Source organism: Falco punctatus, assembly GCF_963210335.1.
Source record: "Falco punctatus genome assembly, chromosome: 7".
NCBI lineage: Eukaryota > Metazoa > Chordata > Aves > Falconiformes > Falconidae > Falco > Falco punctatus.
In genome coordinates, this window is record NC_137587.1 from 37,144,924 (window position 1) to 37,430,759 (window position 285,836).

Consider the following 285,836-nt stretch of genomic DNA (forward strand, 5'->3'; position numbering starts at 1 on the left):
CTGTGTTAGCTGCTGCTTTGAAACCATCTAATTCCCAGGCATTTGTATTTCTCATGATAGCAAACCCAGCTCCCTTCTTTCCACGGTTTGGCACTCAAACCTGCACCAATACATAGTCCAAAGAGGTGAAATCAGCATTGCTGTGCTCCCACCTTAGGCAGCCACTTCTTGGCATCTTTCAGATGAGGCACTGTTGGTGTAACCACAATTGCTTGGAGCAGTTCTTGCCTCCAGGCTCATTCCTGTCTGATGTGCAACGCCACCAACACCAAAAGTCCCAAATCTGTCCTTCAGAATTGTGGGGGTGGGTTAAAAAAATCGAGGTATAGTACACCAGGTGTGATTCAGAAATACATGTAAGTTCTCTTTAATTTAACATTTTGGTTTCTGTGCAATCAGGAGCAGTGCTTTGTATTTTATACAGCTCTGACAGCTGGAAACTTCTTTCTCATTTAAACAGGAGTGAAGCTTCTGCATCTAGAAACTGGTGTTCTCAGAAAACCATGAATATGAAAATCACAAGACTTAACAAAGCTCTCATTAGTAACAGCCATTTTCTGAGAATGCCAGAGGGCTGGGTAGCCAAAGGCCAGGTTATGAGATCTGTGTAACCAAGGCATCACCCTACTCACAAAAACACACACGTCTTCCATAATTCCTTTTTGTGTGCCAGTTGGAAGAATGGTTTTGTACGGAAGATATTTACCTGGGTTGCTCAACAGCTCAGGATTAGATTCCCAGCTCCACTACAGATTTTCTCCTTGAGCTGGGGAAACCGATGTTTAAACTCTTTCTGGTTTGGTTTCCCTGTTTGAAAACTAAGGAGACTAGTGATCTTTCAAAATGGCTAAGACTCTAAAACTATGTGTTATTTTATTCAAGTTTCCAAAGAACTTAGAAAATGTCACGTAGACAGAACTATAAATTACAAAACATTATTTTTCATATGAACTTTGTCTTGAATCAAACTCTCCTCTTTGACTACTGTCCTTAGTTGACACTGGTATGTTCCTTTCTTCATGCCTTTAATTGCTTCAATACTTCATAAGTACAAGACTTATAAAAATTAATTAAAATGTGAATTAAATGATAGCTTGCGGGAAGATTGCAATTACTATGATTTCATCTTTCACTGTTACATCCCATGGTACCAACAGGTCTGTGCAACAGGTGTGCCAATTAATAGCATGCAATAGAGATGTCTGCAGTCACTTACCTCTCTGTGCTTCAGGTTATTCAGTAGATGTTGTCTTGCACAATTACTATACAAGTACCTATTGAAGTCTCCAGCTCCATCAGATTGAGAGGTGAGAAAATGAGGTCTTCAGCAAGAAAAGAAAGAAAAATTTGCCCAAAACAATGGACAGACCTTTAAGAAATCTTACAAATTATTTTCCACATGGTAAACAGATGGTTGCTGAGATAGTTAAGTGAAGCAGCATATTCAAAGTTGTATTTTGTCACCATGCCTTCACCTTGTCTAGCTGAGAATGGATCAGCCTTTCCATTATATCTGTGTATTTAGAGCTGTCGAGTTCAACATGTCTTTAGACTGAAATTACCAAGTATCAAAAAGAATGTCAGTAATTAACTTGATTATACCAAATCTGAAAACAGAGTTGGGGAAGTCATGTTTTTTCTTGCTTACCTAAAAATGGAAAATAAAACACTTCTAACAGGGACATAAAAAAAATCACCGTGGTATTTCCAATGGAATAAGTGCAGTGTATTGACAGTCATCATAAAACCCATCAGATTTTTTTTAAAAAGGAGGTGGAAACTCAAGATGTTTAGTGTCAGAAAATCCCAGAGCTTGAAATCTTTCTTCACTGTCTGACAAGCCAGAGGAACAGCCGCAGCATGCATTCAGCAGGGCAATAGCCACAGCAAAGGGGAACATTTTCACACAGACATGGCTGGAGACAGTGCATAGGGGTTTCTGGAGATACTCACAGAATGGGTGAGGCTGGCAGGGACCTCTGGAGACCTTCTGTGCAAGACCCTGCACAGGGCAGGGTCACAAAAAGCAGGTTGCTCAGGGCCATGCCCAGTCAGGTTTTGAATGTCTCCAAGGACGTAGATACCACATTCTCCCTGAGCAACCTCTTCTGGTGTTCAGTCATAGTCAATGCTGAGCTTAGGAAAGAGTGGGAAGAAACAGATGCCTTGTGTGCAAGACATCTTTTGATAGAAATGTATGAATACAGAGCTAAAATTTCCTGCTTGTGGAGCATGGAGAAATGGAGGTTCTGACTGCACCACAGGCACTGAAGGGAACACACTGTCCTGGAGATGCAATAGTGAAACCTACAGGAGGTGAAAGTACAGCTTCTGGTCATGCTATGTAGAGAAACAAGGAGGCAGAATATGCAACAGAGTAAAAACTGTCATATTATTTTAGGTGATGATGATCTACCAGGACTGTGATGGGCCCCTACTGCAAACTCATCTGGTCATGGACAAATATTGCTGTAATGATACCAGGCAGAGACATGGTGAAAGAGTCTTATCACCATGTGAGGCTCATGCCCCAGCAGCCACCTGGAAAGTAAGTGCAACTGTGGGTGAGATTTCTGACTGTCGTGGCTTGGAAACCAATGAGGACTTTGAAGAATCAGGCTGAGTTAAAACCTTGCACGGGAAAAAATAATACAGGGGTCATTGAGGATGATGCTTTTAGTTATATGGTTTAGTTTTAGATAGTCCTATGAGGAGCAGGGAGTTGGACTTAGTGATCCTTATGGGTCCCTTCTGACTTGAGATATTCTATGATTCTATAAATGAAAGGAGAATAAGGACAGACCTGTTTTGTTATATGGTGAGAGTGTGGTAGATTAAAGGTAACTGAGGTATCTCCCCAAAACAAAGCAAATGCTTTGCTAGAGTGACAACATTTACACTGAAAATAACAGAGAAGGTAGGCTAGGTAATGGGAAAAAAGACAACAAAATGGAAATGATGCCTAAAGTAAAAGCATAAATCTAAGATGTTATTGTGTTAGAGCCAGCAAACATAGTGGGAGGAACAGACAGAGAATAAGAACAGATAGTCTCTACTGGAGCCTTCTGGCATGTGAAAACATTGTCCTAGTAGCCAGGTTCCTCAGGGAAGTCAAGGCAGTCACACCTGACTAGGCAAGAGCAAATGTAGCACATCCGTGATGGGATGGTGGGGAAAAAAGGTATGAAAGGCTTTAGAAGACATTCTGAAGAAAGAAACAATTAAATAAATACATGGATAAAACCAGAAAAAAATGGAATAAAACTATTTTACTTAACATTGAGATAGATTAACCTGACCTCTTCCATTTTTTTAAGATTTTCCAGCTATATATTTCATCAGGCTGGAGAGCAGACAAATGTTCTTATAGAATCATACAGAAAATATGGAAAATGTTTAGGGCAGGCAGAAATCAGCAGAAGTAAAGAAAAGCAATTTTTCTTGAAAGACAGTTCCTTCCAAACTGTTGCAATCCACCACAGAAACAATGCCTACTTCTACAACTGCCTGAAAACAGACTTGTCTTGAATGCTATTGTAGTGCAACAGCATTCTTGTAGTATCCTGGATCCCGTTGCCCAGGTTTGCAGAAGAACCTGAAAAGAGGACAATGTCTCTTTATGGGCGTTTATTCAAGCACCGCACAAATGAGAAGGCAAGAAGGGATAGCACGTGGATATGCTCAATCTCAGTTTTTTGAGAAGGCTACAGCATCAGTGATGTAACCCTTGAAAGGACACAAGCTTTCCTTCCTTGGGGGCTATGAGGGACCTTGCAAGGGAAGCCAGGCAGGTCAGATGCAGTGGCAAGGAGAAGAGGGAGGCATGGGAAGGATGCCAGTGGAGTGCCATATTCAAAGCAATGGGGAGGATGGTGATCTCTGCAGCATCATCACCAATGGATCAGGGCAGGGCCACAGACCTTTTGTCCAGATTAAGTAAAGGGGGCTTGCAAGGAACAAAAAACAAAAGAACATGTCTCTGGAAAGGGGCTTTGACATCTTCCATAGAGATGTAATAGGAGAAGAAATCCAGAGGGTCTAGTCATTACCCGGATGCTGGGGCCAAAAGAGATCAACAGCAAAGATGATGCCCTCTTGGCCATGGCCTCTGTGGAGGCAGGATGTTAAAGAGATTGCCAAAGCAGCTTAACCAAGTACTTGGTTAAGCACTGGAGGAAAAACAAATCCAGCCAAGGCAGGCACACATTTCATCTAGGCAGTCATTTCAAGTGGCAAAAAAACTGAAAAGACCTCTCAAGAGCCAACGGCTGGACTGTGATTTACACCAGTGTAATAACAGCAAGGTTTGGCCAAGTAGGATTAGTTATTATCATCTTTTATCTGTTTCTGTATAGAACATCTTTGCTGTGAATTGTGAAAGCTTTGCTGCAATAAACTTTCCCTGATTTCTTTGTTTGGTACTGGGGAAGAGGCTCAAGGTGAAAGTACAAATAGGCTCACAAAATGCAGTAGCCAGTCTACAACAAACAGCTTGCTCAAATATCACAAAACCTGCTGTACCGAGCCACCAGAGCAGTACCGGGGCACGCTGGAGCCATTTACTGTTGTGCTGCCACTGCACGGAAGAGCTCCATGTAAAAGCACAGAAAGGTTCAACAGGACCCATCACCTGTGGTGAGGTGTCAGTGTGTAAAGAGCCAACATTAGGACAAACAGCGATTGAGAAACAAGACTGAAAACTTCTTAGGGAGTACTGATCACAGGAATACTGGGTCAAAGTGAAGGAAGATGGACCGCAGGAGCTATCAACAGAGCTCACCTGGGGACCAACGCTTGGGGCCGTAGGCTGGGTCAGGAGGTGGCTCTGTGCAAAACACCATTCACTTGCCCAGACATGCAGCTCTGCACCTCAGCACTTGTAGGGCACAAAGAGAAAAGCCACTGTGTTTATGAACTCCCATCTGAGCAAAATGGGGCCTTCAAAGAAGATGACAGTGAGTTAGGATAAAATCCATGACATGTTCCCTTCCTTCTCCTGTCCTCACATGAGGAGCTGCCTCCTTGCTTCCCATTTTGCCAAACAAGGATGGCATGTCCATCCATCAGAGGCACGGGGCTCTTTGGTTTCCTTTTTTTGAGCTCATAGACAAGCTTCGATCCAAACCGGCGCAGATTTCAGGGAAGCTTGGGATGTAGCTTCTCAGTTCAAATTCATCTTGTATTTTTAACCAGAAAATGTTTCTAGTTAAGATAACCTCTAAGCAGCAAGCAAGGAAGGAAAAAGAGGAAAAATAACCCATAAATAGCCTCTACCTGAGCCAGTGGAAGGGTAGAGAGCATGGGGACATGGAAGAATGCTCCTCAGGGACATTGTCCTCAGAAACTGGGACCTACCGCAGTGCAGCCCATCCCACCATGCTGCACTGCTGCAAACAGGGACTTTGCAAAGTCTAACTTCTATTTCAAGGTGGCAAGTCACCCTTGTAGCCTACAGTCACCCCTGTAGCTCAGGCAGTGCGGGGAGCGCTCCCTGCGGGAGCATGGCCTGCACATAGAGCTCAACCTTTAGCAGCTGAACTCCAGCCCGCAGTCCTGCTCTGAGTCACCTTTTGTGCCCCCTCCAAAAGTAATAGTGCTGTTTTTTAAATTTGTAAGAGAGTTTATCCCTTGTACTTTTGTAATCAGTTCTTTCTTGGCTCTTTGCATGCAACATTAAAAAAAAAAAAAAGGCTTAAGATTGGCTTTTATACTGTGGTATGGTCATTGAAAACTCTTAGTGCTGCTGTGGTGTGAAAATGACATATTTAGTCCTACAGAGATGAGAGTGAAAGGGAGAGTATGCTTGGGAGCTGCCTCTCCATCACAGGTACCCCTATGGGAAGCAGAACCAGAGTAAGGAGACACAGCCCATCAGCAGAACCTGGTCAGAATGAAGAAAGGGGGAGAGAGGGGACAATAGCAACACTTTTCAAATTGTGAATGTGTTTATGCATTGTCATGTCAGAGCAGAACACTTACCCTTCCTTACCTTTTAATGCATTTTGCTTTTGCATTGCTTTCCCTTCTTCCCTGTTGCTTCTTCTTGGCCATCGAATGACATTAATGTCATTTTTTTCTCAACTAGGACTCTCGTGCTTGTGTCCCTGCACAAGAATGGCTCCACATGTCCTAGAAAAATCAGCATTTCTGTTTTCACAGTGTTTTCCCCACCCCCATTCTCTAACTTCTCCAAATCGAAGTTTTGAAAGGTTAGACAGTGGAAAAAGGAAGGTTTGGAAAGAATATGTGAACGTTGTACTTTCCCTGGCAAGCAGATGGAGGAAAAGTGGAGGGGAGGTGGTGATGGGAGTAGGGAGTGGAAAAGAAAACCTGACTGAGAGGAAAAAAATAAAAGAATTTTTTATTTTGAAAATCGACAAGTGGAGACAGTACCAATATTTTCACATTTCCTGTAATTTCTTACGAAACTGCTGTTTTGTCAAACATGAAACTTTCCCATGACTTTCCTCCCTCTTGTCACAGTAAAGTGTATTCCCATTGGAAAATACATAGGTATTGAGTCCAGGACGAAGAACACAATAATGCTGGAGCACTGAGCCCAGGGAAGGGGGAGGTGAGCCGGGCTGCCGCCATGCCCACCGGCGAGCTGGCTGGCACAGCAGGCGTGCCGCTTGCCAGCACCAGTGGGCTCGCTGCTTCCCTAACCACGTCAGTGGTGCTGGGGTCCGGGAGACCCCTGCATTGGGGAACAGTCTGCAGTAACCAGGAAACTATAACTAAGGGATACAGCAGTGCTCAATGGCTGTAATCAACCGTACTCAGCAATCAGTCGCTCACGGTGAGACTGGAGGTATTTATAGTCCAAAAGACATCTTTGTGGGGTCCTGCATCCTTCAGTATCTTTATCACTAATGTTAATAGCGGGATAGAAAAGATGCTTATTATATTTACAAACAGCTTTGGCATGGGGCAGGTTGCCTCATGCTGGATCACAAGTGAATGTAAAGTAATCTCAAAAAATCAGAGAAATATTCTGAAAAAAAAGATAGGATGAAATTAAATGAAGACAAATTCAAAGTCCCAACTGTAGATAGGAAAAGGTGTTCATGTTTATAGGAGATAAGAAGCTAGTTTGGTATCAGCTAGGTAGGAAAGGATCTGAAGGTTTTAGGGGGTCACAACCTGACCATGAATCAACACTGCTGCTGCAAAGTAGTCAAATACCATACTGTGACATACAAACACGATTGCTGCTGCTAAGCCACATGAAGCAATTCTAGTCTGTTCAACAGTGGTAAGATTTTAGCTTGAGTTACTGCTCTTAGTTTGGAGGCAATTTAAGAAGGTCTTGAGCTTGTTGGTGGGAGTTCAGAGCAGATGACAGCTGGGACACAAAACCACAACTTGCGTAGGAAGGTCAGAAGTGGGTCTGTTCTGCTAGAGAAGAGAGGATGAATTCAAAGGACATAAAGAAAAGAAGAAATACATTTCTCCCCCTTTCTACTGTGGGTAGGACAGAAATAATCTAAGTTACAGCAAGGGAGATGCAGACAAAATCCAGCAGAGCTTTGGGTCAGTGGGGGCAGCAAAGCACTGGAGCTGCTGAGCCAAGGCACATGTGTCTCCATCTCTGGAAGTTTAAGAAGACATTGGACGAGTACCTTGAGAAATGACACAGGTAAGTCACCTGAGATAACACCTTGTCAGTGCCCTTCCACCCTGTGTCCTGTGATTTTTATGACAGGTGTCATAACAGTTCAGTAAGTCATGACTTTTAAAAACAGCTCCCCAAAGGCTTGGAGCTTCCTGAAGATGCCTAAACTTTCTTTTTGCAGGCTTTTCCCACTGCCTCGTATTTCCACTGGCTTCAGTGAAATGAGCACTTGCTGGCTGCAGCTCTTGGACCACATCAATGACTGCTCACAGTCAAACATTTAATTTACCTCCCAGCCACACTCGGAGGCTCTGGAGTGAACAGTTATTTTTAAAGCCACCATCCTGCCACACTGGAACATTTGCTCGGCAGTAGAGAGTGTGTTCGAAGAAATAATGACTGCCTTTTTATCCAAAGACTATTATAGCTAATGTTTAAAGTTCACTAAAAAACATGTTTCTGTATATTTGTATGGAAGGTATATTTAAGGCAAACCTCCCTCAAACTCTACTCTATAAGCAAAGAGCACACAGCAATACTCCACTCTTGACATTTTAAAAAGCTCTCTGATGTTCTTTTCTTCCATTAACAATGGGGCCAATTTTCCCTTTCCTGGCTGCCAGCCTGCCTCTCTTTTTCTTTTAGCACCTCTTGAAATTACCTTGACCTCACCTTTAAGCACACTATTCTCCAGGACACTGAGCTCAGATGGGGTGGGAGGTGTTGCTGATGGAGGGATGAAAGATCAGACATTAGCATAAGGGTGAGAATATTATCAGTGCTCAGTTTTCTCTAATGAGGACCCAGCAACCTGCTGGGGCCACCATGAATATTGATCATGGGCCTTGCCTCTGCCCTGGTTGCTTCCCAGGGCTGCAAATCTCTGATGTTTTCTGGCCATCGTTCTCCACGAAGGACTGACTGACTGCCAAACAGGCACCTGTGTCTGGGAGGGGAAGGTGAATAGACCAGGTTCAGCCTAAGCCTCTTCCCAGCCATCATCTTCATGACACAGCTCAGTCTCTTGCTGTTTTACTGCTGCCTTGCCAGAGACAGATGTTGACTGCTGCCGCCAGACACTCATCCTCACCAGACCAGAGGTAGCCACCTCTCACAGCTTGAAAATAAGCAGCCTACTTGCTTAGAGGTTTGAACACCACAAGGGAAAAAAAATATGAGCCTCCCACTGATAAAAATAGAAAAGCCAGCTACCAAGAGGAGCCCAAAACTGTGAGTGTGTCTGTGCTGGAGAGTTGTGTTCCCAATTCATAGGCACAGGGCCAGCACAGATCGCCAGCTGTGGCTGCCTCACTTCAAGCCATGTCTGTTTGTCACTGCCCGGGGAAACCTGGCTGATAGACTGGGTGATGGGCTTTGAGATCAGGAGCCAACAGCCATGCTTTACCCCTAGCTGCTTCAGTGAAACATTGCAATGAGGTCACCTGCTCACCTGTAAGCCCTGCTGCATCCCCCAAAAAATTTGGCTTCTGAAAAAAATGGCATAGCCCGGAAGCTGATGAAAGAGTTCTCCTTTGCCACCACTATAAACAAAACCTTCTATTTACCTTTCTGACACCAAACACCACTGATCCAACCCCGTCAGCACAGCTCAGTCCTGCTCCAGCAAAGGCTTCCCTCTGGGGCAACCGTCTCCACTGGCTCCATAGCTCCTGGCCTGACTTTTGGGCCATGCCTCTAGTTGAAAGGCAAATCAGATTCAACTAGGGTGTTAATTGTAAGTGCAATCCCCATTCTTAAATATCTCAGCTAATCTCAACAAAATGTGTTATGCTAAAACAGAAAAAGGCATTCAACCTAGAATGAAATGGATCATGCATAAAACCAGAGAGCTGCTATGGAAAAACCGCGTCCTAAGTTACTCCAAACAGAGAAGCTCTGAGCACGCCAGTGAGCTCGGAAAATAGCACATTTGTGAGTTATTGGCCAGAAAGGAGATCCAGCCCATATTCACTAGGCTGAAGAAACTTTGTAGGCCTGGAGGAGAAAGGCTCTGCACCCTGTTAGCAAGCAGTCAGTGCACTTCTGAGGGCGCTCCCCTGAAGGTAATTAGCAACTCCCATTTTGCCAAGGCTCAGTGAAATGTGTTATCTGATTTCTTTGTGACACCCCGTCCCTTCTGAAGAATAATCTAGGACATTTTCTACAGACAAGTCCTACAGCTGGTTCACGTAGAGTGAGTGCTTCCTCACCACCAAACACAGCAAGACATGAACTAAACCTGCTAATGAAGCCCTACGTGCACCTTTCACAAGGGTGGCCCGCTCCACATGTTGCCCCAGGGCCTGGCAGAGCCTCCCCTTCCTCCTCCTTGCAGCATGAGTTGTGGCTCCCAGCCCCGGTCCTACCCTTGTGGTGTGCTCCTACCCAAATTTTTCACTTGCCACAACTGATTCTCACTGAGTGGTGGGATGAGCAGCTCCAGGGGAAGGTGCTCATCCTCACACAGCTCCTCCTGCCCTCCAAGGCAGCGGGCCAGGCTCCCCTTTCTCCAGTGCAAAACCCCACCACTTTGGCTGCAAGCTTGTTCACAGCAGCATCCCAGGCTCCCGAAACCCAATGGCCTGTGGTCTTCCCACGGTGTTGTAGATCCCTGTGTCCTTGTCACTGCTTTCTCACCCAGCACTACCAGCTTCCACCCCCCCCCTTCTAAATTTTCTGGTTTAGTCATAAGCCCTGCTATTTTGGTTTGTGGCTGTGAGCTACTTGCTGCACAAAAGGAAACAGGAGGAAGGTCCAGGCTGAGTGTGACATAGGGGAAAAGAGCTCATAGTAACTGGAAGAAGAAGTGAACACGTCTGCTTGTCACCTTTCAACTGATTCAAATGAGCAAGGAGAGCTAGAAAAGCAGAAAAGCACACTGCTTCAGCTGGTCCTGCAAGAGTGGTGCACCAGCAATGGGACCAAGGAGTAACCATCTCCTTTCTAGGGAGAACCACCTGGCTACCACCACTCCTAGGCCACCCTTTTTGAGCCAAGTCAGCTCCCGAGGGCCCATATGTTTGCTCCCAGAAGGTAAGTGCCAGCAGTTTTCACAGCCACTGGCAGCATGATCTGAGCTGGACCATAAGACTACAGAAGAAGATGGAAAATGGTGAGGAAAGACCTAGAAATTCAGACAAGATTTTCACAGCTGCACAGTCACTTTACCATGCCCTCAGCTCTCATAAGGTGCTCAAGATGCAAACATAAACACAACCCAACATGTGCAGAGTCAGTAGTCTCACAGACATGGAGAAGGCAGAAGACCTTGAGAGACCTGGCAGACCCACATACCATGTGTGGTGTGGGGTAATGTTATGCTGTGGGTGACAGCAGAAATGTGTTTGAGCAATGAGACTTCTGTGGCTTGATGAATTGTCTCTCTTTCCAGTAGACAGAGGCAACACCCCACTCCAGAAAGCTCAGACTGGGGTTGTGCAAATAGCTGAGTTTTTTTGGCTTTAATCCCAAAACAAAATATTTTAAGAAATTGGAATCAGAGCAACCTGAAAAAAAAAATGTTATTCTTCTGGGCTAAGTAGACTGGTCTGAGCCACCCATCCCTCTCCTTCTCTCCAGTGATACTGCAGAAATATTTGTGCATGGATAGATTTATTCTGGGACACTTGAAGAAACAGAAAAAAAGAAAAAAAAAAAAAAGGAAAAAAGGAAAAGGGCTGTCTTCCCCTCTGCTGCAAATAACTGTGGGAGCCTTCCCCCCTGAGCTCCTCATGGCAAGCGGCAGTTGTCGTGGGGCTCTTGGCCCTATCAAGATTTTACCCCCGTGCAGATCAGGGTCAGGAATGCCAGGGCTGAATTCACAAGCCCATAGAAGGTAATGGTGACCTTGCAGGGAGTCCGGAAAAAAGGAGAAAGCAGGACTGAGCCCCATGCTTGAAAGGAGACTCCAGTCTCGCTAATCCAAAGACTGATGGGGTCTGTACTGACTTGACCCAGGAGATGTTGCAGGGTGATCACAGAGGAGCACTGGTGGGAAGGTGTCAGAATTGGGCCACCGGAGGAAGAGAGCTCGTCAGTACTGGGCAGGAAAGCAGAATCCTGCTTTGTAGCAAATTTCTTATTTAAAAATCTTAAGAATAGACCTGATTTGAATCAAAAATGTGAGTCAAATATTTAAGAAAGGATTTTCGGGCATTAATTTTGATATAAAAACAAATTTGAGAACAGTGCTTTTCTGAACCATGCTCCACCCTCAGCAACTCCATTCCAGTAATATCAGTTAGATTATGAAAAAGTATTTCTGCAAGAAATTTCATTTTCCTGGTGGAAAATCATCTATTGGTATTTGTTCAGCTTGGTCTAGTGCCAGGAGTTATTTGCTGTTTTGTATGATGAATGTACAGTACAACTAAGAACCCATGACAAATACATGCATATGACCCAATCAACAGGAAAATATTAGTAGAAGGACGGAAAACCAGGTACAAATTTTATTTGTGTTATCATGAATTATTATTTTTATGGAGTAATAGGATGCTGGCAACCTGAATTTTTTTTTTTTTTTACAGTATTAAACCAAAATTCAGTCTTTCAGAAAGCATCCTTTAACTGGCATTTACTAAAACCTGTTTTAAGCTACTTCTTTAAAACATAACTGAGTTTTCACTTCCTCTGAAGGCCTGCAAATGCCTTCAGCATGGGAGAAACCAAGTGCAGCAAGGAAGCAGTGAAGCAAACTGTACCCACTGCAGCTATGTGCAAAAAGCCAGACTGAAAAACAGGAAAACTCTCCTTACCTGAAATGACTCCTTAATTCTAGTCATGCTGAAGGCTGAAACAAGAAAAACAAACATTGACCTCTTTCATAAAGATCTCTGAAGTCTCTCAAAGAGGAAAAAAGCTCTATAAAAGCTTTTACAATTTACATTGTTTCTAGAGAAGTGTGATTTCTATCTTGTCAGCAGGCCCTTAGGCTCTCCAACGAGGCTTACTCCAGTTGGGGCTTTGCAGCCCTGTCACTTCAGCATCGAAAAGGGACAGTTTCTTCCCTTCTCACCATTCAAGTAAAGGCAATAGATGTGTAAGACTAGAGGTACAAACATTTTTTTCTTCCAAAAAACATCATGTTCTGGTGTGTCAGAATGGTGTGGTGAACACAAAGACCTTCATGCCTTCCCCTAAAGCAGTGTTTGTGGCCCCTTTGCATTGATTTATGATTTATGGACTCCTTGGGGCCCTTTTTATTTGCATATCCATCACCTTCTCTTCTCCCTGGACTTGATGTTCCCCTCAGACAGCTTAAATGTGATATGCCCCTTCTCCATGGGCACCAAAACTCCTTCCTGGCCCAAACCTGCCTCACCTGGGACCCACACCTTGCCCAGACCTGGCTTACCACTTGCAGTGTTTGGGACTATTGATGGACCCCACAATGAGCCCTGCTTTGCTCGTGCCTTTGGTCCCCAGGGGACCATGCCGCTGAGGAGGGCACATCCCACCTGGGACCATCTTGGCTCCTGGCTCTGGCTGCTCCCTGGCGCAGGGAGCACATTAGGAATGCCTTTCTATTAGGAGACTACCATGCACGGCACCAGCAGGGCATGAATTATAGATAGTTTTGAATTGCAGAGGGAAGAAAAATATTTAGCAAAATTATGTAACCAAAGTTCAAAAATAGCCTATTGCCATCTGGTTGTGCTATTTTGAAAACCAAAAACCCCTCAAGTCTTTTTAGAGCTAGCTATAGTGTTTGCAAACTCAGCCAATTTTTTTACAAAATCTCGAATTTCACATGCTTGATTTACTTCTGGAGTTTTTTGAACCAGCTTTGCCTGTGCACAAGCAGTACACAGTCATACAGTTCCGTTCCACATCTGCCACACATATTTTAAAAGCCCTGTCACATTCCTGTAAAAGCAGGTGCACAATGTCAGAAGACTGCATAAAAAATAAAATACAAAATAAAATAAAATATACCCCCTTCAAACACTATGGATTAACCCCCAACCTGCTGTCCTGTCTCCGTTGTGCTTCAGGAGGTGGCTATTTTAACAGCCGGAGTTGCAATGAAAACATCATCCTTTAGCCGTTACGTTTGCTAAAGCAACTGGGAACTGCAGAGAGCCTGAAACAATGCCCAGACGTGACCTTCCCCATTAAACAAAGGACAACTTCATGCCATTTGCACCCAGTCGAAATGTTAGCAAGGAAGGGAGCATCACCCTGCAATCCCTCCGGGCCAGCAGCTTACAGACAGGGGACAGAGCTGCGCACCGTGATATAACAACGTGCCAGGAGGCAAGGTTATCCAGCCTATCCTACATCAGCCACACATCAACGCTTCCTGGGTTTAGTATTCAAAGATCCCTACTGACTACTAACCTTAGGAACAAACCCCAGGAAATCACCTTCCTACAACTGCAATTGCATCTCAGAAGTTGTGCATGAGTGAGAGCGATGTTTATGGAAACCTTCAGCATTCAGTGTTGGCTATGTACAATTCCCCAGAACATATCAAAAAACAAAGCAATGCTTTCAAATGGATTCTAACATCATCCAGCCTGAACCTGACCCCTGCAGCAGGGATGAGGGGCAGCACCTACCTGCTCTGCTCTCGGACTTGCTACCGCAGCACTGAGCTAATGACTTCCACAGCCGACGTACCAGGGAAAGACTGTTTCCCTTCAGCAGTTTTATGTGTATTGCCTTTCAGCCTCATTACATAAGGTTAATTATTTCTGACTTGCTTCCTCTGGCATTATGCGCTTATTGCCTGCCCTGATACTTTGCGGTCCTGACCCCTTTTCACACTTGCCTTCTGAGATAGGGGCACAGGGTAGTATCCCAGCATAGACCTTCATCGCCTCTGGAGACATCATCTGCCTCTACTGATGCTCACAGGGGCCCAAACCTGGAGGGAAACCTGGCCTGAAGCAAAGCCTTGGACCACCCTCCAGAAGCCTGGTTGAGGTGCTCCTGCAGGAAGCAGAGTCACAGAACTGCACACCCAGTTGTAGGTAAACACCGAAAGTAAGTTATTTAAGAGCATTATTATAGTCCTACTGTCCTGGAGTGAACCATTAGCTAATAGTTAGGACTTCACAGGGTTGTTTCTCCACTAGAAAAATTGAGAAACCAATTAAGACATGTCCCAGGTGCAATTGTGTCTGTTTATGGGGACTGAATACAAAGCCTAGTTTTGTCAAGTGTGGAAGGACAGAAAAAGACAACAACAACAAAATAGTTTTCTTGCTCCCGTTTGCCAAAAGTACCATCTTTCATGGCAGCTAATCGCTACCTAAATGGAGACCTCTGCCACCCTGCCTCCTCCCCTCCTTGGTCCCTGGCTGTGTGGGGCTGCCCCCTTGTCTAGGATATGCAGGATCTGATCAGACTGCCAAGGGGGTTGTGAAGGAGCTGGAAACGATGGCAGGATGGGCACCAGGATGCTATAGGAGTATCAGCTTCAGCTGTCCGAAGCTGCACTCCATAAGCAGGTCTGGGTTTCTAATGAGCTCTGTCCCTGACAGATAGCAGAAATATTTCTTCTACTTTCTTTCACAGCCATGTGAGACTATGACTAATTAATCCCTCTGACTTTGTGATGAGAATCCCAAAGCAAAGCCCTGCCACTCACTGCTCCCCTGGACGAGGCTCCTGCTGGCCTGGCGTTGACTTGCAAGGCCATGCTTGCTGGTCATGTTGGCCATTGAGTGACAGCCCCTGCTGTGCCAGGCTCTCAGAGGGGAAAGATGTGCTCAGCACATCTGTCACCCCTACCAGCCTGTGGATAAAGATCAAAGACCCACCTGATTGCAGACATTACAAATCCTAGTGTGGTGGTTTTTCAGCCTCATTTTCTACATCTTGGCAGCTTAACGCCCTGCACCCACCTCACCACTGCTCGGGGAGCTGGAACTGGCTATCCACAGCAACACGCTGGTTTGTTTTCTCCTTGGGCTGTCACAGTTAATTGGGCAACCCAATAAAGTCTAAGCACTTCAAATTAATCTTCTGAAGAGCCATTAGTTAGCCTCTGTCAACACTGAATTTCATCTGAGTCTTATTTAGTCCCTCACTAACGTAGGCGCAGAGCTTTGCCAGCTCCATCCTCACCTTCCCTTGGAGGTTACTTATCACAGTGATGAACATGAGCCCGTGTGACACCCACTCCCACCCCCCCAGCACCCCAAGAACCAGCCCTTATCCTGGTGGTGTGCCATGACGCATCTTCTTCCTGGACATCCCAGGGGCAGGGTGGCTCGCTCACCCCGTTACCCTCTGGGACAGAGGCTCTTTAGTCAGTACAGGTCAGAATAACATTATTCAGTGGATTGCAAGTTTGACATATTGTGCTGCTCCAAATAAAAATGTACTGAGTTCAAGTCAACAGTTTCAGTTGAAAAAAGTACTTTTTTTTTTTTTAAAAAAAAGCTTTCTACTAGCATTTCTGACAAAAAGCATCTAAACAGTATTTTTAGTTTGAAACTGACTTTTTTTTTAATTGAAAAAAGAAAGTCAACAGGTGAAGAACCACATGGTCAGACAGATGTTCCCCTCCCTCTACCTGTCTCTATATCACACAGTCTTTGTAGTACACCACCCTACAGGAGGGAGAGGGGAGAATCTGAGTTACCCATTAAAAAAAAATAATCAAAAACTGACAAGGCATTTAATGTGCTTACGAAACACTATCTTCCCAGCAAATGTTACACTGCTGGTTGTGACTGTGGATGATGAAGCTTCTTCATCAGCCCAGAACAGAATCTCCCATCAATGTCAGCCAGCTCTGTGACAAACCCTCATTCAAGCCACTGTCCCGCTGTGGGCATGGAAAACTCACACTGTAAGTGGGGTGTGCCCTGCCCTGAGCTGGCTCTTCTCAAAGCTTTCCAGTCCCCTCTCTCTTTAAAGGGCTTGATTTTATTTCAAAAGGGAATCACATTTTTATGCTGGTTTCAGGCTAGATCCAGTACACATCAGCTCTGTGCCCCGTAACTGCTACATTCATTCCTTCCCCCTCTGTAAGGCACCATCATCTCTTCTGCTTATAATTAAGATGGGTGAGCGGCAGCTAACAGTGCAGAGGTTAATGGCAACTCAATTCACAGTACACCATGGGCAGTGCAATGACGATCGGTGGATGTAGCCATGCACTCATCTGTCACCTCCTCCGCCAAGCAGCCCGCTCCCGGTGAAGGTGCATGTGCAGCGTGATGCCATCTCCCCTTGACTGCTTTGAGTGCTCTGGGTTATGCAGGGAGCAGGGTGCCCCAGCCAGAGCTATGCCTGACCTGCACCCCCTCGGGGCTGAGCAGGGGGGGACACTCTCTCAACAAGCTATACAAGGCAACCCTGCTCCCACCTTTGAGACCATAGTTTAGTGCCTAATATTAGATGGTATGATCCCAGGCCACACAAGAGGCTCAGTCTCCTGTGTTTCCCCTGTTCCCTGCCATGGCAGGTAGGATAGATCAGGAAACCCAGGCACACAAGGGCTGGATGCGGCATCCAGACTGCCTCTGCACCAGTGCTGAACACAGAGGAAACAATCTCACCGCTCCCACTCGCTCTCTGCTTTATGCATCAGGGAATTGTGTTAGCTCTCGTTATCAGCACAGCACATGTCCACACCTCCTCTTCTTATTGTCCACCATGACCTTCCCCTCTGCACCTCCAGCAGCTTTCAGAAGCACTGGCTTCCCTGAAACTCCCTCCCACACCATAAGTCTCATCCCAACTCTTTTCTTCTGGATCGACGTCCTTGTATTTGGCCATGCCAATATAAACAACCTATTTATAATTTTCTTTAACCTAGTTTACCAAGAGGGTCCACTCAGCATCAAGGTCCTCTTCATGAGTTACCACTCGACCAGTGTCTACAGATGCAAGCTGTCAAGGTTTTCTTTGCAAGCTACTCAAAGTTAAATAGGACAGGACAAAGCTCCAGGACTGTCTTCCTAATGCAGTTGCCAGCATGATTTCCAGAGAACAGTCAGCTCCGGAAGGCAGCAGCCACCCACCTCCAACCTGCAAACTGGAGCTTCAGAGAAAGCATTTCTGGAGAGGGGCTCTTTGGACAACCTTTGTGATGGGGAAGAAGACTCCTACCGCTGGTGCAAATTGTCAGTGACTGGGTTGGAGTCTTTTGCCTGTGCTTCCTAAAGTAATGAAATTTCTGTAAGAATTTGTGTATTTAGCCTGCAAGCCCTAGGGTGGCACCTGAGTTGTCCTGGGACAGGTCTGGGAGATATGGGATGTTTGGCAGGTTGCACTGTTGCTTATGGAATGGTTGCAGAAGAAATCAGGCTTGAAGCAGGTTTCACATAGTGGAACCATGGGATTCCAAGGGGTATTTAAGGATAAGGGGGCAGGAGATGCTGACATTTCATTGTCTAGTAGTAGAAGAACTGCAAAGTAGACATGTGCCAAATCAGAGATACACCAGGACTCTGCATTCCCTTCCTTACCACATGCTGAAGCTTCCATTTTACTTTGCAGCACCTGATGAGGGTCTCGGATGATGAGAGTTTGATAGATTCACACCACTTTGTTAATCATTAACTGAAAGCATTGGTATTTCTTGACCATCAGTCAAACTATGGTTGCAGTGGCACTGTGTGGAATGGTAGCAAGACAGGGAGATTGGAAAGCCAATCCACAGATGTCCATCAGCGATTTCTCATGCAAGAAAGCCTCCTGTGACATCCTTCAGGATGTTTAGAGGATGAAAATGAGGAAGATGTGAGCCAATCTCTCAAGTAAATCAACTTTGAGTTGTCCAGGGCTGTCCCTGCACTTTTGGCCGAGCAGGGACCAGTTGTGCAGCACGAGTGAGATGCCAGAGCTTCTGCTCACCTGTGGCTGGTAAAGGTCAGAAAGAGGAGCCTTCCTGGAAGCTGTGGTCTTGTAGGTAAAGAAACTTGTCAAAAGGAGGGCTTTTGGAGATCTTCTTGGAACTGACATTGCCTACATGTCAATGGGAACAGGACTTAACTTCTCTTGTATGGTAGGAAGAAAGCAAGCCTGGCTGCTGTCAGTGGTTAGGAGCCTGTAGTGAAGTTTCCCAGCTGATTAGCAGGTTTTAAGGAAAAGAGTTTCTAGACAGGAAAGAGAAACAAAATAGGCTCTTAAAAAAAATAATGTATGTTGGTTTCCTGCCACTGGCTCTGGCCTGGCATGTGCAGGCTGCTGCCCTGCAGACTGCCCAGCGGCCCTGGCATCACCCCACACACACACCCCGCCCCCAGCCAGGATCTAACTGCACAGGGCTCATTCAATTGTCCCAGCGGAGACCTCACCCATAAGCTGGCCGGGAGTCTGGGCTGGGAGCCTCTTCCATATCCTTCGTGCAGACTTTGCCCACAGCAGAGCGAGGTGGCCAGTTCCCAAGGTCTGGCACAGCCGGTTTCACCCTAGTACAGCCTCTCCCCAATGCTGGCAGGTGACTGTGGGACAGATGCTTCTGCCTGCCACCTTCTGGAGAAGCCCTTGGGAACCCTGGCCACGCTCTGCTTTGGAAAAAAGCCTCCACACCCATAAATTACAAGAGAAACTATTAACAGCTACAGAAACAATGACTACGATGGAAACCCAGGGTCTTCACTGTGGGCTGGTGGCATAGCCCAGGAGATTGTCTTGAGCTCTCAAAGACAGGATCTCATTTGCTACCAAACACTCAGGAGCCTGGGAAAGTCCCTGCTTTGCTGCCCACCCTGAAGAGCAGGGTTGTGTTGGAGATACCCTTGATACTGCTCCTGCCAGAGAGCCATAGCAAGGCTGGTGGGTAAGAGCATGTAGCAGAGTGACTTGGTTGCCTCTGTGAGAGTACATGTTCAGGAAATATGGGAAGGGAAACAAGTTGGATTCATGCCCTGTTCTGGTTCTTTGTGTATGAGAGGCTGGAAGTGTTTTGTTTTCTGCTTTTTCTTACTTAAAAAAAAAAAAAAAAAAAAAAAAAAATCAAACATCAAGTTGTGTTTTGGCAGAGGTCTCCTCAGAAGATCTAGAGAAGTGGAGTGGGAGGTTTTGCAGCTTCTAGTGAAAGGGGGAGAGGAGGAGGTGTTGAGCTGCAAAGATTTTCTCTTCCAACTGTTGGTTAGGAGTGGAGTTAGATAAATGTTAGCTAAATACAGACTGCTTGAAAGATTCTGTAGGAAAAGCAATTCTACTCAAAATTCGTCAGCTTTTACTTGCACTGTCATAATACTATTAGTTCTCCAGTGAAGAAAAAACAAACAGGGTAGACAAGACCTGAATTGCTAATGTAAAAACAAGAAACAAAACAACTTTTGTACCATCCTCACACAACAAAGAAGTTGACTGAGTGCCCATTTCTCCTTAGCTTTGCACATTTTTCACTACTTCTTCCTCTTACCGTAAGTGTAAGAGAAAGGAGCGCATGGGAGTTACACCTAATTGCAATGCAAGATGCCTCACACTCCTCATATTCCCAGTGCACAGGACCAGGGGGATTTCTGACCTTGGCAGTGACAGGATCTAGAAGATATAAACATTCAGACCAGGCAAAACTGGTTTCTCATGTCCAGAAATGGAGATGAGGATTGGACAAGGCTGACCACTCAGCCTGTCAGAAGTTATTTCTCAGATGGAGGAAAGAGCATGCTGATGGCTATTTATGAGCCTTGGACCAGTTAGTGGTCCTCTACTGACTGGTCCTAACCAAACTGCCTCAGACAGAAGTCAGAACCTCAAAGATCAACCCTGAGCAATAGAATTCTTACTGATAGGAGGTCTCCAGAATGTACCCACAGAGACACCAGCTGGAAAATCAGCTCAGGTCATAGGCAAAATGGAGAGAGCAGTGATCTGGTCAGCATGAGTGCGTGCAGAGAGCCAGGAGTAGGTTGCATCAAACTGAAGAACAAGAAAGTGATGGACCTCTGAGGCGCCCTGGCTGGAGGAAGCGGGGACACTGCCCTACCTCTGAGTGACATTGTGCAAAAAAAGACCAACAATAGGTGAAAGATTCTTGACATGGGTTATGCTGTGGAAAATCACTCAGCACTACCTCTAAACAAGAAGGGTGCAGTGAAGAAGATAGAGAGGAGTGCTCTCATGTCACCAAAGGCTTTGCTACAGCAAGATTATGTACCAAACCTTCCATGGACAAGGTGTCTATGCAAGTAAGGGTAGAACACCAATGGGCCACCGAGAACTGTTTCATACATTAGAAATAAAGACGGGAACTTTGCCAACAAATCACTAGCAACTTCCAACTTTTCTCCCCAAGTAAAATTAAAAGTGAAACATGTATTTATTACCCAATCACCCTTATTGATGCAGAAGAGGCAGGAGGGAAACATCCCCAGCTAGATGGCTTGGGGATGGCCCCGCGCCGAGACTGGGATGACCAAGTAAATTTTCTCCTAATTATGAAGAGCTTTTGTGAGCATACAAGGCAGCTTTGGACAATATTGCCAGGAACACAAATGCTTCTCTCTCCCAAGTAATTTTATAAAAAGCAAACAAATAAAACTTCTAAGACATACAAAAGAACTTGAACTTCAGCCCTCAAACAACTTACCCACATGGGAACCAGTTCTCGATAATGTATGCCAGGTACACACATGTGAATATTACAGAGTTTCGCGATTTCCTGAGGATGGGAGGTAAAAGGTAAAAATTACTTCAAAATACCATAGAAGTCCTCATGAAAATAAACAGGTGGCTCTGAATGTCTTCTATTAATAGACAGGAGAAAGACTGATGAAAAGTATGTTCCAGACTGATCCTGTAAAAAAATCAGCTAGAGAAGACAGCTAAATGTTGTTGACATGTTTGCCCAGGAACATGAGGTGGCAAGCACAAAAGAGTATGTGAGGTCCCTTGCAAATCTCAGAGACCTACAAGTGAACCAGCTGCAACTGGAGTGCTTCAATCAAAACAGAAATAGAAATATTCTCTAGCTATGAAGGACAAAGAAAACATGAAGTAGACCTTTTTATTCATTATGTTGAATAGATACTACTTGGAACAAAATTCACCTTTATCAGCATAAAGCTAGAATTTTATATTAACCACAAACAAATATCACCTCAGAGGATTTCAAAGTAATTACCAACAAATAAGGACTCACAGAGCAACACATCAGGATAAAAGTCCTGCCATTTTCTTCCAGCAGCTCTGTAAAGAAAGCTTTGGAACAAAGCTACATCTCCTCAGTTGAGCCTGGGAAAGGAATCTACCCCTAAGGATGGGAAAAAAAGGTGTTCAAAATTTCCTCAGCAGATTTGAACTACTAAAACTATCAGGATGGAAACATGCTGTTGCCTGTTCCAAGGCAATACTTTTTGCATAACAGCACTAAGCAGAGCCCACAACTCCGTCAATAACAGGCTTCCAATGCAACCTGGGTTTCGTCCTATTCTTGCATTGACCGTACTTTGTACATCATTTAAACAAATGGAAGAATAGCTGCTATCATGCATCCATATATTTGTTTTCAGAAAGTCTTTGACAGGGCAAACAGAGGCTTTCTGTGGCAGACATTCTCCAATACCAGAGCAGTCACACTGAAGCCCCATCTGCCCTACATCCTGGCTCCAACAGCAGGCAACAAGTAATGTTCAGGTAAAGGACACAGGTATGGACCATGCATACAGTGATTTCCCACCCCAAGGTGTACTTCTCCCATTCCCAACCACAAACATCTGTGTTTAAGGTCTCACTGAGCCAGGAGAACATCATTGTATTTAATTGCCTTCAGTGGATTTTCATTCTCCTTGGCTACCTACTCAGTTTGTGAATCCTCATAAAATTCTGTCATCTACAACATCCCCCTGGCAATGCAATTCACAGCTGAACTGTGTAGTGGAAAAAATTAACTTCTCTTACATTTTGAGCCAACCTCCTGCTAATTGCACTTTCTTGTACTGACAGAAAAAGGGTATGATCATTCCACATTCAACTCTTCTATTGCCTCTTCTGACTTCATAGACCTGTCTTACATTCCCCCCCATGTCTTCGTTTCAGGCTGAAGATTTATGGTCTGTTAGAAATCTTTAGCTACCTAAATCCAGACAAATCATTCAGACACTAAACGTGATCTCCATTCATGAGTTAAGAAATACTCAGTGCTACCACCGAGTAACAAAATCAAATATTTCTCCTTCCCTGAACAGGAACCAATACTCACTTCTCTGAAGGAACTGGCCTTTTTCATGGCAACTACTGTTCCAGGTTTGGACAGTGTGGCTGGCAGTCTGGGCTTATCCAACAACATTTATCTCCCGAGTGATAAACAGGATGCAACAGCATACAGACAGCTTAGTTTGAACCAGCTAGCAGCAAATGGATCTTAAAAATCAGGGGGGAAAAAGAAGTCAGTGTGTCCTCATACCATCTCCTAGAAACAGGATCCTTGAAAATTTCTGATGCATTCACTTACCTAGGCAGCAGTTTTCGTAAATCCGATGGCTTCAGCCACGTTTTTTGTTTTTTTGCAGGATCAGCAGTGGAATTCCAGCACCCTCAGCACCAAGCCACAGCTCATTAGCAATAGCGCACCGAGCATAGGTCAGAGTCTTAGAGGAGAGGTAAGTCCAGCCAACAGCCGTTAAAGAGCTTTTAACGCGAATGCCTGCAGCAGATGTTCAGAATAAAATGGCCAGACATAATGCAAACTGCTGAGGTCTTACAGTGCAAAAGTCCACACGCAGCTGTACAAACAGCACAGGAGAGAATTGTCTTGGGTATGCCCTACAAAAGCTGGGCAACAGGGTCTCTAAACAAACTCTGTTACAGGCAAACCCCAAATGAAAAACAGCCTGGTGTAGTCCCTGTAACATGAAAACAACTACAGCAGTGATTTTATAAGGGAACAGCTGGAAAAAATTAAAAGCATTTTTCTGCTATGGGGCTGTCTGGCAGGGCCAGGCTCTGCCTCCTGCACCTGGCAGGTGAGATGTTCATCACGATGACCAGAGGTGGAATTGGAGCTTACTAGGAGCATCAGAACCAAACTGATCTCAAGTATCATGATCACTGCAGTATGAGCAAGGCCCCTACAAACTGCCTGATCTTTCTGGCTTGCTATAACCTCCTTATTATATCTTTGGGGCTTTGAGATGCCTCAGGCCTGTGTTCCATCTCATGACACTCAGCGTTAATAATACCGTAATGAAAAGGGTCTCAGCTGTTCATGCAGCTGACCAAAACGCCTAACTTTATTCTAAAAAACACATTAAATTTAATCTTTAAAAGCCACCTTTTTGCCTTTGAATTGGTGCATTGATGTTACTTTGACTTGTGCCTCATGGTATAGCATTACCCTTAGGAAAGCAAAGCAAGCCAAGTTTTAAAACATTTTCTATTGCAGGCTTACATAACTTCACAAGATAATATTGCTAGACAACTTAATGTAATAGTTTACAGACTTGTAAGCTTTTTAATAGCAATCCAAAATCATTGTCTCCTAATCGCCTGACTTTGGAGGAGCCTTGCCAGTTTTCATCAGCCAGGAAATCTGTTCCTTGGGCTCATTCACAGAACATCTTGAGCATCTCTGGCAAAACATTGGCTTGAGTAAGAGAGGAAGAAGTTACTCTGAGATAAACTCAAAAATAAGTGTATAGACAGCAGGAAGCAAAATTCCAGGATAGTTTTGTTTTCATGGGGATGCACAGGCACCAAAGTGTCCACAACACGACATTTCAGCATCCCTGTGCCCTTGACACAAAGCAGAACAGAAGATCTCATTGCTCTGCAAATGCTCCCAGAACTGATGGAGGAACAGTCAGTGCCACTGGTCCGGTGCAGTGGCCTGAACAGCACATACATCAAAATGGCTCCAGAACAAAAATAAGTTGTTTTGTTTTTTCCCTGAGGGATAAGACCTTCCTTTAAAATAAGCATAGAGAGCACTTGATGTGGGGCTTCTTCCTAGCAACAGCACAAAGTCAGAAACCTGTGGTCACATCTCTGCTGCCAAGAGGGAAATAATTGCCCGAGACTCTAAAGCAAAAGCTGCTTGAAGGCAGACCTCAAAGCCCAGCTGTAGAAGCCTGGGGCCTCCTTATGCGGTTTGACACGAAGGACCCAGCAGGCCCACAAGAGAGGCAGCAAAGGCACCCCCACAGCAGCCACCTTTCCACACAAGCACGTCTACAGCAACCTGGCAATTAGGCGATGCAGCTTAGGCATCGCCAGCTCCAAAGCACTTCAGTGCTTCAGGCACTGCAGCTCCAGTACTGCCAACCTCAAGGGGTGCAAATACCATAAGTTTTTAAAAAATCAGCAGCTTAAACAATAAAAGCAGGTTTCCAGTGGCCTTACCTAACAACTTCAGGTTACCACAGGGAAGATATTGCCCGTGCCAGAGAGGGTCCTGCTGGAGCACTGCACCAGCACAACAACATACGGACCCAATCCCAGCTCAGGCTGGAGTTATTTTCTCACCCCAAAACCCTCTGCTCCAGCTCCCTCTCACACAAAAGGTTTTAGCAGCTTCATGCACTCACACTCAGCTTCAGCTCTCCTTCCCTCCAGCTTCCCCTGCCCCTCTGGAGGGTCAGAGGAACATCACCCATGAGGGAACAGCCAGGATCACAGCTCACCTCACCCTAACATTATGCCAAAGCACAACTTCAAGGCCTCCAAGATGTCTTGCAAGATTGCTTTAGCAATACTGCACACAGCTATGGAGAAAACAGCAGTCTTACCACCAGTACCCTAGTTAAGGAGGTTTAGCTCACATGCTTCAGCTGGAAATCATCAGCTGCAGCGTTTACTTATCATTAACATCAATTAAAAACATGATGGAGTTAAAAACCTAAGGAGCTTTCACTGACACAAAAACAGGTTGTGAAGAGATTTCACCTGCTCTGTATCACTTCTCACCATCCAAAAATATTGTGGCTTTAAAGACTCCTCTTCAGTGTGGCCCTTTGCTGCCTGCTGTTACTTGCGCTGCGGTGTCTTACAGATGCCCTGTGCAAAGGGAAAGATGATTTCTTGCTGGAACAAAATTAGGTGTGAAGTCCCTTGGCAGGACTGTTTCACAGATTACCTGCATAGCAGAAGTCCCTGCCAGCATATCACAGCCACAGCCCATCTCCATCCCCAAGGTGCGGCATCTCCCTCACCCCGCCCCTCGGCAGTGGTGGGGCTTTGGGCACAGCCCAGTTGCCCATGGCCTCTTTCCTGCCCTGTGCGAGGGAAAAAAGTCACCGAACAGAGAGTCAAGCTTCCTTTTGTTTGCCTCCCCCATCACCACTTTGAGTCACCACACGGAGGGTGCGTGGTGCCACCCAGCGCTGCAGTGACACACCGAGCCCTGGCATCAAAGCCAGAGCACCAGCAAGTGCTCACGAGTGGCAGGAGGAGGCACCATGACCTACATGAGTCACAATTTTTTTCCTTGCATTACTATGTGATCCTCACAAAAGAAACATAAAGCACGCTCTCCATCTCTCCTTCTCGAGCCTGTGTTTTTCTCGACGGGACCAAGCCCACGCCATCACCCAGTCCACAGGCAGCGCTCCACTTCTGTCCTCCACTTCCCACGCTGTTGCTGCTGGACCCTTGTCCCTGCTCTGCGTGTGTGGCTTCTCCTTGGTGGGGTGATGGTGGGGGACCACAAGACAGGAGCACCTCACCTTGCTGGTGAGGAGCCAAGCGCGGGGGAGTTGAAACCCATGCAAAGCTGCAAATAGAGCTGCAGAACCCTGCGTTTACTACTACGCTCATCTGGAAACCCTGAGGCAATTGTCAGAAAACCCTGCTTGCCTCAGACTAGAGACTAGATACAGCAAGAAAAAAGTTTGTGCAGGAGCTGCTTTTGCCTTTTGATAGCCTGTTTCTCCAGCACGGGCAGAAAAGATAAAGGGAGCTCTACGGGGAAGAGATCTGCACTGAAGAATGTTTCTGAGTCACTGATCAGTGAAGGAAATAAAGGGCCTTAGAGCTTCTTGCTCACTTGAAGAAAAAAAAAAAAATCAGATCATTGATTTTACTGGGACTCCCCTAGGCAAAGCAGTTACCTAAAGTACAATATATTTGTATTGTGCCACTGGGAACTGGATGCAAAAATGTGTAAATCTTCCTTTGAGGAGGTTATCACTCAGCTGTTTTAAGTAGCTTTGTGTGATACAAAATTCCTCAAAACCAGACACCCCTCACATTTAAAAGGTTCCTGCAGGGAGGTGAGGCCCCATGTTTGAAAATGCACCTCATGCTCTCAGGGAGGAAGCCCCCCTACCCAATGGGGGTCTGAGGCTGGATTGCCCCCCAGCAGACCCTCAGTGCTGGTATGTGGTCCAGGTCTCCCTGGAGCTGGCCCAGCCCTGAAAGCGCAGAGCAGGGATCCCCTGGGCATCTGTGGCTGCTGGCCCCAGGTCTGCTTAATGCTGGGGCAGGCAGAAAGGAGGTGGCTCAAGACACTGGAGCCTGGTGGGATTAGCTGCTGGCCACTACTAACAGGAACAGTTCGCTCATTTAAAACTCACTCAGGTATGTCTGCATTCACCGTGCTATCTTCAGGATTGCAAAGCCAGCGCTCCGATAGCAAGACGCAGCTGTGCTGAAGGAGTGGCAGTCTGAAACTGCAAGAGAGGAATGTGGGAAGATATATCTTCTATTATAACAGCTGATAGGTTGGAAGAACTGGACAAACTCTGGCCCAGAAGGGGTTTGAGTACCCTACAACTTGCCTTTTTTTGCAGTGGTGTTCATTTATCAAACAAGGATGGAGCCTGCAGAGGCTGTGGAGACCATGAAGGGCTGGTATCTGATCTGTTTGGTACTGCTTAGCTGCACTGAATCAAAAGCAGTGTCGCTAAAGCAATATAACTCACTTTTCAGGCCACACAGTAATTAAAACATGTCTTTTGAAATCGTTTTCTCCTTTACATTGAAGGAAACATTCTCTGTCTCTTCCAGTACAGCAGTTAGGGGCAGAAAGTGTAAGCTTGCTTCCAAGTGAACCCCAGTTTCAAGACAAGCAGAAGAAAGTGGTCCTTCAGAGAGTGGGTGGCCATGTGAGACTCCTTGCTGCATGATGTTTTGGATGCTAAAAGTTCACATGCATTGAACAGAAAGCTGGAGAAGTTCCTGGAAAAGGAACCTGCTGAGTGCTGCTACATGCACACTGCAAACCACATTTAGCCCAGGAAGCCCCTGAGCCAAAAATAGTTGGAGGAATATCTGATGTATCTGTTTTCTTCTTACTTCGCTCTGCACACCCATTTATGATGGCTTTCAGAGGCAAGGTGCTGGGCTAGACGGACTTATGGCCAGAATCATGTTGCCAGATTTGTGCTCTTTTAAAACAAGCCATGCTGATCCAAATCATCTTTACACCAGTGTGACAGTGTCTGCTCATCAGGACCAAAATAAATTACGTGGGACCCGTGTAAAGGAAGGACTGAGGGATGCGGGAATCTAAAACAAGAAGTGAGAAGAGAAGCCAACTCCCAGGAGCAGCTGTGCCACAGAAAGCAAAGTTTTTTCTGGATGATCCCCTGGCCCTTCCCTTTCCTTCCTGGGCCCCAATGAGGATAGCTGCAGCTCTACAGCTCCTGGACCAGGATGGTCACAGTCCCCTCACTCATCTGCAGTGACATAAAAAAACGGATAGGGAAGGAGCAACTCCTTTCTGGGCTGGAGGTCCACTGTTCCCCCCCAACACAGGCAGCCTTGTTTGTTTGCACAGTGCATTTTGTACTTGTTTCTGTTGGAGTACCAGCCCTGGGCGGAGGAGCAGAGGGAGGTACAGATGCATGGAGTCTGACTGTACAGTTAATCCTCAATCATAAACACAGACACAGTGTCAGAAGTGTCGAGCTGCTTTTTTCTCCCCTCCATGTTTTGAAAATAGTAACAAGAAGTAGCTTCCATCCTGTCCCCTGTGTTGCCCCTGCTTCCTAAACACTGGGCACTCCAAGGTAGCAGTGCACGTACCCCATTAGGAGGCACGAAAGGGAGCATCGCTTGGCCAGCATTGCTGAGAGGTGGTCTGTCCTGCCCAGGAGGCACAGCAGGGGCAGCGGAGCCCCTGGCCAATTCCCATGGACAGGGAAGGGCTCAGGAGCAGGAATTACTGGGGCTACTGGCCATGCTGGGCAGCAGCACAATGCTCCCAGCATGGGCACATTGGAACCAGTTTGCTTAGTTCTCAGACTTTCTCAATTCTAAAGACCTTTCAGAAACCCCAAAGAATAACAGTAATTAAATACAAACCAGTGCCTGGACATGATCAAGTAATGCTGGCCTGAAGGGTGTAGCGGAGGAAGCCAGCAAGTACGTACCCTAATGTCAGTGTAGTGCAGGTCTGTCCCTGCACCACAGTGAGTCTCACCAAGGCCACCAAGTGTGAGTGAAGCATGAAATCCAGTCGGCAATAGGCAGTCAGTCACAAGAAAGCATCTTACTGGGGGCTGTTGACATTATTATTCTAGATCAAGAAGCAAATCCTACATGTTAGTTACTTAGTAGATGAAGTTACCATGCCAACTCATATGCTACCTTTTTTTTTTATTATTATTATTATTATTGCAAGAGTAGGCAGCGCTCCCTTGAGATTTCACAAAAGGGGAGGAAAAATATCAAAGTGCCAAGAATATAATGGAATTTCTAGTCTCAACTCTTTTCCCCATAGATCTGTTTTTCAGTATACATCCTTCTCCTCATGGCAGCAGCGAGGCTAAGCCAAGAGACTCTCTGAATGGTAATTTAGTGGCCAGCCCACGATATTGTGGTGCTACACTTCAGTAATCCGCAGCTCTCTGCCCCCGCTTTGCACAATTTTCAGGGAGCTAATGCAAAGAGCTGGTGACAAATGATTGCGCAGCCTTCCTCCAACCTCTTCTTGACTTCTCTGCACTTCTTTCTTTGTTCACTGTTTTTCTCCTGTCTTCCCATCTGTCTTCTTTTCCTCTGCTTGAAAGATTTTTATTTCTGCCAGTTACTTTCATTTTTTTTCTCTGTTGTCTTTACTTGTTTTCCTTCTCAAAACATATTATATCCCTGTCTCTTCCCTGACGTGGTGCTGCCCCTTCTGTTATCCATCAGCTCTGAGACTCCCTCGCAAAGCATGGACCCCCAGGGGAGCAGACTTGGGTGCCACCAGTGTGATGCTGGGAGGCAGGGAATTAGCTGTCCATACCACTAACAATTTCAGGCAGGCACCAGTTCAGCATGAACACGAGAAAGCCTTTGCCTGCCAGAGCTGCTGTGCCCAGCCTTGCTGGAGGCAGAGACGAAAGTGTATGCCTAGACTTAGTGCATTTTGCTTTCTGCCTTGGGATTAAAAGCCACCCAGCTTCAAGAAGCGCAGGTGCTGTAACCTCTCCTGGGGGAAATCCAGTGATGCAGGACATCTAAAAAGAGAGGGGCTGCGGGGAAGAGATTGAGGGCAGGATACAACAGCCAGCTTCCTACATCTCTTTGGGAACCTGCGTAGGGTTGGTTTGTTGAGGAACAACAAGATTCTTGAGAGTCTATGGAAAAAAGGTGCATTCAGTTAAATGCAGCCACTCCTGGCACTGCCTCCTGGCACAGCCGGGAGTCCTTGGCGCAGTGCTCAGCTGGATCAGCACGGGAGCCACTTGTGCCCATACACCGATCATTGGTTGTATCAACATTGCCGTTTGTTTGGAAGACAGGCAGCGGCAGCGGGGAGAGGATGCCTGACAGAGGCTGGGAGGCTGCAGGGGGGAGGTGGGGAGGGCAGGGGTCCCTGAGCTGCTCACTATGGTGGGGCGAGGGGGTCTGGGCACTCGCTGTTCCTGCAGCAATGGGCAGGGGGATGCCAGACACCACTTTCAGATCTTACATCCCTTGTATGAAGACACTAGAATCCAGGGTTTACCTTCACTGCCTGGGAGCCAGCTCTGCCTCCTAAGAAGGAAAAGTGCAGATACTTGCCCTAGTTTCACACTCTCTTTTCTTTAAGACCTGACCGTGACAAAAAAAATTGGGCAGAGACCTTTGCAGCAAGTAAAGGTTCTTTCATGACATACTTTGCACCACTTTAGCCTGCTTATCTGTTCACAGCCCTGGCCAGTTAAGTTCAAGGATGTGATATGGGTTGTGACTCAGCAGCTGGCTGCGGCCAGTACCAAACAGGATACGATACTTTGTCCTGGTCAACATCCAAGGCCAAGTCCTGCTTTTTATCTTATTTAATGATCTTAACTATTGACCATTGTATTCAAACGTGATCAATGGCAGTGAAGGCAGGCCATCCAGAGGTGCTCTGTAGTTTTTCACAGACAATGCAGCAGGTAAATATGAATAATTACTGCAGTTCTAATATTACGCAATGTGTGCCGATGCCTGGCTTTTTTGTGATCGGGTCCACACATCTATTTGACTTTTCCTGTTACCATTGGACCCCACAATACATGAAAGCCTGACTTGGTGGTGCGTAACAGGACTTCACAAAAGAGCACAGCAACTGCTAGCTCTGCTCACACCAAGGTTAGTGGCCGTGAGATAAATCCACACTGACTTCACACTACCTGCTCCCCCCCAGACATAAGAAATATTTGAGAAATACCAAGCTCAAGCAGAAGCCATCCTTAGACTTTGGAAAGGTTGCTCACAAGAGTGAGGACTATCCCCACGTATCAGTGCCACTGAAGGGATGGAGAGATTGGAGTCTGCAATTCGAGAAATTACACCAGCGCAATTACTGGTTTGCACATAATGACCTGAATCATGGCTTGTGGGGGGTTTATTTTCATCTTGGCGCAGTGCCGTAGCATGGTGGGTTGTACAATGTGATGCAGTGTGTAGTAAATCTGAAACTGAACTGCACTTGCACTGAATAACTCAGAGCCCACAGTCACAGCTTGAGCAGAGGGTGAATTGCATTTCAGAATATGATGTTGGGAAAAAAACAAAAGCCCAGAGAAGTTTAATAGGGAAAACTGAAAAGGTTTGTTGGTTATATTCTTTCAATCTGATAAAAGTCAATAATACATTAGAAAGAAGTGTTTAATAGGTCAAAGAAGAGGAGATGACTGACATTCCTCTGCGATGTGGTACAAAGATAATCACCATGAGGCCAAATATTTTTCAATCTCAGTTTAGCAGATGAAGCCAGAGAGAAAATTAAAATTCAGGAGACAAAATGTGTGATAGCCACAGAAGCAATACAAATTTGACTTCATTGTTTATCCTTTGATTTTTTAGCAGGCTGGGGAAGACATTTGGGTTTGGATTTAAAATGTGATTTATCAGTCCCATTGCTATTTTGCAATCACAGAGAGGGAGGATTTATACATTTTAGTGTCATCTTCTTTCATCCTCTTTCTCTCCTTCCAAGAAAAGGTGTCTCAAATGGCTGATTAGAAAACAAAAAAATGCAGAAAACTGGAGGAATACCCTTGGAGTTTTGGTAATTCATGCACATCTGTGTTAGTTCTTCTGGAAAGTTGCTAGAAATGGCCTAAAATCCAGATTCCTGCATAAAAGAGGGCTGAAGCCTGACTCAGACCAGGGCTGTGTGGTTCCAGCATGTCTGCCAGGCCCTGCCCCAGGAGGAAGGTGCCAGTCTCCCTTTCGGAGCCTGCTCTGCTTTGCACCAGCAACAAAGCAGTCCCTGGCGCAAGCCTGAGTAGCCACCTCCGGCTGGGTGACCTTGTACATATCTAGGTGAAGGTCTGGCTGGCCAAGGTGTGCTTGTATGACAGGGGACACAAAGCATCAACTGCCACTTCCCACCATCCAGTCCTACCCACAGGTAGCTGAAAGCAAAATGGGGAGAAGGGCAAGAAAGGTCAGGCAATGTTTCATGTGAAACACTTAAAAATAAATATATAAACCAAACCACCCTGAAAAATCTTAACATTTAGTTGAGTTGTGAATTGATTTCTCTCCCGCTCCCCCCTCAGATTGCTTGGTGTAGCTGCTGGCCTGGGAAATCAGGCAAGAGGGATGCCCCACCACAAGGCACCAGCCTGCGGTTGGCGCGGTGGCTCCCTCGGGGACAGCCCAGCTCCAAGGTGTCCATCCACCTGGCCATGGCAGAGCTCTGCAGTGCTGCTCGGCATGGGGGATGGGAGTTTGGAGCCGCTGGGTGCCGAGGAGGGAGCTGCTGCTTCCCTGCAGGGAGGAGGGAAAAGTCTCCCTCTGGGAAGGAACAGCACTGACGGCCACCGGGAGCCAAGGCCTCGCGAGGGGCTCCACAGAAACCAGCAGAAAGCTCAGCTCACTCCCATCTGCTGACTTCAGAACTGGGGGTGGTGGTGGTATTATTTCTTTCTTGCAGCACCAGTGGGGAGCACATCCAGCATTGGTGGCATTGAGAAGCAGCGAGGGTCCCTGGCTCCCGGGTAGGGACCCTGTCCTGGGGGGTGCTGTGGGTGCTGTGCCCACACCACATGCTCGGCAGGGGCACGGGCACCGCTGCAAACCGAGGGGCTGGCCGCAGGACACAGCTCCCGGGCAGAGGGAGTGATGCTCCCTGGAGAGCCCAGCTCCGCAGTGGCACAGCTGAAGAAGGCTGCATAGGCACGGTACTGAGAGCTTCATCCACCTTCCAGCCTTCCAACTAATGCCAGGCTTTCCAGCACATCCTCAGCTCTACACAGATGAGTTTGGCTCAGTCCTAGAAGGGATGTGAACTGGAGTTTTCTGCATACCAAGGCTATGCTGTGGCTTGTAGAGCATGTCGTGTCCTCAAAACTGTGTCAATAGCATTAGGTCAAATTAAACCACATCTGTTGATGAAAAAGAAAGGTTGGCAAGGTTTGCCCAGCTAGGAGGTAGTGCAGACTGACGAGGGTTGCTCAACCTCAGCTGCACCACGGTGTGTTTGGTGCTGCACAAACCACACCGACATCGCTCGGAGGAGTTTTCTGTGGGCTCAGGGATAGAGTCACAGCTGTGCTGCCATGAGGCTTGGCCTCATCTTGGCAGAGAGCGGGACAAAGTGGTCCGAGGCAGGCTGCTGGGCTTTGCTCTTTGCAGCTATGTGGGGATCAGGACAGGGGTAGGGTCTGAGCTGGCAGGACACAGGGAACCTGAGGAACATGGCCCTCTGAGATCTCTACGCTGCCCTCTCCTGCCTCTGCCAGCACTGGATTTCATCCCCTTCCAGCAGGGTAGAGAGAAAAGTTAGGTCTTAAGTCTGTTGCCATAACTTACTTCCATCCCTGCAAGATTTGCTGGGCAGAGACAGACTGACTTCTAAACTCAGAGGTAGATTTCTCAGCAACGTGATTCAGCGAGTAAAATAAAAAACATTTTGCACTTACCCTGCCAGCACTAGAGCATCACAGAAGGAAGGAAGCAGAGGAAAACACTACAGGAGAGTGAAATGTTCACTGCAAGCGTTCGTATGAAGGGACATGTGATGGCCTGTGACCCTTTGCTGTCCCCAAGTACGTGCACGTGTGTGAACACAGCCGTCTGCCTATGTAAGCGCGTGCAGACAGGTTACAGTTACTGCATGCATTGAGGTGACGTAGTGGCACGTGATGGTAAGTAAATACTTAGTAAATCTGAAGCCCTTGTTTCCCAAGTCAGAAGAAAGTCAGTCTCGTCTCCCCAGGTCCAACACTGCCTTACTGATTTTTGATGCCGGAGGAGATAGAGGCAATTAAGCAGATCATTTACTTTCTGGTTTTGGCTCTGGCATAGCGAAGCTTTTGCAAGAGCTCCTTGGGAGCCCGGGACTCCCACACACCCCAACGGCAGCTCTGCCCCCTGTGGCACAAGCGCTGGGGCGAGGGGGAGCACACCGCCAGGCAGCCTCGCCTCGTTTCACCCCAGATACATCACAGCTTCCCGCAACACACGCACGGAGTCAGCCCTGGCACTGCAGAAATACATCTGCTCTGCTTGCCTTCTGTTTTGAGTGTTTTTTTTTTGTTTCCCTGGGGAAATGTGATATATAGGCTTTCTTAAAGGCACCAGAGCCTGGTTTTGTGCATCGGTGGGGGAAATCCCTGTGCCAGGGGCAGCCGTGGCTGGCTAGAGGAGAACCAGGGCCGGGGATGCAGAGGCAGGGGATGGCCGAGCGGTTCGCAGAGCGTTTGCTGTCTGAGCAATGCTGGAGGCACCTGGCTGCTGCTGCCCAGTGCGGGGAGATGCACAGGAGCCCGTGGGTGAAGGGTGGCCATGGAGGGTGGCCAAGGAGGGCAATGCCGGCGGCCGTGCTCCCCACAAGCAGGTGGCCCCTGTTTCACAGTGGTGTGGCCCATGGCCCCCAAAAGACAGTCCCCGTGGGGGTGCCCATACTGAAGCAGGCTTCACCTGTGCCCCTGCAACTGGGGCTTGGTGGGACCACGACAGCCAGCTGGTACGGCCAGCCTCTCCGGCAGGCACACGTGCTGCCGTACACTGCTCTTGCACCCATTTCTGCAAGAGCTGCGGGGAGGAGGGGCAAAATCCGCCAGCGCATGTGAGCGATTCATTGTGTCCCTGTCACCACTTTAAATGAAATTAAACTCTACAAAAAAGAAAATGGCATTTTTACAGCAGCACCTGTTATGCTACTGCAATTAGGGCTCCATTATAGCCTCACACGTTAAAAGGTTTCAAAACACGGCTATATAAATCCCCTTGGACTGAAAAAGAAAAAAAAAAAATTGCCAGTGAACTGGTCCGTTTGTAAAGGGCTGCAGATGAACAGGACTGGCAGGCACCTCTTGGGGCTGAGAGCGTCAGGGATACTCAAATCTTACACCCTACTTGCTCAACAGTGACATTCACCCGGGGTGTGAGCCAGAGCCATTCCCACCGACCTCCTCAGCAGCTGCCCGCACTCCCACTGCTCCAGGGGAGGTCTGGCACCATTTTCTTCTGGTCTCCAGTTCTGCGTAGGGATTAAGCATTTAATATAATAAAGGGCAAACTCCTAGGACTGGTTAACAATAGTGTCATTAAGCAGACTCCAGTCAGCCAGAAGAGGTATCCAGTGTTTTGCAGCAGCAGCAAGGGTTTGCAAACTCTCTAATAACTGGTTAGGAGCTACTGCCTTCAGTGGCTTAATAGCCAGCTTACAGCTTCACTAGCTCGTTCTGAACAAAGTGACACCGTGACTTCCATACCAGCTGGATGTGGACTTGCCAGAAAGGTCCAACCACCCCACCATCACTGCACAGACAAGATGCGCAGCTCTACAGAGGACAGGAAAGACTGTGGGGGTCAGACTGATGGCTTGGACATGAAATAGTTTGGGGTAAATCAACCAAAGAGAGTGACCGGGCTCTGACACTCGCCCTGACCATGGCTCAGTTATAAAACTTTGGGCTGCCTCGCAAGGACGAGGCCCCTCTGCCATTGCCGACCACCCGTCCTTGTGGCAGCAGCTTGTTAAGCGAATTACCTCCACACCAATGAGCCCCTGCAGGCATTCATTGGCACAATAGATTAGCGCAGTTTCAGCAGATTTATGGATTTAGGGTTTATGGAGTCATTGATACGTGAATTAAGCACTGACTGACTGAGACTAACTCTTCAAAAGGAGTCATTATAATCTCTATAGAAATATAATGATTCCAGTGACAACATCTTCAATGAAACTTCAAAAACAGTCATTTAAAAAAAATAGTAGAAAAATATATAATTAAATAAAGTGCTAGTTCTCAGTTTTTCCCAGCCACTGAAGGTAAGGAAAAAACCAGCTTTCCAGAGGTTGGACATTCGGGATTCATTCAGGGAGGTGTTCAGTAAGAGCTGCTTCCCTCTTCCCTGGGGCATTGCTGTGGGCACCACAGCTCACACTGGTGTGGGCAATGCAAAAGTGTGATACATGCACCCTCTGGCATTGCAAGAAAGACATGGACTCATAGTGGTATACAGGTAAGAACCAGCCTGCACTTTTCCCTTGTCCCTCAAACCAAGCCTGGGATTAATCTGGCGAAAGTTCAGCCAGGAAGAAGAGGTCAAAGAAGTTTCTTACAAGGCCTCACTGGTTTTTCTCAAGGTCCTTGTGCTTGACAGTATCTTGCAGCAATGTGGCAAACAAATATTAACCTGGCTTTGGTAAAGTTTTTGAGCACTGGAGACTGGAAAATCTGGTGGAGTAAAGCAAACCTCTGCAATGGAGAAAGACAAGTTCCCACCGACTGCAACCTCCCTGTCCTCTGCAGCAGAAGCAGCGCTGAGCTCCCAGCTCAGTCCTTAGCCTCAATGGCACATTTTCAACAGCAGACATCTAGCTGTGGTGGCAGGCACAGCAGGCAGGTGCCTTTGCTCCAGAAGTGGTTTGCCCTTCGCCACCTAATTTAAGTGCCAGAGGAGTCTACTTGAATTGGTCAGCAGGGCTCGATGCACACTCACAGGCTGCTGGCCACAGGGGAGCCATCAGCCCTCTGCCACCTCCAACGGGACACCATCCCTGCTAAGTGTGATACCCCATCTCCAGGTGGTGGGGCTGGTTACCCCCCTGTGCTGGGGGACCTCAGACTCCACCACACTGAAGCCCGTGGAGTCACACCACAGTGAAAAGCCACGGTGTCAGGTGGGTGTTTTGGCAAGCATGGGGAGAATTAAGAGCAGAAGCACAGTCATGCAGATAATCTGCGGTCACTGTCATGCACGAAGCGCTTCTGCTCTTTGAGGTCTGGTTTGGCAGCTGTGATGAATGGGATGAGGGCACCCTGCTTGGTAGGACAGCAGCTTCTTTCTGAATCAGTGAGCTGTGACATTTCAGTCTTGAGGCTGCTCCAGGGACTGGGGCAATGGACTCCACCCTGGCCTTGCTGATGTTCGCTGTGAATTAATGGGCTACTGAGTGCACAACCTGGACTATTTTTTTGTGTGAAGAGCAATTACCATCCATCTACTCATCACCTCACCACTAATGAAAAACAAGCAGCAGGAACCACTCAGCAGACAGCACCATGGCATGTCCCTGATGCACCAGCTGAGCATCCCCAGGAGCAGAGCTGCAGCCAGGGTTGCAGGGAGCACACGGGCAATGCACCCCAGCTCCAGCTGCACCACGCAGCACTGGGGCTGGCAGGGGCTGGTCCATGCTGTGCTGGTGAAATGTGCTTGAGGAGCTGTTGCTGCAAGCGATGAGCACAGGATTTGTAGCTCAAAAACCAGATGAATGGGGAAGCCTGTTTCCCAGCTGCACCATGCCTGTTGGACTTTTGCCAGGTCTGGCATGCTTCGGCATAGCACCCAGGGCTGGTGTCTAGCTGAAAGGATGAAACATTTTCATTATACGAAAAAAGAAGAAAACCAGTATGAGAGATCCTGCTCACATGGGCTTATTTCAGACCTTTTCTGGAAGGAGGAGGGCCGGGGGGGGGGGGGGAACTTTGATCTTTATCTTTTAAAAGCAGCAAGGATGAGCTTCTGCAGCTGTGGCAGCTCTCATGGAAAATCCTCCTGGCCGACCCCTCTGCAATGAGATGAGCACGTGCGTGTTTGTTTCCCACTGTAATATTTGCTAATCCAAGTGCTATCCTTCCATGGCTGCACAGAAACACTGTTGGACCCCATCACACACCCATCCCTGGATCTGGGGCAACCTCCTCTCCCAGGCAACACTCTTGTGCTTTGCAGAAACACATCTTCCAAACACTTCTACTCAAGCCCAGCAGCCAGCATCCCCTCTGCAAAAGTCAGTCTCCAAATCACAACCTGCTTCTTCCATGTAAAGGGATGTTTCAGCTTAAGGCTCAACCCTCCCTCACCTTCCCCTACACCCTAAAAACAGGAAGCAAAATATTGCAGTATAAGCGATATATCTCATTTCACTCCAAACCACCCCCCAGGAGGCAATAGCTGCATGGGCACATGCAGCCCCTGAGCATGACTTTGCCTCATCCATCACTTATGATGCTGTTAAAAATATCAGGCTGGTTCCTCTGCTGCAATAAATCGATGAAGCTCTGGGGCTCCCTCCACCCATGCAGGCTGAAATTTTAGCCTCACCAAGGGGTGAGTGGAAGCTGCAGAAAGGGAGTGGGTCACAGCACACCCCGCCAAGGCTGTGCCAGTTGGACTGCCGAGACTGGGGGCAGGGATCCAGCGTGGCTTTCTGCAAGTGCATGAGAGTAATATTCCCCTGTGACCTCAGCAAAGTATTTTACTCCTGGCACTTAAAACCTTGGGGCTGCAGGGTGGATGGCAGGACCCCCCCAGCCACTCTCTCTCCCTGCCCCTCACCCCCACCAAGGAGCACCGCACATCTGGAGCCTTTTGTCATGTCCCATGAGCCTTGGATGCAAGAAAAGAGATAAGCAGGAAGACAAATATGAGTAACAAGCACAGAGGAGGGAAGAGGGAGCAAATAAACAGAAAACTAAATATTCAAAAGGGTCAGGAGGCAAAGCGGCTGTGTGAAAGCCTCACGGAGGTCAGTGGGTGCAGAGCACTAAGAAGCTGTTGGCCAGCAACATCCCTGCAGATTTGGGCTGTTCATTTCCTTGACAAAACTTTTTGCAAAAGCCATGTGGAGAAGCATGCTTGTGCATGCAGGGACTTCGCTGCTGCAAGGCTCAGAACACATCAAGGGTAAAAAGAACTACGTTAATCCTGCTTTCAGGGGAAACACCAACACGTGGGAGATTCCTGCATTTTCAGTCAGTCCCTTCTTTCAGCTGGGCAGGTTGCAATGAAGTGACCATACTTCTTGCACTTACCAGACCCTTCTCTTCTAATAAACACCAATGGAAAAACTTTCTTTTGAGGAGCATCACTTGCATTGTCATTGACATTTCACCCCAGCTACACTCCTGAGTTCTGATATGAGCTGTGCTGGAAGACAAGATAAACCAGCATGTGAGGAGGAGCTGGCTTTGCACCTCAGGGTGCTTTTAGTGTTTTTTTGTTCCTGTGAGCACTGCTGACGCAGGGCATGTACTAAGGGCTCTGCTTGCGAGCTAGTGGGCATCAACGTGGCAAAGGCTGGAGGGGGCCCTGCCCCATGTGGGCCATGGCAAGTGGTTCTGTGGCAGAATCCAGGGGGGACATCTCCAGGTATTTCTTTTCTGCTGTGGACTGGGCCCTGAGAGTGAGCAGGCAGGGACAGTCCCACCCTGGGAGGGGGTGGCAACAGTGTGAGAGCACACGGCGAGCTGTGCTGGACTTGAGGATGAATTTGCTGCAAGAAGAGAAAAAAGAAGAATCCTTTTCCTCTCAAACTGAACATAATGGATGGGGAATGGGGCTGGTCACCATGGAAACCCCCGAGGCTCTGAGGCTGTCACTTTTTGCTGCTTTGTGGGGAAAGCCATATGTGTTTGAAAGCCTGTGAGGTGGAAGCCTCAGTTCTGCCCATTCCTGGCCTAGCTCTAGCCCTCTACCAAAATTTCCACAAATATCCATGTATTTAGGGACACCAAGCTTGTACATTGTTCTCTAATCCTTACCTCATGCCTGGGTCTCTGTCAGCACCTCTGTATCCCCATCAGCTCACCATCTGGACATCAGCAGCTCCTCACCATTAGCATCTATCAGTAACTTGGCTACCCCTCAAAACATAGAGTGAAAGCACTTTGACAGTGCTGCATGACGAAGTGTAGCCTGAAAAAGGAGCCGAGGTCACACAGCCAGGCATCTGAGAACAATCCTGGTTTCCCATTAAACCCAGGCTGCAAATTTCTCATGGAATATAACTTGCAAAAACTGGCTGCTAAATTGCAGCAGCCACTTGCCATGGGATCCCTGACCACAGCTCTGAGGCACTGATGCTTTCACCTGGATTTGCTAGGTTCCCTCTTACTTGTGATTTCTCAACCCATTTTTGCCTCCTTTTCTGTTTTCTTCTCCCTGGTTGAGTTGTCCTGGTGGGAAGGTCCAAGGTTAGCCTGGTCCACCAGCCTGCTACTGGCTCGGGTTGAGAGCATTGATATTCAAAGCCCCGGACAGTGATTAATCTGTTCTCACAGCTGTGCCTGGGGACCCAAAAGGCAATTAAGCTGGTGCTGCTGGGTGGAAGGCAATTTCACGAGGTTTCCTCCAGATGGACAGATCTTTTCAGGAACGTGTTTCTGTGACAGCAGGACTAAACAACTGTACGGAAAACTCCATGAACAACTCTGCAGCGCAGTCAGGATGCTGCACGGCTGCTGCTGCGTCAGTGGGTGGATTAGCAAAGGCTGAGCAGGAAGCAATCCAAAGAATTGCAGGGGAAAAACCCTCGGAGGCCACCTTGCAACGACTGGCTTTTCTCTCCAGTTCACTCATCCACTTCAAATTAAGAGCACGGCTGTGAGTTTAGCATCAGAGGGCTGTGCCTTCCTGGTGGTTGGGAGGGACGGAAGAGCATCATGAGCCTGTGATTCCTGTCAGGGCTGATTTGGGTGCCCCACAGCTCATGTGGAATAGAGGGGTGCTCACGTGGTGCCCACAGCAGTAAGGACAATGAACTTTTTAGTGCAAAGTTCTCTGAACACTCACTAGCTCCACTGTGATACTGCTGAGAAAACATACACCTAATAGTGCAGGGCTGGTAACGGAGGCATGTGAGGGACCAGGGCTTCCTGAAGACTTTTCAGGGGCTATAGAGAGTAGGAAGCTGTAGATGTATCATAGCATCACCCAGCTTCACCGTTTTATTGAACTTCACCACAGTGTGGTTAGCTGTTGGGTTGTTGTGTTGGTTTTTTTTTGAAGACACTTGCTGGACTAAGAGGACCCTTAGGTTTCCTTTTTTAAAAAAACCTGACCCTTTCAGCCAGCTTGAGGGTTATGACCTTCTAGGCCAAGGAAAATGGTAAACAACTGCAGAACATAGTAATTTTTTAAATTCTCGTGGCCTTCTGGGGCCAGACTCCTGGAATCAGCATTGCCTTGATGGCATTTCCAGGAGCAGGCGTGCTCCTTGAAAGCTGGTGCTGGAAGAAAGCACTGGAAAGAGCTGCGGGGAGAGAGGTGACCAAACTGTGGGGTGCAGAGCTCCCCCGGCATTGTGTTTATTAGCATGCCAGTAGACACTGGTGTTAACTGTGTTTTGGGGTAGCTGGCAGCTCCCAGGGAGGTCCAGATCAGACCCCATCCGTGCAAGACCTGCCACCTGCTCTGGCTGCACCACAGTGGTAGCAACCCTGTCTGTACAAACCAACACCCCGCAAATGCCTGACAGGGGAGGCAATTACTGACCGGGATGGAAAGCAGCTTAGTTGGACTTCGTGTCTAAAGGGATTTTCCGCACCTCAGCATGAGCCTGAGTAAATAGCTCCTTCCCTTTTTCCCCATTGTCACCCTGCCAGAGTGACAGAAGCGTTACCCGTTGCAGTTTTCCCCAGCACAGCAGAGCTGTCTCTGGCTTAAATGTGGTTTCGAAGAACCCAAGGGTGAAAAGCTCAGCACTGGGCTGCCTGGCTGGGAGAGCCTTCAGGCCACCTTCCCACCAGTCCATGCTGCCATTCTTCCCGGTTTAGTTGATCACAATTATTCCCACCCCACACACTTTCCATCAGCTGGACACACAGCCTCTGTCAGCTGTAGGGACGTTATGAGTTTATCTGTTCTCCCCTGTGCGGCACAAAGTCCAAATTCCACAGGACTTTATTGCATCAGTCCCTCACTCAACCCTGATTGGGTTATCTATCACATTGGCAGTTGATGTGCTGGCAGGGTCCTAAAGCCAAGAAGCGCCCATTGCCCATGGCATGGTGGCACCTCCTGATTTATCTCTCTTGCTTTGCACAAGGGCCTTGGCCACCTGGGACTGCCCAGTGTGCCCAGCTGGATAGCCTGGTTTGCTCCACAGAGTCACAGAATGGTGCAGTAGGTTTGTATGGCAAGGTTTTGGAAGCAGCAGGGCTACAGGGGCTGTAAAAAGCTGCTAGAACCTTCCCCCATGTTCAGTGGAGCCAATGCTAACCAGGTCCAAGACGGAGCCGCCACTAGCCAACTCTAAGCCTGTCAGTGATGGTGGTAGCACCTCTGGGAGAACATAAAGAAAAGGAAAAAAAAAAAAACAAACTGTGCAAGAATTGCACTGGAAGAGGGGAGTAAGAATATATGACAGCAACAGCTCTGCAGACACCCAGGTCAGTGAAGGAGAGGGAGGAGGTGCTCTGGGTACTGAATCAGAGATTCCCCTACAGCCTGTGGTGAAGACCACGATGAAGCAGGCTGTGCCCCTACAACACATGGAGGTTAATAGTGGAGCAGATATCCACCTGCAGCCTAGGGAGAACCCTACATTAGAGCAGCTGGATGCACCTGGAGGAGGCTGTGGCTCATGGGAAGCCTGTGCTGGAGCAGGCTCCTGGCAGGACCTGTGAGGAGTGGAGCCCAGGTTGGAGCAGGTTTGCCAGCAGGACCTGTGACCCCACGGAGGACCTAGGCTGGAGCAGCCTGTTCCTGAGGGACTGCACCCTGTGGAAGGGACCCACGCTGGAGCAGCGTGTGCAGAACTGCAGCCTGTGAGAAGGACTTATGTTGGAGAAGTTCATGGAGGACTGCCTCCTGTGGGAGGGATCCCATGCTGGAGCAAGGGAAGAGTGTGAGGAAGAAGGAGTAGAAGAGACAACATGTGGTAAACTGACTATAACCCCCATTCCCTGTTCCCCTGGGCTGTTCAAGGTGGGGAGGAGGTAGAGAAATTGGGAGTGAAGTTGAGCCCAGGAAGAAGGGAGGGGTGGGGGGAATGTGTTCTTACATTTTGGACTTAAGTTCTCATTTTCCTACTCTGATTTGAAAGGTAATAAATTAAACTAATTTCCCCAAGTTGAGTCTGTTTTGCCCGTGATGGTAGTTGCTGACTGTTCTGCCTGTCCTCATCTCGACCCCTGAGCCTTTCATCATATTTTCTCTCCCCTGTCTGGTTGAGGACAGGAGTGTCAGAGCAGCTTTGGTGGGCACCTGGCATCTGACCAGGCTCAATCCACAACAAATGGTCAGGGTTGGAAGGGACCTCTGGCAATCATCTAGTCCGACCCCCTGCTAAAGCAGGTTCTCCTAGAGCAGGTTGAAAAGAATAACATGCAGATGGGTTTTCAACATCTCCAGAGAAGGAGAAGCCCACCCCCCGCCCTGTCCCCCCAGCCTCTCTGGGCAGCCTGTTCCTGTGCCCTGTCACCTTCAAAGTAAAGAAGTTCTTCCTCATATTCAGACAGAATCCCTCTGTCCGGGCACTGCAGGCTCCCCAGGGGTCGATCACTTACACCACTTAGTGACAAGCCAAGTGACTGCGTTTAATGTCCCTTAAACCTTCTAGACCCTATTTGCTCCTCTGCTTTGAGTTCCCTTCAAGGTGCTCAAATGCCCTGGGGATGGAGGGACCCAGGGCCAGCATCCCCATAGAAACATGTGCCGCTGGGGCAAAGCAAGGGGCAGGGAGGTGAATACATAAACATATAACCGCAGGGCACAGTGCTCCCTGTCTATCACCCGTGCCTGGCAATCATTACTGGGACCTGGCCACCCGTGACCTCTGGAAACAGGGCAGATGGGGGTGAAGAGCAGCTGTTCCCAGGTGGCAGATCTGGGGCTGTTTCTGAACCCCCCACCCCAACACCACGGGGTTTTGCCTCTTCTGGGGCAGGACCGAGTGCTGAAATTCTTCTTCCCCCAGCTGCTCTGGACTGGCGGAGGGGTCTCGCCCACCTCTGTCTGTAGAGTAAATAATTAACCTTGGACACCTTGAGTGCATTCAGCATTTCTCCCCCGCCTCTCCCTTCCTTTTAACTGGTGGACATAGTGAAAGTGAAACACTGCAGGAGTCTCTGCTGGGAAGCAAACAGGTGAAGGTGCTGGACGTCTCGGGCAGGTGGGGACAAGCCTTTTTTTCTGCTTCTAACAGCCATTTTCCAGAGGGCAAGGGAGGATGGAGGATGACGCCATTCCCAGAGGAAGCCCCTCGGACAGTGCTCCAGTCAGCTGAGGCGGGAGAGTTCCCCCGGACCCCTGCCCTGCAGAGCTGCCCACCTGCCACTGCATCTCCCTGGGATTTCCTGCGGCATGGAGCTGCTCTAGTTTCTGTGGATCACACCTGTGTTATCCCAGCTCTCCGCAGAAAGGATTGGTTTGGTCAGTACTGGGTGCATATCCCTTTTCTTTCCCTGCCCATGGGCTCGGGTCTTGGGGCCATCCTTCCTTGGCTCCCTCCACCTCACAGCTCGCCCCTTCGAGGGTTGCCGCTGTGCTCTGGCCACAGAGCCCCCACGCAGGGTTTGAGCTAGGGACTCAGCCCCCTCCCTACTGAAATCCCTGGAAAATGGAGTGCCCTCCTCTCCCTCCCACCCTCTTTAAGGGCTGTGGTGGGGTGAGCTCCTGCGCAAGGCAGTGAATGATTAAATATTCCCCTGCAAGGCTGTGACGCAGGGTCTGAGCCTCACTGCGCGAGCAGCTCAGCAAACCCACGGGAAGATGCTGTCCCTGCAGTTTATAGCCTGTGAAACAGCCATTCCCAAGGGAGCAAAACTCCGGCCAAACTCCAATCAGGGAAGGATGAGGTCTATTTCCAGAGTCCCAAGATATCTGTTCGCTGCAATAGTGTTTCAATCTCTGGCTCCTGTGAGCTGGAGAGACCTGAGACAGGCAGTTCCTGGGTGACCTCAAGCAATAGTTGATTTAAATTGATCACTGAGCTGCCTTGAGCCTGCTGGGGGGGGAAAGTGGCGTTTCCCATCCTCAGAGCTCTGCAAGTCCCTGTGAGCAGGCTGTGTTAGCTGGTGACCTGTGGGAGCCCTTTGCAAGGGAGGGAAGGCAAAACCTCTCTCTTCCCCCTTCCCAAGCACTTGGGCCAGTCATCAGGGTGGGCATGGGGGAGCCAGTCTGTCTGCAGCAGGGCAGGAGTTGGGCAAGTGCAGGGGGTGTGACTACAGCCCAGCAGCACTGACAGGAGCCCTTCTGTTGAAATCTGAAATCCCCTGCAGCATCCCTGCAGCTCACACAGGGGCTTGCTTGGCCCTTGAGATGCTCAATCCCAGCGTGCCAGGATGCAGTGCTCCGAGGCAGGATGAGCGATGTGAACCCTTACTGCATCGCAGAGCCTCCTGCACTGTAACCATGACGATCCAGAGCGCAGAGATTGCTGTGGGTTTGAAGGGGCTAGAGCAGAGCTCAGCCACCCACCAGGGACCACTCACCCTGGGCCACCTTCCAGCAGCAGCAGGGCAGGGCTTGAGCAGAGCAGAAGCAGCACCACAACCCAGCCCTGCTGTATCCACATCAGAATGTGGCAACACCTCAGGAAGGGTTATCCTTACGTGGCTGGAAATCCACCTAGAATGGAAAGTACCTTGTTACCAACCAAAATGGTACATTTACACAGATTTCAGCACCTCTGATGTTTAGTGATTCCTCTGTGCTGGAGAAATAGCTGCCACTTGCCTGATTTATGGAGTGAAGTAGAGCTTTCCAGAGCTAGAAACCGGGCAGCGCCTGGTGTCTGTGGGTAGAGAGATTTTCAGTCCCTACAGGCTACAACAACTTCCTCGGTCCTTGTATCAGGCGCAGGAAAGGGATGGGCTGGATTTTCAGTCTGGGGCTGACTTCAGAGGCACAGTACTACCCTGTTATGAACGTTTTACCTAATTCTGCTGGTTTGTGCATTTCTGCAGTTACCATCAACCTGTTTGGAAAAGCCCTTGTTGAAAGACAAGGTGAATAGAAATATGGACTTAGACTCAAGGAGCATGACATCAGAACCAGCCTCTCCGATGAACGGTGCAGGGGAGGAAAAGACAGAGCTGAGCAGCCCAGCTTTTCACAGCAGGGACAGTGGGTTCTTTGAAAGAGGTATTAAAACAATGTTAAGCATCCGGAAATCAAAACAAAGTCTGAACAAAGAGAAAGGAAAGGAAGGTACTGGCACTTGGAAAGGAAAACGACTTTCTTTGCGATTGTCTAAGAGCTACGATGAGAAAAAAAACACAGTCTGTAATGGTGTGGAGGATATTGGTGAGAAGATAGAAGCAGAGTCCATCCAAGGAAAACCTCTTTCAGGTAAGAAGCAAAACCACCAGTGTAATTTGCTTTGCAGCATGTATGTGACCTTCAGGTAACTTACACTTTGCAATTCTTGGGCCCAACAGAGGTGCTAAAAACTAGGCATCCTGTTAGGGGGCAGAGATAACTGTCACCCCTTGCAGAGACTGATTGGGGTGTTACCTGGCCAGCCTGGGCAGGTCACCTGTCACTGAACAGGCTGCTCTGTGGCCTCCACTGTGTTAGTTTAACTGTATCAGCAACTCACCAACCTGTCAGCTCACATACCAGCAGCAGATGTAACGCTCATCATACGTATCAATCGCCAAATCAAGGTTTGGGAACTGCTGATCTGACAACATCTAGAAGTGCCGTGTGGGCTATTCCTACACCATTGCCTGTGTTGTGCTTCTGGACAATTTCTGCTCTTCAGCTCTCAGACCTATGGTCCCCACAGTACTCTGTAGGTGTTGCAAGGCCTTGATGGGGGGGCAAAAAAAGGTGGTTTGGATGTGAGCTGGTTTGGCACCTCCACCTTGGTTCCTAATCTTGGACTGTACTGCAAAGAGACTTCCGCAGATACATTTCACTCTCGCACTGACTTCCCACCTATTCTTCTCACCGCAGTGGTGATGCAAGTATTTGTTCAGTTTGTTTTCTTCAGACATGTTTCTCTTGTGTGTTTTGTCAGCATTATATAGATAGGACTTAGGCAAATTGTAATCACTACCTTAGGCATAACTCTCACCTTTCCCCAAGTGTGGGCAGACTGCAATGACTTAGATCTTGGTTTGAGCACCATTCTTTTCTGCTTTCTCAGGGCAGAGGTACTACAATGCATCCACCAGGAGATTGACTGCGATGGGTCAATGTGGCTTGAGCTTTTTTCAGTCTAAATTTCTAAAAGAAATTCTTGATTTACTGCATAGGGTGTCATGGGGATCACATAGAAGGGCTGACATTGTCTCACCACTATAATGCACTCCGCTGTGCCATGAAGTTATTTACTGCTTTGCACTTGTGCGTTGTGAGGCTAGTAAACTGGATCTGAGCCCATCCCATAAACTTTGCTAGTCTGTTCTCAAAAGGTTATAGATGAGGAGCAACAGGAAATGTTACCATAAACCCTTTTCACCTCCTGCAATAAACAAGCTAAGGAATTGCATGAATAAGGCTCATCCTGTGCCCAATAACTCATGATTGGCCTAGACCAGAGCAGCTCTGTCAGAAACACATCCCATCCTGAGATAAATATGGTAAGCGACGGAGACTCTACCATGTGCACCATTAAGCTGCATAATGGTTAATTGCCTTTCAATTGTCTTCCTTCAACTACCAGCTGGCTGATCTTGTATTGCTAAATTAAAGATCCATTTAGCACCCAATATCACCTCCCTGAATAATTATCCTAGATGGTGATTAAATGGTGTTTTCTTACTTTGATAAACAGAACAGAATGTATTCCTTTAGTCTCTCACTGCAAGCATTTGTGCAAACACGGGTTTTATATTAATTTATCTAGAAAAGGCTAAGTTAACTGGCACAATCTCCCTCCCCTCTGAGTGCAGAAGCAAATGTAGCTCCATATAGGCACTCGGAGCTCTATGCATTTTATGCTGCATCAATAGCTGGATTATTTAGCATATTTCATACAGGTACTGTCATGCTGCACAGATGATTTGGTGCATATGGTATAAAATACCATCAAATATAAAATCTGTGTGCAGACAAGCCCAAGGGCATCAATCATGGGCTATGAGCCAATCCTTTATACCTGCTTTGAGTGCTCTCTAATTTTTTGGTATTGTTTTGTATATGTATGTCCCAGCAGCAGTGGCCACATATACCTAAATAATACCCTTTCCCTTCTCCCCTTTAATATTTGCCTTATGCCCAGTATCACAGTGGGATCTCCTGTTTAGAGCATCTGTTAGGATGCTAGAGATGGTAAGAGCTTCCCAGGGCCTCTTAAAAGCTAACAGTGCTCTTGGATCTCCTCCTACACATGGCAAATACTTCTTGTATTACTGGCAAATAGGCAGTGGCTCTTCCACCAGCAAGGCTTTGAAAAAGAAATGGGAACTCAGTAGACCTCAGCCACGTTGGAGGTGACAGTATTTGGTGACTTTCACCCAGCCTCAGCCAACACCAGCCAGTACTGGTAGTGGTAGTCAAAAGCAAAGGAGGTGGGGAAAACCCATGTGAGACCTGAGCACCAGGAGAAAGCACCCATGGATCTGGATACCCCTCCAATGCACACAGCTCCTCAAACTGTCCAGGGACAGCAGTGCTCACTGCTTGGAGAACAAATGTCACTGGTGAGAGGCAGTGCCTGGCACCTGACTGTAGCTTTATATACGGGTGGTGAACAGCCAGGTCACCCAACCCTGAACCACCCCACAGCTGAACTTCATACACCTGGCATACTCTGATGTTTCTCCATTTCTTATTGCTGGGACCCCAAGAGCACCATCCCAGAGCACTATCTCCTTGCTCCCCAGCCAAAGTGTTATTGCAGTAACTGCAGAGCTGAGAAGCTGTGGCTTCTGGTCCTCCAGAAGTCCCACTTTTTGGTTGAGAGGAGGCTGGGGACCACAAGCATTTACAGAATATCTCCCAAATGCCTGGAATAGGTAAGAGGCATCTTTTAGAGGCCATTTGCTCTTGCAGGCACAGGCTGCAAAGGGTGGCCAGCCATGGATGGGCCAGTCTCTGGCTTGCTACCTTGGTCCCTATGTCTCAAGGAGTTCTCATAATGCAAATCACCAGCAACAGCATCTGCAGTTTGCATTAGCAATATTTTGCTTAGTCCTCAGAAATGCAGAAGCCAGTTTAGCTGTGACATTAGTTGGCATGTGTCTTAGGAAAACTTGATAATGCACAAAATCAAGACAGAAGGGAAGCCCAGGGTTTGCCCAAGGTTACATTTGAACTGAGAATGTTCCCAAAAATGTATCAGGAGCATCCTCAAGCCAGTATCCCACTGCCCCAGGGCCTTGGTATCTCTGGAGGACATGCTGGTGGGTAGGCTGGGGGCAGACATGACCACAGGATTATGATGGCTTGTATATGTTGGTATTTTCCAAAGTAGTTTCTACAAAAACGTTTTTATATTATTTGATACCTTGAATTAAATATCTGTAGAATTTCTAAATTGATTCATTAGGCTAATGAGTCTTTAAGCAAATGGTGGTGTGCTTCCAAACTGTCTTCAGGACAGTTTATGGGGGTGTGCTGTGCTTGTTTTACAAGCACTTGTGTGAGCTGAGCAGAAATGAAAGTATAATGGTTGAGGGTAGGCTTGTCTGCTCTAGGCTGTTGTAAAAGCTGAAAATGAAAAGATGTCACGGCTCTGCCTGCCTGCCTGGGTAGGCAGCACTGGAGATAGCTGAAGTTACCAAAGTATTTTAGAAATAAAAAGTCTACTATTTAACACAGGGTTGTAGAACCTTCCTCTCAGGAATAAGTTGCCTGGTCTTGGTGATATTTTATACTTCTTTCCTTTTCTCCTGCCCAGTAAGCAAACTATATTTTGGAAAAATCTTTTTCTTGCTCTGAAAATTATTGGAAAGATCCATGACCCTTTATTTTAGCTTGACTAATATTTCAGTAGAACAGAACTAGGCTTTTGTTAGCCCACGGTACCTAAATGCATATGGAAAAGTTATGGGCAGAAGAGAGAGGCTAGCTCACAAATTTTGTTCAGCCAAATTTTAATTTTATTAATCTGTTTATTTTAATTGAAATTCCTTTTGCAGACAGGAATCGAATACTTAATGCACGTTTTAGGGACATGGTTTAGTGGTGGATTGGGCCAGTGTTGGGTTTACAGTCAGTCTTGATGATCTTCAGTCTTGATGATCTTAAAGATCTTTTCCAACCTAAATGATTCTATGATTCTGTGATTCTATGATCTAGTCAGATGTTTGACCTGAGAGCTCAAAAGGCCTGAAGGGGTCTGTCCTGCTGTGCTGCCTCCAGCCAGACCCCTGGATGCTCTCCCTGCCTTGTTGGGCAACATGCTGAAATGCCCTCTGGCCAGAGATGCCAGTGAGCTGCACCACCATGGCCAGTTTGGCAGCAGAGCTATGCTGGGAACGCTGGTGTGCTGGGAAGCAAGGGCATCCGTGCTAAGGGAAATCCTGCCAGTAGGGTACATCCCAAACTGTCCCCACTGCCGGTCCCACTTCAGCTCCATACTGAGAGGGGCAGAGCCAGTGGCGGCTTTATGCAGCCTGAGACCCCAGTGTCCCTCTGTGCAGCCTCGTTAGCCATTGCTTGAGGTTTTCCTGCTGGGCTGTGATCAGGTTTTTTGATATTTCTTACCTCTGAAACCAGAAGTTTAGAGATGTGGCTCACTTTGCAGTGCTTGCATTTCCACTGCTTTCCTCTCCTGTGTCGAACAGGAGCTGGAGGGATCAGGGGAGTCAGTCTCAGAGACACAGCTGGGACATGACTACTCAGAGCGGTCCTGCAAGCCTCCCTGTGGGGCATCTTGTCCTGTTACCAACCTGCCAATCACCTAATGCCTGCTTTGTCCCAACCTCTTCCCCGCTTCTTTCTGCAGTAATGGAAATCAATGAACTTATTCAGAAAGGGCAACTTTTGGAAGCATTTGCAAATATCAAGTACTTGGAAGATGAGACCATCACTGAACGGGATGCTGAGAAATACAAAGATAACCCCCAGGAGCTTGTACGGAAATCCAAGGATGTGGATTTGCTTTATAACTCCATCACGAACATGATCCAGTCCATTGTGGTGGGAACACTGGAGCATCCCACTGTAGAGAATGCCACGTTGACCTCGCTGGTGACTTTAATTGCCCGTGAAGAAGCAGCTCATCCTAATACAGGCAACGCTGCTGGTCCTGGGTCAGACTTGCTCGGCACACCCCGAAAGTGGAGGGAGGAGTGGAAGGAAGCTATCAACGAGAGCGCTAGAAAAAGAGTCCTGCGAGTACCCATGGCGTCAAAGGAAGAGGAGAGTTCTTGGCTTGATCTCCACTTAGGCTTCCTCCAGAAATGCCTGAGTGAAGACTTACTGAAAATCAAGTTATCAGTAAAAAAGTGTTATCCAGAGGAGTACCAGGTGTGTGACGTGTATGTGGAGGCTTTTCACAAGGCCATTGCCTCACACTTGCAAGATCTCTCCCGGAGACCGCTGGAATTCAACGAGCTCTATACCTTGCTCGACTGGGTGGCCAACGTCTACCGCAGGTAAGCTGCTGCCCTTGCCACACGGCCTCAGCCTCCTCCGCAGAGCAGCAGGGCCATGGGGTGCTTCAAAAGCACTGAGTCATCTTCAGTTTTCTAAGTGAGTGAGAGAGACACAGTCACTTCTACAGTAGAGCACAAAGGCTGATTTATTAATCGGTGGGGACAAAGGTTTGTGGATAAAGCACTTGCTGCTTTTCACAGATCAAAATTACCCAGTTTTGCCCTCCCTCTCCCACTTGCGGTTCTCACTTGCCAGGAAGCTCTCCTTGCAGCTCTGATAAACCTTCTCCCTTTCTGCAAATATTTCGCAAGGTCCAGCAGCTGATCAGTGACTTTTCTGGGCATGGGGAGGGACCTGGAGGGAAGCTCTGCCCTCTCCCTGTTCAATTAAAAATGTGATGCATGTGGTAACAGGTCACTTTCCTCCCCATACTCAGGGGTCAGTCATCTCAAGGACATGCCAAGACATGACCACGTGGAATTAGCCACATTAACACAAAGGATCTGCTGTGGACAAGTCTGCTAGTTGAATGAGAGGTCCGTGGGTTTTAGGACGTCTTAAAGCTCCCTGCAATTCAGGGGTGACTAAAATATTCTAGGAGCTGTTCAGTCATATCAATGCCATCCCCAGGGCATCCTGAGTGTGTAGGAGTAAAGACAGGAACTGTTTGCAACAGCAGTAAAACCTGTGCTGCTGGACATTGCCTCCTTTTACATCTGAAGGAGAAATCCAAGACAGGCACCTGTGGAAGGTCCAGGCATTGAGCATCAGTGTCCTCAGCTGTTCGCTGGCCTAGACCACAACCTGTCACCCCAGCCCCAAATGGCTCCCACACTAAAAGCCAACAGAAATACACAGTGAGGTGGGAAGGAGAAGAGAGGCAACATCTACAGGAGATGGGTCTAGTAATAAGCACATAAAACCAGCCATATCAAAGTGAAATTGTGCCTGCCCTAGTAGCTGGTCTCTAGGAATGGCCTGAACCAGATGTCCAAGGATGGGAGGAACGCAAACCAACCGGCACCCTTCAAACAAACAAAAGGAGGAGTGAAGGCAGGAGTATCGGCACTGGGCAGATGGTGGGTAGAAATGGGCAGGGAGGGGGCAGTGGTGGAGCAAACCGTGCAGCAGCAATGCTTCCCCAGAGCATTCCTAGCCTGGGGTGGCTTTTGGGTCAGGATCATTTGCACCACAGATGGTCTTTGTTTTGCACAGCCCTCAAAAGATTTCTTCTGTGACCTTGTCCAGTTGCTCCTAAAACCCCATTTGCAGTGTGGTGACCATGACCATGTGCGTGTAAACCCCTCAGCATCATGGCAGTGGCTGTCCAGTGTTATGGCAAGAATGGTATGGGAATGACACTCCCACCCATTGCCCTTCTTCCTCAGGTGTCCCTGCCAGCCTCATCTGGAGGGCAATCCCTGCCTGTCCCCAGCCCCTGGGCACTGTGTACTGCATTTGCAGTACATTGTATACAATACAGAATTGCAGGAGAGGGGGGAAGAAATGAGCTTCAGCAGCCAGGTTCTGCACCAAAGAAAAGCCCCCATCAAATTTCTCTAACTTGTTGTCAAAGAGCTTATTGAGCTTGCAGCTGTTATTGGGCACTGCTTGTAATCGCCTTGCTGGGTTGAGCTGTTGCCATTTGATTTTCCCATTCTGAAAGAGCTTCAGCCTCTCTTGGGACCCATCCCAAAAAAGAAGAAATTTTCTGACCCAAACTCATTATGCTACAATTCAAACAAATCAAAAAAAAGAAAGATAGGGGAACAAGCTCCCTGAGTATACATTTGAGCCAGTCCTTTCAGTCATGGTGGAGAGTTTGTAATTAACTGTGGTGTCTTTTTTAATGAGCAGCAGACTCCTGCAGCAGCTGGGCTGTGCAATGTTCCACATGTGCAGATGTACCTCTCCAGGAAATCTGAACCATGGCTGCAGGAACATTGACTCCGGGACACTATCAGCAGGCTGAGCTTTTCTTCTGCTGAGCAGTCACTCGGCACCAGCCTGGCCCTGTACAGCACTATCCTCACTTGGATTCAAACCTAACCATAGGCTTAGCACTGGTTTGGCAGTGGGAACCCTTTTCAGTTGTTGGGCAAATGAGCACGCTGTGTGTAGGACATTGCAGCTGTATTCCCTGCTAACCAAGTGACTGCTTGCAACTTATATCCTACATTCATCAAGGGCATGAATGTTTTCTTTGTCTTCCTCCTCTCCATCTTCATCACCCTGAAAGACACAATACCTCTGCAGTCCGTGGCAGATTGCAAGGGTAGCATATTCAATTGTACAGGCCAGTAACAGGTTCCTCACCCCAGAGGCAGAAACACAAGCACTCCATTCCTTTCCCTGCTTCCCTATCAGCTGGCCTGGTTACACAGCAATCCAGAGGAAAGTGAGTGGTAAAGTCATGTGTCAGCTGAGCACACTTTGGAGTCGGTATCTGTGGCTGCACGTCCACCCACTGCTTCCATCTGCAGAGGAACCGTGATGCTGCCATGGCCCAGGCACGGGAGTGTCTTCCAGGGGCTGCCCTGCACAGAGCAGGACCTGCTCTGCCTGCCACCTCCCCTTGCTAGGGTTAATGCACAAAGGAAAATAACGTGCTGACATAAGCCGTGATGTGACACCAGAGAGGAGCCAAGGAGATCAGCTAGCTCCAAAGCAGCACGCTGCTACAGGAATTACCCTGAAAGGCATTGCACAAGCTTGTAGTCAAATGAATCAGATTCAGGTTGTTTATTTTAAAAAGTAAATTCTCATAGCACTTTTCATGTCCAAACAACTCAGAAGTCTCATGATTTCTAAGGTGGGCTGGAACCTTAGATCATTTTGATTTTGAATAATTAGGATTTTGAATAGTGAGGAAAGATTTTCTTGTTAAAGCTTGAAAACAAGCATTGCAATTTAAGCTTTAAGTGTATTTCTCACGGCTTAATAATTATGTAGCTCATGCCACATGAATATTCCATCAGTTTACTCACCCTCTGAGGCAATATAATTTGTTCGTTTAAATTTTTCCAGTGAACTCTTTCTGGGTCACCCTGATCTCAAACCAGAAGTTAAGACAGAAAACCTGTCCCTGCTGTTAGCACCAGCTGATTGGGATAAACTGAAAACTGACTACATCGCTTCTGCAAAGGTGAGGATTTTGACCTTGTCCCCATGTGCCCCCCAGGGAAGACATGGGAGCCCCAGCCTCCCGCGCAGACGTCTTGGATGGCTGCATCATGGTTTCTAGCCCCACCAGGTGCCAAATCCTGCCAGCACCACACAGAATGTCCTTTCATCAAAAGTAAAAAAGTCCTGAACACCGATTCAGGGGCTGAAACGGGCCATGGGCCTGCATCTAGATGATCACAGAGCCCAAGAGACTGTACCAGACCCGTACAGTATGGCAGAACCTTACTAAAAGGTTATAGCTGTGCTTCATCAGACTGGATGCAGTGCAATGCTAGATGTAAATGTATTTTAGCTGCTGCCTTCAGAGCTGGCAATCTCCTCCAGCACTTCTGAGGTTTGCTATAGGCAGGCAACTTCGGGCATGTCCCTGCCAGAGAACATCCCTATGGTTCGGTTTCGCCTAAGAAGCCCCTTCTGCCGTTGTCTTTCTGCTGTCCTTGGCTGGGACCCTGTGTAAGACTACGCGCTTTCCTAGTTCTTTGCTGGGCTCAGACATTTTCTTGCAAACCGTTTCTGAAACAGGGCACTGCGCAAGGTGAGCTCAAGGTACCCAGCTGAGTAATATTGGTATTGCTCCATCATGCTGGTGAGGGAGTGTTTTGTTTCACCAGCAACAAGACTGATTTATCGGCCAGGACTGAATAGTGCTGCCACTTACTCATGGGGCCGTACAACCAGAAAGGACCGGTTTGATCTTTAATCCTGACCTTGTGCATTATACATGCTAGAGGACTTTGCAATCAAGCAGTCGAACAGCTGACACAATATTTCCCTGCCAGGAGAATGATTCTGCCTTGATTTGGGAGTACCTTTCCCCCCTCACAGCCCAGCTCCTAATTTTTCCCAAGATCCTGTGTAGACTGACGGGGTCTGGAGCAAGACCTTTGCCTCTGTGTACCTTTCCGTGCCCCACGTGTGAGCCTCACACAGATGCCGATGGAGCAGAACACAGAGAGCTGCTTTACCTGAGCTGCATGTTTCCTTCCTACATTCAACATTTAGGGGAAAATCAAAAGCTATTTTGGAAACATCCTGAGGCTGGAGGTCACGGAGAAGTGGGAGAAGGAAGTTCATCCAGAAGTGAAGGAAAACCTCTACCACTCCTCGCTCTCCTTTGATATTCAAACGGTATTTAATTATCTGTGGTAATGTGTGGGGGGCTCCGTGGCTCCAGGGAAACTGGATCGTTACCTTCCGGGGTGGAGGTACCGCCTCCTGTGTTAATTTATGTTAGTCATGCACTGGCAGAATACATTAAAACAGAAAATGCCATTTATTACAACTTTTTGCTCTCCTGCTTGCCTTCTAGCTGCAAATTAAACCCGCTGTCAATTGTGTCAGCAACATAATAGGCAACTGAATTTAAAGTCCTTAAATCTCTTTCATTAGAAAGAAGAAAGAGAAAGGGGAAAAAAAAGGTGGAAAGAAAAGGTTTGTCAGAAAAACCTCTTGGCTGAAAGAGCGACTTTGTCCCGGGGCTGTGGCAGCTGCTGAAAGGCCATAGGCAGTGACAGCCACTCCAATTTAAACAGTACAAAACCCAAAAGCTCCTACTAGCTTCAGGGACTACAGGGTAATAAATCCAGGAGGGGTTTTGATTCATTCTCCTCATTCAAAGGGTTGAGTCATTTCAATTAAATGATACCCAAAAAAAGAGAGGGAGAGAGAAAGAAAGAAAATCAAAGAGTTTTGCCTGCTGCCGTGACTCTTTTTCCATAGAGGAATGTTACACATTCTGTGATCGCTGGGAAGGCAGGTCAGAATTGGATTAGCAGATGGGTAGGATGCCTCGGGAAGCGCCAGAGTGGGACCACAGCCTGCCTCACTCCAGAGAGGCAGCCAGAGTTGTGGGAATGGGAGTTTGGGAGGATCCCCCATGCGAGCAAGATTTAGGAGTGATGCCCAGCCCTCCATGCAGCCCTGGTATCACTCCTGAACAGGGGGCTTGTGTGGGTCCCCAGGGATGGTGCTTATAGCCACCCTCAGCATGGGGATTTGGGGACAGCTCAGCTCCCCTTGGGCACTGGGTTGGGGATTGATCCCTCCTGCAAATCCCCCCAGAAGAGGAGGATGGCACCAGGGCAGCTGGGCGGGGTGCGGATCCAGTTAACACCGCATCTAACTCACGCTCAGACAGCAGAGGGGCACGGGGCCATTAGGGATGAATGATTATGCCACAAATCAGTTTGTGCCTTTTGGCCCATTCTGCATAATTATTTTTAAAACTGCCAGAGAATAATGAAAACCATCTGGCAACAAGTCAGCTGTGTCCCCCTTTGCTAAGGGAATTGCTGCTATTAACCAAAGCTGCGTAAGATTCTTGCGAAGGATGTTTCACTCATGCTTGTTCCATTCACTGGAGTTCTTTTCATGCCCTTTTCTAGATCATCGGGGAGCACATGAAGATATCTGGAGTAATCAGCAGAAGCCTGGAAATGAAAATGCTTGAGCTGTGCCTGGCAGAGCTGCAGGAATTCATACCAAGGTCATTGCCTCTCTGGGCAGCACATTCCTTCCAAATGAGTCCCACATTGGTAAAAAAGCAGGGAAAAGGTCCATATGCTGGGCCAGACACTGGCACCGAGCAGGCACGGGCCTGCTCCTGGGAGAATTAGAGATCATGAGCCAAACAATGAGCAAGCTGCAAAACAGCTTGAAGGGAATCATAAACAGACCCATCTGGGACTCTTGCAAGTCCCAAAATCTGAGGTTAGAGCTGCAGGAAGGAGCTGCTGGCTGGAACCACGGGACCACTGTGGCATCAGATACTGGTTGCTTGCAGCTGCAGCCATGTGCAAACAGCACTTATGGACCCCTAGACGCTGAGCCTGCTTGCCCAAAACATCATCTAGGTGTCCTGGGTTGAGTCCTGCCGAGAGGGTTTTCTGCTACATCCCATGGCTATGGGCATAGAAATGGATGATGGGACCCTCTCTATTACACCCAGGCAAAACATAAAGCTGGGCAGCCTCCGGAGTTTTTTTTTAAATTTACTTAGTGTCCAAAGGACACAGGAGCCTGCACCTTTGCTGAAATAATGTTTTTCTGCTTGGTAGTTCCCAGGTTATGGCCTCAGATCTTAACCCCTGCAACGTGCTTTGGGGATGCTCCAGGGAAGGTTTTTGGGTCACGGAGGGTCCCAGCACAGCAACATGCTGTCCCACCCCTGCAGCAGGGCTGTGTTTCTGGGGGTCTGCAGCCACTTGCCAGAGCAGTGATCTGCAGAGCAGAAAGGCTGTTTGCATGAATCAACTCCAAGCGAGACTAAAAATAATTTCTTGTTAACCTTTGAAGTTTTCCACCTCCAGCGGGCACTGAGTGGGGAGTTTGCTAATAGACTTTTGCAGGAGCGAGGGTGGGGAGCCCCAGCACTGCTTTCTCAGATTGTGAACCTGGGGCATGGCAGGTGTCCGAAGTGCACGAAAGGCAATGCTTTCACTTCTAAACCCTCACCCCTAATAGGCCAGTGATCTACACTTGTCTCCCAAACCCTGAGAGAGCAGGATGGGTCAAACCAGCTATTTGACTTTGAAGTCTTCCTGGGTTTTTGAGGAGAAACGCAGTATGCATATTCCATTCTTTCAGGGTTTTTTTCTTTTTTCCCCTTTTTCTTTTTTTCCTCTTTTTTTTTCTTTGTTCTCTTCTCTTCTTTTCTTTTTTTATTTCTTTTTAAACAAAATTGGTGTAAAATGCAAGCTGGGGTGGCAAGGGCTCCCAAATGTAAAGGTCACTGAAACTTAAGCTTTTTCTTACACAAACCAGAGGTGCAAGCAACTGAGGCCAACCCAGGCAGGTTCCTTCACCCTCAGAATGGGACCACCAGGCAAAGCCTGCCTGAGCACGCAGCCTCCTACCAGCAGTGTGGACCTGGCTGTAAAACAGCTGTCAAAACCATAAAAGCTGTGCTATAAATGAAACAGCTACCTAACACACCATGCTGACGTTACAGGGTGGGGGAAATGTAGGTGTGCTGTCCCATTCCTGTTCCCTTTCAGCTGTAAAATCAGCCCTGAGGTATATCTTTTCCTTGTGTGCTTAAGAAGGCACACATCATATTGCCCCAAAAGCTGGAAAAATGAAGGACGAGACTGATGAGCCTGAGTACCAGGGCTGCAATCAATCAATCCCTCAACATGATAACAAGCCAGAGATTTGGTCTGTCAAGATCCCTGGCATCTCCCCAAAAATGCTGCATAGCTGCTCAGGCGAGTGTACCCTAAACCCATAATTACCTGCCATCTATTCCCCTCCAATGCACATGCATGTTACAGCAGCTGAAAAAAACATGTCCTCATACAAAGGGGACAGGTTGGGCCAGCCACCAGCATCTCCTGGCATCACTGTGTGCACAGAAGATGAGCATCCTCCATCCCCCCACTGTCAGCATTACCTGTGTGCCTTCTCCTGCAGGTTTGGGGAGGAGTTCATGGCATGGAGCACTGCCCAGGACAGCCCCATCTTTGCACCGTGTTTCGCTGCCTACATCAACAGCTTCCACGACCTGGCGTAAGTCTGCTCCTCTTGAGCCAAGCTGCCGTGTTGCTGGGGTCCGGGAGGGGGGCAGTGTCTCGAAAGGGAAGACCAAGGTCTCCTTGCAGTGCCCTGCTGGGTGCTCAGCCTCCGGCCCTTCCTCACCTCACAGGGGGATGTTCCCCAAGAGATGCAGACAGAAGTCACAAGGGTTAAGAGAGAAGCAGGGATGGATCCAGTGCTGGGGTAAAAGCTTTAAACTAATTTTCAGCTCATCTTTTTTAAACTCAGAGAGTTGGGGGTTTTCCTCTTTTTTTTTTTTTTTTTTTTTTTTTTTTTTGGTGCTGGAGGTTAGCAGTATAGACCCAGAAACACAGTCTGAAGGCTGCTTTTGGCATTTTGGCACTGGGCTGGAGGAAGCTCTCTGTGAAAGCACTCAACCTGCAAATAAACCCCTGCTATCGCTGCTGGCAGCAGGAACTTCCAGGGCTTTGCACACAGTATGAATTAGGTATTTAAAGCCTCTGTATATATAAATGCATGGAAAAGGCCTCTGATGAACAGGTATGCCCGCCATCTCTGGCAGTCAGTGCTTCCAGGAGAGGGGCACTCTCCCCTTAAGTAGGACGGTGCCACTTAGTGTGTGTCCCAGGGTCTGTTCCATCAGCCAGGTGCTGTGGCACATGATGACCTTGCACTTCCCAGCGCGCAGCTGCCCACACAGCCACCGCTGGTGCTGGGGGAACCGGAGCTATTTGTGTAGCACCTGCCCCAGGGTCATGGTCTGCAGCTGTGAAAGGACACAGCCCACCGAGGCCCAGGGGCTCTTCAGCATCTGGGGTTGTCCCTGCCATGCAGATGTGGTGCTCCAGAGGCCAACCCAGCCAAATGACCCGGCGTTAATACCTGCGGTCTGCCCACCAAAAAGCTTGGGTTATCTCCAGCCCATGCTGCCACATCGCTGCCTGGCACTGGTGGCCGGGACATACTGCGTGCCAAATACTATTGAGGGGATGCAGAGAATGTCGTGTTGCAGTGTCTCACAGGAGCTGCCGGCTCCAGCTGCAGCGAGCACTTCTGGTGGGAAGTCTCTAGATGGCACGGTCTCTCCAGCAATGCTAACTGCGCCGAGGAGCTGCCTTCCTCTGCCTCCGGCAGGAATATCGGAATATCACTCTCCCCTTCCCTGCTGCGGACTGGAGAGGTGCTGAGGGGATAGCCAGCCCCAGGCAGCCAGCTGGCAGGCGTTTGGGTGGTGGATCAGCTCCAGTGGGTTTGTTTCCTGAGCTGAGTTAAACATTTGTCAGCCGGGGGTGGCCAGTTGCTGGGCAGAGGTAGGTGACATGATTTTGTGGATGCTGGACCCAGATTTCAGGGGTTCAGCAGGAGTTATGGACCTGAGCCCCCAGCCTGGGGTGAAGGGGGATGCTCTTAGGTGTTTTGTACTCCTGCCTGGGCAGCCTCAGACATATAAACTGGTTACCAAACAGTGGCAGGAGCCTGCCACGCACGGTGGCCACAGCAGTGGTTGGGGCACTCCGTGCAGCTCAGGGACCACTAGCACTTTGGTGGTGCTGCCTCGGGTCTCCCCAGAGTATGTTACAGTGGGGCATGGATGGAAAGAGAAGCAAGCCAGGAGCTGGCAAAGCCCCCAGGGCCCACGCACAGCGCTGGGGATTTCATTAACCTCTCAGAACTGTGTTCTCTTCCTCATTAGTGTGAACCCTTGCAGAAGTGCGCGCTGTCCCTAGGAAATTCCACAGGTTTCCAACTCTATTGTTCACTGTCCCAGCTGCTGCTGATAGATGATATGAGGAGTGGGTCAGCTGGGCTCTGGGGGATGCCGGCTTGGCACCTTTCTTGTCTCTGGCTTTATTATTTACCTCTCTTGCCCCATGAGCCCCTCAGTGCTCTCTCAGGTACCTGGAGAATATTTAGAAGTGTTGCTCAAGTGAAAAAGTTACCAGCCTACGCAACTGCTCCGCATGGTTGAACCGTCCCACCTGATGAGGAAATAGGTGTTTTTTAAGCACGGTTACTCACTTGTGATTAATTTTCAGTGTGTGGGATTGTGCAAAAAAAAAAATAATTATTGACCCATTAAGTGTTTCCAAGAGGAAGTACTAGATACACAAATTTATTTTAAAGTTATGCCCAAGATGCCAATCTGAATAAAATGCTTAGGGCAATATAATACATTTTAATATTAACCCATTGGTGGTCTCTCTCTCTAGGTCAGGATTAGAAACAATGTTTAAAGTCAACACTGAGGAACTGCAGAAGATTTTGGAAGCTCTGACAAGGAACTTCACTAATATTTTTTTTAATAAATTAAGAACAAAAGTACAGGTAAGAGGATCTTGGCCACATGATTTCCTAAATATAAGGGGTATGTGCTGGACCACTGCAGCAGCTGAGGGCCATTGCCCTTCCCTGGTCTCGCCAACCAGACCTCATGTTGCAGCGCATGACATGATGGTCCCTCCAAAACGCATCGTGTCTAGCATTCATAAAAATCCTCCTTAATCCAAAGTGACACTTCAGGTATCCTGGGAGTTTTCCACTATGAGGTATGATACATTTCTCAAGCTCTTCAGTACAACAGCAACCAAAAGAAAATGCTTCCAGCATCACAGGCAAAATAGCAGGGGGAAACCTTGCCCATAGTGAAGCACTGGGGAAGTCAGCTGGACATCACCAATGGGACATTTTTCCTTCTATCAAAACATTTGGATTTTTCAGGACTTTGATTTGCTCTTACTTATTCATAGATCTGCTATCACAGTCTGTTATCAACCTCTTCAGACAGGACAGAATTCATTCTGGTAGAGGTGATTTTTCCAGGCTGTTTCCATGGTGAAGGAAGACTGATTCTTGCAGTGTGAGGATGCTAAAGCTCTGGTATCAGCTGATAAAGCTCTGATATGAGCTTAACTTGTGTTAAGAGGCCTAAAAGCCAACATGCTGCAAGTCAGCTTGTGCTTTCCAGGTGCTGTAGACAGGACGTTCTGTTCTTAGCCAGCTGGGGGTCCACTAGTTCTAGCTGATACAACAAAAGAGACAGGGAATTAAGCCTTTGGTCTGACTCCTTTTCATCCATCCTAATTCACTTTCTAAATCACCAAGCATAACTTTCAGAAACCAAGACAGTCGTGCAACTGCTCCAGTCTAAGCCAAGCCTGCCTGGACAAGGGGACTTTCCAGTGGCTGCAGAGCCTGTCTCAGAGCCTAAGGGGCAGGCAAGGAAGGAGTCAAGCCAAGGCATTGAGCAAGAGAGCTGAAATGCCGTGAGAAATGAAAGCGGCCAAGGCAAAGCATTTCTAAACAGCCCTCCAGCAGGCTGGGAGCACAGCAGGAGGGAGCAAGTCAAGGAAATAATTGGGAAGGAGCTTGACAGGAGTCTAAAGACAGAGCTGAGAGCTAAGAGGAGAAAAGTACAAAGGGGATGTGCCAGAGAGGGGATATTTTGACTTTGGCCTTAGGGAAGTCCCTTCCAGGTGCCACCAGAAGCCTTTAGCAGATACTGCTGTGTTTCTATGTGGAAGCATGTTAGCTTTAGGGACCCGGCAAGGGAAATAGCCCTCTGGGGACACTTGAGCAGAGCATTATACCCAGGGTAGTTGGGAAATGGTACCATTGCTCCCACATCATCACTGACCATAAGACATGAAAGTGGGGATGCACCCAGCTGCTATTCCCCCACCACCACATCAGAGCAATGAGCAGAAGAAAAATCCCAGCGAGACTAAGACTTTGTGCAGACACACGGGTCTGCAGAGGGTACAGACAGTCCCCTGGAAGTGCTTGAGCAAGAGGAGCTTGATTTCCTTGTGGAGAAGGCTGGAGGGGTGATGGATTATTGGGCTAATTTCCAACAGATTCGCTGTCATGTCATGTTCATAGCTGGTGCAAACCCACGTAACACTAGCATATGTGGTTCCACCCCACAGCCTGTTCTAGCTATGCCTGGATTTTCTTTGATTAACATTCACATCTGTTTCATCATCCATACAGTAGAGATACAAATTTATTTACCTAAAGAAATACAGCTGGTGGATTAGAAGGCAGCACAGAGCAAGGAAAAGAGGTGTCCCAAGTAAACCTTTAATGCCAAAGCATCTACTGCTCGGGGAGTGGTGCTTCTCCTGCCTGCACTGGGGTGCCTGCCCAGAGAGGGAGATGTGGCTCTAAATTCCCTGGGGTGCTGAGAGAAACCCAGCCTGGTCCATGCTCCTGGTGTCTAATTCCTGACACGTCTTCACACAGACTGGGTGTGCTGTTGGTACTCTGTGCTTTTTGTTTCAAGGCCCCTGAGCAGACATATAGCTGGGTGCCTTCAGCTAGTGCATCAGCTAGTCTGAGTATTACCAGGGCCATTAGTGAGTTGGTCTTTTTTCAGCCACTCCTTAAGAAAATCCTGACCAAGGACTGGATTTTCGCGACAGAAAGGCCGGACTCGCTGGCATTGGCCGTCTCGCAGTTCTCCGAGCATCTGCAGCACATGAGGGAGCCCACGGGGCAGGTAGGTGGCTGGTCCCACCCCAGGTGTAGTGATGCTGAGGGGATCCCACTGCCATTTGTAGGCTGTGGTCAGACTTGCAGACTCCTCTCCAGCGGTGGGGACTGTTTATAACCGTGGGGACTGCTGATGTGAGGGAGTTCAGCTATTACCGTGCTTCTGCATGAGAATAAGCAGCATCTTTCCTCTCTGTAGTTTAAAGATGGGAACTGATTTCTTTTAAGAAAAACAAAAATCTGAAAGTTATAATTCTACGAGTCACAGGCTTATGTGCTCCTTTCATATCTATGCAGTTGTGAAATACATGGGTAGATGATAACAGCTCTATATTTAAAACCTGCAAGCACCATCAAAACCTACTTTTAAAACAATCTTAAATAAACCCCTTTGCTACTGAGGAGCCAACACCAAATCATGGGCTATTTCAGGGTGCAGAGTACTTCCATGGCATTCCCCTGGGCAGTGCCTTTGCTGTGTGCCAGAGCAAGCGGCTGCAGGCTGCTGGCTCCCTTTGACAGGACTGGCATGGGCAGCATGTGCTGCATTCACGTATCTCCTCTATGCCCTCAGCAGTTGCTAAAGACCCAAGGGCTTCCCCTGCCCTCTCCCACTGTGGTGGGCTTGCATGGAAACCACAGGAAAATCATGAGGTTGTTGGGTTTTTTTGACCAGGAGCTTCTCCGTGATGTTCATAAGTATGTGGTGAAGGAATACATCATGCAGGTCATCAAACCCAGATGGAAAATGAACAGGGAGACACGGCAGCAAGTGAGTGAAAAGATGAACCAGGAAGCCAGAATCCTTAATAATATGCTCATTGATCAGGTATGTGAGTTCTCTTCTGGCATCCCCTGGTTGCCCCATCCCTGGAGGTGCAATGTCCCCACTTGGCTTTCCGGAGACCAAGGTAGCAGGCTCTTGAGGAGGGCAAGCCTCAAGAAATGTAAAAGTGCTTAAGGGAGCAAGTGAGGTGGTTACTGAGGTTCATTGTGTGGACTTTCAGCCCAGCAGCTACTCTGTAGTAGTGGCTTGCGCATGCTCAGCTGGCTGCTCTCCGATTGCAGCGCCTGGTGTCCTAACACACTCCCAGGTGCATGGGCACTGTGTGTAGGGTGGTTCATGTGCTGTAGGATCACACTCATCCTGTGGCAGCTTCTTCCTGAGCCTGTTCCCCTGGGCCACGGGATGCACCTTGTCTCCAAAAGATCCCTGCCTTGGGTACAGCTCATGGAGAGGAGTCCACTGAGGTCCATCCAGGCATACAGTCTGCATACAGGAGGGTGATGGGGAGAAAATTGTGGCTGTTTGTGTGTTTTGTGACAAGGCAACTTCAGCCTGGGATTTTCAGGGAAGCCAAAGCTGAATTCATTGTTTTTTGCAGAAAGTCAGGCGTCTGGGGCACTAAATCTCACTGAGGCAGATCCTTCTCACAGATAAGGCACACAAAACTTTTAGGCAGCAGGAGGTGAAGTCTCTGGCATCTACTGCTGTTCTGGACCACAGCCACAACACCTTGCTCAGGGTCTGGCTCTCCAGGTGCTTCTCCAATGCTTGTGAGCATTGGGTATGGCAGAATCAGGCCCCAGCGTTGCTCCCAGGGGTGCCTTGCCTTTGCCCCCCAGTGCTGCCCCGCTGGCAGCATGCTGCCTGCCCAAGGCCATGCTGCACTGGACTGCAGCAGGACTGTCTTACACCAGGAAAAGCAACACGCTGCCATGCTCTGCATGCAGGTAAAAGGGCATTGTGCAGGTGCTGTGCTCTGCCCTGACATCCCCGTACGCCTCTCTGTTTGCAGGGCTCTGACTCGGACTGGCTCCTTCCTGCCATACATCACATTGCCGATATCATTGGGGAAAAGAAAAAAGACAAGATCAAGGAGTATGTCAAGGAGCTGTGTCAGGATTATCCAGATATCAGGTACAAGAAATGGCAGACACCGGAACTGCTGGGATCCATCCCAGAGTACCAGCTCACCCCATACCTTGGCCACGCTCTTCAGCTTCTCTTCTCTGCTAGTAGCCACACGTCAGAGGTCAAGGTGCCAGCAACAGGAGGAAGGTCACCTTATTCTTCTTTCTGTACAGCTGTATCCTTTCTCTTTTTTCCCGTTTGCTGGATCTTATAATGCACGCAAGTTACCACAAAAGCCTTTTCATTTTGGAGTAGAATAGAACAGAACAGAACAATTTCAGTTAAAAAAGGCATACAATGATCATCTACTCCAACTGCCTGACCAATTCAGGGCTGACTAAAAGGGCATGTTAAGGGCATTGCCCAAATGCCTCAAACACTGCCAGGCTCAGTGTTTGACCATCCTCTCGATAAAGAAATGCCTCTTCATGTCAAGTCTGCAGTTCCCCTGATACAACCCTGAGTCATTCTCATGCAGCCTACCACTGGATACTATTTTATTGTTCCAAATGAACCTCATTTCACTCTAAAGCTCCAGGCTGTTTTTCAGTATGTCACCAGTATTCGCCCAGTTTGCTGATTTGCAGGCTTCAGCTCTGGGGCAAATAGTTTGCCTCCTGTTCCCAGGCTCAGACCTCAAAGTGCAGCAGACATTAACACAGTTCAGCTGCAGCTTCTGAAAGGGCCTCAACACAACCACTAGATTTTGGAACAAGTTTCAAATTCTTTCTTTTGTACTTTCCATTTGCTGTTCCAAAGCAGCATCTGCAAAAATTAAGGCTACTGGAAAAGCAAACAAAATGACTAAGCAGCTGCATATCAGAAGTTACCTCATCTTCTACAGCTTCTACCAACCATTGAGAAGGAATATCAGTAGTACAGTTTGCAAAAAATTCCATTTCATCAGAGTTGTTTCAGAAAAAGACCAAAGTTTTTTGCACTGGGTTACATGGTTCCTGCTGGATAACATTTATACAATCAAAATAGACCATAAATTTAACAAATTGCTCAGAACACTGAAGTGGACCTTCCAATACTCAGAAAAAAAGGATTACATTAGATGTATTTTCCTCTCCCCAAAACTGAGGCTCAAAATTTTTCAGAAGTATATTTAACTTGATTGGGTCAGACATGCTTCGGGCTTAGCTGTGTGGGGAAAATCAAGACAGGGACTTGGAAAAGAATAATTGTTCCTGGATGATTTCCTAGGTGAACACACCTATCCTACAAAAAAATAGCCTTAATCCCAGTGACCAGATTAAGCTGACGGAAGAGGCAGTGCCTGTTCTGGGAAGGATGGGGGAGGTAAATGAAGGCTAGTCAGCCTTAGCTATTTGAAAACAATTTTCCAGGGGGAAAAGCCATTTACAAGTCTGTGATTTTGGTACTTTTTCATCATTAGCCTTAGACCTCAGCCAAGTTTTAAGGCTCATCCTCTTGGTTGATCTATTTCCTGGCTTTCTATTATTGAGTAATATTATTTTTAACAATTAAGTCTGGGAAACAAGGAAGAACCTGCTGGACTTGCATTGCTTCCTGTTCAGGTCTCTGAACAGGAGAAAAAATAACAGATTTTTCCCCTGAGCTCTCAGAGACGTTGCTGAATTTGTATATACTGAGATTACTGGAACGAGGCATGTTTCCAAGTTGACTTTCCTCGCTCTAATCTAATTAGTGCCTGTCAGCTTCCTAAATATTAGCACTTCCATTACTCAACTCAAAATAATCATTAAATAAAAGGTCTGCAGCCTCTCAGGAAAACTTGCAAAAGACATCACGTGTGTGGAGATGGAAGAGAAAATTCCCCAAAGCACCAGCAGCAGGAGGGTGTCCCAGCAGCGCAGGGTGGTAGGAGCTGGGGCTGCTGCCTCTGTACCTCCCAAGGCTGCAGACCCCTGTCCTAGGGGCTCCTCCAGCGTGGTGAGGGGACATTTCCCAGTGTTTTGCTATGGCCTTGCTCTGTCTCTGGTATGGTTGTTGGTTGCTTACTTCTGGGCTGGTTTTGCACAGCCAGGATTGAGCAAGGTCTTGTTTGGTTTCTGCAGAAAGGAGCATGTCCTGGCAGTCCTCGCGCTCCGGGGGCTGGGGCACACCAGGAGAGCAGCAATTCTTCGGCAAGGCTACCATGCACTGGAGAGCCCAGATGGTGGGGAGTGCAGCACGCTCTTTGCTGAAATTGATGCCCCGCTGATCATCAGCTGCTTCTAAAAGAGGACCAAAACAGCAGTCAGCATCCTTCCTCCTCCTACGTTGCCTCTATGGCATGATCCAAAATCTACTACTCTGCCTCAATCCCCTGCAAATGCAAATTTTTGACTGCCGGGGAAAAGAAGCATTTTTTTGAACTTGCTACCCCAAGTTTGGAAACCAAAGGCAACAGACACAGCAAGACACTGACCTCCTGCAAGAGCTCCTGGGCAGCAGCTCCAGCCCAGGCACGGTGTCCACCCTGTGTTCAGTGCAGATTTTATTGTTAAGAGGCTGTTGCTTGGTCCAAGATTGAGTCTCTTCTCAGAGAAGAGGAGAAAACCAAAAGAAGTTCACTCAGAGCTATATTAAGCCTGGACTGAGCATTGCATAATTATACAGCAGCAGCAGAACCTCCTTAATAATTAGTGTCCCTGAGCAACCAAGGGGCAGAGCTTGGGCAGGGATGTGGTCATGTCCAAGTCTTATTTCCTCCCTCATGAACCAGTTGGCCAAGCTGGCATGCTACAAGGTCGATGATGTTGTGACTTGATGCCACAAACTACTACCTGCCTGAGGAGAAAAACCTTGGAGGGTAACCAAACCCCTCAACTGGGACATGCAATGCAGAGACCACTGTACGCTCCTGGATGGACCCCACGGCCCTTCTGGTGTTTCAGCAGGTCTTCCTCACTCGTGAGCTGCCTTGCAGAACTCCTGTTGGACCAAAGACCAGTTCATGCCATCACAGCCTCTCTGTGCAGGCAGACATACCTGGATGGGACAAGCCATGTGGAGGGAGGCTCTGAGTCCTCCTTGCGCTGCGGAAAAGGGTCACCGTGCCCCTAATCCTTGTATGTTCAAATGTATTTTAACAAATCTTGTATAATCTGACTGCAGAATTACATGAAAGCTAATGTGAGGTGGACAGGCATAGTGCTACAGATCAGATCCTCATCTGGTGTAAGCCAGCATCACCCCATTGATGGGCATGGGACATCACCAGTTTAACGCTGTGAGGGATACAAAGCATTACATCCAGCATCTGCAGGGAGGACTAAAAGAGACATCCAGCAGCCTACAGCTGGACAAATCTGATTTTATTTAATCCAATTTATCCTTTAGGTTGCCTTCCACGGGAATTAATCCATGAGTCTGTATAGAGACATGTTTACCATCTATCAATTAATGTGATGAATGTGGACATGAATGTAGCCTTGAACACTAATTTTTCTGCTGTAGACCTTAAAGCATCAGTAGTGAGCCTCTTTTGTTTCTTTTGCTCAGGGTTGCACCGGTATGAATTTCAGCTCGGGTGAGCAGCAGGCACTGACATCAGGCCAAGGGAGCTGTTCTGATGAATAAGAAATACAGAATGCACCTTTCATTCACAGTCATCATATGAAATTTGTTTTAAGATTTTCTACCTCCAGAGTCAAGATGAGATGTTTTTATAAAGATGGCTTTGAAATATCAGGTATAAATCGAGAGGCTGAGGCAGGAAATCCTGGGAGGAATTTTCTGCCCTGCATCAGTATTCAGTACAGCTCATGACAATTCCTGCAGATCCTCAGCTTGCTGACTCTGTATTTGCTATGGAGAAGGAGAAGTAGAGTATCATCTGCATCTCCCATTAGGTGTGCAGAGCTTAGGAACACTTTGGAGCTCCCCTTCCCTGTCCTGGGGACATGGTGCAAGCAGGGAGCCCTGGATTTCACCTGCCATGGGTGTGTGAGCTACAGCCCCCATCCCAGCAGAAGGGCATCAGCGCTGAGAGATTTACATTTATGTCAAAAGCATTAAGTGGGTAGGTAAAAAGGGGGATAGCAACTTTTGCATCCTCAATCTGAGACATGTAATACTGGATTTTGAGAGGAGTGCAGGATCTGAGGCACTAACGCCTCAGCAGGAGTTCTTGTGCGTCAGAAATTTCCCTCTGCCCTGTATACAGCTCTGATCTAAGCACCTCATGCAAGGCATCTGTGGCAGAGAGATTTTCCCAAGTGCATTAAATGTATACTGGGGTTTCAATCTTACTATTTTATTGGCAATGTCTCTACAAAACAGCTACACTTACCCAGGCTCCAGCCGCCTGGCCCTGGGATTAGATGAGGCGCTCAACTTCCATTTTCTAATAAAAGCAAGTTGCTACCCTGAAGTCATGGAGGAAAGCTAGGCACGACATGTCTTTTGTTACAGCCTCCCCTGGGACACTCAGATCCTGCCGCCTGGCATCCTGTGAGCCAGCAGCAGGAGCACAGCCTGCTTCCTCCAGCAGCTGCTGCTTGCTCTTGAGCAAACCAGTTTAAAGTTAAACCCGTTAGGGCAAGGCTATGGCTTGATCCCGGTCCTGCCCCGATGGCCTTGCAAGTGGAGAGGTTGCTCCAGGGCAGGTGAGGAGTAGGGGTCTCCCTAGGCAAGAGGATGCTCGGTCTGGGCTGCAGAGCAGATCCTGGAGACACCTGAGCAAGGAGAGAGGAAAGGCTGTGCTCTCCAAAACAAGCTGCTCCCATCCAGCCATCTCCTGTGAAACACCAGATGTTCATTAGGACCATATCTCACATTCCGATAAAAGAAAATAAAGGCCTCCCAGGGCTTTTGTTGTGGAATATGTTGTTCTTGTGAAGTGCCAAGAAGCTCACTTATTACCCTGTTTGTTGTTTCCCTGTGGTTTACACAGTCAGCCCTATTCCTACCCCAGCACCCGGTTACATCCCCCCCACCAGGAGCTTACTTTTACCCCAGAGGGCCCAAGCTGCCAAGTGCGGATACATCCTCCAGTGAATAAAGTTTTCTCAAAAGCATCCAACTAAATGCAAGAGCCAAACCCTCCAGATTTAGCTTCTCAGGGGTGAACACTGCATTTCGGGGGGGATGTTGATCTGGCACAGCTCACAGCACTGTGTGGGTGGGTGACAGATTTTTTTGTTTGTTTCAGAGGTCTCTGCTGTTTCACAATACTGTTTGTTTCTGGTTTGGGGCAAAAAGCAGTGTTTCCAGCATTCCCTGTCCAAGGGAACAGTGCCTGCAGCCAGGGTAGCCCGTGGGCTGGGGTTTGCCATCGGAGAGTGGCCTTCGGCTGCCATCATTCCAGCAGTTTTGCTGGGTGAAATTGTCTTTTCCTGGAAGGAAGATACGGAAAGCAGGCTTACTCCAAGCAAGAAAGGAACAATACCAAGACATTGCAGTGAGAGCACCAGAGGCTGCCCCTGAGCTGAGAATCCTAATGAATCAGTCAAAACATTCCAGAAAAAAACCTTTTAGTGCAGCACCACCATGATGTTTAGCTCCCTGCTGTACAGTACCTTTGAGCAAAGAGCTATCAATTGGGTTAAAAAAATCAAGGTTAAAATATCAAGGCTGTTCAGCAAGAAGTGGATTGCAGTATTACAACCACTTTGCAAGCCAGAGAACGTGGCCTGACACAACCCAGCAAACACGGCTGGGAGGAAGAGAGGTTCCAGGTCGTTCTTATCGCAGGGGGGGATGAAAAGTAAAGCTGTATTAGTTGTAGGCTTAATTACTTTGGTAATTATATACCACTCTTCTCCAAAGGACCAGTGTCTAGTAAAGCAAGAGTCTCGCTTAATATTCTGTATGTTTAAGATAACAGACTTCTTCATTTAGAAAGATTAAATTCTTTATCATAAGTCCTTTTAAAAAGTGTAAAATTATCTTGTCAGAGGTATAGTTGATACTTTTAAGCTTAAGCACGCATCAGTAGACATTAATTTGACCAGTTTCTCCACAACACTTTTGATGTCATACATTGACCTTTTGGGGTCTCCATTAACAGTATCTGTTGTGGTTTTCTAACAGTGGCTACCATATTATTATAATAATCTTTATCTTCTGTATTTTGTATATTTGTCCATCTAATTTTGTGGCTGGATTTACTGCCCCAAAGGCAGTCATTTCGGTTCTCCAGGCACTGGGCAGATACAGAAGTGCTCTGCTCAGCATCACTGTGCACTTCACTTCCTTAAGGACATAGGGACATTTTTATGAAATTCTACTAATGATGACATAACATTATCACTGGGATTGGCCCACCTCTCCCACAAAACCCGTGCAAAACATCAGATTGCCAGAGCATTTATCAGACAGAGCATGTTAAAACTATTTACTATTATAATAAGACAGTATTGGGAAAAGGAAAAGACTGATATAAACTAAAGGGTGGCAAAAGTGGATTAAGATTAACTTTTAAAGAAGTACAAGAACTGCCTCTTGTCCCACAGCTATATAACTATTTTCCTGAGGACACCAAGCAAATGTGAGCTCCCTGTATCCAACCCTGTTACACGGGGCACTGCAAACAGCCTCTAGTAGTCTTCCAGTGTACCACTCTGCATTTATATCTGTAAATTCACATTAAGCCTTTCAAATACATTATCCCAGAAAAGGAGTAACATGTAAAACAGAGAAACCTCCAAAAAAAAAGCCTGTTGTATTATTTTTGCAACCTATTTTGCTACCTAAGTGAGATTCTCAGGATGCCTGTGTAAGGCATGCTTTGTTAGCTGCACAGAGATTATACCTCTCATTAAATGAGGCAGAAAAAACAAACGGCAGATCAAAGATGAGCACCTAAGTCCCAGGATGTCTGACCAGGCATAGTTTATGTTTGGCCAAACATGAAACCGTGCCTGGCAGTACAAGTACGCCCATAGCCTGAGCTCTGTAATGAGTGTGGGGCTGGGGAACTGCCATGGGCTTCGCTACAGAACACGGGATTATGCCTTGGTTTCTAGGACTGTGGGGAGACTGGCATCAGATGAGACACTCTTTTGTGGACAGTGTTACACAAGTACAGAAAAAGCAAATCGAGCTGGAAAGTGGAAAGAGGTGATTATACAGCTTGCCAGGCTGCGCTCACCCCCTGGAAAGGGGCTGGTGAACTGCACTGGGAGAAAGATGAGGATAATCAGAGAAATCCCAGAAAACAGGAACGGTCTTGCAAACTGCACCTACAGAGAAAGGGAGGTTTGCTTAACATTTGTCGGTGCAGAGCAGTGGCCATAAACTTTTTTCTGCCTATGGACTGAAAAAGTACTTCCAGGGAAGGCACAGAACTCAGACACAGTAATAGTCTTCCAGTCAGTTAAAAAATCGCTGCTAAAAGGTAGCAACAAGCTCCTCTCCATTTTCTAAGGGGGACAGGCATAGAGAAACAAGCTCCTGCTATGCCAAGTAGATGCAGCAAAACATCACTAGTGCTGACAGGGCTGAAGCACTGAGGACAGCGTGGCATCTGTACCACCAGTGGCATGTAGCGACAGGCCAGGCAGACACCTGCCAGAGATGTGCTGGCATGACTGGTCCTGCTCTGCGATAGTGACAGAGGTGCTGAGTCCCTTTCAGCAGTGCTGCATGACCACAGGGACACAGAAGCAGGAATGTGTTGGTAATCTGAGCCACCAGGCTGATAACATGTGGTGACAATGATGCTGCGGCTCTCCAGGGCTGTAGTGATGTGAGGGACCACAAGGCCATAACCAGTCCCAGGGGGCTGTTTTACTTTCAGATGCCGACCTACAATGAGATGCTGCATCCTCGGTGGCCCACAGCATCAGCAGCAAGAACAAGACCAGGGAGCTTCTCTGGCTTTCACAAGCACATATCCAACAGTGCTTTCTGCTGATGCTCATCTTGAGTAATCCCAGAACTCAAATTAAAGAAAATCAAAGTAATCACAAAAGTCTGGAATCCTGAGCAAGGCACAAAATCTGGGGGGTCATTTCCTGCGTGAGGGAGGTCACAACTTTACAATACTGTTTCTAAAACTCAGGAAAAAATATTTCCTGAAGGAACTGTGTTATGAACAGAAACTCATTGAGTAGATGAGAGGCAATCATGGAATTAATCATCATGAATTCATTAGGAGGAGCAAGGCCAAAAAAGCTGGTGGCTTTTGTTTTCAAAAGCACATTGCTTGCACACAGGGACCATCATACTCCCTCGCAGCCCCAACTGCAGCACAAGAATGCAACACATATGCTTTTGTCTTGAAAAGCCCTTTAAACAGACAGGCCCTGAGCCCCCCAAAGCGCTAGCGAACGCCCACGGTGCCTCTTTACCTCAGTGATCTCAAGGCTGAATCCACCCTGCGCACATTCTTGCCAAGCAGCCGTTAGGCACCCACAGCAGCAAAGACCATTCCCTGGGACGGTGCATGTACTGACTTCAAGGAGACACGTGGAAAACCCTAACAGCCCAAAGGGCCAGGCTGGGTTTGCCCATGGTAAGAAGTTCTCCCAGCAAGCTCAGGCAGGAGCTGTTATTTGAAGGCACGATCACCTGTGGCTGCTAAAGGATGCACAAGACACCACATTATTTCTCAGTGCTTTTCCTCCCTGCACCCCTCTGTCTCCTCTTTGCCCCTCTCCCTATGCCACCAGAAGCCAGTTCACCAGATCCAGAAGGTCTCCTGAAACAGTTTCTGCTGCTCATCCCATACACATCCTGCACCTGACTTAGCCTGCAGCCCAGCCCTCCACCTGCCTCTGCCCAGCAGGAGACTATGGCCCCAGGAAAGGTGGCACTGCACAGCTCCGGTCCTGCATCCCTGCCTACCTCAGGAGTGCCTCTGGCCCTAAACAATGCAGTCTTGTGGCATCATACTCAAAATGTCTCTCTGCAACTCTATTTTATCGAATAAACCAGATCCCTTTTTCCTTTTTTGTTAACCCTATGACTTTTGCTCATTTCATCGCTACCAAACAGCACAAAACCAAACTTAGCCCTGGCACAAGAAAAAAATAGATCCATGAGATTGTACCAAGTTGTGCTCTAAATTTCAACCTTATTATTCTATGCAAGGAAAAAAGCCACCCTTGAGAGGATCTTGCACTTGTAGTGCCGTCCAGGTTCTTGGAACAGCTATGGCACCCTCCCAGGCTGGACTTGCCCATGGCACAGCGGCACTCAGCGCTGCAGGGAAGGCTACATATGCCATGGCAAGGGAGCACCTCCCAAGAACCCCCATGATGGAGTCCCACATGTGGCGTTTCGGCACTGCCTGTGGGCAGGGGGCTAAACCCAAACACACCATTTCTTCTGCTTTTGGCCCCAGCCCTTGGGTCTGGGATTTCTCATTTCCATCCAAATGCCTTTTGCAAGGGATTATATACTGAGACAGCTCAAGGTTATCGCTTCTGACTGAATTAATAAAAAAAAAATAAAACAAACAAAAAAAAGATTTGTTTGGCTTGCAACAGGGCAGAAATACTTGAATGGATGCCTAGTTTTGCTCTGTTAAATCATCCAGAGCACAGGAAAATCTTGAGTTAACAAAACTGCCTAGAGACAAGGAGCAGAACTCAGAGCAATATTGTTCAATTGCCCACAGTTATTCATAATCTATTGCAAACAGCAACTGCTACTTTTGGACAATCAGTTAATCTTGGGCCTTGGCGTGTGGATTTAGATGCCATTGTCTCAGTCACGACACAAAAAATGACTTGTGTTGTTGCTGTTACAGCTTTATTTCTGGGAAAACGTTTGCATGGGTATACCAAACAGAATCCTCAAAGCAATTTTTTTTAGCTGTGTAAAATAATATTCATTTTTAATACTATATGCAACAGCCTTTCAACATCTTATAAGTGTGGCTGCTTCTTTCTAATGCAGGTGGGTAGAAGCTTGAAGGAGTTAAAAGTACAGACATCGGGCTTACCTCTAAATAGTGCATCCAAAATACTACCTTTACGTAGGCACTGCAATATTTGTTTTCATATCCATCATCATCTTTACTTACTTTAGAGCTTTTCCTCTGTTCTACAAAGGAGATGTTAGAAATACTATGACAACCTCATCCAATGCCGGAGTGGTTTAGGAAGGATCCATGTCTGGCTGCTGCGCTACTGGGACAAATCCTAGGAGAGCAAATAGGTACAAAGCACCTTACCCAGGCCAGCAGTGCAGGCTTTGCCATGGCAGGGGGAGGCAAAGAAAAAGGTTATCATCCTGAAGAGCCAGCAGCATTCGTCAGATATTTGTTGAGGAAAGAGGAATATTTTACTGTGAGGTCAATGGGAATTTCAGTCCTCAGGAGATCTGTAAATCTCATTCAGGAACATGCCACTATTTACATAGAGATGAAGAGCCTCTGCTGCCAGTAAATTTGATCGCAACAACCCTGTTGATTTCAGCAGGGCAGGATAAGTGATGAGTTCCTTACTGAGTCAGAGGTTTGAAACACAGGCTATTGAATCCTCACAGCCAGTTGGATTTCCCCTGGAAACTTCCTTCTGTGCCACTCACCAAGCCTGAATTTGCTTGGACTTATGAAGATAAGCCAGCAGGAGAGAGCCTGGGAACAGCAATGGGCAGACTCTGAGGATCCAAAAGAAAGTTCAGAACAGAAGAACTTACTGGCATCTTGCTTTCTAGACCTCAAAAAGAAGTACTGGTTTTGCAGTTGCACATGTGTTTTCCCCCTCCCCAGTACTCTCCACTGCACAGCGATGGGGAGTTTATGGACACCCTTTCCTGCTGGGCAAAATGAGATGACCCAAGGCAGGGGGTTCTGGAGCAGGGGAAGTGCTTGGGCTGGGGGAAAATGACTGCAGCAAAAAAGATGTCCTGACCAGTCTTGCCAGGTCTAAACATAATGCTGCTACCACCATGAGGGCCAGCCAGGATTTGGTCCCATCCAGTGACCTTTGAGATCAGTGTTTCATTCCCTGATCTAAAATTAGGCTTCTCACCCCCTGCACACAGGCTGTGTGCCAGCCCAGCACAGCCATCACCTTCTGGGGAGGACCCATGAGCTGAGTGCTAGCGAGGACAGGCATGGCCCAGATTTTCACACATGGATGGGCACACCTCTCCCACAGCCATGGGCAGTGGGCATTCAAGTAGCTCCGCTGACACAGCTGAAGCAGCTCTGGCTGCTGCTGCAGGGTGGTTTTGGCAGGCAAGGTTTGTTTTGCAGCAGCTGTTGAGGATCCCTTGACTTACAGGCACCCCAGTGCAAGTGCTAGCCTCCAGCTTGGTTTGGTATTCAAGACCTGACGCTGCAGAGCAGGTGCATCAGGACCAGGAGATGGACAACCCAGCCCTGTGCTGTGCAACACAGCTGTGCTATCACAGCTAGGAGCACCAAGCCACATCACTGAGAGCGCAGATGTCCAATGCTACCAAGGATCTTGGCTTCTTGCATCATTTCTTGTAGCTTAACTGGTGGGGCAGTTCCCACTCACCTTCCCTCAGCCCCTGGCTGTGCTGACCTCTGAGGGTACAGTCTTAGTAACCTATTTGCAGTGCAGAAGCCCTGTGAGAAAAGCAGCGTGCATCTTGCAAGTGCACACACAGAGGCTTGTCTAGCTTTACAGAGAGCTGGTCCTTGTGTGTTCATGCACCCCACCCCACTCCCCACACCCATGCCCAAGGGCCTTAGGAAGCTGTAAAAAGAGCAGCAGTGTTATATAAAGAAGCAAGATAAAGTGGTAAAAATAAATATGGGGTAGCAAGCACTGGAGTATCTTAAAAATAGGATGATAAAAACCGATGGTGTTTTTCTGTCAGAGGATCTCTGAGGCTTCACAGAAATGGCAGTATTTCTCAAAACATCTAGGGTACAGGCAAGCATGACACCCCTACAGCTGTGCCAGCCCACAGCTCTTGCAGATCTGCTCCAAGCACCTCGTCCAGCCCTGTCCCAGTCCCGAGCTCAGTGCTGTGACCCCACAGCATGCCCTCTGTTTCCCCGACAGGAGCAGGATGCCAGGAAGCGTGAGTTCCCACTCCTCCGGAGTGAGCGGCGCTGAGATGACTGGGCTTCCACACCGGGAAAACGCACTTCCAGTTTCCTTCAGGTGAAGGGGATAAAACTACACCCTTCCCTTGGTACTGGCTGCTCCTCCCCAAGTCACCACATCAGACTGCAAGCAGGTCCAAACACAGGGACAATATCGCTGCCTCCATTTCATGGGGGAAGGTCATTTGTCCCAGACTATGAAGCCATTTGGCTGAAGGTCTAGGGATAGCAAACTGGGAATGTCCAGCTGCCAGGGTGGCCAGGACAAGGGGACCTCGCTTCCAGCACGTGATGCCTCCTGCCCACTGTGAACATGTGAGAGACAGCTGCACACAGCCAGAAACTTCTGATATGGACCCCTCCTCCAGTCTCCACATCAGGTGGAGGGTGGCAGAGCAACCACAGAAATGCACACCTCCCTCACACATATAAGGGGAAGGGACCACAGCAACCTCAGAGGCAGATTCCTCCTCCACCAGAAATATCATGGTGAAGGTGTCATCAGCCTCAGCTATGGACCACTCCTCAAGCAGCAATATCAGGGTGGGGCTGCAGACCACACTTGCATTACAAGCCTTTCCTTTGATGAAGATTTAGGATGTTCCTGTCAGATTTGAATTCCTGGTTCATTACTCAGACATGTAGGATTTTGGGTGCCAGTAGAAACCAAAATGAGGAAAGCTCTGTATGGTTAGCTTGGTTCAGATGCAGCTGGAGAGGGCAAACAATTACCGTGCAATGTTTGTACAACTAGTAGCAAAGTTCTCAAAGGGGGTTCACACTTTTGAAGCCATCACATCACAGCTTTGCTTCAGGCCAAACCCCCAGTACCAACACCCCTCGAATAGATCTGGGTAAAAACATGTATGTTCACCATCTGGGGAGGAAGAGAAGGAGCCAGAACTATGAGAGAAGGATGAAGATACACTGCTGCAATGCCTGTTGCTACTGAACATAGTTGAAGGCCATCCTGCTTGGCTTTCACCTCTAGATTCAGCAAAGACTGAGCAGATCAATTTTCTCAGTGCAAGGGCAGGCTTTTGTCTGCAGCAAGATGGTTCATGTGAGAAAGGACAAAGAATTTTACACAAAGAGGGGGGAAAAGTTTAATCTGAGAACACCAGTCTGGGCAAACCCTTGAATACTTAAAAAATAGTTTGACAGCATCCAAATTCAACATCTTAGTGCTTTTGACCAGTAAGATATCGCTGGGATTGGCCAGTTCAATGGTTCCTTTTAACCTCAGACTGAGCTATCACAGACATGAAGGAAGAGCCTGCTCCTCACTTACTGCAAAACACAACCTGCACAAGGAGTTCTCTAGAGAAGGCTTCAAAGCCAGCATGACTCTGTGCTTGGTGTGTTTCTGTGACCATTTTGAAAGCCAAGGTACGTTGTACTTAAACCCATATAACTTAACACATCAGACAAAGTATTCATTGCAAATGCATAATTATGTGCATAATATATACCCCATAATCTGTGGGGCAGAAATGAAAACAAAGTTAGGCCAGGGAAACAGCTCATGAAATAAGAGGAAAAGTGAGAGGTTACATCCCATCATCTCCCAGGAGGTGTCTCAGACTGGCTAGAAGCAGCAGTCCCATCAGCCTGAAAGGTTTCAGACTCGTGTCCCAGGAGGTATTCTGCACTCACCTGTTGAAGCTGGGCCCTAGGGCATCTAGAAGAAGTCCGTTAGCTGCAGCCTAGGAGGTTCTCAGTTCATTGACACATAGAGAAACTCCAAGAGGAAGCAGAACTTCATCCTAGGTATTGCCTGGGAGGAGAAGTCCTGGGTCTCCGTCTTTGCTCGCCACTATTTGCATGGTTTACATGAAGCAACCATCACCCATCACAGGAACTTTCCCACAGCGGTTGGTACGGAGTGACACAATCTGCATGGTGAACTCGGGTCCCCTCACTTCCCATTTCACGCTCTGTTCCTGCCACTCACAACTACCCTGTTCCTATGCTATAAAGCATAAAGTATTTGGGTATGTCATCACAGTTCTTCTAAGCCTGGTCACTGATAGAGAAAAAGTTTCTGTTACCATTATTTGCAGTCACGATGAGTACTGGAGAGGAAGACACCTCAATCAATCAGAAGTAACATATTTTGGTGTGCACATCATCCAAAAAATCCTTTTATGACCTGAGTGTCCCAAGTTAAAATGCACAACAATCTTGAGAGCTGGATCCACCCCTGCTAGACCTCCCACCAGTTACTGGCTGCTTTGCCTTAGCTGCTGAGCAGTGGCAGTGCCTTTTGAGCCAGCAAGTTGCTCTACAGGTTACTGAGCTGCCACGTCCCTCTACTCAGGCAGAAGAGCTGAGGTCCATCAAAACCTAGCTGACAGTGCTCTGGCCCGCAGGTCTGAGTCAGTCTTCAGAATTTAAACTTTCAGCCCTTTCACTGACCCAAAACTTTATAAACTTCCAAAGAAAGCTAGATAAATGCAGCTGGTGTCATCTCTTGGTCTTTTACCCCACAGTTGAACAAAGACCCCAAATTCTTCTGTTACCCCTGTTTGCCCATGCCCCCACTTCTATGAAAACATCATAGAGTGAACAGAAATAAATAAGGTCTTTCTGTTCACAGGAGCAGCAAAGCACCCAGTTACAAGCAGCTCAGGATACAACATATGCAGTCTCCATCATACACTCTTTCATGTACCTCCCCTAGCACTGCAGGGAGGCCAGCCACCACAACAGCATCCTTCCCCATCCCTCTCCCCAAGCTGCTGAGCACCTCACCCCCCATGGAAAAGCTACTGGACATTACCTGACCCTCATTTTCCAGTCCAACCCCACAATGAGACCATTTTCTGACCCTCACAAGCTCTACTTCAGGCAGTTCTGCTTGGGCTTTTGTACCTCACCACCTCCAGGAGATGGTCCCCAAATCCCCAGCAGAAGGTAACAGGCTAGTACCTGCTCACCCAGAAAGCTGCTGCTAGCCACCTGCACCCAGACCTGCTGCTTTTACATCACTGAAACATGCACAGCTGGAATTAATTAGGACAAATGAGTTAAGCTCATGAAAAATATTACAGGGAAACTGATAGTTCTGGTAATAAAGGTAAATAAAACAAGCTTGAACAAAAAATCTCAAATACTGTTCAATGAATAAGCATATTGAATTAATGGATTCCAGGAAGAAAACCTTAACCCTCATAACAATCTCCTTTTTGACACACCTTTAGCTGGCAATGAAGGATAACAGCTCTTGGGCATGCTGAAAGAGGAAATTAAAACTTCACTTCAAAAATAATCTTATCAACACCACTTGTTTATAGTCTCTTCATTTTTACAGGTAAGACAAATCTTTCGTTGCCTAGTGCAAAGGTTTTACAACTTTTTTTTTTTTTTTTTTTAGTAGAGACACATCCCTTTTGTAGGCTCCCACCCAGCTAAATTTGGGGTTTAGGACTGCTAGTAAGAAAGTCTTTGATGCTCTATATAAAAGAGGTGAACAATCCCATGTAAGTTCACTGTTCAAATTTAAGGGAGCATCTGCAAAATTAGGTTACAAATCTCTGAAGCACATCTTGCTTTTAAGTGTGGGTTGCAGCTGAGAAATGTATCATGTATATTATGGAAGTGTAAAACCCCAATTTCTCAAAATCACAGGCTGAAGATAGCATCTTAGACAGCATAAACTATAAATGCAGAGTATCAGAGTAGCCTATGCAATACATTCTGAGTGGTTATGGGGCACAGTAAAATTCCCGTGCAGCACTAGAAGATGTGCAGCCTGGTGTAACGTGGTTAGCCACTACCCAATATTATATAAGTAAATGCAAGATGCCTGTCTAGGAAATCAGGCTACATAGACAAGCAATATCGTGCTGGTGTACCAGCAGGAGGTCAAAGTTCTTCAGGTAAATAAGGGCACCCAAAGGATGACACCTAAGCTCCATGTTTTTAATTTAAGATGCAATTACAAGTTGCTTCTTGTTCCCCTGTCTGCTGGCAGAATTGCCCCAGCCCCACTGAAGTTAACATACAGTAGCTGCGGACGAGGCCCAGCAACAGATTCTACTATGTGAATCCACTTTGGATCCCACATAAATCATTCTGTACAGACATTTATCCAAGAAAGGATGCCTGCAGATTTGCAGCTAACACCAGCTGAACATCAGAATTCCTTGGGCTTTCCCACATTTCTTGGTGCAGGAGTCTCCTACATTCAGGGTCTCCTGTGTTAAGACTTTGGTCTCATAAAACAGTAGCACTGCTGCTGAGCCAAATGCAAAGACCCCCTGACCATTTGAAGAGAGATTTCAGTGGGTCTGAGACATGTCACTGAGCCCCTTCCCACTGCAGATTCACAGCACACCAGGGGCCTGACACGCCTGCACCCTGCAGAGATCACATAACTGAGGAGGTGAGACGCAAACCAGCCTCAGGGTACTCCCTGCATCCAGAGCAGCATCCTCTGCTTTCAGCCAGCCGTGAACATTGCCTGCCCAGCCATGCCCAGAGCTACGTGTGTGTGTGTAACCCCCTGACCACACTGGCCTCACCGGTGCCCTTCAGGAGCTTTGTCCCTTTGCTTCCTGCAAGAAAGGGTCATTGGACACAGCGTCAAGCTCGCCTCCAGCTGCACTGTGCTGCCCTAAAACTGGCTGTAACTGCAGATGGCAAGCCTTGCCTCCTCTCCCCTTCACACTGCCATTGGAGGTGATGAATCACAGAGAAAGCTGCTGCACTTCAGGGCCAAATCTCGCACCATTTCATGTTTCAAATGATTTTCAGACCGATTTGGCACCCACATTTCTGTCCCATAATGATGGTTGTTTCTGGCCACCGGCTGTCAAGCAGCAAAGGGACCCAACCCCAGGGCAATCCCAGAGGGAGACCCTCCGCCCAGCTCGGCCACAGGCTGGCCTGAGATGAATCAGTGTTTTCCAGAGACCGGACATCATGGGTTTGCCCACTGGGGTGGTCCTTCTGCTTCTGCTTCCTGTTTTGGCAGACATTGTTGGGTGGGAGGGTTTTTTCCCTGTTACCATGGTCTTTTTGGGGAGAGAGTCCCAGGGAGGAAATCATCAGCGCCAGTGGGCAGGATGTCTGCCAAAAGGCACATACTGGGCAAAGCATCTGCTCTCCAGTGCCATGCCCACTCAGCTGGGTGCCTCCTTCAAGCACAAATGTTGGCCTCAGACCATGTCTACTGCTGGGGGATGCCCGCACATTGGACCTGCATAGCCCCCTGAAAGTTGTGCAGCCACACAGGTGCTGAGCGTGGGCATGAGCAGCACCATGAAAGCTCACAATTCACACCCAGCTTTAAGTCTTTGGACTTTTTTTTTTTTTTTTTTTTTTGCGTTTTGCATTTTGCATTAGACCACAGCTATCAGATATAAACCAGAAATCATCCCAGGCACTGGGACCTGCTGCCTGCCCCACTCCCTGCTTCACAGCAGCTTCCCAGGAAAGGAGAGAAGAGCTAGGCTCTGCAGGACCACAATATTTCGACCTTTTTTGTCTCCAGGGCAGCTGCTTCAGCCCAGATCTCACCCAGGTGGCTGCAGAAGATGCTCCACATTGAGGCTATCTAAGCAAGGGACAGCACAGCCCTGGTAGCCTGTACAGACCCTCTGCAATGCCCCTCACCCAGCCACTGCTGTCACCCAGGTGTCCTCTGGCTATCCTCCAGCCATCCCTGGCCGTGACACATGCTTCTGCAGTGTGGCGGGCCCACCACACCCTTGCAGCCAGGGATGCAGGTGCCTAGGAAATCAGGGGCAGAAAGCAGGAAGACAAATGTCCATTCTACAAGTGGAAGACGAAGGTTCCGAGGTTCTGGGGTGAGGAAGGAAGCCCACTCAGTGCACTGTGCTGAAGGTGCTTGATGACACCAGTGCCTCCCGGGAGCGCGGCGAGCCCTGCTCCGGGGAAGGCACATCACCGTGGGCTCGGGGCAGGACCCCAGCGAGCAGGCTGGGCTTTGCGGCACCCACTGCAGAGCCGCAGAGCTTTGGGGGGCACCTGCTCCATCCCTACCGGCGGGGCTCCAAGCACCCAGCACCATCCGTCCAGACCCTCGGGACCCTCCGGACACGCCGCGGGGGGCTCAGCCGCTCCGCAGCGTCCAGCCTGGGGCAGCCCTTCCCGTCGGCGGGGATTTCTCGTTTCCCTTTGGCTCGAACCCCTTTTCGGAGGGGAGGCGCGCCCGGAGTTTCCCAGCCGCCGCCGGGCTCCCTGCGCGCCGGGTCCCGCCTCCGCGCCCTCCCCTTATAGCCGGGCTGCCCGGGGCCGGCAGCCAGCCCGCCCGCCCGCCCGGAGCCGCCCGCCGCCCGCTGCCCGGGGCCGCCCGCCCGGAGCCGCCGCACAGTAAGTCCTTCGTGCCGCCCGTCCCTGCCGCCGGGCTCGGGGCTCTCCCCTTCCCCGCAGCGCTCTCCCGCCCCGCAAGGGGAGCGAGCGCGAAGGCTCGCCGTTGGGTCTGAGAGAGAGGGGGGGAAATCGGTGAAAGGTGCTAAAGGATGGATTCCCGGATAAAGTGACAGGTTTCAACCCCACCTGGTAATTAGCAGGGTAGAGAATAAATCGGGCTGCTGCGAGAAGGCAGCGGTTTCAGGCATCATGGGGCTGCGGGACACAAGAATATGTGTCTGGCAATTGCACTGTGGCAGCTGGGTTTGATCTCTGTGTCTGCCCCAGGTTTCAGGGCATGAACGCAGGCTGCCAGCGGTGACTCCTCTTACCCTCCAACCCCTTCCCCAAAATCTGGGTGTCGACCTTTGGCACCAAAGCATCCTAAACCTAGATCAGGCACCAGGATCCAGATTCAGCATGGCACTTCCCACCACTCCCTCCTCTTTGTTCAGAATGAAGTGCTTTTCTCCCAAATCGCAGGAAACTAGTGGGGTTATGATTCACCCAGCCCAGCTGCACTGGAAAAACACCATTTTGGTGCCTGGATCCTGTATGGTCCCCGGCAGCTGCTGTGCCCTGCACCCTGCCAAAGTCACTGTACCGAGCTGGCACACTTCTGTATTGCCATGCTCACTTGTTTTGTGACTTTTTCTTTTTTTTTTTTTCTTTTTCTAGTCAGGGAAGTCCCACTGCCCCTTTTCCCAGAGCGCTGAAGATGTGTTGAAATTCCCCCACATCCACTGCGTCAGCTCCTCAGGGCCACCATGAAGGTTCATCCTCAGGGTTAGGGTCATTAGTGTGTTCAAGGTAGGATTTCTTCTCGAGACTGCTGCAAAGTAAGGAAGAGACTTTCTGTGACTGGAGCGTATGGCTGATCTAGAAGCCATGGTTCCTCACCATCACACCCAAGTTCAAAGCAGAAAACCTGAAGAAATGGTCATTCTCCAAAGCATTCAACCACCTGCCCCTACCAAGGGACTTTGAGGCTTGCCAGTTCCGATAGAGCTGATCAAACGGCAGCAGAGAACTTGGGAAAACTGAGATTCAGGTTTGCTTCAGTCACCTTCTCTGTAAAAAGAGGCCCAGAAAGCCAGAGTCTGAAAGTGCCTGTAGAGGTGAGTGTTCCAGGAGCTCTAGGTCTGGCTCCCAGGGAATATGTGTTTCTTCTCAGTCACTGTTAGCTCTAGCAGTGAACTTTGCAAACTCCAGTCCTGAATGCAGGATTTGTCTTTGGGAATAATATGAAAGCAAAATCCTAGATCGCAGTTAACTGGTTTCTCTTTCAGCAGTAGCAGTTTAAAATTATACTGCTCAGATTTGAAGAGAGAAGAAAAAGGAGCATATTACACTACATTTTCTCTGCTTTGCCCCAATAACAATATATATGTCTAATTTTCTTTTCTCTTTTGCTGTTTGAAAAATTCTCACTAACAACAGGAGATGCTGGTTTACAGGACCGTTTTCAGTTGTGCTTCAGTAATTTAGGGAAATGAAATTCTTGTTTAAAAATGATTGAGGCACCGTGTAGCTCTCTTTACGTCATTCCCCAGACAGGTGATAACATGGTTTAATGCTGGTTTAAAGCACCTCACACCAGGTGAGATGCCCAGGGATCCTCTGCCTGATCTGCCATTCTCCAAGGTCCCCTGGGTCCCCCACCGTCCCCAGCCCCATGGGGGTGCCTGACAGTGCTAAGGCACGTGGGTTGAACCCCCTGGGGAAGCTCTGCTGCTGCCTTGACTTTTTTACTGGGGTCAGGTTTTGTTTCCCCTCAGGTTTTGAATCCATTAGGAGCAGAGCATGGCCACCATCAGGATAGCGCTGAGCCACATGGGCTGGTGGGCGTCCATAGGGGTCCATGAACAGGAGCATGGATTTGAGCAGCACAGTAGAACTTCAATGTGGGGCTGTTGGTGGCCCAGCTCATCTATGGACTGTGATTTCCCAGGCACAGCCAAGTGGGAGCCCCCAGCTTCACGGTGTCTCCATTCAGTAACCAACCTATCTAAAAAAAATTGGTAGGAAAAACCCCACCTGCTAGGTGGGCTTCCCAGCTTGCAAAGATTGGGGCTGGCATCTCTGTAGACTCTCTGTTTTGATTTATTAGCAGCTTATTTAGGTGTCACCGCATAGCCTGAGGTACACTAAACTCAGACTGTCTACAGTGCTTTACTGCTTCAAAAGATGGTTTGACTCGTGTGGGCAGAGGTGACCCCACTTCCAGAGGGAGCGAGTGATGGGAGAAAAGGCTGATGCAAACTAGAGAACAAACTTTGCTAAATAACTTTGGATTTCTGAGAGGCTGTGGGAGAGTGGGGGATTTCCACTAAAACAAGACATAAATCTTCGCGACATAGGATGTCAGCAGGCTGGAGAGGATTAAAGATCCAAACAAATGCTTGTTAATACTGGCAGCAGCTCAGGACAAAGACGTCAAGAAAAAGATCAGCAAAAGCTTTCAGAATAGGGGTAATCGGTAAATCTCTTCCCCTGAGTGCTCTCTGGCACACGATGAGCCGCCGCTCGCAGATGAGTTGATTCCTAAGCGTGCAGTGTGAAAGCTGTTTCCTTTGGGGAGGAAAAGGAGAGGATAGGAAGCCACCATGCCCAGAATCTGGATTGTGTCCTGTGTCATGGCTCTGCTCCAGGTGCTTCCCTCACCCTTGCTGCCCACTCCAGAGAAGCTCCAGCCTGGAGGTACAGGCTGTGATCAGCACCATGCTGAGAGCTTGCTGGGTCCTTCTCCAGCCACGCTGGCAGGCAACAGCCCCGCTGTTGTAATTGTGCAGGGCCTCTGTATGGGGTAGCAGAGGATGCTATGCGAGCCGTGCTGCTTTTCTGGTTGGAAGCCCTAAGCCGAATATACTATGTCAAAAGTAATTGGAGCTAAAGACTCCCCTGGCACAAACTACAGTGCCACATAATGATAATCATGATGACGGTAACAGTGAATCAACAGTAAATTAGTAATAATGGTGAGCTGGGATCTGTGTGGAGTCTTGACCTTAGATCATTAATTTTTTACAAGACTTTCATCTGAGCTCTGTGCCTGGGAAATTTTTCAGCATTTCCCAAAATGTTAACTGCTAAAATAATTAGGAGCCCGCTGGAGTTCTAACAAGCTTTCATTTGTGAGCAGAACACAGGCATAGAGGAGCAGCCCGTGTGAGCCAGAGCTGAGCTCCTGGCATGTCCCGCCTGCCGCAGCAGGCAGGAGCAGATGCTGGTGGGGGCAAAAGGACCAGTGCTGGCACAGCATCACCTGCCCGTGGCCTCCAGCTGTAACTGGTGCCACCTCCTTTTAACTGAGCATTTCTTGTAGAAAGTGTTTTCTGTTCTATAAGAAAGTATCTTATAGATGTTTCTTAAGTAAGTTCTCGGCCATCTAATGATAAAGGAAAGAGATGGAAGGGGAGGTTTTGGTACCACTTGCCATAAGAGACTGAGGCTACATTTCAAGGCGGAACTGGAAGCTGGGGTTTACTGGTATTTCCTGCTGCAGATACGTAGGCAAACCAGCAGTGGCAAACTGATTAACACCAGGTGAGCATCCAAGCTGGCCAAATGTGAGTGAGCATGGTAACTCTTGCATTGACAGTCTTACTCAGATGCTTAACTCCTTTGGTGTTTATTAGTTCCAGATGAAAAAGCACACCCAGACATGCCAATATTGCAAACAGTTCTCATGCTGCTGATGTGCAGCCCTGGGTGGGTGAAAACACTGGACTTGATTTTGTCTTCTAATTCAGCTGTGGGATGTTTTTAGGCAGGTCAGGGCATAGGGACATGCTGCAGACAACAGCTCTGTGTGCTCTGCAGAGGGGCTGCAGGGGCTTGCCCAGGCTGCAGCTGGGCAGCTGTGAAAAACTGCCAGCTGTGGAAAACCTAAATTTTTTTAATCAGCTTAATTGTCCCCTTTATGGACTCTTTTATGCGTAGTGTCATTTCAGTGGTTTTCAAAGATATATTACATTCATCTTAGTATTGAAGAAGCAGCAAAACAATTGTTGAAATCCATCTTTCTGATCATCGTTCATAAAACAAAAGAATCTGAAAGCCACCTTTAGCTGTAGGAAAAGAAGTACTTTATTTAGAAAGCAAAAAAAAAAAAAAGGAATAATAAATGCTTTGTTTAGAATAAATGGAGAGAGAGAAAGGACTCGTCTGAGTCTGTGCTTGAACAAACAGGAAGGAAGGGATTTGGCAGAATTAATCTAAACACAGCCTTGTATTAGGAAATGCAGGCTAAGAAAACAACCTCACAAAAATTAGGAAAGTCCCAAATACTTATAGAGCACCCCTGTTACAATGATACTGTTTTGTAATGAAAATGCAACAAAAAAGAGCTCTTTTTCCACCGTTTTTAGGATTCTAATGGAACATCCTGACTAGAGGAGCCAGAGTGGGAAGTTTTCCTCCCTCCCTCCCTCCCCCACCCCCTCCTCAGTGAGTGTGCTAGAGGAAGAAGTAGGTACATGGCTTGAGCCATGACTCTGCTGCTGGGCAGCTCTGGGGTTCAGGCCCCCTTTGCTTGCCCACACAACCAGCCCTACAGCCCTGGGGCATGAGGGCTCGGCTGAGCAGGACCCCCAGCAGCAGCCCCACACCTCTGGCAGCCCCCACTGTCCCACTCGGCTGCAGCACCACCTGAGGTTCACATTTTGACCCAGGTCACAGATCACCAGTTCAGCATAGAGGCAGCAAGGTCGTGCACACACACACACACACACACACACCCTTTCTGTCCTTCCCAAATAAGTTTTCATCTTCATTGTGCTTTAAAAGCAAAAGTGTTACCAACCCTGAACATGGCCTGGCAGCCAAAGCCCAAGAAGGGAAGCTTTCAGCCATGCCAGGTGCTAACTGCTCGCTCTACCACCCGGCTGCTACCACTAACTTGATGCTTCAAAGCTCTCCAAGCTGCCAGGAGCCAGCAGGAAGAATCATAATTAAAACCAAAAGCCTCAGTCTTCCAACCAGTTTGCCCAGAAATAATTATCACAGTTTGTATCAGCATGATACATATCAATGGTATAAACTTAACAAGGGTATTTGAAAATCACCACATTGTGTCCTGTAACTGAAGCCAAATTCTTCCTTTATTTACAGCCTGATTCCTCTGCCCTTATGCAGTACAAGTAAGCCAAAACTTGCCAGAGAGTTCTTCATACACAAGTGTACTGGTCTCCCAAAAAGTCACTTAAAAAAAATGTGTTGTTAGAGCAAGGATTGGAAACCATGAGTCGTTTTATTTACAATCGTTATATAATTACAATCATTATATAAATGAATGTAATTATGCAAATAAATCTATAGCAATCTATTAGTTTATACATGTACATAAACTATTCTAAATATAAATTCTAAAAAGATGTTGTTACGATAACAAATTTCAGAAAGGTAGGGGGAAATGATAAAATCCAAAGGAAAAGGGAGAAAGGAAAACAAGTGATGCACAGTACAACTGCTCACCACCTGCTGACCGATGTCCAGCCAGTCCCTAAGCAACAATCTCCCCGATTTAACCTGCAAGTTTATATACCAAGCATGACGCCCCATGGTATGGAATACCTCTTCAGGTCAGCTGTCCTGGCTGTGTCCCCCGCAGTTTCTTGTGCCCCTGCATCCTTCTCACTGGCAGGGCCTGAGAAACCAAGAAATCCTTGACTTAGTACAAACATGACCCAACAACAACTAAAACCGTCAGTGCATTATCAACATTGTTCTCACATCAGAGCCAAACCACGGTGCTGTACTAGCTACTAAGAAGAAAGGTAACTCCATCCCAGCTGAAACCAGGACAGGGACACAGTTAAACCAGCAGCACTTTTGCTCAGCGAAGACTGGCACATACCTAGCTTGGTAGGCTCATCTCATTTCTATGCTGTACTTGCAAATTCAGTGTGCGATAAGCTATGTGGGTGCTTCCACAAACACCTGCAGCCAGATAAGCAGAGATCAGCAAAACCACACCCTGAAGAAGGTGGGAATTGATCCCAATGCCATATAAAAGTATGGGAGTTTTGTGGTTGCTTTGAATAGGCACAGGATGCTTGTCCCACCCACATCATTCATGTGCAGCCTCCATGCACACATTGATACTCCCACAGCATCCCTGTGGGAGAGCCCTGCTCTCCTGTATCTAGATAAGGTTGAGGTCTGAAATCAGGCCATCCAAATCACCCCTAAAATCAGTCATCAATTTTCTCTAAGTTATTTATTAGATCAGAGAGCTGTTTCCATCCTTCAGTTGCCTGGGGTGATGCTGCTCAGGAGCTCTCCTGCAGAGCTGTGCTCATACCAGATGTGTAGTGCTCCCCACACTGCCCACACGGGGACAATTCCCTCCAGAATTTTTCTTTTTTACTGGAAATACACCTTGACATATTGTGCCATGATAATTTTTATGCAAACTGTTATAATCTGACCAGTTCTTTCTGAAATTTACAGGCTAGAAGGAAAATGATGAAAATGTTACCTTTTTTCCAAAGTGGTCCTATTGGAATACGCAATGGATCAGAGGGTTGCATTGGTGCCAACAGGCAACTTGAAAACCCTGCAACATCCGTAGCTGAGCAAATCCCTGCCCGTCCTGAACCTTCTGGAGACGAGATCTGGTCCAGGGACCAGGAGAAGATGAGTGAAAGGCCAGAGGCAGCCTGCAGACCCTCACGAGCATCTTCCATCACGAGCAATGGGAGCTGCACCTCTGCTGGAGACAGCCCTGAAAAAGGCAAGAAAGGAATAAAAGGAATCCTTACAAGTGCACTTAAGAAAATGAAAAAGACCAAGCCACCCAGTGGTAAGTGCTCCTCCATCCTCCTTGCACCACCTCATAGGCCGTAGCTACCTCTAGAGGGGCTGCAAGAGGTGAATTGTCCCCCTGAGAAACAAGGGCACTGACAGATTGGAGTGACTTGGCCAAGGGGCCGTGGGAAACATGGGCTGAGGGAGACACGGTTCAAGTCCTAGTCCTTTGGTACCAAGGGCATACTCCTTGAGGAACTGCCAGTTTGCAGGTTTTCTGTCCAAAGCAAAACTCCTTTTCTACTTCTTATTGGGACTTAGACATCTGTGGGTGGATGAGAAACCAATGCATACCTCTCTGCTCTGCTCCTCCATGAAACCACCACCCTGTGAAATCTCCTCTTCCCCCAGGGACAGCAGTGAGCAGCACACATAAGTCTCTCCCGGGGCTGATGTATGAACATACAGCTCCTCCATGGGCGCCATCCCTGCAGGGTGCTTAGAGAGGTAGGAAAATACCTGCTCAGAGAAACCCAGAACTGGAGAGGAAAGTGCCCCTTGGCACTTCCAAGGCTCACCTGCCACCTCAGAGGACGCATCTCTGTCCTGGTTCATAAACTTAGCAAGCTGTACCTTAAAATAAGTTCATTTTTTAGTCCTACCTGCTTTACTGGGGGGCTCCTACAAAGGCTCGCTGTTTTAGTAAAATTGTCCTATTTCCAGTTAAGTCTTTCCCCCAGCTACTTGGCATCTCTTTCTCCATGTGTCAAATGGTTTCCCTAAGTGGTGTTTCCTTCTTGGCCTTGAATTTGTTCAGCTAAATGAACTGAGCCTATTGAAAACAGGCCCTTCGTGCCTCTGTTTTTACTGCTGCATTGCCCAATGTCTTTTTTTGAAATAAAGCAACCAGAATTGCAGAAAATAATCCAGGTGAGATACCACCAATGCCTGGTACAGTATGTTACCATTTTCCTATCTCAGCTGGACCATTCCTCACTGGATACATCCTGGGGTCGTATCTGATATTTCCACCATCATCTCACAGTAATGACTTACTAATTCTCCAGGCATCTCTCTTCCTCCTCCATCTCAAGCTGATTCACATCCAGCTTGCAGCAGAAAATCCTATTTGTTGCTAAGTAACTTTTGTTCTATTGAATTTGTATCTTATACTTTGTGCTATTAAATTTCAGCCCATTTACTATTCACATTATTCTGTTGTTCCTGTATAATAGACCAAGCCCTCAGTTTCGATAATGTCTCTGAACTTTGTGTAATCAGCAGATGCAATAGGGCACTCCCAGCTTTTGTGCCGCAATCTCTAAGAATATAAAGTAAGATGAGTTTCATGAATAATGTAAGCTTTCTCCACCCATTTCCCTAGGGTTTTCCATACAAACCTTACATACCTAACAAAACTTATTTCGGGATGTAACTTCTCCAGTTTAACTAATAATTTCCCAGGTTGCACCATATCAAGTAACTGACTGTAGGAAAAGACAGTTCAATTGTATTTATCTTGCCTGCTAAATGTGTCCTCCAAAAAAATTTCGCAGGTCAGAATGTGCTGACCTGTTTCTGGAAAACACACGTGGTATTTCCTTTAGCACATCTTATTTAGCTACATCTTTTCATCTACATTTTTCCTGAAGCCATGCTTCTGACTTGAGATCATATTAATGGGAAGAGGGATACTCAATAAATACATAAATAAAACTCCAAAAATCTAGATTTTCCAAAAAATTATGGGTAGCTCATGAATAGCTGCCCATATGCAACAGTGGTGATGTGTATTCCAATGTCCATTGTCCCCGTTAGAGGCAAGCTAGAAATAATCTGATCTTTAAATAAACAGAAAAATTTTCTATATGGTAAAGGAGCTTAAGATCTTGCATTATAGAAATGTAATTTTTTTTAAAAAAAAAAAGTATTCCAGAACCATAATTTTTTATGAAACAGAAATTTAAATCTTTGCTGTTAGGTAAAGAAAGATTGTTCTTTTTTACCAGTCAGACAAGTCTTGGATCTCCTTGAAGAGCAAAAGCTTTGTGATGCTGCTCAGCATCTCATTGTCCTGGAGAAGAGCCGGTCTAGCAAAAGTGAGGAAGGACTGAACACCAGCCAGCAAGACATTGAATCAGTCTATGAAATTCTGAAGCACAAAGTCTTCAGCATCTTGAAAGACTCCGTGCTGCTAGCGAAAACGAACCCAGAACTGCTGCAGCAGGCAGTAGAGGCGCTGAAAGAGCAGGAGAAAGAAGATCAGAACTACATGTCAGAGAATCCACCTGACGAAAACATGCAATTTAGACCTAGAAAATGGAAAGAGCTTTGGATGGCTACAGTAAAGGAGTCAGTAGAGGCTCGAATGAAAGACACAAGCCGTACTCCTAGAACTGAGAACCTCTCTACAGTTGGCCAGAACCTCCTGCACATGGGAAAGACCATGAAAGAAGATTTGACAGTAGTTGTAAAGTATATTAAACAGCTTTATCCTCCCGAGTTTAATGTGTTCGGCATATATGCAGAACTCTACCACAATTATTTTGCCTCCCAGGCGAAGGAAAATGCTGAGTCTCATCTGGAAGACAAGGATATTTACCTTCTCCTCTCATGGGTGCACAACATTTATCCGAAGTAAGTGAGGCTTTTACACATTTTTATCCCTGGTGATCAGCACAGGTTTGCTGGCTGCAAAACCAGGCATTTGCTTGATTTATGAATCAGTGTCACTGTGGTGCAGTCTGGCACCTCGCTAGGTTTTGGTGTCACTGGCATCTGGCTGCTGTACATTAGCTGGTCAGGACAGTCGGAAGGGACACGCTCAGGGCTGCCAGTCTGTAAACCAGGGGCTGACCCCACCATTCAGGTTTCTGAGCAACATACACACACGCAGATGTTTAGGGCTTCGCTTGTGTAGTAAATTGGGCAGGTTCATCGCCCTGATCTCTATTCCAGTTGCAAACCTGAAGTCATTCTTGGAAAATTTGGAAGTTTCAGCCCTCTGGACCAGAAGGCAGCCAATAAATAGAACAACCTGAGATGCAATTATCCTGGGCATGGAGGGTGTTGCTTAGGTGTTACCCACAGTCTATGCTCTCCTCCCGGTTAGGAGACCAAAGGGTGCACCCCTGTGAGAGGACATGATCAGTTAAGGGTCACTCTTCATCCTCACAAGCTCTGTATGTTGCAGAACTGAAAACATTCTTTGTTGTGGCTTATAGTAGTGGGTGGAGAACCGAGGGCTCTCATTTCTTAGGTGAAACCCAGTAAATACACTAGCAATGTTTCCTCTGCTGTTATAAAGCCATTCAACCTTCACCTCCACTTTTTTCTTCTTATGTTTCACTGACAGAGTATAATGAGTCAGCGTTGATCCTGGAAGTTTTCCAGAGCTGGAGTTGTGCTCTAGGTCAGGATATTCAGGCCTGAACCAGTGTGTGTTTGGAAATCAGTAGCTGCAAGGAGCAGGGCTCAGCCAGAACCACGCAGCTTGGCACCGGGACGGTGCTGGTCAGGGCAGCAGCTGCTTTGTGGGGGGTTCCCAGAAGCCACATCCCAGTGTCTGCTGAGAGACCACCTCTCTCCACAGCCAGCAGCAAAGGGAGCAGCAAGGAGGAGGGTTGTATCACCTGGCTCCAGCTCCCAGTGTCATATCAGAAACAGCCTATGTGCGGGAAGCATGGTGGCGTACCCATACAGAGCTGGGTGATGTGCAAACACTGGAATCAGGTGATGCTCAGGATTATTCTCTGCAGTTCCAGAAGGAGAGATGGCTTCCAAATCAGCTCCCTCACAAGTGCTGGCCTGACACCCTCACAGCTGGCAGGTCCCTTCCCTCAAGGCTGCTCAGGAGCTCCCAGCTCAGCCAGCATGTGGTGGTGACACGACAGCAGGGTATGAAACAGCCTGCTCCATTCCCAGCTAGCCACAAAATGCCAGTTTTTAATCTGATCGCTTCTCTAAATTGATGGAGAGAGGTCATGCCCTGAGGCTAGATGCTCCTGCTTGCTGCAGGTCCTCCATCCCCACCAGCAGGCAGCGGCCAGTGGTCAGGAGCTCAACAGAACATGACTCTGTCCCCCAGGGTTGCTTGGGGTCCCACCCTCACAGTTCCCACCCCTGGCACAGATTCAGCTCTCCCAAGTCCTGCCTGGACAAAGGACAACGTACATTTCCATCTGTTTTTTCACTGATAGCCTCAAAAAGTTAGTGATTTGCATCAACAGCTGTCTTGAATTACGCTGCCTTTGGAAAATGTGATTGTTTGGCTTTTTCATTCCAGAGATATGAGAAAAGATCATGTTTTAGCTGAGGAGTTGGAAAAAGTTAAGCTTGGAAGCCTTTTGCCATCAAGTCTGAGCAAAGAACTTGAAAAGAAATACCTTGACAGTGAAGAGGTGAGAATTTGTTCAGTCCTTCCTCTTCCCTTTCTGCTCCCTCAGTGGAGCTCTGACTTGTCCTGCACGCACACGTCTCGCCCGCGAGCCACACACCCTTCCAGAGAGAAGCAAAAACAAGAAAGCTTTTGTTTGTTAGAGGGGAACAGGTCAGCTTTCTGCTAGACGGGACTTGCAGAGCAAACTTCTGCTTAGCCCTGAGAGCCATCAGAAAAGAACTGTTCTGTCCTTGCAAACCTTCCGGTAGCAAGGTGGGGAAAAATCTGACAACAAATTATTATGGGTAACTTTCCGGTTGTCTGTCAGATCCCCAGGGGGCTTTATGCTTCCTCTCGCAGCTGATGGATTCAGAATTCCTTGTGGTCTCTGCAGTGGTGCCAAACCTTGGGTGAGCACAAAGCATACAGGTCTGCTCTTTAAAAGCCTTGCTCTGATGGAGAATTGCCTGGTCTTTAGAAAATAACAGTTGTTCTGTTTTTTCGATCATTCTTGCCTTAATGGAAACAAGAAGCAAGTTTTACAGTACTCTCATAGCTTAGCACTTTTGGCATTTTAGGCTGGAATTCCAAGAAAATGAGTAGACAAGTTCCAGGTTTAGCTGTAGCCCGTGATGGTTTGCATATGCGAGAAGTGGGTGCGAGGGCTGCAAAGCACATGAACAAGGCGCTTGGAGATCAGAACTATATGCCAGCCACCGCACAGACCATTTCCAAAGCCTTGCTGCACAATGTGCACGCACGAGAGATCGGAGCAGAGAAAACCTGAGAACGTTTTGTTTCACTCTCCAGCACTCGTAAGACGTCAGAAAGGCTCATGAAAAAGGATTGCAAAACCAAGGCCAGAGGGTAGCACGGAGCATGACACACAGGCAATGCGTGGCTGGGGGAATTTGGGCTCTGGCATGTGTAGCTGCTGGCAACCTTCCTACCCACTGCCCCCTCCCCTGCCCTCCAGGTCACCACTGATGCGGCAGGGTGGTGGGCAGGGATGTAGATCTTGGTCTTTGTTTCTAACCTGAAATACTCAATGGGTGGGTATCATAAGGGGGTTGTCCTTGCTGCTGTGAGCTGGTGGGTAAGGCGTCTCACAACAAAAAGCCTTTATTTCTCAGCCAGGGCTGAGGAAGAAGTCCGCTGAGCCAGGCAAATGGTGGGTGGGCGAGCAAAACCTGCATAAAGCGTGAGCTGCTACATCCACTTTGTGGTAAATGCTGTTGTTCTTCCTTCCCTAAAGGCTGCTGTCAAAAATTCGCTGAGCAAATGTTTAGATAAAGAAATCCAAAGATGGAAAGAAGACCAAGAACCAGAGAAACTGAATGGGCACTTTCAGAGTGAACTACTAGCAATATTTGTTATCCAGGTAATACACATATATATTAAAAATAAGCACTTACATCCTGCATGTATTTAAGATTTGAGACCAATTACGGTCAATGCAGGAGAGCAAAAGGCCAAGTCACTTGTGTGGGGTGGTGGTAGAGGTGGGTGGTACAGGGGAGCCCAAACCCGTGGTCTGGCTGTGCTGGAGACAAACTCCTCTGTTAGCAAAGCGAGCAGGAAAGCTGCCTTCATTTCTCTCTGTGCAGTCTCTTCTGCACCCCCAGCTGATGCCACGCCATTAGGCGCTGGATAACATAACAGCAGAGAGATGGGAGACAAGGTTTAGCCAAGCAAGGAAGCAGCGCGGTGCTGTTGTCCTGTTTGCTCCTGGGGAGGCTGTCACAAGCAGCTGTGGGTGCTTGTGCCCTTTCCCCACACTCAACACTCTCCCTCCTCTGGCTGCAGAGGATTAGGAGAGTTTATTTTTGAAAAATAAACCTTTCACACATTGAGGTTAAGCAAAAAAGCCAAGTGTCACTTTCCCTACTTCCTCAGCTATTTTATAACCTTCTCTAATGCTGCTTTCTTCTTCACCTCTCTCCCCATTTGAAAATGGAGTTTGAAGTTGGCTGGAACGCACCAAATAAGTGCAGCTGCTCTGCACAGTCCCTGGCTATGTCGCAGCGGGGGATGCAGGAGAGCCAGGTGCACTTACCGGCGTTACAGATCTCTAGCCTTTTTAATCCGTGAACCTGGTCTTTTTGGAGCAGGTGCATTTAAAATTGGTTTTGTTTGTTAGAGTGTCTACAGCGGCCAGAAGCGAGCCAAGGACATCAGTGTGGCAGTGGGCGAGGAGCTGTCGCATCGCCTGTCGAAGGAGCTGCCTGCCTTCCTGAGAAGGTGCGGTAAGGCAGCGTGGGGCAGCAGGGCTGGCAGAGCCGCCTGGGGTGCACGCTCATCTGCCTCTCCTCTTCCCATCTCCCCTCCAGCTACAAGGATGCTTTTGAAGACTTTAAGGAGAAAAGCAGGAAGCACAGATACTACAGGCCTATACTGATTGCAAATATTAACAACTGCTGGAATTTTAGGTAAGGGTCCAAAAGGAAAGGCTTTGCTCCTTCCTCTGCAGGCAATGGATAATGGTGTCATAGAGGGGAGGTGCTCCAGAGTGAGCAGAGGAGGGTCCATCTGCCTGCAGAAGGTTTGCAGACCTCTGACTTTCTCTCTCTCTCTCTCTCTCTTTTGAGTACAGATTGTTCTGACCTCGCTGATTATTTCCTTGCAGAGACTACGCAGAGAAAAACATGGCAGAAAAGGATGACAATAAAGCCAGTATCCTCAGCACTCTCAGTGACATTGAAAACAGCGGCTTTGACGTGCTGCTTCAACAGCTGTTTGCCCAGCTGAAGGTACCATATCCGTGCCCCACACCCTCCTGGCCCATGGCTCAGCCTGTGCTGCTGCTGGGCATGTTCTTCTGCAGTTAGTTGCCCAAATCTCTTATTCAAACACAGCAAAAATCAGAACGGCTCTGGGCCAGGTCACCTCTCAGCATCAGTCCTAACTCACATTGCTGCCAGAAAACTCAAGACTCACCTCTCCTTGAGCTGGTCCTCAAGCCTGAGTGCAAAACGAGCGCAGCTACATAGGCACGGCTGTGCAGATAAACACAAAACATGCTGATCACACCCAAGCTAACTGCTGCCGGAGGGAGAGTCTCAGCCTGCAAGGGTTTACGCTCCAAACTGTAGGAAGCAATCACAAATGACACAAACTGCAATTGTGCATCTCTTGGCTGCTTCACAAAAGTGGCCTGAAAGGCACTTTTCGTTTCTTTCTTTCTTTTTTTTTCCTTTTTTTTTTTTCCCAATATATAATACAAGCCTTTTTAAGTTAAGCAGGTGTGGTGAAGGAGAAGGCATAGGATTCAGGAATGTTCAGCCACAAACTTTCCTGATTTCTCTGTAGGGCCATTTGGAAGACATAACAGAGCAGGGGTGCTTTTTTTATTTTCATATTGATTTATTATAGCCAAGAAAAATTGTCATTGAAAATGTTTCAAAATAATTCTTTTTCCCCCCTGACTGTTCCGTAATTCTCTAATCAAACAAAACGGTGTGGACAAAACATTAAAAATGTGGAAATAAAAAAAACCATCTCTGATATGAGCCTTTCAAGTCCTCAGTCTTCTTCATCATGAGGAACCAAGCAGGGGACACAACCCCAGTACAGCCCCCTCTTCCCCTTCCCTGTAAGTCATTGTCACACATGCCTGCACACCACTGTGCAGGACTGCATGCCATGCTGTTGCTGTGTAGGATACTGCATGTATAGAAATGCTAAATATACACGTGCATAGAGTTTGTTTTGAGGGAACTAAGCAGATTTTCATTTTTTCAGCCAATTTATAAGAAGTTTACAGAAAATAAGTGGGACTCCAGCAATGAAATTATGAACGAGATCATTAAAACCACCAGCAAACATATTTCAGACTTCCAGACCCTAAAGGACCCTTTCTACCACGTAAGTTCAAGAGAAATATTAGAGAGGCTGGGATGCTGAGGCTGCACTTTCAGCTCTGACCCTCTGCAGCTCGAGTTGCCTTGACCCACATTAAGCCGGTGAGCTGGCCTGTTATTGGAGAACCCTCCTGGGCAGGATTTCCATCAGCATGTAGGTTTATCTAGATTAGTCATATAAATCTTACTCGTCTCCAACAGCAGCAGACTCCTGTAGCTCTACTGCAGCGTTTGCAGATAAAACTACCCTTGCTGTAGAGAAAGTGCTTTAGGGACCACCCAAAATATGGCTTTATTAATGTATGGGTTTGGTTTAGCAACCTTGAAACACAAATGCAATTGCATGGTTCTGTCTCATAGCTCCTTTGACTGCCCTAAGGACTGGAGGAGATGGGTGTAACTGGGACAAATCCTAGATAACTGAGCCACGGCCACATCTTCAGTGGTGCTGCAGTATATACGATACATCACCACATGAAAAAAAAAAAGTAAATTTGATGTCCTGCCTTTGTCTTTTTAATAGCTGAAACAAAATTATGATGTTTTGTATATTAGAGGAACAGGAGGAGCAGCATTAATTCCTGTTTTTGTAAAGTAGTGTTACTTCTCTAACACATGGAGATCTTTTCTACGCTTTAAACTCTTCCCAGAAGGAAACAACATTTGGAAATTCCCACACTTCATTAGTTTGAGTACAAAGAAATTCTTGGCATCTAGGATGTCACATAACCAGTCATGGGGAGGTTGGCAGCCAGTGCCGCTCCTGACGTGTGATCAGCAGCAGGCATTTGGTGGGGCATGTCTTACAGCACCCAAGGCATTTTTGTCCTACATCCACACACATGGTTTGTTTTGTCCCCGAGCAAAAGACAGATGGATGATCCTCCCTCTCCTTCCCAACAGGCTATCGTTGAGAAAATCCATGCCCGTTTGGTTAAAGAGTACATCGTGAGGCTGCTGAAGAGGAAAGTCAGCCTGAAATCTCCAGCACAACAGCAAAACCTGGCCCAACACATCTCCAAGAACGCTGCCGACCTGGAAGCCTTCTGCACCAGCAAAGTACGTGAGTGCTCGCCATGAACACAACAGCATGGGGCACGGGCACACTGAAAAACAGGGAAATCAGTTTTCTGGGGCTTCTTGCTAGCCTTTCCAACTCAGCTTAATTTCCTGGAAGGCAGGACCTTAGGTAGAAAGAGGTCTCCAAGTGCCTGTGGGCAGGAAGGCTCCCCTGCCACCAGTCTGCCCCTTCCCAGATGGAAAGCCATGATTTCATCCTCCTGGTTCTGTAGGTAGTGGTTTGTCAGAAGATTTAGCTAATCTCTGCTTTCAGTACAACTTGCATGGAGTCCTGGGTTTTAACTCTTCCCCTGCACCCTTGATACCCCTCACTTTGCTGCTTTTAGGTCAGGCAGGGGCTGGAACAGGCAGCGTAGGTTATCTGGTACATAAGGGTTTCCTCCATGAGAGGCATAGCTGAAACACCCCGCTCTGTGCTCTGAGATCACCTCCCACCTTCCATGCCTCTAAACTTGCCTGCAAAAAGGCTGAAAGCCAAGCCAAACCCCATCCTCTGCCACCCCATGCTCATTTGGCTGGAGAAGACACAAGCATGAGCTTCTCACGGTGTGGGCAGGAGGCCAGGTAGCTGGCACCTTGGGATATCCAGTGGCCAGAAAACAGGTCCTGTCAAGGCTTTTACCTGCATGGGAAACTCCTGGAGATGCTGAAGGCAGGGCTGTGTGCAGGGCTGGGGGAGAGCAGCACGTGGCAGTGTGTTACCTGGCCCATCAGACCTCGCACACATGCTGGGCAACGTAGAAACCCAAGGAAGGGAAAACATGATGAGAGAGAAGAGAGAGTCTGTCAAGGTAGATGTGGAAACCTCGGTCTTATGGCAAACACTACATCACTTGTGTAAGAGGATTAAAAACCAGCACAAAGCTAATCCAGTTTCTCCAAGGCTGGCTGAGGCAGCTAGAAACATCACGGAAAACAATGAGGCACCTGAAATCACTGCCGTGTTCTTCCCCCTTGCCGGGAAACAGCCTCAGGAACTGACTCATCTGCACCCGCCGTGAAACACAGCTCCTGGGCTGAGTAGAGGTTTGCAACCCCACGGTGCCCTGCTGACCACTTTCTTTTCTGGCAGGGGTCTCAAGCCACGTGGCTGAATTCAGCGCTCCCCAAACTGGCTGAAATAATTCGACTTCAGGATTTAGGTGCTATTAAAATTGAAGTTGCAACACTTGCCACGACATACCCAGATATCCGGTAAGAGATGCTGAAACAGATTGCCTAATACTCACGTGGAATTTGAATTGAGCCAGGAAACAGTCAGATATGAGTGTAGGTGAGGTTCATATAGCCCAAGTCTATGGCTGGGGGCTGCCTGCCGGGCTGTGGCAATCCCAGTGCTATCTGACAACAAAAACTATTTAAAAAAGCCTGTTTATATATTGCAAATTCTGGCTTGATTTTCTCCTTTGCCTTGGAGATTACCTACCCTACCCCAAACCTCACGGGATGGTGCTGGGTCCCATGTAGGACTGCCAGATGCAGAGATGGCATCTGCCGGGGACCAGTGCCTGCTGCAGGGTGGGGATCGCATCCTAGTGCAAGACACCCAGCGCGCGGAGGTCTGCAGGAGATAACACCTGTCCATTTCTCTTCCACAGCAAAAGGCACCTGGAAGCGTTCCTGCACATCAAAGCCAATTTGTCACGCAGCGAACTCAAAAGCATCCTGGGCTACTTGGCAGACACCACGGTGTCCACGCTGCCCGGGGCCCTGCTCTTTTCCAACGTAAATGTGTCCTAGGCCAAGGCACCCCTTGGCACTCCCTTGTGCTGAACTGTTGGCTAAGCCAAGGATGGAGACCGTCCCCTGGAGTGATGTACAGTGCACACTATGGCCTTTTCCTACAGAAAGTACTTTGTCCTAGTCTGGTGATCAGCATCTCCATGGGAATCACCGTCCTCTGTGCAGGGCTGGGAGGAGGGTGTACCACAGGAGGAGCAGCACCCACAAGGACCAGGGCTGCTCCTTGCACCAGTCATGGACTACCCCAAGGCCTCCTTGGTGCCACTGCATTCTCTGCCTGAACACTGCCCTGGTGCTCTGACCTCTGTCTACCTCACAGGGTGCTGCCAAGGCCATGTCGCCGATTCCCCAACAAGCCCAGACTGAGCAGACAGCTCCTATAGAGCTTTTTATCTTCTAAGGAAATGGAAACAAAAACTGAAGCCAAAATTTAGAGGTGTTGGAGAAGTCCCGTGCAAGCATGCTTTCACCCCTGCTGCCTTCCTCTAAGCTGAGCCGGGGCAGCTGCGTTCGGCTGGTGGAAGAGGCACGAGGTGTCAGGTCGGGAGGACTGTTGCACAGCCGTGGCAGGGCTCCTGCTGCAGCACCCCACACCTGGGGCGCAGAGCGGCCCCGGCTGCACACCCTGCCCCACGCAGCAGCATTGCCCAAGGACATCGGGGTTTCCAAGCCAGCCCGCAGCAGCAGCCCAGCCAGGGCAGCATGTGCTTCCTTCACCTCCATGAGGTGGGAGGTCCCAATGCCCCCGGCAGCCCCCAGTCCTCTCCAGGGACCCTACCCAGTGCATCCACGCTGGAGCAGCACCCTGCTAACAGAGGGTTAGGAGCAAGCTGCCTATTGCAATGGATCGCGTGGGCTAAGCCCCACCACCTAGTAAAGCACTTTGGCTATTACTTAGGCCCTCCTTATTGAGGAAAGGACTTTCCCAGACTCCGTTGACATCACAGGCCTTGAATGGGTGGTAGAACTAGTCCCAAATGCCGTTAAAACATATTGAGCACCCTGTATGCGTCACCATTTCCTTGCTCGCTCTTTGCCCTCTTGCTGTGAGGTAGATACGATGTGAAAACACAAATGGGTCTGTTGTGAAACTGTTTTGTTGGTACAGCCCAGTTTTTTGGGAAGAAAATCACTTGCCAAAACAACAACGTGTTTAGTTGAAGACCTTTCCCTTCTGTTTTTCTCTATTTCAACTTTTCTATCCGTCTGTAGCAAGTCGATCCAGAAGACACGTAATGACTGTGCAAACCATATAACGTATTTATATGCATATGCAGTATACCACTGGTGTATTTTTGCATCTAATTTTATTTTTTCTCAGTTAGAGATATTCATTTACAATGTTTATTTTTAAACAGTATTCAAATATGTTAGAAAAGTGACTCATTTATTCTGTCTCTGGCTGTTGTTTACTGTGTTGCCACATGTAGTCCTATGTACTCCTTCCAAGGGCCAACTCTTCCACTATTCCCAGCCTGCTCTGGTCAATGCCATCCACTGGTTCCAGGGAGGGTCTTGCTGGACTACAGACAAGCTGGAAAAGCAGAGGCACCCTCTGTTTGCACTGCGTATGGGTTTCATAGCCCAGCTTTGCTTGCTCTGTGGAGCAAGGACTGCCATGTGCACCGTGCTTATGGTATCTGGTATAACAAGGTCCAGAACACCAGCCTCTTAAGCACTACCACAGTCTGAATGTTGAATAATAAAAACATAAGTATTTGGCATACATATATCTCATCCTTACTGCTCTGGCATCCCCCCTCCCCCACCTCTGTTACCTCCTGCTGTTCGTACAAGCCTTTAGGAGACTCATCCCACCAGAATTTGTCCCCATCTGGCCCCCTCCTACCCTCCTGACAGTTGCTGTTAACCCTGTGGCATTGCTGCTGACCCTGTGAGATGGATACTGAGTGCCCCGGGCTACTCACTAAGTGGCCAGTGGTGCACACCAGGAGAAGGAGTCCTCTACCAACAGGTTATGTGGCAGAATTTTACCCTGAGTGAAACACAGCCTGCTGCCTGGCCACGGGTAGCACAACTGCCCTCTCCTTCCATAAGCAGAGTCACGCTTGCACAGAACTCATATATACATACACATATACCTACTTCTGACAGTGCCAAGCACTCATGACAACAGTCATACTGTGGAAATGTGCAGCATTTTCTTTCCCAATTAGTGAAAGGTTATTTTATTGCTATAAATAACTGTATTTTGATTTAGAGATCTGTTAGGGGCCTACAGAAGTGTATCATACAAGTGATTGCACCAGTCTTTTAAAAAAAAAAAAGATTCCAGTTAAGTAAGCGCTGGAAGGAAAATAATGTATCTATTTATACATCATAATTAGGATTGGTAGAAGAAAATGGTTTTCATACACGTTTCATAAGCCATATGGAGCTGCATTGTGCAATTCTCTTCATCCTGCTATAAAACCCCGGCTTTCAGCTCTAATGAGCCCAGGAAACTAATTTATTTATCTTCCTGTATGACTCAACATTTGCAATGACATTTATTTATATATGACATATTACACATAGCCAGGTACTTTCAGGAGGTTGCACAAATGTCTTCTGATAAATGTTAGATGAATACTGATAAATAGCACTCCTATAACTACATGAAATTTTCTGAGATCACTGTAACTGGATTTTCTTTATCACGCAACCTCTGCTGATGTTGATGACTGCCCCTCCTTGGAGGCAGAGCAGATGGCCAACATGAAAAAAAGTAAAATCACCTTTACAAAACAGTTAAGAAAGTTGGCTCCTGGGCACAGCTGCCATGACATTGCTAGCTCTCCCCGTCAGTTGCCATCCGTGCCACCAGGACATCAGCCTGCAACAACCACTGCACTGGACATGGACTGAGCTCACACATGCATGCACTCACGCTGCTGGCTCGGCTCCCTACCTATCCATCTCACCAGGCACTTCCATCATTTGGAAGAAAACTTGCAATTTGCAGTGCAAAAGATGCAGGGACACAAACCACAGAATACCAGAGGGTGGACCAAGGCATTACTGCCTCTTCTGCTCCTGCATGCAAAGTCCCCAGCAGCACCTGGGGAACCTCTGTCCTTGCTGCAGGGGAAGCCAAAACCAGAGAGCTCCTGGCCCCCTCCCAAGCGTGAGCATGATTTCAAAAAGCAGAAACTCTCTGTTAAAGCCTGCTGAGAATCTTTGGGGTCTGCAGACCTGGAAATGTAGTGTTAAAAATCCAGAACACCTGCAATTCCCCCCCCTTTGAGGCTGGATCTTCTCACCAGGATCCCCCGAGAGATGACAGCACTGGACTAAAGGCCATAGGATTTACTGATGTGCTGATTTTAAAAAAAACACACTAGACCACAGTGTTTTGTTAATTAGGCCTTTCCAAATTCAGCCCCCATCTCCAGGTGAACAGTCCTGGTGTCACTGACACACAGTGACATGCACAGGGGATACAGTTCCTCACCTATTCATCCATGTAAAGTAGGAAGAGTATGTGCAATTACATATTCACAAAGAGCATGGCAGCAATTTGCTGACCTCCATTTACAAATGTTTCTTTAATTTTGCTAGTATGAACTTTATTAGGAGAAAACCTGGAAACCCCGATCCAGGGGGAAGAGATTGCAAAGCCTGGCAATGCGTGGAGCACCCCAAAGGAAAGGTGCATCAGCAGTGAGTGGGGATGGCAGAGCTTCCTTCCTCAGGGGAATTAGGGCATACAGGCTGTGGGTCCTGCATCTTTCAGCATGGTTTCACATGCTGCACCATCACCTGCCTCCACTTCACACAGCTTGAGTCAAAAGCTGGCGCTGGGGACCAAATGGGCAGGAGTCAGCATCACTGAGAGGTGGGGAGGAAGGATATTTCGGAAATGGGCTAGAGGCTGGTAAACTTGGGTGTGACACTAGCAAAATCACACTTCTCTTGCTGTAGATTGAAACCCATAAGAGTAATTGCTGCCTTCCTGCATGACTTAAAAAGAGGATGTGGCCACACCACCCACACTGATATCCTTGAAATGCAGAATAGTTCTTCTGTAGCCACAATAATAGAGCTCACAGCTAATGTTGGGGGATTTCAAAAGTCCCTCATCAGTCCAGCAACCACAAATTTCCCCCTTAGCAAAGGTGCAACTCCACGCTGCTGGGGGACAACCAGAGGAAATGTAATGGGGCAGATGCACACATCAGGCTGTTCAGGTCCACATTACTGGAGGCATATTAATTGTGGGGGGTTTAAGCAATATAATGTTTTCAAGGTTATTGTGAAGTGAATGTTTGCATCTGCTGGACACCATTTCTCCTTGCTACCCAGGGCTTTCTCTAGAAATCAGGTTAAAAAAAAATCCTTTGAATTGACCAGCTCAGAACCTTCCCTACAAACCTGTCTTTCATCTCTTCCATGTCTTGTCCCATGAGAGGTTTTCAGTTGCTTCTTTCACCTCTCCACCCGTGTTAGATATTCACCCCAGCTCCCCTCCCAACACTACCCAGTAGTGCCCTTGGACTGTGTTCTCCTGATGCTCCCACCCTTCATTCAGCAGATAGGACACACCAGGGCACGGCACGCACCAGCACCCAGAAAAACCATACTTTGAGGATGAGGAATTCATTGCTGTTTATCCAAGTAGATTTCATCCAAATAGGGCAGAGTACTTGAGCTGTAATAACTCTCCCAATAGACTAATAAAAGAGGAAAACTTGCCATTTAGCAGAAAAGCTGAGCTCTCAAAAGTACTCATTAATGTTGGAACAGCTGTGATGGGGAAAGATTTGCTCTGAGAGGGAGGAGACTATAACAAACTCTCGGGTAGAACAATATTGGTCCTGGAGTCTTCAAGAGCTTTTGAGCCCTATCCTAAAGGCTGGAGCCCTATCCCAAAGGCTGGAAGCCAACCCCCAAGTCCCACTGGCAAAAGCAGTGCAGCCCGAGAGCTGAACCAAGTGTACAGCTTAGAGAAAATATCAGGATAAAGTCAACAGTGCTATGTCCTAGTTAACAGAGGGCTGGTTCTGCTCTTTCGGTTTCATTGCAGTCCCCTCTACCCAAGCTACAAGAAGTGGTGACAGACATCTGAGCTGTGGGGCAGGGAATGCCATCGTCATGCTCCTGCACAGCAGACCCCTTGTCTTTGGCAAGGTCCCAACCCCAGCTTCACACATTGTGACACAGCTCCTTTGCCACCTGCATGGGCTTACATAGACCCAAAAAGGTTCATTGCAGCTACCCGGTCCCTCTGTTTAATGTGTGGGGAGTGGCAGAGGTATTTCCAATGGCCCAAAAGAGGCATTTGATCCAGCAGGATCCTGGCAGCCATGACAAGCTTTTGTGCAGACACTCCTGGACCACACCGGCCTTCATGTCCCTTGTTCAGCAAGCAGGTGTGAAGGGAATGTCACCTGCAGAGGCCACACTTCATTCAGAGCTGTCACTGCTGTCCTGCCTGGGTATGGGTGATTTGCAGAAAGCAGCCCTGAGCAGGCTCGTGTCCCTTCCCCAGGATGCCCCAGGGATATCCATTTCTACCTCCCAGGGATCACAGGGCTTGGAGTAACTCAAGAGAGCAGATAGGACCCACAGACCAGTCCTGTGTTCTCACGGGGCAAAGAGACTGTAAGAGTTACTGAAAAAGGGGGGCAAACTGAACCAGGGTAACTCTTGCACAGGCTGGGGGGGGGGGGGGCTAGGCCTGCTCCTGGAGGAACCTTGGCAGCTTGCAGAGATCTCACAGGTGGCACTGATAATCCCAGAGCTGGCAAACGCAGCGTGAGCAGTAATTCAGATAACCTTTGCTGTGTATCAGTAAGGGAAACTTAGGAGGTGCCCTAGAGAAACAAGGCTGCAGAAGTAAAGACTGGGAAGGTAGGAGAGCAGCCTTCAAGTACCTGCCATGCCTCTGGCTGTGCTCAGAAGTCTTTCGTTGGTCGTTGTTTAGCTGTCCAGCTCAGCATCCCCTTCTGATGCATTGTAATATCACAAAGACTAAAGTATTACTGTGGAATGCATGAACTGCTCAAGCTCCCCTTTTTGTTTGATTTGATTTCCCTACAAACTTCTCTCAAGGAGCTCAGATTGCTTTTACTTGGGGAACATTTTGTCAGATCAGCACGTACAGCATGAAATCAATAGCAGCTTTTGAAGAAAGACCAGATTCATCTGTCATTCAGAACAGCCTATTAAGCCAACTTTTCTTGGGTAGAAACCACAGTTAAGAAAAGGAAAAGGTTCCACCTTCTTTCCACCTACCTCAAAACTTCACCCTCCGTGTCCTCTGTGGGTGAGAGGAAAAAGCCTCTCTCTCCATATAATGTTATTTCTCTACAAAAACCTATTTCTGTAAAAGATACTACTATTTCTATCCAGGTATCACATTCTCCTTTCCAGTCTAAGTTCCTACTATCTCATATGAACAACTCTATACCACAAGCTTCAGTTTATTATTCAAAATTATACTAATTGCCCATTTTCATACATTTCAATATAGCTTGACTTGAAAAACAAATTTATGCTTTTGGTAGTGCATGAGCAATGCTTCCATGCTAATGTGCAAATTATCATTAGGAGAATCAACAAACAGCAGATTTCTGCAATCTGTTTACCTCTCCCTATACGCAGAAAAAAAATCTTCATGGGGTATTTTCAAGATGGAAATGGAGGCAATTAAGTCTATAAGTTTTTGAGAGCTGATAACTGGTGTTGTAATGGATATTTAGATCCTTTCTTACTCTGACTCCTGCATCACTCGTATACACAGCACCCCCACAGATGCTACTACCATAATGACTGCTTTTCCTACAGACACCATACCAAGCCTTTTGCCCAGTTCCAGCCCTTCAAAGAACACCATTTTCTAGAAATTCAACATTTTTCTCCACAGAAAGTGCCCAAACCAGGTTATTTTGTTTGGCAAACTTCAACTGTGAAGTCTGGGACCTGAGAGCTGGTTGTGCTGATGTGCAAAACCCCCTTCCTCTTCCCACACTCTGCCACAGTGTGGTTTTAAACAAGTCCTAGCATGGGTTTTGGTCATTATTCCTTCTGGTAACTTTCTCTTCAAGGAAAACATCAGAAAATTCAGGACATGAAAGTTCACAATGTTGTAGAAGCTTTGACATATTATGAAAGAAATACAAATAACGTGCAGATGACTTCTCTATCTTCTCCAGGTTTGTGAGCCATCAAGAACCTCAGTGTCTCAGTCATGCAATTCCTACCTAATGTACAAAATAATAACCAGAAAACACGTTACAACCTTACCTCTACTCCCCATGTTCAGGACTGACAAGTCATGAATCCTGAAGCTTGTGGTAGACAGAGACAAATACATGCAGGGTATGCCTAAAAGGACAAGGGTGGGCATCAGCTCCCAGAAGCTGATGCAACTAGTCTCAGGAACCAGTAATGAGTTACCTCATCGTTCTGTTGAAGTGTTTCACCTGCATGTCATCAGAGCAGCTTGTGAAGTCTGGTGAAGGAGATGTTCCTCTCTAGGTCTGAGAAGTCACCCAGGAGCCAGGGGCAGTATCACCTCTCCCAGCAGCAAAGCTTTGTTGGACAGCTGCTGATGGAGGGAAATCCCTGCCTACATATGTAAGGATGGGAAACAACCACTGCTGTAATCTCATGGTTGTCTATCTTCTGGGTAAGGAGGGAACAGAAGTTCCTAGGAGGAAGGTGATACCTGCCTGTGTATCCTGGGATGATGTCAGAAGAGAGTCATGCTGTGGAAGAGGAGGGTAACTCAGCACCTGGAAGGAGGACCCAGAGCTGGTCTCTGAGCAAAGCTCTTTAAAAACCAGCTCTGGAAGAGGCACGAGACAGAGAATAGGAGCAGGCAGAGGCAGGGAGCCTTGCTGGGGTAGCATAAGTGCAAGCGGCAACACCTGCATCTTTCGCATCTTAATTTGCAGCTCTCATGAGCATGTGCAATGGTGTTCTCAGGTGGAAGAGCTAATTATGAATGCCTGGCTGTGCTTGTGCTCTTATTTTAACCTGGGTTGTGTGACTGCAGTGTGAGGTGATTGGGTAGTAATAGGTTATCCTGACACACTATGGTATTTCTCCTTTAAAGAGGAGAAAATAAAAATCATAATTAGGGGCTGAAGCACCATAATGCAGTGGCCCAGCTCCCTCAGATAGTTCTAGCCATGGGCACAACATGTGAAGGTAGCAAAGGCATCTCCTTGGGGCCCTCTGGTACATGGCATGGGCTGGGGACAAGCGCCTGGACATGGGTAGAGCTATGGGAGAGATGTCACAGCTGTGACTGAAAGCTGGAGAGACAGTCTTCAAGGTCAGACGATGACCAGTTTAGGACATGTGGTTCTATATTTGGCAGTGATGCAATTAGCTAGCAGCAAATACTCGTTTTCCATTATCTGTAGGCAGGGCAACAGTCACCAAAGGTAACATGAGCACTGTCAGTGACAGATGATACATTTTGGAGGTTCAGACCATCTGACTCGGCTATGTTTCCGTGTGGTCAACAGTTCTTAATGCAGTTTCACTTCTCTTGGCGGGGAGGGGGGAAGTGGAGAACAGTTATTTCCCTCTGGCTATATAGTACCAAGCATGCCAAGAAATGGTGTGGTATTTCCACAACCTGAGGCAGAGGTTTCCTTTTCTAACCAGGATTTCTTTGTCAATCTGCAAAGCTTCAGTGCTGTCAGCCACAGCTGTGCTGTGCACAGGAGTCAGTCAGAGACCAAAATGCTTCCGAGGGTGAAGTTTCAGGCAGCAGCGTGTGCCAAGCCAAACTTTAGCTAAAAAGCAGAAGGAACCTGGAGAAGGGGGTACCCTACCCTGTGATCTGCTGCCCCTCCGCTGCAGGAGCCGTGGCCCTGCAGATACACCCTCACCAGTCTGTGAGCCACCAGTCCCACAAACAGCATCTTCTAAACTCAACCCTGCTTTCAGCCACAGCATCCAGAACACAGAGGCCCTTCCTGAGCTGCTTGGCCAGAGCTCTTTCCTAGCCTCAATTTTAGCTGCCATCTGCCCAGATCAAGGAATTTTCTTTATGAGAGTGTGTTGCTCAGCACGTGTCTGCTCTCCCATTGTTGTCTGTCCTTCGTCCAGCTGAATTCAAGTAATGCCATTAATAAAGGTATCAAACATCACTCATCATCTCTTATAGCCAGACCAAAATGTCTAAGTGCTGCACATCATGCAGATCAGTTGAGGGGGGAGCAGGAAGGAGGAGGAGATGACGCATTGCACAACCCTGGGACAGACTTGCCCCTGACTCACACCAAACCAGAAATATGCTGAGCTGTGCCTGCTGGCACCCTGAGGGTGCCGCTCACTGTGGCCATCGATCCTGCTCCAGCAGCTCTGCTGGCCACCAGGCACATGTAGCACCAGCTGGTGGAGTTGTGATCAGTCACCTCCATCCCCATTTAGCTCTGATGGGTGCTGTTATCTCGCTTACCTCTGACAACAACACACCTAAGCCGGGAGGGAAAGGAAACCTAGGGATGAGAAGTGTTTGTGCAGCGTGGGGAGCTGGCCACGGGGGAGCTCAGAGTGCGTCCTTCTGGGATCAGGGGTGAAGATGCACGAGTTTGCTGCAAGAAGCAGCAGTGTGCACTGAGCTGCTTCCAGAAGCCAGGTGTCAGGGATACACCGTGTCAGACAAAGAGGGGACCTGGTAGGTCTGGAAAGCAGATTGGTCTTTCTCACTTATCATTATTCATCAGTAGCGTGTGAAGTTTTCAAGTCCCTGATGCAGCTGCTCAGCTCTGGAGGAAGAAATCGCTGCAGCCTTAGCCTAGGTAGTAATCGCACCTTTGGCTAAAAACTGCTCCTCCCAAGAGCTACCTAGAGAGATCATCGTGGATAAATGGAGCACAGAGGTGTGTGGGGAGCCCATGGTGTCTGAGAATCCATCAGACCAGCAGCTGGGCAAGTGTGGTCCTCAGCCTCTCTCCAGCTTCCACCACGGGACCGTGGGTGTTGTGTTTACCCTGCACAGAAAAAAGACAGATGGTGATTTCATCAGCCCAGGAATGCACATGCCCTGTGAGTCCTCAGTCTTATGTTTCCTCTGCCCTCTACTCTCTCACTTTTCTATTCTGTACAACACACGCTTTAGCCTGTAGCTCTTTGGGGAAGATGCTATCGTGTGTGAGGCTGGCTTGGTGCCTAACCAAACCCACTTTTCAAATATAAGTGGAGCTGTCAAATGTCTCCGGCAGAGCAGTATGCACAGATTTCACCGTGCCCCAGTCCAGCTGACACAGCCACAATGTGTGTCCACCAGGTCAGCCCACACCAAGGAAACATGAGGACATCAGGCATTATTTTTGTTGGCTTTCCTCCAAGCAGTTGAATTGTGTTTGCTTCACTTGGGTTTGTTTGCTTTAATTTATCCCTTATTACAGGAAAGCATTGGCAAGCAAACTTGGAGCAATCTCCAGTCTCATTAACAATGGCTGGGAGAAATCAATCCCAGACAGCCTGCATAGTTCAGTCAAAAACCTGCAAGCTGAGTTAATATAATACAGTCCGTATTGCTACACCTATACTTAGCTTCAACCACACAAGTGATTCTGAGTCATTTTTTTCTGCATAGATCTGAGCATACAGGTAAGCTGGACAGGACTGGCCTTAACAGCTTTTGCTACAGCATGCTGACTGCGCTGTATGACCAGTGCAAAGCACTTGCCTGCTACCACTGAAACATACTTCACAATGTAAATGGAATCAAGCCAAGCCAAAAAATTCTTCAAGAAGTGGACTACACTTTTTTTCAGACCAGATGCATAGCAATAGCCCTGCAGAAACCACATTATGCTCCGACTGGTTCAAACCACACTGCTGTTTCACTGGGGGAAGAGGTATTTGACCTAGTTCCTCCTTGGAACATCCGTCTATTTAGATGGCCCCTTGTGCCTAGGATCACAACTCTGTGCCGAGTATTTATTCTCTCTGTGCACCAGGGGCAAGAGCTGCGCTGCATTTTACAGACCAGGAGACGAAACACAGATGAGACCAGCCCTTGGACACATGTCATGTGCTTGTAGCAAGACACAGACTTGAGCCCAAAGGTCCCTGTGCACTCTTTGGCCACCAGACCAGCTTAGATTTTCCATCAAGCTAAGGCAGGGTGTTTGGAAATGGAGAAAAGCCTCCTGCCATCCTCCCTTCTGACATCTGTTATACAATACTTAGGGCACTGCAACGCAAAAGGTGCCAGCGAGCAGATGCAAGCTGTGGCTCAGGAAGTCCCTGTGTTGTGCACTGCTGGGTGCTAGATGGGGCAGAGAACATCGCTGCAAGCATGCCCAGGCCTCACATTCCTTCCCTGGCCATCACTAAGTCTTTTTTCTCTTTGCAGTGGTGGTTTGCTTTTTTCTTTAACTGTTGCAAAACTTCTGTGGCAAGGGTAGCAGCGTACATGAGGACTGGACACCTTATGAATAAACCAGTTTAATCACACACTACATGGATGGTTTCATTTGTATTGGACCCTAGTCATTCCAGGACTTCAACCAGATGATGCTGTTACCATATATAGCCACTGTCCCTGTTCATCTCCTGTCCTCCCTCTATCGTCACCTGTGACCAGATGCACGATGGAATCTGTGTACATAATGGAGAGTCAACCTGACAGAGCCATTCCTGCTCCAGCACAGTCAACCACACCCCACCACCCCTGCAGAAGGACCTAGATATATTTCCATCCTGCACTTGCTGCCCTACATCCCCCTGCTGCATGCCTGAGGCCTCCCAGAGAGCCAGTCTTCACCCTTAAAAACAGTCATATCCAGGGAATAACTGAAATGACAAACACAGGAATCAGAGACTGTGTAAAGGTCTTTCAATATCTTGTTACTACAACGAGCCCGTAGGTCTGCCACAGCAGCTGAACCTCCCCCGTACTTCCCTGCGCCGCTGTCACTGACTGCTCGGCGGATAACCCTGAAGTTCCCTGTTTGTCACCTCGACTCAATCCACTTTTTCCACTTCTTCTTTTTCTAAAAGTCTCCAACCTCGAGCAAAGCCAGTGAACTATTATCGCAGGATTTAACAGCACGCTTCCCATTTTCCCTGACCATTTTTGTTCACGTTGAGCAAAGCTGTCTGCAGCGTTCCTGGCACCGTGCTGCCGCACACAAGCTGAACCTGCAATGCAATCAACACGGGTTTATTGGCCACACGGGCTGGGAAACACACTCCAATTGCCTGTGCTGGGAAAGGACCAGGATGAGGAAGGCCATTAGGTCTTGAAACACTGTGTTTTTCCTCAAAAGGTTAGCTCCAGCCATTAATATATTTTGGGATAGTGTTTTCTTCCTGGAGCACTTTGGTGTATTCCAGCAAGGTGTTGGTTTGGCTGAGGGTTAGGGTCACAGCCTTACAGGTTTTACTTCATTTGTAAATTATCTTTTGCAGACTGAAACGTGCAAGTTTTTAACTACCCCACAGAAAGGAAGGGACAGAGAAAAATCACTGTGTCCTTGGCCAAGGACAGCACATCAGCCAAGCCAGGCTAGGCAATATACGGAGGGAATAACCCAAACTGCATCCATGCCCCAGGGCAACTGCCCACCTCCACACGTGCCTGGGACCCTGGGACCCACCTGAAGAAATTTACAGCTTTGGGGCAGTCTTGTTTCTGGGGCTCCTGAAAATCTGACAATTTAAACCACTTTCCTGGGTCCAAAGTTGTCTGCAGCTTGTTCTAGAGGGTGTCTCTTGAACCCATGGGTTTTGCACTGCTGTAAGCCAGCAGCAGTCAGAGGCTAGTCCCACGTAGGGCACACTGGGAGAGTGTGACTGTCACATGAATGACATCGCCAAACATGTGCACTCCCTCCCACTCACAATTGGGTCATTTCTCCATTGCAATGAAAATGACTGGTTTTACCATTAAGCAACCCCAGAGAAACAGCTGAGTGTTCTTCTTAGTTGCCATCTATGTGTCTCTTCCACAGACACCCTTCCTGTCTGCTACGTGTCCCTCACATATTGATTTCCCAATTAAAAAAAAATAATTAAAATCTCCCAACAGAATGGACAGCTGGGGCCCCCTCTCTGTGCTTCCAGCTTCAGCTTCAAATCCTGTTTGAACAACCCAGGGCAATCAGAAGGAAGGAGGAAGGCCATCATCATGGGTGCAGCAGACTCTTCCCATGAGCTGTCCTCCAGACTGCAGTTAGAACATCCCTGGTGTAAGGCAACATCCTCACCATTATGGCCCCATCTGCCTCTCTGCAGTTCTTATGAAACAAAACTTAAAAACTTGGGGACAACAAAGAGAGGTCCCTGTGCCCTGAGGTACAACACTCAAATGTAATGTGGGGATGGAGGAAGGACAGGTGTGTGATATGCTTGGACAGACCCTTGTAAACCCTAGGAAACCTGGCAGATCTGTCTCTTTTTGCAGCCAATTCAAGTGGGAAGGGTGCAAAACTGTTGGGTGAGCCTTGGAGAAGCACAAAGCAGCTGTACCCCCTTTGCACTGCAGCCCCATGCCCAGGAAGGGCTCCTCACCAGGGCAGGGATGGGCAGGCTCCCTCCAGCATGGGGCCTGCGTGGCAGCAGACATGGACCCTGTGGCAAGGGCAGCCCTTGGATGTTTCTAAATAACCTGGAAGGCACCCACAGAGCCTGGCCCCCTCCTGTCAGGTGGCACCAGCAGCTGGCAGGCACCTTCCTCACCTCTCTCACAGTGATGCACTGGGGAAGAGCCAGCCCTCCTCGGCCAGGAGAAATGGCACCTCACAAACCCACTGGTGTTCTTGGAGGGGGTGAGCAAGGGAGCAGAAAGGAGATGCAGTTTCTGTAGCCTAGTGAGGTTTCTAAAAGGCAAAGGCTCTGAGAGAAACTGGGAAGCAATAGGATTAATCAGAAGGTATCACAGGGACAAGTAACAGAGCAAAGATGGGAAATAAGGAGCAATTTTTATATTGGAGGGGTGTCCTTCCATGCAGGGTTGTGCTGGGGTCTCTGCAGGAACCTGGGCAGGGGTGACAGTCAGGTGACAGCTTTTTCAGATGATACCAAATGACTCATGGCAGTAAAAGTGACCTTATGATGCTGAGCAAGCAAGTGTTCAAGTGGCAGAGGAGGTCTATGCAAAGGGATGCAAAATTCTTGTTTTACATACAAAACGGGGGAGTCAAATGAGACCCTGGGCAGATAGCTCTGTGGAAATGTTACTTAATGCGAGGAAGAAAGAAGAAATCTCAAATTAAATGTGAGGAATTAATAAGATGGGAAAAAGGGAACATATCAGGAACAAGAAATCATGCCGTAACAGACTCACGGCAGCCTCAGCTCGAGGACTGCGAGTTTGGGTCCCTCCATCTTAAAGAGGTGCTACCTAGATGAGCAGTAGGTCTAGAGCAGAGGCTTGGAACAGCTTCTCGGTGAGCAGGACAGGACTCTCCCTGCTGGAAATGGGACAACTGAGGATGGGGGTCTGCAGAATAATGGGGGAGTACAGAGGGTGGAAAGAAGAAAACGGTCTCTTCCTACACAAGAGGTATCAGAGGAAGGTAGTAGGTGCATGACCCAAAGCCAGAAAACTGAAGGTTTTTTCACACAAGGTGTAATTAGGCTGCAGCAGCTCCTGCTACAGGATGCTGTGGTTGTTAAGAGCTAAGCTGTATGCAGAAAGCAGCCAGCTCAAGGATGGAGAGGGGGCAAGAGAAACAAAACAACACTGAAGGTTCTTAAATACAGACACTGCTCTGGCTCAGGAATTGCATAAGCTGCAAATTATTGGTGTCTGGGAGAGTATGTGGGGGCGGATCATGCTTCTCCCATCCCTTCTGCCTTCCCTGGACATCTATTCTGGTCACTGTCTCAGGGAGGACACTGGGCACTTGACCCACGCAGCTATCCTGCTGCCAGACTCCCCAGCTATTTGAGGCTTGTGGCTTGTGTCACTTGGCTCCATACAATCTGAATTTTGTGTTTATTTTAACAATTTTGATGTAGCGCCAGAAGTTCAGGAGAAGCAGTGAGTGCCTCTGTGAAAGGTCACCCTTAGACTCTGCCAAACCTCCGTTGTGCTCATTTTCAATCCCAAAAGCAGTATGGGAAGTCAGATTGCTAAATCAGTCTTCTTGTAGTTCTTCCCCCAAAATATCTTCTGTGCTCTTTCTTCTTGTCACCCAGCAGAAAAACAGAAGAAGGCTGATACTACATTAAAGAGAGGGAAAGTCTTCAAAAGAGAGGAACTGCACTTATAAATCTAAGTCAGCTTTAGCTCACCAAGAACTCCCAAATGTTTTCACTGTGGAATTCTGGTTTCATGGGAGCCTGGAGCTCTGCCTCACGTCCTTGTGTGCAGCTAGGACATGTGTTTATACTCCAGTCATGTCAACAAGAACAAACTTCCCCAGCAAGCACCACTTCTTGGTTCCATGCCTTGATAAAGCAGGGCCTTGCAGGAAATTCCACCCATGCCACAGGCTCTTGGGAGGCCTGGCTTCCCAGGAAGCAATACAAAAATATAGGTACTCAATGCTGACAAGCTTCAGGCTGGGAAGGACCATCCAGTGGCACAAGGAAATCCCTGTCCTTCCACTCTACCCTTATCTGGTCACCAGCAGGGACTTCGTCTGTCCCATCTGGTCCTATCCCAGTGTGGTGTGTGGTGAAGAAAACAGACCCCTGACACTGAGGAGATGCAAACCCCTCTAGTCCACTTACTTCATGAAGTTTTCCCTCTCTTTGTTTGCCCTTTCTTTTAGTATAGTAAACCAATGTTTAAAAATTAGAGAATGGTAAGTGTTCTTCACTCCAGCTTTCTGCTCCATCATACTCCCTCTCACCCCATGATTGGGAATAAACTCCTCAGACAGAGTCCCCAGAGCCTTCACCTCCCACTTCTTTTCAGGTAGGTGAGAAGTGATGATCCATCATACATAAGCACTTGGACAAGCTGTAAGTAAAGCTTGGCCTGGCCACAGGGCTCCCAGGGTGACAGCACCGCTGAAAGGGAGATCTGGGGGCCTCCACTCCACCTTCCCATTCAAAGCAGGTCCATTGCCAGTACTAACTCAGGTCATCCCATGGTTTTGCCTAGCAAAGTCTTGAAAAACCTCCAGCTGGAGAATCCTCTACCTGTCTGAGCTGCACCACCTCCTAGGGCAGAAGTTTTTCCCTGACATCGAACCTGAACTTTCCAAACCACAGTCTGGCCCATTTCCCCTTGGTGCATCACCTGCTGCTACTGAGAAGACTTTGACTCTGTCACTACTGTAACCACCACTCACGTAGGTTGATGTCACATCTTTTATCTTCCTCTTTGCCAGGTTAAGCAAGCCCAGCTTCTGCAACCGCTGTTCATTGGCCGTGTGGTCCAGACCCACCTGCTGGACCCTCTCACTGACAACACATCCATTACCGGGGCAACTCTCTTCTGCTTGTGTTTTTAGACATGAAGGACTTCATTGGAGATCCTTCTGGCCAACAGCTTGGCTTTCCAAAACTAGTGACTATCAGGGGACAGGCTTGTCCCCAAGCCCCCTGATGCTGGTTCCTACAGCCCTGGGGGAGATGCTGGAAGCATCAGCCCAGGCTAGAGGACAGCCTTTGCTCTCAATGTCTTTACAGTGTCAGCACCTCAGTGGTGCAGCAGTGCTGCCCTGCCTATGCCGGCAGAGCCCGGCAGCCCCAGGAGAACCTGCTCAGCAGAGGAACTCGTACACAGCCCTCCCTTATGGCCAAGGGAGAGGTACCCAGCTGCATCCTATCTGAGGTGAAAGGGGAGTGTCATCAGTGCTGAAACCATAGGAGTCCAGCATTGTGCAAAAGGTTTGAAGGCTACCATAAGCATCTCTGCGTTTATGAAAATGGAAATCAGATGGTGTCTAAATGAACCCAGAGTGTTGCTCCTTCGGAGCAGCTCTCTGTCATTTCTCCACAGATGGAGGGGCTGCCTCTCTGGGAAGAATACATATTTTCCAACCAAATGGCTCAAATCACACTCTGCCTTCATTGGTAGCTACAGCCTTGCTTTGACACAGTCCTCGAAGCATGCAGAAATATGAGCTTGCATCATGCCTGGCAGCCTCCACAGTTTCCAAGGTTTGGGGAGACATGTGACTTCCCAGAACTGCTCCCTTTCCCGCATCCTTCCAGACATGCCAGCCCTTAAATATAACCCCAGCATTCTGCTGGGATAGCAGAGGGAAAACCCTAAACACAGGCCATAACCCCAGGACATTCAGCAGCTCCACCTCTGCTGAAGACCAGGACAGACACAAGCCAGACACCGTGGATTTGATGCATGGCCTTGCAGCGAGACGGGACAAACTCCCTGCACCTTCCTGCAGCTGGGACATGCATGGCAAAATGCAGCACGGCACAGAGCAGCAGTGCTGCAGCTTTAACATGGAAACTGAGGCACAGTGTTGCTGTCTGACAGCTCTTCCCAGGGCCATGTGCCAAGGTCTCCCCTGGCATCCTAAAGCCTTTTCAGCCCAAAGCTCAGCTGCAGAAGCGGTTTATCTGGAGCGCACCCACTCAGGGCAGTACCCGTTCCCAAAACGGCCCCGCGCTGCCCCAGAGGCTGGCAGCACTGAAGGCTCCCATGTGTGTGAGGCAGCCTGGCTGTCCTCAGCCTCTGGGCTGTGCTCCTTCCCAGATCTCTTATACCCCCCAGTCTGCTATTTTGGAGAGATCCCCTTTTCCTTCCAGGGCTCCCAGCTCTGATGCATCCTTCCCACCTTCCCGACAGGCTCAACCTAGCCATACCTGTAGGTTGCCCTGCTTTGATGCCAGGGATGCCTCTTGTGAGCCTGAGCCTCCACAGATGCCTTGGGAAATGCTCCTCACCCCTGCACTGAGTATGCAGGGCTCAGCGCTGCTTTCCTGACCCCCTTCTTCATGGGGTAGGAGAAGGAATCTGGCCCTGGGCAGAGGAAGGTAGGCACCAGGGACGGGGAGACCAGAGAGACACTGATTCTCAGGACAGGAGGAGCTGGGAAAATGAAGTCGGTGCAGGCAGGTTGCAGCAGGCACAGATGTGACAGGAGAGACCCTGCGGCAGGTCACTCTAGGGAGAAAGTGGCATTTAGAGGAGCAGGCAGCTCCTCAGGAAATAATATTGAAGGCATGAAGAAATCTCCCGGTGCAGAAGGAGGATGTGCAGCATGATGGGAATTCAGCTGAATCATAAATTCCTTAATCCTCTGAACTTTGAGAAGGCATTACAGAAAGAAAACAAGTTATTGAAATTCCAGGAGATTCATATAAAACTGTGGCACAAGCATCTGGGGAGCAACTGGCAAACTGAAGCGCAGATGCTGGTACTGAAGGACGAGGATCACCAGGGGAACACAACTGCAAGTGCTCAGAGATGCATCTGCTCCAGCAGCAGCACAGGCTTAAGCATTAGCCTCTGTCACCCATCACAGCTGCCCCCTCCCCAGCCCCCAACAGCAGCACTAGCACCAGGGGTGGGGACATGTGGTGGGAGCTGCTTACACCAACAACGCTGCCAAAAAATAAATGAAATAAGATAATGCTAACAAACTGTGCATCCAACTGCAGCCTAAATAAATCAGAGGCTTCCAGAGGCAGATTTCATCCATCCAACTTGTCCCAGCACAGCATGTTTGGAAAATTGGTTGAAACTATCTCACAGCCATCCACCACAATGGCCGAGAAAGAGGGGGCTCCCTGGGCAAGAGCAAGCAGTGCTGATCTTAAAAGAGGGAGAGGAATAAGCCCTGGGGCTATTTCCTGGAAAAATACTGGTAGAATTAAAAAGGTTTAAGTATGAGAATGATACCAAGACAATACACCAAGACTGTTTTAATCAAATTTGCTCTGCATAAATCCATTTCCTTTCCCTCCATGGAAGGAGTTTCTCCTCCCTGAGAGCAGAGCAGCTGCAGATGTTGGGACTACTGACTTCAGTAAGGTTTTTGACACCGTCTCAAGTACCATTCATGCAAATAGCAACCATGGTCCCTGCCAGTGCCAAGCGCTGCAGGGACAAGGCAGCAGAACAGAAGGGGTGTTACTGCTGGCCATGGCTTGGTGCAGGTCTCGGGAGCATCGCACATCTCTCTGGGCCTGCAGACCTCAGGCTGAGGGTCTGCTCTTGCAAAGCTGCTGGGGGCAGTCACAGAACTGGATGGAGATTCATGATCGGAGCAATTGAGTGTGAGTCCACAGGAGTCTGGACTGAGCCAGGTTCGTTAATAATTTGGATGCTGAAACCCAGAAGATGCCCATGAGAGATTCAGGGACTGTATATGTGGTGACCAGGGATAAGGAACAGAATCTGAATTTATCTAGTAAAACAAAAAAATCAATAGAATGCAATTCAACCAGAACAAGAACAGCTTATGGCAATGATACAGAAGTAAACAACTGCACAAATACAGGGAGGAAATTGTCCATTCAGTAATAACTGCAAAAACCCAAACACTCTGGAGTAATGATGGGTCATGAACGGGTTGTGTCAACACACTGCTGTGAAAGAGGAAACCTCTAGCTGGGGCTTGCAAAAAGGAGTGACACCTGGACAACATGGAAACAAACTCCCCTGCTCCAGCTGTCATCATCAGATCTTGGCTACTGTACAGCATCCACTCTTGGCACTCTAGAGTCCAAAAGAAAAGAGAGAGAATGACTGACAGTCCAGAAAATTGATGTCCAAGTAAGCACTGAAGAAACCAACATAGTCTACTTTATGAAGGACGGCAGGGCTAGGCAAGATGTTGGTCCTCAAACCGGTAAAAAATGCTTCAGAAAGAAACGCAATAAGCAGAAGGCAAGGCCGTCTTCAGCTCCATGGTGTCTTTGATACCAAACCCTGGTCGCGTGATGGCAGCTCTTCCCTGATCATTCCTAGGAAACCACTCGCTCAAGGCTTGCTCATACGTTGTGAATGCAGAAGGTTTGCCGGCAGCTCTGCGCTCCTCCACGGCCCTGGTGTTGGAGCAGGCAGCAAGGGAAAAGGTGCCAGAGCTCTTCCTCTGGAGCCTGTCTGTCCCACCAGCACACCTCGTTTCTCACGGCATTCCTCCCCTCGCAGCGCTGCTGCAGGACCCCCAGCGCCGAGGCACCGGCACCTGGACAGCCAGGGCAGCCGCAGCCCGGGGATGGGCAGGTCCCCTGTGCCAGGAGAGCTGCCAGCAGGGCGAGAGCTGGCAGCAGGGCTTTCCTCAGGGCACGGGAGGAACCGGCTCCAGCTGGGGAGCCGCTGGGCAGGGTGAGGGCTGGCCAGGGTGGGGACAGACCTGTCACAGAAAGCCGAGCCAGCTGGCAGGGTGCTAGCGGGACGTAAAGCGCAAGCAGGATGGGAGAAGGGCGCTCGTCTGTGGCCCCTTCGCCAGGGCACAGAGCCGGTCCCTCGGCCCCACCGCATCACCCTGGCGGGAGAGCGGGGTGAGCCTGCCGGCGAGGGGCTCAGCAGCCCCCCGGGGCAGGGACCCCCAGGGCCCGCACTGGGTGGCTGGGCAGGACACGGGTACGTGTCGGTGTCCCCAGGAGGCGGCAGATTTGCCGCTGGTTGTGCCACGAGGGTGGCAGCCGGCGGGACGGGGCCCTCGGGTGTCACAGAGCGGCTGGCCACGGGTGTCACACAGCGGCTGGCCGCGGGTGTCACACAGCGGCTGGCCACGGGTGTCACACAGCGGCTGGCCGCGGGTGTCACACAGCGGCTGGCCGGGGGTGTCACGCAGCGGCTGGCCACGGGCCAGCGCCGGCCCGGCACTGGGCACGGGTTTGGCCGGAGGGACCCCCCACGTCCCGCAGCGCCGCCGTGCCCCCGCCCCGCCGGGGTGCCGGGCACCCCCCCCGCAGCCCCGCAGCCCCGCAGCCCCGCAGCCCCCCCTGCCCCACGCGCGGGCCGTGCCCCGCAGGCGGTCTCGGGCGCTCCGGCGGGTTTTACCGCCACCTAGCGGCGGTCCGGCAACACGGGGCGGGGGGCGCGGCTGAGGCTGCAGGCGGGGGCGATCGGACCTCCTCGCTTGGGGGGGGAAGAGACCGACCCCCACCTGCCCACAGCCTCCGAACGTTTACCTCTTCCCGCAGACAGCAAGTGATGGGACAAGAGGACACGGCCTCAAGTTCTGCCAGGGGAGGTTTAGTTTTGGTATTGGGAAAATTTCTTCACCGAAAGGGTGGCCAAGCACTGGCACCGACTGCCCAGGGGGGTGGTGGAATCACCATCCCTGGAGGTGTTTAAAAAATGTGCAGATGCGGTGCTTAGCGGATGGGCTCGGCAGTGCTGGGTTAACGGTTGGACTTAATCTCAAAGGTTTTATCCAGCCTGAGTGATTCTGAGGTGACCACACGCAGGGTTTGGGGTCTGCCCTGAGAGCAGGCAGCAGAGGCAGCCCCCCTGCCAGGGGACCTGCTGGCACAGGGCTGAGGGGTAACACCAGACCTCACTAACAGCTGCAATGAGTTACATGGGAGGGGGTGCAGCACCCCCAGCCCAGGGCTGCACCCTGGCAAGCAGATGCCTCGCTCTTCGCAATTTGCTCCGTGCTGCTGCTTTACAGGAGAGCTGGCAAAGCCCATCACCAATGTGTCCTGGCAGCCAGCCCAGGGCCGCATCCCAGGCACCTGGGCAACCTGCAAAAGATTCTTCATCATGAAAGGTCATGAAACATGATTACAGCAAGGCCCCTGAGGCCATCACCATGTGGGTTATTGGCTGAGTCAGCCCCCACAGAGGCTCTGCATCACCAGTGCCCACACTGGGGGCACACACTGTCAGGGATGTCCAGCCACTCCAGCAGCAACTGCCCGAGTCATCTCTCAAGACAGGCAGGTCGCAGCACAGAGAGGAGGGGTCGGTGCTTTCCCTTCTGCTGCCGTGCACGGGACCAAGGTGCAGTTGTGGCTGTGTCCTGCCCATTGCAGCCCGTCCTTCAGCCTCGTGCCCAGGCACCATCACCACTGCCTCTCCACAGCAGCACCGGGGGCAGCCAGCAGCCCCCGAACTCCCCAGCTCCACTGACAGAATCACAGAATAGTCAGGGTTGGAAGGGACCTCCAGAGATCACCTAGTCCAATACCCTACTAAAATAGGTTCTCCTAGAGCAGGCTGCACAGAACCGCATCCAGGCAGGTTTTGAATGTCTCCAGAGAAGGAGACTCCACAACTTCTCTGGGCAGCTGGCAGAGCAGCCCCACACCAGCCCCTGGCTGCCCTGGCCAAACAGCCTTGCCTGGAGCTGAAGCAGGGAGACCCGCAGGTGTGAGGAGCAGCTCCGGCCTGAGGGGATGAGGTTGCCCTTGAGTGGCCCCAGCCCAGAGCTGCATGCACAGACAGGTGCTGCCACCCACACCAGGACACTCCTGGTATGTTGTCACCCATGCAGCAAGGGTGTGAGGCCACTGACATGTGGCAGGATTGCCAAATGCAGTCTTGTGCAGTGCCAAGGCTTCTTCCATGCTGGTCTTTACATGGGTGCTTCACACCAGACAGAGCACAGCCCTCAGCCTGCACACAAAAGTGCTCTCCCCCTTCTGCAGAGCTTTTAACAAAGAGCTGGTGTTTAGCAGCTACCCCAGCTCCTTTCTGGGCTGCAGCACCTCGGCATGGGCTCATCCTTCCCCTTGCCTGACCCAGCTCTCCCTCCTAGGTTTAGTTCATGCTGGATGAGACGCCAGCAGACACAGAATGATAGAATCATAGAATAGTTTAGGTTGGAAAAGACCCTTAAGATCATTGAGTCCAACTGTAAACCTAACGATGCTAAGTCCACCACCAAACCATGTCCCTATGCACCATGTCATGAGTGAAATGGGCCATGGACCATGTGGCAGCACCAGCAGGAGCCACAGCTGGTGTCTGGGAATGGAGATTCAGGTCTTTCTCAGCACTGGGCAGTCTGGAGGGGAAAAAAATGAGATCATTCAGCATAGTACTTGTATTAAGCACAGAAGACCAGTGTAGAGAAGTCCGGAGGGTATAATCCAGTGAAGGAAAAATCCTGATACTCATCTGTGAACCAAATTTGCTTTGCATTTTTTTCCAAAACCCTGAAAGGATATATGATATAACAAACCACTCCAGACAGTCTGCTCTTGTAAAAGTCCTTGCAAATACTTTGTCCCAGCCCTGAAACACAGGGGGTTTCCCAGCAGCTGTTTTAAACCCAGCCCATTTATTTCAGCTGCTGGCAGACTGGCACCCCTTCGAGAGCAGCCCCTCTGAGCAGTGCACAGTGGCCCCCGCAGAGGCTGGGTGAGCCAGGGTGGGCAGGCACAGCAGCCCCACTGCCCCACGCGCTCTGCCAAGCTGCAGGTAGCAGCAAGCAAACTCCCAGCAAGGGAACATCCCAGTCTGGTGCGGGCAAGGGGGCGGCTTGGGGAGGGTGGCTGGGAGGAGTCTGAAAACCACAACCCTGGGGATGGTGATAGGAGAGTTAGCAGGTGCGGAGCTGTCAGCTAGAGCTCAGAGAGAGGTAACTGCCCCTCTGTGCTTTTATAGGTGTGTTTGTATGTGTGTCTAAATCTGTGCAGATAAAGGTGCCGCTGTGGGGAGAGAAGGAGGGAGGCAAACCCATGCAGAACTATTTATTTCAGCTGTTCATTTGCTATCACAGAAGTGGAGCTGACCTCCAACACGATGGAGGTGGTGGACAGGCATCCAGAGGTGAGGGAAGAAACCTGTCTTCTGGTGCCAATATGGCCTTAGGTCAGATTAAGCCAACCTTACCCTAAAGCCCTTCACTGCAGCAGGAACCCCAGCTGCTGTGGAGAGGGAAGAAAACAGTTCCTCGGGTCCTGGCTCTCAGCCTCTGCGTGCACTCGCATGCTCCGGCTGTTTTTATAAAGTGCAGGACACAACCTGACAATTCTGCTCATCACTTTATTTCGCCATCTTCCCACAAAACTGCCTGTTACTTGGCTGGCAGAAATATCTACATGCTCTGTGCATCCTACTTTACACCAGAATCCCCAGCACCCCACTTACAGCCCACACAAGTGATACGCCACGCAGGCGTATACCCCTGTAATACCCCATAATAATAATACAAAAAAAGATAAAAGAGCCAGGGCCTTTTCTGTGTCCCAGTGCCACTAGATGGCACCAGGTGTGTACCCTTCCCAGCCCGGGGTGCCGGCAGGGGGACACTGCGGGGACCGAGCCCAGCCCTCCGGCCAGACCAAGCGGCTTCAGCACATGCTGGTGGTGCCTCCATCCCGCACGAAGCGTGGGGTGCTGGGGTAAAGGCTGACATTTCAGCCTTACAATGAAGCCTTCAGCCATGTGCTGCGGTGTTTCCCTGCAGGGAAATTACCTGCCGTGGCTTTTGTGGTGCCACCGACCCTGCACGTGCACCCATCCCACCCGTGGGTCGAGCATCGCTCCCAGCTGGGAGCTGGCAGAGCCTGAGCCTGGAGAGCCTCAAAAGTGGGTGCAAGTTATTCCAGTTAATACAGGGACCAGTGTACTAGTTTCCCAGCATTGACAGGCTCCTCTTGTGAGAGGGGAAGAAAGGGAATAAACCACAATTTACTGTATAATTTTGCAATCTTGTGTGGCTTGCCTTCTCTAAGGTCTCATAGTTTTAGGGATTGATTCTCCTCGTGCACATTTGCTATCCAACACAGCTCAGCATGTCCAGAACCCTCAGCAATACCTGTTTTTCCATCACTGAGCCCTCCGTTCACTGTCACAAATCCTTGGCAAAGCCACCAAATCAACCGGGGAAGCACAGCTGGCACCTCAGCAAATGTCAGGTCTTTCCTCAGACCCTGCAGCATAATTAAGGAGCATCTGTTTTCCACTGTCTTCAGCATTGAGCACTGAAGGTGACTGAAGGTGACCCTGGGAGATGAGAGCTCAAATGACAGGGATGGCTGTCGAGGCTGTGCCACACACACCACCTCAAAAAGACCAGCCAAACCCCAGCCCCGAGCAGTGTGGGGGACATGGGTGACAAATCATCGCTCACCACACAAACCGTCGGCCTGGTGCAGAGCCAGAGAGATCATGGACAGAGAGCAGCTTCCAAAAAAGCCAGGGCATCAAACCACCAGGAGCAGCATGTCACTTCTCGCTGCCCATGTCCCCGGGGCTGGCACGTCTGGGTTGTGGGTGAGCATGGCAGTGGCATGACCCTGGCACCAAGGGGATCCCAGTGAGCAGAGGGAGTGGGAAAGGGTCTTTGTGCCGGGACCCTCTAGGTGCTGAGCTCCAAGCAGTCCTGGCCTGCACGTGGCAATGGTACCGCTGGACATGAAGGCAAGTGGGAGATGCTCAGCACGGTTCTGTGGTGGCCCTCGCAGGCTGATGGAAATGGCAGTACTGCCCCTGCCCACATCCTGAGGCCACAAGATAATCCTGCAGAAGGATTCTGAGCGTGACCCTGCTTCCCAGCCCTCCACAGAGAGCAACACAAATCCCATGCAAGCGCTTTAACCCCAGCCTAGGGTGAAGGCTCGAGAGGAGGAGGCTGGGTCATTCAGGAAGGTCAGGGCACACAGCAAAGTGGGTTACAATTCCCCCAGATAAGGGAAATGCCTGATCCCCCTTCCCCACAGCCTCCCTCCCTTCCTTGATCACCCCAGATAGTCCCTGGAGTGACCCAGCATCCCCCCTCTGCTGCCTCCCCTCCTGGGGAGGCACCAGGAGCCTCCCCACACAACATCTGCTCTCCCCAGGCGACTTGTAGGTGGCTGAGGACAACCCGCCCACACCATCTGTCTCCACACCAGGTGGCCTCTCCCCATCACCCCCCCATGCCCACCTCAGCCAACATCCCTGAGCCCTCCGCTCTGGAAAACCTCAGGTGTGCTGCCAGCAACTAAACCTCATGGACAAATTCAAGTCTTTATTTGCCCTCTCCAAGACTGGATGCTACATGTAGGGTGCAGAAACTCACCGCTACGAAACCTCATTGGAAGCGATGCTCCTCTGCACAAGCAGAGAGCAGAAGATGCTGCCCAGCCCCTGCCCACACTGCAAAGACAGGCACAGCCGTGATGGTGCGTGGCTTGTCCTCAGCCGTCTCATCCAAAGGGTCAGTAGCAGCAAGCCCAGCCTCCCCCATGGCTCCCAGCCACTGCCTGCAAGCAGGACATACCCTCAGCTTACTGCGAATGTCAAACGGCAGACGTACATAGGCATCGACATGTACATGGCAGGAGCCATCCGCATGCTGTGGGATTATTTTTAGCCTGACCGTGATCAAAATGTCAGAGGGGGGTTTATTTATTTTCTCTGGAAGGCTCATTGCTTGAAATACCCATCGGCAGAGGCTGACCTGACCCTGCTGTCACAGTCAGGTCCGTCATCCCTTCCCGCCCTTGAAAATAATGTGCAATTAGGCAGGAGGGGAGGGTGATGGGCCCAGTGTGCCCAGCAGGGCTGGAACCCTTCAGAGGGCAGGTGTCCATCCAGCCCCACAGCCTGACCCACACCTACCTGGCCAAGCTGCAGCTCCCCCAGCTCCCACAACATCCCCACATCCTGGGAAAGGTCTCACCAAAGCTGCAATGAACAGCTATAAAATGCAAGAGATGCAGGAGCTGGGCTTTTGAAGCAGACACGCGGTCAGGAAGGGCAGGCGGGCCACGGGCTGCTCTCACCGCCCTTTAATGATATGAGGGAGGGAGTGTAATGATGCTGAGCTCTGCTGGTGCCCCAAAAGCTCACAGAGGACTCTCCCTGGCCACGGAGCAGCCTGCTGCTTTCCTCTTCTCTGCCACTCGCCATGCTCTCAGCGCTATGCCCGGAACAAAGCTCATGACAATTATAAACCTGCCCCAACTCCTGTCAACCTCACAGGACCCTGCCTGCATGAAGGGCTCTGGGTAGACAAGTCCCCTGGGCCAGGACCCCCATGTCCCTGGGGGGGTGGCACAGCACTGCAGAGTACAGCAGCACCCACCCGAGCCTGCGCTGCACAGATTTGCCCCTTTTTTGTTAGGGAAGCAGATCTGAGGGGGAATGGCGGCTCAGAAAAGCACTGGTATGTCTGAGGTGGCAGAGCTTTTTCGCTTGTTTACACAGCCAGAGAGGAGCTGTAATGGCCTGTCTTAACACAATAGCAAAGGAGGGCCTTGAACCAAATCCAGCTGGAGGTCGTGACCAGTCCATAGATAACTGGGAAGAAAAGTCAGTGTTTTCCCTGCGGAACTACCTATTTACATCTGAAAACAGCACAGAACTTGCCCAGAGGCTGGGACAAACAGCTCCTTTCACTGCCTGCTTCCCATGAGGCTTTCCCCTCCCTCTCCAAGAGGAAATTTCCAGTAACTGAGGTACAAAAATGAATGCAAGATTCTGCTCCAGAGCCAGCTGTAAAACTCATATGGGAAGAGCCCCCCACCCCACAGCCAGCACCGCAGCAGGCTGCCCCCAAAGCAGGTCACAGCCTTCGTGTGTGGGGAGCGAGGAAAAAAGCAGCTCTGCCTGCACCCCTCCTGGAGCTGGCCAGGCTTCAGGGGGGTGGATCCAGGTGCCCAAAGCTGCACGCACCACCAGCACCACAGGCTAGGCAGGATTCCCTAACGGAGGGTCCTGGGTCCCTGGGGGAGGTTGTGATGTCATGTCATCTGCTAGGACACTGTGTGGGACAGCAGTCTCGCTTTGTGTAAGATTGCACGAAACAAGGGATGGAAACAGAGAGGAATTTGGCGAGGAGGAACCTTCCTCCTCCTCCTCCCTATACCAACATGTCACATCCTGGGAATAACCACTGGGACTCAGCTGAGTGGCAATATCTAGGAAATTTTGAAGGAATGTCTTTCTGCCATATCCCTCCCATTCATCTTCTGCTTGGACTATGCATAGAAGATTAGGATTTGGGCCATATGGTTTTCCTGCAAAAGTACAGGAATTGTGTCTTCCATAGGTGCCAGGCTTCTCCGCTGATCCAGCTGCAAGGGTCCCTGAAGCTTTCAGGGATCTGTGATTGCAGATGCTGCCATGTGGGAGCAAGGCCTCACGTTTCTCACAGCAGGCCTGAGGGGAAAGCAAGAAAAAAGCTGGGTAATTAAACAGCACTCATCAGAACATGTGCAACAGCCAAAGAGCAAAAACACCGTTCCTACACCCAGGCTCTTGCACAAAGCTGTATCAACATTTACCTGCTGAAAATCTCCGGTTCCTGGGCTACTCTGGCTAATGCAATCCATGGGCTCACAGCTGTGGGCAGCATCCCTGCTGCTTCCTGCCTACTCCAGCCAAACCTGCTCAGTCCTCTTCCCAGAGGTCATTTCATGCTAATGCCAAACAACCAAAGATAACTCTTTTCCAAAGCCCTCACACTTCCGCACACAGAAGGGACAAGTATGTGCAATGTTGTATTTCTCGCTGGGAGAAAGCAGCCGATTCCCAGCGTACCTGCAGGTCACACCCCAAAGCATGGCAGCAAAATCCAGGGCTGGGATGGAAGGAGGAAGGTGACCTTCCTTTCAGCACATCCCATAATTTATTTCACCATTACTGCTACCCCTGAGCTTGGGTGAGGCTACCAACCTGTGCTACACATGTGCTTCCACCGCCCTGCAGACTCAGCCAGGTCTTCTGGGGTTTGGGAACCTATTTACCCAGGGGATTTCAGCAAATAGGAGATTAAGTGACTTATGGTGTTTTAAAAAACATGTTCCTGAATATCTCTCCTAAAGCAAAGGTGATCCCATGGGTAATTCCTTTAAAAGAGGGTATAAAAGTGTGTGGCTGATAGCCAGTTCATTATATCAGAATTAGTTTTCATTAGGAAGGGAAAACTTGTGTGCTTATTAATTGTTTCTCTAATTGCTTTCCCTCCCTGCTACCAGGGTAGCCCGCTGTCTGCTTATGCCTTGAGGCCCCAGGTCAGAACCCTGCATAACTCATCCCGGATCTGCTAACGCAGGAGCTATAAATACACGGTGACACTGGAGAGCAAAGGAGGCGGCGGAGAGGGACTGTGCTTCCCAACCTGAGATACTCCGTCTATCAGCTTATCCAACAGCAGGTGACTGGTGACAATCTGTAAATATTAACTGAGGGGGACTGTTTCTGGTAGCCGAGGGCTCTGGCTTGGCAAAGATAAAACAAAATTCTCTGGTTCCCAGCTGGAGCTGGACAAATATGGACGAAAAAGAAGTTGCAGATTATTTAAGGTGAAGCAAACAGCTGCATGTTCTCCACTGAGTACTTTTAAACCATGAGGACCTACTTAGTTTCAAGATCTGCTGCAGCTTACCCACCCCCACAAAAAAAAAAAATATGCCTGATTGGTGACTGCTTAGGAATCCCTTGGGAAACTGAAAGGGGATTGCAAGTGCTCCGGATGAGCCCTGTCAATTCACAGCAGGGGATTTAAGACCTGACAGTGACAGTCATCCCCCTGACTTCTATCCCTCCTCCCTTCTGCCACCGGCTGCTGCTGCCAGCACGGAGGGGGCACGCTCACCTCTGGTGCTCCCAGCAGGGCACAGTCACCCGAACGGGACCAAGCCCGGGTTAATCAATACAGCTCTGATGGAGGCTCACACATCCCTCCCCTCGGCACCAGGGAAGCAGGAGGACCACTGAGGAGAAAATCCCGCAGCATGCCCTGCCAGGAGGCAGCAGCCCTTGCCTGGGAGACCCTGCCCGAGCGCACATGGTAAGAGCTGGGAGGGAGGGGATGCTGCGGAGAGCCCTTGCTGCAGGGACACACGGATGGGAGAGAAGGGCGGGGAGGAAGAGCCCCATCTCCTCCTTTATCCCTGTCGTAACCTGAATCATGCACCTGAGCATTCGGCACCCTGCGCTGCCTACAACATGACGCTTCATGACGTGGAAATTTGCAGGCAGAGAGAGTGAAGTACAATCTGCATATGCAGCAACGAGGACCTCAGGAAGGTGACTACAGCCATAGTCGTTCCACCTCCCTGTAAGCAGGAATGCCTGTGCCTGTACACGTGTTACGCACAAGCATGCTCAACAGACACACACCTACCTTTGCTAACAGCAGAGGCAGCCACAGAGTCCATATTTTCTAGGTTTTACTTCTATATCTGCAAAAAGCAAGTTTGCTTCTGTTTCTGATTCCCTGGAATTATCATGAAATGCCTTCAAGAGAGCAGCTCTGTCTTCTCGGCTCAGTGAGCCTTTGATGTCCAGCACTGCACTCAGATGTTCCTTCCTTTCCAAAAGAATAAGAGGGCAGGTCAGTGAAAGAGCCAATAAAAAAAAGCTGGCTTCCTAGCGCTCAGTTTTGCTGGACCAGACCAAAGACTGGAAGCTGCTGAGCTGTTTTTTGACGCTCTCTGGCCACCTAACAAGGAGGTGGCTGTTTGACAAGGGCTGTGTGGGATATGACTGAGCTCATGGATCCTGAGCCCAGCGCACACAGCATCCCTGTGAAATTGTGGAAAACTTCACCTCAGGTTTTTCCTAGGAAAAAAATCTCTATCTGCCACAGTAAGTTTTGGGTAACTCCTTATCTGACCATTTGGAAGCTTTTTTTGGTATCTTTTCTCCCCTCAGTGGAGCCATTTACTGTTCATCTGGAAAACTATAGGATTTTTCTTCTACATAGCATTGCTTCACCGAGCAGGCCCACATCGTATTAGTCTGATTAACAAAAAGGGCAAATGTATCCAAGCCAAACAGTTTTAAACATAGGGGAATCTGCTGAAATCAGGAACAGTGCACCTACTCACACCAGGGTGACCTCCTCTGAGACCTGGATCAAAATAATATTCTTCTGAGTACTTCCTGTGCCCGCTTCCTATACTATACATTTAAATATAAATATATAGTGGGTATTATATGTATATTACTATTTATGTATGTGTGTGTATATATATATAGTAAAAGAATAAGAATTGTTATGCTGTATCAGATAAGCAGCTTTTTAGCTCAATAGAATCTTCAAGAGTAGTAAGTGCTTAGGAAAATAATATAGAAACCAGACAAAGTATATGTCTGTCTTGGCTTTTTGCTTCTGGCAGTCTGCAGTTTAGGACTTCCTTCGCTGGGGATTATAGCATGACTGTCATGTTGAATAGGCACTGAAATAATTATCTACCCCACATTGCCTGCTCCCCTTTTCAAGCTATTCACACTTTTGGCCTTCACAGCATCCTGTGACAGAGCACTCTACACTGTAATCGTGTTAACTTGGAAAAATACAGTCACTAGCACAAGACATCAGAACAAAAGATAGATGTAACAAACCACAGACTTTGGAACACATGCAGTTAGCTAACATCTCACCTTCCTAATAGAAGTTGGGTTTCATTTCTGTTAACAGCTTCTTGTGAGAAATGGAAGTGTATATTCTTGCTGAATACACTAGAATTTTGTGGAAATAGTTATACCCACAAAAGGATTGATGAAGTATTAAATCCAAAAGCCAAGTGCTTGCAAGTTATGAAATGCCTGAGTTAAGGATGTTCTTGAAACCTACATTTGGCACACATGCCTTTAAATTGTCCACTCAGGTGGTATTTTTCCACAGCATTCCTGCTTTGTTGACAGCCATTTCATCCATCCTTTACCTTTACGGATGGACACCTCAACTCCACTGGTTACCATCTGGTGAAGTTATAAACCATATTAATCAACATCTGCAAATAGGCAGCACAGAGTGTATTCAAAGGGAAACATTGTACCTGACCCAGCACACTGCAAAAAGTACCACAGGACTAATGTTGCTGTAGGTCTCCTGGTGGCAAGTAATCATTTGAAAAACAACAGAAGTTAAATCAAGAAGACCCTACCTTAGATCAGGAAATTCTTTGAGAATGGGCAGAAGGGCTATTTTCATCCCCTCGACATCAGAAGTTTGAATAAGTTCTAAAATTGGCTTTATAGGATCCTTGAGGGGACCAGCTGCTGGACCCTGGGGAGAGAAGCAAAAGTGTGTTCAGGGCAAGGGTAACGGCACACAGCATAAAGAGCTGGACTCATATCAGACTGGGGATCTCACTGCGTGGGTCAGGAGCTTTGCAGGACTGCCTGTGCATGTATAGAAGCCTGTTTTCCCCCCAGGGTAGGAGAAAATAAACTGGGGTGTAGCCACAGGCTGCTTCCAGGGCGGCTGGGTGACTACCTTCAGCAGCGTGCAGACTCCCCTCCTGCATTGCCTTTGGCAAAGTGGGAAAATGCACCTCATTTTTCCCCACATGTGCTGTGCTCTGAAGGCCGTCAGAAGCCTTTGGCAAGTGGTTTGCTTCCAAAGGTAAGCACAGCCCTGTAGCTGTGTGAAAACAAGCTCTGTTGGTCAGACATGATGATATTTCTGCTGCCCTGGAGCAAGCCCAGGGACAGAAAAGCGACCCTGAGGAGAGGGCGAGGGGACACAGAACCTGTAGCAGAAAAACAGAAAAAATGGGAAGCAGGGCTGGACACTGTAAAGGATATGACATGGCTGGTAGATGCTGCATATGGTCGGCTCCCTCAAAACTGGAGCACGCAGAAGAAGAAAACCACATCAAGAAACACACAGCATTTTTAGCAAAGCCGGAGGAAGCAGAATGCGGATGAACTGCCAGGAGACAGCTTCAGGTCTTGCTCACATTTTTCATCGGTGCAGTAATGCGATGAAACTGCTTCCCTGAATTATTGATGCCATCACGTCAACAGAGACTCGGTGACAAAGCAAACCTGGAGAACAGGCTGCCAAACCGGGGCAGGAGAAACCCAGGTTCCTCTGATCTCCACAGGGCATTAGAAACAGCAGGCTGCATTCTCGGTGCAGCTCACCTCCGCATTGAACATAAATTAAAAATAATAGTAATATTTGAAGACAGCCTTCTCTCCCTTTCTCTGCACTGCAGACACACAGCACGTCTAGCTCTGCACAGTGCACGAGCTGTACTCGGCTCCTAAGTCACCTATACGGTACAGCTGCACACTGGGCAAGCTCACTATTACAAAATGCTAATTAATTCAAAGGTGTCAGACTTAGTTAAGTGCTATATAGACAGGCAAGGTCAGAGGTAAACAGCCTGCAATCTAAAAGGCCAAAGAAGAGGTGGTTGTCAGCAGTGCCCAAGTGCCTTTTACATGTACTGCTTTTGGGGGAGAAGCAAGGTATTTCCTAACGTTTTTTGAGGATGGAGGGGAAGGAAGAGCCTGAGGAGAGGGCAGAGAGCAGGTGCAGCCTGTGCAGCAACTGCACGATAAATTCAGTCTGCAGCAGAGTACATATTTTGCATGCATAACCATGTACCTCATTTGACTGAGGATCAGGCTGTCCCCTGCAAATTGCTTATGCATTTCCTCCCTGGGGTTTTCAGTGCTCCCACACCAAGTAAGAAAGTGAACAGACTGGGGATGCAAGGGAAACAGTGCTAACTAGATGCAGACTTTTTTCACCGGAGCTGAACGTAGGGCTTTAGTAGATAATTAGATTTCCTGTATCTCCTTTACACTATAAAACTAGCTTGCACATTACAACCAAAGCTGCTGCTGAGCACAGCATTACTGGTAAACTTAAGAGTTAAGATTAGAGGATCCTCCTGCTATTCGCAATGGCTCAATTGCTCCAAGCATTGACTCATCTGTGACTGATCACTCCAGGAGAGGTGCGTCTTCAACTAAAAGCACCCGAAGCTTCCAGCTTTCCACCATGAAACTAATGCATTACTTGTAATGGGTCTGAGAGCTTTTTAGAGAAGCCTAAAGAAGGCCGTTTTGATTTTATTTTTTGGACAAAGTAAGAATTGCTGACAAATGACTTGCAGGGGGACTCCTGTGGGAGAACATATATTTCCAGTCCCTAGCACTTAAATTCACAAGTCGTAAGAATGACTCAGAACTTGTGAAATTATTAAAACCAGTAAAGCTGAGGTGATATCTGAGTTCTGTTACCCAACCAACTTTGCAACCATTAATGTGTTGCTCAGTCCAACCTCTTACAAAGTGCTATGCCCGAGCACTCTCAGCCCGCATTTGCAAAAGAGCTGTGCCAGGGGAGATTGCACGGCAGTGATTCTCTGGCTGCAGCAGCTGCAGGAGGGGATGCTGCTGGCATTGCAGTCCTTCCCTTGGGTAATCAAGGGACCCATGTGACAGCCTGGTGGCATCTGCAGATGCCCTGTGCAGCAGTGCCAATTACATGGGATTATAAATTAAACAGAGAGGCTTTTTTAAGCTTCTGATGTTGCTTCTGCAAATCAGACCTAGCATTTTTCCACAAGTTTTCTTCGAAGGTGTGGCTCTGCTTTTACACCTAATCTATCCCTTCTGCAATGTATCCTTACCTCCTAATGGGGTGAGGTGTCCACCCCTGCGGGAAGACTCACTCCTGCCTGCAACCATCACCAACCACAACAGCATCAACATGTTTCCGCCTGTGAGGGAATGCTGCAGCACAGGGAAATGGCTCACGCAGCCGTCAGCCCAGCTCCAAGGGACTGGGAAGGGCCTGCGGGGAGGGAAGAGACCGGATGGAGGGGTAACACACATACCCCATGTTCAGGGAAAAGCAGCCATACAGGGCAATGCACTGCAGAGGTGAAGATGTGGAACAGCTGATCTGGTCCATCGCTCCAGAAGCTCAAGGGAAAGCACTGGAGAACACAGCTGTCCCTCACCTGCACCCCACGCCATGTACCAAAGGCTTGCCTAGGGGAGCTGACGGCTTCGGAGCTGTCTCACCAGCTCAGAGGCACACGCCTCATTCTTATTTCAGTGGCAGGAGTGCGAAACTTGCCTCCTCTGGTCACACATTTCAAAACTAAAAACTAACAGCTTCTGGCAGATCAGAAGGCTGTCAGCACATCTGATTGTCATTTCTATGAAGCTGGATACCACCGTGGTAAGACCTCTTAAGCTTTTCTGTTGCTTTCAGAGCCTGTTCCTCTGCTGGTACTGTTCTCGATGATGGAGAGCAAAACTGTAACCATACCAAAGACTTACTAAACACTCTTCAAAGACAGTTTGCAGCATCCTGTGATCTTCTTCCATCTTGCTGGCAATCCTCCTTCTCTGCACAGAGGATGCTTTCCTGGAAGTGGTCAGGAGGGCCTGCACATATTCTGTAATAACGATGGTGTTGACAGCCTTGACGAGGGCCTGTTCCAGAGCAAAGGTGCCCAGATTAACTTCCCTGTACCAAGCAAGGACCAGACTATGCCTGTAGGACTCTGACCAGCATAGACAGTGGCTATAGAGTCCATGCAGATGGCTGTCCCATTTGTTTAAGTATCCCTTTAAAATGCCTGATCTAGCATATAAAGTACCTCCAAGCTGTATGTGGATGACATAAACATCGATGATAAGCGTGGAGACATCCAACCAAAAGCAATGGGACCAGTTAGCTGAGCCAGAGGTCACATACTCCAGAGCAGCAGTGACACTTGGCTTAGCTAACCAACACATCACTTGGGGACAGCTTGGACTACAAAGCCAGATCCATCCTCCCTGGAACACCCCCACTAGACATATCCCAGGGCCAGACCCTTGGGCACACAGTTGTGGTTGAGCACCAAGAAGTCACCTGGGCATCTCTCAGCCACCCATTACCTGCTGAGAAACCCTAGTGCTGAGACTGTGCTGTGCCTGAGAGGCAGAGTGAGCATTTCTAGGGGGAGATGGGCCGCTGCACAGAAACCACATTTCATTAGCAATTGAAATCAGAGCAGTTTTCGGCTGCAGCCCAAAGGAACAGGAAATCCCAGCCCTGTCCAAAACAGACAAAGCAAGAGACAGACAGTTCTGGCACAGCACTCCACCACCGAGCTGCTGCTTGCCCCAGCACTAATGTGACATAATGTCCAGTGACAGGCTCTGAACAATATCAGAATCGCTCCTAATTTTTTCTGTCCCATTACTTTTTTCCACATTTCAGAATTAATTAAAATCAGCACTGACAAAAAGCCTGCTGACCTGGGAGCCCAGTGCTTCAGGGGACATGTGTGGCACAGGTAACAGCAGCAAATTCGACCTGCACGCAAAAGAGGGTACCCCAGGTACCAATCTCATTGCCAAAGAGGCAGACTCAAGGGTGTTGTGAGACCCTAGACAAATTGTTTAGGCTACTGTAAAGGTGAGAAAAAGGTACTCTGTGAGGTTGTTCTTGGACAACCCTCTGCCTGAGAGACTATATCCTTTGGGGATCTGGACCTTTCACCTCACCATCCATGTGTCCACTCTCCATCACAGGGATAAATATTCCTTACAACTAAGGCTGAAGCACATTAGAGACTGAGAAGATTTCCAGTATAATGGTACTGGGGGAATGGTAGGATCAGAGATGGCCCAGTGCTCCCTCTCTGTATATAGGAGGTACACTCAGTTTCCACATTCCTCCACTTGTTGATTTCTCTGCTGAGATTACAAAAAGGTCCTAGCTGTCACAGTGAAGATGTCCAACTCTGTTGGAGAGAGGAACTGGACTGAGGCCAATAGATCTTTAAAAGCCCTTTTAACAACACACAATATCATAGTTTGGATTAATGTTCAAATACTGTGCCATCCAGAGGTTCAAGGGTTAGTTTTAGTGATTTCTTGTTCTTACTTTCTTACTTATTTCTTACCTCATATTTGTCTATTTTTTCCTTTCCAAATGCCAAAAAGCTTTGCTTTAAGAATTCGAGGATGTGGTTAAAACCACTGTCACACTTTTTGAAGTGCTCCTTCAGTGTTCCCTGAGGAAAAGGGACAGATGGAGTCAAAGTGCATACATAGAGACACCACACAGACAACAGACACATATTATTGTGCTTTTGCTCTTTCTGCTCTCAGAAACAGACTCCTCCATGAGCTGCAGCATCCTGTGCCTTCGTTTCAAAGACAAGCAAAGCACGAAAGAAAGAAAGAATTCAAACTCATGAAGGATGTATCAAGTTCTTAAGACCAAACCTGGAAGACCAACACCTATGAAAAACGGGTGGCAATAGCTCTAATCCAAGGACTATTTAAAACATGCTCCTGCGGATGGGGAGTGGAGGAAGAGCGAGCCGTTGTGCGCCCTTCTGCTCTGGCATCCTGCTCCCAATGTGGCCGTTTTGCCTCTTATTCAATGGGAAAGTATAAGGCAAGGGATAAGCTCTGTCTTTCATGATTTGAAGCCCATGTCGACACAGCCAAAGAAGGACTGAAAACCTGAGCCCTAGGTCTCCTGTTTCCCCCCAGGGTTGTCTGCACTCCCTTGTCAGAACCACCCCCAGCTCCCATCTCAATGTGTGGACCCATGGGACAGGCTGGCAATGAGCTCTGGAGACCAAAACGGCACAGTGTGGCCAGGGATTCTTCCGTCATTTCCCTCTTGCTGCCTTCAGCATGCTCAAGGGAGCCTGTGCAATGAGCCTGAAGATGCTTGGGGGAACTTCCCAAGGAAACATACAACACCACACGCTATTAGGAGCCTGCAACTGTGTGTTATCCAGACATGGAGCCCAGGATATGAAGGTGAATAGTCTAATATTAGAAAGTGTGGAAGGAGGAGAACTTATCCCAAGGGAGGTATACATTTCTGATCAGCCTTCTCTACATGCTGACTAACCACCACAGCCTTGGGCTCCATGAATTATCACTGCCCCAGGAAGATACCCAGCTGCTGCAGATGAGTAGGTACCAGGTGAGGTTCAACCGTTGGGGTCTGGATGCCCCTTTGTAGCACAACAGCAAATACTGCAAACAGTGGAACTGGGATCACAAAAACTGGAAGAGATGAAGCTGTCAATATACAGCTTCAGACAAGGCAGAGGGTACTGGGCCTGAAGATATTTTTTAGAAAACTATGGTTTTACCCTTTCCAAATCAGGACATGAGAGTGAAGTGAGTGCCTGCCCTACAGTCTGAAAATATTTAGTGTTAACATGGGTCTTCCATACCTTGACTTTAGAAGTGACTGTCTGCAGAAAATGCTCCGTAACCTCATCCTCCATCCTGTCTAGTAATCCATTTACCTTAACATCCTGACCGGTGCTGGCACTGCAAATGTATGTTAGCTTACACCAGACAGTCCTGATAGAAAAAAAAAAAAAAAAAAAAAAAAGAGGTGGGATATGGAAAGTATTGATCAGATCAAATCGGGCTATTCTCTCAGATCAAAACTTTTCCTACAGTAACCAATATGACTGCCTGGGTAATTGCATGGACACATGCTCAGGTTCAGGGCTAGTTCAGTGACCCACATATGTGCACCCATCTTTTGGATGGCTCTCATTAAGATACTGCCACAAGGACACAAAAGCTCAATGTACATAAATGCCACTTGTACCTATCAGTAGTGACATCAGATAAGTAACAATTCTAGTATTTTCAAAAATGAGTAGGCACAAAGTGGCCTTGACAAATGCAGTAGGGGTGAGAATCCTGTGTGCCTCTGACACCCCACAAATACAAGACAAACAATTATCTTCCATCAGAACAGTCTTCAAGTCAGCAAATCCTGGTTAAAATGATCACCAGCTTGAAACCAGACATTTTACTTTCTGGAAAAACTCAGAGTATCCAGCATCAGCAACATACAAATAAAACAAACAAAAAACCAAGCTACCTAGGCTCAACACAAGGCTCTGATGTCAAGTAAGCACTAGGCATATGCTGGATTTGGGCATTTTGCTGACTCCAGAGATCCCCGGATAGTTTTATACAGGAAGAAGAGAGGCAACCTTGTCTTCTCCATCGCTGCAAGCACTTCTGAAATTAGCTTGTAGGTGCAAACATCCTCCCCCACCCTTCTGGGCTTTATTGCTTCCCTCCTTCCTAGCAACCCCAGGGAAAACCTGGCATGTTCGACTGGATTTCATTCAGCAGAGCACTTAAGCTTGGGCTTACCTTGAAGTGCGCTAGCACACACATCTCAATGTGACATTTATGAGGCTTTGCTAATGAAGGAGAATCAGGCCAGGGAAAGGAACCACAGAAGTGTTTGCCGGGATAATGTCCCTACATGCAACACAGCATTGCTGCCTGCCTCCTGCTCAGCAGGATGGGCACCAGGCGGAGGGCGATGGTGGACCACAGGCACCTGCAGGGGCTAGGAGCAGGCAAGAAGCAGCAGTACAGAGCTGCCAACACAGCAGCCACGGGCATAGCCCCCACCCGAGTCTCCTTGCTGTGGCAGCCAGGGCAGCTCTGAAGGGGTCTTGCTGGCCACAGCTGGCTCCCTCTATGCTTAAGGGTTGGCGTGCATGGGGTTGGATCACCAGATACAGCTGGAGGCAAGGCAGACCCCATAGCAGAGTTAGAAGATCAGACAGCAGAAAAGTAATTTTGCTTCCCATGCCACAGGGTCTGGTTTCTAACCTGAAAATGCAGCAGTTCTGCAGGATTCGTAAACTGCTGCAGATCTCTGGGCAGCCATCAAGCTGGAGAAAGCTTCTTACTTCATTTTCATAGCTAAATTAAAACAGGAAGACATATCTTTAAGCTGGCATGCTCCATAATGCATCTTACAGCATTAGCCCAGCAGCAAATGGGAGAAATATTCTGTGATTATTTGTCTTTTCAGAGTGTACGGTTTCACTCCCCAAGGTGGGATCTACAGCAGGACAAAGACGGTCTCTGTCCTGCCCAGATGGTGAGGAGGGAGGGCACAGGAACAGCACAGGGAGAGCCCTCGAGCTGCCTGGGAGCCACTGCTCCCTCGACAGGCAGGAGGTTCATTTTACCATTGCTGTTGTTGCAACGCTTCTTTGAGGCAACTCAGGCTTTGCTGTTAAAGTGCAGAATAAAGCCTCAGCTTGTAGGAATAACCCACAAAGTCTATTGACTGCTTCGCCACAGTTTCTGTCTCACAAACAGCTCCTGGACAATTCCGTTTCATAGGAATTTTCTTTTTTCTTATAATGTGAAGGGTCAGGAATCTTAAATCAAACCTGCTTCTGAAATATTCACCTGCAATCAGCAGTACAGGCATTTTCTGCTGCGGGGGATACACAGGGAGAGAGATGCCTAAGAACAAGTAGACAAAGGAAGCCACAAGAAGTGGTGAGAGGGCAGAAGATGAGAAGACATTGGTCCTCCTCTGCGGAACAGGACAGAGCAGAGCTCCTCACCCTCCCAGAGAGCCGGTAAAAAGCACTGGGCCTGGGAAGCACAGCCAGGGTAGGAAGGGCCAAGTCTGGGCACTGGCTATGTAGCTGCCCCTCCTTCTGATTGTTTTTAAGGTCTGACCCTCTCCAGAAAGTTCCCTAAGGCTTTAACCTGTCCGGGCAAGTCCAGGTGTACTTTGTTCTCTCAGCTTCGGTCCAACAGCAAATGCTGAGCACATAAACAGCAGTGACGCACTGTGTCTCCAGTAACAACTTGATGATGGGAAACAAACCGGCAATGGCAGATCCAGGGGAAAACAGCATCACCAGTCACTTCATCAGGATTTCTTTCTTTTGAGCACTGAGTACATCGTCAAGGAGGAAAACAGCATGTTTCCTACCTCTCCAGGAACCTCAGGCACTCCTCCAGGCACACAGCTTCCACCCTCTCGCTCAGGCTCTCACTGACATGCCAGGCAGCCTCTGTCTTCTCTGTTAGTATCTGTAGATTACAAGGTGTGAAAGAGCAGGTCAAAGCCATTTGTTCCCTATGCAGTGAACAGGAATGCATCCCATCCCTCGCCCTGCTGCAAGTCCCTCTGCCTTCCAGGCAACAACTTCCACTTTGGTTTTGAGAGCCCTTGGGGAAATAAAAGTACTTTTTAGGAGCTGATTTTAATGCCTGATCTTACACCTTTGCTGCTGCTGCCTTCATCGTGGGCAACAGGCTGGAGTCAAGCCCTGTGCTCAGCAGAAAGCCTGTCCCTGCAGATGTTTTCTGCTACCGATGCCCAGCCTGGCAGCCCAGCTCATACACAGACCTGCCGTCTGCAGGAGCACCTGCACTTCTGGCTCACCCTCGCAGATAAATTTGGGTGCAGCTGCTAAAAATAGGTTAGGCAGCTCTGTGTGCCCTGCACCTCTGCCAGGGGTGTCTGAAGAAGGCATGTGTCATCTTCCTGGCCACCACCACTATCACCTGCCACAGCAATGTGTGTTAAACCCTACGGCGCCTGTCTCACCCCACTGACCCCAGTTGGATGCCCCAGGTGCCTGCAGGAGGTGGGCTGTGCCAGACAGCTAAACATCCACCCCATACTGGGCAGGCTTGAGCAGGTGGCAACTTAATGCTGCCCGTTAGTCGCTCCGTGGAAACAAAAGCTTGTAAGGGGAGGAGAGCCAGATGGATAAAGGGAGACAGATGGACTCATATGCTGTGCTCTCCCAGTGCTCTGGGAAGCATCAGCCAAAGACAAAGGGTGACTCGCATCATAAATGGGTTTTTCCACTGTTCACAACAGATGTAAAAGTTCGCCCAAAAGAACTGGATAAAATATGCCACCTCAAAGTGTCAGGAAACCATGGCTGATGAGTTTCCATGACACCATGATCATTTTCTATCCTATCATTAAGTGTCAGTCTGAAAAACCTGAGGAGCTGGTAATTTCATCATTTCATTAAATTTCATTCAAAGGCTTGCCTATTTATCCAGGATTCTCCATCACCTACTGCAGAGCATTCAAACCTGTCAGTTACATTCACAACAGAGCAAAACTACTCGTGCTGAAGCACGGCCAGATGTTGCAAATATGAGGACCACAGCATTCAAACCAGGCTTTGACCTGGTCCCCATTAGAAACCTTTGCTCTGTTGGCCAGAAGCAGGAGGAAAACACAAAAAAATAAGCCAGCTCAGTGGCTAAAATCCACCCTAGCACATGTACATCACTGCTTCACGGCTCCATCAGGTACAGGGCAAGCCAAGGAGGCAGCAGTCCCCTCCACGAGCTCTGCACTTGGTGCCTGGTTCTAGGCTGGGCCAGAAAAGCCAGGTTTTGCCAGCTAAAGCTGTATCCTCACAAGGAAGGCCAGGGGCAGTTACTCTGCAATGCCTACTGCCAGCCTCCAACGGCCACCTGCCACCCCGAAGGACCAAGGGGCTTCTTCCCTCTCTCATGACCTGAATCAGGGCTGCCACTGGAGTGGTGGCAGTGGAGAAGAAAGCTGCAATCACAACCTGCCCCTGATCTCTAGCATCACTTGATATCCACGCGTAAACTCCAGGATTTATTTTAAGCCTTCTGCGGGTCTTGATCCAAACACCCTCTGGCCACGGTACGTACTGCTTCTAAATCAGCAGAGTGTGCTCCTGCCATGCCCTTCAAGCACACACCTTGGCTGTGCTCTGCAGTAGCCCCTTGCCCTGCCTGACCCATCAGGGCAGCAATCGCAGCCGTACCCAGCCCATAAGCAGGGAGCAAGCTGCCTGCATCGGCACAGCCAGACGAGGGGACCTGCCGTGGCTTGGCAACTCTCACTGCTCTTACAAAAGTGCTCCACAGAACTCACGCAAAGCAGACTGGTTAACATACACACCGAGCTTAGCCCAAGACATGTGAAATTGGGTTTTGCCAAATACCGGCATACTTGTGTGCAAAAACACGACTGCTCCAAAGTATGAGAGCTTTACGGTTCCCCCTAGTTTACCTGAATGACTGCAGCATCTGCACAAGGGGGTTTCCCAATATCAAAGGCTTCTTTCAGGGCTTTCCCTACTTCCGCCTAAATATTAAAGAGAAGAAAAAATAACAGTTGAGATACAATGGCATTCATAACAAGTTAGGTTTCCTAGCCTCTCATGCATTTAGACTAGATGAATTTCTGCCTCTATTTTTTTGGCCATCTCATTTAACCCAAAGCCTGGCTATTTTCCAGCTGACCTAATAACATTGTTCTGTTTTGTTCTACATTGTTTGTTTGAGTTTAAATGATTTGCAGCTTTCTTTCATCCCAGTGTCAGCTCAGGTTAACTACAGTCTTCTTTAGTTAGCTTACCCCAAATGAAGGTGTCCACGCAGCAAAACAACTTTTTATACACAACTCTGTGCTGCCAGCATCTGTAGCTGAGATTTTCCACCCTTCCTCACTCCAACCAGCACCCGCATAAACCAGCCAGCATTAATTAAAAGCATTCCCTCACTTGAGCCAGGGACTTGTGAGTGCACAGAGGAATTGGGTTAGTGTTTAGAGCTACTGTCATGGTGAGATGAGCCCCATGAGGCTGCACGATGGGAAATTTCCCAAGACTTGGCTGGCTTATGTTACTTTGAATGGGCTGTAAAAACAAAACTAACACTGCAGAGAAAGAGCTCATTGCTTAAAACATGATCTGACCTTTATAAAAGCTTTAAACTCAAAAGCCTGGCTTGCTTATTTATTCTTTCATTTCTGCATTTTCCTCCAAGGAAACAGAAAGAATGTACAAGATCTTCCATTTTTGTCTTTGTTCTTTTCTGGCCGATGAATTAGGAAATACGTGGTTGTCACTGGAGAATTTCACCAGAAGTATATTCAAAACAACTGCTCTACCATACTTATTGAAAAGTGTTAATCAGAGACAAACAAGCAGTTGTAAATAACCCACAAAAAACTCCTTTCCTCCTGAGTTTCATCACCTGACCAAGCAACTGTGTGAACACTATGTGCTGAGATAACACATCCCAGCCGAGCTGCACAAACACATCTAGCCTGCCCCAGTTGCACAGTAAAATGTGTTGGCTTAAACCAACACGAAAGTCCTGCTCCCCAGTGGGACAAAGCATGCATCTAGTTAGCAACTGCAAAGCAATAAGTTGTTGAGCCATGGTAGTTATTTGCTTTGGATCAGACAACGTGTTTGAATTAGCACAAGCTTACTTGTTTGTAGCTCTTGTGGTGACACCAGCACCTCAGGCACCAAAGCTCCAACACTGAGAGGACCAGAATTTCTGCTGTAACAAACAGGCCCAGTTTCCTCCTTGTTCCTCCCTGTCTGACCAAGACATGGCACCCCATCTTGTAAAGCTTCAGTTCCACGGATGGCCAGCCCACCTGTGCTGACTGCCCAACCAACTGCTTCCTCTTGGAAAACGCAGGGTGCTGAGTTATAACTTGGGTGCCTCATCTGTCCAGCTGCTCTTTTAAAACATGCAAGAATTTAACATCCTTGAGACCTCTACATCATCATCAAGTGTGGTCAAAACTGGCAAACATGCTCAACACTGGTGGGAGCGCACTGCTGACACACCAGCAGGCAGGGAGGCAGAAGAGCCTCATTTACTTGGGCAGCAGCAGGTTGTCAGCCCAAATTCTCCAAAGCACATGAACTTGTCAGTCTTTTTGTCTACTTGAAGAAACAAAGGGAGGAAGGTAAGACGACAGAGATCCAAGTGATCCTTTGCATGTCAGCGTACACCCTCCTCGAGCTTTTGTCCAAGTGTGCATGTCTGGTCCTGCCTTCTCTGGTTTTGGACAAAGAGTCAGTTTTGAGCTGAGGCTGAAGAAGCAGGGGATGAAAAGTTCATTTTCCACTGCTTAGTATCAGAATGAACCCTGGTGTCATGCTGGGAGGTTTGCCTTGCACTCATGTCAAATTCTCCAGCAAGGGCAGGGGTGATGGATCAACAAGCCAGTCGATGGCACCATCATTTCAAGTTCACCAACCCTGCAACCTCAAAAGGCAGAAAGCCCCCTTTTCCCCAGACATGCCTGGGCTGAGGGAACGCCGCCTGCATGTGGATCTGGCAAAGTTTCCTGCAGTGGTTTTGGGCCCCTCGTGGTGCCTAAGTTCTCAGCACCTTCAGATGTGGTCACAGTTCTCATCACTCATTTCTGTTTAAAGTGCTTTTAGTTTGCACAGATATCAGGCTGACATTCCCAGCGACAAGCTGGGTATTCATAGGCAAAACAGACCATGGCTTATTCTGGTCAGTCTGTTTTCATTTAGAAAAATTTAGTCATCCATTGAAGTGGCAAAAACCACACCATCTGATTTACAGTCACAGTTACATATTAAAATCACTCAGAGATAACTGACAGGATATTTGCTCAATAGCACTTCCTGCCTATTTGGAATAATTAAGTGGTGGGATATCCTGGAGAAAGAAATAGAGGGATAAAGCAGGTTTTATAACCTATACCACTGAGCTTAGTGAAGAGACATCCATAATTTTTCTAAATGGAGTCAGCTCAGGTCCACTTAAACTCATTAACTTGAACCTGGAGCTGGTCCTAAGCTGGTCAGGTTTGAAGCGAGCTGGGATGCTGTCATGCTACACTCCCCAGCAATTCCAGCCTGGTTCTTTATGTAGAGTGTGGCATCGTATAGAGCTGTGATGCTTCCAGATCCAAAGTGGCATGAAAAAATGCAGCCAGCTCAGGGCAGCATGGCACAAGTACTTGTAACCACTGTCAGATAGGTGAGACTGCTCACCACATCATGTGTCAGGAAAGCAGAAAGTCCACAATTAAACAAAAGCATTCTCCAGCTATTTACATTAGAAGGAACCAAGAAAAAAAAAGGGCAAAAAAAAGAGCTAAAATCTCCATCACTGTTAGTCAGCATCTTTGAGGGCTTGCAAATGACTCAGTGACACGCTTTAAGATAACGACACCAGCACCACCCTGAGCAAAGTCATTTCCTTCATTGAAATACGTGCTAAAAGCAGACCTTAAGAACATGTGGTCTTCTCCAGAGTAATCATCGGAAACAGCCCATAAAGATGCTTATATTAAACACTGAAATCAGTAGGTTTTAAGCATATTGTCACCAGCTGGCACCTCTACTCCCATGTTTGTGGCCACCTTTGTGTTCTCCTGCAGGGAATAGGTCTTGAGGAAAATCTCCGCAATTTAGAGTACCTTCCCTGGGATGATTCAGCAGTTTGTCATGGAATTTCCCCTGCTCTGCTCACCATGGGCTAGTGGAAAGGGAAAGCAAGAGAGATGAGTGTGGCAAATCCTGCTGTTGCATTTCAGCTTTAGCTGAATCTAAAAGGCTCCATCCACTGGGTATTCCAAATAGCATGGTTTCCTCTGGAGCTCCCCCTCACTACAACACATCTGCCCTGCTTCCTTTGTATCCCACACACCTCAACAGCGCTCTTCAAAGGGGGAGCTTTGCTGAGAAGAGAAAGAGATCCTGCAGCCCTGTAGCTGAGGCCACCTGTGGGATCGCAAGGCAGGGTGCCCAGCTCTGACCCTACAGGAGGGCTGTGCTGGGTGTGCACCAGCTGCATTTCTTGTGCTGGGCTCTGGAAATAATCCTTGCTGTAACCTCAGCAGCGTCAGTCCAGCAGGCTGGAGAGGGCTGTGAGGGGTCAACATACAGACAAACCCAGCAGTCTCAGTCTTCTGCGCAGCTGAGGCAAAAAGGCTATAAAAAAACCCAACTGTTGCACACCATGGGCTTATTAACAGTTGGAGAGAAGATGAACAGCATCTTGAAATGGCCTTTGATAAGGAAGTGGATTTCACCCAAAGCCTTCCTCCTTTCCTCCAGATGCATTGGCTTCTGAGCAGAGCAGATGGCAGCACCATGAAGGTGCAGCAACAGGACGAACAGAGATTTGCAAACGTCCCAGCATCTCTTTGCTAAGGAACAAGTACAGGGCACCATTCCTTTGGCAGAAGACAGTCATGGATCTTCACACCTGCGCTCTGCAACAAAACTTGGCCAAGACGGAGACCTTGGAGCTCACGACTACCTGAGCAGAGCTGGCTCAGCTAGCAAGGGAACAGCTAATTCAACAAAGCCATTCCTTATTTTACAACTGTGGGAATAAAACAGGCAGATTAGGGTAAACTCCTGAGTCCTTACCCGGGCAAATGCAAGTAACTTTTCCTCAGTCTTCAAAATAATCCACATGAGACACTGCACACCAAGGGAAAGGCTGTGCTGGGAGATCTGCCTGGGATTCAGACACGTCTCGCTGCCACTGCATTCAGAAAGAAGAGCTCAGCCAGAGGGGCAGCCTCCCACTGGTCCGCAGCCTGTCGCCCACCTGGCACCCCCTGCTCGGCACCACAGCTTCGTGCCAAGCCAGCGGGGCGCCCTGCAAGCACCCAGCGGCATTTGCAGTGTCAGCACAGCCACAACACAGTAGATGATCATCGTGCACCTTTGCCAGCTATTCTTTTGTGCTCTTTCTTTTCCTTCTTCCTGTATTTGCTGCTCAAATTACACTTTTTGCTAGTCGTTCCCCTCTCCCCTTCCCTCACCGCTGCTGCTGAATTCCTTCTTGAGCTCGGGCAGTCACCTGAGCACACTTTCATGGATGCACAATTTTGCAAGCATCAGGTATTGTCTCTGAATGGAATAAAAAGCAACTATATACCAGGACAACTGCATCTATACATGAACTTTCATTAAGGCTGTAACCGTATTCAGAGAGGAAAATCCAAATAGTTAAGTCTGGCATCTCTGGTTTTCTCATCTTCACTTTCTTCACTACCTTCTGTCCCTAATACAGTCACAGGCTGTTTTTGCTTCTTGTTTTGTTTTGTTGTTGGTTTTTTTTTTTTTTTCTTTCTTGAAGGAATTCAGCAGTTGCATAACATATTTCACTATCTTTGAGCTTTTCTTTATATATTTAAATGATGTAACTATTCACCTCTGATTTCATGGCAAATTTTCAATATTTCATCAATCCATTACTCTAAGGTCTTACCATTTTAAAGGCAGCAATAGAAGTAACGCATCCTGGCCAGATGTCTCCCATGTGTCTGAGGACAGAATGTACCCACCACCCTGCCTCCCTCTTTTGGGAGCTGATGAGGGTAAAAACCCACCTGATGAACTGCTGATGACCTAATCAAGGGTTTATGAATGTAATTAACACAAGGAACAGAGAAGTTATAGGCTTGGATGGAAGCAATCACATAACCCAAAAGGGCTGAAAACTATTAGGACATAATGAGATTGGAGCTGTCAAGCAGCAAAATAACCATGGACACAGAGAATCAAACACTTCAGCTACCATTGTCATACAAAAATAAATCACAAGAAAACTTCAGGTTTTGATGGCACCCACAGGCATTAAATTCACATTGGACCAAAAGATCCCAGATGTGCCACTCTTCAGATCATGCAGAAAGCCACATCCATTTTCCCAGACTTGGGCAGGAATTTAATGATCTGCTATATGTTTTTCCTGTGATCTGAACACTAATGCAGGAAATATGGAAACAACTGGTCAAACTACAAGCCAGATAAAGCAGCAAGAGAACAAAGAAGACAACAATAGAAATACACAGAGCACTATGCTGACATAAAGGCAAAAGAAAATTATTCTGGAGTAATTGGAGTATTATGGACCTTGCTAAAAAGGCTTAATGTCAGAAAAGAAATTGTTCAAGAAAGCAGGACACTGTGCATGCCCAACGGGAGTCCAGTAGAGAAACACCTGCGTACCTCAAGTAAGCCTCAGAGCCTGATACCAAGGATTTAGAAAGAGGCAGTACTGCAATGAAAACAGGCTCTGATTCTGAGAGCACAGCATGTAAAACAGGCAGTGGGCAAGCCTAAACTCAGCAAGAGTCCTGAGCATCACTGCATTAATAGGAAGCAGGGATTGTGCTCAGAACTGAAGGACAGAGACATAAAAAAAATAAATGTAGAGAAAAGGGAGTCCTTTAAACATACCTCTTGTGCATTTTAAGGCTCCATTCATAAACTGAAAGACATTGGCTGAAGCTGAAATGGTTACTGTCAGTAAGCGTGGAAAGGTGAGAAGACAAAGAGGCATGACAGCAGCAGGCGTAGGTGACGAGCAGTCCTGCTTCCTTGAAGACATCGCTTCTTTGCTCCAGGCTGGGGAGAAACGTTGTTTCCAGCTGACTCAGATGCTGTTTTAGTGCATCCTCGTCTGTGTTATCAGAAGAACAAAACATGGGAATCTGGGCTGTCAGGTACTGTATTAGTTTTTCCTCCAGATCTTTCCTCCAGAAGTTTGGGCTCCAGGTGGAAACAGACTTCGTCTCTTGGCTGCTGCCAAGCAACTCCGCTTCCTTCTGCTTCTCCCACTTCAGTGATTCCCCTACTGACTGCAATGGCTCCAGGAACATCCTACCATTTCCACTGAGTGCTTCTCCCACCACAGTCCACATTCGTTCAGCCAGTAGCATATAAAGTGATTCAGACTTTTCCATGCCATCTTTACCAGAATGCTCCAGATCATAAATATAATCACAAGCTTCAAAAAATTTTCCTTGCTCAATGAATCCACAGATGGTTTCCTCTGCAACAGAGTAACAAGACAACTTGATGTTTGTTTGCTCCTCTGTAGAAACCATCACTTTAATATCTGAGTACTGAAGTATGTATTTTATATGTATCTCAGAATTCCTCAGGATCTACTCAAGATCATCTCACTTAAGGTCTAGCACTAGCAACTCTCTGTTTCCTCAGGACAAGCACTTTCTTTCTTTTGTCCTTTCTCCACCAGGCTAACTAAGCCTGCACACTAGTCTTCTGCAGCTTTCTGTCATCATCCCAGTAGACCTCCTCACATGGGCAATGCAGGTTCATTAATAACAATCTTTCCTTAAGGAATGTACCTTTTGTCCAGAAGAAAAGCATTAGAGAAAGGATATCTTCTGGAAGAGCCAAGAGCTGCAAGTCAAGCCCAGAAGGAATCCTTTGTCTTCTCTGCAGAAACCCTGGCAGGACCAAAGTGCTGCAAACCCTCCTGTAAGGTCCCTCCCACCTGTTCACAGGTTCTGCGTGGCTACAGAGGCTGTCACTCCTGCCAGCGAGCTCTCGTCTCGGGCTGAGACTGTGCAGTGCAGTCCAGGGCCCTCTCTTTGCCGGGGCTTTTTAGCTAGCCTGAATGACTACATGCGTTATATATTTTGCTCAAAGGTGACAATCAGAAGGTGGGCTACTTATACGCACTGTCTCAGCAATGGGCATTTGTGTAACCCCCGTGACTTCCACATCTGCAAAAAGCTGTGGTGACTGTGCCACTGCCCGGATCACCAGACGCCCTGTCAAGGCAGCTACGAGATCTTCAAAGTTCAGAAGCTGGAAGGAGTTTTTCACCGCTGCTTGCTTCCAAAGTATCTTACTCGTCACACCCAGCCCATCACCAGGAGTTAAATGTAATGTCACAATAGCTGCACAGAGCTACCATTTTTTTCCTGTGCATTTTACAGATGACAAAATTGAGCAACAAATGGTTGAGAGTATTTGCCCAAATGTATCTGGAACGGAGCTCAGAGGAAAAATCAAATTTGATGAGAACCCAGGGAATGTTAAGCAAGGCCAGAAGCAGTGGGACGCTGAAAACAATTCAGGACACAGCTCTGGGTGTAGAGTGAAGAATGAAAGAGTATGAGCTTCCATTATCTTTCGCCTGTATCCTAACTTTCCTCTATGGAAACACCTTGTCTGTGTAGAAAGAATTAAACCAAACGGGACTGGAGGGAGGAACGTGACACAAAATGGAGAAAGGTTGATGCAAGGATCTTCAGCAAAGCAACGGGCAAGCTCTTCAGGAGGGGTCTAGCAAGCTGCAATCATCCTGCCTCGATATGCCCAACATATAAGTAATGGTCGCTTGGTACAATTAGCCCACATATAACCTACCTGTCCATCCCCATCAGTGGAAGAACAGCAGTCACACCCAGCAGGGTGTCAGTCACACTTATATCATCTTTCTCAAAGACACATCAGGAGTCTTTGCAGGGATAAAAATAAGAACAGCAAAAAGAAATACTTGTGAGGCAAAGGGAAAGTGAAATAAATTAGTTTCCAGATAAGCAAGTGCACTGTTCAGAAAGGACAAGAACTCAGGTCGAGGAAAGTGCAAAGCACCTGCTCCAGAAGCTAATGAAAACGAGAGCTTGCAGGCCTGGGAGTGGCAGGGAAAGTCAAGAACTGGACCCAGAGATAACTTTGAGGTTACCTGCAGGCATCTCTCCCCCCGCTCTCTTCCTACTGGTTTCCATCTTCAGCAAACTCCTTGCCACATCCTCACCGCCAGCCTTCTCCTCCACTATCTCTTTCCCCCTAGCCACAGCCTTTAGCAATTTGCCTGCCATGGTTTTCAGTTTCCCTCTCCTCTTCAATTCCTGCTTCTTTCTCTCCTCGTGCGTGGCCTTGGGCAGCATCCTTGCCTTTTCCCCGGCCATTTGCTCCCACTTGCTGCCTCTTCCTGCGAAGGGTCCCCAGGAATACATTGTCTTCCTCATCATCCAAGCAGGTTCAGGTGCTTTCTGTCCAGCTGGGAATACTATCAGAAAGAAAACATCAGAAATACTTCTGTGAGAGTTGGTCTCAGGGGCTGTCTCCCAGAGAAATAATTTTTCCTCAATTTTTTTCTTTTTTCTGTGCAGCTATAGGATTCAGCTGCCTTCAGAGAAGTCTAACCTGGTCCCTGCCTGTGCTGACTGAGGACATCTTTATAGGCTGCCAGCCCGCTTACGCAATATCTCTCTCTTCTAGGAAAATAATGTCAAAAACCTCATACACCACCTAACCACAAGCACTGGGGGAAAGCCAGAGGGATTTTCAGCATTTTCTAAATGACTAAAACACCCCTGCATGCTGCCAGGTGATTCGATGACAATCCTATCAGTTTAAGGGAGTTGATTATTAATAGTTTCTGTGAAGGTTCTATGAATAGGATAGCTTTCAATAGATTCTATTAATAGTTTCACTTTCCACCCACCCCACGTGTCCCGGCTGCACCTGAGCTCTTCTTTGGCAAGGAGATCACACTTGGCTTTGGAGCCAGTTTTTTCCTTACCTCCCAGCAAGCCTAGTGTTAGCCAACAGGGAAGTAAAGCCCCAGAGAACAGGCATTGGTTTTGATGTTTTAGCAGCACCATTCAGAGGAGATAAGAGTGATCTCAGCCTTCTGGATTGTGCAATTTCCCAGCAACTATAGACGCTATTATGTATTATTTTATATTTATATGCACACACATATTTAAATAGCATAACACTGCAGCAATCCACCATAAATGTGTGTGTGTGTAGGTGTGCCCATATGTGGATGCACACGTATAGGCCTATTCACCAATCCAGTGAAAAGAAAGGAGATGTATGCCTGCTTAGTGCAAGGGCCATCCCGGTGAGTCTAGAGCTTCTAAACGTTCTGGCCGTAAGCCTCAGAGCAAATTCTTGCACAGAAAGCATCATTTAAATCCAGGAGCTTGTATTTAAAATGGATTTTTTAGAAGTCCCTGCAATGTTGTGAGAAAGACACTACATGAGATAAGTTGAAATGCTGTGCTTACCATCCTCTCTTTGCTGGATAGTTACAACTGGGGTTTATTTCTCCATTCCATTATTATAAAAATGAAATCAAGAACTTGAGGATTCTCATCAGCTGAGGACAGAGGAGTCTTGTATTAGCCATGACAAGCTGTACTGATTCAACACCACACGTTATTCAAGAATGATTTTGGGGGGTATGAATTTAATTGGCAATTTTTCCACACAGCATCTAGATTGTTCCAAACATGTGCATTCATCTTTCTGGGTTTAACGCCTGCAGTTTCTTCCAAGATTTTCTACATTTTCGTAACAGTAAAATTCCACCAGTTCCCTACTTGGAAACCAAGTAAATGTTATGTTGTTCTGGCTCTTTTACTCAGTGCTTAATTCCACCAGCATGTTATCATGGAGCCGTTTGATTCATTACTAACAATAGGGAGGAGGAAATAAATACATTTCATTTGGAAGGACAAACAGAAATGACAGCAGTGGTCACACATTTGATCTGTTGCCAGTAGGAAACACTGAGGTTGCAAAATCCGGTGTTTTCCCAAGTTGTGAAAAAAGTTGAAAATTGAGAGGCTTTATGTACATTCCATTTTGACCTTAATTTTTAATCTGCTGAAGTTAAAATGTTTCCTTTGGAATACTATAGTTGCAGTGTATATGAATACAAGATGGAGTGAGAGGGTTGGTACTGCAAAGATGCATTCCAGGCATGCTGAAACCCTTCAGCAATATTTTCCCATGAAAATTCCAGCGCAATGTGTTTATGTTTCACTTCATCAGCATTTTTCCAACAAGCCTGGCTCTAACAAAAAACATTTCCCTTGACTTCTCTGTGGAGGGAAATTGGATGTCAAATTGCCAGTCCTGCAGGCAAGATTCTCTGCAGTATACTGATTTTGAACACACTACAACTGCAGATCATGCCTAAACTGGGGCAACGTGATATATGGGAATTGCTGTATTTTCCCAGAAAGCTTCTTTCAAGGGAACACAATATGAGCCTGTGGAAAGCGGAGAGTGACTAAGCCTTCCTGAGGCTAGAGCCATCTCTTACTCCATGGCCCACTCAATCAAAGCCATGGTAGACACTCCCCAAGATGAGAGTGCCCTCAGGGCATACCCCATCTGAGCACCGCAGCACCAACAACCCAGCTGGCTCGTCTGTTCTACCTTCACCTTGTTCACAAACCGGGGGCAATGTGTGCATACAGGCAAAGCAAGCAGCTGCCCAGGGGAGCAGGCAGCTATGAGCACCCTGTGAAGGGACAGCAAGTTGGGGTGACCTTTCTGACTGTGGGCACTGAGCCTAGCAGGAGCACCAGCTCAATTCCTTCTGCTGCAGCGGGAGCAGCAGTCCATCGTCACCTGCTCGGCACACCTCTGCCTGCAACTCTTTCCCAAAGGCAAGGGTTGAAGGGTGGCATCGCTGAGGGGGAATGTGCTGCACCAGGAGAGGACATGCCACACAGGAGCTGCCAAAAGGCCACCTGCAGTCTGCTTTTCTGACCGAGTCTTGACAGAACATGCAGGGTGCACAGGTCTCTCCCCTCTGTCTCGCATGCTGGCTTACTGCTCAGGGTAAAGTTCTGCAGCTAAAATATGGGGGTGATGTGAATCTCTAGGAACATCCTCTACCTCAGTGCTTCCACGAATGGTTTTATGCCTAGACAAGCAGAGTCCCAGGGGAAGCTACACCTTTACAGCAGAGGAGCTGCAAAGTGTCAAGATCAAACCAGAACAAAGGTGTTTCACGAAGTGTTAACATAATGCAAAGGGATTGTTCACTGTCCAAAACCATCATTTTGGGCAGGGGAATCAGGGCACTGCTACATTTCACTTGTCCCTTCCATGGGCTCCTGAGCTGCCCATCCAAGGGGAGTCCTTCCAAGCAGAAAGAAGGGCAGTCCGAAACCACAAGGACACAGCACCATAACAAGCACAGTCCTGCTTCTGAACAACCTCCTTTGTCAGGTGTACCAAATGACCTTCTTCCTCAAAAGCCACTTCTTGGAAGCCCGCCCCCTCCTTCTTCCTGGTGTTTCAATGCCTCTATTTATCCACAGCGTGACGTTCTCTAGGGGGTCATTCTCCTTCCTGCCCTGACCCTTGCTACGCTCACCGCGAAAGAGGAGCAATTTGTCTTCTGGGAACATCCCCAGTGCTCAGAAGTTTCCCCCGTTGCCTGGAGCTCCTGGAAAAGCCCACAGCCTCCCCACATCACTGAGACTCTGTCTTTCTATCTCTGGTAAAACTATAACTCCTTTGTCCTTGGGATCTTTCACTAAGCAAGTGAATCTCTCAGATAAATTTTTATATTGTTTCTCTGTTGACTTAACTCTCTTGCTACTTCCCATTTCTTTTGCCTATATAGATAAAAATCTCTTCATAATAAGCAGATTGTGTGCCTGACCTAAACAATAGCTGCTTGGTCTGGATGCTAATCGGATGAAGTCAGACTATTAGCACTTCAAATTAAATTACTTTGCAAGAGTCCAATTACATTAATATTCCAATCCCACCAAGACAGTGATATCCCTGCTTGCTTCGCAAGGACTCCACATGAACGTGGTCAGGCATATACAACGGCAACTTTGTGCTCAGTAGCATCTGTCATATGAAATACACTTGGTCCTCACAGGCGGGCTGGATCTGCAGTATCTGAAAAGAAAAATCTGGAGGGTTTTTTTGCCTCCTTCTCTGTTTCCAGAACATGCTGGTACCTTCCACCACTTTGAACCAAAGGCATGAAAGATGGCAGAAAGGAATATTTATTACGATGATAAAACATGCAGAGCAGGACACAGAAACATGGTTGTTCCCTAGGATATAAATCCAAGCAAAACCGCTTTGTGAAGCTATGCTGTAGTCTGACAATGTGTTCCTCCACCCACACGCAGCATCTTTGATTTCATCGGCAATCAAAAAGCAGCCAGTCTGTGTTATAAGCAAGGTAGGCTTTTTGGAGAGAAAGAAAACAAACAAATAAACAAAACAAAAATACCTTTCCCCCCCCCAGTTTGACACTGCAGCTGGCATTGCTACAATGGTCATACGCACGAGGTGCCTTTGTTAATTGTGCAAAATCAGCTATTTATTGTTCTGTGGAAAGCATATAGTTATATGCTAAGGATAACCCCATTTCCTAAAGAAATGAGACAATGCGACCACAGGTTGCACGCATGTCTATGTTCACCTGATGCCCTGCCCTTCAGAGGGTTTTAAGTCAATTTTAAGCAATTCTAAAGCTAGTTTTAACCAAACTGACTGAGAGTGGCTGGCACAAAACAGTACATCCTCACATACTTCATGAAAATATGTGGCTGAGGGGAGAGGGTAGACCTTCACTGCTCCTGCTGAGGAACAGCAGAACACGGCATGAACTCAGCCCTTATTAGACATAAGAGACTCCACCCAGCAGCTCAATCTGAAGGTACACAGACACGGTCTCCTTGTCTCCTCACCAAATCCCCTGTTTACTCTCCAGCTAACCTGTGTGTGTGCAGCACAAATATTTAATACAAGCAACCTTCCCCACAGCAGCAGCTGAAACAAAGCTGCTGCCCTGCGGTGCCTCCTCACCCCAGGCTGCACCCCCCCCACCTCCCCGAGACCTGCGTTACCACAAACGGGCCAAAGAGCTGTGAGTTTGGAGCTAATTTGGAGCTGCCGCGGCTGCCCGATGGACATCGTTGGAGCAAAAGCAAAAGAAGGGGGTTCTGCCTTTCTCTTACTAGGCATGTCTTACTAGTCTAGACTAGACTGGAGTCACTCTTCTCTGCTCAGCCACTGATCTTAATCCCATTTTGCAAAAGTTAGTCTGAGACTGCTGTCATCCTCTGGACTTGTCTGAAATTGGAGGAATTCAGTTTGTGCGAAGGGGGCAGAGAGATGGATTGACATACAGGCTGCATGGTCCCAGCAGTTTCAGAAACCACACTGAAGTCCTAAGAATAAGTTCCCCCAAGAACTGAATATTGCCCCTTCCCCTGCCCTGAATACTGAAACAAAACACATTTGGGTGTGAGGTACAATTTGTGCTGCCTCTGTTTGACTCCTGATTGTGAGGACCCTGTTTCAAACTGACCTCAATTTTCACTTAATTAGTAACCTATTTTGCCATTCCTTTGGAACATTTTTAGCTAATTCCTGGGGATTTTGCCTAATTCTGGGTTTGGAGGTGGGTTTTTTTTTGGTTTTCCCTTTTCAGAATGAAACAAGCATTGCTTTAAGGAAGATGTTTACCCTTTTGACAACGACAACAATAGTAGTAATAACAAATAAATCACACAACCTTCAAAATTTTAAAGATTAACTGTGGGAAGCCAAGCAATAGGAATGTTTGAATATCCTAAAAATCCCTGCATTCAGAATATCCTGTTGACACAGTAAGAGCAGAATAAAGCAATACTTCCTGAAGCAGCAGCTTAGTCTTCAGTAAAGAAACTGGGTCAAAGCTGGAAATTCCCACTCCCTGATTTTGCCCCACAGGCCTCCAGCAAGGTCTGAGGATACTGTAGTAATTGTAACTTCCTTCTGTTTTCTTTCAGCATCAGTGGAAGAGGGAGAAAAAATTATCCACCAGATAGACTACATAGCACAATACAGATTGGTTAAAAAGTAGTTTCTCCAGACCACAAAAACGGGCAGCTAGGTTCAATGAAATGCTGGGCTAATAAAATATTTCAAAGCAAAGGTGTTAACTTTCACATATTTAATAGACCTGAGGCTGTGTTTGGAGTCAGGTTATATTTAACTGTGGGGAGGGCACAGGACAAAGCTTCCAGTTTCCGTGCCCCCTCTGGCTCTGTTGGGAGGCCAGTGGCTGGCTTTGCATTACTGGTGTGGAGGGACAGGGGCTGCAGCCCCCGGTGTGGCCCTGGCGTCTGCAGGGGATGTGGGGAGCAGAGGGGGCCTGCAGACCCAGGTCAAAGAGGGGATGGAGCTGAGGGGCTCCATCCCCTGGCCCCATGAAGGACAGTTTGGTAAAAGCCCCCCACTGCTTTCTACAGCATGGGCTGGGCAGGACGTGAAGTTTCCGTAAAGGTTTGAGGGCTATTTTCCAGTTTCTCCACAGACAGCAAGTTGCCAGGGAAAGCAGCTGGCATAGAAAACATATGGGCTGAAAAGTGAGGCAGGCTGATGAAATCTGTGTTTTTCCAGGGCATCCAGAGTTCTGCATAGGCAGCAGCTGTAGAAGAGATATTGTCTGACCTCATTCTCCTACCATATATACTTCTATATAAACAACATAGACAATATATACCCCATGCCAAATTGCAAAGTATATATACTCTCCCAAGGAGGGGTTTGAAGGACAGGAGGCCTGGCCTCTCTGACTCAAAAAATATCAGGAAAATTTATCTCCTGTTATTCAGGGTCCCGCTTGTCTCTTCAGTGCTCAGAAAGCCCAAGTCCTGGAGAGCAGCTGTGGGAAGTTTCTGCAACAGAAACCACCGCGGTGCTACAGGCTGTCAGTCTGGTCACAGCCCTAGAGGAGCAGCGACCCAACAGCTTGGTGTCTAATCCTGCAAGTTATCTGAAGAGTTATCCAAGGAAGGCTCCAGGGGCAGGTATGCCAGAGGGAAACTACAAATTAAATGATGCTTGCTATCCTTGGGATGGAAAGAGCTTTCTTAAAAAAGAAATTACGGATATTGTTTGCTAATGTGGTAATGAATGCATTACCTCAACCACCACCATGTCTCTTTTCAGGATGATCCATGATTTCATGGATTTCGGGGTGGGGGGGGTGGGGGGGTGTTGAAACCTTGTATTACGAATATTCCATCTCCATTTGGACAGACAAGCCTAAAATTATTTTATTTGAGTCTTTTCATTTGGCTTAGATTGACAAGATTCCTCTGTGCATTTTTACATAGATTCTTTCCAGCAGTAAAAACTTTTATGTTCAACTTTACAGGAAACTTCCTACACACGTCTGTACTCACAGCTCTACATGGAGCAGCATATGCAGAGATTTGGGACTGAAAATCTACATTACATCATTTGCATGTTTTTCCTGCTGCCACAAGAGGCCAGTGATTGTGTAATTTCCAGTTTGCCATGTTTCACCCCCACCACCCTGACAATGGCTCCACAGGCACATCTGCCAGACACCATCTGGAGGGTAAAAATCTGAACTACTGACTGGCTTCCAGGACATCCTGAGACCTCTCAGATAGGAGCTGGGCACATTTAAATATTACTGCAAGATCAAAATTCAACCACTTTTCCACTCAACATTCACGGCAGGTATCTCTGGCTACAAACTAAGGCAGGAAGGCCCCACACACCTGCGCTGCCAAAGGAGTCGGTGTATGGGATGGGTACCTTAACATTGCTGAACACTTTGACCCAGTAGATGGGTTGTTTAGGAGAGGAGGTGAGGGAAAAGAGATCAGCTTTCATACAGACACCTAAATAAATCACATTTTCAGAAACACTCAGCACGTAGCATCTCCCATCGTTGCTTCTGGACAGTCTGAGTAACAACTCCATTCCCACCCCACAGTGAGCAGGGAGCTGGTTTAGCCACTAGCCCTGGTAAAGCTCAGGGTATCCGAGCAGATGCCATATCACACTGTAAGAAGGCCAGTTTTAAAAGATTTCTGCAACCTATAAACACTGGAGTGAGCTAGCTACAGTGAGGGGTTTGCTACAGCAAGAGGAATCCAAAAGGGTCCTAGGAGAGAGCTAATCACCTCTGAAATGGTTTCAGAAAAATACCCTGAGGAGGGCCTCTGCATAAGCACAAAGAAAAGCATTAAATTTTTATCAACAGGAGTTCAGGCTGAAAAAAGCAGGCCTCCCAAATACATGGTGGTAAAACATTTACACTGCACCACCGTGTTTTCTTCCAAAACTAGAAACACATTTAGAGGAGATGTGGCAGTGAGTGTCGGTCTCTTCTCCCAGATAAGCAACAGGACAAGAGGAAACGGCCTCAAGTTGCACCAGGGCAGGTTTAGATTGGATACGAGGAAAAATGCCTTCACTGAAGGGGTTGTCAAGCACTGGCACAGGCTGCCCAGGGAGGTGGTGGAATCACCATCCCTGGAGGTATTTAAAAGATGTGTAGAAGTGGCACTTAGGGACATGGTTTAGGGGTGGGCTCAGCAGTGCTGGGTTAACGGTTGGACTCAATGATCTTAAGGGTCTTTTTTCTATGATTCTGTGATGTCTGAGAGTCTTCACCATTTACTGACCCACTCTTTCTCACCCATTCTACACGAATGAAAGAAATGCCGACAAAGCAAGAGATGAGCACAAGTTGGAGGGGGAGGCATCAGGTGCAAGATAAAGGAAAGGGAAGAGTATTTGTCATGTATTCATCTGCTGCCAGGATCAGGATGTATCTCATCCTTCCGTTGCTTCCCACTTCTCTGATCACTGAGATACTCTCTGCAAAGTGGAGGGAGCGCTAAATAAAGATTCAGAGACACTAACCCAGCTCCCGAGAGCTGCACAGCACTGACTGCCAGCGCATTGGCAGCGTTCCTCTGCCGCCTTCGTTGCAACCACTCTGCTGACGTTCATCACTTAATGCAATTTTTTTCCCTGCAAAGAAGATGTGGTCCTCAAGGAACCAAAATTCTGTAACTTGTGAGGATGTTTCTAAATTATCAAGCAAATTTTAAAAGGAACCACTATTTGTTCCCACCCTGAACAAGCATGTTATCTGTACTGTTGTGACCTTAGATCTCCAGCATGTGTTATTTACTGGCTGTCAAAAGCCAAGATTCTTGAAACTCAATTAATAAGAGCATTAAGGCCACATTCCAACAAAGGATTTAAGTAATTGACTATTTCAAAGATAATATTCAGCCTTTTAGCTGTACAGATCTGTTTAGTGAGCAGGAAACAGTGGTGTGGAGTGGTGTTTGTACACTCCATGGCTACATGACAACAAATGGCTTGGAGTCAACATCTTCAAATTGCACAAACTGCAAACCAATTTAATATAGCTGATCTTGATACAGCACAGAATCGCTGGATTTTAAGGCAGCTGCCTTGGAGTTTGTTTGTTTGAATGAATGAGTTTTTCATGGTATTTTCTGCACAAGGTTTTAATGGGGAGCTTCTAAGCCCAATAATGGTTATATATTCACTGAGGTCTCTTGGGCTGTTACCGCACTCTTCCCAGTTAAATATAACTTCAGTGGGCAAAATGGGTTAAATGGCAGCAAAATAGAAGCTTTCATGCTCAAAAGCTGTTTTGCATCAGGGAAGAGAAGACTGCACTGATTTTGTCAATGAGGACAAGAAGCTGAACTGGGCACTCTAGCCCTGATTCCTACTAACCTTACCCTGGGTAACCATTTAGGTCTATGCAAAAGGAAAGCCAAAGAACTGTAAAATATCTTCTAGATCACAGTGGTTACAGATGCCACTTTGTACAAGTGGGATGTGAGTCCTTCGTGTCTGCAGTTGCCTTCCCCCACCTTTTGCACATGTAAATACAACTGAGAAAAAGCATATTAACATTTTCTTTCCTCTTGCTTCCCAGTCCTGGGGGGCCATCACACACAGATAATCAGGAACTCCAAGCTGGACTGCAGTCTTACATAAAATATTAACACAATGGATCTGCAGTGGTACAACTAGTTGCAAGAAGCGGCAGCTACTGATTTATTCTAACATTTTATTTATTCTAACATGTGATATTCATTTATTCTAACATTTTTTGAAGGGAAGAGATGGGGAGAGATATTGGTATGTATGGCAGGTACTGACTGATATTTAAACCCTTTGGCATTACCGTATGTGCCTGCAAATAACTGCCAGTGCTATTAGTGGCTGTCATTGACAACAGCATGTAAATTACTATCTAATCTGCATATGCAATTAAATAATTAGATGCCATATGTAAGAACAGTTATTTATAGGTGCAGAATCAGAGAAAAAATTTAAGTCCTATCTTCATAATGTATCATCTCATGAATCAGGTCCTCTTGAACATAGGTACAGGTCTTCATTACTGAGTTAGTTCCCCATCTTAGGTTAAAAAAATATTTTAAAATCACAATTAATATTTCATATTATTGATTTTCCCCTATGATGCACTGAATCAGTAACGCCTGCATCTAGCCTGCTGGCAGGAAGCTATAGTTGCCATACAGAAAACGCCTGTCAACTTTTGGAGCTCGTTATGAACAAAACAAGCCAGGAAAAAAGCCCATCCTGCTGAAGGCCCATCCACTGCATTCAATGAAGGCTTGATCTATTCTTACAAACAGCTGACCTAGATTCTCTGCCTGAATGAGAGCATTTCCCAGCATCAAGGCTGTTCGGAGAGTCAGAAATTCATGTATCGCTTGTTATGAGAGAGGGGTTAAAAAAAGAAAAAGGATATAATCTTAAGGGAAAGCTATGCCATCAGTTTGTCGTAAAAGAGTTTTACCCGTATCAACACAAAGCGCTCCCTGACACACTTCTGCTTTCATTTCAGAGTCAGGAAAGGACTGCAGCCTTCATTTCAGCACACGCAGCAGCATCCCAGGCAGCCACAGCTCCATGGAGAGGCTGAGATGTGCCAAAGCTGTGGAGGACACGACCGCACAGTGGGGTGACCAGCTTGCCACCCGCAGCTTTCCGGCAGCTTGGAGGCAGCTCCTGCCCCTGGGCTGCCAGCAGTGAGGCTGTGCTGGATCAAGGAGTGCTGGCTCACATTGAGCCAAGAGGAAATGAGCAAGTGAGGTCTGCTGAGCCCCATGCTGCCAGGTCGTGATGGGATCCAGCTGCAGGCACAGCACACATCCATCACCTCTGGGAACCAAGGAAGGCCAGGACAAGGCAATGCCATGTCCTACTGCTGAACCACACAGGACACTTCTCCATGTGCCAGTTCTCCAAGAGATTGGAAGTGCATTCTGTGGCACTCATGTAATGGTGGTGGTATGTGGCTCAGAGGGACAGAAAGGCTGGTCAGCCCTGGAGTAAGGACCTCCAAGTCCTTTTCTTCCTGCCTCTGCCACAAATCCATTTTGTCTACAATCATACTCCCCATCCCCCCAGGATCCTGCTGGGCCCCTCCATAAGCCAGGCCAGTAACCTTTCATATTAACCAGTAATACTCACCAGTGATCAGGGGATACTGAGGATGTCCATCACTATGAGGGACACCAGCTTGATGCTAGCCCTTGATGGCTGCTGTCATTGTTGTCACTGATGCTGAGCTGCCCACAGAGAGCAGCTCCAGGTCCAGGCCAGCACCTGAGCAGCATCTCCCTCAGGGGGATAAGGAGCTGGCAGGCAGGGGCTAGTACAAGACACCTGCATATCCCCCAAAGTACAGCTCCCACCCCAGGGCTACACTGCAGTGCTGGCTGTAGGGACAAGGACAGGAACACAGACCAAGTCCTTGGGGTGGGCAGGAGCTGAGCAGTCAAAGGAAGTTTCCTTCAATACCAAAATGTTTTGATGTGCCTCACAGATGGAGACAGAAAGCTAAATTAACATACATAAATGCAGGTCCTCTGATCACAGAGATATTCTGCCCTTTGTCAAGACATGAACATCCCAGACCGAGTCTACAGAAGAGGACTTCTGCTCATGCGGACCCTCACTGCCGCACCACACAGGCACAACCCACACATCCAGCCCACCTGCTGCGGGCTATGCTGCCGGGGAGCATCCCCCCTTCCCTCCTTCTCTGAAGCCCCCAGAGGGGCTGCTGAGGGGAGAATGTAAGATCTAATTAACCACCTCTCAATTCAGATCTGGTTCAGCAAATGCAAATACTGCATCGGGCAATTGGGTTTTCCTCACCAACTTACTTTTTGCATGTGGGCAATATGCAAACTAGGTCAGTATTATTCCTACTGAACCGCTTGCTATGGGTATTATTTTTAGAAAACCATGTGATTGTCTGCCTTTTATTTATGAGAGCACAGAAAGATCCACTGTATATTTTCCTGTCTGTCCTGTTTGGGGTGGTTTGTTTTTTCAGTTCTTTGGGTGGGTTACTGAGATCTCAGGCCTCTTCTTAAAAGGCAAAGTCAGACTCAATCAAGAGATCTCGCAGGCTGCATACCTTGGCAGTCCATGAAACCAAGCACACGCAGCAGTGAGCAAAGCAAACCAGACAAGAGCACGGAGAGGCTATGAAAAGGCAAGACAGTGATGCAGGTAACAAGGGACAAGGACATGGAGCAAAAAATATGCAGGGGGTTATGGGAGGTGGGGAATCAGGCAGAGTTTGAAGGATGACAGAAAACATCGCACTTAGATCTTCACAACTCCTGAAAGGCTAAACCCAAGATCTCAGCAGCTAGACCAAAGTCAGCAGGAGAGCCAAGTTCAGCAACAGAAAACTTGTCCAGAGGTTCAAGTTCATTTTTTGAGACCTCTTCATAACTCCTTGTCACAAACAAAACAACTTGAGGCAATGAAATCCTGTACCGGCTTTTCATTCAGCAAGTCAGAGGTCACAACCCAGACAGATATCCATCGGACCACCAAGCCAGGGTGGATCCCCTCGAGGGGGAGAGGGCCCCTATGGTCAGGACCTAGCAGCAACCCTCTGTGTCCAGGTCTCTAACTGCCTGGTTTTCATCTGGCCTTGTCTGGGGAATCCAGAGTCTTTGCCCAGGGCGTGAGTTAACAGGTGATTCAAGTTCTGGGGATGTGGATCCTTTTGCTAACCTTGCATGGCCAGCATGAAGAACTCTACATCTCTGCTGATAATCCAGACTGCTTTTATAAGCAGAAAAAAGGCACGGGCATGGGCAGTGCCCTTCCTCTCGAGAGAATACAGATGTCCAAAACAGGCCAGCCAAGCAGCACACCAGCACTGCCTAAATCTCCCCACCAACAACAGAAGGAATCAGAATGAGTAGCTAAGACTTTGATGCATGTATTTCACAGCAGAAGAACCACAGACTAAATTTCCAGAAGTTAGCTGTCACCAAGTGTCAGAAACTAGTCTCCAGGCCCACAGGTCTTCTGACTTTCCACTCACATGAAAAAAATCAGATGTATATGACCTGTGAGGGCACAGGGTCAACTCTATGGCCAATGAGTCACGCGCCTTTACAGGCTGCATATCAGGCAATGGCCCTGGCAAAAGCTGCTTGCTAGGGCAAGTCATCTCGGCAGGAGGGGAGCCCTGCATGGGCGTCTTGCTTGCCCACCTGCGCAGGACACCACCACTAGTCCAGGGCTTCTGCACAGCTGGGAGACACTGCTGGCTCTTGGCTTCAAGACTGTGCAAGCAACATAGTATTTTGCTGCTGAGAGGATGAAAACATGAGGACAGGCTGCTCCGGCCACCGGGGAAGGGGCTGAGCTGGCTGGGAGGGCCTGGTGCTTGCTGACACCTTTTCTGCCTGTGCCTCTGCCCAGGAATCGCTGCCCCAGGAACTAGGGCCCTTTTGGGGTCCCGATTGCCTCTTCGGCAATCCACCAACGCGGTGCATACACTCAAATTCAGAAAAGCTGTTTTCATCTGTCCTTTGTAATTGATCTCAAGCCCTGAAGTTCCCATTCCAGGCAGCCTGCCTCCTGGAGCTAACTGCTGGTACTGTCTAGGTGACTGCCCCTAAAAAAAGAAACAAGAACTTCAAAAGAAACAACATAGGCAGAGACAAAGACAACTGGACCGCATCCAATTCAACTTGCAAACTACAAATAACATCTCTTTCTCCAGTGAAGACCATGCTGCCACAGAATATCAGGTAAGCACTGTAAAGAAAGCTACACAAGCTACGTCCTTCACACTGGGCAGGCAACTGTAGATTTTCCTGCAAACAGAAACAGCACAAATGGATGGTGAAAGGCTAGGCTCTCTTAAATGTGGCACAGCATGGGAACTCAGCTCTGTGTTTCAGGGGGGGAGTGAGAATCATATGCAGAGATGCTTAGTTTTAAGAACATAGGACATACCCTTCAAATTTGCTGGAATAGCCTGGGCGATACAAGCTGGCTGGAGGATTAGCCATACGTCACTGTGTCATCATCTAACGCTTCTATGCCACATGATTCTAACATTGCTCCCAGGAAAACCAGTGGTCTGGGATAAATATTATGAAGACAGCTTCTTATAGCCCAAACTTTCAATTTTTTTTCCATCCCTCACATAAGACTCACACATGGGTCACTTCTGCTACCTATTACCTGCAATACATCGCATCTGATGTTGCACTGAATTTTGTGTAACTATGCTTTTTCGGAATCAATTCATACAAAAATAAAATGAACTTTATCAGTCACTGACACATGCATTCTCTATCTTATTGTTAAAATCATCAAACTAATACTGCCTTGAAAAAGAACTGAAGGCAGCAACTATTCTCTGCAGTCATTAGTAGCAAAAACTGCTTTCCAGCCATTCCAGTCACTCTCCTGAAATTACGCAGTTACTTGTTGGTGCCAGATTCCCATTTATCTCAACAGCCTTTTGTAAAAACAACAAACAATAGCTTCTTCTTCATTTATCAGCCTTCCCATAAGAGGAAGAACTCATGTTACAAAGGAAGGGCCACATAACCATGCCTTACTAGCTCAAGGTACTTTCACAATTTCGTTAGAAATTTCAATATACACCCCTAGGACAGTTACGAGCAGCCCAAGGAAAACAGTCTGATGTCAGTAACAGAAGAAGTACTAATGAATGCAGGACAACAGGCATAGGGGAGCTGGCAAACAAAAAGCAGAAGAAGAGGTGTAACGGGAGCCAGGTTATCAGCTGTCTGGTAAGAAGACAGCTGGTGCAGGTCTCCTCTGTTGCCCACCAGCACCATGCACTATGTCACTGAAGTTCATGGAGCCACGCCAGAATCTGAAGCTGTTGCAGAGGTGAAAAATGCAAGTGAAAAATTTGCTTCTGCTAATCAGAAAGCATGAGTCCTCTCCTCTAACCAAAGTGATGTTCCCCTCACTGCTGTGTTTCCTTATGTACAACATGCATGCATCATTCCAGTGCAAACCTGCTGTGAGAGCAGATTCAGGGTCACATCAGACTGGCACACACAAAACAGTCCTGAATTCCCTCATTCTTTAAACATCCTTGGTTTTTTGTTGGTTTTTTTTTGTTTTGGTTTTTTTTTTTTAGGAACAAGCATGAAATGAAAATGAAGACTTTGTGTCTTTTTCAGGGAGGGTAATGTTTTATTTAAGATGGCCTGCTAGCACCATGAATTTTACATGGGAGAAGCTCCATCCCACAACATCCTTAAACCTCTCCTCATTAGTCAGCAGGGCTCTAATCCTTCAGGCAGGAGATGTGGCACCTCCCACCAGGAGCTGTGGTATGGGGGCTGACTCATATTGTTTACAAGCGTATCCCTTCTCTGTACCAACCACCACTGAAACACAGCCTGTCCTGAAGCATCGCCTTAGAGACCTTCCTGGGAGACAGATCTGCTGCATCAGCTCCCCCTCACAACTCTTCCCACAGAAATCCCCCCCATGCAGGCTGTTTGGACATACAGGGATGTGAGCAGAGGGTGGGCAGGTCTAGCTGAGCAACCTATCTGCTGCAAGGCATCTGGAGGTCGCAGATAAGCAAACACCAGCAAGGGCAATACTAAGGACACAGATACATAAGCAGAACAAGACAGGCAGCAGATTAGACATACCTTCCCACGATTTTGGGTCCGGTGCAGGACTTTGTTGATGTCTGATGAGCTATGCCTGGTTGTAAGTGTTCAGAAAGGCCAGCTTTTACTGTAAACCAACCATATTCAACCCCCAATTAGCCACGGAAGATTAGCTGGGTTGGGGATTAACTGGATACTTCCTCCCCATAGCAACCATGGCTACACCACCATGCCACCACACACATACCACAGGACACATGAGCCTCTGGGCTGTGCCTCACTGGCACCCCAGCAGGTGGAAGCTGTACCCGCTCAGCACAGAAAGCAGCAGGCTTGTTACAAGCCTTTCCCAGGTAGAAGACCTAAGTATGTTCTTATACCCTAACTAACATATAGCCTGCACTAGCCAGGATCTGGTTTTATCTAGGTTACTCCATCCCACATTGTCTTCAGCGGCTGAAAGCTGACAATACCTAAGTGACCAGCCAACGCTAAAACAAGAACAAGCTGCATAGCCTGCAAAAGCTGTCCCAAGCGTTAGGCAGCTGGTGCGTTGACACCGTTGCCTATGTGCTGAGTAATGATGCCTCGCTCTCTCTTTGTGCTCCCTTCCCCATCTCTTTCCATCTGTTGCTCCTTGTCTTCCACTTGGATTGTATGCTACTCCAAGCAGGGCTCACACCTAGGACATAATCTGTGACAGGGCACCACAAAAATCGGTCTGATCAATTCACGTGAGTAATTAGTGAATTGGAGTCAACGTTGTATGGGAATGTGTGTATGAATGGGTTAAGCACAGTGTGTGTGCATGGAAAACATGACTCATAAGTGTTACTAACATTTTTCTTTCTCATGTCCATAAACCCAAGCAAGAAATGGAAGAAATGGTAGTAGTGGGTAGAAAAAGACAGAAAGGCAAAGAGACAGCAGGCTGGCAGGCCTCAAATACAAATGCACTAAATTACAGGTACACAAACGCTGCGAAGAGCTGAGCATTTGCAGCTCCTACACATATTCTCACTTCTTCTTTTATAGCTATTAACTTTGCATGCTTCTCTATTTTGTTTTTGCTTCATCTTCCACATACATAGACCAAGACTTGGATCTTATCTTTGTGTATCCCAGTGACTTACTGGCATATCATGTGCACGCACAGCTGCACCCACAGGTCAAGACATCTTTTTCACTGCCTTCTGTACACGATGATAGTGCAACTATGCTGGTCACCAGGACAACAGTCACAGCCTGTTAAACTGATAAGAAGTTGGTTGGCTGGGTTCATGCTCTGAGAGAGAGCAAGACGGAGGTAATAAATGTCATAGGCAGCAGTGAACTGCAAATGGCATTTGGTTTTCCCCTCAGGGAGTTGGAATGAGAATGAACATGAGAGCAGTGAAGAAAGAAGAGGGTCTGAAGGGAAGAGGCTTGCTGTTTAACTTTTAAAGCTCCACAGTTAATGGGAAATGGGAAAGATTTAAGTAAGACACAGGGCGGGAGCTCAGCCGTGGGGCTTATCTCAACCTGCCCCATGCAAAGGGAGCAGGTTTGAGCCCACATAGTCCCAAACCTCCAAAAGGGGCAAACACTACTGTCGTGCCAATGGGCTTCGAGGTCGTCCCTGCTGGACACCAAAGCAGAGGGCAATTAAAAGAAATAAACATCACATTCCAGGCATTCCTGTTGCTATAATTGCCCCTTGCTAACAGCAGCCAGGACTGCTTAAAGGACTGCACTACCTCATGACAACACCCACGGTGTCTCCTGGCTGGACCTGAACCCACTGCAGAACGAGGAAGCCTCCCCTTCCCACAAAACAGCCCCACCAAACAGCACCGAGCTGAATCCGGAATTGGGCATGCCATTCAAGAAAACTATATTGCCAAACAGGCATTTGGTAGATAGAGAGGTCAACCTGTAAATCCAATCTTTTGAATACTGCCAAAGTTCAGGGAAACACAGAACTGGTATCTCTCATGTTCAGCAGTGTGCGCTCATGCTCAGCTTCAAGGCCCCCAGTCTGACAATTTTGCCAGTGCAAAAACAGATGTGAAAGATGGTCTGAAAAGAGAACCAGTTGCAACTGGAATTCAGTCATGTTATCTATAGCCTATGGGCAGGGGGTGTGTGATGTTATAGACAGAATTTATCAAAGTGGTAAAGCCTTGTCAGAACAAGAAGGAATTGTGTGTATCCAAGCGAAGTCCAAGAACTCTCATAAGAACATTCCTCATAAAACTGCTAAGAAACAGGGTCCTGTCTCTTTGAGGGATACTCACGGGCACAGCAGGGCTTCTGCCAGAGCAAGGCTTGCATTAGCTATGTTCAAAATAAGGTCTGAAAATGCAGGTCACGCTGGTCAGGCTCTGATCTAAATGGGAACAGGGGAGCAATACAAATATTGCCATGCTGTATGACTTAGGATCAGGCAGACACACCAGCCAGTGCTAAAGAGGTAGGTGATGGTTAAAGGCCTCCTCCTCCTCCCTTCTCCTCCCCGCTCCTTCCTAGACACAGAGGAAGAACTTCAGTCTCTTTCTCCTGTCTCCCAGCTGTGAGTCAGCAGCATAACAAGATTCTCTTGTTAGAAAGGTGACCCAGCATTCAGACACCCTCTTTATCCCCTAGCCTGCACATTAGGGAGAGGGGAACTGCAAAGCCAGCTGCACAAATATCTCTCCCTGGCTGGGGCTGAGATATACACAATGGTCCAACACATTCAAGGCCTTTCTGAGCACAATAAAGCAATGCCAAGAAATAGGAAAACATCGTCAAGGCCACATAGGTGGGTTTCTTGCATTTGTTCTGTATCTCAGTCAAAACAGGCAGGCATAATGCACAGAGACAAAGAGGCCTTTCTCAGCAAGCAGTGTGGCATGCACTCCTGGGTCACCTCAGGTGGCTGTCTGTCTGCCCAGTCCCCTTTCCCCTGTTTTGATTGTAGCTGCATCCTTTCTGTATCAAGATGTGGATACTTAATGCATACTCACCTTTGCCCTCAGCTACAAGCTGTTTCTGCTTAGCTAATGCTTTTCTTGGCAGGCTTAGGCGGGCAAGCCAGAGTTCAGTTTACTGCACCCTGATCAGCTGAAGCACAGATGACTGGCTCTGGGAAATGCTGCAGAGATATGGCCAAAATGAACTGAAGTCACTTACATGGAGCTGCAAATTGCTCTGTGTTGGTACTCGGCCAATTTGATTCTGGCCCATGACTGGGCATCCAGCCACAGCTAGAGGACAAATCAAAATAAACAAACCAGGAGTTTCTTCTAGGGACATATTATGAAGAGATTTTCAAACCAGGATTTAAGAACAGAATCCTCTCTGTCATTAATGCCTTAGCATGGACTGTGCGCAAAGACAGACCCTCTAAAAAGCTTTAAACACAGTGGAAAATGGGCAAGATACAAGACACAGGACAAGAGTTAAGACATATAGTGCTTTTCACAGCTCTGGCACAGTTCTCCCATGCAAGGGATGCATGCCAAGCTTTCAAAAGTGGTCAGAGCAAATGCCTGAATCTTAGCTGGTCCTGAGTAAAAGCTTAAGAATTTGACTTCATTTTTATCTGATATTTTTTTGTTGATATTTATTTGTTGAGAAGCAGTCATTAGTAAGCACTCCATGAAAGAGACTGCTGTGGGAAACCCATGACTAATAACTCTCCTTTGATTCAGTTGTTCTCATTAGCAGGTTTTTTAGAAGACTACATTGCACAGCCTCTTGTGCAATAGCCCTGTGCAGAGTCCACAGATGCAGGGAGACAGACCTCCCCAACATTGATCACGTCTCTCAGCAGAAATATGTAGGTTGGAATCACTACGGCAAACACAACCCTGTTTGCAGCTCCAGATCACAGTAAGTAAACAGGCAAAAATCAGGCAATTCTGCCACAACCCAAAGTAAGCTACAGAGCTGCTCGTTTAAGACTTTTGCTAGGGTAAGAGAAGACATTACTGAGCAGTTTTCTCCATAGCAGGAGATAAGGAGGTTTGTGCTGACTCTCAAGCAACCTAGCTAGCAGGCTGTGACTTGGCAGCCCACTGCTACTTTGCTCGCTTCCCTGTTGCTCAAGGACTTGCATAAGCTGTGAGCGATCTGCCCGCACACGTCACAGCATATGCCTCCCCATGCACCAGAATTAGCACGCTGCCAGACAAGGTGCAGGGGCCAAGCCATTCACCCTCCTGCCCACCCTGACATTTTGCAGGGTGCAGAATGCAGTAGCCCGGGGCTTTCTGCAGAGGAAGTGGTGGGACGCCCTCACATCTGCAAGGGGAGACATTTCAGGCTTCATCTGTACGACTCAGCAAGTCTCTGTGGAGGCAGCAGTGGCACTGAGATTCTCTATTTGTTATCTATAAAATGAAAAGAAGTTTTATCAAACAGGTACTAGTAAACATCCTCCAGAGCACATAGACTCGCATAGAGACTTGCCCTCGCAGCAGATAGACTGAACTGTAAAAGCCCCTTGTCACAGCACTCCGTGTCTCAGTGCACCAGGAAAAAAAGCAAGCAGGGAAAATAAGGGCCTTCTTTAGCCACAGTAGGTATAACTAATCAAAAGAACCGGATATTTACAAACTAAAAATAACCACTTATAAGTACACATCTTTGAAGACGTAAGTATTATATCTGTATGGAATCATCAGGGATGAGTGCACAAAGCCACTACCAGGAAAGACACCCCAAAAGTAAAGTCTCTGAATCAAACGGTACGTTATCCATTGGTATAAAATGGTGTGTCTCCATGGACCTGAATAAGTTCACAAGCATTTACATATGACCTTCAAGATCCCACCTGCACCCACACACCCTCCCCAGCTTCATCTCGAACAGAGAATTCACCCATCCATCACCTAGTCGCCCATTAATCTGTCAACTGTGCAAGCAATCAGAAATGAGAGAAGCTGTGTATTTATTACACATTTCTGAATAAGTCATGCCCAATATCTAGGACAAACAATACATTAAACCCTAAAGAACCCTTTGAAAGCTTTTTGCCTGCTGGAAACAACAATGAAAAAGTAACATGATAGAAAGGGAACAGTAAATCATTCATGAGAATGATTAAAAACAAACTGTGGGTGAGGTGCAGCAAAACAACACTGAAAACAGCCAGTGTATTCTTCTTGAGTATCTCATGTTTTAGAAGGTAGGGTGGTTGCAGGCAACTTTAAGAAGTCCTACTTTGTGTTCTTAGTACAGAAAAAACATACCAGATACAAAATCCATAGAGACCTGCACAGCCGCAATGTACAGCTTATTCTGATGCCCCATGACTACATCAGGCACTGAAGCAAAAATGCTACTGTGCTTAAAATTACTTGTGCAAATAAAGCTTAACCTAAAGAAAAGGCATGTTAAGAACACTAGTGAAATAAGTATAAATTAGACTCCTAAGGGCTGAATAATGTTTATAGCAGTGATCTCACTGAGATCCACATAATCATTTTGGAATACTAAAATCAAGTTCTGAAAGAGTTATGGTGCCAAAGTGTTCACAGCTACCACCTAATGCAATCCGATTGTTGGTACCATAGTTTCCCAGATGAGTGTGGTAGCCACAAATCACGTTATCAGCATTTATTTCAGATCCTTTCCACTCTACGTGAAAATGCCTGTTTCAGGAAAGCTTGTTTCCTAAAACTATCACCCCAAGTAAAAAGCTCAAAAACAATCAATACAGACAGGATTTGTTTCTTCAAGTCTTAAAAAACATCCTTGAGCTTCAAGGCAAGGTTCAGCCTCCATTATGCATTTGAGCATTCACTGACCCAACTGTGTGTCTTAAAACCTTTCAAAACGTGATTTTGAAAAGAGTCCAAGGTAGTAATATCCTTGTAAAGAAAGTTCTGCCTTCAGTGTGTCTCCTAGGTTGTTCTCAAAAAGAAAAATCTACATTAGGTCAATAAAATCACACTAGACTTTACAGTCAACACCATGTTTGACCTGGATTCATATTCAAGGGTATTTTTAGCCTCATTTCTTAAACAAGCAAGATTTATGCAATGGTGGTGTGTGTATCTATGTGTGTGTATGCACCTGCCTGTCTCATCAGCCCCATCTACCTGTTCCTGAACCCCCTGGATAATTCCAAATACACTGACATTCAGGTACATGAGGCATGGATAGATGGGTAGAATGAAACATTATTAGTGCTTCAGGTCAGCTTTTATAAGACATCACAGAATCCCCATAGGCCAAAACCAGACTTAATTCATTACACTGCTCTTGGAAACCATGTGTGTTTGCAGCTATTGTAATATTGCTAGTAGTCTATATATTATCCTAAACATACGTAACACATGGCTTGTGCAAAACATAGAACAAAGTTTCTGCCTCCAGTTTCTTATTTTCACTCCTTCCCCCCCCCCCCCGCCCCCCCTCCCCCCCCATGTTTGGCAAATCATTTACTTCAGTAATAAAAGTATTTGAGCTGCAAACCACCAGAGCAGTCAAAGACTTTGGCACTGTATTGCAGTCGTGTATTATTTGCTTCATTACAAAAGGTAATCCCTGGGTTTTTATTAAGAGGCCCACAACAGCTCTACTCAAGCTCAAGGCAAAACATACCAAACCAGCACCAAATTCTGAATTACAACCTACAAAGTCAACATTACCCAGTACAAAACTTGTAATGCCCTGAAAAATACCTTCAACGGTGCCAGAGAGGCAACTCTGTAAGGGATATAAAATCAGACATCAGAGACAAAACCTTCTGCTATGAGACAAAACCTTCTGCTATATGGCTAGCTGTCTGTTCCCAAATGCACAGCTCTGCCCTCCCAGCCAAGCAGCACCTTCAAAGGTTTAGTTCTGAAGAATATGGAGATTTTCCTTTGCCTTCAAAACAGATTTTTCCTTGCTTTCAGCACAAGCATCAGGGATACCTCCTTCTCTACTAGACCTGCCAGCAGAAGCACAAACGTAACCCCTAGCTGGGCCTCAGTACTGCCTCCAGACCCCAGCTCTTCCAGCAATGTCCTTGTGTTATTCTAAAGCAAATAAACTCCTCTATGCTCAAATGAGCAGAACAGAAGGGTAAAACATGCTCTTGTACTCTCAACAGCAGTGCACACACCTTTAGGAACTAGCTCAGCAGCCACATGTTTCTGTCCCCAGGAGAAGGGCTTTGAGAGCACTTAAGCTCTCCAAGGTCTCCCCAGACTGGGAGAAGGCTCTGGAGATAGGCTTTCAAAACCAGGGGCTACCACACCTTCCTTTTAGGAAAAGCAGAAAGCCAATAGGCAACTGTAAGCACTCATTACTCTTTTTTGCTACTTGGACTTAACATCTGCTGAGAAGTCAATACTGATAATCACAGCATTGGTTGCCAGACCATCAGAGGTCAAAGAAAAAAGGATGAGAGAGGATATATATCTGGAGATGCTGGCAAAGCACACGACAGCTGTAGAGGACCTGAGCAATTTCTTTAATGAAATGGAAATGAATGTGTAAATTGCTAAAACGATACTGGAAGAGAGATTTAACTTAGTGCACAAGCAGATAGATTTTGATGTCTGAAGCCTGGCTATGAGAAGTTGCAGGGAAATGGAAATGCAGTGGTTGCTAACGAGCATAATGAACAAGCAGGCAGCTTTGACAGCACGTTCTCAGCTGGAAGCCACATTCCCCAGGGGCTCCTTATCTCCCACATCCACTTCTTTCAGCAGTCATATAAATGCAGCAGGCACATTTGCCAACCACAAGCATGCAAGTGCTAGATAATGTTAGTGGTTGCCAGTTAGGCCTGTAGCCAAAGCTGCTACCTGGACAAACTGAGAAAACCTGGCTTCTCTGATTCCTGTCACCAACACTTAAACCTACTGTTGAGACACATACAGAAAACACAGCTCTCCAAGCTGGGGGCCTCTCTCTTTCACAGACCTCCAAACTGTGCTGTGCAGAACTGACCTCCTGATGGAACTTCCACCCCATCTGCACTCTTCATTTGTTTCTGTGAGCTTGCCTTTGTTTATTTTCCTCTTTAAACAGAGACAACCTGGTTTTATGTGCTCAAAAGGATACTTTTATTTTGCCCTTTCACCCAAACAGCTACTGCCTGTAAAATTCCAGACTCCTCCCGCAGACAAAGAACCAGCGAACTGCAATGCCAAATGTAAGGATACACTGTTGAAAAATCACCAACACAGAAAAAACCATGCAAAGCATATCAGTGTGTTCCTGTTAAAAAATAAATACCATGATGAAAATCCATGGTACCCTAGCAAACACAGTGAGACCCCTCAAATGGCCATAGAGTACAGGCAGCCCGACAGCCCATTCACTTTTCTAATGCCTTGCTGAAGAGACACACTGCTTAAAACTCAGAGATGCATATGATAGTCTGTAGCCCTTCTCTCAGCACACATGGACAGGTATTACTCAGCTGTTCAGGAAGCTTGCTAGTTCTTCCAAGTGTACCAGTTGGTCTGAGAAAAGGTACGTTTCTACTATAATTTTGGAAAGCGTATTCCAGCAAACATACATCCAAATGGAGCCAGGATGCACTCTGCCTACTTTAGCCTCATTCGTGAAAGCCAAAGTGACAGCAGGCCCGTTAAATTTGATGCTGCTCTGGGAAGCCACCCCTACTCTGTTTAACACAACATGGTGAATGTACTAGGTGTTGGACAGTGTTGGCACAGGCAGGCAGTGCTGCCTCAGCAGATGACCCAGTGTGTGGGTTTCACACTGCGTAGCGCTAACCAGAGTCAGGCCCAGCAACCCCTTAGCACTGTTCCCCTATCCAGCCAGCCTCTACTCACCCCCACACTGCATCCTGATAGGAAACTCCGGAATACGGAAAAAGCATCCTTTCCCCTCAGCATTTACAGCTATGAAACACTAGTTTATATTCTGCAGAGAAAGCTGATTGCTTCTCCTTGCTGAGGTGCCTACCTTACATAGGCAGACACATACTGGAAGAGGAAGGGCAAGAGGGAGTCTCACTCTGTCTATTGAGACAATAACAACAGATTTGAGGTAGAGCCTGCCTCACACTGTCAGCTGAATACTGAGCCCTTTCAGGGCACTCAGACCAAACACTAGCTGGGAGATTTTAGCATTTCTGCATAGTAATAGAAGGAACAAAAATAACTACCATAAATAACGGAGATATAATATATATAACTATCTACCATCATACACTTGCTCTCCATTTTTTTCTCTGTTTACTCATTCCTGAACTACTAATAGCTGCTAACAAGAATGATACTGTTACAGAGCATGGAAAGGATGTCCCTTCAGAGTCTCCCCAAGACAAACAGTGAGCCGCTGGACAGCAAAGAGTGTGAAGCTCCCAGACAGTAAAACCAGAATTAACATCTGCCCTTGCTACTGATCAGTGTCCAGTGTCAAACCCAAAGGATTTTGGACTCATGCTTCCCCAAAGGTTGCATTTTCAAACCTGGCATGTAAATAATTAAACTTTCTCTACACATTGCCAAGAGAGGAAGAAAAAAGGCTATTGTCATTCAGGGTTCAGTGTAGCTATACATAATCTTGACCCTCCTTCCATCTTCTGAAATTACTGAAATTACAGCCAAAGCTGTGAAGATGGCATGACGAGGAATCACTTACTCAGCTGCTAAGGGTTCCTGCACACACTGGACGAAACAACAGCTCTGAAACAGCCACTGGGAGATAGCACATACAGATTTCAGCAGAGAAAAAACACTCTTCAAGGCCAAGGTTATCAAGTGGGTATTGAAATGGGATTACGTGTATAGCCAACCACCTCACTGATAGATGAAAAACTTGCTGAAGAACAAACTGCAGACAGGACACAAAACTACCAGAGAATACATACACACATGATTACAATGCCCCTTTTTGAAGATTTACATTTTAAATACAGACCTATAATAAGATTTTCAATAGAATTTTGATTTTGCTGCATTATCACAGGCATTGACTCTTTGTTGTTTTTAATAAAAACTGGCTAAGGCAACATAGACCAAACTTGAGTTGTTCAAGGCTGAACTGAATGATAACAAAATTCCTGTGATAAGGAAACACAGCCTAAGGTCCACTGCAGAAAACTTCCTATTCTCAGACACCAGGCACAAAATCACTTCCAAAACCTGAATTATTAATGCCATTTAAAATGTCTTAACTACAAAAGTATATATAAAACCTGTTTACTTTCTACCAATGAAATGCAAAGTACACAAGTGGTTTGTATTTTGAAGGTCACATAAGCAATGTGAACTATGAACTGCAGGATTCATGAAACCATGACATTTTAAAGTGGGAGGACATAAAATATTTTTTCTGCCTTGTCCAAGTGACAAAGCACTAAAATGAAAAAACTTATAAAGATTCAGTAAAAATGTTTGGGATCCAACATTTAATATTAATGAATTGTTCTGGTGAGAAAAAAAAATCAACAGCTAGGCACCAAGAAGACAACAATCCACAATTTCACTCTCTTTTGTATAATCCAAAAGAATATCATAAGACTTCATCTAGATAGGACTTGCTTTTTGCAGAAGGAGCACTATCTTGAAAGGTAACTTAATGATGTTGATTTATATACTATGTATTAAAAAAAATAATCCTCCCTTATGCTACTAATCATACCTGTTCAGAGTTATTCATTAAGACAAATAGCACCAAATCCAAGGTCCCGTTTCCCTTTTGCTGCTCAATAAAGTGGTGTTGGCAGCAGTATGCTTTAGCACTCGTAATTTATTAACCTCATAGGTGTTGTAGCATGGAACTAAAGCCACAGACAGGAGGCATTTAGCAAGTTATACATGCTCCATATTTTCACAGCAAAGGAGTTCCTGCTGTGCTTTTCTTGCCTCCCACATTTTTTATGATTTTTTCCCCTCATGGTAACTGCCAAACCTCACGTATTTCGAGGATGCTTCCTTATTTTGCCCTAACCCTCTTTCTCATGTTTTAAAAAGCGTTGCTGTGTATTTATCAAGGAGACAGTTAACATATCCTGAAGAATTTTTAACTTTTTCAAATGCAGATAGTGAAGTCCAAGACAGACTCACATGATGCTTTACAGGACGGCACCACGGCTACACTTGCTACTCCATAGGCTGAAATGTATAACCAGGGCACCACAGCCATCATGTAGGAGGGTCTTATTAGAAAGCACTGAGATGGGCACATTTATCTCTGATTGCTCCACTTGAGGGAAAAGATTTTTATTATTGTGTGTCACTAGAAGTGATCGTAACAATAGCTCAGCTTTTATGATTTGTAAGAAAACCTCATTTATTGGTCACCTCCATATTTGAAAGCAGATCTTTTGCACATCACACTAAAACTTTTCAAGATGTACTTGACGGTTCACAGGAGGGGTATTTCCTTTGACTACATCAACATGGTATCAAAGTCAGCCCAGGAAACCTACATTTCAAAACTAACTTCAGGCAGGAAGAGATTTAGAGTATATGATGTTAAACAGTGTCACTACTAACATATCTTTGTTCCCTCTATACACCCACAGAGCCATCAAGAAGCTTTACAACGTTATTCAGAAAGACACAGTGACAGGAACTGAGGAGCATTTTTCTGCTGGGGAGCATTTATATGGGTAAGAGAGTTGGTTCATCACTCAACTTATGAAGTAAAAAAAAAGTTCTTTGTCACTTGAACGTTATTCTCATTCTAAAATGTCCAAAATACGTAAACTGTTGTGACACTGGACTTGTGAAGATGGAAGATGGAAAACAAAGCACAGGAATAAAAAGGACCAATGTTTTCTGCTTTTTAGGTGAATGTACATCCAAGCACATATTCCACCCCAGGTCCCCAATTCAACAAAAGAGGACTGACGACATTTTACATTAACAATAGAGTATATACACATGACAATCATGTCATCTTTTGTAAGGCTGCCCAAGCACGCAGAGCCACCCAAAGCTGAGTCTTTTATGACACTGGTTAAATAATAGGCTCTTTCCTGCACCCTGAAAGCAGGCTGCACAGGAAAAACACAACTTATCCATCCACTTAATTGTTTTAAATTATTTGTAATATAGTTGCTGTGACGTCAAGCATCCATCCACTTAATTGTTTTAAATTATTTGTAATATAGTTGCTGTGACGTCAAGCATTCGGTCATCGCCGGTCTACTACGAGTCAAAACCCACCCAAATTTTCTTTCCTACAGGGCGGCGGGGCGCGGGGCAGGGGCCCTCTTCGAAAAGCCCAGCACCGCCGGCCTGCGCGGGCCCGGCCCGAACGCGAGGGACCCTGCTAGGCCGCGGGCGTCCCGCTCGCCCCGCCGGGAGTACGGCAGCCCTCGGGAGAAGCCGAGGGGCCTCTCCCTGCGGCAGGGCGAGAAGCGGCGCTGCCCGCAGCGGGGGGACGCTCTCACACACCCCGCGGGAGGGGACGGGAAGCCGTGAGGCAGCCGGGGCCCGCAGCACTGACTCAGCCCTCACCAGCTCCCGCACCTCCCCCCACCCCCTACCGCGCGCCTCTCGCGAGACTCGGTCGATGTAGACGCGATGTCCTTTGGGGCACTGGCGGGGGGAGGGCAGAGGTGGAGGGAGGCGAAACCAGGGGTGCCTTGATTGATAGTGGTTGCCACCAGTGGGTGGGGGGGACGGCGAGGTCTCAGCCAATAGACTCGCCCCAAGTCGAGCGGCGAGCCAATGGTGGGGCTGGGGGGCGGGGCGCGCCGCTGGCTGATTGATCCCAGCTTTGGCGTTGTTCAGTTAGAGCGAGAACATTCTAGAGGTGAGTACGGGGCAGCCATTGCCGGGGTCCCATCAACCGCCCCTTTCTGCCTGAGCCGCGCGCCGGCCGCCGCCTCTCCCTCCCCCCTTCCCTTTTCTCCCCCCTCCTCCTCCCTCTCCTCACAGGTGTCGCCGCTAACGATGCCCCTTATTGTGTCTTGCCCGCAGATTGCCCGGCACTGCTGTCCCTGCTGATACCGCCCGCCCCAGGACGCCGGGACCCGGAGGCTGCGGCGTCCGCCTCCGCCTCCCTCTCCGCCTGGATATAAGCGCCCCCACGGCCCTATTCTCCTCGCACACTCGGCTTCGTCGCAGCCCGGGGCGAGCAGCGTTGGGTTTATGTCTTTATTGGACGAAAACGGTGAGTATTAATGCTGGGCTTAGGGCGGGTGAGGGCAGCTGGGATCGAGAGGAGGTTTTGGTTCCTGGGGAGGTGCGGGGAGCGGGCGGGTGCCTTAGGCTGGGCTGAGGCGGCGGGTTGTCGTTAAACGGGAGAGTGGGAGAGGTTTTGTGTAACGGAGCGTCCGGGACCTTGACGGGAGGAGGAAAAGAAACGAGGGGAAAAAAAAGAAACGCCTAAAAGCTTCAAAACTTTAGTTACGGTTGTCTCCTGTTCCTATGGTTTGGGGGTTTGTATCTTTTTTTCTTTTAATTCCCTACCGCTGCCATGCGACGAGACAAGATGGCGGCGGCCGGGGCCGCGCCTCCCCGGGCGGGGAGGGGTCGCGCGGCGGGGGGAGCTGTGGCGCAGTTCGGAACCCGCCGCCGGGGGGGCAGGGGGCTGTGCCTCGGGGGTTAGCCACGGGTGGGGGTGGGGGGTGGACACGACAAGGAGGGGGGGCAACAACCGCGGAGCGTCCCCTTTTCGCGGCTGGAGAGCGCATGCCTGGCTGGAGGTGACTTATCTCCCCCCCCCCTTTTCCAGGGCTGACTCAATGCTTAATTGCTGCATTTATGACTCATCACAGGGCTGAGTGGGGCGGGGAAACGGTGCTTTGAAGCAGAAAGTCTTGTCTGCCTTCCCGCTTTTTCCTTCCTCTGTGCGAGCATATGGGGGGGTGGTGCTTGGGAGGAGGTGTCCTAGGGACCAGGAGAGGGAGCTTTAGTCTACAGCAGACAAAAGCTGTAATCAGGAAGCAGGGGGAACGGCCCCCTTTTTTTTTTTTTTTTTTTTTGAGAGAGTTCATGCTCAGTCACCGAAATACCTGCTTCCTCATTGCTTCTGCAAGCACGTGGTCAGGTTACATGGTGGCTCTTTCTAGACATCTTGAAGAAAGAAACCTCGTGCTTGAAACAAAGTCGGCTGTGTACTTTTTGTTAAGGAAGGGCAAAACTGGATCTGGGCTCATGTAGAACACAAGGCACGTACAAATCTGTTTGCTTCTTGTGTATAGAGGTTGTAAAGCTGACCAGAGGGGAGGGACTGGGACCATGTGGCACCAATAGGCATGCTCTTAATTATAAATACTCAGAAGGCTATTTTAATGTGTCAATGCTTCTGTCATTAATGATAACAACATGATGACATGTCAGCACAGCCATGCTGTAGTCAGGGTCCAGTTGTGGCTTAAGTACGCTTAGATCTGATTATAGAGACACATGGTAATTTAAATATGTAAATACTGCTTAAGGCAACTTCAGTAATAGGATTCATCCTCCTTCTTCCTTCCCTTCCTCCCTTCCCCTGAGAAAAAAATCGACTGGAAAAGCTGCTGCACTGCTCTGTACCTCTGCATTGCTAGGCTTTCTACAGTGAAGCGTCAACTTATGTCAGACTTTATCAGGCTTATTGTTAAGTCAAAACTCAACAGAACTGCTATGAGAATCCTTATGTGAGAGGGAGAATTACTAATTTTCAACTTTTTTTCCACTCCGATCAAAAAAAACCAACTGGTAAGCCATGTAAAAACTATGTTGGGCTACAGATTGCTGCTGATTCATCTTACTGGTATTTATCAACATTCTGACAGTTCAGTTTGTGATATGTTCATGCTATGATATGGAATTCAAAACTCTTCAGCATCTTTCACCTGGCTTCCTCTGTCCTGCAGCCTGAAACATATCAGATGACCATCTCGATGCAGGAACCATTGGTCTCCATAATAAATCAAGCAGTGTTATTTTCCCATCCTTATTGATCACAGCATTCTTTCAGAAGTTAATTGTACAGAAAATAGTCTTAAGCTGTTCAGTGGCTTTTGGGTAGTAAGAAAAATGAGGGTGGAAAGCTGTCACGTAGCTGAGGAAAAGGTCCTTAGCAGTACAATTCTTGGTGGCTCTTTTCACTTCCACAAGCTGAAGAAAGCCACAGTGTAAAGAATGTACTAGTTGATAATTTTTTTGTTCTTTTCAACGTAAATAACAGTCCCTCATATAGCTCTCTAGCAAGATCTGATTCATGTACGTTAAGATTAAGTTTAATTTCTTCTCTGTTTATAACACTTGCAGAGCTGTTGCGCAGCCACTGGTACCTGTATTGGGGAAACATAGCATACAAGCAAGAACCTTACAGCCTCAGTGGCGAAAATTTTTTCATGTCAGAGACCGAGAACTCTTGCAGTCGTTTATGTCATCCCGTCTTCTCCAGACAGAAGATACCAAAAAACTGCAATCAAAGATCTCTTCATCTTATTGATAAAGCTACTAATAAGGCAAAATGTCTGTCAACGTCAACCGCAGTGTTTCAGATCAGTTCTATCGCTACAAAATGCCCCGTCTGATTGCCAAGGTAACTTAATAGCCATTGGTGTGAAACACTACCTACTTAGCACTACTTGCTCTCTTCATAGAGGAAGAAGAGGGGTATGAAGCACTGATAATGTTCAGCCAGTTAAGAGGGCGATGAGGATGTCTGCTTCTTTCTGTCCACACTAAGTGCATATTAGCTCATCTAAGATGTGCTTCAAAGCAGAACTTTGTAGTGAGATGAGGAATACATGTTGGATTTGGCTGTTGCAGTCACTGAACTATTATTTTTTTTAATTTTTTTAGGTGGAGGGCAAAGGAAATGGAATAAAGACGGTTATAGTCAACATGGTTGACGTTGCAAAGGCGCTTAATCGGCCTCCAACGTGTAAGTAGTCTGGAGAGATACAGCATTCTTTTCATGCTTTTGTGTGTGAAGTGGTAGTGTTAAGTAGCTAATAAAGCATTAATACCATTCTTTGAGGATCTGTAAGAAATAAATGGGATCATATCGGGCTGAAGTAACAGAAGCAGTGGCTTTTTAATTGCAGTATAAAAATCACAGTGATGATATGACAGCAGTGGTGGTTATTACACTTTCTTTACAGATCCTACCAAATTTTTTGGTTGTGAGCTGGGAGCACAGACCCAGTTTGATGTTAAGAATGACCGTTACATTGTCAATGGATCTCATGAGGCGAATAAGCTGCAAGACATGTTGGATGGATTCATTAAAAAATTTGTTCTCTGTCCTGAGTGTGAGAATCCTGAAACTGATCTGGTGAGTGCTCTCTGTCTGTATCAATGGTAGCAGTACAGAAACACTTGGATTAGACGTTTCTGGAAGTGGTGTGATGTTAATACCTATACACACGCCCCTTTAGAAAAGTTACACACTTACAACAGCTCGGAAGTTCCAAGCTAAATTACTGCTTCTAAACTTGCTCTGTTGGGGATTATGATACAAGGTATTGGACTCTCTGGCTTCATTCTGTGGAGATAATAATGTAAATGTTGGGTTTAGGTTTTAACACATAATTTTTCTGTAAATGGTATATTAACTGGAGGTTGTTTTCTTACACAGCATGTCAATCCTAAGAAACAAACTATAGGTAACTCTTGCAAAGCCTGCGGCTATCGAGGCATGCTTGACACAAACCATAAACTCTGCACGTTCATTCTCAAAAACCCACCTGGTAAGTCTTTCCTTATTTGGTGGGGGTAAAGGGAACCTCTTCAGTGTGAGTGCTGTCAACAAAGTAGGGAAATGTATCACTCACATGTAATTAATATCTTAAAAAGAAGAAAGCTCCAGCATACTCCTAGAGTATGTTTGTGGGTCAGGGTATAGTACTGTACTCAGTTCCAATACAAGCAGTCTCTTGCCTTGTGATCCTGTATCCTTCCCAAGTAGAACTATCTGTTAGACTTGGATTTGCTTCTGTGGGACAAAACTTGGAAGGAGGAGAACTAGCCAGCAGTTTGCTGTTTTGCCTTTAAGGCAGTGTGAAGTAGAAGAGTAGGAAGTAAAAGTATACTAAATGCTACTTGCAATGTACTTGTTCTGTGCAAGCAACACTCTGTAGTAAGCATATAGTTGCCTGCTGCAATTTAAGCTTGCTAGAATAGAAAAGTCTAACCTATTCCAGGGGTCTCTGCTTTGTGAGGTCACCTGTTATATAGACTTGGACAGGCTTAGGTCTTGATGAGAGAAGACATTCACTGGAACCAGGGATTTCCCCAGCAGATGTGCGTCAGCCCTGGATATGTCTGGGGGTGGGTACCATAGGGGATTTAGCAGAGGTACAGTACTGCAGGGGCTTTTTAGCTTGTTCTATTTCATAGAATAAAACATAAAATTCACTTGCAGAAAGTGGTGACACTGGTACAGGAAAGAAAGAAAAGGAGAAGAAGAACAGAAAAGGCAAGGACAAAGAGAATGGTTCTGTGTCCAGCAATGAGACACTTCCACCCCCACCACCGGAGGAGATAACTCCTCCACAGGTTGTGGTAAGTTGAAGGGAAAGTGGGGAGATGGGGTGTGTGGTGGCTTGCTGCGATTTAAAGCTTAAAAATTGCTGGTATTCCCTGCTAGTCAGCATTGCACCAGAAGTTCTTGCTGTATCCAGAAGTTCACTGCTGCAGTAGAAGGATCTGTGTCTCCTCTGTAGCAGTTAGCAACTCTTTGGTAACAGCACTTATGCTCCTTGCTAAGTGAAAGCTGCATATCCTTTAACAGTCCAGGTTTCTGAAAAAGGAGTATACCATAAGTATACTAGATGGAGGGGTACGACTGCACTTCAAGTAATGCTGCAGACTGCTGAAAACTGGTGTCTAGCTTTCATTAGTATTTTACTGTATCTGCCCTCTCTCCATCTTTTGGCTTACAAATCACAGTGTAACCAATTCTTTAGGGAAAAATAAAAAATACTTCTAAAAATGCTCTCAAGTCTGTGTCTAGAAACAACACTAATTACTAAGCTTGTAGTAACATCCTATGAATCTCCTGGTTTGGTTTTGTTGTTCAGGAGGAGGAGGATGATGATGACTGGGGTGAAGACACAACAGAAGAAGCCCAGCGGCGTAGAATGGATGAAATCAGTGACCATGCAAAGAACCTCACACTTAGTGAAGACCTGGAAAGAACAGTGGAGGAGAGAGTCAACATACTGTTTGATTTTGTGAAGGTGAATAGAGTAGCCACTCTGCTGTAGTGTTACAAGATGTTATTAAGGAGACTTAATAGCAAGTAGCTTAAGTCTCTACCAGAGTACTGGTTTTACCAGCATTGGGGAAGGAAGCAGCGCAATAGAGCATTGATGCAGACCTCAGTAGGTTTAAAATGTTTCTCTCTCTTCCCATCTTGTAGAAAAAGAAGGAAGAAGGTGTCATTGATACTTCTGACAAAGACATTGTAGCAGAAGCAGAGAGACTGGATGTAAAGGCTATGGGCCCACTAGTTCTCACTGAAGTACTCTTTGACGAAAAGATTCGTGAACAGATAAGGAAATACAGACGTCACTTCCTTCGTGTAAGCAGTCTCCTCTTCTGTACCCAGTGTAACGAGAACTGTTGTGTTGGGGTTTTTCTTGTACCAACTGCTTGGCACTTCTGGATTGCTTGGTACTGTGGGGAAGACTTTCTGTAGTTCATGATTTTTGGACCACTTAGCTGGGGAGAACTGCTCGCAGGGATAGTATGAGCTGCTGTAGATTTTGCTGCATCATTGAGTTAAGAGCAGAAGCAGCAGTTTGCTCTGGAGAGGAAAAGGCTAGTTCAATTTGTTTTATCATGCTTTTTAATTTCACTGTGCTTTTATCACAATTCTAGTTCTGCCACAACAACAAGAAAGCTCAGCGGTACCTTCTCCATGGCTTCGAGTGTGTGGTAGCCATGCATCAGTCTCAGCTTATTTCTAAAATACCACATATTCTGAAGGAAATGTATGATGCAGATCTTCTGGAAGAAGAAGTCATCCTTGGCTGGGCAGAAAAGGTAAGTACACATACTGTACCAGCTAAGTACCTGAATGTAGTATATTGCATCTGGTTTCTCTGTTCGGGTGTAATAGCTTGTGCAGATGTCTTTAAACAACTAATCTGAGTGAAGTTACTGTCTGGGAGAAACTTCCCTTTTTCAAAATGGGCTGTTAAGGCAGTGGAGTGAGGTTGGAGTTCTCAGTTGGGCTCTTGCTGTGTTTGGGTATGATCTGACATAAACTGCTTCAGTGTTTTCAGAAGGTCTGTACTTCTGCCTTTCAGGCCTCAAAGAAATATGTCTCAAAGGAGCTTGCCAAAGAAATCCGTGTCAAAGCAGAACCATTTATTAAATGGCTGAAGGAAGCTGAAGAAGAATCTTCCGGTAATGAAGAAGAGGATGAAGATGAGAACATAGAGGTAGGAAAGGTTCTCTTACTATAAAGGACTCCAGCCTGCATGCTTAAGTCCTTTAACTTTTCTCTTTGCATTATAAAATAGCTTAATTCATGGGTTACTGTGTGTGCTGGGAACTGGAGGAACACCTGGTTTCTAATGCTTTGTCAGCATTTTTGCTACACATCATCACTTGTCTACCCAAGGTCATTTTTTTGTAACAGTATAGATTCATTTTATTAAGCCAGAGACTGTCATTGTGGAATGGTACAGTCTCCCCTACAGTAGTTCATACAGTGGGAAGACTGACAAGGTATTGGGCATAAAGCCTCGTGTTCTAAAGAGTTAGTGGTGGGGTGTGTGTTAAAAAAACTGATTAAAGAACAAATTACTGTTTTCCTCAGAGTTCAGACCAAAGTAAAATCTCTTGCCTACGCTCCAGCAGAGTGTGGCTGGGCTTCCTTTCACGTGGGTTTGTTTTCCTCCCAGTAATACCTGCTCCTGTTGCTGAACATGAGATCCTGCTTCCTACTGCCACAGATGCATGCCACTTCCCTCTAAAGACTGATGTTAAGGTGTTATTGTAATGTCAACATCCCTTAACTTGGGTGTCCTATACAGTATTAACTCCTGCAGTGGCAGATGCTGTGCGGTGCGTTTCAGAACATCGAGCAGTGTGTAGCAGTTCATGGCAATAGAAGGGCTGTTGAGCAGGCGGGTGGTGCAACTACTGACGTTTAAAGCTGTTCTCATGCTTAATGGCAGTAGGTGTAATAAAGTGACTTGTCTCCACAGGTGGTGTACTCTACAACTGCCAGTGTACCTAAAGTTGAAACTGTGAAGCCTGCAAACAATAAAGACGATGATATCGATATTGATGCCATTTAAAGTGATGCAACATAGCTTCCAGCATAGTAATACAAACTTCTCTGCGTTTTCTGCCAGAAGTGTGACTTGTATGTGCACAAGCTGAAATGGCTTAACATCCTGCTACTCTTTGTACTCTAAAATGTATCTTTTTACTGTGACTGGTCTTGTGTAACTAAGCCTAATACCAAGGAGTCAGCACGTTGGTGAACTGATCTAGTTTGCAACTGGCATGTTCTATCTTGTTTTTCTAACTTGTGTTGGACGCCATACTTGGAGCACATTTATACAGTTGTGGAAATAAAGGATTTGGTTTTGGTCAGTCTTCATTTGTGACTCTGAACTCCCTTTTTCAAGTAAGTACACAACTTGGTGAAACATGCAAAATAACAAGAACTTTAGAATGAGACAAAAAAAAATAGCCTTAGCTTAGAGGCTGTTGGAACAGTGGAGATGTGAAACTTGGGCAAGAAGCAGGTGTTGGGTAATCTATGGCATATGGATGCCAGCTTCTTAAAACAAAAGGCAACAGTCTGGATTCTGAGCCTTGCAGGCTTTTTTTGTTGTTTTTTTTTTTTTACAGAAACTTCCATGTGTAGTGAATACCTTAGGTCTGTGTTTTTCTGAAGATTATAACAGCTCTGTTAAATACAGATGTTGGGTGCTTTGACTAGAGCTGAGGGAACTGGTGCCTCTAGTTGGCATGCACTGTTGGCTGTGGCTGTCCTGTTCCAGTCTGATGGGGGGTAGATGCAGCAAGAGGCTGCCATCCGTTGCCTTGGAGCACAGGAGCCCCTGAAGCTGACCCGTGTAGCTCTGGAAGGGGTGTTGTAGACCCTGTAATGCCAATGCTGAGCTATCTGAAGGAGAAACAATTCATCTAAATCGGAAAACTGGTGTGACATGGTGGGTGACAAGGTTGTTGTTTAAGAGCATGGGTCAGTGCAGGGGGGTTGGGAGGGCAGTTTTTGCTGGCCTTCACAGCCTTCCACTGGGAGGGTGGGAGGATGTGCGAGAGAGTGGGGCATTTTCATTGTGAGATTCAGTATTACAAGTTTTGAGAGATCAAGGCTTGGGGCACAGTGAGCTGCTTTGCCTAGTCACGCTGTTTTTAGCAGAACTGAGAACTGGATGAAGGGGAAGATCTTGCTTGCTGCTTACATCAGTGGTGACTTGAGCTGCAGGTTTTCCTGTTTCACAGTGGGGTGGATGTCTGTGAACTCACTATGGCATTGGAGGTGGCCCTGATGTCAAATGAGCACTGGCAGCTGTACAAACTGTTGGAAAGATGGAGTTGAAGCCACAAAGCATTTGGAAGTGTTCTCATTATAGATGGGTGTTTATGGCTGTAGTGCAAAACTGAATTTTAGTGTAAATAGCAGGTTTATCTCTGGTTTCTCTAAAAGAAAAATCATTCTTTCAGTTTAAATGAGGCTTGTATTTCAAAAGAACTAAGAATTTTCATGCTTGTCAGGAAACGGGAAGATTAATTGCTAGTCTTGTGTGACATCTCTCAAAGATGTCTCTTCCTGGTGGTGCAGGCACATGCCTCTCTTTGTGTGGCAGTTGTGAGCACATTGTTACAAGCCTTTGCCTGGAAGGCTGAAATCCTCTGAAAAAATCCGCGCTGAATACAGTGTAGCAGTTACAGAACTGATGTTTGCCTGGTACTGCCTTGGAAAAGGGCATGGGCTGAGTCTGCTCCATGTGGGTAGAAGTTAAGAGGCTAGAATCTGTGGAAATTTTTTTGAAGCAAAAGGGTAGAACTTCAGGGGTGGTGGCAAAAGCTTGAGAGGGAAGGGTTAAATATGTCCTGGTGGAGGCAAGGTTTCAGCCCTGGGCTTCCTGCTGGCTTGCACCAGAAGGCTGGGTATTAGCAATGCTAGTGAACAGTTCCACTTTCTGGGGATCTCCCAGTCACTTCTCAGGCTGTGCCTCCCTGGTAGCTGCTTACCTGTTGCAGTGAGGGGTGGGTGCTTGTACATTGGGCAAGTTCTCTGGGGGTAGCAGTTTGAGTCAGCATTGCCTTTACGAGCAGAATTCCTGCTAGCGGAGGGAATAATGAGAAGCCATGTTCTTTCCCAGGAGTGTCGCAGCTGTGGTGTTGAGAAATGCTGTGGGCCTGTAACTGCACGGGAGAGTTCTCTGCAGCACAGGCAGTACCCACTTCCTGATCCTCCGAGCCTGATTCTTAGCATGGTTGCTCTGTGCTGATGGTCTGCAGATATGGCTTTGCAGATCTGGGTTGATGCCATCTCTAGGATGTGACCAGAAGGGTTCTGTGAAGTATGTGTTGTGTGGTGGTGGCGCCTGCTATGAGCTGTGACGTGATGAAGTTTCAGTGTAGAGCAAACTTGATTGTAATTGTAGTCACCAAAGGGATAATTTTTTTGTTTTATTTCCTACCCCAAGACCTAGCGACTAGCAAAACAGACCCATTTCTTCCAGTAGGGAAACAGGAAATAAATCCACCAAAAAACAGTTCTCCGTAAGATCAGTCAACTGGTGACTTCATAGCAAAGCTATATGATGGTAGATTTTGGGGTAAACGTGGGAGTGTGCAAGGAGTGAAAGTGTTCTTGTCTGTGGAAGCCCACGGGTGGATCAGATTAAGTGTATTATGAAGTTGTACTCTTAATATTCAGACATGGGGGAGGCTTCTAGAAGCACTGAGGCCACTGCTAACTATGAAATGCCTAGCGCTGAGTTTAAACATTTCTTATTCCTTACCCTATCTTCATATACGTATTGCTGTTTCAGTCTCAAATCTTAACTGAGGATTTATCAGCTAATGAAAACGAGTGTTCATTTTGTGAGTACTTAAGGGAAGGAAGAAGTCTGACTTGAAAGTTTAATGAGTCTTTGAATTTATTGCTGCTGCTATCTGATTAAAAATAACAAGTACATCTTCAAAAGGCAGCTTGGTGTTTAGATACAATCTGCTCTGAGCTTCAAAGAGACTCCTGGCAGCTGGGGAGGAAGCGGTAAGTGTCGGTGATTTCCCTCGCTTCATGCCGTACAGTCTGTTTAAAAACCTCAGTGTGAATGCCGCCGTTTGGCAGGCGGAAGGTCTGGTGGCAGGTCCGTTAGCCTTGGCTTTACAAACCTTCACCTCCCTCCAGGAGCCTGCCATCGGGAGCTTTGCTGCAGCTCAGCAGCCTTCCTCGGCCGCTTCTCTTTGTCCAGCACAACAGGCAGCTTTGCATCTGATGGTTTTGCTTGGGGCAGTGTCACAAGCAGATGAAGAGATCTCAGTGGCTTCAGCCAGGGTTTGGAACCCTGATTGCTGTTGTGTGTGTAAGGAGTAAAATTGCCTGGTTTTATGTACGTCAATGAGAGCATAAAAATTGTCATTAGAGGCCAGGGCCTTGCTCAGCTGGCTGAGTTAGACATGTATTATGTAAAAAGATGTTCTGTGCTCCTGGGAGTGTACAGCTTGAGCCTGTAGTGAGGTGATGACTAAAGATGATGTGATTTGAAAGGATTGCAGTAGGCACGGTAATCTGAGTGCTTTTGATTTCCCCTTGCTGTGGTAGCAGCTGCCCCAGTCAGTGTAACCATGATGCAGCGCTCTGAAAGAGGTCAGCTTTTAAACAGGGCACAGTTTGCTCTGCGGGGTTACTTACGTGAGGCCTTGCTACAAGGCTGTCGTTCCTCACCACTAAGACCTTTTTCTTGGGTTGAGCCACTTGCTGTCCTAGCTTCCACCCAGGTCAAAAAGCTTGGTTGATTTGTTACTGCCCAGGCATACTATAGAGTTAAAAGAGTTGATTTATAACACTAATAAATAATGCTTGGTATGTTGGGTGTATTCCAGTTGTGCAACTTTTGAACCTTGATCTTTGAAAAGAAGAGGTATCACTGAAAAGTAGTTAACGTCGTGAGCTGTAATGAAGCCAGCCTTTCATTTGAGGGCTGCTACAGGGTAGTAATAAAGATGACAGCAAGTCTGGGCTCCCAGGGAAAGCAGTGGATGGAAATGGCAAGGAGAGATGGAACAAAAGTAGCTGACCCGCTAATTAGTCTTCAGAACTGCGGTAGCTATTTTCTTCTCAAAGTAATTACTCCCAAAGAGCCTTGGAGGGCTCTTGCTGAGGGTTGACTTCTTGGCATTCAGTAACACCACTGAACCGTGAAGATGTGAAACAGCAAACCCTGAAGTAAAGACAACAAAAAGCAGTTCGAAAACAATGCTCTGTAAAGCCTTACCTGTGAAATACTGTGAAATTTCAGCTGAAGTCATTAAAAGTTGCTAGATGCATTTGGATTACTTATATGCTTAACAGGCTGCTGGTGTTGTCTATGCTTTTCACTCTGAAGACTCTCATCTTGCAGCCATGGAGATGTCAGAGCCTGCCTCCAGAGCTGGAATCAGGGAGGAGTTATTCTGGGGCCGCTGACCAGCTTTCCTAGGACATCACCTTGCCTAGTGTGGACCAGCACCAGCATATCTCCCCACCTTCCTTACAGCTGTTTCAGCGGACATCCATCAAGGACACAACCCCAGCGCTCGGGTGATGCTCCTTTTAATTCAGTAAAGTGTTGTAACTCCTTATGTTTTTCAGAGGAAAAAGAAAAAAAAAAAACACCTTCAATTTTTTTGGATTAGGAACCCAAGAAACAGGGGTTCACCTACTTACTGTAAGTAAAACAGAGGGAACAGTTATTCCTGTTGTGATGAGTGTGGGGGAAATCTGATAGATCTTAAACCATCTTTTCAGACATCAGTGTTTCTACTTGCACATGCTTCAGAGTTGGTGGTTACCAAATAGCTACAGCTTTTTGCTGAGGTTAAATCACTATGTCCTGGGTTTCAGTGAATGGGATGCCATTAGCTTCCACTGATGGCCGCGCAAATCTGTTGTGATGGGGCATGTCCAGGCTGAAGCTGGGAAGCCAGATCAGTAAGGCAGGGCTGGGATCAGCAAAGCCCTTGGCTGGGCACAGGCACGCCTGTACAGGTGTGCAAGCTTCATGGGGGGCCCAGCCAAAGTGCCAAGGTGGGGAGGCCCCAGACTAATCATTTTCCAGCTCTTTCTCACACTGCTCCCTCTGCGTTGCTCAGCTCCAAGGTTACTCTGCTGCACTCTGTCTGGAGTGGACCTTGAACGCAGGCAGCCACCCACCTGCGAGGGGGGAGGGTGAGAGTTTGCAGAGCCTCTTCCTGCTCCCAGGACCCTGGCGTTTTCTGAGGCTGGAGCTAGAGAATGCTGATTTTTCCACTGCTAATTTTACTTCATCACCATGGTGTTGGATACATTTTCTGCACAGGATTTTCTTCCTCAAGGGGGGAAGAGGTAATGCAAAGGAGAGCTCTGGTCTGGGGTCCTAGGCACTTGAGCCGTATGCTGCAAATAAGGGAAGTATCACTACCAGGATCTCCTGAATGGGAGGTTTGTGTGGGTGTTGCGTTATTCTCTCTGAATTTTTGCTTGTTACTGATTTTTTTTTTTTTATTTATCTGTTATTAAAACCCAGCTAACAACACTGACATCAGTGGAGTTTAGCTTTTTATCTGTGCAATTAAGGTAGACATCTGGCATCTTTAAAAGAAACATGAAGAAAGTATATTTCCCCAGGAGCATATCCCTGTATTGTCAGGGAATTGCTCATTAATTTATAATCACTCATGGACAAAGTTACGGGTATACAAATTGTAAACAAAGTAATTCACATAGGAAAAGACTAAGTCAAGAAGTCAATAAAGAGGCTAAACATTTTTCATGTGGTCTCCGAGGCTGGAAAACCTGGATTTAAAGGCTTCCATCTCCTGCTTCCATTGTTCTTTCTATTCTGCATCGTGAGCCAGAGGAGCTGGGAGCTGGTGGTCGCAGCTGGATGTGCTGTGGGGCTCAGGGTGGTTAGGGTTGGTGGGCAGGCACACTCCAGGGGGGTGGGGGGGGTGCCAACACAAGAAGCAGGAACAGAGCTGCAATGACAGGAAAACAAGTGAGAGCAAGTCATGGGATTTTAATGTCTTTTAGGTTCTTGTCAACTGACATTTAATTCAGGAGTTTGTACTCTCCATGCCTTTTCCATGAACAGAAGGGCTAGATTTTAATTTTGGTTTATTCTGCTGAAAAGACTCCTGTGTAAGACCCAGAATGCAGAAGGGACAATTTTAAGGAAAAAGGCATTGACTACCAGTGGACTTCTAACAAAATCCAAAGAACCAGTTTAAATGAGAGAAACTCTCTCAGCCACGTCCTGTGAGGTCAGAATGATGGGGTAACTGCACCCACACGGACTGCTGCCGGGAGCACACCACCTCCAGAAGAGCAAAGCCCCTGCTTAGAGTAGTACAGAAAAAGGGAAGAGAAACCTCTGTGTAAGGAAAGGAGGCTGGTTTCTAGGCAGCGGAGGTCACCGATGACCACCACCTTCACCTTGCAGCCAAATGGAGGAGCCAAAGCTTTTAGCGAGTAGCATGACTTGCTGAAGTCAGGAGTCTGGGAATGAAAAAAAAAAACACACAAAAAAAGTAAAATGTAGGCAGACCTCACTAGCTGTGTGCTCCTCCTGCTGATTAAAAATCAAGGGGATGGGGGGTGATGAGTCCTCCAGGCCTGCTCCTGGTCATTCCCAATGCCAGAAGACAGGAGCAATGCATTTTACTTTGGCAAAATGAAAGTCATGGGAAGCAAGAGGCACAGCCACCCTCTCCTGGCTTGCGTGGAGCTGGGGGGGATGCTTCTAGTTTTGTGTGGCCAGGGTTGGGTGTCCGAGAGGAATGTCTGCTGGTCCCCTGGGGAGGGCAGGAGCGTGGGGGCTGGGAGGGAGGGGCGGGGAAGGGAGGCTCAGCACCCTCTTCCAGGGCAGTGAGTGAGAAGGTGGGAGGCGAAGGTGGTCACGGTACCAGGGTGGTGGGAGAGTGAGAGGCGACCCGTGAGGCCTTCCTGCCTGGTAACAGCAGCAGGGTGTCCTGTGCAAGGGGGTGGCTTTATCTGAGTCACGGAGGGGAACTCGCTGTGCCTGGTGGGAGAGCAGGACCCGTGTGTGGTGAGAGCCTTGTCTGGGGGTGCTCAGTGATGTGCACCGGGGAGCTGGGGTGCATGGCACTAGTTGCTGCGGTTTTGCACAGCCTTTTGTGATACTGTCATTGCCTTTGTTCCTTGCCTCCTCAGCTCTGCGGGGTGGGACTGGAAGAGAGAGGGAAAGAGCAGTATCACTAATACCAGAAAACCTGTTCTGCAGGAAAACCTGCGGATGCCTGCAGGATGGGGAAGGAGCGGCTGCAGGCGTGACCCAACCTGCCCTGCACGGCACAGGCCTGGAGGGTGGTGCGGGGCGACAGGCACCGTCCTCTGTGCTTCCCCTTTCCCACGACCCTGCGACCCTGCTCTTGGCATCCCTGGACCCTGATCCCCTGGGTCACAGAGGCCAGCTGCTCTTCGGGGCCTGGCTTGGCACCCTGCGAGGAGCTACCGGAGGGGAATGTCTCCTCCTGCACCATGCTGCCTTTCCTACCGCGTGGGACTTGCTTTGGTGGCAAACACTCTGCCCCGGCGCGTGGCTGGGGGACTGGGGGATCTGTGACAGAGAGGCCCGTCGCGGCTGGAGGGTTGGCATCACGGAGGGATGCGTGCCAAAGAACCCACCCCCAGCGCGGGGAGCTTGCCATGACTTGCTTTCACTCCCTGAATTCCGCTTCTTGACAGTAGCAGCGACCCAGTCCCCGTGACCCCCCCCAGGCTGCAGCACCGGCGAACCGGCCGGGGGTCTCGGCGGGAGCTGACCCCGGCCCCCCAGGCACGAACACGCGTCCCCGGGGCGCGGCCACAGGCACGGGGACACGGTGACCCGCACCCGAGCGCCCAGCCCCGGGCTCTGCGTGCCAGCCGGGTGCTGGGCCGGGCACGGGCTCAGGCGGGGACCCCGCGCGGCCCGGCCCCGCCGCGCTCACCCCGCGCCGCCGCCAGGGGGGGCCCGTGCGCCGGCGGCACCGCCCGCCCCTCGGCCCGGCACCGCCCCGGGCCCGGCCCGGCCCGAAGCGCCCCTGCAGCGGTGACAAGCGAAAAAGGAAAGACGGGAAAAAAACTTCTAAAAGGAAAAAAAATATTAAAGGAAAATAGAGGCGAAAAGAAGCAAACAAGAAAAGGAAAAGAAAAGAAAAACAAGGGGGGAAAAAAGGAAAAGAAAAAAAAAGAAAAAAAGGAGAAAAGGAAAAAAAGGAAAAGGAAAAAAGGAAAAAATAAAAACAAGAAGAAAACAAAGAAAACCCACAAAAATTCCTCCCCCTCCCTCCAGTTTTCACCCTCCTGAATTTTCTGGCTGCGGATCTGCCAGGGTTGGTCTCCCCTCTCCCAGCACCCACTGTGCTCACGTCTCCTTTCACACGCTGTTGGGGAATAAGTGCCAAATTCTCTGTGCTGGATGGAAAGGGGGTTCCCAGCCCTGGGCCTCACACCCACCCCAGCTGGCAGCCCCTGGAAAGCGGGGTCACACCTGCCACAGGGCCCCGAGAGAGGTGGCGAGCCTTGGGACAGGGAGGTGGCAGAGCAGCTGTCTTGCCACCCTCTGCCCTAGGGTGACCCGGGCATCATGGCAGAGGAGATGCCTCTGTGGGACGCAACAGTGGGGAGCTGTGTGATGGGGCAGGGGGTGATGCAGGTGAGGGTGCTAGAAATAATCCTCACCCAAAACTACTGTCAAGAAAGTGTTCGAGACAGAGAGGGAGAGCTACAGCTGCCTTTCCATCACACAGAGTCTGTAAACCAGGAGGTATTTTCTTCCAGAAGGTAGATAATGCATCCATGTCACACTCAGGGAGAACTTGCTTTCTGATACCCTCCAGCCTGTGTTATGCAGGGTGCTCTTAAACCCCTGCTCCATGTAATCTCAGTTCATGTGCTCCAAGGGCAAAATGACTCCCTTTACATTGCAGAATATATTCAGGTCACACAAGCCTGCTTCGCCTTGGCAGCACTTTTGCTTCCAGGAACAACCACCACATCTCTGCACCCAGCAGAACAAACGCTGCACAGGGTCAGGAGCTGCATCCTCTGTGCAGCTCCTGACTGTCTCCACGTAACACGTCTTGTGAATGAGCCACCTCACTGGCTGCGCTTGCCCAAATGCCACGGGCAAGGGGGTCCTGCACGCACAGCCAGGTGCTACTTCGCCAGCACTGGTGCGTGCCCTGTCCTGCTGAGGATCTCAGAGGCAAAACCCTCCTCCTCCAGCACAGGATGTGGCAGTGGTTCCAGGAGGAAAGGCAGTCCCCTCTCCAGCACCAGTGACTCACCATGCAGTACCCTGCTGTCCCATTGTCCCCCCCTCCATCTGCATACATGGTACCCGGGATACTCTAATTAATTAACACCTCCAAAGAGCTGTGCTAGCATGAGGGGTACCCACAGCTGCAGGGAGCTGCAGAGAAAATAAAAGTAATGGCCTGGCAATGTCATCCCCCTCCTGCCCATTAGTCCAATAGGATGAATCTGAGTATATACCTGTCTTCCTACTCTCCTGTGATGCTATTTTTTTGTGATCATGCCACACACAGCAAAACTTGAATGAAAAGCACAATGGCAAGAGCATCAGCCATGCAGCAGGAGAGAGTTCCCTACACAGTCCCACCTGAAGCTGCTCCTGGACAGCTGAGCTGAACATCTTGGTTTTGCTTGGGCAGTGAGAGAGGTGGCACGGAGGTGGTGGAATGGGCTGATGAAGGCTGAGTCATCTGCCAGTGCAATGTGCTGGGGGCTCCAGCTGCTCTGCCAGAGCCCAGAGGATGGCAGACACCAGTCCAAAAACTTGCCGCTGGCATCTGCTGCATCCATGCAGCTCTGCCAGGCACGGGCAGGCACAACATCCCACAGGGAGAGATGAATCCTCCAGCGTGGATTCACGTCTCTCTGCAGGATGCTGTGCCTGCCCCTGCCTGGTGGGGTGGCTGACAGCTCCATGTATCGCCTTAGCAACTCTGGTTAATTCACCTGACTTGCCAGCATCCCAGAGCCAAGTAACTCCACTTGCCCAAGGCTATGGTTATCTCCAGGAGACATGGGTGGGCATCTCCCACATGCCTAGGAACTGAAGGGGTGCTCCTTAATGTGGTGGTATCACAGTGCAAGTAGCTGCTGAACATCAGACAAGCATCGCTACAGACAGTGAGCAGGGAAAAGATCATCATGGAGAAAAGGGGGGGGGGGGGGAATTACCATTTTTCATTATAATTGAGACCCCAGAAGGTTGGGAGTTTCTTTGATGGATTCCCTGCCACCACCATCACCCCCACCACCCCCATGTTTCTAACTTCTTCAAATACAAGCATAGCCTGCATCTTCTGGGAGGGCTTTTAGGTGACTGCCAGACAAGTGAACTTATGTTTTTGCAGGTGTCAGAGAAGCAAAAATCTGATTGTCTGAGTCAGATTTGGGCAATTTTAACGTATTTGAGCTCCTCTTGCTTGATACTTGTGAGATCTCATGCCTGGGGAAAGGCTGCTTGGCCCCAAGCCTCTCCAGGAGGTGGGACCAGTTGGACGCCGAAATCAAAAAGCCAGGTGAGTCATTGTCCTGGACATGGGTGATGGGTGCTGTTTGTGGGGACGGTGTGAAAGCAATGACACTCACATCACCTACAGAAAGACAGAGTGGCTCCAGGGGGGTCTCTGCAGCCCCCTCCTCTGTGCTCCAGGGCTCCCCATAGCACTCCCACCCCAGGAGGGGCCAACCAGACCCCACAAATCTCAAGAGGGTTCCCACATTTCTAAGAAATGGATTTTTTTCCCCAAAGGGGGAGTGTGATGAGAGCTGTGTCTCTGCATCCCTATGTTCTTGTTTGGTTCTGAAACTTTAAACCCAGGTCAGGGCATTAAACCATCTCTTTTTCAGGCTTTGCCAGGCAGGTATTTTCTCCATGCTGGACAGCTGATGGAGACGGCAGGTTTTCCCCTCCCCACTCTCCCCCCACCTCCCCAGTCTTTGATCCCAGCAGCTCTGGAAACTGAGCTTTGAAAATACAGTGATTTCACAGACGTGTTGATTAGGAAATTAAATTCCAAGAAGCAAGTGACAACCCAGCTGCACTGCCTGGCTCTGTGAGCCTGGAGCTCCCCACCAGGAAATGTATTCTCCTGTGTTTTTGACATATCCAGGGTGTTGTATTATTAATAAAAAATGCAGACAGAACTTCTTAAGAGAAAATTACTTCCAAAGAAACTGCTCGGTTTGTGGGTATTTTTCAGTTTTTCCTGTGAATTGTTAGGCTTCTTTGAAGACAGCTCAGTCCCTTCTGTCTTTTGCAGAGCAAAAATGAAACGTACGTTTACCCCGGAGCACAGAGAGTCTCCTGGGCACACAGACAGACCCCAGGGATTTGTCTCCCATAGCAGGCTGTTAATCAAGGTTTCCAGTTTCATAGGGAAATGGATTTAATGGAGGATGGAGGGAGGACTGTGGACCTTCATAGTTAATTCTACAGAAAAATAACCCCAGCCTTGTAGTTCTGTGAGAACTGGGCTGTGTCTAGTCCATCCAGCTGGGATAAGGAGAGGACTAGCTGATGTGGCTAGCTCCAGAGCAGCCGTGATGCCACACAGTGATTGCAAATAAGTTGTTCTTATTCTAACACCCCAAAATCCAGCACTGAAAAACAATCTTTTTCCCCTTCCCAGCCGTATCAACTTTGTGCTTTTCTGAGTGCTCCTGACACCAATCTGCACATACCAGCCCAGGGTGGGAGGGTGTTTGGGGGCAGATTCATCTCATTCTTGGTACTGGGAAAGCAGGGATGGCCCTCAGCAGGGGATAAGCTTGGGCAGCCTTGTACTTCAAGCCCAGGACAAGCGGGATGCCAAATGCACCCTGCTTGGCTCGTCACCACTGCAGCGGCCGGGACCTGCCAGGGCTTACCAGGGCTGTGCTCCAGTCCACAGCAGGAAGGAAAAAATATGGAGGTAGGGTCCCATTTCCTTGGAGACATAGTATCTCGGCATCAACCTGAAGACAGCTGCAGGGCAGCTCAGGCTCCTCTCACTTCACCTGTGGGTGCATTGCTCCCTCAGGAATCGGACCCCAGCAGCATGGCCCCAGCAGAGCTCCTCACAACCTGGCCACCTCAGAGCCATGGCACCCAGCAGAGCCCCGAGCTGCTTTGCAGGCACCCACCTCTGCAAGGAAGCAAACCCAGAAGTGTTTGGGTGATGGATGTGGACAGGGTGGGCTCAGCAGCTTAGTGGAGAGGCTGGGGATAGGGCAGGATCCATCAGTCTCCAGCACTGGCCACCAAGGGCAATGGCAGGGGCTGAGGCGATTTGGTTTCAGAGGAGGTTCAAGAAGTTCCTTGAGGCTTGCAGAACAGCTGCAGGAGGGGGAAGAACCAGAAGAGGCTATGCCTGTGTGAAGCAGCCATGTGTGGGGCTGGGTGATGATTCAGACACACTGGAGGGTCACAGCTGCAGCAGTGGGTGGGACTTTGGGGTCACCACTCTTTGCTTTGTCTCCAATTTAAAGTTTAATGGAAGGTTTTAAAAAAAGGCTTAAAAGGAGGGTGAGGAGATGTTCGCAGGAACCTTTCTGCAAGGTAGAAATACCTGTATAGAAGGAGGGAGGATGGTTATTTGCTGGGAAACACAGCAAGTATCCAGCAAAGAAGCGACCAGTCTCTGGTTGGCACCACAGGTTTGAAGTGGAAAGGCTGTAAAAGGCCTTCCAGGAAAAGGCAGATCCTTTTTTCCTGGATGCAATAAGGAAGAAAGAGAAGAAAGACTCAGGGAAGTGATGCAAAGAAAACCTGTCAAATCAATCAGCCAGGAAAAGAAGCTTTGCAGAAGTGCTTTGAATGGGTGCACATGCAGTGACAGGGGATGTATCAAAGCTGGAGAGGTTAAAGCATACGAGATGAGAGATCATGCTGGCCTAGACGTGAAGGCCCTTATCCTACTTTCCTCTAGTTTGATATTCAGAAATATGCAAGCAGATGGGGTCTGACTTCCGAACACTGAACAGAGGTGGACACCAACAGCCTTTGTCCCTGTAGCCTTTCTTCCCCACCAGCACAGAAAGGGTAAAACTACCTCTTTCTCAATAGGTTGCCTCCCTTCCCTTGGTGCTGCTTAAAAATCACTCCAGAAATTAAAAGCGGGTCAGCCTTTACATCTGTAGCTCATTCTGCACAAGATGCCCCATTGGGAAGGGAGTTTTCCTGGTGAACCGCAGAGAACCTGTCTGTGCTCGCCAGCACCCACGCTGCAGCACCGCCGTCCCTCCTGCTGCTCCCATGCATGGAGGCATCCCTGAAATGCCAGAGCCTCATCCTCCCTGCAGCATGGGGGATGCAGGCAGAAGCCCGGCAGGTGGTGGGGCTGCAGCGTGGGCACAGGGTGGGAGAAGGACGAGCAGCCCTAACCCTTACTGCATTCCTCTGTGGTATAAGGCCACTCTGGTCCCTCCAGCTGGCTGCTCTCACCCATCCCATCCCCATCCTATCCCCATCCCCTCAAAGAGCAGCTTGCTGGTGACATCTTTGATACCTCCAGCTCTCTTTCTGCACATCACAGCTTTTTATCTCTGGCAGCTAATAGCAGAGCGCTGGGGGAAGGGACCATATGCCAAAGCAGCTTGTCTAAGGCACCTTCTTACTAATTACATTACATGCCCCCCTAGCAAGAGAAAGGTTTTGACGCACAGTTAGAGCAGTGACCAGAATATCTCCCCTCTCTCCATGCTGTAGGTGATGCTTTTGCCTCTGTGCTGGTGGCAGGAGGCAGCTCTGTGATGGGACGGGACAGAGCCACCTTTGTTTGCAGTGATACCACAAAAAGCACAGGCTGGTGGCAGCCAGGAGCATGTGCTTCTGCCAAAAGTCCAGTTACAGGGGTATGCGGGGTAAGCAGCTGCTATGCAGTGCGACAGCGCTGGAACAAAGACAGCAACTGAATTAATCTGCAGAAAGAGCCACCTTCCTTTATTCTGCTGCCTGCAGGGTGTTTGCTGCAAGTAACAACTGAATCATGACAGCCTGGGATAATCAGAGGGTATGAAGCTCAGGCTCAGTTCAGCTGCAGGGAATCTCGCTCCCCTTCTTCCAAGGGACACTGTAGCTCGGAGGAGCTCTGGTGCTGTCCTGATTAACAATGTATCCTGTTAATGGCTGATCCTACCCAAGGAATGTAGGTGTCAGTCATGATTCAGACAGCAGCAGCAAGGTGATGGGTTTGCCCATCGGAGGGGAGAAGGTGTCCTGGCATCCAGATCCTCTTCCAGAGGACAAGAGGAACCCAAGACGGGGCAAGAAGCTGAGGGCCAGGTGATGCTGTCACCCTTTCCAGGTCCCTTTGCTCCTATCAGGAGCTAAATTGCATCATATTGCAGCCATGATTTCAAACGGAGCTTCTATCCGGGGCCTGTGTGTGGGGTTGTGGCAGTGGCAGGAGATTGTTCCCATGGGAGCTTGGGAGGCCCTGCAGAGCAGTGATGAACACTGTCGTGGGGCTACCTGTGGGGCTGGCCCATGAGCATTCAAACCCTCTCCTTGCCTGTTGCTGGCCAGCATGACAGCCAGCCTAGTTAGCTGTGAAGGATGAGCTGGTGGTCCTGTCCATCTCACTGCACAGGAAAACACTACTTGTGCATCTTTTTCTAAATCACATGGGAGTGCTAAATATGCAGGTCTGCTTCTCCAGCGCCCTGTGTGGCAGTGCTTGCTCCAGCGCATGGCTGCTGGAAGGTGCTGCTGGAAGGAGCGGACGAGCAGCCTGCACAGGGGAGACGGGCTCCCCTGGTTTGCTTTCCAGCTGGGGGAATCCCGACCTGCTTCTGCTCTCTGACTCCTGGATAACCTTTTCGTAACTACTCCTGCTTCTTACGTTGGGGTCTCCTGAAATCTCTGTCAACAGCAAATGCTTTCACCTTTGCACGCCTGGAGCCCTCTGGGGACTGGGACCAGGGCAGTTATTACAGAGAGTTTTCCAGGGACTGTCAGCTTCCCTGCCCCTCCTGCCGCTACCCAATTCTCTGGCCAGCTAGGAGGCACGGGCATGCACATGTTTCAGTATGTGCCTCATTTTTAATGCATTTATTTTTAGCTTGTTTTTGTGGCCTACAGAGGATTCCACAGGAAATCCTGCAGCCATGGGATCACGAAAAGCTCAGGTTCCCGATTGTGTTACATACGTTAACAGAGATGTGATCTATACAGGGTTTTTTTAAAAAGCAGCTATAAATACTTCCTCCAGCTGCACCAATATCCCCTCATCCCTCTTCCCTCCACGGCACCTGTTGACACTCATGTACCCAGTTAAGATTAGCTGCTTCGCAGGGAAGGGAAGCCTCAGCTCCGGAGCCATCCCTCCTGCCGTGTCGCCACAGCACCTGGCCGGCCCGTTCCGGGAGGCCGCCTGGGCTGTCACCATTTGCACAGCCCTGAGAGGCTGGCTCCGCCGCCAGGTTTACTCAACCCAGCAGCTGTGCAGGGGAAGAGAGCCAGGACCCAGCCCCACGTGAGGTGGTGGCACCTTGCCACCTGAGCCCCATGGCCAGGGCAGCACCAGCCTCCTGGCCTGGCAGTGCCACCGCTGTCAGTTCTCAGCCCCGCTTCTTTCCTCGGCGTCAGCCGGCCCAGGCAGCAGGGGTGCTTGGGGCTAGCGTGCACATGCATGTGTTGTTATGCAGCCGTGGGGTGCCCTGCCAAGTGCGACATTTCCCTCCAGCTGTGGAAGCAGCTGGCTCTTTTGCAGGACCTTCTGGGCTGGCCGGAATGTGAAACCCCCGCAGGGTTGGCCTGCGTTTGTAAACTACAGAGATATGCATGTATGCATCTCAGGTTCATGGCATCCAAGCATGGAGGAGGCGTTTGGGTTCCTTTGGGTAGAAGAAGAGGGACTCCTCACCTGTAAGAGGTAGCTCATGGTCTCCTCACCGGCTCTGAGCATCGCAGGAGGAAGGTTCAGCACAGGGTGCCCCAGCCTGAGCTAGTGCATGCCTGGAGGAAGCTCCTGCCGGTCACCTGTCACGTCTGTTACATGTTTCATGCAGCCTCCAAGCTCAGCCCCAAAACCCTCTTCCATGTAGAGAAAATCCCAATGAAGTGAGAAGGAGCTGTGCCAGGGGCCAGTCCCTGCTTCCTTGCAAAGGTGTCAGCCTCGTGCTGGCACCCATGGTGGACACAGCTCAGCAAAGTCCACCTCAGAGCTGTGCCCCTGGTGTTCCCAGCCCCACACGTTGTCATTCCTGGCTGCTGCTGAGTCAGTCCCTGGCCACGCTGGCTGCCTTCACAGCAGCCGTGCTCTGCTGCTCTGCAGAAAGCCTCAGGTGTCTGGAGGAGCCCATAATACAGCAGTTGTAGACGGTGTTCCCCCCTGGAATATAGTCAATAATTTCTTAAAGGTTTGTTGATGCAAAAATTACCCGATTTGTAAGAAGAGACTCCCTCATTTGCCACTTTCTCCCCTACACAAGAAGCGCCGTGTCCTGCTTGCTTGTCCCTCTCCCACCCCCCTGGGGGACCGGTTCCCCTCTGCCAACACAACTCAACCTCAGCAGGGGCAGGACTTGGACCTGGGCTTCCCGCTCCTGGAAATGGTTAAGTTCCTGCTGATGGAGGAGCGTGATCAGCCCAGCAAGAGCTGTTCAAACATCTTGCATCTCCTTAGCCTACCGGCTCTGGATCAGGCTGCTGATGGGAGCTGGTGAGTGTGGGCTGGAGCTTGGCTTGGGGTCCTGGTGGCCCAGTGAGTGCCAGAAGCCTTTACACTCCTCTGGCCCTGGCTTTGCCTAGAGAACCCCCCCTGGAGCCAAAAGAGCTGCCTGATGAAAGTTTAGATGACCTGAAACACAAAACATCTTGGCTTTCACAAATGATTATTTGCTGGTGAAAGGTCACCTGTCAACTGCATCGCAAGACTCAGGGCCTGATGCAGGAACTGGAAGATGCATTCAGTTCAACATTAAAGCAATTGGAAATTTACCCCATTGCTTGGAAACTCTCCCGATTCTCACCTATGCCCTCTTAAACTATACCTCTGAGCGTGCCACACTCCCAGGCTGGCATCTGTGTTCGTGTCACATCCCTCTTGGCCAGTGTGCAGGATTGATTGTGAGCCAAGCCAAGCCCTTCTCCCCCGGCAGACCCTGCTGAGATCCTGACATGGGTCCTGTACAAGCAGCTTCAGATGTGTGTTGTCAGCTGCGAGTCAGGTGTGCAACCCTGCTCTTCCCATACCCCAGTAGCCCTGGCAGCTCGCGTAGGTGAGGTGGTAGAAATCCTTGGAGATGCTCATGGTACCAGCAGAGAGAAGAGTACAGAGGGAAAAGTGGGATTACACAGGCTCAGCTGATAGAGAGGAAGGCAAAGCCCTGGGTCAGAAGCAGAGGACAGTGGGCTTGGAGGTAAATTCAGCCTGCTTATGGAGATTTCAGATTCAGACCCAAAACACCATGGTGAAGCCCATCCTGGAGTAGCTGTTGTCAGACACCATGGGACACATGAAGGTTGCCCTGGTCCTCCAACGGCCCAGGGCCTCCTGGATCTGGAGAAGGTCTCAGCAGAAAGATCAAATGTAAGGAGTAGGGGAAAAGGAACAGCAGTATTTGCTTTCTTCTGCCCTGCTCCTCCCAGGCTGTCGCTTTTGTCAGGGCTCCTGACAGCCCTTTCAGCTGAAGTGCACTCCAAAAATGTACGCTGGGGTTATATAAGACTCTGGTACCTTTGGTGACTCACACGCCTTGTCCTAACATGCTGTTCCCCACAGCCGTTGTGTAACCTCACCGGGAAAGCACGCGGAAGCCGGCCCCGGGGATTGGGAGCTACCGTGGGGATGGGGAGCTGCAGCGGGAATGGGAGCCATGGCCCTGGGGTCTCCCCTCTCAGGGAAAGGCAAACCCGCTGAAGGACTATCCCACCCCTCCTGCAGAGGGAGAGGAAGGAGTCCTGGCATGGGGTTGGTCCTGCAACCGGAGGAACTGCTGGAGAAAGGAAAAACATGAGATTCAGTGGACTAGAAAATCTGTGGTTGGCATCCAAAGTTGTGGTTTTCCCTGTTGTGTGCCTGTAGTGAAAGGTCTACTAGTGCTTGTAATAAAAGGGGTCGTTGGTAGGAGGGCACGAAAGGGGATATCTTCTTCTTTCGGCCAGGAAGCCTTCCTCCTGCAGCAAAGGAGCCCGAGTTTTCTTTAATTTTAAGTAGGGAAACATCAGGATGGGCTTTGCTGCCAGCAGTGGAGATACCAGCTGTCTCTCTGGCACAAAAGGAGGATCAGGCCTTTGAGGAGCTGCTGGAGCTTGCAGCAGATGCGCGGGCAGGGCGAGAGGCAGCCCGCTTTGCAGGCAGCAGCATCGGCAGTGGGGCGAGACTCGCAGCAGTGGGGTGAGGACGGAGCAGCCTGAGGATGTCAGGACGGATAAGCCCACGGGGGCAAATGTCACGTAGCTCCGTCTCAGTGTGAAAGGCTGCAAAGGGAAGTGTGTGTGCCTCTGTGCTAGGGTGGGGGAGTCTGCCCCAGGCTCCTCGCAGCTGGGTCCAGTCTGCCACGTTCCGCCATCTCCTGGGAGAGTGTCCCCAGTGGCACAGAGCACAGCGGGGGCCAGCAGAGTGGAGGGGACCTCGTGCCAGCCTCACCTTCCCTCCTTATTCACAGCCTGCAGCTGCTGGAAGGACACAAGTCACACCTGGGGAGCTGTACCTCAGCATTTTGTGCTGCTGTGGTTTGATTTGGTTTTTCACCCTGCTCATATTCTGTGTTTCAATGTGAACACCACAAATCGAGCTCAAAAAACTCAGTCCCCCAAGGCAGTGGAGCTGCTGTAGATGTGGGTATGTTGGAGGAAGACTGAGCATTGGCAAGTCAGCAGCAAATGTCTGCTCCTGAACTTACGCTGCCAAGGAGGTTTGGGCCTCATCCTGCCTTGCACTCGTGTCTCTCAAAGAAATCAGAGGCACTGCTGCAGGTTTGAGTGTTGCCTTGTGACTTCAGGGCCAGCTCATCAGCCGGGACAAGTCAGGGTAGCTGCACTGAAGGCAGTCCAGATGAGCAGATATTTCCTGACGTCTTGCCAGTCCTTGAATTCTGTCCAAGACTCCACACCTACCCCAGCCTACCTTCTGGTGCAAAAGTGCTGGGTTTGAATCATGCAAAGGATTCGCAGCCTGGCTCATTAGCTGAATTGAAAAATAAAGTTAATGAAACTCTTCTTATTCAGCCAAGGATCTGGTTCCCAATGTTTAATATCTCTGCAATGGAGTGATAACATATTGGGGCTGACTCTCGGCTTCATGACTCCGCTTTTAGACTAGTGTAAAATCACAGTAACGCAGGCATCAGACTCGTTATTTATGATAGTTATAAATTATACAATTTTGCCCCCTCAGTCCATAGCTAGAAATCACCACTTCCCACATGCAGCATATGCAATGCTTTATTTTTATAAAATAATTTCCATCTTTCTAAAGAGTAAAGGCAGAGCAAAACGATGAATTAATGATGTGACCTATTATTAAGTTATGAAATGCTTACAAGCCCACAGAAACATGCAAGGGTTCAACTTCCTCAGGGAAGAGGGCAACTGAAACAAATTTCAGAGCCACAACCTTGCCTGGTGGAAAGCAGAAGACAACAGCTTCAGCAGAAGTGCCTGTTGCCAGCTGCAGAGTCAGTTCCCAGAAATGGCTCACCATGAAGCCCAGCACCAGTGATGTTGAAGGATGTTCATGAGAAGCAAGCTGATTATTTTCCCAGATTAATAAGGGAGAATGATCCACAGGTTTTGTTCTAATGGCTACAACTGCAGGTCCACCGTGAATTAAGCCTGCAGGATCTTGCCGTGCCTTTGCCAGCCAGCCTTGGGCTGCTGGGGCACAGGACATCTCTGCTGACGGGCAGCACTGCCTGCTGTCTACACAGCCTGGTGTTTCTTACTGCACAACCTGTTTCAGTCACTTATATTTTGCCAGGCTCTAACCTCCCGCGCTGGCCTCGGACATGCCAGGGCTGCTGCACCAGGAGATCTTGGTCAAGACAGTAGAGGCTGGGGGGTGACGTGTTTCGTCCTTGACCTTTTGGGAAAGCTCTGGGATGAAGAGGTAAAGAGAAGAGATGTGATTATTCTGGAGACAGAGGGGGGAAAGTCTGAGATGAGCGTGGAATGGACGAGGAGGGGTAAGTTGGGATAAGGAGCAGGAGGAGAGGAAGAGATGGACCTCAGAGGACATGGGACAGAAGAAGGAAAGAGGAGTTCCTTCTCCCCATTAGGACATGTGCCCTACAATGCCTGGGATGAACAAAATACATCTGCATTTCTCCTCTGTTATCAGCTGAAACCTCCTGGTCTTGCGCTCACATCAGCTGACACATTGTGGATGGCAGCCTTCCACTGTGACAAATGCTTTATTAGCTCCCATCATGCTTCTGCCTGGTGGCCTCAGCGCTCTGGCTCTGCTGCTGGCCCCGTCACCAAGGCACGGTGGGCCTGCTGGGGACCTCCAGTTTGCTTCACTGTGACCCAGGAGTGCCCACATAAAGGCGAACATGCGTGCAAGCGACCTGCAGAAAGCGGAGGTTACACAGCCGGCTGCTCCAGCGTCAGGAGATGCCGAAGGAGGGCTGCCTCTGCATGTTTCTCATTTCACTGTTTCCTCAAGGCTCCCCACCCAGACTCACCTCCACACACGAAATGGACGGTTCCCACCTGCATAACAACGGCTAAGCAAAAATCCTGCTTGGAGAGATACCTGAAGCAGCCCTGTGCAAGCCCTAAAGCGGTTTAACTGCTGAGCTTAGGGGAAATTAGCCCACTCCATTGCACTAATGCATTTCTATTGCTCCTGGTAGAGCAATATAAACCCAGCTAACCACACAGCACAGGCGTATCCTGGTGAACAGCTCTGAGATTTTCCTTTCTCTATGCTGGCCAGCGCGCCGGCTCCATGCTGCCTTTACAGCTGATTGCACAAACTTCCCTTGGACTTCAGCATCCAGGAGTCCTGCAGTCACTGCTGAACTCAGCTTTGCAGGCTCCAGTCGCCTGGGGAGACACCTTCCCCCTCACCTCCACAGCTTTGCCACCTCAGGCAGCAAAGCAAAGGGGATTCCTCTCCCACGCACAGCTCTGTGCCCCCGGAGCAGGTCCGGCATGCGGGGGCCTCTGGAAAGGCAGCGTGCAGTCCTGTAATTAAAGCCTGGATCCTAACGTGCAAGTACAGAGAGGCCACATGCCAGCTGATTTACTTTGTAGCTTGAATAGCGTTTCTTTAATGTAGGTGGGTTAGTGGTTTTTTTTGTGCATGCAAGAAACATAAATAGGACTTCATCTTTTATGCATTTCCTTGTGCCTTCCAGACTGAGAGCTCCTCTCCATCATTTGACATTGTTCCTTGTTTTGAAAGACACACTTACTAGAAAAAGATGTAAGAGTGATTTCATTGCAGTACATCATATTCGCATACATAAAATATTAAAAGCAATATAGCTGAACCCAAAAACAATGCAGCGCTTTAGAAAATACTATTAGTCTTTTCCCTAGGTGTTACAGAACATGATCAATCCTACTCTGTTATACATTACAGCCTCCGTGGATTCCCAAGAGGAGCATGCGTCACACTTGCAGATACCGGGAGGGCTGTTATGAAGGGAGCAGAGGGTGGTTTCCTGCTGTACATATGCACACACGGAGGCACCGAAGCGCGCGTGTGTGTGGATGGACGGATGCTTACATAGCATTTGCCAGCGCTGCCGAGGTGCATTGGCTGTGTCTGCCCCACACTGCTATCTGCCAAGGGCAGGGTGCATTTCCCAAGTCCTCTCCCAGTCTGTACTGGGTCTTCCTCGAGAAGCCCTGAGTGAGATCCTGAAGTCCAAGGGCACAATGCCATGGAGAGGGCTATGGGACATGGCAGCAGATGGCAAACAGGGAGCAAACACAGCCCTGTGGAAACAACACGTTTTCCTCTAAAGGGCAGCCCTGTTGAAGGAGCCCTTGAATGTCCTCCAAACATCCCTGCTCAAATCACTGCTGTCAGACTTTGGTCCCAGGTGAGACCAGGCTTGGTCTCAGGTGGCTGCAGGTGATGCCTCAGACCTTCAGCAATGTCCCCTGGTGACAGCTGTCCTAGCAGGTCATCTGCCTCATATAAGGAAGCAGAATTACTTTCCTTCTCTTAAGGAATGTCCTGGAGGCTCCTCCCTGCAATAACCAACTGCAATATTGACTGAAGCCAGGTAGTATTAGGAAACAAGAGCTCAAACCATCCAGGTTCATACCCAGCGTGGGACCTAAAGTGGCCTCTCGGTCCACTCCCTCTTATGAGAAGAGCGGATTTAGTCAAAAAGAAAATTCTCCCACAGTTAGTGCCTAGGTGTTTTTCCAGCCATTAGCTCTTCCCCCATCCCTCAGGTCCATGTGCTTTTCCAGTCTGTCAGATCTTCCTTTGTGTCCTACATGTGTGTTCCCCTCCTCCTCTCCCCCTGGGGAGCCTCCTGCTGCCCCCCCAGCCCCGGCCCTTCCAACACTGTCCTCTTCCCCTCCTGGTGGGGCAAGGCAGCAGGAAACAGCACTGCTCCCATCTCCCTGCTTACTGGGGCTGAAACCATTTCATCTGCTAATGTACGCACATGAGAGTGCTTCAGCAAAAGCTGTTTGAAAAATAGGAGCAAGCATTTACTGAGTCTTTAAAAATCTGCAAAGTCTCCATTCTGCTGGCTTCCAGGGGGAGGAATCTTTCATATGCTCAACAAATCTTAGAAAAGTCTTTATTAAAAGTCATCAGTGGCTCTTTTCCATGGGTGTTTTGGTTCTCTCTTCCTTTTTTCCATCTCGTTACTGAAAAAAGGATAAATATAAAAGGTTCCCAAAGCATTCAAAGTCATACCCCTGCGTTTCTCTCCAACATTATCTTGCTCTTTTGAAATTGATTGAAGAATCTATAATTATTGTGAAAGTTTTAAAACAAATTTAAAGGACTGACTCCTTAAAGTTCAGGTGGCTGAAGCTTCAGTAGCCACAGAAGAAAGTAAAAGCAGAACCAACAGAAAAATATGAAAATGCTTTTATGGGCAGAAAATGTTAATGAGAGAAACATTAAAGGTGTTAATAGTACCACTGCCACATTCAGCGTCTCCTATAAATGGGGCAGGGAATGTTACTGTTGGCAATCTCAGGCAATGACGGGAAGCATTTATTAGTTCAACGGGATCCTGTATTTGCAATAGTAAATCCTGCCAGCAAGACTTACCGTTCCATTGCCAGACTAGCAAAGAGTCCAGGGAGAAGGTAGGTGGCGAAGTGGGCATTCAGTGAGGGCAGGGGAAGGGTGCAGAGGCCTCTGAAAGCAGCACTCCCCAAGCAGCAGGGTTCCTAGGGCTCCCTGCTTGTCCTGCTGCCAGCAAATCCTGGCTGTGGCTGCTCCGACAGTATTTTTGATGGTATTTGAGCAACTGATGTCATCTACCTGGACTTGTGCAAAGCATTTGACATCATCCTGCATGACATCCTTGTTTCTAAACTGGAGAGACATGGATCTTACAGATGGATAAGTATCTTATCGTTGGATAAGGAACTGGCTGGATGGTTGCCCTTCAAGAATTGTGGTCTTGGTGTCCAAGTGGAGACCAGTGACAAGTGGCATTCCTCAGAGGTCTGTACTGGGACGGGCACTGTTTAACATCTTTGTCAACAACATGGACAGTGGGATGGAGTACACCCTCAGCAAGTTTGCTGATCACACCAAACTGCGCGGTGCTGTTGACACGCTGGAGGGAAGGGATGCCATTCAGAGGGACCTTCACAGGCCTGAGAGGTGGGCCTGTGTGAACCTCATGAAGTCCAACAGGACCAAATGCAAGGTCCTGCACATGGGCAGGGCAATTCCAAGCACATATACAGGCTGGGCTGAGAATGGATTGAGAGCAGCCCTGAGGAGAAAGATTTGGGGATGACCTGGCAACATGCACCTGCAGCCCAGAAAGCCAACTGTACCCTGCACTGCATCAAAAAAAGCGTGACCAGCAAGTTGAGGGATGTGATTCTCTCCTTCTACTCTGTTCTGGTGAGACCCTGCCTGGAGTACTGTGTTCATCTCTGCAGCCCCCCCCACAAAAGAAGGGCATGGACCTGTCAGAGCGAGTCCAGAGGAGGCCACAACGATCATCAGGGGGCTGGAGCCCCTCTGCTACCGAGACAGGCTGAGAGACCTGGGGTTGCTCAGCCAGGAGAAGGCTCTGGGAAGACCTCATAGCAGCCTTCCAGTACCTGAAGGGGGCCTGCAAGAAAGCTGGAGAGGGACTTTTTACAAGGGCATGTAGTGATAGAACAAAGGAAATGGTTTTAAGCTGAAAGAGGGTAGATTTAGATTAGATATTAAGAAGTTCTGTACTGTGAGGGTAGCAAAACTCTGGCACAGGCTGCCGAGAGCAGCTGTGGATGCCCCATCCCTGGGAGTGCTCAGGGCCAGGCTGGATGGGGCTGGGAGCAACCTGGGCTGGGGGGAGGTGTCCCTGCCCGTGGCAGGGGGCTGGAACTGGATGGTCTTTAAGGTCCTTTCCAACACAAACCATTCTACGATTCTATGATTTTTATGAATGGTGAAAGGAGACCTTGGTCCAACAAGTCCGAGGAGAAGTACCAGGCTAAAAAAGGGAAGGGCAAAAAGGAAGAAAAGCAATGAATGGTAATTAATGTAATACAGTTGTAGGTAGATGTTTGCCTGTAAATGGTGATGCTGTATAGTATGTGAAAAGAAAATCGATGTAAACTGTTCAAAGGGAAACTCCATGATACATGGAGAAAACTCTTCAGCTGTATGCAGCAGACTGAATTTTCTCCACGAAGAATACCTGCAGCATGCACAGACTACACTGCCAAAAGGGACTATTCATTTATCAGGTTTATATAGCACCAGGCATTTCAGGCATGTCATACAGAGCTATGGGATCCATACAGACCACAGACCTAATCCCAAAATGTTTATTGTCATCAGTGACAAAAAGACTAAGCTGTGACTGGCACTCTTGGCCAGGAAGAAGCAGAGACTGTGCCCTGATTATTTTGGGACAAAGATGTCCTGTTCCTTCAAAGCCTGAGCTGGGAGCACGTCTTTCCTCCCAGGGAATGCTGGCCAGGCTTGCAGCAGGGGCAGCTGGGAGGAACCTGGTCTTAACCAGCAACTTCAGATACCTGTTCAGAAAAATACAGATGCAGGTGAATACAGGACTTTAATTTATTATTTGTGTGTGCTTGAAATGATGATAGTCCTAATTCCTGCTTTTTATTTTGATAGTATTAAAACATTCCTTCTAATTCACTTTGTTCTTCTATGCATCTTGAAAACTGTTCTGTGATTAGATGATGAAACATCCTCTCTCCAAAAGTGTTTTTATGTTCCTGTGTGATGTGAATTTCAATCAGGACTGGGGCAACAGCACTAATGTGATATTTCTCCAATTCAATTTGAAGCTGTTGACCTTGTAGCAGGTATTTTCAAGGCAGCAGATCATCTTTTCCTAAGAAACAAGCCCAAATATGTTATGTATTTGTCAACTCCTTGTTGTTCTGAAACAAACAAAAAAAATTATGATGTTACTACACATCTACAGTTACAGTAGTAAGTATGGGGCTATTTCTTAATTTCCTGGGTTCCTGTCATTGTTTGAGGAGAATGGGAGGCAAAAGGTGGTTTAGCACTAGAAGAGCAAAGGTGCTGTAAAGCCCCATGCTGGGGACCATACACAAAACCCATCTGTGCTGTGAATTCCCCTGGCTGGTCTTCTATAAATCCTTTTTTAAAATCATCCATGCAATTAAAAAAAGATCCTTTGTAGCCACAGTACTAGGTTGTGATATAGAGACTCAAACATGCAAATGAAATATATCTTCCTGTGCTTTTGCAAAGGTTGTTTATGATTGTAGAGTTAATTCATTGTCCGAAAACTCCTTGTTTCAATAGAACATACAATGTGACTGGCTTTGTCTGGGTGATTATCAAGGATGCCTTCAACGCAGAAGGACAGCACTACAGCTGCATGTGATCTCCAGTAACTTTCAGGGCAGTGGGGAAGCTCCAAAGGAAAACAGATGTTGGGAAAATTTTTGGAAAAGGTAGAGACAAAGATCTAAGTATTTATAGGCCTGTCTCCTGACAGGAGTCCCAGCAGTATAATGGAATGACTCACAGGGATCTAGATTAACAAAGAATTAAGGGAGGGAAATATAATTAATGCCAATCAACGGGAATTTATGGGAAGAGACCTTTTCAAACTGACTTGTTATCTTTCACCAGGGAGATTGCAAGTTTGAGTGATAAACGTAACGAAGCTGATGTAAAACACCCGAACTTCTTTAAGGTCTTCAACTTGTTACAGCAGGACATGTTGATTAAGAAACGGGAACAGTACAAACCCAACACAACACACATAAAATGGCTGTCTAACTAATCATCCCTTAAACACTGCTGTGTTAAGGATGCTGTGTTCCTGGAAGGGTGCTTGGGCACCAGGGCAGCAAGTACTGCTCCCTGGGTGCTACCCTCGGACATTTGGCTCGGTGTCCCCCTACAACCATTTATCAAGCCCTCAGTCCTTGCGCCCTTCCCTTTGCTCACTGGAAGACTCTAGTAATCAGCTAATTTTTGTGAATTATTTTCCCTCTAGCCCCTTCCCACCCTGGGATGGCCAGTGCATCATGTGTATTTTCAAGGTGACAACTACTTACCAGTGATCTTTTAACAGCAGAAAAATGCAATATGGTCCTGCAATCCTGCACAATTGGTTCTTCATCTGCACCAATTGATATTTTATCAAGGACTGCAAAAAGAAACAAAAGGATTATTGATAAGCTTTGCATATGATACCAAGATAGATAAGAGAGGTGGAAATCAGATGAGTCACTGGTACAGAGCAAACCAGTTTGCAAAATTGCATTCAAGTGAATGATACACATTTGGGTATGACCAAAGGTAAAAATCGTACCTGTAGGAATAATAAAGCATACTTTCAAGACAGGAGATACGCATGTGGAGGGGGAAGGGTCAGACATACTGAAAAGGGCATGTGAGTCACAGCTGAACACGAGCTCCCAGAGTTCACTGTTACAGTATCTGCGAGGGCTAAACAGGTTCTTTGGCCGTGGCATCAGCAAAATAAGCAATATCATGTCTGTATTTGGGTTTCGTATTATTACAGCTGGAATACCATCTTCACCTCTGGTATCTGCAGCACAAACTGATAGATATGGTGGAGATCAATCAGAGAAAACATGCATGCTAGTGCTTACAAATTGGAATAGGATGCCTTTTGGTGACAGACCCCAAGATTTCAAACTCTTTCGTCTCTTTAAGAGATGGCAGTGGGCTGAGCTGAGTCCTGGCTGGGAGTAGTCTGATCCTCCACAATACAAAAGCAGGATAGACCCCATAGCTGGAAGCTGTCATCTGTAGGCATATCCAGAGCAGAAACAAATGTTTCTGATGTTGAGGGGGGAAAAGTCACATGGATGGTTTTCCTGGATTGGTCATGGATTGCTTGCCTCTGGCAATATTTAAATGAAAGATACAATCTAAATCAAACACAATTTACTTCAGGGAAATCCACACAGAGGCACTTCAGGGCTTGGTTCTGATAAAGCCTTGGAGACCATATGAGCATGAACCTGGGCCTTCACCTGAAATGGTGACACACTTGGAGGTCTCAGAATAAAGGATTCTTCCCAGAGAAGAGGAGGGAAGGGTATAACCAACAGGGATGGTGGCTGAGAGGCTCTGCTGACCACTGAACATACTAATGGTTATTACAGGTGTGAGTTGCAGGTTGGATGCTAGATGCTCTGGGGTTGGAGACAGAGAAGGAAGTTCTAACAACTCCTTGGCAAGTCTCCCCAAGCAAAACCCAGCTCTTGGGGATTATTGTGGGCCCTGGGAATTTCAGCCAAGCTGTGTATTTTCCATTAGCCTGTCAACAATTTTAGATGTTCCTTTTTGAACAAGCGTGGGCTAAACCATTTTTAGATAACCTGTGCCCAAAACCCTTGGAATTTATCTCACTGCTACAAAACAATTACTTCCCACTAACCCTGGGGCACACCAATTACTAATTTGTGCTTGAAAACATTACGTGTGGTAGAGTCATCTATTCTTTTCCCATCATTGTGAATAGAGTCTTTGATTCAGTATCAACCACACAGGAAACAGCACAGAAAGAATAGTAACATGCCTGACTCAGATGGCAAAGCATCTGAAAGAATTTATGTTTAAGACACAGCTCTGCTGGGGTCATGCACTAGTAGAAATGGAAAAGGCTTGTTATAAAACACCCATTTTAGCTTCAAACATACAGAGTCAAATTCAGAGCTAGCATCATCATCAACTGGCTACTTGTCATTTGCATTTCCTTTGTAACCCCCAAGGCACCAGGTTTATGGAAAACTAAGGAGATATTTTCAGTTCTCTCATTTTTCTAAACACTGACCTTGTGCCAACCCATGAGAGCAATGCTCTCACCCAGCTCTCTGGAGCAGTGTGATTCTGTCCCAGAGCCTATGATCCGTATAGGCATTTGTGACAAATAGTGGTGGAATTAGTGCAGTTCAGGACTTGATAGCAATCCCATCACAAAGGTTCACATCTCACACATCATGAGACATGGCTCTGCAGGCACAGCACAGTGTGCCTGGCCTTACAAGTAAGGAATTAAATGAGGTGTGCAGCCCAGGAACCACCATGGTTTGCTCCTGTTTTCTCATAGTTGCAGCCCAGTGCTCAAACCCCTCTGATACCTGAGAAATGCAGAGCAATTGTACTGCCACAGCCACTCTGCTGTCCCCAGGGAGTTGCTCTTCTCCTATAAGGAAAGGCAACTTTAGAAGTTAAATGGGCACAGATCAATGGAAGAAGTCACCACACACAAAATATTCTCCCATTTTCAGATCTCATTCTCTGCCGGACATAAAATTGAGAAGGAAGATCTTTTATCTTTCTGTTGTTTTCTCTGCCATCCAAAACACACATTTGCCTTGGCCTTGCAGTGGGTTGCACTTGGGCCTCATTATAATTAAGCATGCACTATTGACTCAGGTTGCAGACAGTAATCAGTACTTTTCTATCAATAGCTTTGTAATTGCCATTTTCAAAATCATTCTTCCTATTATAAAACACTGTTAAAATAATATATTCTGTGGAAGTTAAAATTTTAAAAACAAATACAAATAATGATTTCAAACACAAGTAATTACTTTAGTTTTAAAGGCAACACTGATAGTAAAAGAGGCCTGGAAATATTCCACTGCATAGAATATCCTAGAATGTCTACAAAACCCCCCAACAAATTTAAAAAACAAAGAAAAAAAGCCCCCCCAAAAAAACCAAAAACAATAAAGGAGTGGAATAAGAATGAATAATACTGGTTACATCCCTGTGGATGTAACCCATTTTAAAATGTGTTTCATAAAGGCTTAAAGAAACACCAACAACTCACACCAGGGCTAACAAGTATCAGTCTAAACTGCTATTTTTGTATAAACTAAAATGATCTAATATTTGGGAAGATTCCCAGCTGGTGTACACTATCATAGCTGCAGTGCACGACAAGGCAGCTATAACAATTACATTAGCTGGTTCTCTACTTGCCTCTACCAACTGCTGCCTTTCAGTTCATAGCCTTTAAAGTGAGGTGAGGGGAAAAGAAATTCCTTCGTTAGTTCTGCATTTGCAATCCTTCTTCCACAAGACTCAAAACCTGTGCATTGGAATACATTAAAATCAATTCTTATGTTTTGTCCAGCAATTGTAATTAATTTCAATGTTTTTTTCCCTGATCACAAATGCTGTTAGTTAGGGTCTACTCTACCTGTGCTGTGCATTGTTAATAGATTCTTAGTGTGACTTCTAACGTCCAGAAGAAAAAAAAAATCTAAATTCTTCACCACAATGATGTTATTTTGTATCATATTGTTTTCTTTTGTTTTCTGTGTGTGGTGACAGCCAAAAGAGTGACATAAAAAAGGCACCTTAACTAGCAGATCTGCTTCCTGTGTGTCTTTGAGTCATATTCTCCAACTCTACTGGCAAAAACAAGTTTTTACAATTGTCAGCACTGTAGCCAGTACAGCTCAAAGCCCAGTTGCAGCCTATTCCGGATAACATACAAACATTCATTTAAGTCCCACTTACGAAATCACTGTCACTATCACTAGCGATAGCACAAGAACCAGAAAACATGATTTGATTATCAGACTGCTTTCTGAGTTTTCAGAGCCTTTAATAGGAAAAAAATCACCTTCTGATTTCTGAATGCAGCTTAAGTAGTACCTGATAATATGCAGAATATTTATGGACAACAAAGAAACAGAAAACCATGCAATCAGGTTTTTTTTACTATGGTCCAATTTCTAAGAGGAAAATGAACACACTCTGAAATGAACTCATCTGTTTAAATGGGAGAAACAGAATATAGCAACAATAAAATTTGTCATTCCCCATGCAAGATTTGCTACACGGAAAAACCAGCACTAATCAATGTTGCCATTTATTGGCAATAAAACAGCAAAATCGGCTGCTCTTCTTTTGGTGGTCTCAAGCATTTCTTCAAAAGTTCTTATTTCAAAGTCACTTTGCCAATCAGAAACATGAGTCTGAAATACACAAACAGTCCTTCCCCACAACTCCCCTTCCCCCTGCACCCTCTCCCCAGTGCCTTTTAATGTAGACTGTGAGTATTAAATGTGGGCTTTACTGAGGGTGACAGCAAAATTCCTACGGTATCAACAGGCCCAGGATTTTCACCTAACCATCCACCACTGTGTAGTTCAGGTTTTATCTGAGTGACTACTGCTTCCCTGGACAGCAATGCAAGTACGTATAACACAACGCTTAGCTTACTTTAATACCTCTTCATGCCTGTGCCCAGAACTTCCACAGATCTCAGCTTTGCCAAGGCTCAGGACAGGCAAACCTGTAGGTGCAAACAGCATTACTGAGCTCAGTGCACTGCTCACACACTGCGAATTACTCCCTGGCTCCAATGCCTGCAGTTCATCCTCCTCATGCTGGCTGGAGTGCCCAAAAGTGCGGAGTGAGACCATTGGTCTGGTTAACAAGCCAAGCAAACCTCAGTTTATTTTTTACCCTTTTTCTGACTCTGTCATAAGTCAATTACAATTTTTCACAAACACATTGTAAACAACATATTCCACTGGCAACTGAAAAGAAAAGGATGAAGCAGCAGCCCTGTGGCAAAAGCAGAGAGTCAGGAGATCTGGATACTCCTCCTGGCTTTGCTTCAGACTTCGTGACTGACCTTGGCAAGCCAGACAGAGGCAAATCCCACTCCCTTTTCTGTGCAAAGGGTCCTCCTGCCTGCTACCCGGAAAGGGCAGCTTTGCAACCAGCATGTACCGTCTGAGCATATACACACACGGATGTATATGTACACACAGAAATATGGATTGTTTGCACAAGAGGTGACTGTTCAAATCCAAAATTCCTGTTGCTGACACAGAGCAAGGCATTAGCCTGAGAACAAGGAAGGAAGGTAAGACTCCATGCAAGTCTAGTGGGTTTCTCCTGCCAGTCAAGTGTTGTGGAACATCTTGGAGTCCTGATGATGGTGTACCAGACAAGCCATTTACCTGGTAGTGTTCAAAAGCTATCTTTTCTTGCTCATGTCTCTAAAAGCAAGGAAAATACTAGTTACATTGTAGGATGGACTTCAAGGCTAAGCTAGTAAATATTTATGAGGCATGAAGTTTGTCAGATAAACTACACTTTAGAAAGATGAAATGTTACCGCTAGGCTGTCAGATGCTCAGAGAAGACAAGTTTCTACAAATCCCACCAGAGGTAGCTGTTTTTTCTCCTGCAGGGGTTCGTATTTTCTGTGTAAAAAAAAAAAAAAAAACAACAAAAAAACCAACACAGATTTATTTCTAAATCACCTATAGATTGACTATACACAAGTTACTTCTCTTTCTCATTTTCAATTGGATCTACTCATGACTACGCTGAGATCTTCCCTGTACACTTAAAAATGATTGTGCAGAGTAACTACTGGATATACAAAGCATGTTTTGATGGCCCAGGCTTCTGCCCCCCTCCACCAAACGAGCAAAGCTTTAAGCTGGGATGAAAACGCAGGGCTGTGACACTGTACGGGCACCTGGCCGGCTACCGCCAGCCTCAGAGCCCCCCACGCCTGAGCCCCTCTGCCCGCCACGCACCACCTCCCGGGCTGGCGAAGGCCAAGAAAAGGGAGGGGGTGCTCTGGCAGACCTGGGGGCCGACCCCTGCACACCGCTGCACGGCACCCGCTCTTCTGGCCCCCACATGGCACTGCTCCCGCCCTGGGCCGCGGGCGGGCACCGTGGTCGGTGCCCGCGCCCCTGCTCCGGCTGGAGACCGGCTCCCCCAGGAGGAGATGCTGCCATTCCTCCAGCCCCCCTCCGCGGCTGTATCCCCTCTGCCCCACGGTGCCCCCCAACAGCTGACACCCCGCCCCGGCTCGCACCGTTTCTCCCCTCACGCCCGGCCCCGCCGCAGCGGGGCTCCCCGAGGGCCTCTTTCGGAGACCCCCAACAGGTCGCGCCGCCCCGGGGCTGCTCCGGCGGGCGAAGGGCGGCAGAGCTGTGCCCGGGGCCGGGCAGGGCTCCCACCGACCCCTCCCCGGCGGACCGGGGCACCACGCGAGCAAGAGCCCGGCCCGGCCCGGCCCCGCCGCGGGCCCGCTGGCCTCCGCCGGCCTCCCGCGGCGCCCGCGCCCCGCCCCTAGCAACCAGCCGCCGGCGCCGGCCTCCCCGGGCGGGGGGCGGGCCCTTCCGGTTCATGTCGGAGCTGGGCTCGGCGCGGAGGAAGCCGGGCGGCCATCTTGGCTCGTCAGGGAGCGGCGGAGGGGTGGGGGGCAGGCAGGCAGGGGGACGTCGGGCGGGCACCCAGCTTCCCCAGCCCGGCCGCGGCCCGCGGGTGTCGGCTTTCTCGGAGCCTGGGGCGGGTGGGCAGAGGCGGGCCGGGATGCGAGCGGCGGCCCGGTGAAGCGGGGCCGCGGCGGGGGAAGGAGAGGGGAGCCCCCTCGGCGGCGGGCCTGCGCTAGCCGCCGTGCCCCGGCTGCAGCGTAGAGGGGCCGGTGCGAGGAGCCGGGCAGCGCGGCGCCCCGCTGCCTCCTCCTCCCCGCCCGCCCGCCGTGCGTTTCCCCCCACTGAGCCGCTCCCTCGCCGCCTCCCTTCCCCCGGCTCCATCCCTCCCCGCTTGATGAAGCGCCCCCCTCCCCGCTGCTGACCCCCGCGGACCCCGGCCTGGCTGTAGGATGAGCCCGGAGGACTCGGAGGGGGCGAGGCCGCTCCGCTCCCAGAGGGGGATCTAGCTCGGGCGTGGGGCGACGCCGGAGGGTGGGGGGCACCGACGCGACGCCGCCCCCCGCCAGCCACCTCGTCCTTCATGGTGGCTCCCTGCGACCACCATCTCCGAGCAGACGCGCAGCCCGGCGCGGGGGCCCGTGTGTGTGTGTGTGCGCGCCGCCGTCGCGGGCAGCGCGGCCGCCCGAGTGAAGTAAAATGTCCACTCGGACTCCATTGCCCACGGTGAACGAGCGCGACACCGAGAACGTGAGTACCGCCGGCCGCGGGGGGACCGGCCGCGCACCCTCCGGCGCCGCTGGCTGCGGGGCGCGGCCGGGGGGCAGCGGGCCCGGGCTGGCCGGGGGTCATCGCCCTGCGGGGGACTACAGTTAACCTCTTACCGCTTGTACTGCGCCCAAATTAGCCAATTATTTTAAATTGGTTATTTTTTTAACGACACCCCCACCCCCCTCCCCGGCCCCGCACGGTTTATCTAGTTAGTAGCATTGGCGGGCATCCCCCCAACCCGGAGCCCCCCCCTAACGCTTTATTCGTGTGTCCGTCGGGGCTGAGGTGTTGGTCATGGGGTGGGGAAGGGGGGTCCCGGGGGGTTGCTGTCTTGTCCTAACGTGCAAACTTACTCCTAAAAGCAGCCGAATAAACCTCAGGTAAACAGATGGGGAGTAATTCAGCTTTGGTAGGGGTGGGCTCGGTGACCTAGATAATAGGCCCGTTCCCTGCTTAATTTGCAGGGTTCTCGATGATAATGACGCTGTTAGACTAGTCACCTGTTCAGATGACATTAAAAGGGTTTCTTTATTGGAATTATCCTCCAGACAAGGGAGCCTGTGCCTTCCTTCCCCCCCTGCCGGTTTGTGGTTGGTTTTTTTTCCTTCCTTAGTAAAGGCAGGGTTTAGGAATTGACACTGTTTACAAGATTGAGTCAAACACTGTGTTAGCAGTCGCACAGGTCGTATACTAAAGGAAGAAAGAAAAAAACCCACCACCCATAGTCCTACCACATGACATGAGCAGATAGCCACAAACGAAGCTCAGCAGGAGACTCCCTTTCTGCAGACAGGAACTGTATTTATATTTCTTTTAAGTTAAAACTAACTTGATGCCGGTGTGTCCTGGCAAACCATTTTTCTGCATAGGCTCTGACACGGACACGTCCCTAAATGATAAACAGAAGGGAGTTGTCACTCAGCGGTGGTCTGAAATGAGTCGATCAGTGAACTTTGTATTCAGCTTTCTGTAAAGGCTATCTGATATTCTTTAGGAGGCAGATGCTAAGCTTGACAGAGGAGGCTTTCTTATGAGGGCTTCTTATGTTGTGGATTGGCATAAAAAGTTAATGTTTCTTTGGTTAAAGATCAGGAAAAACTGTTGGATTGTTCCAGACCATAAATAGTCTGAGAAAAGTGATGGTAGCCCCATTGTTTAAAACAAGACCAGACAAAGCGTTAGAAAACATGCTGCATGGAACAATTACTGCATTACTAGGGATTTAGATTTTATTGACATAATAGGCACTTCTAACTTCTGTGATCTTTATTTGTTTTAGCACTAGATGCAACCTGCAGGCTAAGGGCTGTATTGAGCAAAAAGCCAACTAAGCATATTTGGTTGTAAAATCTCAATGAGCTTCCTGCCTTGTGGAAGAAAATAATTAAAATATTATGCGGCCCTTCTTATGCCATGGGGAGAGTTGAAATTGTGGTGTACTCTACAAAGTATTATACAAAGTTTATTTGTGTAATTGTTTTAGTCTATAAGCGAACCTGACTAAGGTTTTCGAGCTCCACGTATATGTGTGAAGGCCACCCAGTAAATCATTGTAGAAAGTCTTCAGATCAGGTTCTCTAGTGTAATTAATTCAGACTTTATGATGGATAACTTGACAGTGGAAAGACTTACATGTGCTTGAGGAAATACATTATTCACAAGCTGTGTGTTGGAGCACTTGAAGTTAGATTTTTACATGTCTTCCACTTAAGGCACCTTGTTCTCACTTCAAAATATTGGTCTAACGCTTCTCTTTAGTAATCTTCATAATTTGACATACATGGATTGTCTTGCTTGCAGATGAATTGCCTTAGGTTTAGATTGAGGCATATTTTTCAACTGCTGTATTCTGGGCTGGTGACCACAGAAATACCTGTAGGTAGTGATATTGACAGGGAGTGATTAATTAAGAGTATTTGCCAAATCCATTGAAGCAGCCCCTCAGTACAATACCGTATCCCTCAAGAAGCTGTCTCTGATGTTCTGATCATTGGCTATCTAGAAATTCCCCAAAACTCATTCTGTTCAGGCTTGCTTAAAACTAAATTTAAATCTGACATTTAGTTTGTCTGAATTACCCCTACAGAGATGAATACCATGTGTCTCTTTTTTAAAAAAAATACAAATGTGATGATTTTGATGCTTTAACTAACCGTTCTTCTACCCCAAAGCTGAGTCTGTTGTGTTGGCAAGTAAATGGAGCCCTTGATTCTCTTTCACGTAAGAGAAGTCTCATTACTTAATATTCATAGGACTCTGAAGCTCAGGTGAGAAGAGGCTTAAGAGGTGCCAAAGTATTCAACTAGCCTTTGGGCCATGGTTGCAGACCTCCTTAATGCCTTCTCTCTGCTTGGAAGGTTACCACTGCTGATAAAAGCTTGGCTGGTGTTGAATCTGGTTGAAGCGTGCTGATCATAGCTTATCCGTGCCTATACTTGCAGTTTTGAAAATGAAGTTAGCCTCCAGAATGACAGTGAGCATAAATTATTGTCTGTGCTTGCAGTTAACCACGTTCAGTGGTTGGCAACTCCTCTTGAATAGACAAGGTCTAATTGTCCGTACTTGAATATTTTTGTTTTAAGGCAGTGTATACCCCTTCTTATCAAGACATGTGCTGCTGAAGTGGAAATACTGTCACAGTCACTTTCCCCAAAAGCCACTCACAGCTATCAAGCCTTTAGTGCCTTTGAGATTAAAGAATTTGGCTCAGAGTCACCTGGTTTTGAGAGGAAAGGCATCCCAGATGATCTGTGATCATAGGAACTTCACACTTGGACAGTTGGAAGCTGGCTGTTGGCCTGTGATGAGCTGGCTTCTCACCACAAAGATAGAGCAGCTCCTCTCTGGCCATGTCTTGTGTGGCAATGGCTGCCAGCTGCTTAGGGGACAAAAGTGAATGAGAGGATCAGATCTTTTGTGTCTTCTTCAGAATTAGGTCCTGCATGTGAGAGAAAAAGCAACAGAGGCAGCAGAGACCCCCTTTGTCTAAAACTGGGAGACAAGGTGGACTCAGAAGGAGGACCTTTAGTTCACAGAAGGATGAGTAACCTGTTTTGCTAGTGATGAGGAGAAAGGGAAGGAAGATGGAGGAGGAGAGAGTGTGGAAACATAATGGGAAAGGGAGATGGGTGGTGGAAAACATAAGAGGAGGCACAGAGGAATGTGCATATGGCAGGATGGAGGACAACCAGTGACAAAGTAGTAGGAACGGAAGGAACAAGATTGGGGGGTAGTAGGACAGCTACTCATTAAAAAATTTCCCACAGAGTGGGAAGATAATGAACTGTAGATAGAAACAAGGAAATACAGGTGGTAGAGGTTGGTAGATTTTTTTTTAGGAGCATGAAAGAGAAAAGAAAGATCTTAGAATTCTTAGAATCTAGAATAAACAGTTTAATTTGAACCTCTGTGCTCCTTGTACAGCTGTGTTTTTTTGAAGGGGGAAGGTAACTGTTTTGAATGTGTTGGTACTACAGGCCAATCTGACTTAAAAATTTAAGTAATTTGAGGAAAAGCGAGACTAAAATATACTCTTATTTCCATGACTGTGCCTAATGTGAAAAATTTGCTATTGAAAAATACCAGTGTGATGGCAACTGTGCTGGTACAAGCCTATACAAAAGGATTCTGTGCAGCAAGTATCTTTTTTTTATTTATTTAAAAAGGTTTAGTAAAGGCAGGGTTGGGTTCAAAAAATTACTTTTAAGATACTATGAAGGTTAGTGAGGTACGTCTTGGTTTGTTACCAATCAGCTATGAAATGCATTAGAGCATTTGCAGACTGCAAGCTTGCATTATTTTATATATTATTTATCAGTCTTCTCCTATTACAAATAGATCTGTAATTGGAATGCTTTCTTCCGTAGCATGAAATACTGTCATGTGTTAGTTTTTTGTTTTTTTAGGGAAGGGACTGGGGAGGGAATTGTGCCTGTGGCCAAGAGTTCTGATGGATTTTATCCTACAGGGACCATCTACCTTCTTCCATATTCTTCACCAGTTGTCATAAGTATTCTGATTTGAACTAAATTAGGTGAAGGTGGGAAAATAACTAGAAATAAAATGTTTGTTTTAGGACTTCATCTGGGATGTGTTTATTCCAAACTTAGAGCAGCAAAATGCTTTTTGTGCATTTCTTACTGCCTGGGATGCCTGATGGGTCCAGTACTGTGTTCGTACTTAGAAAAAATACCTGATTAGGCTGTGTGACATTGCGAGTCACTGACTGTTAATATTTTCACATTTTGAAGTGAGAAGTTTCATTCTTCAGCTCTGCTAAGCAGCCTGTGCTGTGTTTAATTGTTTGGTTTTGCTGTCAGCTTGAACTGATAGGTAGCTGCTGAGGGTATCAGCCTTGGCTGCCTCTTCCCACCTGTGGTTTATGCCAGCACTAATTACTGCAGGGCTGTATGATGAGTCTGGTCAGCTGTTAATTTGACTGAAATGAACCCTTAAGAAAAGTGGGTTTATCCCCATTCTGTGTGGCTGCAAATACTGACACAGCAGGAGAGGATGGGAATGTCCAGTTCAGGTGGGGAAGGATGGAAATACTTCTGACTATTTTTGTTTTGGTTTGATTTAAGCCACTCATAGCACAGTACCCTAGGGCTAAGATAACTGGAGTTGTGCCACAACTACAGACAGAGGTATGTAACTGCTGTGGTACATCTTTCACAAATTGTGGTGTTCTGCTCCTTGAAACAAACTTCTTTTCCTCTTTACATTATTTCAGTAACTCAAGAAACCTAAGCTGCAGGACCTTACTCCAGAAGTTGTTAAAAAGTCAGACTTATTTCATGTATTTTATTAGCACCACTGAATGTAACTTAAATTATGACCTTGGAAGTAGCAGTCTGAAAAACAGCACAACAGAAATTATTGAAAGAATATAAACAAGAGAAAATACTGGGTTTCGTACACTAAAATTCATAGACTTCTTCCTAGGCTTTCTTACCCGCTCACCTAATATCCTCACCTGCTTGATTCTCCATTTTAATTGTAGTCAAAAGACATTCATGTTGATGTAAGTCGACAATTCCTGTTGACTGTGTGCCTCAGGTGATTCAGGTCAAAGGAATTCTAAGAGTGGAGGCATTTGTCTCTTCAGATCTCCATTTCATATGATATACAAGTAGCACATGTCTGCAACTTCCTCTTCTTCTCAGTCAAGTAATGCTGCCAGATCAAAAATGGAGGTCACTTTTTTTTTTTTAGGCTCATGGCATATCAAGGTTGGCTCTGCTTAGTGTGGAGATCATCTGCCACTAAAAATCTTTAGAACGTTTGATGAATAGATACTTACAGCTCTTAAAACATAAACTTGAAAGGTACTAAGTACACCTGTGATAACACTCCAGTCAGTCTCCTGGGTGAAACCCTTGGGTTAAGAAAGAATTCTTGGCCCGTAAAGCAGCAAGTTGTTGAGCTCTGTGTGTGTATGTGTGTATATATATAAACAAAAATTAACTTTCAAATAAAATTTGTTCCTGCAGGGTTAAAGCCTAAACAAAGTTTTCTATCTGCAAGCTCAGTGTGGTCTTTGAAAACCAACTGTGAGGGGGTTTTTTGTTTAGCATGTAATTACTGACAGTGATGATTCTGGAAACAACTTAGTTGGCAGTATTGTTGGTGAAGAACAGAATATGGTTGGCTCTTCAGCTATTATTCCCCAGGCTGATGTCAATAAATATCCATTTTAATCAGCAGTAAAGAAACTTTGGCTGGAAAGATATGATCAATGTCAGATCTTGATAATGTGAAGCAACAAAAGAGCTTTTAAAAAGCTTTTCTAACTGGCACCAGACTTATCTTTTTGATTATATAAGCAGGATTTCTTCACTGTTGTGTTGTTCAGTGCTAATCATGGAATTACAGTTTCACTCTCTTTCATACACTGTATAGAGTATGAACCAAATGATGTCAAATACGTTGGTGGGAGCTGCAGTAGTTACACATGGGAAGGACTCCTGAGCCAGACCCTGTATGTCTGTGAAGGGGAGCATCCTTCCTTTGCTGAAGGCTGTTAATGCTTTGCTATCGGCGTTCTCCCACTCTGATCTTCAGGGCAGTGGTGCATTTGTCACTACTCTTCCCACCACTGGTCTGGGGCCAGAATTGAATGTGCAGCTGTTGCTTTGGGTAGCAATGCTTCCTCTGCCAAGCGAGTCTCCAGTATGTCAGTCCATACTGTCCACCTGCATCAGGCTGCCCAGTGTAGGAGGTTGCATTGCTTGGTTTCAGATGTAGCTGCCTTATCCCGACTGTTACTCCTGTTTTCTTCCTTTATTTTGCCCTCCCTGCTGAGGTTAGAAACAATTAGGAATGTGTGTCAAGAGGTATAGCCTGTGTGTGCCAAGTACTGCATTCAGTCTGCAGGTTCTGCCTTTAAACTGGTTGTTTGACAAATACGACCTAATTAAACTAGCCACTCATCTTCATGAAGTGTCATACCAGTTAAATGAAATGAGTACTCATGGTATGCTGAGAATTACACAGTGAATTCTTCATCTTTTGGCAATGGAAGCATCCAAATTAGTGTTTTCTCTCCTTTACCAGCTATAATATATTTCTAGGAGGTCTGTTTGTCTCCCTTGCTGAGTTCCAACCCTCTCAGTGGTTCCATTCGATCGCAGCATCCATAATGGTAGGGCTGTAGTACACTGCGGTGAATAGATCTGCCTTCATGGATTGATAACTTCAGTGCCACATGGGATAGTATTTTCCTTTGTAGGACAGTGTTTAAAATTGCATGAGATGGAAGCCATGACTGTTCACCCTTAAGACTGATTATGTAGCAAGCTAGTCTAAAAGTGCCTTTTAATGGTATGTGCTGGAACCAAAGAATTGGTTATGCGAACATCTGCATGGGCATGCTGGGTCTGACAAAATCCACCTTCTCCATGTCCTTGTTTATGCTCTGGTCAGTGCTGGGAGGGAAGTAAAATCAGGACAAGTACAAGACATCTTCACCTGATGTCTTTCTATTATAATATAGGAGAATAATGTCATATATTATAAATTATGACAACTTAGGGATTCCCAGAGCAGTAACTGGTATATCAACAATTGTGGTTGAGTGTTTGCTGTGACACCTCTTGGTGGTTGCCAGAACCGTAAATCTGTGTTTTGACTTTCAGCAGAATTCCTTCGTCAGCAATTACAGGATGCTCTGCTGTGCTGTTTCATGGATATATCCCTGCAATAAGATGCCACCTTTGTGAATATCCTTAGGGCTAACCTTTTTTCTTTTACACTGAGTAGTACTCAGCAGTCTGTATGTTCTTGAAGTGTTAATGATGAATGGGAAATAAAATAGAACACATTGTTAGGAAGGGGTGCAGTGAAATTTGCCTTCACATGTTTCACTTAAAAATATTTTTGTGTTTTTAAAAAACTCTGATATGTTTCCTGGTAAGTTTTTCTATAAATAGAGTGCTGGTGGGGAGTGTGCAGCCAGAAATTGCCATGTGTTTGTATGCTGTGTGCCCAGGTTTGGGTAGCGAAGCAGTTTAGTTTCTCAAATGTTCATCATGTCCTAGAATGGTTAGATCATTAACATTGTAAGGAATAGGCTTTAAGTACAATTTTTTTCTTACAATAATTAAAAATGCTGAATTGAATGAGGATATCACCATTGTTACTGGTCTGACAGCTTTCCAAGAAATTCTGTATCACTTTGTAGCATTTCATACAAAGTTGAGGTAACAGCTAAAGTAACAAACATTCCTAGAGACTTTTGTAAGGTTACATTTTATTAGTTAATCTGGCTGGTGTGAAAGTAGTTCTCGCTATTGCATAAAATTAATGCTTTTTTTAAAAAAAATGTTGATACTATTTATCCTCCCTGTTTTAGAAAGAAAGCTTCCTACTTGCTGTAAATAAACACGGATTTTTGAAGGTCTTGGGCATTCTAATTTCTTAATGTTTTTCAGCTCTTTGGATGGATATCAGATTCTGTCTCTTCCAGGTTTTTCTCATCTTTTGGGACCACCTTAACCAGTATAAGAACTTTGATACTAGTCATCTTCTGCCCTGTGTGTTCCTAATGTTAAGATATTCTCTAATCATACAGATACTGGATAAAGCTAACATCTACCAAAAAGATTTCAGTTACCAGCACCTTCATACTTCATTTGCTTTTTACTTTTCTTTTCTTTTCTTTTTCTTTCTCTTCATGCTAATCATTATCTGGCTATGAAAGGATGTCGGCTCATCATTGGGGGAAAGCTTTTGCGAAAAGGTGGGTTTTGCGTTGTTCCAAATATAGTTGGTCTTGGGCTTAGTCCCTCCCTCGCAGTAAGGTCTCTCACAAATGGAGATGTTTTACGCCATTTCCTTCTGGGTTGAGTAATACCAGGGTGGGGCTGGGTGGAGGAGAATGGTTTGTTGGGGTTTTGTGGTTTTTTTGGGTTTTTTTGTTTTTTTTTTTTTTTTTGAGAGAGATTGTCTTGTTGGCTTGAAAATGGATAGTTTTTCAGGGTACCCTCCACTATGTGCACCAAACTGCCATTTAAAGTATTTAAAAGATTTTGAAATGAAACCTCCTGCATGTCAAGATATGGAAGCAAGTGTTTTCTTGTCATGAGTGGATTTCAGGAGACTTTTTTCTTAAAAGACATGGTGACTCTGGCTAGCCTGAAGCCACACAAAGAACCCAGTCTCCTTGCTTCAGTTCCCTGTCTGCAGTATAATGGTCTGTCTTTGCTTAAAGACAGGTATTTTGGGAGTCCCTTAGCCACGGTGAGTGTCATGAACAAGTGTTACCCTTATGCAGAATGCATGTCCAGGAGATACAGCTCACCTACCACAATGTATGGAAACTTACTACAAATAAACACATGCTTGTGTTTTTAACACAAACTCCCTTTCGTATTGAAGTCATGTAAACGTGGACCTGGGAAATAAGCCTGACATTGAACAGAATCTTTGGGGGTCAGGGGGTGAGGAAGACCAAATCTGCAGAGTTGAGGGTCTGCTTGGGAAAAAGACAAATGACCTGCATCCCAATTTAGAGAGCACAGCATGCTATTACTATTTCTCTGGGCTGAGATTGGAGCTGTTAATGTTTGCTGAAGAAACTACCCTGGGAAGTAGCACAGTACAGGTAATGCTATACAAGCCAGTGCGTGACTTGAACTTTTTCTGGACCATCTATATTTTTGCTTCTTTTTGCCTACACCATTTAGCTTCCCATCTACCTATCATGGCTTCTTGAAAATCATTTTGGTCGGAGAAACACTTTACTCAGTTTTGAGTTTATGCCTTTTATACCGTATGCTACCAAGCCCTCTTCTTCATTTATTTCCATAAGCAAAAGAAAATTCATGTTAAAACTGGGAATCTGTTTTCTGCTTAGAAAGCTTGTGTTCTGTTCAATATGATAATCTTCTATTTGACAGAGGAAGAACTTGCTGATAGATTTAGTTATGTGAAGTGAAATGAAGTCCAAACTAGATGTGGTTGCAAATAGACAGATTTCTACAGAGTGAAACATGGATATGAGCAAGTCATTTGGAGAGAACTGAACTGCTTAGGAAAACACAGCTTGATATTCAAAAGCCACCTCTGAAAAAAGGTCATATTCTTGACAAGAAATATTCTGGATTAGGGTGGAAATGCAAACCACTGTACAAGGAGATTGTGTTAAATTTATCAATGCTAGTCCAAATAAATTCACAGCTGCTAATTCCTCCCTTTAAGTGCAAAACTAGAATGCATGGAAAAAAAATGATAGGACACAGAAGTCATTCCTCAACAGAGGACAGTGAAGCTCTCAATATATCTTAACTGGGGTGGTTTACTATGTGGAGTAGAATTTGTTAATACAACAAAACATTTATTTTACTTAGTATTATTTATATAAAATAACATATGAGTAAGATTAGTTCTGAATAACCTGCATACAGGTTCTCTGGTTTGCAAATACTTGGTACCTGATGCCGCATCTCACCTGCCTCATTAGCTAGCTCAGGTCTAACACAGTTTTTTTAGTTGAAGCACAAGACAGCGCAGATGCAAATACTCTGTTTTCAGAGTCAGCTGTGTGGTTCCAAAAGCAACCTACTTGTTGAATGTCTGCTGAAGAGCCTAAGCTATTAAGTCATACTTGGAGATGGGCTGGCTCCTGCTGAAGCCAGCTGTGTGCCTGTGCTACATGCCCAGGTGTGAAAGGGCTTGTAGTCTAAGTAGTTCTGATACCCTGCTTTTTCTAAGGTGGGTTATCACCTCAGTGTAACACAATGTAAGTAGTACAGCTGTGTTCCTGGGATGCTGTAGTTGAACTAAAAGTGAGCCTTCCTCTAATATATCCAAGAAATACCTTCATGGCCCTGTACAGGACATTCCAGTCCCTGATCGCTGGGGGTAGCAAGGTAGGAGGATGTTAGCATCTAGCATCAGCAGTTGCTGCTTTTTTCTAGCTGGTCTGAATAATTTGACACTAGAAGGTACGAAAGGAGCTGACAGAGGAGTTCTGTGTGCTGCAAGGTTTGTTAGAAGTCACAGTTCAGGGAAGTACAGAGAATTGGCATTACTGTGCCAGTACACACAGGGGTAACTAAAATGGCTTGAACAATCAGCGCCAGCCTGGTGTTAAGCGGGTGCAAAACAGTGAAGCTGTTAGTAGAGGATTTCACCGACTTTTGTAGGTCCTTCAGCTGGGTGACTGCTTTTGTCATCCTTCTCCTTGAGAATTGTTGGCTAATAAGCACTTATACAGTTGTTACAGGTCTTGAGATATTTAGGACAATGAATTGTTATTAAGCATTGAATTTTACTGGATCTTGTTACGGGTGTGCTTCTTGTTCATGTGTCAGTTTATTAGTGGTTTGGAAGAAATGTATGCTACTGCTCCTGAAAACCAGGATGAAGATTGTTAGAATATTAAATAGGACAGGATGTGCCAATCATCAGGAACATGTAATAACCTGCATGTATGGAGACTCTGCATTTCACCTCAGCTAAATATGAGATCATGCATGTAAGGAAGCAGGAATGAAAGTCATGTGTGGAAAGGGAATGGGAAGCAATAATTCTCTAAAAAGTCTTAGGGTCAATGTTGGGTGGTCAGATACAGATGGTCTTCTGCCAAGAAGGCTAGTTCTGTCCGTTTAAGTCAGTGGGGTGTTGACCAGAAGATACAGTCTCTGTGTTTAGCCCTGCTGCACCTACTGTTGGCATGGCATATCCAGTTCTAGCCTGAGCCCCACAAAAAGATGCTGGCAAAACAGGAGTGGGTTCTGAAAAGATCTACAAAAATGTCTCCTTGTCTTTAATAATTCTCACAGCAGCGTGTTCAGGGAGCCTAAGCAAGTAACTTATTAAAGTGAAGGTGTATGTGAGCATAGTAATTAAGTACAAACCTGGCAACAGTGCAGCAGCCAGGCAGTAGGAGAAGCTAAAGCCAGATTGATACTAAAACATTATATGCACAGTGTGTATGTATGTATTTTTTTAAAATGGTAACTTTTGAAACAATTTTCTAATAGTTGTTGTAGACTTCTATCAGTAGTATTTCTTAGGTGAAGTGAATGTGTTTTTAAAAATAATTTGGTCACAGCTGTTGCACTCAAATTAACAAATCAAGGAATTTAAGATGCCAGAGTATATGGTCACAAGGTTACATCAGGTTATTAAATAGAGTGTGAAACTTGCCAAGTGTCATGCAAGCATGGGTTTGTTCATTTGTGCTTGTACCATGGTTATTAGCTCTTGAGCTACAATCTTGCATCCTTATGCTACAGTGATTTTCAGACTGTGTTGCTGTATGCCAGATTTTGGGTTGTCCCTGCTGGGTTTCAGCAAGAGGAGTAGTAGCAGAAGAGCGAGATCTGGGATTTCTAGGATGACTGTGAATTTAGCATGTCATTTTCTGTGTAGCCAGATGTTTACTCCACATTTGCAGAGTACTGAGCATTTCTAACTAATACTTTAATTAGTAAATTTGGGGTATAGACCTCAACCATGAGTTGAGAACATGAAGGGACCTGCTTTTTCATAAACAGGCGGTCAGGAAATTAAAAGATACTTTACTGTTATATTAACCATGTGATCTAATGAAGACTGTTACAGGTATGAGGTATACCCATTCATCTTTACAATTAATAGCTGTTCTGGGAAACTGAAAGGAACTTAGCAGACTGCAGACAGTGTCTCAGATCTCTGTAACTGGTGCTCAGCCTATTAATATCTGAGGTTTCTATACATTAGGTAAGATTTCTTCACTTGTTTTCTGGCCATCATGGGTATTTTCAGTCATAATATTTTGTAGGAACAGGAGTCTAGTACAACAGAAAAAAACCCACCTTTTATTATTTTCTTGGTAGTATTAAACTGTCTGATAAGGGCGAACACTTTACTATGTGTGCTTTTGAAAAATTTTGTTCATATCTCCTTTCCAAAGGCTTTCCTGCTCTATTTAGGTATAGTAATGCAAATGGGAAATAATATCAAACATCTCCATGTTCTGTAACCGATTCGGCAGTCCACACAAGCGCTTAACTATTGCTGCAGTTCAGGTGATTTTCCACTTGGTATTTACCAGGTGATGAAATGGATATTGTTTTGTGAACTGGGAACCTCTTTATTTGACCCCATCAGAACAAGGTTCAGCTTGATTCTGAAGTTTGAGCTGGATCCTTTGAGGGTTTCTTCAAAGGCTTTGCTAATGTTTTTGAATGTTGTATGCTTCTCATCATTGATGTGTTTGTCTTTATTTCTCTGCCTTATCTGTGTATGTTTTTATTGCAGCACACGTCCCATGGAGATGGACGGCAGGAGGTCTCCTCTCGAACTGGGCGCTCTGGAGCTCGCTGCAGGAACTCTATAGCTTCCTGCGCAGATGAGCAGCCACATATTGGAAATTACAGACTCCTTAAAACGATTGGAAAGGGGAACTTTGCAAAAGTAAAACTGGCAAGGCACATCCTAACTGGCAGAGAGGTAAAGTGGAATGGGTGTAAACAGTAGTGAACTGCAGTAGGTGTGAAGGTTGTCTTAGAATAGCATCATCTAAGTCTGTGAACATTTAGCACATTTCACTGGAGATATTGCCACTGATGTAGAAAAAAAGAGAAACGGAAGACTGTTTTTCCTAATTAATGATTGCAAAACAATTTCTCTTGAAAATGGTCTCTTAAATTTGTATTTTTGACAAGTTTCTGTCCAAATGAATTGTGTAAAAGTTTGCTGCTAGAATTCTCTACTAAATCCTCCATTCTCAAAAAAGAGCTCAGTATTTAGCAATTAAATAAGCTTGCCTGGAAAGACTGCTTCTTGGTGTCTCTATAGTGCAGAGCCATATTAGAGGAGAAGTCAGGAATGAGAACTAATGTATCTTCTTGATTATGGTCTGAGTAGCCCAAATGCAGTATTTTCTTGCAAAAACAATGTTTCTCCCGGAGTTCTGCTAGTATATGCAGTGCAGGGCAGCCTTGGGAAGTGGTGTGTGGTAGAGACAAGCTTTTTCTTGTATCTCTTTTATAGTGTCTAACTCAGCTCTGTAATTAGTTTCTGCATCCCATTGCAATGTAATTTATAACTTGCACTTAATGATGGTTCTGATTTGGTGAGCTGTAGTCCTGTTTGCTTGTTGCAAGGTGTTTCTTGGTGCTGTTTTATTAATAGCAGCTCTATGTACTGAAAAAGCGAGAAGCACCTTGTTGACCTTTTCTTGCCAAACCTGTCTAATGAAGTAAATGTTTGCTGATACTGGGCAAGGACTTTTAAAGAAGGCTATGTGGCTGACTGCAGCACTCTAAGGGAATTTCTTTTTTTTCTGAGATAATGTGGAGCTCAGTAGCACTAGGAGGAATAGAGGAAACATCAACAAGAGCTGTTGGGAGGGAATTTTTTTTTTAAGCTGACAGTGATAAACAGTTGTCTTCTGGTGTTGAAGTTAGTGCTCATTTGTAGACTAAGTTTTTGGCTACTTGCTTTCCACATAACTTCCCTCATCTTTTTAGTGATACTTAACACAGGAAATGCAAGTACTTGGTGAATATTTCTTTGCTATAATTATAGGTATAAGAGTTGGAGATAGGTATCGTAGCACACATTGCTTTGCAAAAATTAAAGCACATTTTCTTTTACTTGCACATAACTGTTGACCTCTGGCTTTTTTGTTTTGTTTTGTTTGAAATTTCAACAAATAGACAGTGTAAAATCTTTGGCCAAATTTGGAAAGGTTCAAGTATTAAGTTCCTTTTAACTGTCATTGAATAGATGTCATTCAGTCAGTTCAGACCATGAATACTTTCCAAGACGTGGCCATTGGTCCTGGTTATCTAGAATAAGTGGCATTCCTTTGAAGGGAATGATTAAACTATTTTAATGGAAATATCTTGAAGGTATTTTAAACTTTTTTTTTTCTTTGTGAGATGAGTAGAAGTTTCTTTTCTTGCTAGGTGAAGTGTACAGCATAGATAATAATTACATATTTTAGATGTGTATGACCAGAATTGTTCACAATATTCTGGATAACAGTTTCCCCAGTGTCATTAATTTATCCTTGCCCTTACAGAAGTATTTATCTGATCAATCTTTAGATTGTGCTAACCTTTTTCATGGCTGTCACGTAGATGTTTTTTTGGTTGTGATCAGCAACAGCACCTTGTACTCAGTCTCTCTTTCTTTGCTAACTCATCTCCAAGGTTGTTTATATCAGTTTTCCATTGTATTTGATGGTGCCTTTTAACTCCTTCAACAGACTTAATTTGACTTCCCGTGCCAAGGCCACTGATACAGATATTAAACAAGGCTGATCCCAAGTCCTGTCCTTGAAAAACTCTTACTCATTTATTTCCAACCTGATATCTCTTTAGCCATTTTTTTTAATTAAAAAAGCTGTGTGCACATTTCAGCTTATCTAGTTCAGTAATTTCCATGCATCTTCTAGATGAGGCTTTACAATAGTCCAGGTGGTCATATCTCGTGTGTTTCCATAGGGCACAATTTACTGTAGGAAAATATGTTGTATTTAACCCTTCTGTCTATTTCCCTATTTTTTGCTTGCAAGTTTCAAGCTCAAAAATCTTGTGATAAATCACTCTACTAGGAAGAAAAAAGTTGTCTAAACCTGTGTTGCCATTTTGTTCTTGATGTTAGAAATCTGTGCTACAAGAATGCATTTTTATTTTTTTCCTTTTTTTCTCCTTTAAACATGCAACTCTTAAGAATTCTAGGGTAATATTCTCAGTCTGGCCTCAGCCAGTTGGCACTCATCTTCCTGAATTTGTGATTTCCTGCTTTACACACTCATTCCTGCTGGCTGTCCTGTCTTTGTTCATATTCTTTTTTTCCATCTTATGTACCAAAACCTAAAATAAAATGCTTAGTTTTGGGAGTCACGCTTAAATGAGTTTTCGTCTTTGCTGTATCTTTGCTGTATTTGAACCCTCAAATTCTTGCTATGTGGCTATTCTTAATGTTCTTCTAAGTGTCCGGTTCAGTTTCATTTTATGGCAATTCCTTCTTTATATCTCTGCACTGATTAACTTCTAAATCATGCAGCAGATCAGCACTTTTCTGTCACTTCTTGGGAGGAGGGTATGTTTGTTCAACCATTTTTCTAGGGCAGTTGCTCATCTCCTTACATCTGAAGTCCTTCCCTATGAGTTTTCCTGTTGCTTGAGACAGAGCTTTTGTGTTTCCAGGCCTAGTAACTAAATTCCAGGACTCTTTCATCTCCATCTTTACTGCGTCTGCAGGATGTATGGTGAGAGCCCAGCCTCAAATGACAAAAATATTTAGCTCTTCAGGGGATAATCAGAACATCAGCCTAACTTGAGGGGATTGAATTGTCCTGCCAAGGACTGCATGGCCTTCTGTTCGCTGTGGAGATATGGAGGGCAGGTTAGCTTCACTGCACTAGAGCTGATGTTTGGAAACGTGTTCCTTTGAGATCCTCTGTCCAGGAGAGCATTACTTGTAGTCTGTCTGCCCTTTGAAAACCAAGAATCTTAGTTGTAAATCTGCTTTTGTTAATTCTTTGACTTTAAGCCATGTATTTTCTGTTGTAATTTATCAAAGGATATTTCCTCTGACAGGTTTTCTGTACTTGCCAAAATTAATCTAAAAGATAAAACTACCTTTTGCTGTTACCGAGGTGGTTGGAATCGCAGCCAGAAATAAATGCATCCTTCTGTTTGTTAAAGGCATGTGTTCAGTTAATAGCCAGGAAGTTGAAGTTTCCTACTGAGACAGGATTCTTTCAGGATCCATTGTCATCATCTTTCTGTTCTTCCCTTGGAAAAAATGAAATTTAAGAGGGAGAAAACATTGAGTGGTAGCAGTTCGAGCAATTTGCTCAGTGTCTCAACTTCTGATTGCTTTAACTCTCCCATTCAAATCATGTAGGGGGGAATACGTTAAGTCATGTTACTGTGAATGGTGAAAGTAAAGTTTATTCTAATTCTACTAACAATCTCACACTGTCATGGCTGATGCAGTGGTGTAGCAGTGTAGGTGGACTTGCATTCCTCCAGCATTGGCCATAGCACACAATACTTGAAACCATTCCAGATTCACTTTGCGTGAAGAGAGCAAAGTTTCTGCTTTAGAGGGCAATTTGATGCTTTATTAACTGCACTTAGTAAAATGGAGGATTTTCTTTTTCTTCAGAGCTATTCTTGAGGGCAGACTCCCTTTGATTGTGGTTTGCAGACCTTATCAAGGCACCTGAAATTGCTCCTTGTTCTGATGATGGGTTCAAGCTCTCAAAATCAGTGTTAACACGTTGTACTCTCAGTATGCATGTTTATAGGAATTCTCTAAATTCATCCTGCCTTCAAGGCTGTAATTAATGCACTGAATAGGCCTGTGAGTCTGCCTTTCAGAAAACTGAGGTGTGTACCTTCCCTGTATCTCCAGGGCTGAATTTGTTTGCCAGTGGCAGAGACCTCTCTGATTATCTGACACAAATGCACGGTCAGAGAGGTGAGCTGTGTTTTGCAGAAACCCCATAGCTTAAGGCTTTGTGGGTTGAAACAAGTTTACATCTTTCAAAGATTGACCAGAATACTACAGCTCAGAACACAATACAACTTGTTCTGAGTGGAATGCACTTACCAAGCCAAGAGCCATCTTCTGTAGCATGGGTGGTCTTGGGACACCAGGTGACTTTCAGGTAATGTTACCTGCTGCTGGTGAGGGCAGTGGTCACTCTACGTTCAGCATGGATTTATAAGAGATTGTGGGAAATAAGTAACTTTGTTATTTTTGTGACAATAGTTCAACAGGTGTGACAGTAGAGATAAAAATCTTTCTGGTTTCATACACAGCTGCTAACATAAAAATGCCTGTTGCTTAATGTGTTTATCTCCTTGTTTGTATTTTTGAAGTGATTTCTCAAGGTTTTGCAATGGAAATTTGCCTTGGGAAATAATGATCTTTAATTTCAGTAGCATACCTTAGGAGAAGATGCTCCCTGAAACAAAAGTATTCTTAGATGGCTTCTTGGTGACGCCTCATTGTATCTTGCATCTAGAAGTGCTCAAAATAAATCTTAAATCTCAGTTTCAGAAAACACCATATCCATCATATGATTCTGTGATACATCCAAGTGTTGAACACTGTGTTCCCCTCTTACCCTCTCCATCATGATGATCCATCCACATGGTTTTGCACTTTGAATATAGGGAAATAAATTTGCTTTGATGTAAGATGTTCTTAATTCCATATGTGGCCAACTCCAAGTTAATGAGATGACAAAGACAGCACCAAGAGACACAGGGAAGTGGAAGCTGTGGCATGGGGAGCAGCAGCACCTACTGTTTGAGCCAAAAATTCAAGGGGGATTGAAAGCCCTCGCTTTGTATTGGTGAGGTATTATAATTGGCTGAGTTGCAGCACTTTGCCTCTTTGAGAGGCACCATCTCCTTGGCTTCTGTAGAGTTTGTTCTGGTATGTTTAGTCTTTAATTTAGAAAGGAAAAATACCAATTGGCATGTAACTCTAGAAAGATTCCAGTTTCCTGTTCTAACTCATCCTATATCCAAACTGCATTGCACTGGAGCTTGTCTCTGTTGCCTGTTCATTGCCTGAAATCTTCAGGTTCTGAGTAGTTACCATGGTGCTGAATTTCTCTTTCAGTTATTTTGTGGAAATTTTATTTTGTTCTTTAGTATTTCTGTGCAGTATTTACTGGAAAAAAAAAAAAGAACCAGTAAAGGAATGAACTTGCCCAAATTGTTGTACTACAGCCAGTGGGTTTTTGTTGATGTCCAAGCAATACTTTTCATATCTGTCAGGGAGCAAATTGATACAAACATTTAGTGACTTTCCAAAGGTGAACTTGGTTCTTGCAAAATCTCTGTGGAGTTACTTTTAATTTGCTCTGAAATCTCTGCTTTTAGAAGCATCTTCATAAACTGTCAATGCCCAGTCAGTACTGTGTAACCTGTTCTGTAATCAGACTGCGTAAATAAACACTGCACTCTGTTGCTGGAGCTTCCCCTGTAGTAAGTGTGATGGTCTTAATGTCAAGCAGAAGACTAAGTGAGCTTCTTGCCTTAATATGCTTGAAACATTAGAATTTTTTCCACTCTCCTGTTTAGTTTGTTGCAGTAGAAGCAAATTACAATTCAGGCATTAATTCCAAACGTTTTTAGTTCAAATACAAGTACGTAAGTTGCTGAAGAAACTTGAGTGAGTTTTGTGTAATTTGCATGTTTTCTGTTACTGGATTTGACCATGTTGTAATATTGCTGCATTGTTCATACGGAAAATACTGATTATGAACTCTTCCTTTAGGTTGCCATAAAAATAATTGACAAAACACAGCTGAACCCAACTAGTCTACAAAAGGTAGGTTTTTACATTTGATCTTTCAACTGTATTGTAACTTGTTTCATTTTATCACCTCCTTCTGTTAACCCTGAATGCCTGTGCTGGAGAATGTGAAGCATTGCATACCTTGCACGCATCTGACTAGTGTGTTTAATAACTAGTTTTCTAACAGATATTTTTGACAGCTCTGCAGTTGTTCAAGGTGAACTTGTACAAAGCTGTAAACTGAGAAAACAGTGGTGTTAGCCACTTCCTGTGTCTCCCAAGCACAGCTAACTGTGGAGAGGACATTCGTGGTTTGGTGTCACGCCGCCTTTTCTCCTTCATGCTGGTCACTGTTAAACTTACAAAGCTTATGTTTTGTCCTTCTAAACTAGCCTTGAAAATACTGCCTCTGGACTGAAGGCTAAGCAGTGTCTATACCTTTAATGTAGTTTGCAGCAGGAGAGGTGATGCAGTTTTATGGAACAAATTGAGGCATGGCTATTTTGGTTTCTTCCCTCTAGCCTCAAATGCTTAATGTGCTGTTACAGTTGTATTGCCTTATCTGTTTCAGAAAGTAGTGATAAATCTTGCTCTTTCATCAAGCAGGCCAGTCTGCTTTGGAGTGCCTGCAGGAAGTACATTTAAATGTTACTTTTACCTAGGACTTCTTAGACTCTGTCCTTTTAAGTGCTGCAGTCAAAGGCTTTTTATTTACTTTTGAGCACTTTGATAACAAAAAGCTCCTTGCAATATTTGTTTGAATGAGAGAATACAGAGAACTTACCTGCAAACAAAATTAAATAGCATAACTAGAGTAAACTGGAGAATATACACATTTGGATTTTATGCAAATACTAAAAAGGTCATGTGACAAACTGTTTTTATCAAAATTAATGGTGCAAAAGTAAATTGGAAAAGCCACACAAGTTCTTACATCGTATGGTTTGCTGAGAGGCAAAGAACAATATGCAGGAAAAAAGCTCTGTCATCTGAGCAGGTAGCAGCTTCCTACTGAATGTGGACGGAGTAAAAGCAGATAATGTGGTTCCAGTTGTCTTAGATTTTTTTTTTTTTTTTTTTTTTTTTTGCTTAATCCCTGAGGTTATTGGCAATTTCTGGGTAAGCAGGGAGGAAATGAAATGCAAATTAGGTAATATGATGGATTAGATGAAGTTGATCTGTGGCAGATCTGTGCAGCTTGGAATACCTGAAAAAAATTAAGTGCTTGAATCACTTAGAGAAACAAAAGCTGTGAGATGTGAAAGGGATGGTTCAGGGCATAGGAAGAATGGTCAGAGAAAGGTAGAGAGGTCACCTTTTCAGGCAAAAATGTAAAATCTTAGTTTTTCAAATGGTGTTATTTTGAGATTGGGCCATAATACTAGCTTGAGCTCATTTTAAGGTACAAAGCAAACCTTTTTACAAGTGACAGGTGTTCAGCTGGCAAAGCCACAAGCTGGAAGTGTGCTTTGTTGGCCTTTTGGTTCCTGGGTTTCAGCCTGCTCAGTGCCCACTCGTGTCTCCATTGTAACTTCATTTTTATTTACAATTTATGTAACTAGATTATGAAGTGTAATTTCTAAATTGGTCTTGTCTACCACTTGTTTCTTAAATGGGACTCTGGTAGAATAGTATGAAGTAGCAGGGTAGAAGTCAGATCAGATTTGGGGAGTGAGATTGCTCATGGGCTCTCTTCTCTAAGCTCATTTGTTAAATGAGCACAGAAAAAAATTAGCAGGATATGTCAGTGTTCTCAACTCAAAAATTGAAAGTATATTCTTAAAATTAAGTGCCTGTTTGTCATAGCAGTGAATGCACAGCGTATTACTTACCAGTTTTGCTTGATCAAGGCTTTTTTTGCAAACCCTTGCCCCTTTTCCCCCCGATGTTGTCAGCAGTGCTGTAGCCTTGGTGCATTTGAAGCCAACTGCTCGTGTGAGCTGTAGATGCAGGGGAAGCTAAGATGGAAATGTTTCTGATCTTGCACTTCTGGAAAGAGCGATAAAATATTTGAGGTATGGTGGCTGTGCTGAGAAGAGGGTGTGGTATATAGTGTTTCAGCTGCAGTGTAGCTGCATACCCTAGCCAGCCTTAGGTGGGGAAACAAATGGTGATTAAGGGTGCTGGTTCTGATTTCTTTGTATTACATCTTCAGTAGTGATACTTCAGCTGCAGGGAAGAAGTTAACCTTGTTAAAGACTTGCTTTGCTTTCTGGAGCAGTAATTCATGGTATGCCCTCACAGTAAGCTACAGGCGGCTGCAGTCCTGACAGCTCGATATTCAGCAGCGCAGCTCTTCAGAAGAGTCAGGTTTCTTGTCTGCTGCTGAGGAAGTCAGTGGTAGCCACGTGCAGCTACTCTTAACTGTTGTTTTAGGACCTAATTACTACTCTGCTGCTCATGCTTAGTGAAGAGGAAATTGTAACTGGTACTTCCCTGCTTTGAAAGAAAAGGGAATTCTTAGAGTTTTTTTCCCATGTTGGTGGTGTTAGTCATAATCACAGTTCTCCACAAATCTACTTGTGTAGTCAGTTCCAGTGAATATTGGTCTCAGTGGAAACAAATGCTGATGCTACAGTAGTTCACATCCCTCTAGACAAAAAAAAAATAATGTTTTTTTTCTTTTGAATTAGCAATTCCATTATATGCAAGGGTTTTTTTACCAAGCCCATGTAATAGCACTAAATCACTTCTCATTTTTCTTTTTTTTTTTTTCTTTTAGAACTTAGCTCCTCAGCCAAATATTTTTGTTTATTATGCACGAAAGTTTTCCCACTTGTTTGGGCCATTTTTTTGCTAATGCTTTTTAGAGTTCTTAAACATCAGTTTTGACATGGACCATGTCCATTCTGATCATGGGTTAATCAGTATTTTAAAAGCTGCAAGAGAAGGATGATATTTAAAATGCCCAGGCTTTTCTGTTGTGAAGGTATTTTTTTCTGCTTTCAAGTTGTGGTTTGTTTGAGGCAAACTTGTATTGTCTAAAGGCTTTCTGCTTGAGGCTCCTAATTCTATGTAGAGCATATTTCAGTGAGCAGTTTTATCAGGAGGAACCCAATACAGAGGTCTAGCTTGAGCTGACTTGGGACACCTCGTGAAAGCCTCCCCTTTGGGGGGAGGAGGCCAGGATATGCTGGTGCTCTGCATCTGACAAGTGTACTGACTTGCTTTTCTAGCAGATTTTTTTTGGTATTTTAAAAATAATTTATTACTGAAACCCTTGCAATAGCTAATGGAGGAACACTTTTAATCTGTCTTTTGCTGTATTCCAAGAGAGTTGGCTTAAAAGATGTGTGCTTTTTTCCCCCTACTCCTTTATTGTTTTGGATGTGTAAGCATAATAAAGTTCAAGTAAAATTGATTCAAGGTTATTACTCAGTATGTGTCTGTGCTTCCATTGCTGGTTTGTGGGGTTTTTGTCCTCAATTTGTTGGCTAGCAGAATTAATTAAACGTGATTCTTTCCCCATATCTAACACAGCTTACAGTCGCAGGACAGACCACAACAAAGCTGAACGCCATTTGTCTGGCAGACTAAGGATCTTTGTCTTTGCCTAGAAACACTTGTAGAGCTCCTGTTGATGGAAAATGAGATGTTCAACAAATTTGGAGTAGGTTTTAAGCTCAATATTAGAAATTAAACCAATAAGCATTGTTTTCAGTTGCCTGTCTGCCTTTATGGTCTCATTATGACAAGCAGGTTCCTAAAAGTATGAAAATGTTCTGTACTGAGAACCTTCACATTGCATCTTCTGATGTTACACCTACTTCTGCATTCCTGTGGCAGAGAACTGCACATGTGTGGGCTTTTATCATACCTGGCTGTTTGCAGTGAGTTTTACTGTATGATGATAATTACTACTTCATTTGCTAGAAGTTGATGCACATGATATTTGGGGGGAATGAAATCTGGGAAACTGTTTTTCAGCATACTGTGTGGAAGTTGTATGATGTTCACATTTTATTCCTCTATCAGAAATAGATTATAATACATAATACAATGTCGAGCATTTCCAGATACCCCTGTGGAAGTTGCTGCCTGTGTCAAAAGTGCCACACATAACATTTAAACTGATGAGGGGAGCACAGTCTGAAGTGTATTTATCTTAACTAAAAGTGTAATAAAGAATTTGTTGGTGGTTATATCCTATTCTCAAGTATTTATGTTTTTAATTTCCTCTGAGACAAAAATAGTCTTTTCTTAAAAAGCTTTTTTTCTTGTCACCCACTTCAACAAATGGCTTATATGTAGAAGCTACTTTTTGACATGCTTCGTTTATGTTAGTAATGCAGAGTAGTCATCTTGTGGACCAATGTTATATTTAGAACAGCCCAAAATGTGGTATGAGCCTTCCTTTATCACATTAGACCATCAGAATGTACAGTGTATAATAGTGGAAGTAGGTAGCTCCAGCCAAGTCAGCATAATTTATTAAAAAAAAGGGAGTGAATATATTCATTTACATGATGATGATACTGTGAATTTTAGCCTCGTTTTTACTGTCTTATTCTGTATTACCCTTAGCTGACTGTTCTTGTTTGGTGGCATTGATTATGACTGCCTGTATTCCCATACTTAATCCTGTGAATTCATCTTTTTTTGGGGGGTGTGTGACGTGATGATAAATAGGCTAACGGCTGAGTAACAGCCAAGGTCTTTACCTGTGCAGCAGTGGAGTTGCCCTTGGTGAAAATCTGAACCAATAGGCTTTATCTGAGTATTGGAGTGGAAGATATCAACAATCAATTGAGAGTGAATTAAGCAAACTGTCTTCAAAAATTTAAAAGCTGACCAGAGGCTTTCAGTTATATAAACTGTAATTACAAGTATTAATGGAGAATTCAGAATATATTGTAGACCAGTTCAGATTAACTGAATGAAGAGTAAGAAAAATGCTATGGATTCAGGTGCTTTTAAATTTCTGATGATTGAGAGAGATGGTGAAGTAGTCTACCTTGTATAATAACACATGAAAAAGCTCCAGAAATAACATAGTTTAAAAAAAAAAGAAAAAAAAGAAAAAGGCAATTTACTTACTTCTCTGGGGGAAGAGGGAAACATGCATGCACAGTTTTTGAAACTTATTTTGCATGGCCAAAAGCTCACTTGATCAATCCTGATTGCATTGAAGCAGCTTGTCATCTGATGAAGTGTCAGGCAAACCTAGATAATGATAATAAGATATTTAAAAGCATTTGGAAAACTTCGATTTTACTCTGTGTTCAGGTAGTGTACCATTCACAGGTGTGGCTGTACCATGGGGGGGAAGGGCTGTTGGGCAGTGCAGTGAGGTTTACTCCCCAAAACTTAGCCTTTCTAGAAACATCAGAAAGCAGAGAATGCTTAGAACAGCTGGTCTCCAAATTGGGACACCACCAACTCCCCTTTATTTATTTAACTCCCACCCTCTGCATTTTGTTTTGTTAAAAGACAAAGGCACAAGGATTTAGTTTTGTTGAATCTTTGGTGGTTTTCTATTTGTTTCCAATGTTTCATTTTTGATTTTTTTTTGCTTTTATTAAGTACACCTACAGATTTTTGAGTCGTTAGTAATACATGTAGACATATTAAATGTCTTCATTTTATCTGAAATCTGACCTGAGGCAAGTCTTGCAGCAGCACTTTTTGCTTCCTTACTCTTAATAACAATGCTGTTGTCTCTTATTTACAAAACTCTTTCTTTTCTCCCATGTCTGTGTTGCTGTGGACTCTTGTTCTGCTTCAGTCTCTTTATACTAAATTCAATATGATCTGTTAACGTTACTGGTATGCCTGTAGAAGTTGATGTTAGGTTTATAATAAAACCTCTTGATTACTCCTGCATTTTGAAGCATGCTGTTAAAAAATAATCAAGGCTTAAGAACATCAGCCCTCTGGAGTCTTGGGCTGGCGTGGGGGGAGCTGCAGAGGGAGAACAGCTACATGTTTGACAGCCTTACAGCGTATTGCCTAGAATTCTTTGGGTTTTCCAAATACAATGGTATTTGCACTTAAAAGGTTGTTTTATAATAATTTTTTATCTTGGGTCTTTTCTGGGGGAAGTGGGACTACTTTTACTTCATCTGTTTTTAACCAACTTCATTAAAAGCAATCTTTTATATTGCAGTAGCAACATTGATGGCATTTTTAGAATTAACTTGTCTTTTTTGCATAAGAGTTTTTAGAGGTGAAAATAATTAACAGCTCGTCAGTAATAGACCAGTTTCATTTGCCATTCCTATATTGTCATCCAGTTGTAGGAGGGCAAAATTTACTCAGTGTGACAGGCAATGTTGAACTCTTTGCAAATCTCTACTCAAGCAAAACCCTCTTCACATGAGTGTTAGTGTTGGGGTGGGGAGCAAGATCCTTTCTATCGGTACGTAGTCTCTGGATGCAGCACCGATGATGTGACATCATGCTGCAGCTTGAAATGGGCAGTTGTCATCCATCCTGCCAAAACAGATGTGCTGGGGTGGGCAAGGGAGCTGTCACAGAAGACTTAGAGATGAAGTGGTTTTATTCGGGTAAGTTGTGTTTTGTGAGATTTTTCTGTTAAATTCATTTCTGGACCTTGTGTGTCAGTCTGGGTTAACACCAGTGCTTGCATAAAGGGAAGCAGTACCATCCTGTTGCATCAGAAGGTGGATGGTGAAGAGGGTGGGAGCAGGCTGATCCCTTTGAGACTGTACCACTGAAGTAATGGTGTTTCTTCTCTCTGCTGGGGTCAGGAAAACACTCTTTGCGTTCTGCCCTATTAATTTTGGCAAGTATGTTCAGCGTGTTGTACTGGCTGAGCAGGCTTGGAGGCTGGATGTCTGGCGATGAGTCAGTGGAGCTGTGGTGACAGACCCAGGACTACATGCTACTGTGCCTCAGTCACCTTGCAGGAATGCTTCTGAAGAGCCGGGGGTGGAGGGGAGCCTTGCCTCCCCACCTCTCCCTAAAACTTGCTCCTTGCTGATGTAGTTGGGTGACACACTTTTTGTGTGATATAAGCCGCTGGTTTTTCACCTGTGAGTTCCTGTTGTAGCACAGTAGTTCCATGGCTGTAATGAAGTACCAAAGAATGTTGAATTTATACTGGTAACATTCCGCAGTGGTCTTCAAAAGGTGCTCTGGTGAGGGTTCACAAAACTTTGGAAACAGTATTTTCTGTGAAGGGGGTGAAAGATCACCTGAGATGTTCTGGCCAGCAAGAAGCTGTGTGGACTCGTAACGGTTTTCTGGCCCCAAAAGTCTGCACACCACAGAACTAGGATCACTTCTCTCCTGAGCTTTGTGGATGTTCTCAGGTTTTTGAGGGTTGACTTGCTTTGGGAGAGGTGTTAAAAGAAGCAGGCACTTAACTCTTCCCTCCAAATAAGTGCTTATTTCATGAACTGCATTGAAATGCTAATAGTAATGTTTGCCTTTTGTGTTTAAATAAGTATATCAAAATAACCAGGTTTTAGGAAGAACCTATTTTGTTAACTTATTTCATGTTTTATGTTTATTTCAGCTCTTTAGAGAAGTAAGAATAATGAAGATCTTAAATCATCCAAATATAGGTACCTTGTTTCTTTCACATAATTTCCAGCTGGAGAAATTTTAGCTTTTTCACTGTTAACAATTGTTGAGGTATGAGTTTAAAAGATGATTCTGCACTAGGGTGTCAATTTACTGTAAAGTAAATACTGTAAAATAAATACTTTTTCAGAGCCTTGTTTAAAAAAAAAAACAAAACAACAACAACCAAAAAAACCCAACCCTGTTTTGGTCCCATTGCACAAAACAGTTATTTGCATAACTAACTGTTAATTTTGTTCCTTTTGAATATAATACTGGTTTTGACTGAAATCAGGCTGTCATTAAAAATAAGTACATTACAAAACCAAGAAGTGGTCAAGAAAATGTTCAGGATTGTACATTTAAATGATGTAGTACTGTTACAGGACTGTCAGCAAACTGACTGAAAGCTCATTTGTCATCATGTGTGCCAGTTCAGTGCATAAAAATGGCTATTGCTGATGATCAAATCCATGGAAGTTCTGCTTAATTTAGTTGCTTTTCTCATATAACAGAAGCAAAGTGTTTTTTCTTGACAGAGTGCTCTGTATGAGTTGACTAAATGTGTTATGGTATTTCCCATTTAGGAACATTAGACAGGAAAAGCTTCTTTAGAGGAGTAGTCTGATATTGTCAAGCAACAAGCAAATAGTTTGGGTTTTTTTTCTCCAACAGAATTCTCTGTGGGGTTAACATGATACCTCTGCAGCTAGTTAAATGATTAATAAATGGCTTTCTTTTCTAGTGAAGCTTTTTGAAGTCATTGAAACAGAAAAAACTCTCTATTTAATAATGGAATATGCAAGTGGAGGTAAGTACCTCTCTGCTGTGATGACACGTACAAACAAATTGCCAAGTGGGAAAAAGCACTTGCTTTCTTTAAAGTTTTCTTTAAAGTTTTGCTTTCTTTTTCAGCAAATATTGATGTAATGGTAGTGTAAAATATTAAGCAAAATCTTTAGTATTCTCTAGAGCTTCTTCGGGCATCATAAGTAATTATAATTTGTAAAACCAGCTTCTGAACTTACTGCAAATTAGTAACATTTGGGTTGTTTTCACAACTCAAATGTAATGGAAATCTTTATTCAGCCATTGATTGTTCCTGTCCATCACAAATGCCAACCTTCTCAATTTATTGCATTCCACTCCCTACCTCTGGCGTCCTATTTCATATATTTAGCAAAAATATGTTCAGGTGAAACATTTCTGTGTTTCTTTAAATGTTGCTTTCAAAAGCATGAGCACTGCAACTTCTGTTTTTTAGATATTGATAACATTTGATATATATTAATCACAGACCTTCTGCCGCCAAGAATTGTTAGGCTTAGCCTTATGCCATTCTAGGAGGAACAAACATTTATTGCTGATTGCTGAGAAAGGTGGGAAGCATGCATCATGCAGTGTCAGGTATTTTCACCAGGGCTAGAATTAAGGTATTTGGGCTTAAGTTACTCCTTGCTGGCTAAAACCTAATAATGCTCAGTTTGTCAGTGTGACCCTTTAGCATCAGCAGCTGGGAATCTCACATAGTTGTTGCTTTTCTTTAGTTTTGGGAGGGAGGTACGGAGACTTCTTTTCAGAGAAAATCAGCATTGAATTGTGACTGATGTTAGATTACCTGAAGTTCAGCGAACTAAGTAATGATTCTCAACTTGCCTATCTTTTCTTCTAGCAGCTCCCTAAATGCTCAGCCAAGATCTATCTAAACAGAAACAAAGTTGGTAGAATACTCTTAAAATATTGGTTATACAGATGGTTTTGGAGGCATCTGTGGGGCTGTTTGATGGACTTAAAAGTGAAGTCCTGTTGCCATCTAGTGATTAGCTTCTAGGAGGAAGAAGGGCCAGAGATTCTTTAAAGCAGTGAGGATCGATCTTAGGGTAGTGGAGGGATACTGTGAGTAGTACCCTTTGCCTGTGCCGTGCTGTGCAAGACAGGAATGGTTGGTCATCTCAGTGGCAGGCATCAGTTTCCCAGATTTCCTCTTTGTCAAGATACTGGTTGCACATGATACGTATGAACTCTGTGGCTACAGGATGAAAGAAACTGTTGCTACAACTGCAACACTTTGCATAAATGGGATAAATTTGGTGCCATTTTCCCTGAATTATGGAGAAGTGTTCAGGGTTTCAAGGTTTTTGAAGAAACAGCTGTGACATACAGCTGAGAGCTAGCCAAGCTGAGTATTAAATAATACACTACAGAGGGAAATAAAGCTGTTAGGAAAGTTCTGATATTGCCTCAGATTGCTCAGTTGTTGCTTTTCCTGTTGTATGACTCTGGGGTTTTTCCTCCAATTTGGTGGAGTTGCTTCTTTTCAAAAATAAATGTGAAGTTACTCAGCTCTTCCCTTGTGAGGTGGCTGTCTGCAAAGCAATGTTTTCTTCCTCAGTAGAGAATATTTAGATATTTGATCCACTTCTACGGTTTTTATTTTGTATATTAGCAGAGTTCTTGAAACCGTGTACCAGTCTGTGTTTGTAAGATTTCTTCTGTATGTGACTACTGGCTTTAAGCAAAGAAAATCTCCTATGCTGTCTCAAACCTGTCAGTGTTCCATGGGCCAGTTGGCTGCACCTAAAGCTCAAATGTTGTAGTCTGTATTGATGTGCTTTGAAATGGCTGGATTGGTTAAAGGGAAAAAAAGCAAAATGCAACAAGTCTTTAGTACTGCTTTAAGTACTACTTCAGTAATCTTTAGTCATTCACAGCTAGACAACGTTGGGCTTGTTCAGGAGCAATCCTTCTGAGTGTATCTTATAGATCTGGTGGTTGTGTGATGGATTGCATCAGTGTGTCCTGCTACGCTTATTATTGTGACTTTCCTTGTGGGTACTTCTTCCAAGGTTAGGTTAAAGCTAAGATTTCTGATTTTGGTTAGAACAACTTTATACACACGCACAATGAAAAATTCTAGTGCTGGTGTGACAATACTGAGAAACATCATCAGGTGTTCTCGTATATGAAACTTTTTGTGGGGCAAAAGAAGGAAACCCTTGTGAGAAAGTCTGTGAAGTGGTGCATGTCATCTTTATTTATAAAACAGAAGTATGCTGCTCAGTTTCTATCATAAAGAACTGCTAGGAAATGGTTTTGGTTTTTTGCCTATATCCAGTCATTCATTATTTTCTTGTATAAGAGATGATGGTGTAGTAAATTACATGCCAATTGTGCCTTGGTCTGTTGGGCTAACCTGTAATCATAAGCTTGAAGTACAGTCATTCCAGTGAAGCTGCTGTGGGCAACTGCTAGGGAGGAATCTCTAGATTCTGAAATTGACATTAATGTATCTCGTTATTGAATTGTAGGAGAAGTGTTTGACTATCTGGTTGCACATGGAAGAATGAAGGAAAAGGAGGCTAGAGCTAAATTTAGACAGGTATGTATAACATTCCTAAACCTTATCCCCCCACCCCACCCCCCGCCTCCCCCCCAGTTTTTAATGCTGAAATGACTAAAACAGCTGTCCTTTGCACTTGACTTCTAGCAGTGTTCAGCATGTTGTGGACTTGTAGCCCTTGAATGAGGAAAAAATTGGGTTACAGTAGTACTTTGAAGGGGTTAGTCCATTCAGTGGTGCTCGTTTCCTTAGTGCAGTGTGCCAGGGTGTCCAGGAGTGCCAGAACACAGTGGCTGCTTGGTTTGGAAGTGTATTCCATTTTGAAATGCAATTCCTCTGGGCTGATTTCATATATCCTTGGTTCAGCTGGTTTGTAACATTTTTGGAAGTCACTCAAATGTAACAGGCAACAAACGGGCCAGTTTCAAAATGCAGGCAGGGCATATAACAGGGATCTGTTCATATCCATCCACTTCCATGAAAAGATGGAGTTTTAATAATTGTCCTAAAAAATCCCAGAAAAGTAATATCTTATTAGTTTAGCTTTTTTTATGATGGATAAACTGGCCCTGCAAAGATGTTGTAATTTCATTGATGCATAAAAAGCATTTCTATTCTACAGTAAAGCAGTATTAAATATAACCAAATATTTTTGTGTAACTAATTTAAATCCAAATATCTGCTCTTGTAGCACCTAGAGTTTTATTTGCAGGTCTGACTGGTCTGAGGTACTCTTTCTGCTTTTGTGCAGCAGTTTGTAAATGCCTACATTATTTCCATCCCTTTGGTCACTTGGATAACCTAGATAATGTTGTGAAAAATAATAAATATAAAAATTATGCTCCTGCTTAATGACACTTTAAAATAATGAATAGAGACAAAGAGTGTTTTATTAAATGGTATGTAGGGGTTTTAAACAGGTGAATTGCAACACTGTCAAGTCAGTTTCACTGTTGGAAGGGGAGGCTCTGATAGCTTCGCTTTTTAGGCATAGCCATACAAAAGTAGAAGAAATTTAACGTAATAGATTTGCAGCAAATTCGTTAATGACTTTCACAAAATGTCTTGTAAAGAAAACTTTTCATACTTCTGTGGTGTGGGTAGTATGACCAAAAGGAAAAATGTGGGAACTAGGAAACTGCCACAACTGTTTTGCTCCCGCTGTCTCATGTAGTAAGAATTGTGTGAAAGCAATGTAGGCAATAAGCTCAAAAGTAGCTATGAAAGTAAAGAAAAACAGATATGTATTTAACCCAATGTAAGGAGGCAACAAAAGTATTTCTGTAAAATCCTTGTTCCTTTGTTTTGTCTTCAAATCTTTTATTTACCCTCTTCAATCGTTTTTTGGGGGAGGAGAAAAATAAAACCACAACCAAAACAAAACTACCAAAAAACAAGCAATCAAAAAAAAGCAGCTGCAGACTTTATATCCCCAGCAATGATTTGTGATTACTGGAGTTCTGCAGCTTGATAGTAAGGAAAATTTTTCTTCATCTTCAACAAAATCTTACATGTCTTTTTAGAGCTGCTTCCCTCCTTTTCATACTCTGGCAGGTAGAGAACTTTCCTTTATGATTGAGGGTTTCTGATATGTTTCTCTGCTGTGTTGGAGTAGATATGATGGGCTGTGGCGCGATTGTTCCTGCTTCAGCCATCTCTTCTAAATCTTAGACTTTTGCCTTGCTGTTTGTAATGTCACTTGAAGAGCTTCAAGAGTAACTTGAGAGGATTTGCTGTTCTCTCTCAGATGTCAATACTGAAAACTCCTACTGGTACAGTGCTCTGCTCTGTGTCCTCAGTTTCTTTTATCAGGAGCTGTGTGGAAAAAGATCTTGCAGTAATTCCATTGAAATTGTGCATTTGTTCAATAGTTACCTATTTTTTTCGAAACAATTTGACTCCTCTTTAAGTGAAAACAAGTCAAACAAGTTTTACAGGTACACTTAGTGCTTAATTTTATGGGATAATATGGGTAAAACAGGATATGTCTAACTTTGTTTTTGAAAAGCAATATGAAGGGAATGAATTTAAAAGGTAGTTATCTGCTGAGCTGGGTATTTGACCTATCAAGAGTTGACTTTATGTACTTCAGATTCTCAGCTTGAAATTTTTTTTTGTACTTTAGTAGACTAAAATGCTGTTTGTAATACAGGGACCTCATTTGAATCACTGGAATACACATAAGTGTTTTCAGTTTCTTCTTGTAAGTCTTGTCTCATAGCATAGGCAGCTGTGTTCTGTCCTCCCTCAGCAGCTGACTTCCCACCTAGTAAGTTCAACCAGTTTTAGAGGATTTTGATCTTAAAAATGGGTGGTTCTTGAGAGCTTCAAAAGCATGACTGCCTGGGGGGGAAAAGAACCCAGTAATTCTAGTAATAACCTGACAAGAGAAACTATACCACAAGCTCATTGCGCTTTGCTAGAGAGAAGGGGATGCACAGAGAACAGAAATCAGGCAGTTTTGATCAGAGCTTGGGATTTATAAGGCACTAGGACTCTGGCTGTGGGACAGTTAAAGGAAACTAGATCTTACTGGGTTTACAGGTCATAATATTAATTTCATCTTACTGTAGTCCCCAAATAGCTTCTTACAGCTTTTAGCCATTGTTGGAGGGAGAATGGTCTCTGTAGACCTTTTATCTGATCCAGTGCAGCTGTTCTTATGTTAGATAGAGACATGACATAATAGGGATTTTTTTTTTTAATTTGCTAACTGGTTTAACAGACGGTGGCTCTCTTCAAACTGAAGAAACAGTTGTGCCATGATATTGAACTTAGTTCTTACAATAGGTTGTATTATATCTTGTTTTCAGATCATGTTCTTTTAGTAGGTGTGATTTCTGGATCAAACACTTGTGTTTTGTCTGAGGAGGTACTTCCTCTCTAGCAGGCAAAGAACAGAATTTGGTAATTCTCCCCTCCTTGCTTGTTAAAAAAAATATTGCGTTTTTGGTCCATTTTGTTATGCATACTTAAGGGTTTTAGCAGGAAAAAAGAATGTAAAAGACAGTGATCACATTATTCCAGTCATGCTCGACAAGTAACACGAGAGAGGGTACAAACACTGAAAATGTAGCTGTGCTCTGCAGTTCTCCATTTCAAACTCCTTTTGTGCAGCCATGTGTGAGAAATTCAAATCCAGAACATTTTGCATTCTTAATGTCACTTCGTTTCTCTTCCCTTAGTGCAGGCTTCCAAGCAGTTCTGATTCCATCCTACCATCCTTCTTCCATATAAAAATCTGCCTGTCTGGATAAAAATTAATGCAAAAATGGGAAGCCAAGACTCAGGGTAGAGGGCCTCCCAAAATTCATGTGTATGAGTTCCCTCTGTTCCTTCACTGCAGCCAGTAAGACCCAGCCTCCTTCAGTCTTCCCCTGATTCCTTGCAGAAACTAGAATTTTTAATACTGGTAGATGTTAGGACAGATCTTGGAGAATAAAAAAGTCCACAAAGTCAGTCTTGTATGTTGCAATTAAGAAACAAAATACTTGTGGCAGTGTGGAAGGGACCTTGAGAGGTCATTTCTCTATCCTCTTGTCACTTAATCCTTGTGAAGAATTGTTTCTCTGTCTAGAGGTAACTTGTTCTAACTTGTTTTTTAAAACCTGTGATTATACCTTTTTTTTTTTAAATCCCTCCCAAGAAATGTATTTTAATGTGCCAGTTGTCACCTCTAGCAAAAAGGTGTTCCATTTCTTCTCCTCTTCTGCTCACCTGCCAAGCACCAGCAAACTTCTCATGCTCAAGTAGGTTGGGGGTAGGGGGCTGTCGATGGGAAGCGGTGGAAGGTGGAAGACAAGGGAGTCAATCCAGTGCAGCCATGCTTTGTGCTGTTGTTTATTCAGTTTTGACTGCTGTTCTTCAATTATTGATGTCATACATGTTGCATTACTTCCCTTCCATTTAGGTTGGACTCACTTCTGCAATCTGTGCTATCCTTTTGCAATGCAGAGTAGTTCAAAAGTGCCTCCAAAGGAAACTACTGATTGATCATCCGCTAGACCTTCAACCCTTAGACAGTCAAAGTAAAAGGAGTTTAGGAGCAAGTGGTATAGTGCTGAGTCTCTGCAGTCCCGAATAAAGCTTGAGGTGTTTGTCATGCTGTCAGCCTTGGAAGCCCCTGCAGAGTGAGCTTGTGACTGGTGCTGAAGTAGTTGTAGCAGAGAAGAAAGGAAGGAAAATTGAAAGGGTGATACAAGTGGTGACATGGGAGCACTTTCACAGTTTCAGTAACTGTAAAAAGCTGAACTTGGGAGTCTGAAAGAGGGAGCCAATACATAAAGGAACAAGTGAAAACAGAATGAAAGTGTAGAGAGTGGAAATATTTCAACTTGTCATAGACTGTTTGGTTTCTAAAGTGGCGTTTTGCATGTGAATGATTCAATAATACAGGGGCACAAAGATCGTAACATTGGTGCTCAAGTTTCAAATGTAAAACTGACTGGTAGGTCAATTCTTTGACCCACCAGAATCTTGCTTTGACCTGTCCAAAATACTGGGAGAGAGAGCCATCACTTCTTAACAGTACAGGAAGATCGTTATGCTAAGCTGGTCAGTCTGATCATGAGTTATTTTTGTAACAGTAGTGATACCTTATCTTTCTATGTTGGAAATCATCTTGATCTTTAACAAAGAATGGAAATACAATTATTAAGCATAGTTATTACAGTAAATTATGTACAGTTCCACTTATTTTTAAGAAGTCATAGCATCTGCCTCAATTCTGACCACATATGCATGACAGTAAAATGTATTTGACCACATTTGCAGTCATGTGACAATAAGGCATAGAGTTCAGCAGTGCTTATGATTAAAGCAGTGTACTAGGACATTGTACTATGTGAGTAGCTTGTATAATTTGCTGTATAAAGCAGGAAAAACTTAATGATATTTACAAATTATGATTGAAGAAATTGTTACACTTGAGAGACACAGATATTTTTTTTCCATTGTGCTTGCTGCTCCTGTGCAGTACAAAATACAATAAACGATATGCACTCAGACAGCAGACCTCAGTCAGATGCATAGTTGCTTCACACTGCATAAATTTTGATAAACAATCTGTTTCCCAGTAGTTTCTCCAGACCGTTTCTTACCTTTTTCTCTCCATGCTGCAGCATGAAAAATCACCTTTGGAGAGGAACTGGAAAACTTCTGTCTAGAGGGAAAGCTTTTATAGCTGTATACAGCATTGGTATGGAGAGACTTCAGTAACCTTTCTGAAAGTCATTGCTTCTACTGGTCTATAATTAGCCACACAGGAAAAACAAAATCCTCTTTCAAGTGTAGTAGAAACCAAATAGATCAAATAACAAACACTCAGGTTATTTAGCAGCTTTTCCCCAAATACGCTGGTCACTGTAGTAGTTGGTTAAGTAGTTCTGAGTGGATAAGTACATGTCAAGTTTAGTAGTAAATATTGAACTTTTGATTAAAACTCCTGTTTCTTTGAGATGTCACTTATATAATTGGGTTTGTTTTCTATCCAGATAGTATCTGCAGTGCAGTATTGCCATCAAAAGCATATTGTTCATAGAGATCTCAAGGTGAGTAGGAAAAAGTGTGTGAAGTGTGTGTGTCAGCTTCTGTACCTGTGGGTGTAATATAAAATGATAAAATGTAGTGTATATTAAGCTTTCTGATTTATTTTTTCTTGCATGTATTATAACAAGTTTTGAGGAATGTTTATAGTATAGAACAACTTCAAATAAAGGGGAGAGGATTTGTAAGGCTTTTAAATACAGAAATTTAATGGCTGCTGAAAGATAGCTTCTCACCCTGTGGTCAGATTAAAATCCCATGCAAGTCAGTGTTAAGCTATGAGATCTTTTTTTTTTTTTTAAAAAAAAGTTATTTTCGTAGAGATATGACAAGTTTTGGTCTCAAACAAAATGAATTACCAGTTGTGATGATGAAGCTGAAGTATGGCTTCTTTGTAGCTTGGCATGAAATGGTATATCCCTTCATTAAACTGTGCCTTTCATATTAATAGCGATGCCAAAGAACTTGTTCAATATATCATAGCTTTGTAATTCAAAGCCAACAAACCACAGATAAAACACCACCAATTAAAAAAAACCACTTGAAAAAAGTTTAAAGATTATGTATATTACCAAGCTTTTGGAAAAATGCCACATTAAATATGGCTAGCACAACTACATCTTTCCATCTTAATAGATCAAAATATAAGTTAAAATAACTCAGGACGCATTTCTGTGGAGAAAACAGATAGATGGTAATAACACAGTTTTCAGGCAGCATAACAGCTTCCACAGCCTGATGCTGTTGTAGAGAGATTTTTGAACTAAGGGATATACCTAAAGACCTTGGAAGGAAGGGAATGTTAACAGATATTTCAGCTTTTTGCCTTTTAAGAATGAGTAAAAATGGACAATAGCATTGTAAATCAAGTATTTTAAGTTCATTTTGCAAACCATTCTTTCTCTTCCAGGCTGAAAATCTATTGCTAGATGCAGATATGAACATTAAAATAGCTGACTTTGGTTTTAGCAATGAGTTTACAGTTGGAAATAAACTGGACACCTTTTGTGGCAGCCCACCATATGCTGCTCCAGAGCTTTTTCAAGGGAAGAAATACGATGGACCTGAAGTAGATGTTTGGAGTTTAGGTGTTATTCTTTATACTCTTGTGAGTGGATCTCTTCCTTTCGATGGACAGAACTTAAAGGTGCGTTTTTGTGGGACGTTGGGCATGTTTATGTAGTGTATTAATTGATTTGCTGCTTACAACTTACTGTTTGTTCTTCTGTTACCAAGGAACTTAGAGAAAGAGTGCTAAGGGGAAAATACAGGATTCCTTTCTACATGTCCACAGACTGTGAAAACCTCCTCAAACGTTTCCTGGTGCTAAACCCAACAAAAAGAGGCACTCTAGAGGTAATGGCACAAATAAGGTGCATCAGAAAGCTAAGTCTTCTATTTTGCAAACTGTATTTTTGAGCGGTAACTTATTACTGTCATAGTATTCCTGAACAGTTTATTTGGAGTTCGTTTGGGAAGGGGAGGTTGTTGAGTGAAGCATATGATTTCTTTTTAAGATTATGTTTATTTGGGTTACAAGACACCTGACTCCACAGCTATTTTCAAAATGACTATGAAAGTACACTGCGTATGTCATATAACTTTTCCTCGTGGTTACCTTGTGGATTCCTGCATTAATGGATGATCCATCAGGATGATTTCCACACTTTCTGCATTTTCAAATGTTAACTGGAAGTATTGGCTACTAAGTTATGATGTGGTTGACTTTTGCCTGCATTTTGTACCATCATGGAGGAGAAAAGCCAGACCTGCTACTTGTCAGAATTGTCGCGCTGCTCCTGGTCTGTGTGGCTTTTAGCTTTCAGCTGTGTGCTAGAGTGCTAGAATACAGCTGACTGGGAAGCAGCTTGGGTTGATGTGCGAAGCTGATTCTTCTGACTGGAGCAAAACAAAACTGAGTAGGTGTTGGGGCCTGTTCTAGAAAGGAAAAATTAGAAAAGGCCTTAGTGTTTGGTAGATAAGGGAATTCTTTCATTAGCTCCTTTTGTTTGCTGCTACGTGTATCGTACTAAAAAGCCTTTCTTTTATAGCAAATTATGAAGGACAGGTGGATCAACGCAGGGCATGAGGAGGATGAACTTAAACCTTTCGTTGAACCAGAACTAGACATCTCGGACCAGAAAAGAATAGGTAATTGAGTATTTTTCAAAATATGATACTGTTTGCATGATGTGGGTGGGTTGGTGGTTTTTTTTCTTCCGTCACTCTGTATTTGTTTGCTGTTTGGAATAAGTAACTAATCTTCTAATATTGATATTTCATCAGGCTTATGTTCTGACACTTAATTGTTTTGTTAAATTCTTTAAATGTTCCATTCTTTCTCTTGAACTTAGCCAGCCTAAACATCTGAGTGTTTCTATTACTTACAGAATGTGTGTTTGTTTTTAGATATTATGGTAGGAATGGGATATTCTCAAGAAGAAATTCAAGAATCCCTTAGTAAAATGAAGTATGATGAAATTACAGCTACATACTTACTGCTAGGAAGGAAATCATCAGAAGTAAGTGTCATTCTTACAAATGCAAAGAAACAAAGGAATTGGTGTCCTTAGCAAAGTTAGAAGCAAAAATTAAGTCAGTAACTATAGGCATTGCATTCCTGCACAAAGTCCCATCACACTTAAAAGCACATTAATCTAATCATCAGTGTCAACTGTCCTAATGATGCTGTGTTTCTTCCCACCCTGATCTGAGTTAATAAGCTCTTGCCTTTAGGCTCCCCAAAACTACTCTGCTTGCTCAGCAGTTAGTCCTCTGAAGGACTTCGTATGCCGGTTACTGTCCTGTCTAGTCTAGGAGCTCAAGTGTGAATAAGCCAGCTGTAAATATTTTGAGAGAACCAAGGAGCAGGACCAGTCAAGCTAAAAAAAGGTCTTGCATTGCAGATTACCTTTCCAAAGGATGCTGAGAGGGCTTGGCATCAGTAACCTGCTCTTGGTTTCTTTGCTTGAGGAGTTGGTGTGGTGGTTTCTATGAAAAGTATCCTCTCCTTCTGTTAAAATCTTGGAGAACTCTGAGGAGAGAGTACTGAAAGTAGAGATGAATTTTCTTTTTCTGGTGGTCTTTTGAGGACCACTACTGCAAATTCTACTGAGTTTTTACCTAGGACAGTTACACAAGAATCTTTAGAGAAGTTGGAACCTCTAAGCAACTTCCTTGCTGTCACAAATTTTCCTGTGTACCAGAGCCATCTTCCTTCTGCCTCCCTGTTACTGCTTCCGTAATGTGGTGGACGTTTGATTTGTTTTGTGTGAACTTCTTGTTTTAATATTCTCATTTGTATTGTAGTTGGATGCGAGTGATTCAAGCTCCAGCAGCAATCTTTCACTTGCCAAAGTTAGGCCAAGTAGTGATCTCAATAATAGCACTGGACAATCTCCTCATCACAAAGTTCAGAGAAGCATATCTTCTAGCCAGAAACAGCGGCGGTACAGTGATCATGGTGAGCAATTCTTGTTTTCAGTGTTGCAGAATATAGTGACTTCCAGTTCTGTTTGGTTTCTGCATTTGTCTCCATCCCCCAAAGGTAAGGAGGATGACAACAGCGTAGCTCACAGCATGGTGGTTAAATAATTTACTGAATAACTGATTTTTTTTTAAATTGGTTTTGTAATAAAGCATTCAAAATGGAATGCTGAATACACCAACTTAATTCTCTTATTCTGCCTTGTGTTGTCCCTTGCATTCCTGACCACACTGGGAAAGTCTTGTTTCACAAATTGAAGAGAATGTGGCAACCCCCTTTTTCATGAAAAGCACAGCACTCCTCCCCCATGCTCTTGTATGTCTGTTCAGCTTTTGTTTCTTTTGACACTAGTAGGTCAGCTTTTGTCTAAAACTTGAAGAAATGTCAGTTTGCCAATATTTCTTGTTTCCTGTTTCCTGAGGGTAGTGTCACTTGACTACTTAATTCTGCAGGAATTAAATTTCTAAAGAATAGTGACTCAGACAAACTTAGAACTCTTCTCTTTAATGAGTGTGCAAGGTAGTAGCTCAGGGTTTTCTAATTATCTTAAACATTTTCCTGCTCAGATGCTAACTCATAAAAGGAGCCTGTTTAGGCCTACTTTTAAATACCTCAAGTGCATTCAGAGGTTGCTTTCCTTGGGGGATTCTCCTGGGATGACGGTTGCTGGTTTTTTGTGATGCTTTTATATATTTTTGTATTTTTATATGTGTGTGTGCGTATATATGTATGCACTTTTTGATTCATTTTTATTAAAACACTAACTACGAAGTTGATGTATCTTGATGTATCCTCTTCTGAGGAAGTGTAACTGACAGCAGAAAACACAATCCTGACATCCCCACAGGCTTTTCCCAGTGTTCAGGAGCCTATTAAAGCAAGAGAGAGCTCGGGACTGTTGAAGGGACTGCCTCATTCTCAGGTATGCTGGAGCAGTTTTTTGTTCCCAGCACACCCAGGGAGGCTGGTGGCAAATTGCCCTTGCTTCTGAGCTGTTACAGGGGCGCTGTCAGCTGGCCATTAGTGCTGCGGGTGATCAAGGGTTGTGTCACCAGGTACCTGTCTCAGGAGCCCAGTTCTATCAGAAATTGGTTTGAATGGCATGTGCCAGCTTCATGTTAATGAAGGATCATCTGATTTGAATGAATGGGTAATTACTTAAGTCTCTTAGAGATGACTCTAAAGGGTGTTCCCTAGCAGGCCAAACCAGTGTCAGTACTCAAAACACCAGAAACCTCCATTAAATTCTTAATTATTTCATGGGAATGAAGTAGTATTTACCGTCTTCTAAAATACAGTATTTCAATAACTTCAGTAATGAGCTTCTGCAGCTCTGATTCCCAGTGTTAATGACATTGATTCTCATGTGTGAATACGTTTGTATTGTAGTGAAAAACAGCTACTGAACTTGTTTCTTTTGTTTGTATGTTAAGCTGGACCATCCATCCCCTCAGTAGTGGCATATCCCAAAAGAAGCCAGACTAGTACTACAGACAGTGACCTCAAAGAGGAAGGAATTCAGTCAAGAAAATCCAGCAGTAGTGCTGTTGCAGGAAGAGGAATTGCACCGGCTAGTCCAATGCTTGGAAATGCCAGCAATCCCAATAAGGCTGATATTCCCGAACGTAAGAAAAGTTCAGCGGTTCCTAGTGTAAGTAGAAACACTTATTTATCAAAAGTTACATGTTTTTGAAGGGTGAAAAAGTGTCAAACTGTTGATTTATTAGTGGTGCTGATTTTACTTCTCATTCATCAAGAGTAAATGTAAATATCTTATACTGCTGCTTTTTTTTTTTCCCTGCATCAGTCAGCTACTCAAGTTACCTCTTTTATATTCCTGAAGTAGTTAGTAGGATATCTGTTAGTGAACAGAGATAATTTGGGTATTTAAAGACCAATTAAAAAAAAAGAAAAAAAGAAACTGAAACCAAAGGCTGTCCCCTGAAATTTCATATGAGTTATTGTGATATCACCAATTACTCTTCTGTGGCCTTTGTACAGAAGAGTGAAATCTCTAATTTCATTATCCTCTTTTATAGTTTCATGTGTATAAGAAGCCACCTAATCTTTGTTCTCGACATGCTATTCCAGGTCATAGTTAGTATATGTTAAGATTATCAAAGAAATGTAGCTCTAAAACCTGTCAGTGTATTTCAACCCATTTTTAAAAGCAGTGTCTGCTTTTTGTCCTTGTGGGCTTCCTCCGCCAGCCCCTAAACCTCAGAAACAACAAAACCAAGGTGCATAACTAGTAAATTTACAGGGTCGAGCAGTAGGCAGTGTGCCAAAAGAAAGAAAATCCTTTGTACAGTTTGGCTTTAACTTGTATACTCTGTGGTGCCTCCCTCTGAGGCAAAGCTGGAAATCTGTTTTCATAAGCAGATTTCATTAACTCTCATCATGTAACATTTAATTTCTAAAACATCAGGATTTTGTATTGAAAAAAGTTCTTTTCAGAAGAAATAACCTCCTAGTCCTTTATTCAACTTACAATGGAGTGATTTTTTTTTTTTTTTTTAAAAAAAAACAACTTATCCCACAAAGCTGTAATATTTGGTCATATACTTAGCACCATTACTTATAACAGAACTTTCTGAGCTCACGGCTTTTTAACAATCTGAAGCAAAAGAAGTAAAATAAGATTTGTTTTACTTTATTGGCACTGTATTGCCAGTTGGTTCAGTGGCTGATAGTGACTTGGCTGGAGGGTTTTGGCAGAGAGATTACATGTGAAGACACATCTTCTATGGTAGCAGCTGTTACTCATAAATGTGAACAAAAGCTCATGATTGTGGGGGACCCTTCTCTGATTTTTGTGGTCCCCTGCCTTTTCCCTTGGTTTTTGATCAGTCCAGAAACCATTCAGATTTTGTTTATACTTACATGATAGGATAATCAAATCGGTTTTTTCCTACATTGGACTTCAGTACTGTGTAGTGCTTTATTCAAGAGCCTCATCTCACAGTTACAACATTCTTTACCTTTAGTACCTTTAGCATTTTGATCTGTTATTCTACATCACGCCCAAATCCTGGGGATTTACTCCAGTAGCCTTACTTCAAATTTCAAACTACTATAGCTGCAATAAAATTTGAGCTTATAACCATAGGATACTTCTCTCTTCTGATGCAGTGCGCAGTGATCCAAGTGATCTTTTGCAAACAGTGGTACAAGGTGGTGAAGATGGAATCAGACTTGTTATGTCATTCAGTCAATGTTTAAAATTCTCTGTTCATAGCTCTTCCTGTCAGACAGTGGAAGCTGTTTGATTGTTTTTTACCTTTTTGTTTGGGTTTTTTTTTCCCTGCTGGATATAGTCTTTTGCTTTCTGACTCTTGGGGATGGAGGGAAGCGCTGACTTCTTACACAATTCCTGGAACTTACTAGGGAGTTTTATTTCTTACAGTGTTGGCATGCATCTAGAAGGAAAAAAAGAATGTTGAAGTTACCATGTTGTCCTGAAGTTGAAGAAGGTTTGAGGTGGAATGAGTTTGTGTTCTCACTGAGCACTTAAGTCCTAAAATCAGTGATATGATGAGAAAAAAAAATCACTGAAGAGGTAGAAAAATACTGTTTAAAATGAATTATTACTTTGACAGATACAGCAAAAGTAGTAGAACTGGTCCTCACTGGAGACCCTTAGCCAGTTGCGTGCTGCTCTTATAAAATAACAAAGCTTACAAGCATGCACTTAAGGATAAGTATTGTGATTTTAGAGCGGATAGCTAAGCCTGGGTTTGAAGTAAGGGATTCTAAGCTGTACTTCTAAAGTTGACAGAGCATTTAAACTCTTGCAAACTAGTTCTGCAAGCTAAACAAGTGCATGTCAAAAACCTCAAGTTTGTCAGGCAAATATCAAATCCATAATCAAAACCTGCTACAGGGGTTGCATAGTTAGCAGCAACAAATAACTCCTTATTTAATAGTCACAGCTTTGGATTTTTCCTCAATGCTTGTAATAAGGCTGCCCAGAGCCCTTAGTATAGCTTTAAGAAAACTGGAATAGGGGAACAGATGGTATGTTTGGAAAATCATTTGGGACCAAAAAACATACTAGTGCTCTTAAGTAAATAGATTGGTTCATTATTGTAAGTCCGAAGCTGATTCTTTGAAAGTCTTTGATCAGTCCTCACCTTGGTATCTCTCTTAATGTGAATATAGCCTTGCCTAAAAGTGGACACAAGACTAGGAAAGAGGAGGACTCTCTACCACAAATTCATCCTTTGTGCCGTGACTGAACCTTGTGCATGTGCTCAGAAGTCTCAACATGCGCTTTTGCAAGTGTCAACACCACCTGCAAAGAAGGCAGATGATGGCAGGAGGATTGAACTTATGCAGCTAGCCCTGACCCTAAGGGTTGTCATTCCATCAGGGTCTGTAGTGCAGTTTGACACCAGTTTGGGGCTTCCTGTGCTGTGCACCTGTGCAACTTAGTCATGTCCACTGATTAATAGTCTGTAGATTGGCTGAACAAAAAAGTTGTAGCTGAAGAACTTCCCTGATGCATCATGAAAGGTCTTACGCTAAAAAGTGTAAAGGCCCCAGTACAAAGGCTGTATTCTTCCTAAAACTGAAACTTGAGAGCTTGAAATGCTTAGATCTCCTTTCACAACCTCTGAAATCTGAGCCAAACATAAAAAAATGTATACTGATACTTCTTTGCATTCCAGAAGGAGTTGGGAAAGTGCACCTTTAGAGTCCTCTGATTTCAGATATGAATACCAAAACTTGTCCACTCCCAAAGCTGAAAACACATAGTCTTTAAAGCTTGATCCAGCACAGATTGTCATCTTGTCTTTCTCGACGTATAACATCACAGTACATTTTAAAGTTATGTGGTATCTTCTCAAGGGAAACAAATACCTAATGTTCTAAGGGAGCAGGTGGAAAGAAGGAAGCCACCCATTATTGTGTGTTTCTCACCAGAAAAACTGTCAGATATTCTAGGTGCTTCATTCTCTTAATATGTTCAGAAACACAGGACAAAATGATTGCAAATATTAACATGCAGTACTTCAATGTACCATTGGTTTGCAGTGTGACCTCTCAAGAACATATAAACAAAACTTCACCTTAGGTGCACAGCTTTCATTGCTGGCAAGTTTAGTAAAGAGAGGGGAGTTTGTACAATGACAAATGTCAGAGGAAAGTAGAAGAATCAGGGATGATGTGGTTACGGGGTTTTTTAAATAAACACACTCGAAGGCAGGGATGTGTGAGGAGTGAGGTACAAAGAAGGGGCTAAAAGGACTTCTGTTCATGCTTGGCACATGCCTATCCCTAAGGAATATCCAGTGAAGAATACTTGAGAACCCGCAAAACAGCTACATACATCTTATGATTTAATTAATAGTTCTGATAATCTGCAATACCCTTGATACTCTTTGTACTTTTTAACGCCAGAAGGTTGCACAGTCGACTTTCTCATTTTTATTTGTATATTCATGTAAAGATGCGTGACTGGCCACCAATCTTTTAAACAGACAAGATGGCTTCATTGTCAAATCTGCAGCTCGGGGATCACGTTAGTTGAGACACCCCATATAGCAGATATTGTGCCTTAAGGCACTGGAAGAGCTTTTGCTGGTTATTGAGAATACTCCACTTTAACAGTTTTATTTCAGGTTCAGAAACAAAAAAGGTTTGGCTACTCTCCTTTTGTGCTTGAACTACTTTTTCCCTTTTTTTTTTTTTTTTTATCCTTCCCATGATTCTCTACTGTGACCATTTATGTGAAACCTTTTCTTAATGCTATTTTAAAAATCCGCTGAATTTCCCTTGTCTGTCATAGCAGTAATTCTTCAAAGAGCTCCAAAAGGTTAGTTGAGCATGATGTCCCCTGCCTGATTCTTAGTGGCCATCCTTACTCAACATGTGCTTATCCAGGTGCTGACCAGTTGTTCCCTTAAGCTAGCCTCCTCCAAGACTTTCCCCAGCAGTGATGTTTAAAGTTAATAGCCTATTTTGCTTCCTGCTTTGCCCCGTGATCCTTTTCTTTAAAGAAAAGTTTTAAAGGTTTTCTCCACTTTCCAATCATATGCAGTTACCTGTGTTATGTTCTTGGGGTGGGAAGAAAAAATATAAGGCTTGCCGGCTTTTACTTCCTCTACAACCTGGGGGTGCATGTTTATCTGGACCGCCATGCTTTTCCTACAGTAATTGCATCTAACGTTTTATAATTCTGTTATCTGTGAATTACCCAGCTTCTCAGTCGTTCCTGGAAAATTGACCGCCAACTTGGGCATATCTCCACCCTCTTTCTCTGTAAAGACAGAGGCAAAGTAATTCTATTTCTTTTCTCCCCTCTAAAGTAAGGTCTGTAGTTTTAAATTCCCCTGGTTCACTTGTCCTCAATGTATTATGCTTGTATTTAGATATATATTTTTTAAAATGTCTTATTAAAATTCTCTGCAATTTGTCTCTTTAATTTGACTTATTCTTCCCTGTTTTTAAAACTTGTGTAGTTTTATAGTATTTTAATACTAAAAAGTCCATGTTTACCTTCCCACTGAATTTTACCACATTTGTTTCTTCAGTCTTTGCTTTTCCTGTCTTGTTTAAGGGTATGATTTTAACTAAAGGAAAATTCTACAATCTACAAGTGGTAAAGTATTTAAAAAGTAGACCATAAAAACGTAGGTTATCCAGACGTAGATGAATGCTATACATGCTGAGAATTTGTAATTTAGAACATTGGTAATTAAAAACTTCGAGCAAAATTAATTTTGAGCCATCAACATGAAAGAGAAGAACAGCTTGTTAGAATTATTTTTTCTGATTCCATTATTGCTTAAAAATACTGGAAAGTGTCTGTGTATTAACTTATTTAATTATTGTAAGTTTTATAACTATGTAGAACTAGCATGAAGTAAAACAGACTTCAACTGTATGTAAACTTAACCCCAGAAAAGCCTTTTGTGGGGAATAACAAGCCTATGTTTTTTAATTGTAGAATAATACTGCCCCCGGAGCAATGACGCGGCGCAACACTTACGTTTGTAGTGAAAGAACCACTGCTGATAGACATTCAGTGATACAAAATGGCAAGGAGAACAGGTATATGAAATGTCTTCCTATGGTGTCTGTCCCTCGTCTTCACACTTCCAAAAAGTTGTAATGTCTAATTTAAAAATCAGTAATATTCTAGTGTAATTCTTAATGAAAGGTGAGTACAGATGTTTGGTTATGGAGCACTTGTAAGTATGTTGGGATTTTTTTTTTCCTATACTTAATTCATACAGTCTTTATACTTAGAATGTAAAAGGAAGTTCCTAATTTCTGATTAAGTACATGTCATATTTGTACAGCCTTCATCTTAAATCAGTTGTTAACTGCTGTGGCCAAACAACATATGCTTGCAGAAGAGGCTTATTCAGGTCAGACTACAAAGTCCATCGTTCTTGGGCCGTTCTCTTTTTGCATTTCACTCTAATCTATACTTTGGGATTAAGTCTCAGGGAGAAAGTCTATTTTTTTTTTATTTTTTTCCTGAGCAAAGATGAAACTGTGATAGGCCATTGTCTTGGACTAATAACATTCCTTACTGATATTCTTGTAGTCTGCTTCCCAGTATTTACAGAACTCATCTTGAGAAGGGAAGCACTAATATCTCCGTATTCTGAGTGAAAACAGTCAGAGGAATAACAGGTTTCTTCTTAGTTTGCTGAATGAGAGCCTGACTGCAGCATGCAGTGGAATTGGAGTTAACCATTCGTGGGTTAGTACCGTAGCAACATCTAGTGCCGTTCTTCCTCCCTGTGTAACAAAGATAGAGGAGAGCTGTAGAAAATAAATATAGTTGTGAATGTAGACATTAGGTATAGAGTAACAATTGTGAGGAATACCAATGAATTTCCTGGCTGGCTGAGGTGTTTTAAGATCCAACCAACTGTTGTTCACGGAGTTTTACTGGTCTTGAAAGCTGGCAATGATTAAGTAGCTGACCATTGCCAGGAGAGTACCCAGATAGCTAGTACTTAATAAAAATGCTTAAGTTTGGAGGAATGTGTACCTCCCTCCTACTCTTCCTGATTTTCTCCACCCCTTCCTAATTTTGTGATATACTGTAAAGGGTGGGAAGAAAATACTTTTCTTCTAGCTCGTATTGAAGTTGGTGAAAGATCTGCCATTTTTGCACAGAATTTTTCCTCATTCTCTCAGCAGTTTATAAGGAAGAGTGATGAAGTTGTGATGTTGAATGGAAAGTCTGTTTTGTCCCTTGTTTGACTCCTGGAGCCTAGGGATAAAGAACATGACTTTGACCCTGTCTCTTCCTCCTAGCTTTCTGCAAACTGAAAGTGATTAAGGAAAAAGTCAAGTATAAGTTTGAAGAGTGCCAAAAGTCTAGCTGGCCACCTGGGCCTGCAGTCAACTGTCTTGTGAAGTACAGCACGGCTATTTGGTACTGTCTTTTAGTGTGTCTGTCTCAGCCTTCATTGGTTAGTCCTTGTTAATGTTACCAAGTTTGTTTAGATTAAAGCTCATCATCCTTTCTTTGATTTGATATGTTAATAGCTTTTTTCTTTCCAAGCTCTCTTTGGAAAATGAATCTTTCTGTCCAAAATAGTTTTGGTCAGATTTGATCACTTGATTTCTTGTTTTAATAACATATTTGTTCATCTTTAAACTAATATCTTAGCACTATCTTGTCTACAATTTCTTTATTACATTTTTCAAAGTTAGATATTGCTTACTAGGAATGCTTGAGATACAGATGTCCCCTTAATTTAGGAGTAACTTCATATTCCTAAGAAGATGTCTTTTGAAGTTATTTTTTTCCCCCCAGCTTTGAGTTTCTCAAACTATTGCCTTTCTGCTTTTTGTCACATATGGGCATGAAGCTCAAAGTTAATATTGAGTGTTACTTGGCAACTATATTCATTCTATTTTATATCCATAATTGCTTATCGTTATTTTACCTTTTATTGTCAATATGGTATCCAAACTTCATTTACTTATCCTACAGACTACCCCTCTGTTTGGGTCATTTGAAATGTCTGAGCATTTGTATTCTCACTGTCAGGGAAAAAAAAATCTTCATGGCTTTTATTGCATACTTTTGATTACTACTTTGTTAGTCTTTATAGAGGGTTAAAATGAGAAAAGTTAATGAGAATGCATTGTTAATTGTTTTACAGTTGGGAGACTTCTCATTGTCTGAAATGCTTCAACACTAAACTGCACATTTGTTTTGGCACAGTTTCAGAATTACTGTGATTTGGCACAGAATTCAGAATTTACATCTGAATATATTTTGTTGCTGTAACTGGACAAAGGCTTAACTGATCACATGAAATGCAGGGACCTTTAACGCAGGCTAAATCAACATGGCTGTTGATGGGACTGGCTCTTCAGAATGAATTCTGCCTGCCTTCAGGTGTCTCTGTAGTATCCCTAATTATACACCCAACTTGGCAGAAAGTAACTTCAGAAACTTGTCAAGGTTACAAGATCTGAAATAGAACCTGGGCTTTGTATAAATCCAGAGTTTTGTTAAAAATGCTTTTTCTGCTTTTGAAATGTCTGTTGGTGACGTGTTAAAGGCAGGAGTAGTTATAGAGACTGGATTTTAGGTTTTCTGTAGCTGTGACCCAGTGAAAACTTGGGAGACGATGCGTGCAAGATGCGTGCATTTGAAGTCTACTTTCCATAGAGAAAGTGTTAGTTTCTGTGTTGCACATTGAATTCTGAGAAGGCACTATTTCTGAAACTAAGGAAGCTTTTGAAGAATCAATAGTCCAGGTAGTGGACTTGATGTTGGAGAAAGTAGTTTTGAAGACCCCATGCCAGATTGGTAGAAGCAAAGGGTTTTTAAGTCTCACATCCCTACTTCAGCATATTGTGTGGCTGACACAGGCATTCTGCAGGAGATGACTCGGTTGGCTTTCCTCCAAAGTCTGAGCATTAATTAACGCACTTGGGGACTCGTGAAACGCTCTTCATAATGATAGGCAATTGCTTGAAATCATTTGTAACACATGATTTACAACAGCCTCAGATTTTTAATAAGCCTTGGCACTAATTGGTGAATGTTAGCACGCTGTTTCTGTGTTCCCAGGCTAGTAATCCAAGGAAGGTGATTTCTAGCAAGGCTTTTAGAGTAAGATATATAAATGCTTTAATATGTGCTCTCCTGCCTTATTGAAACCTTTAGTTATTACATCTTTGGAGGCAAATGACTAAATGGAACGTGGGTCTAATGTGTTGTGAAACTAGATTCTTTATCTTTTACAACAAATTGAGAGGAGAGGAGCTAGAAGTGCTTGAGAGGCTAGTGACCAATTATTTGGGGATTACTCCGTTTTGGGGTATTGCTTTTGAGATGAGCGTTCATTTCCTTACAATTTCTCAATACCCGGGTGTAATGTGAAAGCTGGGCTGTGTTGCAGGATTCGTTGTAGTAGTGCTTGTAGTTGGCAGCCTGCTTGATTCAGCATTGTAAGGAGATGCATGCATGACTCAGATGAAGTTCTCTAGATTCTGAGAAGTTCAAAACAGAAAGTAGATTTTGCTAACCGTTTTAGCCAGCAGTTCTGATGTCTGAACTGCAAGGTGTTTTTTCTGCTAGTGCTTTGTGAGAGCTAAGCCTGAGAAGTGGGTCAGCTGATACTTGTAGCTGGACTGACATTCTCCTCTCCAAAGTCTGACATACTAAAATGAGGTAACAGGACTCGAATTTCAGTATGTGTAACCATGAAGTAGCTTGGAAGTGAACATGCAGTGTCATGAAACTGTCACTGACAATCACTGATTTCTTAACCTCAAACAATATTTTTGAATTAGAATTGCCATACTTTTAAAGTGAACTTAAGATGAATGACACATGGTGGTGTAGGCTGAAAGGCCAAATACATCTTGTGGCCTCTCAGTTTTCTTCCATACTTACCATTATCAGATAGTGTGAAGGCTGCAAAGACTATTGTGTCCCAAAGAAAGAAAAAGATTTCATGCTTCTATTTTAACATATTATACAGCTGGCAGCTTACTGGCCGCTCTGCTAAGACAGCACTGTATACCTTCCTTCAAAGCCTGAATGGTAATTTAGAGAATTTAAGGTCCATGGCCAAGCAATATGAAATGCTTTTCAGCAGTCATAGCTCTTTCTCTAGAGATCACCAAGTGTTATTCATTGCCTCCTACATGTACAGGTTGATTAATAGTAGCGTTTTTGTTTGGGCCTCTCTGGACTTGTTAAAGATCATGATATTGTTGTTTTCAATTGTGCCTGTGAAGTCCCTCAGTTATCAGATGTAGATCGAAATTTGACAGCTTGCCCACCTTACAGCAATTCCTTCTAACATGGACACATTCTGAAAACAAAGTGTTTCGCTGCAGTAATGAAGCCATCATCAGTCTTTTGGAAAGTGCAATTGGTGGGGTTTTTTAATGCATTTTTTTAATGTTAAGACCAGTATGAGTTACACCAGTGCTTTATACTACTCTTTGGGACAGAATACTGGGTTATTCAGGTTCTGTACATCAAGGAGGGTATCACACCGAATTAATGCTAATGGTAAGAGCATGATCACTTCATAGATGTCAAGTGCTATAGTAAGGATGCTTTTTAAGGGGAGCGTAGGGTAGTTACTGCTCTTTACATCAAGGAGGGCTGTTAGAGTTCATGTTCTTTGATAAATCAGTTAATAGAAGGAAAAGTTTGCTTTTTTTCTATGCAGTAGTTTGTTGTTGGTCCATCATGCTCTTCTTTCTGCCTCTGCCTGAACCCAAACCCCCTCACAGCCTGACAGAAATGTTCGCTTACGCAGCTAGCCCTGCTTCAGTTTGTACTACATCCTTCTCCAGTGTTCGGCTGCGACATCAGAAGTCGATGTCCATGTCAGCCTCTGTGCACACGAAGATGATGTTGCCTCCAATAGACAATGGCGCAGATAACTTCAGGCCTATGTAAGAATCTGAAATCGTTGTGAAACTAACTTATACCCACTGCTTCTTAACTTTGTGCTGTGGAATTTTAGTCCTAGATTGTTCTAGTATACATTGCCCACAAGATGTGTGTTTCCTCATTTTTTCAGTCTTGTTTACATTTGTCTTGTGGTGTGTCAGGCTGTCTGTGACATAATCCTGCAATAATGAACCTTAATTTTTTCCTAGTGTTAGGAGTATTGGACATTCCCTATTGTCATAGTCTGTTGGAGACTTTAACTGTGTATCCTGAAGGACTTCGCTACTCGGAGTGGTTTGCTTGTAGAAAATTTTGTGTAGGATTTCAAATTAGTAAGATTTTCAAAGATGTACGTATAGAATGTGGAGGGAGAGACACTAAAGTTACCTATTGCTTCTCTTTCCTGGGAGGAAACTTTACTCGTCTATTCTTTTATCAGTCTTCTCAGTGAAACATTGTATGCCTAGTTTATCTGGTCTTTTCCAGGACACTCCTGTTCCATTTTTCTGCCTATGTAGGTTTCTGTTTCGGCAGCCTTTTAATCCTAACTTCTTACAAGTTTTGATTCCATACAGTGCTGTAATAGCGTTGATATTCCAACCCTGGCCTATATAAAAGTGTCTGTTTATGCTTTACTGTAGTAGTGTTTTGTGTTTCCTGCGGAACCGTAGTGCTTCTGTAAAGAAGTTCTAGCATTGTTTTTTGTTTTCTGCTCTAGCACTATTCCCGATCAAAGAACTCCTGTTGCTTCAACTCACAGCATTAGCAGTGCAACCACACCTGATCGTATTCGTTTCCCCAGAGGAACGGCTAGTCGGAGCACTTTCCACGGCCAGCTCAGGGAGCGACGTACTGCTACCTACAATGGACCGCCAGCCTCCCCCAGTCTGTCCCATGAAGCAACACCGCTCTCACAGACTCGAACCAGGGGTTCCACTAACCTGTTTAGTAAACTAACTTCAAAACTAACAAGAAGGTAAGTCTCTTGAAATGGTAATGCAACATCTCCTTGTCATTGGGTGGTGGAAATACCTAGTAGCTGATTGCTTAGGTGGTTTTATCCATATTCTCTGATTAATGGCTTAACAAATTCTGCAGCTTAAAATGCACTGGCTTACAATTTTTTTTGGTAGTTCTTTTTGGTTACAGAAACCATTTGTTTTTAGCAGTTGAATCAAACAGGATAAAAAGCGAGACAGTTTGTGCTGTTTCCTTTGTGCTCTTCATTCTCATGTCTGAGATACAAATGCTGCAGAGCTGAACGTTTCAACTCCAGTTCAAAAGCGGCTCACCCTTACTGTATGGTCTATCAGTAGACAGCATAAACTAGGATTCCAGTCTTGATATTTGACATAGAAGCTCATTAGAAGCTCAGCTTATGTTTTCTGATAACTTAGGCTGTCGGTGGACAATGGCAGTACACAAATACTGCAGGTGAAAGAGTAGAGGCAGGAGACAAAAGCTTCTTTTGGCAGCAGTGCTAGCATAGGTCATAATTAAAATAGTGGCAGGAGTATGGTTTCAGTTTAGACAGGAGTCTGGTCAAACCTTGAGAAACTGACTCCTATTTTGACCTTTAGTTCATGTGCAGATTCTGGTTTCGGTGTGCAGGTATGTTGGTCTAGCCAAAGCCTAGCTTAAGCAGGTGTTCCTGCACTAAGTTTTTATTCTAATTGGACTTCTAGTTTCAAATCTATGTATGATTTAAATTAGTTCCTACAAACCCTAAACTTGAAAACCACCTTTTTTCTTCTACATTTAAAATTTGTCATTTCACATACTGTGTAGTTCAGACCACTCTGATATCCACAGCTTGTGTTTGCAGAAGTGAGGCTTTGTTTTTCTTTGTCTTAAGGTAATCTCCATGCTTTTGTATCCTTCTCATCATGTGAACTTTTTTGAAATACATTATTGTAATCTTGGCCTGCTTGCTTTTCTTTAAGTTTTATATCACATCAGCACCAAGTCATTTCCTTCCTGTCTGTTCTGTGACTATACATGCCTCCTTCTCAGCATCCTCTTCATAGTCTCCCATTCCTATAAAATAATGCTAAACCAAACTCTAGTTTTTCACAACTGGCTGATTTCAATTTAGGGAATGAATTTATTTAAAATGTGAGATTTTTTTTCTGTGAAAAGCAATAACGCAAAGCTTAGCCTTTGGTAAATGTTTTACCCTGCTCAGCTGTCTTCTAGCTAACGCTTCCTTGGGAATACTGTGCTATATGAAATTATAACAGATACGAAATTAAAACATAGGGACAGATAAAAGAATAATTTTGGTATTTGTAAGAATTAAGTCATCTGCTTTTTCTCAAATGAAGTCTTAATCAGACAGATCCTTTTGGCACATCTTTCTGTCTGTGCTTTTGTTCGTAATATCCTGACTGAATTTTTTGTCTGATGTTCCAAATGTGGACGCTCAAACTGTGAACTTGCAAGCTTTTCGCTCACTTGTTTAGGCTGCATTCAAACTTCTACCATTACCTCAGTGTTTCAGCTTTCACAGTGCAATGTGGTTTTCTTGAAGTTTTTCCGCACTGCTTTTGACAATAGTTTAAATTCCATCTGGACTTGATTAAATAACATACAGTTGTAACACAATAGCACTGTTACAGATGGTTAAGTTTGCACTTGGAGGACTTCTTACAGTTGGGGCTCTGTTACACTAGGTGCTGTACAAACTAGTAAGGAGGTGGATAGTGCCATCAGAGGACATGGTTATGTTTCTTTTTAAATAATTTTTTTAAAAAACCCTTAAAACCTGTTAATTTATTCTAGCATTCTCTGTGGGGAATCAGAATCCTTTTGATTATGAACTACTTATGTTCTGGTGTAGGCCATTGTTAACAGCTTCTGCACTAAATTAACTAAATATTTAAGGCAGTTTTTGGCACATCATGGCTGACCTAATGTTGTGAAGGAAGAAACCTAACTGAAGATACTCAAGATCTAATTATAGAAGAGTTACTGATTTTTGCTTTCTCTTTGGAATATATGAAGAAGATCCAAACATATTTTTATGTGACCTTGTAGATTGTGAGTTTGTGTTTCGACACCAGTACATATTTTAATTCCTAATAACTATTGGTGCCATGTTTCCCAGAAAAATTAAGTTTGGAAGTAGCAATGCTAAGAGTTTGACTCTTCAGACCCTAAATCATCTGCCTAATCTCAGAATGTATGTAGTGTAATTTCATTGTGCATTTTAAATGAGATCTTTTTGCATGTTTCGCTCTAAATGGCTTTTTCAATTTATTTTGTACAAAACTTTTTGTTAATTATTATTTTGGCTTAATTTCTTTTAGAAACATGTCATTCAGGTTTATCAAAAGGTAGGATTTATTTATATTTAAAAAAAAAGTGGCTCCTGCAATTAACAACAGATTTGGCTTTCTAGCCTTGGTTTTCTGAAAACTAAACTTTCTGCTGAGGACTAAATACTTTCTCTCTTGAGAGGAAAGCATAGAATAAATCCATTAACTCATGATGATACTTAAGAATCTGTGGCACCTGTATAACAAGATGCTAAGCATGCCTTGTGAATTCTTCTTTCTTTGATAGAGTTGGTAGTGCCAAAGTAATTCTGTTCTCTGTACTAATACACTTAGCATGCTTATGTTTGAAGAATGAGGTGTTTGATAACAATGATGAAAGTATAAACAAAACATAAGGTTACAAGCAAATAAAGGTAAGTGATGCTAAATTTACATTCTCTATCTTTTTGTTTTATGGTATTTTGTAAAAATCAGTCTGAAGTGTTTTCTGCAGTTGATACAATGGAAAGCAAACTGAACAGAGTTGTGAATCTCAAGAGTTTTGCATGAAAGACTGAATGAAGGTGCAGTAGTGGCTGTGTATTTTAAAATGGGATGCCTTTGCTGAAGTGAATTACAAGTGAACTGCAAATAGAGCACTTCAGTTATAAACAAAAAGTATAACGTCTATGCAAATTTGTTAACAAAAGGGAAAAGCTCAGAAGTCTGATTCACATTTCACGCCCAAAGGATTGAATTTAGTTTTACAATTTGAGAATGATTCAGCTTGCTATATATCTCGTTAATTCGCTATGACTCATGAAAGTTGGTTATGCAATTTTGATCTGCAGGTAGATTTTCCAGTATAACTTTGTAATACTCTATTTATTTGTATCATATCTTGGAGTTTCTTAAAGGGGATGGTACTTCCATTTTCCAACTACTGATCAAAAATAGGGAGACAGTACCAAAAAACAGACGTCTGTTTTAACTTTGAAAATGCAAGTCTGTGCATGTGATTATGGTTTGAAGTTTGTCAGACCATTTCAAGGAAATACTTAGATTAGGGAGACCCAAGATATGTAAATTGCTGACTGAATTTGGGTTTATTATGTACAGTGTGAGTCTAAATGTCCCTACCCAACTAAACAAGTAAATTCCATACCACGAGAAGAATAACAACAATAATCGGAGCTCTTCCAAACATGACTGTTTAGAACTGGTGTTGGTTGGGTTGGCTGGCATTGTCACAAGCTTACTTGAGAAAAGGAACATGCACCAACTGTTAGTTTAAGGAAAGAAACCATCCAACACAGCATACAGATGAAACTGAGCAGTAGCAATAGTTTTAACCCATCGTGCATCGTGAGCTGTGGAGTGCGTACCACTTTGTGAGGGGGAGCTTTTGAGCCTCTGTAGTCACGTTGCTTTTAAAAAAGGGATTGTGATCTGTGCAATCTCCGCAACTGGATGCATGTAAGTTTGTTACACTGCTGCTCTGAAGAAAGATGGAAAATGCTAGTACGAGTACAATATTAAGCTAGAAAGTTATTGTTCAAATTTGAGACTTAAAGCTAATATTTTGATGTTTTTCAACATTTTCCTTTGACTTGAGGCCAGGAATCTTAGACTCTTGTGGAAATAGCTGCTATAGCTTCCATGAATATGTCTTTGAATAAGAGATTTGCTAAGGCTTACACCACCTACACAGGACTAGACTGTGCTTTTTAAATTCTGTTTTAAGCGTGTGTGGTATCCCTCCATACTTGATCTGTATGTAGGTACAAAATGAAATTGAAAACGTTGGGAGTTTTGACAGTTTCTTCTTGTGTTATATGCTGTGAATCTTACCTAAGCTCACTGTCACTGATACTGAAAGAACTACTTTAACTCAACAGCATGTATATATAGTACTGCAGCATCATTCTAGGGAGCTGAACAAAAGTAGATAATCTTTCGCTCTTTTTTTTTTTTTTTAAAAACTACTGAGTTCTAATACTGTACTTGGTACTCAGAGGTATAAAATATATGTATATCTTGCACCATGCCCTGTGCTTGCCATTCTGCATATTGTGGAAGTGTAACTTCTTTTCTGACAGCAAAAATCAATTTCTGTGATCTGAATTTTATTGTAGCATCTTTACTCCATTTCCATAAATTGATCTTATTTTAGCATCTTCCACTTTTTGCTGTTTTTCCACATCTTTTTTAGACAGTTTTCTTTGTATCTACTTGGATTTTTAACACGGAGTGTACAAAGATGTAAAGAACAGAAAACACTGCATGACTCAGATGTATGGAAACATTCTTATTTTTGAAAGCCTTTCACAAACCATAAATGAGGTAGTGTGTAGGCATTGCATGACAAGTGAAAACATAACTTTCCTATATATTTGTTCCATTCTCAAGACCAAGGAGCATCTTGGTTCATAAAATTAATTTACGTAAACATACAAGCAAAAGCAGAACATCTAGAGCATAAAGTAGCCAGTTGCAGTTCCCGCAGAAGTGAGGGTTGTATTAGCAGTGAGGAAGCCTCGGGCTGCATCTGACTTGCAGAGCTACCAAAACAATACTGGCAGTACAGTGAGTGACGGTTCCCAAAGCACCAGTGCTGGGCTGTGGAACTGGACCATAACCATGTCCTTTGTGACGAAAGGAGCATCTAGAGAGACTGGTACAGCCCTCCAAAGCTTGGCATGATGGCTCATATTTGAAGATGCACGTCACCAAATGCAGTTTCTTGTGCTAAATGAATGGAACATTGATGCATGGAAAAACATGGGAAAAGTAAGGATATTCTGAGAGGCTTCTGTGAAAGAGTGTTTATTATTTGAAAGTGGCAGGTATTTGGTAAATAATGACCTTTCTTAGATTTAGAGTATAGTGGTTTAAAAACTGAACAGTTTGGCTGATTTTCAACCTAGAAAGGGTCTAAGAACATCATCAGGGATTTTTCCTCGCAGACGTTTCTGGACAGATTCCAGTCAACAGTATGGCTTAATTGTTGGGGCAACTGGTTATGCTCCTGTTTCTCTACAACCTTTGGCAAGTTTAAAAAACAACACAAAACCCCACACAAAACCCAGAAATCCCTAAATGCTTGCAGCTCTTAACAAAGCTGTCATCTTTCACTTCGTAGGAACACAGTAGGCTCTTCAAAATTCAAGTACTCTCAATTTTTCGGTTGAGCAGTGTCTTTGAACTAGTTGCTTGCTTTGCCCAGTAAAACAAGCCTTGCCCAGATCATCTGAAAGGCATGGATTTGTTCAGCTGGTACACGTGATGGTTTTCCCATCCCACCTTCTTGGTCCTACAGAGTTGCTGAGTTGTTCATGGATTGTATATGCAGGCCTTAAAATCTTTTTCTACCTTCTCCTGTATCCTCCCTCCATAGGCAAGTAGCACAAGATCTCATGAATATAAGCACCATTAAAACCCCACTGTGAATTAGTTGAGGACTTGTCGGTTGTTTTCTTCTTGCTTCCCTTACCCTTTTTGTTTGTGACAGCTGTTCGTTAGTCAGTGGTGAACATTTCCTAGCAGAGACCCTGTCGTACTGTGCTGTGCAGTTCCTCAGAGGGAGGGTTCTGATTAGATGCTGTTGTGACAAGCAGCTCATAGTTGTGTGACTTACCACTTTCTTAACTGAATTCTATTGCAATAGCAGTGTGAATTTTGAACAAGGAGCAGGCTGCATAGCCTATGCAGCAAGTGCTGCCACCACGTTCCTCGCAGCACTGCCACAGTGCCTTTCCTGGTGACAGGGACTGCACAGGGTCATCTCACAATCCTGGTCCCTCACCATGACCCTCAAAAGGAAGGAAAGGAGGAAATTAAGTCTGGTAATGCTCCACACACCCTCGTGTAAATACTGCTGTGCATCAAAAAAATAAGCTGTCTTACATTCCTGTCCCTAGACACTTGTCAATCAAAGTGCTTTAATAATTCACGTTACTCAGTTAAGCTGTGTACTAGCTTAGAGTAGTCTTGGTAAGAGTCTTACAAAGGCAGCTTCCCTCTGAGCAGAATTAACACTGAGATGTTGAACCATGGTACCGCAATAATGGGAAGGTAGAGGAAGATTATTTTCCCCTTAATTCTGCTTGATACTGGGCTTTTAAAAAGTGGTAGTGATCAGCAATGTGGCTTTAAGCGATGCAAGAAGACAGAAAGCTTAAGCTTACTCTTGGATGCGGAAGATGCATCAGTGTGGGAATTAACAGCATGGAGTTACCACAGCTCAAGAATCCTGGATTTGCCTCTAAACTTTTGTTAAAATGTAGATGCTTCTTGTTCTTTTTGGATTAAGGTATTTGGTATTGTTTAAACACCTAATACCTCAGATCTGATGTGCATGCCGGCACGCAGGGTGACCAGACTTGTCTGTAAATTAAGTATTTTTTTCAAAAGTATATTGTATTCCCAAATAAAACTTCTAAAGATCATTAGCCTAAAAATAATTGGGAGTTATTTCTCTTCTAGGAGGTACTTACTAAATAATGCAATAACTTCAATATGCTTTGTAACTTTAGTTTCACATTTTCTGCTTTTAAAAGTTAAACTTTGTTCATTGAATTTTACAGTATTAATGTATATAAACACACACTGTAAGATTTAGTTATGGTCGTCTTAAAAACTGTAGCGTTTAGACTTCCATTTGGTTTGGCAATGTGTTACATTCTGAGTTTGGTCTAACCCATGAAGTTCTTTACATCTTTGTCGCTTTGTATTTTAACACACCTGTGGTATGATTGCAGTATCTTTTAGCAACTACTCAGATATTGTATATTGTAGTGTAAGATTTGTCTTCTCTTTCCCACTTCCTTTTGCTTCTGCATTCTTTTCAATGAGGCTCCCGACTGAATATGAGAGGAACGGGAGATTTGAGGGCTCAAGGTGAGGGTAAAATTTTTGTTTAAAATGTTACTTAGGTGAGTTTGAACCTTTCCCCCCTTGATTATGTGGCATAGTGGCTTCAGGCAGCAGCTTTTGTTTTGTGTAAGGCTTTGAAATTAACAAAGAAGCATTTCTGTCTGCAAAACGGCTAGTAAAGCACTGACTGACTTGGTTCTAAACTTTCATCTTTCCTCTTGCCTTTTCCCTTGTGTGGTGTGGTTTTTGCATTTTAGTTGTTAAAATGTGCTGTTGTCTTGTAGATGTGTAGGTAAGTGGTCTCTAGTGAGGCTGCAAACATGTGGAATAACCATTGAAGTGTGGTAAGATACTTCTCATCTCCAAAATCACAGCTAGTTAAACGATATTTTTCATGTTATACTCTTCTTCCAAAATCTGCATATCAAAAAAAAATAGTAGAAATTATCAAAATTGTGCTGGTTTTGGCAGCTGTTTTCAAGTAGAAAAAGCTTTCAAAAATAAAATGAGCATTGAATAAAAGCTGATGTTCTCCCATTACAGCCTTATTAAAATAAAAACTTAAAGTTAAAACAAAGCACTCTAATTCGCTTGCTGAATTTTATAACATCTGGCAAATCACATAGCTGAATTTGACATCATAATCCTGTGACTCTTGCAGTTACTGGCAGTCTTTCTAATAGAACGTAAAATTATGAAATAGGTTTATCTTTGAGAAATATATTTATTTTTGACCTTGTTATCACTTTTTATTTTTCTTCATAATTGCCTCCTTAATGGTGGTAGAACAAAAGCATTGTGTAACCAGAAATTCATTGCCAACTGTTGTAAAGAGCAGCTTGACTTAATATTGTAAAATGAACTTCGAAGCTCAATGTGAGACCTAAACTGCGTGGTTTGGGGTCAGATAGATTAAGCATTTTCCGAAAATGCTTAAGCATGACATTCTCTTTTCTGAGGACAAGTGAATTTGAAGAGGTGACTGACAGCATGCCAATATTCATAGAGCAAATCTGTCACATTTTTTCTCTGGCAATCCAAATGTAGTTCCTTATTCTTCAGCTCCGTGACCACTGATTTTAACTGAAGTAGAAGAGCCATTGCAAATTAGAAATTTCTGGAACATTTCTGTGTAACTGTCATTACCAAAGGAAGAGTTTTTTTTTTTAGTAAAAAGAAAAAAAAAAGTTGCAGACTTGGGAAATGCAGCCTCAATGTTTTTTGCTTTATCTTTTAGAAATGTGACAGTAATCGTAACCTTCTTATTCGCTGTCTTTACCAGCAAGGTTGAGGAGGTGTCTGATAGTGACTTCAAACTCTCCTTCCCACATTTCAGCCTCAAAGGCACTGAGCTGCATAGCTTGTAGCAGCAAGATTTCATCACTTTACTTCTGGTGGTTGTTGGTATTAAACAAGTTACTGACCAACTTAGAGATAAAGTATTTCCTCCCTGTTGAAGGTAACCCCAGTAGCCTACGGTGTGGTGATCCTCTCAAACATGTACAAGTTCAGAAAAGCCAGAGTGAAACTGAACCAGCCCAGAACTGGGCAGCGTATTGCTGGCCTCGGGGCAGGAGGTGGGTGGCCCCTGGTCCTGCTGTCCTTCCTCCTGCTTGCAGCTAACTACTGTGCAACTCCACGGGCCCTCCCAGTGCTCGGTCTCCAACATGCTGCACAGGAGGAGGTGCAGAGGTGTTGCGACGGAGGGAAGTCTGCTGATCGCTCATATTGAGTGACTATGTCTTCCCTCCGTCGCAACACAGAGGAACCCCTAGGATCTTTCTGCACGGGCTTGAGCGGGCATCTCCCATGGCCTGGCACTCCCGTGACCTGGGCTAAGCACCCTTTTGGTGCAAGTCGCCACTGTTTGAATGTTCCAGAAACTTCTAGCACAGAACAGGTGTTTCAGCTGTCCGTGTGGCCCAAGAATAGGGGTTTGAGCAGAACCTGCCTTAAAATCAATTCATAGGTGATGCACGTAGGTCCTTCCCCTTGTGCTCCTGACTCCAGTGACTTCCAGTTGTGTCATGCGTTGTACCATACCTTTGTTTCAGCCCCAGCAGCTAATGCTTTACCTTGTGTGTACAGCAGCTAGGAAAGTGGGGCATTGCTCGCAGCCGGAGCCTCTAGATGCTGCTCTAATACTGGTAGTGTGCATTGAGGTTTAGTTTGCTTTACTAACATGAAGCGTGGAGAAGTTAGCTGGCCCTGCTAACTAATAAATTCCTGTCTTTCAGCCGCAATGTAGCTGTGGATCAGAAGGATGAGAACAAGGAAGCCAAGCCCCGGTCACTGCGTTTTACCTGGAGCATGAAAACCACCAGCTCCATGGATCCCAATGATATGATGAGGGAAATACGAAAGGTCTTGGATGCCAATAATTGTGACTATGAACAAAGAGAGCGTTTCTTGCTTTTCTGTGTCCATGGGGATGGGCATGCGGAAAACCTTGTACAGTGGGAGATGGAGGTGTGTAAACTGCCAAGACTGTCCCTGAATGGAGTTCGCTTTAAGCGGATATCAGGAACATCCATAGCTTTTAAAAACATTGCTTCCAAAATTGCCAATGAGTTAAAGCTGTAACAGGAAAAAATAGTTAAGTTGTAAATTAGTTAGCAATTTCAAGTGTTTTTGAGAATTCCGATGGAAATGTATAGAATAACATTTAGGCAATAACTTCTGCATCCTTCTGAATAGTGATATTAAAAAAAAAAAAAAAGCTGCTGAGCTGGGAGGGAGAGTTGGACTTTTTTATAAGTGCACTACAGCATTAAAGTTGCCTACTATGTAAAATATTACCCCTTCTGCTTTATTTCCATTGCTCCTAAGTCTTCGACATAAATTGAAACACAGAATATATTCATTTAAATATGCCTCCTGTTTGTGTGGACGTGTGAATGTACAGTATGTGTGTATAATATATAAAGTATTATATGTAAACAATCCATTTACAACATCAAGCTGTACCAGTACCTCTTTTTGGGCTAATTTTGGTGCTAAAAATTGAAATGGCCAAGGAGGAAACACTTGAGTTAAATATTTAAAATAACTGAAGCGATAACCAGTAAATGCAGGTTTACAGTTCACTGCTGTGTTAAGCAAAAAAAAAAACAACAAAAAACCACCAGTGTGTGAAGGGTTTGGATTTACGGTTGTGAACATTATTAGTCCTGTTTTCTAAGTAGAACTCATGAGATTATTAAAAATTCACTTTTACTGAGTAAGTCTTGCATTATATTTTGCCCAGCTATTTATTATTTAAGTCTGAATCAAATTTTTAAAGTGTAGTTGATTTGTGCATTAAAATTTGGGTAAACGCTTCCATTCTTCTGCTTCTGCTCAACTACTAAAATTGTATCTTTGTCCTTTTGGCTTATGAGTATTGATTGCAGCTAAGAACACTTCTCTGTTGTTCCACTGTTCCTCTACAGAATGAGCAGGATGTGCTAAATGCTGACTAGTGACTTTTTCTTTCAGACCAAGTTCTCCACATTAGGTGAGGTCAGACTGATAGAAAGCACAAAAGGATTCTCAAATAATGACCGTATTTTGAGGCAAGTCGCCACGTCCGAGTCTGTGCCGTCTGGGGTATTGCTGCACGTGTGGCAGCACTGTCCTTTGTGTTCTGGGCGCACACAGTATTTAAACCCAAAAGTGGGAATCAAATTGGCTACTTAACTCCTTTATCGTTAACATCCAACTTGCTAAACTACAGCCATAGGCAGTAGCGGTTAAAACTTTTCCTTGCAGCTCTCTTCCAGCCTGCTTCCACTTGGCTCTGGTTGTATTGCTTTTTATGGCTTCGTGCCAGTCGTGTCTGTAGCTTCTGCTGCAGAGGGAGTCCACTGTCGCTCTTTTAACATGCAGTGTGGAAAACTTCCCTTGATGAACTCTCTGATGGCCAGCTAGCTTTCTGTAGGACGCGAAGCTACTCTGGGATGGTCCCCACTTTTTAACAGTCGCTGTGGTGAGCCAGATTTGATTTTGCAAACTAGAACAAAGAGATTTCTTATGCGTTGTTTCCTAGTGATACTTGTTTATTTCATCGAGGACTTCTGTAGATAATATCCTGCATTATCTACTTGACTTTTTGTATTGATGTTTTATGGTTATATTTCAGTGAAGCACTTAAGCATGTACTTAACATGTGCTTTAAACTGGAGCCTAAATTTGCATTTTAAATTTGCAGTGAGCTAATAGTTATTCATAGTACACAGTTCAGATTTGACCCGAGGTGAAAACGCAAAATCCTTAGCGTTTTGCAAGTTAGTTCTTGTGATCTGTAGTCTGTGAAGGCAGCAGACTTCCCCTCATTTCCCCCCTAAGCATTGGTATTGATTATGCTAGTTTAAAGGGTAATCATAGTTGTTAAATGTAGTAGATGTTCCTGAATTTGCATTTTATTCTCTGTATATTCTGTATCATACCATGGCTTGAGAACTCCAGGTGCTACCGGAGTTCATTTGGCTTTCAGTGCTCTGCCCATGCCTGTGCTGCTCAGTATGGTTTTTTCCATGAAAACTCCATTTTGTAATAGCAATAAGACATTTCAGGGCAGTCATTGTACTTTCTCAGGTGAATGGTCACCTATCCTTTCACTTCCTTTGTTTTAAGCACTCCTCCAAATGTATTTTTTTCACCCAGCAGTGCACTTTGTTGTCTGAACTGAAAAAGTGTTCTGATAAAATGATGTAAATCTGTATTCGATGGAAGTTCCAAAAGGTTTCATATTAAATGTTTTCTGAAATACTCTCTTCCTACTTCACCTGTTAAGTATGTAATTGTTTCTAAAAAGTCCACCCGTATCATACTTTGGATATTTAAAGATTGTACTTAAGTATTTTTCTTAGTGTTGTCAAAAGGTTCTTTAAGAGTAAATCTGTATTTGAGGCATTAAAAAAAAATACTTATAATCAGAAACAGGTTTTTAACAGCTAACTTCCCAAATGCCTTGTAAAATTACCAAGTTGCAAGAATATACCCGTGTTTCTTTAGCATACTGCCACACTTACTGTTCAAGCCTCTAGAAGATGTCTGGAAAGGAAGACTGCTTTCTTCGGATCGCCAAACCAGGGATGAACTTCTTCCTGAACACAGGCCTTTTACTTGCGCATCTTCCTTGGGAATCTGTGTAGGTTTATCAGCACCGCTGCTGCTATGACTCTGCAGAACTACAGCTGTCTTTTCTGTCCTTAAGAGACAA

At 45.9% G+C, this 285,836-nt stretch overlaps 6 protein-coding genes and 1 long non-coding RNA gene across 82 annotated transcripts; 4 read left to right on the top strand and 3 right to left on the bottom strand.

Moving 5' to 3' along the window:
* Positions 1-11,870: 11,870 nt before the first annotated feature.
* EXOC3L4 (exocyst complex component 3 like 4) lies at positions 11,871-74,217 on the top strand. The gene is made up of 12 exons (XM_080394647.1): positions 11,871-20,848; positions 20,939-46,408; positions 50,958-51,609; positions 54,638-54,755; positions 55,799-55,924; positions 57,181-57,281; positions 59,207-59,302; positions 61,501-61,615; positions 63,666-63,788; positions 64,458-64,610; positions 65,581-65,702; positions 67,742-74,217. Exons 2-12 carry the CDS (start codon positions 46,078-46,080, stop codon positions 67,902-67,904), a joined length of 2,100 nt encoding a protein of 699 aa, XP_080250773.1. The 5' UTR covers positions 11,871-20,848; positions 20,939-46,077; the 3' UTR covers positions 67,905-74,217.
* Positions 74,218-74,337: 120 nt separating this feature from the next.
* On the top strand, positions 74,338-103,561 carry TNFAIP2 (TNF alpha induced protein 2). 2 transcript variants are annotated; one of them, XM_080396032.1, is made up of 12 exons: positions 74,338-83,985; positions 90,519-90,829; positions 92,784-93,411; positions 95,060-95,174; positions 96,408-96,533; positions 97,293-97,393; positions 97,483-97,581; positions 97,779-97,902; positions 98,894-99,016; positions 99,916-100,071; positions 101,165-101,286; positions 101,691-103,561. In XM_080396032.1, the coding sequence occupies exons 1-12, from the start codon at positions 83,504-83,506 to the stop codon at positions 101,830-101,832; spliced, it is 2,529 nt and encodes an 842-aa protein (XP_080252158.1). In that variant the 5' UTR covers positions 74,338-83,503; the 3' UTR covers positions 101,833-103,561. The 2 variants fall into 2 exon arrangements, with proteins under 2 accessions (XP_080252158.1, XP_080252159.1); XM_080396033.1 differs by having other exon boundaries at positions 83,926-83,985; positions 90,478-90,829.
* A 24,022-nt stretch (positions 103,562-127,583) lies between these two features.
* On the bottom strand, positions 127,584-180,769 carry LOC308067348 (exocyst complex component 3-like). 31 transcript variants are annotated; one of them, XM_080396058.1, is made up of 15 exons: positions 171,254-180,746; positions 170,543-170,634; positions 153,741-153,832; positions 152,405-152,731; positions 150,142-150,736; positions 148,318-148,435; positions 144,168-144,242; positions 142,083-142,183; positions 140,954-141,046; positions 139,534-139,666; positions 138,235-138,345; positions 136,616-136,771; positions 133,471-133,592; positions 131,703-131,888; positions 127,584-129,733 (listed from the first exon to the last, which is right to left on the bottom strand). In XM_080396058.1, exons 4-14 carry the CDS (start codon positions 152,691-152,693, stop codon positions 131,708-131,710), a joined length of 1,974 nt encoding a protein of 657 aa, XP_080252184.1. In that variant the 5' UTR covers positions 152,694-152,731; positions 153,741-153,832; positions 170,543-170,634; positions 171,254-180,746; the 3' UTR covers positions 127,584-129,733; positions 131,703-131,707. The 31 variants fall into 31 exon arrangements, 29 of the variants coding, with proteins under 29 accessions (XP_080252184.1, XP_080252200.1, XP_080252181.1 ...); XM_080396074.1 differs by lacking the exon at positions 153,741-153,832 and adding an exon at positions 163,130-169,519; XM_080396055.1 differs by adding an exon at positions 168,306-168,393 and having other exon boundaries at positions 169,400-180,746.
* Positions 180,770-180,841: 72 nt separating this feature from the next.
* On the top strand, positions 180,842-188,726 carry EIF5 (eukaryotic translation initiation factor 5). Of its 2 annotated transcripts, XM_080396086.1 has the most exons (12): positions 180,842-180,974; positions 181,142-181,334; positions 183,422-183,701; positions 183,965-184,046; positions 184,267-184,439; positions 184,743-184,854; positions 185,529-185,668; positions 186,187-186,345; positions 186,528-186,689; positions 186,989-187,153; positions 187,420-187,554; positions 188,326-188,726. In XM_080396086.1, the coding sequence occupies exons 3-12, from the start codon at positions 183,630-183,632 to the stop codon at positions 188,416-188,418; spliced, it is 1,293 nt and encodes a 430-aa protein (XP_080252212.1). In that variant the 5' UTR covers positions 180,842-180,974; positions 181,142-181,334; positions 183,422-183,629; the 3' UTR covers positions 188,419-188,726. The 2 variants fall into 2 exon arrangements, with proteins under 2 accessions (XP_080252212.1, XP_080252213.1); XM_080396087.1 differs by lacking the exons at positions 180,842-180,974; positions 181,142-181,334 and adding an exon at positions 182,254-182,334.
* Positions 188,538-195,196, bottom strand: LOC308067355. Its single transcript, XR_013929567.1, has 2 exons — positions 194,765-195,196; positions 188,538-194,684 (listed from the first exon to the last, which is right to left on the bottom strand). It is a non-coding gene; the product is annotated as an uncharacterized lncRNA (long non-coding RNA).
* Positions 195,197-213,192: 17,996 nt separating this feature from the next.
* On the bottom strand, positions 213,193-221,747 carry LOC308067353 (uncharacterized protein; the record flags this gene model as incomplete). Of its 29 annotated transcripts, none has more annotated exons than XR_013929551.1 (7): positions 213,193-213,507; positions 215,041-215,132; positions 217,099-217,163; positions 217,949-218,057; positions 219,208-219,987; positions 220,106-220,193; positions 220,823-221,747. XR_013929551.1 is itself a non-coding variant. In XM_080396091.1 (3 exons), the coding sequence occupies 2 exons, from the start codon at positions 221,745-221,747 to the stop codon at positions 220,141-220,143; spliced, it is 978 nt and encodes a 325-aa protein (XP_080252217.1). In that variant the 3' UTR covers positions 218,542-219,272; positions 220,106-220,140. The 29 variants fall into 29 exon arrangements, 2 of the variants coding, with proteins under 2 accessions (XP_080252217.1, XP_080252216.1); XR_013929552.1 differs by having other exon boundaries at positions 215,602-217,163; XR_013929554.1 differs by adding an exon at positions 215,367-215,549 and having other exon boundaries at positions 217,099-218,057.
* On the top strand, positions 221,226-285,393 carry MARK3 (microtubule affinity regulating kinase 3). Of its 16 annotated transcripts, none has more exons than XM_080396034.1 (20): positions 221,226-221,912; positions 230,134-230,172; positions 234,681-234,872; positions 240,681-240,734; positions 248,182-248,230; positions 248,974-249,039; positions 251,537-251,607; positions 257,061-257,117; positions 258,023-258,259; positions 258,349-258,468; positions 259,164-259,263; positions 259,522-259,634; positions 260,422-260,575; positions 262,033-262,250; positions 267,552-267,655; positions 272,339-272,503; positions 273,220-273,477; positions 275,810-275,836; positions 280,613-280,657; positions 282,871-285,393. In XM_080396034.1, exons 1-20 carry the CDS (start codon positions 221,862-221,864, stop codon positions 283,214-283,216), a joined length of 2,466 nt encoding a protein of 821 aa, XP_080252160.1. In that variant the 5' UTR covers positions 221,226-221,861; the 3' UTR covers positions 283,217-285,393. The 16 variants fall into 16 exon arrangements, with proteins under 16 accessions (XP_080252160.1, XP_080252173.1, XP_080252168.1 ...); XM_080396047.1 differs by having other exon boundaries at positions 273,304-273,477; XM_080396045.1 differs by having other exon boundaries at positions 221,227-221,912; positions 272,402-272,503.
* The last annotated feature ends 443 nt before the right edge of the window (positions 285,394-285,836 follow it).

Coding starts and splice junctions, on each gene's coding strand:
- TNFAIP2 (XM_080396032.1), top strand. CDS start 83,504: ATGACACCAGTGCCTCCCGGGAGCGCGGCGAGCCCTGCTCCGGGGAAG. Junction 93,412..95,059: donor GTGCACAACATTTATCCGAA/GTAAGTGAGGCT, acceptor TTTTCATTCCAG/AGATATGAGAAAAGATCATG. Junction 97,394..97,482: donor CTGCCTGCCTTCCTGAGAAG/GTGCGGTAAGGC, acceptor TCTCCCCTCCAG/CTACAAGGATGCTTTTGAAG.
- EIF5 (XM_080396086.1), top strand. CDS start 183,630: ATGTCTGTCAACGTCAACCGCAGTGTTTCAGATCAGTTCTATCGCTAC. Junction 184,855..185,528: donor CATTCTCAAAAACCCACCTG/GTAAGTCTTTCC, acceptor ATTCACTTGCAG/AAAGTGGTGACACTGGTACA. Junction 185,669..186,186: donor TAACTCCTCCACAGGTTGTG/GTAAGTTGAAGG, acceptor TTTGTTGTTCAG/GAGGAGGAGGATGATGATGA.
- LOC308067348 (XM_080396076.1), bottom strand. CDS start 163,172: ATGAAAGCAGAAGTGTGTCAGGGAGCGCTTTGTGTTGATACGG. Junction 141,047..142,082: donor TGCCTGAGGTTCCTGGAGAG/GTAGGAAACATG, acceptor GTTTTAATTTAG/CTATGAAAATGAAGTAAGAA. Junction 131,889..133,470: donor AAAGAATTTCCTGATCTAAG/GTAGGGTCTTCT, acceptor TCTTTTGGAAAG/GAAGGAACATCTGAGTGCAG.
- EXOC3L4 (XM_080394647.1), top strand. CDS start 46,078: ATGGACTTAGACTCAAGGAGCATGACATCAGAACCAGCCTCTCCGATG. Junction 54,756..55,798: donor ACTACATCGCTTCTGCAAAG/GTGAGGATTTTG, acceptor TTCAACATTTAG/GGGAAAATCAAAAGCTATTT. Junction 61,616..63,665: donor AATTAAGAACAAAAGTACAG/GTAAGAGGATCT, acceptor GTCTTTTTTCAG/CCACTCCTTAAGAAAATCCT.
- MARK3 (XM_080396034.1), top strand. CDS start 221,862: ATGTCCACTCGGACTCCATTGCCCACGGTGAACGAGCGCGACACCGAG. Junction 221,913..230,133: donor ACGAGCGCGACACCGAGAAC/GTGAGTACCGCC, acceptor TGGCTATGAAAG/GATGTCGGCTCATCATTGGG. Junction 234,873..240,680: donor ACATCCTAACTGGCAGAGAG/GTAAAGTGGAAT, acceptor CTCTTCCTTTAG/GTTGCCATAAAAATAATTGA.